This window comes from Pan troglodytes, chromosome 9 (assembly GCF_028858775.2).
Source record: "Pan troglodytes isolate AG18354 chromosome 9, NHGRI_mPanTro3-v2.0_pri, whole genome shotgun sequence".
Taxonomy (NCBI): domain Eukaryota; kingdom Metazoa; phylum Chordata; class Mammalia; order Primates; family Hominidae; genus Pan; species Pan troglodytes.
The window spans coordinates 74249552-74536351 of record NC_072407.2 but is presented as its reverse complement, the minus strand read 5'-3'; the positions used below and the strand labels follow the sequence as shown (position 1 = coordinate 74536351).

Here is a 286800-nt window from a genome sequence, read left to right as displayed (position 1 = left end):
AACATACTCTAACCATATGATCCAGCAATTGTGCACCTTACTATTTACCCAAAGTAATTGAACATTTGCATCCACAAAAAAACGTGCACGTGGATATTTATGGTAGCTTTTCTCACAATTGCCAAAACCTGGAAGCAACGAAGATGTCCTTCAGTAGGTGAATGGAAACTGTGATATTTCAGGCCATATGATAGAAACTGTGATATTTCAGACCATGAAATGTTATTCAGCAAAAAAGAAATGAGCTATAAAGCCATAAAAAGACATGGAGGAAACTTAAGTGCATATTACTAAGTGAAAGAAGCCAATCTGAAAAGGCTACATACTGTAGGATTTCAATTATATGACATTTGGGAAAAGGCAAAACTATGGAGACAGTAAAATGATCAGTATGTGCCAAGGGTGAGAGGGAGGCAGAGATGAACAGGTGAAGCACAGGGATATTTAGGAGAGCGAAACTATCTGTATGGTACTTATGGTGGTTACATGTCATTATACATTTGTCCAAACCCATAGAATGTACATCAAGAGTGAACTGGAATGTAAACTATGGACTGTGGATGATAAAGATGTGTCAATATAGGTTCATCAATTAAAACAAATGTACCACTCTGGTGGGGGATGTTGATAATGGGGGAGGCTATACATGGAGAGTGAGGGGTATATGGGAAATCTCCGGACCTTCCACTCAATTTTGCTGTGAACCAAAAGCAAAAGGAAAAGAAACAAAGAACACCAATAAAGTTTATTATATAGGTAATTACCAAAGGTGTTATAAACATATTTTTCTCTTTTCTTCCCGTAATGATTTGAAAGACAATTGCAGCCAGGTGCAGTGGCTCATGCCTTTAATCCCAACACTTTGGGAGGCTGGGGTGGGCAGATCACTTGAGGCCACGAGTTTGAGACCAGCCTGGCCAACATAGCAAAACCCTGTCTTTACTAAAGATACAAAAAATTAGCCAAGCATGCTGGCACACGCCTGTAATCCCAGCTACACAGGAGGCTGAGGCATGAGAATCCTTGGAATCTAGGAGGCAGAGGTTGCAGTGAGCCAAGATGGCGCCACTGCACTCCAACTCCAGCCTGGGCAACAGAGTGAGACTCTATCTCAAAAAAAAAAAAAAAAAGACAACTGCATAAAGCAATAAATATAAAGTTGTATTATTAGACTTATAACATTAAAATGTAATATATGTAACAATAATAGCACAAAGCAGGAGGGAGGGAATGAAGCAACATTTGAGCAAGGAGATGACTCTAGATGGTAACTCAAATTCAAAGAGAGAAAAATGAAGAGTACTATAAATGGTAAACATGTAGCTTAATATAAAATCCTATATATTTCCTCCTCCTTTTAGCTTCTCTAAAAGATATGATTGTATAAAGCAATAATTATAACACTGTATTGTTGGGCATTATAGGGAGATGATAAATATCAATTATGGCTTTGAGACCAGCTGCAGCAGCAGGAATTGTAGCTCTTTCCCTAATCCTCTTGTACCAAATCTTTGCAGAGAAGACAGCTGCAAAGACCCTGTGATGGATTGGATTTAACGGAGAGTGTGAGAAGATCTGAAGCACTCTACGTCCAGCCCATGACTCTGAAAGTCATCTGTTTTCCCCACTCTTGTTCCCCACTGGAAGCTTCCAAACTATTGTCTTTATCCTTGGGTTTCTGAAATTTCACAATGATATATCTAGATATGGGTCTTTTATCTTTGTCCTGGGAAATTGGTGGACATTTTTAATCTGGAGACTTGGTTTTTAACATCTAGGAAAATTTCTTGTCTTTATCCTTTGATGATTTCTTGTCTTTAGTTTTCTCTTTTATGAAGTTCTTTTGGCTAGGCGTGGTGGTTCATGCCTGTAATCCTAGCATTTTGGGAGGCCGAGGAGGGTGAATCACCTGAGGTCAGGAGTTTGAGACCAGCCTGGCCAACCTGGTGAAACCCCATCTCTACTAAAAATACGAAAATCAGTTGGGCACGGTGGCGGGCGCCTGTAATCCCAGCTACTTGGGAGGCTGAGGCAGGAGAATCACTTGAACCCGGGAGGCGAAGGTTGCAGTAAGCCAAGATCGTGCCATTGCACTCCAGCCTGGGCAACAGAGCGAGATTCCGTCTCAAAAAAGAAAAAAAAAAAAAAGAAGTTCTTTTTATTAGAGGTTGTACCTTCTGGATTGATCCTTTATTTCTATTTTCCTTCTCTCATATTTTCTGATTCCCTGTCTTTGTTCTACCTTCAAGGAGACTGATATGCATTTATCTTCTGCTCTTCTATTAAACTCATTAAAAACTTGGCAAATATTTTTAATATCCAATAACTCATCTTGGCTTCTGATTGTTCCTTTCTGCTGCTCCCTGTCCCTCAACATTTTAAAGACTTATTTTTATTTTTATTTTTTATTTTTTTCTGAGACAGAGTCTTGCTCTGTCGCCCAGGCTGGAGTGCAGTGGCGCGATCTAGGCTCACTGCAAGCTCCGCCTCCCGAGTTCATGCCATTCTCCTGCCTCAGCCTCCCAAGTGGCTGGGACTACAGGCGCCTGCCACCATGCCCCGCTAATTTTTTGTATTTTTAGTAGAGACGGGGTTTCACCATGTTAGCCAGGATGGTCTCAATCTCCTGACCTCGTGATCCGCCCACCTCGGCCTCCCAAAGTGTTGGGATTACAGGCGTGAGCCACCGCGCCCGGCCAAGACTTATTTTTCAGAGCAGTTTTAAGTTCACAGAAAAATTGAGAGGAAGGTGCACAGATAGATGGTGTACCCCATGTCCCACACATGCATTGCCTCTTCCATTAATACCATCCCCCACCACTTCCTTTGTTTTATATAACCTCTTATTCTTATATGATCTTGGTCATTCTCTTAAAATTTTTTTTAAATTTATGTATAATTGTTGTGCATATTTGGGGGGTACATGTGATATTTTGATAGATGTATACAATGTGTAATGATCAAATCAGGGTAATTAGCATATCCATCACCTCAAATATTTATCTTTGTGTTGTAAACATGACTATTCTTCTCTTCTAGCTGTTTTGAAATATATAATAAATTATTGTTAACTATAACTTCCCTACTATGCTATCAAATGCTGGAACTTATTTCTTTATTTTAACTGTATTTTTGTACTCTGTAACCAACTTCTCTTTGTCTGCCCTTCCCCCTTCCCTTCCCAGCCTCTGGTACTCTGGTAACCACCATTCTTTTTTTTTTTTTTTGAGACAGAGTCTTGCTCTGTCGCCAGGTTGGAGTGCAGTGGCACGATCTCAGCTCACTGCAACCTCTGCCTCCCAGGTTCAAGCGATTCCCCTGCCTCAGCCTCCCGAGTAGGTGAGACTACAGGCACGCGCTACCACGCCCAGCTAATTTTTGTATTTTTAGTAGAGATGAGGTTTCACCAGGTTGGCCGGGATGGTCTTGATCTCTTGACCTCGTGATCCACCCACCTTGGCCACCCAAAGGGCTGGGATTACAGGTGTGAGCCACCACGACTGGCCCCACCATTCTACTCTCTATCTCCATGGGACCCTCTTTTTGACCTCCCAAATATAAATGAGAACATGTGATATTTGTCTTTTTGTGCCTGGCTTATTTCACTTAACATAATGATCTCCTGTTCCATCCATGTTGCTGCAAGTGACAAAATTGCATTCCTTTTTAAGGATGAATAATTTTCCGTTATATATATATATACCACATTTTCTTTATCCATTCATCTGTTGATAGACGCTTATGTTGATTCCAGAAATGTCTGATCTTTGTCATCTGTTTATATTTAAGAACAAAGCGGGCCGGTCGCGGTCCCAGCACTTTGGGAGGCCGAGGCGGGCGGATCACAGGGTCAGGAGATCGAGACCATCCTGGCTAACACGGTGAAACCCCGTCTCTACTAAAAATACAAAAAATTAGCCAGGCGCAGTGGGGGGCACCTGTAGTCCCAGCTACTCGGGAGGCTGAGGCAGGAGAATGGCATGAACCCAGGAGGCGGAGCTTGCAGTGAGCTGAGATCATGCCACTGCCTCCAGCCTGGGTGACAGAGCAAGACTCTGTCTCGGAAAAAAAAAAAAAAGAATAAAGTGGGTGTGGTGGTGCATGCCTATAGTCCCAGCTACTCAGGAGGCTGAGACAGGGGGATCGCTTCAGCCCAGGAGTTTAAGATCAGCCTGGGCAACATAGTGAGATCCTGTTTCAAAAAAACAAAAAAAAAAAAAAAAAAGAAGAAGGCCATAAGGAACTGACTTGGGAGCTCTGGGTAGATGTACTGGGCTTACTTATTTGCACTTTACTTCGATGTGAACCAATAGCTAGCTAGCCAATGCAGACATCTTTTCCCTAAGGTCAATACATGTTAATGGTTATTCCTGATCCAGGCTTAGCTGCCTGGGCCTCAATTTCCTTATCCTGGAGAAAGCTAAAGGAGGAGGGTCTGGTCAAAGAGTGACTTCTTCAAATGGAATAGAGGTAATTTCAGTCATATGAGGCCTAGCATGTGACCAGGGCTCAAATGTTTCGGGGGAATCCTCTGCACCACACTCTATCGTATCACTTCCACTACTCTCATCCATTGAAAAAGAATCTTAATCTCTGGTCTTGCTCTCTCAACACCATTCCATCAGAAGAGGGTGGCTTACCAGATATGGGCTTATTTCTCCAAGATTTAGTCTTTAAAATAAAGGTGTGTCATAAGTTCAATGCACATAATCACAGATGAAAGTTTACAAAATATTCTCCACCTTAAATAATTCAGAGATTTGCCTGGGAGGGCGGCCTTCGGTATTTTGCTTGTCTCATGGTTGATAGTTAATGTTTGTGCTATCAATGGCTGTTGAACTGGAGCTAGCTAAATAACCCTTCTCAATGATCAGGATTGATTCTAGAAACTGGAATTGTATTTATTATGCAGATAACATTAAGTAAACCATAGAAGAGAGTATCTATAAAGGTTGAGAAATAGGTAGAGCTTCTTGCTGAATATTTGGAAAAGAGAAAAAGTAATTACTAGAAACCTAGCATACTTCTCAATGTCTCTGACCCTGAAATGGTTCTGAAATGATAGAGAACGTGACTGCACAAAATGTTTATAGAGCATTCTTTATAACAGTGAAAAAAATCAAAAACAGCAGAAATGTCCAAAGCCAGAGAAACAGTGGATGAATATTATAGTCTTTAAAGTGATGACTATGCAAAAAATTATGTGTCTATATTTACATATAGAAATTTAGACTATAAAGAAACATGAGAATATAAAAAACAGTTTTTTTTGCTGGGATGCTTGAACTTATGAGTGAAATTTAAATTATTTTCTTTTTTTATGATGTTCTGAGTTGATTCTTTTATAAATACTGACAGCATTGCCTTTATCTCTCTCCCACACTTGTGCAAACTTTTTGACAGATACATAGCCAGCAAGCCTTAACTCCACACAGCAGATGGAAACCACAAGCAGGAGATTTTGGCTCATTTGAGGTTTTGCTGTATGCTCAGAGCTGTGGGTAGAATGACATTTCTTTTGATCTTCTCCTCTCCTTTTCCAACTTCATTTCTCTAATAAAGTGAAATTAGTATTGAGTACTTCCACACTACAAAGGGAGATGCTATCCTGGTTTGCAATCCAGAAGTCCAAAAATTTGTCAGCTGAAAGAAGTCCCTCAGGGGATTTGGGAATGGACCTGTTGTGGACCTCTGGTTCTCTTCTGTTTTAAAAATTAAATTAAATTTTATTTTAGAGACAGGGTCTTGCTCTGTCAGCCCAGGCTGGAGTGCAGTGACGCAATCATAGCTCACTGCAGCCTTGATCCCCTAGGCTCAAGGGATTCTCTGCCTCAGCCCCCTGAATAGCTTAGACTACAGGATTGAGCCACTGCCCCCAGCTGGTTCTCTCCTCCCAAGCGCCATTTCCCTTCTTTCAGCTACAGAAATTCCCTGGCAATTCTTGGCCCTTACTCTTCCACAGCAATTTTAAAAGCACCTTACCAAGTTCCATGAAAACGCTGTTGGGATATTTACTGGAATCACATCGAACTTACAGATCAATCTGGGGAGAACTGACATCCTTAAAATTTTGTCTGTAGAGATCTTGAAGACCTGGTAGATTTATTCCTAGGGACTTGATATTCTCTGATACACCTATGTCATCATCATCATTAATATTATTATTATTACTTTGAGACAGAGTCTCGCTCTGTTGCCAGGCTGTAGTGCAGTGGTGTGATCTTTGCTCGCTGCAACCTCCACCTCCTGGGTTCAAGCTATTCTCCTGCGTCAGCCTCCCAAGTAGCAGGGACTACAGGCACACGCCACCACACCCAGCTAATTTTTGTATTTTTAGTAGAGATGAGGTTTCACTATGTTGGCCAGGATGGTCTCGTTCTCTTGACCTTGTGATCTGCCCGCTTTGGCCTCCCAAAGTGCTGGAATTACAGGCATGAGCCACCGCACCTGACCTATTTTTAGTTTTAATTGTATTCTTAGTCGTTTGCTGCTGTTATATAGAAATACAACTGGCTTAGTAATCTATAACCAGCTATAAATATTTCTAATAATTTATCTGTATATTTGTTTGGATTTGTTATTTTTCAACAATGACATTTTATGTCTCATTTCCAATACTTTGTCCCTAATATCTTTTTTTTTTTAGATGGAGTCTTGCTCTGTTGCCCAGGCTGGTGCGATCTCAGCTCACTGCAATCTCTGCCTCCCAGGTTCAAGTGATTCTCCTGCCTCAGCCTCCGAAGTAGCTGGGACTACAGATGCCCACCACCACACCTGGCTAATTTTTGTATTTTTAGTAGAGACGGGGTTTCACCATGTTGGCCAGGCTGGTCTCAGACTCCTGACTTCAAGTGACATGGCTGCCTCAGCCTCCCAAAGTGCTGGGATTACAGGCGTGAGCCACCACGCCCAGCCAATCATTTTTTTTCTTTTTGAGACAGGGTCTTGCCCTATCACCCAGACTGGCATGCAGTGGTGCAATCACAGCTCACTGCAGCCTTGACCTCCCGGGTTCAAGTGATCCTCCTACCTCAGCCTCCCTAGTAGCTAAGAGTGTTCCACCATGCCCCACTAATTTTTTTACTTTTTGTAAAAATAAGATCTCACTATGTTGGCCAGGCATGGTGGCTCATGCTTGTAATCCCAGCACTTTGAGAGGCTGAGGCAGGCAGATCACTTGAGATCAGGAGTTCGAGACCAGCCTGGCCAACATGGTGAAACCCTGTCTCTACTAAAAATACAAAAAATTAGCTGGGTGTGGCGGTAGGTGCCTGTAATCCCGCTACTCGGGAGGCTGAGGCAGGAGAATTGCTTGAACCTGGGAGGTCAAGGTTGCAGTGAGCCGAAATCATGCCACTGCACTCCAGCCTGGGTGACAAAGGGAGACTCCATCTCAAAAAAAAGAGAAAAAAAAGAAAAGAAAAAAAAAGATATTACTGGCTGGTCTCAAATTCATGGGCTCAAGTCATTCTCTGGCCTCAACCTCCCAAAGTACTGGATTACAGGCATGAGCTTCTGTGCTCAGCCTCTAATATCGTTTTTCTTTGTTGTATTGTACAGGCTCGGCTCGACTCTCCAGTGTAAATCTCCAATACCATATTGAATAAAAGTGGCATTAGTAGACATGCTGACTTCAAAGGAATGCTTCTAATGTTTCACCATTTAGGATCAGGTTTCTCTAGGTGTGTGTGTGTGTGTGTGTGTGTGTGTGTGTGTGTGTTTAATAGCTGTTCTTTATTAGGTTGCAGATTTTCTCTTCTCTTCTTAATTTTCCATAACTACTTATAATGATCGAGAGTTGGATTTTATCAAAGGATTTTTCTGAATCAATTGACATTATAATATGGTTTTTTCTTTTAATCAGTTTATAAAATGATTTACATATGTGGATTTTCTAATATTAAACCAGTTTTGCATAGCTGGGTTAAATTCAATTAAGCAATGGTATGATTGCTTTTTTACTCCCTCTTGGCTGAGATTTGCTAATATTTTAAGGACTTTTTATATCCATATTCATGAATGGAGTGGTCCTGTAATTTTCCTTTTTTGAAACGTCTCCATCTGATTTGATATAATGTGACTGTATTAGTCAGGGTTTCCAGAGAAACACAACCAATAGAATGTGTAAGTATAAATAGATAGATTTATTATAAGGAATTTGGCTCATGTGATTATGGAGGTGGGCCAATGGTTTTGTTTCAGTCTGAGTCCAATGGCCTGAGAACCAGGAACATCGATGGTGTCATTCCTGTCTGAGCTGGCGGGCTCAAGACCTAGGAATGGCTGATGTTTCACTTTAAATCCAAATAAATGGAAAACCTGATATCTCAGCTGAAAGGCAGCCAGGCAGGAAAGAATTCTCTCTGACTGGGGGAGAATCAGCCTTTGTGTTTGAGGCCCACCCACATTAGGGAAGACAGTCTGCTTTACTCAGTCTACTGATTTGAATGCTAATCTCATCCAGAAACACCCTTATAGAAATACTCAAAATAATATTTGACCAAATATCTGGGCTCCCCATGGCCCAGTCGGGAGAATACGTACATTAAACATCACAATGGCATATTTATCCATTCTCCTGTTGATGGGCATTTGCTTATTTCCAGGGTTTTGCTGCTATAACATTCCAGTACCTGAATCCTAGAAAATATCTAGGATCACAATTGCTGTAGCAGAAGGTATGTGAACATTAAACTTAATAAGCTAATGGCAGTATTTCAGCATTTTCTACTTTGATTACTTTTATATTGGCCATCATTTTTCTTAATATCTAAGAGATCACTTGTTATTTTTAAAAAATTAATTCTTATTTATTATTTATTTATTTATTGACAGAATCTTGCTCTGTTGCCCAGGCTGGAGTGTAGTGGCTAGATCTCGGCTCACTGCAACTTCCGCCTCCTGGGTTCAAGTGATTCTCGTGCCTCAGCCTCCCAAGTAGCTGGGATCACAGGCATGCCCCACCACGCCTGGCTAATTTTTTGTATTTTTAGTAGAGACTGGGTTTCACCATGTTGGCCGGGCTGGTCTCGAACTCCCAACCTCAAGTGATTTGCCCGCCTCAGCCTCCCAAAGTGCTGGGATTACAGATGTGAGCCCCTGTGACCAGCCAAATGCTTTTTAAAAAAATATAACAGTTTTTGATTTACAGAAAAATTGAGCAGATAGTACAAAGAGTTCCCACATGTCCTCTGCACAAAAGTTGTCTTATTATGAACATCTTTGTTAGTATGATACATTTGCCACAATTAATGAACCAATATTGATACATGATTGTGAACTAAAGTCCATAGTTTATTCAGATTTCAGTAATTTTTACCTGATGACCTTTTTCTGTTTCAGGATCCCACCCAGAATATCACAATACATTTAGTTGTCATAGCTTCTTAGGCTCCTGTTGGCTGTGACAGTTTCTCAGACTGTCTTTGTTTTTTGATTATCTTGCAAGCATTGAAAAATACTGATCAGCCGTATTGTAGGGTACCCCGTTCCTCTCAGTCTCTGGTAATTTTCTTTGCTCTGAGGTCATCTTTATCTGATATTAGTAGTTATTCCTACTTTCTTTTGATAAGTGTTTTCATGCTATCTCTTTTTCCCATCCTTTCATTTTCAACCTGCCTGTGTTTTATATTTGAAGTGAAGTTTTTGTAGGTAACATATAGTTAGGTCATGTTTCTTAATTTAGTCTGCCAATTTCTGTATTTTAATTGCTATATTTAAATCATTTACATTTTTTGGTGAAATGTACTTATTTATTTTTAATAATTTTTTTTATTTCCATAGGTTTTTGGGGAACAGGTGGTATTTGGTTACATGAACAAGTTCTTTAGTGGTGATTTGTGAGTTAAATCATTTACATTTAATGCATTTCTTGGTATGTTAAGGCTTCATTCTGCTATTTTGTTTCTTGTTTTCTATTTTTTCTCGCTGTTTTGTTTTTCCTGCTTTCCTGTGTGTTACTTGAACATTTTTTAGAGCTCTGTTTTTATTTGTCTGTAGTATTTTTACTGTATGTCTTTGTATGGCTTTTTAAGTTATTGCTGTAGATATTATACATATGTACATTATCACGGTCTACTAGGTTATCATTCACTAGTTTGAGTGAAACTGGAAATCTTACCTCCCTTTAAATTCATTTAATCCCCCATTTATGATACAATTGTCTTAAAAATTTCTTTTCTCTGCATTTAGGACCATATCAGGCAGTGTTACAATTTTCGCTGCAACTATCTAACACAATTTAGAAAATTCAAAAGGAGAATAAGTGTTTGTATTTATTTGCCCAAATTTTCCCATACCACATTTATTCTTCCATTTTGATGTTATACGATTTCCTCTTTTATTGTTTCCTTTACGTTTAGAGAACTTCTTTTAACTGTTCTTTTAGTGGTCTACGGGAAACAAATTCTCCTTTGCTTCCTTTATTTTCCTTTGTTCATAAATGTCTTGATTTCTACTTCATTCCTGAATGATATTTTCACTGGATATAAGATTCTAGGTCAACAGTTCTTTTCTTTCAGCACTTGAAAAAGGTTGTGCCATTTTCTTCTGGCCTCCATTGTTTCTGATGAGAAATTGGCAGTCATTTGAATTATTTTTGCCCTATATACAAGATGTTATTTCTCTCTTGCTGCTTTCAAGATTGTTTTTACTTTTTTTATTCATACACACACACACACACACACACACATATATATTTTATATATATATAATTTTTAAAATTGAGACAGGGTCTCGCTATGCTGCCCAGGCTGGTCTCAAACTCTTGGTCTCAAGCCGTCCTCCCACCTTGGCCTCCCTAAGTGCTGAGATTACAGGCATGAGCCACTGTACCTTGCAAGATTTTTTCTTTGTCTTCAGTTTTCAGAAATTTGGCTTTAATGTGCCATGATGTGGATTTCTTTAGATTTATCCTGTGTGGGTTTTTCTCAGCTTTTTAACTCTGTAGGTTTACGTCTCTTGCCAAATTCGGGGAATTTTCAGCCATTATGTCTTCAATACCATTTTAGCCTCACTCTCTTTCTCCTCTCCTGGGGCTGTATGACAGGAATGTTCCATCTTTTGCTAGGGTCTCACAGGTCTCTAAGGCCATGTTAATGTTTTTTTCAGTCTATTTTCTCACTGTTGTTACAATTGGGCAATTTTTGATGTTCTATTTTCCAGTTCACTGGTTTTTTTTCTGTCTCCTCTATTCTGTTGTTGAGTCTATCCACTGAGTGTTTTTATTTCAGTCATTGTACTTTTCCATTTTAAAATTTCCATTTGTTCCTTCCCCCTTTATCTGTTTGCTTAGACAGTCCATTTTTTCATTTGTTTCAAGTGTGTTCATAATTGCTCATTAACTGATTTTTACAATACTGCTTTAAAATCTTTATCAGATAATTCTGACATTTCTGTCATCTTGCTGATGGCATCTATGCATTGTCCATTTTGATTAAGTTTAGGATCTTTCTGGTTTTGGGTTTGTGTCATGGACTAAATGTTTGAGTCCTACAAATTAACATGTTGAACCCCTAACCCCCAGTGTGCTGGTATTTTAAAATGGGGCCTTTGGGAGATAATTAGGGTTAGATGTAGTCATGAGGATGGGCCCTTTGTCTGATGAGATTAGTGCCCTTATAACAAGAGACAGCAGAGAACTTGCTGTCTGTCTCCTCTTGTGAGCAGAGAGGAAAGGCCACATGAGGACCGAGTGAGAAGGCTGTCGTCTGAAAGCCAGGAAGACAGCCCTCACTAGGAACTGAATGGGCTGGCACCTTGATCTGGAGACTTTTCAGCCTCCAGAACTCTGAGAAATAAATAAATACCATCCAGTCTATAGTATTTTGTTATGGCTGCCTGAGCAGACTAACATAGTACAGCAAGTGGCTTTCTATTAAACCTGTACATTTTAGATATTATGTTATAAGAATCTGAATTGTATTTAAATTATCTGTTTTAGCTGTTTTTTTAATAACCACTCCAGCAGGGGATAACAGGGTGGCACCACCTGATTATTACCAGTCAGGGCTGGAAGTGCAAGTTCTCCACCCAGCCTCCATTGACACATAAGGAGAAGAGCTCCTCATGACTGCCAGGTATGACTCCCCACGTGGTCCTCACTGACACTGCAGTGGGGAGGGAAACTTGTTACTGTCTAGCAGGGATGAGAGTCCCAGCTCCCTACTCAGTCTTCTCTGACATTACCCCGCAGGGGTTGGGGTGCTTCATTAGTGTCGAGTAGTGTAAATCTACACTCCCCACTTGGCCTTTGCGGACATGGGTGGTGGAGGAATCACAGTTTTTCTTTGGTGTTTGGCTAGAGTATAGCAGTTACTGTTTAGAAGTTTTCTGTCTTTCTGCGTTCTCCTTTCCTGGTCTTCTGGCTGGAAAGAGCAAGCCTTTGTTGGGCCTTTCCTTGTCTGTGCATGTTGGCATTTGCAAACTGCTCGCTTCTTCACTTCCATGTCTGGGATATATGAGGCAGGAAGAAAATGTAGAGAACTCATTACTGTGTCACTCCTTCAGTCCCAAAGTCCCTATCTGGTCTCCCTTCTTCTGCACATCTTCCAAAGTCTAATGTTTATTTTACATATAATGTACAGGGACTTTAGCTGTACTTGGCAGGAAGAATAGGGAAAAGTACACCTATTTCATCTTCAGGGAAAAGGGAGTTCTATATACTGAGTTTTCAATTATAATTATTTTATGACTTTATGTCTAGAAAGTCTATTTTTCTCTTTTTCAAGTCTGCTTTGCAATTCTTTATAGTTTCTCATTTCCTACACATGCTTCTCAAGCATTTCTGTCGTTTATTTATATTTATGGAGCATGTTATTATATAAACTCTGATAATTCCATTACTGGATTTTTTTTCTTCTGAATCTCTCTGTTTTCATTTCTACTAGTCCTTGCCCATGATACCTTATTTCTTTGTGTGGTTAATTATGATTTACACTAAATTATTCACCTTTGAATTTTATTTCTAAGACTTTAAAAAGACTTTTTAGGCTGGGCGCAATGGCTCACGCTTGTAATCTCACCACTTTGGGAGGCTGAGGTGGGCAGATCACAAGGTCAGGAGATCGAGACCATCCTGGCTAACACAGTAAAACCCCGTCTGTACTAAAAATACAAAAAAAATTAGCTGGGCGTGGTGGCAGGCGCCTGTAGTCCGAGCTACTTGGGAAGCTGAGGCAGGAGAATGGCGTGAACCTGGGAGGCAGATCTCGCAGTGAGCCAAGATCGCACCACTGCACTCCAGGCTAGGCGACAGAGCGAGACTCCGCCTCAAAAAAAAAAGGCTTTTTATTGAAATACAACTTACATCAGCAAAGTGTAGAAATCCTAAGGTTAATAACATTTTACTTATGTGTGCACCTGTGGAACTATCACCCAGATCAAGATGCAGAACATTGGCAAAGCCTGGTGACTCACGCCTGTAATCCCAGCACTTTGGGAGGCCAGGAGTTTGAGACCAGCCTGGCCAACATGGTGAAAACCCATTTCTACTAAAAATACAAAAATTAGCTGGGCATGTTGGTGTGTGCCTGTAGTCCCGGCTACTCAGGAGACTGAGGCAGGAGAATTGCTTGAACCCGGGAGGCAGAGGTTGCAGTGAGCCGAGATTGCACCATTGCACTCCAGCCTGGGCAAAAAGGGCAAAACTCCATCACCCTCCACCAAAAAAATACAGAACATTTCTGGCACCCCAAAAGACATCCTTGTGCCTCCTACTAATCAGTACCCACTCCAACAGTAACTGCTATTCTGATCTCTACCACCATATATTAGTTTATCCTATTTTAAAATGTCATATAAATGGAATCACATAATATACACTTTTTGTATGTCTGGCTTCTTTCATTTAACATTGTCTTTGAGATTCATCCATGTTTTTCATGTATCATGTTAGTAGTTCACTATTCTCATTGCTGTTTAATTTTTCACATGTATGCTATATTTATATATATTCCTACTGATGTCGTGAATATTACATATGATATTTCATACATATTATTTAAATATCTAGTATGATTCCTTTGTCATATATATGTACTGCAAATATTTGCTCCCAGTCTATGAGTTGCCTTTTTGCTTTTTTTTTTTTTTTTTGAAACAGACTCACTGTTTCCCAGGCTGGAGTGCAGTGGTATGATCTCAGCTCACTGCAACATCCACCTCCTGGATTCAAGCAATTCTCCCACCTCAGCGTCCCGAGTAGCTGGGATTACAGGCATGCACCACATGCCTGGCTAATTTTTGTGTTTTTAATAGAGATGGGGTATCTCTATGTTGGCCAGGCTGGTCTCGAACTCTTGACCTCAGGTGATCTACCCACCTTAGCCTCCCAAAGTGCTAGGATTACAGGCGTGAGCCACCATACCCGGCTCCTTTTTGCTCTCTTAATGGTGTCTTTTGGTGAACAGAAGTTCTTAATTTTGGTAAAATCCAATTTATCAATCTTATGTTCTGTCTAGGAACTCTTTTCCACCCATATTCTCCTAGAGGCTTGATTGCTTTATTTTAGCTTCCACATTTAAGTCTACGATCCATTCTAAATTAATTTCTGGTAGTTGCAAGGAAGGAGTCAAGGTTCAATTTTTCAGCTTAGTTATCCCATCAACCCATTTATTTAAATAACTGATAAATTGGGATGGAGCCTTTGTCATGAATCCCACACGTAAATATATGTGTGGGTCTGTTTCTGGGCTCTCTGTTCTATTCTTTAGGTGGTTTTCTCTCTTTTTTTTTGTTCCCAGAGGAGCAATAAAGAGTTGCATAAAGAAAAAGTGGATGAAGTCCTCCCACCCTCTTCTCTTTGAAGTAACCACGTTACCACTCTGAGAGGCATTTAGCTTTCCTCCATGCTCTTACAAACATATGTGCTCATACACAGTGTGCATTTACAAAGAAGTTTTTAACCACATGGGGAGATGCTTTCTTGTAAAACAACGAGAGTAGAATATAAATTTGTATGTATCGAATGTAAATTTCTATGTATCAAACTGTATAAGAGTAGTAATAAAAAATAGCACTTACAATGTGCCAGGTGCTTTGCTAAGTGCTTTACGTATATTAACTCATTTAATTCTCACAGCAGCCTGAAAGGATAGGGACAATTTTGCTCCCATTTTACAGATGATGAAATAGAGACACAGAGAAGGTGGAACTTGCCCAGTGCCATACAACCAATATGGTGGAGCTAGGATTCAAACCCAGCCTGTCTGGCTCCAGAACCCATACTCTTAACCAGAATTGGTTAGAATAAGACACGTGGAAACATTAGTTGCACTTACCTCTATGAATTAGGATTTTTATTATTTATCCCTTGCTCACTGCCCTTCACCCTTCTGACCATTAGGGCCAAGTTCTTTCCCAGCCTCAAAGCCTTTTCATTTCTAGTATAGACAGTTCCTCCATGACTCACTGCTCAATCAACTGCTATTCAATTTTGAACTCTCAGCCTAAATTCCCCTTTCCCATGAAGTTCGACCTGACTTCCTACACAAGTATGGCTTCCCTGAAACTATTTCACAACTTCCTGTCCCGTGCTTTTCCTTTCTAGCAGTCAGCACAATTGTACATAACAACTTCTGGAATGAGTTGTTTGAACAGCTGTCTTCCCTGAGCACCCCCTAACTGTGGGCTCTATGAAAGCAAGCTCTGGGTCTGTCTTGTTAATCTTTGGGTGCCCAGAGCCTTGTCTGAAACATGTAGATGCATGTGAGGGTTCCACTGTGGAGCAGATCAGCGAGAGATAGGCCAACAGGAGGCATGGCTTGGGGAGCCTTCTCACTGTGTTCTAATACGGGTGCAGAGGGAGGTGCTGGAATCAGACACATAGCCCTGAGTTAAAATACTGACTCAGCAAGCTGTGCAAACCTGGACTATAACACTCATGTTCTGAGATCTACTTCGTCTCATATAATATGGGGTTAAAAATATCACTTCGTGGCCGGGCGTGATGGCTCACTCCTGTAATCCCACCACTTTGGGAGGCTAAGGCAGGTGGATCACGAGGTCAAAAGATCGAGACCATCCTGGCTCACATGGCGAAACCCCATCTCTACTAAAAATACAAAAAATTAGCCAGGCGTGGTGGCATGCGCCTGTAGTCCCAGCTACTCGGGAGGCTGAGGCAGGAGAATCGCTAGAACCAGGGAGGCGGAGGTTGCAGTGAACCGAGACCACGCCACTGCACTCCAGCCTGGTGACAGAGTGAGACTCAGTCTCAAAAAAACAAACAAACAAAAAAAACCCCTCATATCTACAAGAGTACATGGCACACAGTAGATGTCCAATAGTTAAATGAATTTATTGAACGTTTTTGAAAGAATTAAATATGATTTTTTTCCAGTTTCTTAACTTCTCTGTACCTCTGTTTTCTTATCTGTGAAATGAGATAATAAATAAATGAATATGCCTATTTCTTTTTTTTTTTTGAAAAGGAGTCTCGTTCTGTCACCCAGGCTGGGGGTGCAGTAGCACAATCTTGGCTCACTGCAAGCTCTGCCTCCCGGGTTCACGCCATTCTCCTGCCTCAGCCTCCCGAGTAGCTGGGACTACAGGCACCTGCCACCACGCCCGGCTAATTTTTTTGTATTTTTAGTACAGATGGGGTTTCACTGTGTTAGCCAGGATGGTCTCGATCTCCTGACCTCGTGATCCGCCCGCCTCGGCCTCCCAAAGTGCTGGGATTACAGGCGTGAGCCACGGCACCCGGCCAAATATGCCTTGCCTATTTCTTAGGATTGTTGTGAGAATTCAAGAATATAATCCACGCAAAGCACAGAACCCAGGGTCTAGCGTGGAGGAAATGTTCAATAACGGTTAACTATGCTTCTTATTATTATGGGTAAAGCACCTTCTGGAGTGCCCAGTGCACAGTAGGCACTCTGTAGATAGATGGTGCCAAATGTTACTGACTTAGCCTGGGTGGTGTCATGTCTGGCTGCTTCTAGGGCAATGCAGGGTCCTGGCTCTGAGCGCGCCTCTTGGTTCCAGGTTTGGTGCTGTACTGACACCACCCAGTGGCCAGCATGGGCTACTGTAATCCCAGCCTTGGCTAATACCTTGCTCCAGGGTTACTCTTCCAAACCTGGACTCCGTCCAAACCTTAAGAAGAGCCTTGTGCATTCCCTTGGAAAACTGGGAACACTGGCGACAGAGAAGAGGAAATGGATTTGAAAGATAATTCAAGAATGTGGATTCAACAGACTTTGTGATCAATTATATATCCAGTGGGGAAGGAAGATGGATTTGTCTAAAATAGTGGTTCTTAAGTAGGGGTGATTTTGCCAAAAAGGGGACATCTGGCAATGTCTGGAGACATTTTTGGTTGTCACAACTTGGAAGGAGGAATGCTATTGCAATCTAGTGGGGATAGACCAAGGATGCTGCCAAATATCCTACAATGCACATGACAGCCCCTCGATAAAGAATTATCCAGTCCCACTGGGCACAGTGGCTCACGCCTATAATCCCAGCTCTTAGGGAGGCAGAGGCGGGAGGATAGCTTGAGCCCAGGATTTCAAGACCTGCCTGAACAATACAGTGAGACCCTGTTCTCCACAAAAAGGAAAAAAAAAAAGAATTATCTAATCCAAAATGCCAAAGTGCCAAGGTCAAAATAACCTGGTCTAGACAGTCTAACCTGGGCATTCACTGCATCAAGAAAAGCTGTGAAAAACCTGTCACATGAGCTATCACTACTGTGTCCAGTTCAAGGATCAGGTAGGTCTGAGGACAATCCTAGCCAGGAGCTAGCACAGCCTATGGAATTCTCTCAAGTCAAGGAAGGGGAAACATTATTACAGATCATTTATTTCTTCAACTTACAACATTTATGATCACAATACATATATTTAAACTATTGCTGACAGTGTACGTGGTTATTAATCACACTGAAGGACTTAAACACAGAATACAAGTCATGTTAACTAGAAATTCTCAAAGTAGGCCTGGTGCAGTGGCTCACACCTGTAACCCCAGCACTTTGGGAGGCCAAGGCAGGAAGACTGCTTGAGCCCAGGAGGTCGAGACCAGCCTGGGCAGCATAGAGACCCTATCTCTAAAAAAAAATTTTTTTTAATTAGCCAGGCATGTTGGCACACACCTGTAGTCCACCTACTCAAAAGGCTGAGGCGAGAGGATCACCTGAGCCCAGGAGGTCAAAGATGCTGTGAGCCATGTTTGTGCCACTGCTCTCCAGCCTGGGTGACAGAATAAGACTCTGTCACAAAAAAAAAAAAAGGAGGGGGGCAGGACGCAGTGGCTTACACCTGTAATCCCAGCACTTTGGGAGGCCGAGGTGGGTGGATCATGAGGTTAGGAGATCGAGACCATCCTGGCTAACACGGTGAAACCCCGTCTCTACTAAAAAATACAAAAAAATTAGGCAGGCATGGTGGCGGGTGCCTGTAGTCTCAGCTACTTGGGAGGCTGAGGCAGGAGAATGGCGTGCACCCGGGAGGCGGAGCTTACAGTGAGCCAGATCATGCCACTGCACTCTAGCCTGGGCGACAGAGCGAGACTCCATCTCAAAAAAAAAAAAAAAAAAAAATCTCGAAATAGGTCACACAATCTTAGAATTCAATTAGGAGATCCTTTGGATTTCCTTGCAGAAAAAAAGCAGTAACTGTGAACCAAGGAAAAGATTCCACTTCTCGTTCTTCCTAGTATTTGCTATAACAAACTTGGGAAGCAGTCAGATCCTTACCCTTCCTTTAATATCTGCTCTACGCTATAGAAAATGTGCAGTCAGAAAGCAGGTTAAGGGCTCCACTTAGTGGGAAGCAACAAGACCAGGAGATCAGGCAGGAGAACCAGGAGCACAAGGCCTTCTCTTGTGTCTGTGAAGGGAAGAAATGTCTCAGAACATGGACATATGAGACCTTTCCAGCTCCACCCTTCTGTCAATAAACCAGGCCTGGCCTGGTGGCTCACACCTGTAATCCCAGCACTTTGGGAAGCCAAGGAAGGGGAATTACTTGAGGTCAGGAGTTCAAGACCAGCCTAGGCAACATAGCGAAACCCTGTCTCTATAATAATAATAATAAAAAAATCAAAAACAAACAAGACAGAGGGACTTTCGGGCCCACTCCTCTACATTCTCGTTTGAAATCCACTCTCACCACCGGGAATTCCTGTGATACTCCAAAGATTCCAAGGATATTATCTTTTAGTTCCTTTCCTCTCCACTGGAAATTCCAACCCAAGAAAGTCTCAAACTGCTGCAGCTGTCAAGCCTGATGAACAACTCAGTTCCTCCACCTGTAGGCCTTTGTGCTTAGGGCTGCAAGTCCTCAGCTCTGAATGACCTTGGCACCCTGGGTGCTGCTCCTTATGTGAGAAAGACCTTTCCTATCTGGGCCTGGCGGTCCTCTGGCCATTAGGGGAACCCTCTGTGCTTGTCTTTCTCCACCCCTGAAAGTATCTCTGGCTCTGGAAACGCTATTTTTTGTGACATTCTCCACCCAACATGGCTTTGCAAAATATGTTTTCTACTCACAGGTTGACTGGTGTACTTACTCTTGGTGAAGCTACCAGGATCTGGTGGGAATCATTTGCTCCAGATGTGAGGGGGCATCTTTCCTCTGCTGGCCTATTTACCTGACCATCTTGTTTCCAGTAAGGCCTGATAGGAATTTTACAAGCCTACAAAAGTTCCTTTCGAAAGCTCAAAGTTCCCCTGGAATCACACCTTAAGTTTTTGTTTTTCTGTGTATGGAATGCTCCTATATTTTCCAGAGAAATTTTAGAACAAACTTCCATGGACGTATTCTACAATCTAATCAGAACTTGAAATTACTCCACCTTTGAAATCTCAAGGCCCATCAATCTGTTTTCTGACCACCCCTCTCAGTCTGCCCAGCTTCCACTCTCTACCTCCTAGAGCACCTCATAGAGAGCACCAGTTCCCAAGCCTGCCTCCATCACCACGGCCACCTGCTCAGTTCAGGCACCCTCATCTCTTGCCCCAATTTCTGCAGCAGCCACAGCCTTCTGCCCGGAACCAGGTCTGCCCATTCTCCTGGCCCTCTGATGTGTCCCCCAATGTGGCAGTAGTTTTCATAACTCATTCTTCCTGGTGCCCAGCAGATCTTTCTGGCCTTTCTGCATAGCAGAGGTTGGGAGCTTTACTGGACTGCTAAATTGCCTCATGGCTCTGTGCCGGTGCCCTGCTCCCTATTCCAGGACATCAGCAGACCCAGACTCACTTGAACTGAGAAGCAGTAGAAATTACTGGCTTTATTTTTTCAAAGTTAACATTATTGTTGTTTTTAAGGGTGACATTCTGAAACACCTTAGAGCTTGGAATCAGCACTTCATCTTCACGTGGGCCAAAAGCATAGCTCTAATAGAAACTTCTAAGAAGGTTCTGATGACAAGGACTGAGGCTTTCTATTAAAATATGGTGTGTATGAGTAGCTATTTGTTGAGGGAAAAAAATACAAGGAAAATTGGCCAAAATTGCATTGCCTCTCCCATGGTAATGAAACTTGGTGCAACAGCCTCTATAAATGATGTAACACTGCCCTGTAGTGAGAAGTTGAAGAGCTCTTGTCAAATAATAAGAGAAAGCTTTAAACTGAAAGTTATGTAAAATTTGGAGGAATTCTCTTACAGTCCTGCTAATAACCCTGGCACGGTATACCCAGTACAGGCCACTAGAGCTGTTCTGTGGAAATCGTTGAATTGTTTATTTTGGTTTGGTTTGTTTGTTTCCCCTCTGCCCTTTCACATTCAGTTTTAAATTTTTTGTTTGCTTTCAGTTTCTCTCTCTCTTTTTTGTTTTTTTAATTTGAGACAGGGTCTTGCTCTGTTGCCCAGGCTGGAGTGCAGTGGTGTGATCTCAGCTCACTGCAGCCTCAACCTCCCGGGCTCAATCAATCCTCCTGCCTCAGTGTCCCATGTAGCTGAGACCACAGGCGTGCCACCACGCCCAGCTAATTTTTGTATTTTTGGTAGCAACGGGTTTTGCCATGTTGCCCAGGCTGGTCTTAAATTCCGGAGCTCAAAGGATCCACCCACTTCAGCCTCTCAAAGTGCTGGGATTACAGGTGTGAGCCACCGTGCCTGGCTGAAAAATTGTGATTCTTATTTATAATCCACCATCTCTAACAGACCCTCATCATAGCTCCACTCCAGGGTCTTCTTGTTTTATAAAATATGAAGGAGTAGCTGTCAGTAGGATGAGGGTCCAGAGGTAGTAAATATTACCTGTACTATTAGCCACCAAATTGGAGTCAAAAGGTGATCTGTCATGTCTAAAATTGATGTCATCTAGTAGTTGAACAAAGACTTCACATAAGACCGTGAAAGTGAGGCCTGAGCACTAACTTCATTGTTGGTGCCTTATTTCTGTGCTAACGACCATCAACCACCAGTGTAGGGTCCAGAACTCCGGACTTGCATTTACATCTGCATCCTGGACACCTTCCATCTTAGGTAAGTTCCAACAGAAAATTTCTCAATGGTGCGTGTTTTCCATTTCTTCCAACATGGAGCTATTTTTATTAAAAGATGGAATGTTATTATCATCTTTAAGTCTGCAGTCCTATATTCCACCGCCGTCTGACCTAATTCTGCCAGAATCTGGAGCACGGCAGAACCTGAGAGTGGTCGACAGGGCCAGCAGGATAAGAGTGAGTATCTGTAGTAAGCCTCTTTGCTGTCTTTGAGTTCTCCTTGATCTGACTCCATTTTTTAATTTTTATTTTGTTATTTTTAGAGTCGGGGTCTTGCTCTGTCACCCAGACTGGAGTGCAGTGGTCCGATCATGGTTCACGGTAGCCTTGAACTCCTGGGCTCAAGCAATCCTCCCACCTCAGACTTCTGAGTAGCTGGAACTACAGGCACACACCATCAAGCCTGGCTAAGTGGCTGGAATTTTTTTTTTTAAGAGAGATTTAAGAGAGGTGGGGTTTTGCTATGTTGCCCAAACTGGCCTCAATCTCTGGGCCTCAAGCAACCCGCCCTCCTTCAGCCTCTTCAGTTATTGGAATTAGAGGCGTGAGCCACCAAGCCCAGCTGCGACTCCACTTTTGAACTTCTTTTATTTGAGAAGTCTTCGTCATTTCAGAGAGTGATCATAAACTGAGCCTGTCCACTCCCCTGATACCTTTCCCATGTAACCCATAAAAAGGTTGAGTTTTCTGCTTTTATCCCTAGGCTAGACTAACCTTTCAAGGTCCTTCCCCAGACCAAAGGTTAGAAAAGAATTCCAACTTCTCACATTTCATGTTAAACCACATGTCCCTAGATTGTCAAGTCATACTTAAAATAAAATAACTGGGCCAGGTATGGTGGTCCATGCCTGTAATTTTAGCACTTTGGGAGGCTGAAGCAGGAGGATAGCTTGAGGCCAGGAGTTTGAGACCAGCCTGGGCAAGATGGCGAGACGCAATCTCCACACACACAAAAAAAAGTTTAAAATAAAATAATTGATATACTGAAGATGACTAAAAATTAGAGTTTCTCCTTAATGTTTCTAGGAATTATGTTGTTCTAAAACATCCAGTAATTCACTTTCCCCTTAATAATTAGAATTAGTTATCCCAGCCGATAGAGTAACCCACATCTCTGCCTATTGGCTCAGCGGCATGAGGAAAACAAAATGGCAACTGAGCAGTCTTAGCTTCCAACTTAACGAGTCTGCAACTATGTTCCCTATTGGAAGCATTTTCTCCCTTAGCAACTAAGGCCTCTAAACCTGCAAGGAATAAGACAGTGGGGACAAGAAGCAAATAGTCTTTAACTGGATTATTAGATGCATTCATGAGAGGGGACTCTCTTACTCCACCTTCCTCCTTCCTATGCTTGTGTGTCCCTGCTGTAGAGAAAATAATGTCATATATTGGTTGCTGATGTAAAGAATGTACGCTCTTCCATTTGTTAGGGTGCTGTATTTCTGCTGGCACCATAACTGACCTTCAGCAGGTCATTCTCTCAGTAACCCTGACCTTCATAGGTGATTCTCTCAGGCCAGCTGTTTCTGGGTGATAACATATATCCTAAGGTTAACATAAATCTCATGGTATGAGCCTGTTGCCACACCTCTTCCACTATAAAATTAGCCTCTTGGTCAGGTGTATGGGATACCATGTTGGTAAAGATGACATTCTTGGCTGGGTACAGTGGCTCCTGCCTGTAATCCCACGGCTGTGAGAGGCCTAGGCAGGAGGATTGCTTGAGGCAATCCACACGTGCTTTCCAGCTTTTCCAGCTTCAATGCTAGTCTCTACTCATTCTGACCACTAACCATGAAAAGAAAGGAGTTTGAACCAGCCTGGGCAACGTAGCAAGATCCTGTCTCTATAAAAAATTTAAAAAGTTAGCCAGGCATTGTGGCATGTGCCTGTAGTCCCCGCTACTCTGGAGGCTAAGGTGGGAGAATATCTTGAGGCCAGGAGGGCTCATATTGGAAGCTACAGTGAGCTATGATTACAACATTTCACTCTAGCCTGGGTGATAGAGCAAAACCCTGTCTCAAAAAAAAAAAAAAAATGACATGGTTCTGGTAGAAGCATTAGGAACAAGGAAAAAAACTCTGGAAACATATCTATTCCCATGAGAGCACTTTCTGTCCTCAATGAAGGAAGGGTTCCTATGAAATCAGTTACCACCAGAGATTCCTGGCTAGTTTCTCTGGGGAATGGTGCCATACTGGGGACTCATCCTTGGCTTCTGCAGTTGGCAGCTGGGCACTCACTAGTGGTGGTAGCCAAATAAGCTTTGGTGAGAGGATATAGATATTGTTAAGCTTGTGTGCAGCTTCCATCTCTTCCATCTTGACACTTTGTACCTGGTCCATTGAGCAACAACTGGAGGGTCTGGGGAAGGAGGCCAACTGACACCTGCACATCCAGTCATCTTGTCCACCTGATCACTGAGTGACTCATCTGCAGTGGATGACCTCTGTTGGGTATTTTTGTGGGACATGATTGCCTTCATACTCTATGCCCATTCCAAGAGGCCCATCTACATATCTCTTCTCCAGGTCATCCATGTCATGAAGCCACAGAGGCCATAGGAGTGGGTGAAGGAGAGACACTAAACAATGGTGAATCATGCAGCCAATGGAAGGGGTTCAGTCAATGACTATGTATGTCTATTTTAACTATATATGCAGGAACAAGGGAAATAACTAGATTCATTGGACCCACTGTCCAGTGATGGACTAAGGCCAAGAATCCATGTATCACATGACCTCCATAAGCCCTTGTTCCGACCAGAAGACCAGGTTGGCATTTTGTACCACCAATGATTAGTACACACTCAGAACCAGTGTAAAATAGCTTCCAAATGGTTTGGGTATTTTCTCTCCCAATGCACAGTCATTTTAGTAAGTGGCTGCAGGCCTTTCCAGGGGAGGCTTGGAGGAAAGTTTGTTTGTAATATATACTTACTGCCACATTGCAAGATCTTTCCTTAAAGGGACTGAGCCTTTCTCTCAATCAATGAACAATAGGCCTGCGAACTGTCTTAGGTTTAATAATTGGGTATGAGGCAGTAAATTCCCACTGTGGTGACTTGAATCAGGTTTCTATTTTTCAATAATATAGATAAAGCCACATCTTGGTAGACTGTCTGTCTGTTCATTTCTAAGAACCCTACCATCAATTAGTTGCTACTACTGATCTTCGAAGGTCAAAGCATTCTAATAGCCTTTCTGTCCCTGCAACCTATTACCAGTTCTCAGGTAGCATCTCCCACTATCATATTTGGCAATGCTTTTTGGGGTGCCCATCAGGTCCACATATCTCAGCACCACGGTAAATGGAGCATCCTCTGAACCTTCCAGGGTCATGGATGAGGGTGGCTGGGAAAATTGCACATTTAGGTCCATTCCAAGATTCCCATCTTCCTGAGATTTTGGATCTTTGACACCTTAGCCTCATTGACTCTAGACCACCACTGAATCCAGGCTTCAGTAAACTAGTCAAGCAAGTTGTTAAAGCCACTTGTGAGCACTCAATTAATTACTACAGCCTGAATCCATGTAAGTACACTCCTGCTGATAATTTCATGACTATCAAACTTACATTTCATCCTCTTTGGTCCAATGCACTTAAAATTCATTTTCACATATGCTTTCCAGCTTTTCCAGCTCTAATGCTACTCTCTACTCATTCTGACCACTAACCATGAAAAGAAAGAAATCAAATTTGGAACTTTCAAAATAACACAGAGTAAATTTTTAAAAATGCATCTAAACTCTTGAGGGACGGGACACTTTGGGCTCACACTGATCACTGTGTGTAGAATATCCTCCCATTTCTCTCTGATTATCAAACCTTTCATGGTTACATTAAGGAACTCTCTTTTCCCCCTAAACCTGGAAATAAGAGCTCCCTAGAGCAGTTAATGCTTTAAAACGGCACATAATGGGGGCCGGGCGCAGTGGCTCACGCCTGTAATCCCAGCACTTTGGGAGACCAAGGCAGGCAGATCACAAGGTCAGGAGTTTGAGACCAGCCTAGCCAATATGGTGAAACCCCATCTCTACTAAAAATACAAAAATTAGCTGGGCATGGTGGCGGGCACCTGTAGTCGCAGCTACTCGGGAGGCTGAGGCAGGAGAATCACTTAAACCTGGGAGGCGGAGGTTGCAGTGAGCCGAGATTGCGTCACTGACTCCAGCCTTGGCAACAGAGCGAGACTGTGTCTCAAAAACTACAACAACAACAAAAACAAAACAAAACAAAACAAAAAAGCAGCACATAATGAATCAGAGCAGGAACATTAAAAAAGTCGCTTTAAGGAAAAGTGGAGACCCAGGCTGGCAGGACTTGATTTTATTTACATCAGTGGTTCTTAATTCTGTTTGGATAACAAATCACACTGAGAGTCTGATAAAATCTATAAATTTTCCCCAGAGAAAATATGCATAGACACGAAATTTGCATTTAATTTCCAAGTGCTCAAGAGTCCTAGTTATACAGACTGGGCATGCCTGTAGTTCCAGCACTTTGGGAGGCCAAGGCAGGAGATAAGGCAGGAGGATCACTTGAGCCCAGGAGTTCAAGACCAGCCTGGGCAACATAGCAAGACCCTGTTGCTACAAAAAATAAAAATTTAGCCAGGCTTGATGGCAAGCCTGGAGTCCTAGCTACTCAGGAGGTTGAGGCAGGAGGATCATTAAAGTCCAGGAATTTGAGATGTAGTGAGCTAGGATCATGCCACTGCACTCCAGCCTGGTATCAGAATGAGACCCTGTTCCTAAAAAAAGAAAGAATCTCTAGTTATCCAGTTCATAAACCCATAGTTAAGAACCCCATGCCTGTGTGGACTAGTTCAATGTATTAAAAGTATTTAAGAGTCACAAAGACACACACTATCAGTGTCCATCCAATATTATCCATGGTGATGAGGACTCTGCACCAAGAAATCCATAAAATGTTCTGTCCCGGGAATAAGATGGGAGTGTCACCTTCATTTGGCCTGAAACCATTAACCATTCAACTCATCAAATTCCCTTTGTTTTGAATTCATGCATGCCACATAAACTTCTGATTACAATCTGGCTCCTTGGGTAGCTGCCTGCAGGGCAAAAGTGCTCTGATAGGAGAATATGAGCACCCAGACCCCTCTGTAGAAAGAGTTCCAGTATGAATTATCAAACTGGCATTCTGGGTTTTTTTTAATACCACATTTTCTGTGAGATTGATTGATGACAGTCCACATGTTAAAGGTGATTCTAGGTTTCTGAACTTGTGTGGCAGAGGAAAATGCTTAGATAGAAGATTTGATCTGTGTTTCTAAGCCTTCAAAGCAGAGAGAATATAATGTATTTGCTAAATTTCTAATTTAAACCACTCAAATGTATTGTCTTAGGACAAAGAGTCTGCCAGAGTCACTGACATTATTAATTTTATTCTGGGTCTAAATGAGAAGAACCATGTACAGAATTTCAGACTCTTCTGCAAAACAAAGGCTTTAAGTTATTTATATACATTTAGGAGTTACCAATACCAGTTACAGTCATGCAGTTTCCCTTGACAACCAATTATTATGCAGTGCTGTGGGATTCAAGGTTTCCTACCATAAGAAATAATCTTAAAATTTTGAAAACCCAATGTGCTTAAGGAGACTTTTCAGATTACTTTACAAAGTTGGCTTTTTTAAGGATATAAAATGTTGAACAGGATGGCTACAAATAAAAATCCTTTATGTGGACTATAGTCTTGTGATTATTTTCACCTTCATATTTCTCTAACAAGATCTTGGGAATGGTTTCATAGCTCTGAATTTCATCTCAGTCTTACACCTTAATCACACTTTTCTCTCTAGAATTTCTTTTTACTGGCAACTGACAGATAAGAAGGTTGCAGTGTTTATCTTCAGCTAAGTTTTTTGTTGTTGTCGTTGTTGTTGTTGTTGTTGTTGTTTTTTGAGACAGAGTCTGGCTTTGTCACCGAGGCTGGAATGCAGAGGCATGATCTCAGCTCACTGCAACCTCCACTTCCTGGGTTCAAGTGATTCTGGTGCCTCAGCCTCCCGAATAGCTGGGATTACAGGCATGCCTGGCTAATTTTTGTATTTTTAGTAGAGACGGGGTTTCACCATGATGGCCAGGCTGGTCTTAAACTCCTGACCTCAAGGGATCCCCCTGTCTCAGCCTCCAAAAGTGCTGAGATTACAGACGTGAGCCACCGTGCCTGGCCCAGCTGAGATTTTATTAGCCAGAACTCAATGGGCAATGCAAGGCTTGTAGAAACCTAGGAATTAATAAATCAAATATGAAAATAATAAATTGAAAGAAAAATATATCACTCATATGTCATCCGGCACATGAACTGTCTCCTCAATCAAGTCTGACCTCTCAGTGTGGTCTCTAAGGCCTTCTACAAATTGCCCCTTATCATGTATCCAGCTTCCCCTCAATCCCAGCTCATCTCTGTTTCAGCCGGGCAAACCGTGTCTTTGTGTGGGTTCCCTCAGAAGCCGAGCACGAGTTGGAAGTGCAGGCAGTTTTGAAGCGAGGTGCAGGAGCCCCCTGCAGGAGAGATAGAGAAATGATCGAGGGAAGCCAGTGAAAGGAGCATCAAGCTGACTGCCACAGAGTGCAACTAGAGCTTAACGCCACGGAAAATTCTGATTAAAAGTATAAAACACACCCCCTCAGAATCATCTCACTAGGGATACAAGGGAACTGGGGTACTTTATACCAACTCTCGTCAGTTGAGGGCTGCTTGCTGGAGGGAGTGTTTGTTCCCCAGCCCTTCCAGCCTAGAGAGTTTGGGTGGGTAAGACAGCTTTCCGTGGTTCTGGAAACAGTCCTCAGGTACAGAGATGCAACAAATACAGAGATGGCAGTGTCTGAGGGGAAAACAGGCAGACATTGAGAGTCTCTATGACATCTGGCCCCTTCCCTAAATAAGTCTGTGCATTTCCAGTTTTTCTCTTCGGAAAACTATACTTTTCTTCCTTCAGAGTTGTCTCAAAATCCTTCTCTCTCAAGGAGGCTTCTCTGAGTAACCCTAACCCATTCTGAGAGCAGGTGCGAAGTGTATGTGCCTTGAATGAATGAGGAATGCTCCTTCTATGTGGACAAGTTAGACACAAGTGCCCTCCTTTGAGCAGACGCGGCCCCTGGGGACCACAGCCTAGCAAGCGGACAACATCTTTGTGAGAAGAAAATAGCACTTCTTCTGAAGCAGCTCCTGCTGGTGCACACAGCATGAGGAGTGACGGAGGGACTGGGCTTCAGTCCACTTGCACCTCCTCAGCCAGGCATCTTTACACAGTGCAAGAACTAGACAACAGTACCAAGGAAGCCCTACTTACTCTGATCATTCATTTTCTCCACAGCTGTCCAGAACTTACACACACTTAAACGTAGTGGAGCATTCCAGCAGAGCTCCATCAGATCAGATACTGAATGTGTAAATCTGGCAGCAGCTGCCTAAACATCTATTTGTGTTCGTTAATGTGTGTTGTGACTAAAGGAGAGGGGAAATTAGGTGGTCCAGAACCAACTGGGCGAAGACACAGGAAAACAGGAAATTGAAAATGACATCTTGCCTATGTTCCAACTGTCCCTAGATACTTTTTCCTGGGGGACTATGAAATATTCTCCACCTAATTCCCAAGATCATGGAACAGGATCTCTGTCTAAACCTGACATGCCCAATAGCAATTGTATTTCATCTTCAAAATGATATAGGAGAAAGAGGTGACAAATGGGAAGGAAGTATGCTACCCACAGTTCAGATCCTGTGGGGAAATCTACAAGGAGTAGCAGTCCTGAATGGGTTCTCTCATGTGCTGTTTTCCAAGTTAATTTCAGTTCACCACGTGCAATGCTGAAGTTCAGTAGTCTTTTTTTCTTTGAACATTTAAAATTACATTTATGACATTATAAAAATTAATTAGAATTTCACTTAAAATTGCTTCATGCTATCACTGAAACTATTTTAGTGTCGGTGTGGTCTTTCTTTGGATTATCCTCATTCATTAATATGCATGTGTAGTTTTTACATAGTCATTATTTTAATAATCACATAATTTCTCAGCACCTATTATTCAAAACTGCTTCTTGCTTTTCACTCTCAAAAGTAATTTTCTATAAACATATTATATATGTATATTTATAACAAATTGGGAAGTTAGTCGTCACTGGCCATCTTCTACGTTTCACACCTGGAAAGTCAAAACTTCCTGGTATCTAGCTTTTGCAGTCCTTCCCCATAGCCAAGTTTATGCCACTGGCCTTTGTGGCCCTACCCCAGGCTGGGGGGTGATTCCTGACCTGGAGTGTGAGGTAGTCAGCACGTCTAGCTCAATACTCAATGGCACTGTAGTCACTGCTCTGGTACCTTTGATACCTGGCTAGACACCAGGCTGGGCTAAGGGAACTACAAAGATGGGCCAGACAGGTTCCTGTTCTCAAGTATTTCCTCACCTTGAACTTTCTGGGTGCTCTTTTTCATACCCATACCCGTCATGCTAACTCAATAAAACAGAATCATTCAAAGTAGAACAGAATGTTCTATCAGAGCCTAAATGGACAAGGGAAATACAGAACCATGGCCTTCCACTATGAATTACCCCTCACAAGGGGCATCGGTTTGAAGGACTTGATTTCACAGTTTTCATTTCCAACAAAAATCTGACTAAAGGAAAAAGGAGGTGATTAACACAGTCAGGGGAACTTGAATGGGACGGGAGAGAGAGGTGGGAAAATAGAATATTCCTGCTCATCAACTGTCCTGAGGAACCGGGTTCACCATTTTGACAAGGGACCATGTGGGACCAGGCAGCCAGCAGAGCTGCCCCAGGGGCCAGGGGACAATGATATGATATGGTTAAATTTTAGAATTTCCTAAGGGATGTTACTTCCCTACTTGGAATATTTGGTTATCCACTCCCACACCCCCTCCTAATTGCCACCACTTCCCCAGTCCTCAGCCCTTCCTTCACCTTCCCCTAAATTCTCATTTTCAGGAAGGACTCAGGTTAATTTAGATTCCAGTCTCTTATTCTTCTTATTTATTCACCCCACAAATTCTCCGATTTCCTGATTGGGAGCTCTGACCTTTTTTTTTTTTTTTCGAGACGGCGTTTCGCTTTGTCTCCAGGCTGGAGTGCAGTGGCGTGATCTCGGCTCACTGCAACCTCCGCCTCCTGGGTTCACGCCATTCTCCTGCCTCAGCCTCCCAAGTAGCTGGGACTACAGGCACCTGCCACCATGCCCGGCTAATTTTTTTTGTATTTTTAGTAGAGATGGGGTTTCACCGTGTTAGCCAGGATGGTCTCAATCTCTTGACCTCGTGATCTGCCTGCCTCAGCCTCCCAAAGTGCTGGGATTACAGGCATGAGCCACCGTGCCCGGCCTTTTTTTTTTTTTAAGACGAGGTCTCACTCTGTCACCCAGACTGGAGTACAATGGAGTGATCTCAGCTCACTGCAACCCCTGCCTCCCAGGCTCAAGTGATTCTGCTGCCTCACCCTCCTGAGTAGCTGGGATTACAGGCGCATGCCACTACCGCCCAGCTAATTTTTCTATTTTTAGTAGAGACAAGGTTTCACTGTATTGGCCAGGCTGATCTCGAACTGCTGACCTTGTGATCCACCCGCCTCGACCTCCCAAAGTGCTGGATTTCAGGTGTGAGCCATCAGGCCCGGCTACTCACTTGTGTTATTGGAGCTTATCTTCAAGTAACTTCCTCCTAGTGGCTATGCTGGAGATAAAAATTCTGATTCCTTGTTTGTCTAAAAATATCTTTAGTCTGCCTTCACACTTGACAGAAAATTTGGCAGAACATAAAATTAAAATAGAAAACCTTTCCCCTCAGATCTTAAAGTCATTATTCCATTGTCTCTAGCACCTAGGACTACATACTAGCAGTTCCAAGTGAGTCTAATTCCCAAGTTTAATTTGAAAGTCACCTTTTTCTTTTCCATCTTTGAAATTTTTTAGAATCTCCTCTTTTTTCATGGAGTTCTGAAATTTCACAATGATTTATCAAGATGAGAGTCTCTTTTACTCATGTGCTTGGAACTTGACGGAACCTTTTAGTCCAGTGATCTGTGTCCTTTAGTTCTGGTCAATTCTCCTCTAGTATCTCTTTGATAATTTCTCACTCCTTGTTTTACCCATTTGTAATTTCTAGAGTTTCTGTGATTCCGATGTTGATAATCTTTTTTTCTCATATTTTCTATCTTACAGTACTTCTATTGCATTATTTATTTTATCAATTATATCTTTATTTTTTGAGACAGAGTCTCACTCTGTCACCCAGGCTGGAGTTCAGTGGCATGATCTCGGCTCACTGCAACCTCCACCTCCCGAGTAGCTGGGATTACAGACGTGTGCCACCACTTCTGGCTAATTTTTATATTTTTAGTAGAGACAAGTTTTCACCATGTTGGCCAGGCTGGTCTCGAACTCCTGACCTCAGGTGACCTGCCTGCCTTGGCCTCCCAAAGTTCTGGGATTACAGGTGTGAGCAACCATGCCCTGCTGATTATATCTTTAGATCCTAGGAGCTGGTTGTTCTTTTTCATAGCTTGTTGTTCTTGTTTTCCTTTGTTGTTTTTTTTATTTTAGAGACAGGGTCTCACTCCGTTGCCCAGGCTGGAGTGCAGTGGCACGAACACATTCACTGCAGGCTCGACCTCCTAGGCTCAAGCGGTCCTCCTACTTCAGCCTCCCAAGGAGCTGAGACTACAGGAGTGCACCACTATGCCTGATTTTTTTTTTTTTTTTTTTTTTTGAGACAGAGTCTCACTCTGTCACCCAGGCTGGAGTGCAGTGGCGCGATCTTGGCTCACTGCAAGCTCCATCTCCCAGGTTCACGCCATTCTCCTGCCTCATCCTCCTGAGTAGCTGGGACTACAGGCACCCACCATCACGTCCGGCTAATTTTTTGTATTTTTAGTAGAGATGGGGTCTCACTGTGTTAGCCAGGATGGTCTCGATCTCCTGACCTCATGATCCGCCTGGCTTGGCCTCCCAAAGTGCTGGGATTACAGGCATGAGCCACCGCGTCCAGCTGACATTTTTTTTTTTGAATTTTTATTAGTGACAGGGTCTCCCTATGTTGCCCAGGCTGGTTTTGAACTCCTGGGCTCAAGCAATCCTCCTGCCTCAGCCTCCCAAAGTGCTAGGATTAGAGGCATGAGCTACCCCGCCCCAGCCTTGTTCTTGTTTTTCATAGCCTCTTGGTTACTCTATTTCATCTTACAGGCTTTCAGATGCCTGGGAATACTTCTTTTATTTTTAAGAATGAGCCATAAATACCTAACTGGGATTCTAGGAGAATGTACTGGGCTCGTTTATTGGAGGGATTTGTTCTAGGCTGATCTAGTAACCAGCTAGCAAGAGTGTAGATGTTAGAGAAGCATGCTCTAAATATTTGCTTGAGAGACAGATGCCTGCCTGCTAGGGTTTCTGTGTGTGGGTGGGGCAGGAGAGGGTGCGAGAAGGGTACAATGTTCTATCTATAGAACTTCAATTTATTTCCCAGTTTTCATGGGTGAGTCGTCTTTCCTCCTGTGGCTGTCCTAGCATTTCTGTGTCTTAGGGCTCTCTTGGGTTCTCAACTCTGTTCCCCACACCCCCTTGCATATTCCACGCTGCAGCTTCCAGCACCTGCCTCACCTGTAACTACCTCTTCATTCACTTTCTTTCTCTTCAAAATGCATTGAAATTTCTCTTACATTGATAGACTCTCTCTTATTTTCTGTTTGCTGTGGGTTTATAACTTTTTAAATTTTCTTTTTTTTTTTTGAGGTGGAATCTCATTCTGTCACCCCGGCTGGAGTGCAATGGTGCAATCTTGGCTTACGGCAACCTCCGCCTCCCAGTTTCAAGTGATTCTCCTGTCAGTAGCTGGGATTACAGACCTGTGCCACCACGCCCGGCTAATATTTGTATTTTTAGTAGAGACGGAGTTTCACCATGTTGGCCAGGCTTGTCTCGAACTCCTGAGCTCAGGTGATCCGCCTACCTTGGCCTCCCAAAGTGCTGGGATTACAGGCGCCAGTCACTGTGCCCGGCCTTAAATTTTATTTTCTATCATGAAATGGGTTCTTATGTAGGAAAAGACACAAACACATATTCTCTATCTTGAACTAGAAGTCAAAAGATAACTCTATTGTATATAAAGACTAAAAAAAAAAATAGAAAAGGACTCCAACCATTTAGTACCACCTAGCTTCTCAGAGGGAAACCCTGTGCACGCTTCAGTCTGAGATGGATGTGACTATGAATATACTGTTCATGGCTATTCCCTGTCCTGGAAAACCCATGGAAAAAGGGTTGAGATGAAGGGATCTTCCTGATAGAGTGGATGCAATAGAAATAGCATTGGCCAGAGTTGTGACCAGGGCTCAGATATTTTACAGGATTCTCTCTATTCTTCTCTATTCCACTCTTCTATCCCACCCCAATGATTCCTGAACATTTCAAGCAGAATCTGCCTCTCACTGGGCCCTTTCTCAAAGCTTTTCCATTGTTCATTGGCTTATTTCTCTTAAGAATTAGTCATGGTCTAGGCCGGGTACTGTGGCTCAGGCCTGTAATCCTAGCACTTTGGGAGGTAGAGTCAGGCAGATCACTTGAGGTCAGGAGTTTGAGACCAGCCTGGCCAACATGGTGAAACCCCGTCTCTACTAAAAATACCAAAATTAGCCGGGTGTGGTGGTGCATGCCTGTAATCCCAGCTACTAGGGAGGCTGAGGCAGGAGAATCGCTTGAACCCAGGAGGCAGAGGTTACAGTGAGCTGAGATCGAGCCACTGCACTCCAGCCTGGGTGACAGAGAGAGACTCCATTTAAAAAAAAAAAAAAGTGAGTAAACCAACAAAGATGTGACTTGAGATTGAAGCCAGTAGGTTAATGAAGGGAAATCCCAGTAGGCAACCAGTCCAGATTGGAGGAGGAAGGTGGAGGACTCCAGCAGGGAGGGAGCTGGAGAATATGGAGTCAAGAAATTTGATCTCCTGGAGTATTTAGAGAAAGTTAAGGAGGTAATGAAAGCTTTGTTCCCTTCTGAAAAACCATTGTCTTTCACTTCTAAAAAATTGCTTCAAAATCCTTTCCTGGTGAATCTACACTACCATTCTCTCCTCTTCTCTGTACCCATTCCAGGAAATGCTCAGGAGATGGATCTCTCAGAAGAGCCTACCTACTCAGAACTTGGAGGTGTCACCAGGCACAGTGGCTCACGCCCGTAATCCCAGCACTTTGGGAGACCAAGGTGGGTGGATCATTTGAGCTCAGGAGCTTGAGACCAGCCTGAGCAACATGGTGAAACCCCATCTCTCCCCAAAATACAAAAATTAGACAGGCATAGTGGCCCGCATCTGTAGTCCCAGCTACTCTGGAGGCTGAAGTAGGAGGATCACTGGAGCCTGGGAAGTTGAGGCTGCAGTGAGCCATGATTGCACCTCTGCACTCCAGTCTGGGTGACAGAGCAAGACTCCTGTCTCAAAAAGAAGAATAAGGAAAGGAGAAGGAGAGGGACAGAGAGAGGGAGAGGGAGAGGGAGAGGGAAAGGGAAGGGGAGGGGGTGGGGGAGGGAGGAGAAGAAGGAAAAGGAGAAGAAGAAGGAGAAGGAGAAGGAGAAATTAGGAGTGTGGGCCTGAAACTTTCTCCCAGGGTTCTGTTTAAGAGAATTGATATATATGAGGGGAGGGGAGATGGGCATTGAGGTTAAAGGAAGTTGGGGTTGAAGGAAAATTACAAGGAAATGGAGAATTACATAATATCTATTCCCCAATTAGCTCAAGGCTCTTCTCCAATCAGCCATTTGATTTAAGTGGGGCTCTGCTCTCAAGTCTAAGGGTGGCCCATATAAACCAGGCTTAAGATAAACAACACAAAGCACTCACCAATGACCTGACAGGTTAAGAGGCAACACTTGCCCCAAGATGTCCCATCACAGGGAGTCTTATGACTTTAGATGAAAAGTTGAGGCAAAGATTTTCACACTTTCCTACCGGACATGAATGTGGAATGATGTTGCCCCAGAAGTCGCCGACAGTCATATCAAAACCACAGGGGATAGACACTCTCTCTGCGAATGAGACCAACACAAACTGGGGAGCAGAGCCAAAGGACAGAGGGGATCCATGTCCTGATTATGTTTCACAAGCTCCTGTCTCAGTTACACCTGTAGCCAGCCCTAATCTGGGACTTTTGTATTGCATGAGCCTATCAATCCACTTTTTGCTTACAATGAAAATAGTCTTGCATACAATGAAAATATTCTTAACTAATATAGATTGTATGTATTCACATATTGATTTTTAACTTTTAGATTGAACAGAATGTATTATGGCAAAAGAAGAGACTATCAATGTTTTTATTTTATTTATTTTTATAAGACACAGTATCATCAAGCAATATCAGTGTTTTTAACTTTGACAATGTTAACATAAAAGCACAGATGCTAGAAACAGAGGTGGAAGATAAAAGGAAGAGTAAATAAAGAACAAGAGCACCAATATCTTAAAAACTTGAGGTCAAGAAACAGCCCATAGGCAATGAAACAAGAAATAAAAGTGTAAGTTAGCATTTAAAGTTACAGAAGTAATAAATAAAGGAACCCCAAACAATGTTATAAGCAAATTGGGAAGACAAGTAAGGAGAGTAAAAGATATGTACCCTAGGACCTTTGAGAAAATGGAGTTCAGTTCTAAAACCACTAAAAACAAAACAAAATTTATTTGACCTCCAATCATGAAGAAAAAAACAATTTTTTTGAGCACCAAGTAAAAGGGGAAAAAATCAAAGGGAAGGAAAATAGATTTAAATGGTAAGGTCCAGCTGGAGGAAACTAGAGGAAAAATTGGAATGAAACTGTGAGCAATGGTATTCGTCTATATGCTGCCCTTATAAGCGTTTGGTACTTGCTTTGAGGCTACTCTAGGATGGTTGGCACTTCTTTTTCCTTTTGGATGATTGATGTGCAACTGATGCTTATCAGTCAGATCATCTGGATGTGCACACTTGGTAGCCAGCCCGAGGATGCTTCAGCTGAGGTTAAAAGAGAAAATGAATTGGAGACTTAGAAATTGGGGGAATAAAACTAATAAAAACGTGGCTTGGTTTGAGTGTTGTTTAACATCAATGTTGGTGAGAAAATAGAAAAATTATCAGCTGAAAAAAGGAGGGATATTTAATAATATCTCACATTAGAAAAAAGTAACAACAACCTTGGAGCATGATATGATGTACTCATGACTCCTTACATGAAAGGGAGAGTGGGGCAGAAACAAGAAGAAAATGCATGCTAGGTCATCAAAGTGACCTGAGAAAACTCTGATATTGATCTGCCTTCTCCTGGTTGATAAGTGGCACCAGCCTAGGTCCCAAATTTTGGCTCTAATATTTTTCTCTTGGAAGAAGAACTAAGATTCTGGTGAAAAAAACTGATTCCACCTTTTGAAGTAGAAAGCATTTCATACCCAGCCTGGAACACCCTGTCATTCAAGAAAGCAGAGCTGTGAGTAGCCAAAGAGTGACCACATAAACTCCAGAGAGGGAAAAAATGACCACAGTGAATCAGAACTAACTGAGTCTATTGAAAGAACTGTGAGTCCACAAGCATCCTAAATAGTTAGAAGGAAGACTTCACAAAGGGAACTAAAAGGTAGTGATGGCCTGGCGCAATGGCACACTCTGGTAGTCCCAGCTTCTTGGGAGGCTGAGGCAGGAGGATCACTTGAGCCCGGGAAGTGATCGTGCCACTGCACTCCAACCTGAGCAACACAGTGAGACTCTGCCTCAAAAGATAAAAATACAAGTAAAAAGAAAAAGTAGTGATAATGTGCACGCTAGCTAGCAAAATTATTAAAGTTTTGTATTGATCAGCCCAAACTACGTGAGTCATTCACTGGCATTTTGGTCATATCCCAGAAAATAAAATTTAGGAGTAGGTTTGGGGAGAAAAAAATCTTAGAAAGGCACACATCAAACATGGAAAGTTTTTTCTGTTTTGTTTTGTTTTGTTTTGTTTTGAGACAGAGTCTCAAGTCTGTTGCCAGGCTGGAGTGCAGTGGCGTGATCTCAGCTCACTGCAACCTCTGACTCCCTGGTTCAAGCAATTCTCCTGCCACAGCCTCCCGAGTAGCTGGGATTACAGGCTCGTGCCACCATGCCTAGGTATTTTTTGTATTTTTAGTAGAGATGGGGTTTCATTATGTTGGCCAGGATGGTCTTGATCTCTTGACTTCTTGATCCACCCTCCTCGGCCTCCCAAAGTGTTGGGATTACAGGCGTGAGCCACCGCACCCGGGCTTTTTTTTTTTTTTTTTTTTTTTTTGGAGACGGAGTCTCAAGTCTGTTGCCAGGCTGGAGTGCAGTGGCATGATCTCACCTCACTGCAACCTCTGACTCTCTGGTTCAAGCAATTCTCCTGCATCAGCCTCCCGAGTAGCTGGGATTACAGGCACATGCCACCACGCCCAGCTATTTTTTGTATTTTTAGTAGAGACGGGGTTTCATTATGTTGTTCAGGATGGTCTCAATCTCTTGACCTCATGATCCACCCTCCTCGGCCTCCCAAAGTGTTGGGATTACAGGCGTGAGCCACCACGCCCTGCTTTTTTGTTTTGTTTTGTTTTGTTTTGTTTGAGACAGAGTCTCGCTCTGTCACCCAGACTGGAGTGCAATGGCGTGATCTCAGCTCACTGCAACCTGTATCTCCACCTCCCAGGTTCAAGTGATTCTCTTGCCTCAGCATCCCAAGTAGCTGGGACTACAGGCTCACGCCAGCACAACCGGCTAATTTTCTTGTATTTTTAGTAGAGACAGGGCTTCACCATGTTGGCCAGGCTGGTCTCGAACTCCTGACCTCAGGGGATCCGCCTGCCTTGGCCACTCAAAGTGCTGGGATTACAGGCGTGAGCCACCGCGCCTGGCCAAAAGTATTTTTTAAAGTAAGAGTGTACTTGTAGAAGGTGGGGGTATACTTGTAGAAAGTGAGGGTAATTTTGTGGATAAGGGCAGTGCTATGGAAGATGGAAAATGTAAGTAAAAGGTGGAGAAATATTAGCTAGGCAATACTGAACAGAGAGGAAGTCTACTGTGATGGAAGAAGGGAAGATATCAAGATTAATTAATAGTAATAAAAAGCACAAAGCCAGTAAACTCAGGTTATTGTGTACAGGTCACCAAATCCTTCTGAAGAGTGGGCTCAAAGGAGGAGGGAGGTTTGCATATCTCTTGGAAGAAGTGGGAAACCGTCTGGGCTGGCAGTGTCAGGCTGAACGAGCTCAAACAAGTGCAAAGTCAGTTAAGGTAAAAGAAGGAGTTGGTGTCACAGCAAAAGAGAATAGGAGAAATGTCAAGAAATTAAAAATAGTCTCTTTTTCATAAGAAGATAGAGAATCAAAGAGTTATGTAAAATAGGTGAGGGAATGAAAAGAAAAATAGAAGAACATGAAAGTTTGTCTAAGTGTAATGGTGTCTTAGAAATAAGTAGACATGTACCAAGTGCAAGCAAAAAAGAACAGTCCCCTGCAAAACATACAACCAAAAGACAACGAAAAAGAAGACAGCCCAGCCTAACTGAATGAGACATCCTTCAGGGAGGAAGGAGGAGCTTGTGCATTCAGAACAGGACACATCTCCCATGCCTGCAGGACCCCCCCTCCTCTCTCAGCAAGGCTGAGTGGGAACCCCTGAATGGGCACACTCTGGACAAGAGCTCATACTCCCGCTTCCCTGAACACTTGCAGCTGCTCCGTCACTCTACCTGGGGACTGTCAGGACGAATCTTACTAGGCCCTTTAGTCTTGTGCTTGTAGCCACCGCATCATTCCTCATTCCCCACCTCTAATCCCCATTCAGCTTGTGCACTACCTTTCAACCCCATCTTCCATAGCTCCTCATCTCCTGAAACCTTTCCACCGTGCACTCTGGAGCTCAAAGTTATTCATCAGCAGAACATTCTGCACCCTAACTCTCTTTCCAAAATGTTCTCTTCATCCTCATGCTCTAAGGATACTTCTTTCTTTGCTGTCCTCTTCAGAGGTGGTTGCTTGCCCTCCCACAGCCCTTCTATCACTGGGCCTGGGGGGTAGTTGCATGTTCTCCTTGTTCCCCGTTGCTAATCCCAGATGCCCTCTCTTTCAGACTCAGTATCCACAATCCACAGTCCCTCTGTCTGCAGGCATCTCTGCCACCTTCCCCCATGCTTTGAAGAGTTTAGCTCCTGGATCATCCTCACCAACATTCCTAGAGATTTCCATACCCACATGGATGATTTATTCCAGGAACCTGGACTCTAGATTCCATGATATTCTCTTCTCCAATGAACTGGTCATCCATTCTACCTAAGCGATTGTCTTCCATGGTCATATTTTAAGTCTTGTCATAACAATCACCTCAATCCCATCACTAGTTCAGTTTCAAATATCCCATGCTCTGAACACACCTCTTTCCTAGGCCAGGGTCCCTGGAACACAGTCAGCCTGAAGCAAAGCAAATGTGCTGATGCTTTACTGAGAAAGAAGCAAGAATGAGGGAAAGGAGCAGTCAGGCAGGAAAGTCAGGAGAGCAACCACAAAGTGTGCTGTAGAGCTGGCAACATCTTCCAAGAATATCCAACCGCGGGGCTCACAGGGCTCCTCCAGAGAGGCCAGAGGACCACGGCGTCTAAACCCAATTCAGCAGGGGCACGCAGAGGTTATTCAACTCCTTCTCAAGCCTTCTGGCATTCTTCTCCTTGGTCAAAATCATCCCCATGGAGCTTTAATTCCCTATGATTTGCAGGTTGTGTATTGACCACTCTGGGAAGTCACAGGGGAAGCCAGAGCCTCCATGGACCCAGTCAGTTGAGACGTGGTATCGAAGCTGCCACAGCTCCTATGGCAGTGGCTGTGACAGAAGCTGTGCTGAAGCCTTGTCCAACCCTGAGGTTCCGCTGAGGCAACCAGAGCCATGGCCATGACCACTGGAATGAAATGAGCCATCCTCAGGGCCAATCCAGCCAGAAAATAGGGCAAGAGGCTCAGGCCCTGGGGAAGAGGAGCGGAAAAGTCAGGCTCAACACATCTGGGGTGCAAAGAAACTGGATCTTGCACATCCATGCATTGCACCACATAGATCTGCTCAGACCCATTCATTTCTGAATCTTGCATGAGAAAAAAAATGATGCTGTCACTTTTTCTCAAGAAGAAAATTTAAAACCCAGTTCTTCAAGATGATGGCCAGTTCCAATCTCCTAAAAAAGGAGTTAGAAAACCAAGTTAAATCCCATTATTACAGCTGGTCATAATTGACATCCAGGGCCATAATTGATATTCTCATTTTGCACCTCCACCAGCCATTCCAGGTTTCCCTTACCCTCAGTCAGCACTTTGGCTGGTCTGGGTCACTGGCCTGGTGAAGTGACCTAAACCTTCAGCCCTCTTGCCTTGCTTTTGTAAGGCCATGGTTGCTGCAATTAACCACTCACAGTTCTCACTGGGCAGAGAAGCACCAAGAAATGGCCCAGCGAATCCCCCAAGTTCCAGACTTTCTTTCTTTCTTTCTTTCTTTCTTTCTCTCTCTCTTTCTTTCTTCTCTTTCTTTTTCTTTCCTTCCTTCCTTCCTTCTCTTCCTCCCCCACTCTCACTTTCTTCTCTTCCTTCCCTCCCTCCCTCCCTTCCTTCCCTCTCCCTTCTTTCCTTCCTTCTTTTCTTTCCCTTCCTTCCCTTCTTTCTTTCTCTTTCTTTCCCTTCTTCCCATCTTCCTTCCTTCCTTTATTTCCTTCTCTCTCTCTCTTCCTCCATCCCTCCCTCCCTTCTTTCCTTCTTTCTTTCTCCTTCCTTTCTTTCCCTCCTTCCTCCCTCTCCCTCACTTTCTTTCTTTCCTTCCTTCCCTCTCTTTCCCTCCCTCCTTCCCTCCCTCCCTCTTTCCTTCCTTCCTTTTTCTTTCTCTTTCTTTCTTTCTCCCTTCCTTCCTTCCTATCTTCCTTCCTTCCTTCCTTCCTTCCTTCCTTCTTCCTTCCTTCCTTCCTTCCTCTATCTCTATATCTTTCTTAGATGGGGTCTCATTCTATTACCCAGGCTGGAGTGCAGTGATATGATCATAGTTCACTGTGACCTCAAATTCATAGGGTCAAATGATCCTCTGGCCTCAGCCTGCTGAGTAGCCAGGACTACAGGCACGCACCAGCATGCCCGGCTAATTTTAAAAAAATTTTTTAGAGACAGGGGTCCCCCTATGTTTCCCAGGCTGGGAGCTCTTTCATTCTCCATTATGAAATGGCAACCCTTGCTATTCATGTGACTCAGGGTCAACTACCCCTGCCAGTACAGAAATGCCATTCTTTGTCTGCTGATCCTCTGGCATGAGGAGCCCAAAGTGGCCAAACATGACCACAGTTTCCAGTTCCCAGGTGGAAGCACATATGAATAGGTCTTCTCAGGGCCTAAGTCTACAGGAAACATGAATTCCACAAGTGGGTCATTGAGAGAAATGGTGGTCAGGGGCAATGCTTCTGTCACCTTGTAGTCGACCAGGCCTGTGTATTCTAGCTATTAAGGCAGACAAAAAACCATCCCAGGCTGGGTGTGGTGGCTTATGCCTGTAATCCCAGCACTTTGGGAGGCTGAGGTGGGCGGATCACCTGAGGTCAGGAGTTCGAGACCAACCTGGCCAACATTGCAAAACCCCGTCTCTACTGAAAATACAAAAATTAGCTGGGCGTGGTGGTGGTCCCTGTAATCCCAGCTACTAGGGAGGCTGAGGCAGGAGAATCACTTAATCCTGGGAGGCAGAGGTTGCAGTGAGCTGAGATCGTGCCATTGCACTCCAGCCTGGGCAACAAGAATGAAACTCCGTCTCAAAAAAAAAAAAAAAAAAAAAAAAAAACCTCAGAAAATTGCGATGCTTAATACCACCACCAGTGCTTGAAAGATGCAAGGTAGTTATTCCTTCCACAATCCTATTTAATTTGTCCTTTTGGCAGATGCAGAATCTTGATGGATCCTGGAACATGACTATGGATTATTGTAAATGTAATCAGGTAGGGAATCCAATTAGAGCTGCAACCTGGATGTGGTATCTTTAACAGAGCAAATCAATATAGCCTCTGGCATCTGGAAAGTGTTTTCTTTTCCATTCAAAAGCAAACTGCCTTTGTGTGGCATGACAGCTGTATTCCTTCACTGTTTTTCCTCAGGACTGTGTCAACCTTCTTTACTTTGGTATATTATAGCCAGAAGGGGCCTTGATTACCTTGATAACCCACAGAACATTATGCTGTTCCATTACATTGATGACATTATGCTGTTCCATTACATTGATGACATTATGCTAATTGGACCTGGTGAGAAAGAAGTATCAAGCATCCCACATACTCTAGTGGAACACATGCGTTTCAAAAGCTGGCCAATAAACCCTGTGAAAATTCAGGGACCTGACACATAGGGAAGTTTCTAGGGGTCCAAGGCCTGCGGCATGTTGACAGTAGCTTTAAAATGACAGACAGGTTGCTTCACCATACATTGTCCACTATGAATAAAGAGGCACAATGCTTGGTAGGCCTGTTTGGATTTTGGAGGCAACATATTCTACATTTGAACTTGTAGCTCCAGTCCATTCACCAAGGAATCTATAAGGTTTACAGTTTTGTTGTTTTTGTTTTTTTTTTTTTAGACAGAGTTTCTCTAACTCCGTCACCCAGGCTGGAGTGCAGTGCAGTGGCATGATCTCAGCTCACTGCAACTTCTGCCTCCCAGGTTCAAGCAATTCTTGTGCCTCAGCCTCTCGAGTAGCTGGGATTACAGGTGTGCGCCACCATGCCTGGCTAATTTTTGTATTTTTAGTAGAGATGGGGTTTCACTATGTTGGCCAGCCTGGTTTTGAACTCCTGACCTCAAGAGATCCCCCTACCTTGACTTCCCAAAGTGCTGGGATTATAGGCATGAGCCACCGCACCCATCCAGGTTTACAGTCTTGTGTAGGACCCAAAGCAAGAAAAATACCTGTAGCAGGTCTAAGTTATTCAAGCTGCCCTGCCGCTTGGGTCTTGAGACTCAGCAAAGCCCATGGTGTGGGAAGTGTCTGTAGAAGAAAGAGAAATTGTATGGGGAGCCTCTGCCAAGCCCCAAAAGGAGAATCACAGTGCAGACTCTTTGAGGTTTGGAGTAAAAGCATGCCCTTTTCTGCCAGCTCTTCTCCATTTGAAAAGCAAACCTTAATTACCACTGGGTTCTGGTAGTTTAAATATCAAAAAAATGAAACATTAAATAAGGATGCAAACAGATTCCTGCCTGAGGTGGGAATAGTCACCACAAGATGAGTTTGCAGTCACAAAGAACTATCAATCACAGTAATAGCCAAAGTCAGAGGGAAGCTAAGGAGTTTTGACACAGGGCACCATAGACTCTGGTCACTTCTTGCGCCACTAAGATTCCTTTGTATCCCATATCCATTCTGTTAAATCCACCCTGTTAAAGATGTTAGCCAGCTGCAGCCTCTAGAAAAGATTTAATATTAAGCTTCATGTTGGAGTAAGTGAAAAAGAAAAAGATTTAATGTATAGGGATTATTGAGACAAGCTACAATCCCACTGGTTACCCAAAATGGTAATAGACATTATCTTTCTTCTCTCCTCACCCTCCCCTCCACACCCACTCTAGCATTCCATCTTGTCTACTTTGCCTGCCTGGCAGGAGGACTGAGATCTTCATTGCTCAGGAGTCTAAGCTCTTGGTTGTCTTGCCTTTGTCAGGTGGTGGTTGCTGCAATTGCTCATTCACAGTTATTACTAGGCTTGGAATTACTGAGAGACACCATAGAATTCCAACATTCTAGACATTTTTTTCACCGTCCTCATTATTGGCAGCTACTCTAGGTCATTATGATAATTAGGGTCAACCACTGCTGTCAGTATAACTTTTAGCGCCTGCTGGTCCACAGGCATAAGGAGCTCAAAGTGACCGGATCACAGTTACAGATTCAGATTGAGCGGAGACTTTATTGTGCCCCCTAGTGGAAAAGTCCTCCTCCCAGGGAATGAGGACCTTAAATCCAGCAGCCCAAGGTTGAGGGGATGAGCGAATATTTGGGGGTTGGTTACTAGGAGTGATGGTGAGAGGGGCCAATCTTCCATCTTTATATGTTGGCTATTGGTTTCCTGGAGGACAGGACTCCACCCTCAAAATACTGTCCCCAAGTTGGCACTTTAGATGAGCCTTCTTTTTTTTTTTTTTTTTGAGACGGAGTCTCGCTCTTTCGCCCAGGTCAGAGTGCAGTGGCGCGATCTCGGCTCACTGCAAGCTCCACCTCCCGGGTTCACGCCATTCTCCTGCCTCAGCCTCCCGAGTAGCTGGGACTACAGGTGCCCACCACCGTGCCCGGCTAATTTTTTGTATTTTTAGTAGAGACGGGGTTTCACCGTGTTAACCAGGATGGTCTCGATCTCCTGACCTCGTGATCCGCCCGCCTTGGCCTCCCAAAGTGCTGGGATTACAGGCGTGAGCCACCGCACCCGGCCTAGATGAGCCTTTAATAGGCCATCTCACCATTCTGTTTGCCAGCTGCTTTCAAGTATACAATATACGGTAGAACCAGTGGCTACTGTGATTATTGTTATGCACCTCCTTGGCCGTAAAATGGATCCTTCGGTCTGGGGCAACATCTTCTGGGATCCCATATGGGTTGATCAGGCATTCCCCAACTCCAGGCCTTTGGGATAGTGGTGCTGGGAAAGGCATTTAAGGCAGGAAAGGCAAACATTTCAAGAGCAGGTGTCAGTTTCAGTAAGGGAGAATCACATCCCCCTCCATTAGAAGCGGTCCTTTCACTTCACTTTGTATCTGCTTCCAAATATCCAGCCACATGATTCTTCCCCTGCATCAGCTTGTCTCTAATTCTCCAATCTTGACCTTTCCAGAATCCTGAGCAACCAGCTAAATCATTCTCCACTGCCCAGGAGTTTATGTATATTCTTACCTCAAATTACTTTCCCTCCATTCAAAGTAACAACCAAGTGTACTATTCACTACACTTGCTTTTAGGGTCCCACTTAGTGAAGTATTAGTGTGGCAGCTGTCCAGCTTTGGTTACAAAAACATATTGAGTCCCCCCCATCCATAGCCATCCCAATTTTTTTTTCTCCTTTGTTAGCTGGTTGTAAGGAAAACCTCCATGAGATTGCATGTGTGAATTAAGGAGGAGGTTTGCTGAATGCTACAAAAGTGGGTGATATAGACTGGGCCACTCCTTCATGTAACTTACTTGTAACTTAGAATCTGCTCTGGACTGATCCCAAATATACCATTTACCCACTAAGTGGCAAGGCAGCTTCCACTGTAGCCCAGATTTGCTGTAAGGCCCTATATTTCTCTGAGCTCCACTTGAAACTGGCACCGTTCCTAGTCACTTGAGAAATAGGTCAGAACAGTGTTCCTAAGTGTCATGTATATTGCTCCCCAAATCCAAATCCCCCCCACCCACAAAACACCACCTCTTCTCTAGTGATATGGGTTTAGAAGATGCAATAACTTGCCATTTGTTTTAGAAGAATGTCCCAGAGGCCGGGCATGGTGGCTCACACCTGTAATCCCAGCACTTTGGGAGGCCAAGGCTGGTGGATCATGAGGTCAGGAGTTCAAGACCAGCCTGGCCAAGATGGTGAAACCCTGTCTCTACTAAAACTACAAAAATTAGCCAACCATGGTGGCGGGCACCTGTAATCCCAGCTACTCAGGAGGTTGAGGCAGAGAATTGCTTGAACCCAGGAGGTGGAGGTTGCAGTGAGCCGAGATTGCACCACTGTGCTCCAGCCTGGGCAACAGAGTGAGACTCCATCTCAAAAAAAAAAAAAAAAAAAAAAAAGAAGAAGAAGAAGAAGAAGATCCTAGAATTCCTCAGATCATTGAACTCCTAAAAATTTCACCAATGTGGTAGACCCTTGATTTCTTATAGAGTTTATTCCCCACCTTCTGGCATGCATTTGTCTTACTAGGGCATTCAGAATATTTGATACTTTCTATTGTCCAGGCCTAATCAGCATGATGCCATCAATATAGTGGACCAATATGTGAAACATAAAGATCAAGGTCCCTGTGGACTACGTCTTGACAGAGAGCAGGAGAAATAATATAGTTATGGGACAAGACAGTGAACATGTATTGATGACCTTCTCCTATAGATGTAAACTGCTTTTAGTGACAGTGACAGAAAATAACACATTTGACAGATCAGTAGCCACATGCCAAATGCCATAGACTGAATTGATCCATTTCAACAAAGACACAATATGGCACAGCAGCTTTAGTTGGGGCCATTATTTGATGTTGTCAGATTTTTACCATTTTGGTGGGTACGGAGTTGTAACATGTTTTCATTCTGTATTTCCCTAATGACTGATAAAATCAATCACTTTTCATATGCTTATTGGCCATCTGCATTTCTTGTGCTTGTTCAAGTATTTTGTCTATTTAAAACATTTATTTGTAGGAATTCTTTTTTATATGCTAAGAAGTGATGGACTGAACTGTACCCACCCTAAAATTCAATGTTGACGCCCTAACCCCCAATGTGACTGTATTTAGAGATAGGGCCTCTAAGGAGGAAACAAAGGTTAAGTGAGGTCATAAGGGACTAGCCTTAATCTGATAAGGCTGGTGTTCTTATAAAAAGAAGAAAAGACACCAGAGCTGTCTCTCTGGAAAGGCCATGTGAGGATATGGCAAGAAGGCAGCCATCTACAAGCCAGGAATAGAACCCTCATTAGGAGCTGAATTTGCTAGTAGCTTAATCATGGACTTCTAGCCTTTAGAGCCGTGAGAAAATAAATATGCATTGTTTAAGCCACACAGTCTATGGGATTTTATTATGGCAGCCTGAGCAGACTAAATCATAGATGTGAGCCTTTTGTCAGTTATATTTATTGCAAATATCTTCTCCCTTCTCACCTCCTGGCAAACTGCATGAGCAGCTGTCATGGTTATCTATTGCTGTGTAACAAACAATAGACAGTAACAAACTCTTACTCAAAGCTTAATGACTTATAGCAACAATAATCACTTATTTTGCTCATGAATCTGCAATCTGGGCAATGTTTGATGGGGCTGATTCATCTCTGTACCACACAGCATTAGCTGGGGTGGTTTGACTGGGGCTGGAGAATCCTCTTCCAAGATGGCTAGCAAGCAGGGGCTGGCTGTCACCTAAGAGCTCAGCTAAGGCTGTAGGCCAAGGTCCTCAGTTCCTCTCCACATAGGCTTCACCATGGGTCAACGCCAACTTCCTCGTGATTCCAAGAGCACACATCTCAAAAGACAGGAAGTGAAAGTTACTAGTGTCTTAAGACCTGAGCCTGGACGATGGCATGGCGTCACTTCTGCCTTATTCTATTTAAGCAATCACAACTCCTTCCCAGATTCAAGGGAAGGGACAAAGACCCCACATCCTGATGGAAGGTATGTTAAAGAATTGGCAGACACCAAAATCTTGGTGTTTCCTGAATTTGCAGCCCTTTTCTGTACAGGCCCATGACTGCAAAAGAAAGGCACTCCTGGCTGGGTGCACTGGCTCACGCCTGTAATCCCAGCACTTTGGGAGGCAGAGACAGGCAGATCACGAGGTCAGGAGATCGAGACCATCCTGGCTAACGCGGTGAAACCCTGTCTCTACTAAAAATACAAAAAATTAGCTGGGCATGGTGGCACGCGTCTGTAGTCCCAGCTACTCAGGAGGCTGAGGCAGGAGAATCGCTTGAACCCGGGAGGCAGAGGTTGCAGCTAGCCGAGATCACGCCACTGCATTCCAGCCTGGGCGACACAGTGAGACTCTGTCTCAAAAAAAAAAAAAAAGAAAGAAAGAAAGAAAGGCACTCCTACGAATTAATGGTGCTCTTGTTGTTGCATCCAAACTCCATGGAAATTCTCATGTCTTCTCCTTGCTACCTATCCTTGCTACCTATTAAGAACCTTTTCACATCCCCAAAATCTGGCTTGTTTTTCTGATCTGATACCTTCTTGCTATCCACTAAACCCCCATCACAATAACCAGTCATCTGAAGTGTGATCACCTCCTCAGTAAATCAATTCTAAATTCCTTAGCATTGCTCATACGGCTTCTCACAAGCTAATTCCAGCCTACCTTTCAGCCCCGTCTCCCACCACTCCCTCCCTTCTGTCCCGTGCATCCTGAGTTTTTGATGGCACAGAAGAGTAGATTCTCTATAGAAGAAAAGTAATTGGCCTCCCAAAGTGCTGGGATTACAGGCATGAACCAGTGCACCTGGCAGGGAGTGCCTTTCTTTTGCAGTCATAGGCCTGTACAGAAAAGGGCTGCAAATTCAGGAAACACCAAGATTTTGGCATCTGCCAAAAAAAAAAGTAATAATAATAATAATAAATAGTGTCATAACTTGGTGCTTTTTTTTTTTTTGGAAGATAGAATCTTGCTCTGTCGCCCAGGCTGGAGTGCAGTGGCACGATCTCGGCTCACTGCAAGCTCCGCCTCCCGGGTTCACACCATTCTCCTGCCTCAGCCTCCTGAGTAGCTGGGACCACAGGCGCCCACCACCACGCCCAGCTAATTTTTTGTATTTTTAGTAGAGACGGGGTTTCACCGTGTTAGCCAGGGTGGTCTCGATCTTCTGACCTCGTGATCCACCCGCTTCGGCCTCCCAAAGTGCTGGGATTACAGGCGTGAGCCACTGCACCCGGCCAAATGTGAACTACTTTTTTTGGAAAAGTTCTACTGAGAGGGACCCCGAGCAGAGGTTGCCTAAGTAGGAGCAATGACCCTGTCTAGGTATTCTCCTGCCTTCTGAATTCACTGCCCTAATCCATAGTGATCCGAGTCCCCCACTAGGCCAAACTTGAGGGTGGGATCCACTTCTGCTTCATCCCTGTATCCTCTTCTGTCCCCTAGCACCCAACATGGTGGCTAGCACCCAACACATTGAATAATCAATCAGTGAATGAACGATGTTAAAAATGTTGGTGGTCATAGACATGTACTGCTCACATCAATCTTCAAGGAAAGACTTGCTGCCCAGGCTTAGAGAATGTAGTCAGCAGACAGACTGTTGCCGTGAGCTCTTTCAGGGTCTGCTTCAGCAGCCCTTGCTGGTGACTGAGCTAGGTTGGAGGTCAGGGGAACAGAAAAGGATTATAGGGGCTCAGCCACTTAGTCTGATGCAGAACCGCTCCGACAGTCAATACTCTGGAGTAACTCTGGGTTGTTGATATGGTTTGGCTGTGTCGCCACTCAAATCTCATCTTGAATTGTAGTTCCCATAATTCCCACGTGCCATGAGAGGGACCCAATGGGAAGTAATTGAAGCATGGGGGCAGTTCCCCCCATGCTATTCTCGTGATAGTAAGTTCTCATGATATCTGATGCTTTTATGAGGGGCTCCCCCTTTGCTCGGTTCTCATTCTTCTCTCTCCTGCCGTCACGTGAAGAAGGACGTGATTGCTTCCCCTCCCGCCATGATTAGGTTTCCTGAGGGCTTCCCAGCAATGAGGAACTGTGAGTCAATTAAACCTCTTTCCTTTATAAATTACCCAGTCTTGGCTGGGCGCGATGGCTCACGCCTGTAATCCCAGCACTTTGGGAGGCTGAGGCGGGCAGATCATGAGGTCAGGAGATCGAGACCATCTTGACAGTGAAACCCCGTCTCTACTAAAAAAAAAAAAAAAAAAAAAAAAATTAGCTGGGCATGGTGGCAGGCGCCTGTAGTCCCAGCTACTCCGGAGGCTGAGGCAGGAGAATGGCGTGAACCCGGGAGGCAGAGGTTGCAGTGAGCCGAGATCGTGCCACTGCACTCTAGCCTGGGCAACAGAGCGAGACTCCGTCTCAAAAAAAAAAAAAAAAAAAAAAAAATTACCCGGTCTTGCGTATTTCTTCATAGCAGCGTGAGAATGGACTAATACAGTTGGCCAAGCCTTGGCCAGACTAATACAATTGGCCAAGCCTTGGCCAGGTCTGCATCACAGTTCAGTTTCTTCCTCTGCCCAATCCTGCTCCCTCCCGCTTCTCCTCACAGATATTGGTCCCTAATAACCATCTTGCACCCACAACTCTATCTCAGCTTCTGCTTCCAGAGAACCCATCCTGTGACAGGAGACAAAGTAGCTTGCTCCATCATCCAAGCAAAACAGATATGGGGTGGAGGGAAGGGAAAGAGTAGAAGTTTCATTGCCCACCAGAGGGCCCAGCCAGCACATCTATGGCCAGAATTCACTCACTCGCCGTTCTATCAAAAATATGTGCTCTAGAATTACACTTGTCCCTTTGCTTTTTAAGGTTTTGTTATTTTGTCAGCATTCTAGTAAGGTTATATTTGAAGGCTGTCCAATATCTCAGATGAATGAAGAAGAAAAAAGAGTTTGTCTTATGCCTGTCCAGTTAGAAAGACTGGGAGCCTTCAAGCTTGGAAAAGGAGTGATGGTGGTCATCCCATTAGCTCTCAAGGAAGAGCCATCTGTGCAGCTGAGCATCTGGGAATTCCTTCCTGCCTGGAGTTTTCCTTCCTCCCTTTCATTTGTTTGTGCCTTTGGTTCAGTTATGTGAGAGTGCACCCTCGCACACATCACAGCTCAGAATGTATCATATTGGCTCAGCACTGTGTTGACTATACTTTCAATTCTTCTCTTCCTCCATACCTTAGGCAAACTTCAAGGATATCTATCACATGTGGATCTTTGTTTTTTCCTAGGAGCTGGGATTTTGTAGTGGTAAACAGTCTGGGCTTTGGATTCAGACCATTTGAGCCCCATTTTTGCCATTTACAAGCTAGGTGACCCCGGCCAAATTACTTAATATATATATATATATATATATATATATATATATATAATTTTTTTTTTTTGAGACTGACATGCTGCATACTTCACTAGCAAGGCTGCTCCATTTTGGGTTTTTTGAATCTGTAAAGTGGAGAGAATCTCTTCCTCATAGGATTGTTGTTGGAATTAATGTAGCATAAGCAGCAAAAGCAGAGTCTTGCTCATAGTAAGCACTCAGTAAACACGTACACACATTTATTTGCCCATGAACAGACAGAGGGCTACTACCGAGAGACGCAGCTTTCAATGCCAGGGCTCATCCACCATCCCCACCCCAGGCCCCACCCTGCTCTACTAAGCTGGAGAGACGGAGAGAGGCTCTGATGCAGGAATCATTTTCATCTATCAGCTTTATCTATCAACATGAGCAGAGTGGACAGTTCCTCTGAGATCTGAATTATCACCTCCTGACCCAAAGTGCCTTCTTTGTCTTCTCCCTAGCACCAAGGCTGCAGAAAACAAGCAATGTGGAAGGAAGGAAGGAGAGGGAAATAAGGAGCAAGAGAGGGAAAGCAGTTGGCTAAGCTTTGTGCCCAGTTGGAAGAAGCAGAGTGGCAGTAGGTATGGGGTCTAGTAAAGGCTCGTGGAGCAAAGTCTTCATGATGAGTATAAGAGAAAATGGTTAAGTCATTTAGCCCTGGGTTCAAATTCTTGGTGCACTAAGTACTTGCTGGGAGAACCTAGTAAGTTACTTAACCCCTCTGGTTCAGCCTCATTATCCCCTCTTAGCCCCTCCCACTCTACACTTAATCCACACTGAACACTCAGTTCCTCAAACATGCATTGCCAAAAAAAAAAAAAAAAAAAAAAAAAAGAATTGCACTCTTGCCTCTGCTCATTTGCCCGTAGGGTTCCCTTTACCTACAGTGACCCTATTCTCCAAGTGCCCCACCCTACATCAGCTACTCTAATCCCTTTCGTCTGGTCAATTCTAGCTCCTCCTGCAGAGCTCAGCTTAGATGTCACTTCCTTCAGGAAGCCTTCTCTGACCACTCGGCCTGCTATGTGCTCCCAGGGACACCAGAATTATCTCAATCGTGGCACTCACCACTCTCTGCTGACATGGCCTATTGTCTGCATGCCCCTCCAGAGCTCCATGGCTTCTTCATGACTACAGTTTCAGTAACCCATGCCTTACAGGTGCTCAATAAATGAGGCTGAATATTATTGAAACTTTGTAAGCTTTAGAGAGTTGGACAAAAGCCCAGCATAGGCATTGAATGCCAAATAATTTGTTGAGAAGAATGGAGTGGAGTGGAATGGAATGGAATGGTGAATATGCTGATTTTAATGCTATTTCACTGCATTATCCCAAAAGCCCACAAGATGTCAGTGTCTCTACTTGAGAAAAAATGTGGCAGTCTGGGTGAAATTAAAAGCACTCCCTCTACCTGATGGCAGAAGTAGTTTAAAGTTAATATTGATATAGAAATAATAGGGATTGGTTGATTGGATTGAATATGTAATATGTACATATAGAACAGAATTCAAGTATACAGTGGAAAGTAAACTCTTCTTCCCTCCCTACTTCTGTCCCTTTTCCTCCAGCCCCACTTTGCCCAACCCATGGGCAACAATTTTTATTATACACATGGGATGGATATCCTTCTAGGGATATCCTAGGTATAAAACCACATAAGTAGATGTATATTTCTTTTTTTTTTTTTTTTTGAGACGGAGTCTCGCTCTGTAGCCCAGGCTGGAGTGCAGTGGCGCGATCTCGGCTCACTGCAAGCTCCACCTCCCAGGTTCATGCCATTCTCCTGCTTCAGCCTCCCGAGCAGCTGGGACTATAGGCACTGGCCACCACGCCCGGCTAATTTTTGTTTTTTTTTTTTGTATTTTTAGTAGAGACGGGGTTTCACTGTGTTAGCCAGGATGGTCTCGATCTCCTGACCTCATGATCGGCCCGCCTCGGCCTCCCAAAGTGCTGGGATTATAGGCATGAGCCACTGCGCCTGGCCAAGTAGATATATATTTCAAATAACACCAGTGGTTGTATACAACTGTTCTGCACCTTGAATTTTTTTGTACCTAAAATATCTCAGTGCATTCCATATTAAAACAGTGTTACCCTGTTTAAAAAAATATTCCATTGTTTAGCTTTAATGTATTTGACCAATGTCCCAGTGATGGACATTCAGATTGCTTCTCATCTCTTTCTCTTACAAATATCTCAAACCATTCCTCATTTTATACACCTGCAAGTATATCTAGATTTTAAATTCCAATATTTTGATATTATCAATTAGCCCTCCATTGAAGTTGTACCTATTAACATTTCCAGCAACAATATGAGTGTTTTTTCTTTACAAACTTGCCACACAGTTTTTTTATATATATATATACACACATATATAATACGTAATAATACATGCAGTATATATGCCAGTCTGAGGTGAACTATATCTCATTATAGCTTTTTGAAACAGCTTTATTGAAGTATAACTGACATACAGTAAATTTCACGTTTAAAGTGTAAAATTGATGAATTTTGACATATGTACCCCTCTGAAACCATCACCACAATCAAGATGACTATATCCATCACTCCCAAAAGTTTCTTGTGCCCCTTTGTAAACCCTTCCTCCCACTACCCCTGTAATCCTATCATCCCCATGCAATCACTGTTCTGCTTTATGTTACTATATACAGTATTTGCTTTTATTTTCTAGAATCTTATAAAATTGGATAATACAATGTGTAGTCTGTGTTTGCTTGCTTGCTTATTTATTTGTAGAACTGACTTGCTTCATTCAGCATTAATATCTTGAGGTTCATCCATGTCATTGTGCATATCAATAGTTCCTTTTTATTGCTGAGTCACACTCCATTGTATGGATATACCACAATTTGTTTATCCTTTTATGTATTGATAGAAGTTTAGGTTGTTTTTGAAACCAATCCAATAGTCCCAAAGATGGTTCTTTTTGATAAACATAGAAATTGACCCTCCTGATCTTAAAGCTTGAAATTTATATTTGTTTTATCTGAGTTCCTTCCTCAGGAAACAACCTTCAGGCCTCTGGAAAAAGTATCAAAGAACTGAAACTCAATGGATCACAGCACCAGATGACAACCCCTCATTCATTATGATTGCTTCCTTTGCCCCTCCCTAGTTCCTGTTTTTTTTACACATTGTTACATTTCTTCCCTGATGTATAAACCCCTAGTTTTAATCAGTCAGGGAGATGGATTTGAGGCTGAGCTCCCATCTTCTAGGCTGTAGCACCAAGAAAGGGGAGCAGCAGGCCTGACCTAAGCCACACCCCTGACCTAGACCAAACCCTTGACCTAGACCAAACCTCTAGTATATGGAAGAAGCAGGACCCTCCCTGGACCTAGACCAAACCCCTGGTGTTTTGGTAATATTTTTAGTTTGTAGCTTTTACAAAGTTGCTATGAACATTCATGTACAAGTCTTTGTGTGAGCATATGTTTTTGTTTTCCTTGGATAATAAATCTAAAAGTTGGAATGACTGGATCATATGGTATGTGCTTGTTTAACCTCTAAAGAAACTGCCAAATTGTTTTCAAAAGTGGTTGTACCATTTCACATTCCCCTTCTGCAGTATATGAGAGTTCCAGTTGCTCCACATCGTCATGTGGTACGGCCAGTCTTTTTAATCTTAGACATTTTAATACATATATAATTCATGGTTTTAATTTTTATTTCTCTAAAGAGTAATGATATTGAGGGTGTTTTTTAGTGTTCTTATTTGACAGTAAGAAGTTATCTCTCCAAATCTTTTTTCCAACATAAAAATTGGGTGGTTTTCTTATCATTGAGTTTTGAGAATTCTTTTCATATTCTGATGTAAGTCCCTTACTGGATATATAATTACAAATATTTTCTCCACTCTGCAGCTTATCCATTCTCTTAACAGTGGCTTTTGAGGAGCAAAAGTTCCTAATTTTGATGAAGTCAAATTGATCTTTTTTTTTCTTTTATGCATTGTGTTTTTCATGTTGTATCTAAGAAATCTGCTTTATCCAAAGCCACAGAGATTTTCTCCTATGTTTTTTTCAAGAAATTTTGGAGTCTTAGGTTTTACATTTAGGACAATAATTCATTTTGAGTTCATTTTTGTATATGCTGTAAGATATGGATCACTATAGTTTTAATTTGTATGTTTCTTGTCATGGGTGTATTGAGCATATTTTCATATATTTAAATATGATTTATATTTCATTTCTCATGAGGTCTTTGGTCAAGTCCTTTGCCCAGGCAGCTGTGTTTGGATATGCAGTTCGTGTGCCACTCAAAAGCCTAAACCAATAGGAGAAGTGGAGGCTGCAGTCTGGCAGCACGCTGCTCCCTGGGACATGTACACTGCTTAGGGGCCCCTTTTTCTAATTCATCCTGAGATGGCTGCTTTCTTTACTTTTCCCAGAGGCACTGCATAAGCTAGCAGAGGCATTGTCTTTGTTCACTTACTGCATTGTAGGTCTTTTTCATATTTTATAAGAGTTCTCTGTATTACTTAACCCTCCATCATTGTGGTGTGAATATATTCTTCCCAGATTATCATTTACATTTTTTACTGTTCATGGTATTTTTCAATCAGAATAATTACTTGTAGAGTCAAATACATCAATCTTTGCTATTGTGGGTCTGAATTTTGTGTCGTGCTTAGAAAGCTTCCCTACTCCAAAGTTATTTTGAAAAATCACTTCATGTTTTCTTACTGGCATGTTTATTGTTTCTTTTTCACATTGAAGTCTTTTGATTCAGTTGGCATTTATTTTGGTGAAGGGGTGAGACAAATCTAATTTATTTTTTCCCCAGTTGGCCACCTAGTTGTCCCAACACTGTTTATTAAATAATTAATATTTTCCCCACTTACATAAAGTGCCAGATTTATCACAAACTAAATTCTCATCTTTAATGTAATAAGAGGACATATTACCCTGCCCAGAGGCCACATGCTACACTTTGATTCTATGGGAAAGAAACAGATGACAAGAAAAGGAGGCAATTAAGAGATTTGTTTATTTTCAGAGCATGATTTGAGTTAGTGCTTAAGAGTTCTACATCTATCATGTGATACAAAAATCAGGATAGCAATAACCTTTATCAGGAAAAGATTAAATTGTATTTACTATCTTCTATTTGTGAATAAGGAAAGTGTTCAATATTTTTGAGAAAAAGTAATGCAGAAGACTTTACACACACACATACACACACACACACAAGTTCTTTCGTTAGGAAAAGTTGTGTAATGGCTAAGACTTTGGGCTCTGACTCACATAAGCCTGTGATGCTACTAGTCTCTAACTTGTGTTAATGTAGGGATTGAGTTTATTCATGTAAAGTGCTTATTAGCACAATGCCAGACTCAGAATACATGCTCAATATTCAGTAGCTGTTAACTTCTATTTTTGAAAAATGCTTAGATGAGTTTCTCCAAGATTTCTCAGATGTGGTTTACCTGCTATCACTGAGGGATTGTGCCTTCATTGACTGGAGAGATCACATGGAAAACATGCCTACCAAACCTGGGAGAAACTTACCTGATCATTTATATAGATAATGACGTGGTTCACTTACTCAGCACAGTGGCTGGAACATAGAAAATACTTAATAAAACTTCCTGTTATTATTAATAATAAATCATTTTGTCTTAGTTATTCCAAAGAAGAATTGTAGAAGAGTGGACCTGAAGACAGTGCTATGGCAATATGCAGTAGGATCAGCAGAAAGTGAATTCTTTTTTTTTTTTTTTGAGACGGAGTCTTGCTCTGTCGCCCAGGCTGGAGTATAGTGGCACGATCTCGGCTCACTGCAACCTCCGCCTCCCAGTTCAAGCAATTCTCTTGCCTCAGTCTCCCGAGTAGCTGGGACTACAGGCGCCCACCACCATGCCCGGCTAATTTTTTGTATTTTTTAGTAGAGACGGGGTTTCACTATGTTAGCCAGGATGGTCTCCATCTCCTGACCTTGTGATCCGCCCGCCTCGGCCTCCCAAAGTGCTGGGATTATAGGCGTGAGCCGCCATGCACAGCCCAAAGAGTTCTCTTATATCCTCCACTCCACTTCCCCAATGTGAACATCTTATATAACCATAATACAATGATCAAGAACAGGAAATTAACATTTGTACAATATCATTAACTAAACCTTAGAATTTATTTGAAATTCATCAATTTTCCCACTAATGTCCCTTTTCTGTTCCCTGGTCCTATCCATGATTACACAGTGCATTTAGTATTTATTTCTTCTCAATCCCCAGTCTGTAACAGCTTCTCAGTCTTTCCTTATCTTTCGTGACCTTGACACTTTTGCAGAGTACTGTGACAGGCAGAATTCTAAGATGATCCCTAAGGTTTCCACCACTGAATGTACATACCTTGTATACACTCTTGAGTACAGGCAGAACCTGTGAATGTGATGGGATATCACTCCCGTGATAACATTACTTATCGGTTCACTTTGACTTATCAAAAGAGAGATTATCTGGGTGGGCCTGATCTAATCAGGTGAGCCCTTTAAAATAACCAGGCCCTTCCTGAAGTCAGAGAAGCTTGCTTGCAAGTATGAGAGAATCTAAGGAAGTGGTTACATGGCAAAGACCCGAGAGTTTTTTCCAGGAGCTGAGAGGTTCTCAGCTGTTGCTGGCTAGCAATACAGCCTCAGTCCCACAGCTGCTAGGAAATGATTTCAACCAACAGTGTAAGGCAGCTTGAAAAACTACCTTTCCCTGGTGGGCATGGTGGCTTATGCCTGTAATCCCAGCACTGTGGGAGGCCAAGATGGGTGGATCACCTGAGGTCAGAAGTTCAAGACCAACCTGTCCAACATGGTGAAACCCTGTCTCTACTAAAAATACAAAAACATTAGCTGGGTGTGGTGGCGTGCACCTGTAATCCCAGCTACTCGGGAAGCTAAGGTAGCAGAATCATTTGAACCTGGGAGGTGGAGGTTGCAGTGAGCTCAGATTGCACCACTGCACTCCAGCCTGGACAACAAGAGCGAAACTCCATCTCAAAAAACAAAAAGAAAAACTACCTTTCCCTAATCGAGCCTCCAGATGTGAATGCAGCTGGCCGACACCTTGATTTCAGACCCAGAGCAGAGCATAGTTAGAATATGCTAGACTCCAGACCCATAGAAACTGTGAGATATTAGATGGCAATTGTTTTAAGCTGCTCAGTTTATGGTGATTTGTTTTGCAGCAATAGAAAACTAATACAAATAATAATATAAATCAGTTATCTGTAGAATATCCCTCAATATGTGTTTGTCTGATGTTTTCTCATGTTTGGAATGAGGTTATATATGCTTGATGAGAATGAACAAAAACGATGTGTTCTTCCCAGTGCATCATATCAAGGGATTCATTTTGTCTGTTGTGTATATGTCTTATTACTGGTGATATTTACCTTTGATCATGTAGTTAAATTGGTGTCTGCCAGGTTTTCCCCACTGTAAAGTTTTTGTAGTTCATAATTATCTTGCAGGAAGTACTTTTTTTTTTTGAGACAAAGTCTCACTCTGTTGCCCAGGCTGGAGTGCAGTGGCGCAATCTCAGCTCACTGCAACCTCCACCCCCCGGGTTCAAGTGATTCTCCTGCCTCAGCCTTCCGAGTAGCTGGGATTACAGGCGCCTGCCAGCACGCCTGGCTAATTTTTGTATTTTTAGTAGAGACAGGGTTTTACCATCTTGGCCAGGCTGGTCTTGAACTCCTGACCTTGTGATCCACCCGCCTCAGCCTCCCAAAGTGCTGGGATTACAGGCGTGAGCCACCGTGCCCGGCTGCAGGAAGTACTTTTGAGACTATATAAATTCTGTTTCTCCTCCTTGTCACCCACTAATTTTAGTATCATCTATGGATCTTGCCTGAAATGTTTATTTTTATTTATGTTTTTAGAGACAGGGTCTTGCTCTGTCACCCAGGCTGGAGCACTGTGGTGCGATGAAGGCTTGCTGCAGCCTTGACCTCCTCGGCTCAAGCAATCCTTCCGCCTCGGCCTCCCAAGTAGCTGGGACAACAGGTGTGTGCCACCCTGCTCTGCTAATTTTTTTATTTTATATTTTTGTATAGACAGGGTCTCACTTTGTCGCCCAGGCTGGTCTCAAACTCCTGGCCTCGAGTGATCCTCCTACTGCCTTGGCCTCATAAAGTGCTGGGATTACAGGCATTAGTCACTACATGAGTCACTGTGCCCAGCCTGAAATTTGTATTACTCCAGTGTCTACCTAGTGGTAATTCTCTATTTCTCTCTTTCTTCTACATTTATTGATTGAACTTCCACTGTAAGAAAGAGCTGCCTCGGGCTGGGCGTGGTGGTTCACGCCTATAATCCTAGCACTTTGGGAGGCCGAGGCGGGCAGATGACAAGGTCAGGAGATCGAGACCATCCTGGCTAACACAGTGAAACCCCGTCTCTACTAAAAATACAACAACAAAAAAATTAGCCGGGCATGGTGGCGGGCGCCTGTAGTCCCAGCTGGAGGCTGAGGCAGGAGAATGGTGTGAACCCGGGAGGCAGAGCTTGCAGTGAGCCGAGATCGCGCCACTGCACTCCAGCCTGGGCAACAGAGCGAGACTCCGTCTCAAAAAAAAAGAAAGAAAGCTGCCTCTTCCCTCATTCCTCCCCTATTTATCTATTTATTTATTTGATTATTTATATCATATTTGTTTTACTCTGTGGATCAAAACCCCATATGGTCATTACTTTTCAGTTAAATTGTTCCTACTTAGGTCATTATGAACTCCTTCACACTGGCTCCTGTGTTCTTTTCACAAGCCTGCATCTGGTTTTGAGCCTTTCCTAACTTCCTGGCACATACGATGTTGTTGACTCATTTTGGATTTTCTCTGCCCAGTCATGAAAACAACCATTCTCCAAGGGTAACTGGTTTCTGGGTTATTGGAGAATGCTGTTTATGTCTGGGTGTTAGGTGTGTTCAATTTTTAGGGTGTAATTGCTTCTAGACCCTCCCAGAGGCTAGGTAATATATGTAATACATGAACCCATACATACTTACATATTTATATTTCTGTATTGATCTGTCTGTATCTATTTTTAAAAACCATGAGTTTTACAGCTGGGCATGGTGGCTCTAACCTGTAATCCTAGCACTTTGGGAGGCTGAGACAGGCAGATCATTTGAGGTCAGGAGTTTGTGACCAGCCTGGCCAACGTGGCAAAACCATATGGTCAATAACCAATTGAGACCAATCAGGCTGGTTCGAGACCAGCCTGGCCAACATGGCAAAACCCTGTCTCTACTAAAAGTACAAAAGTTAGCTGGGCGGTGGTACATTGCTGTAATCCCAGCTACTCAGGAGGCTGAGGCAGGAGAATCACTTGAACCTGGGAGACGGAGGCTGCAGTGACCAAGATCGCGCCACTGCATTCCAGCCTGGATGACAGAGCAAGACTCCATCTCAAAAATAAATAAAGTAAAAATAAAATTAAAGCCATGAGTTTATGCTGATACATCTGATTCCAATTCAATACCACAAGGTTCATTTTAGCTTTCTTTTTTCCCCTATTTATAACTTCTGTCTCCAACAGTGAAAAGCCCAGCTACTATCTATTTACTTATTTGTTTAAAAATGTATGTGTGTGTTGTTGTTTTGTTTTCTTTTTCTGGAAAAGTTTTTCTCAGAAACCTATAGAATGTGTAGCACCAAATGGCCTCCAACTCCATGCCAGAGGCAGCTGACCACAGCAACTGCATTGATTCTTCACTTTCTGTCTCCTCCTAAACCCCATTCAGATATCCCCCAGTCACCTTCCTACAAACTAAAACTGGAGTTCTCTGTCTCCCAACCCAACAGTTAGAAGCTTAGGGCCAAGGTGGGGTCATTGGAACCTGATATAAATTTTTGCTTTCTGAGCAGACCAAAAGGAAGCCATCCTGCGTTGAAAATCTGTTAAAATGTGACCTAAGAGTTTTTTGTGTGTTTGCTTGTTTTTTGAGACGGAGTCGCCCTGTCGCCCAGGCTGGAGTGCAATGGCGCGATCTTGGCTCACTGCAACCTCCGCCTCCTGGGTTCAAGTAATTCTCCTGCCTCAGCCTCCTGAGTAGCTGGGATTACAGGCGTGTGCCACCACGCCCAGCTAATTTTTTGGATCTTTAGTAGAGACGGGGTTTCACCATGTTAGCCAGGCTGGTCTCGAACTCCTGACCTCAAGTGATCCTTCCAACTCGGCCTCCCAAAGTGCTGGGATTATAGGCATTAGCCACTGTGCCTGGCCCTGGATTGGTTATTGACCATACAGAATTCACTCTGAGTCCCAGCTGATTCTAATGGGTGGGGTTTTTTTGTTTGTTTTAATTTTAGTTTATTTTTCTTTTTTTTGGAGACAGGGTCTCACTCTGTTGCCTAGACTGAAGTGCAGTAGTGTGGGGATCCTCCTGCCACAGCCTCCTGAGTAGCTAGAACTACAGGTGTACACCCCCATGCCTGGCTAATTTTTTATTTTTTGCAGAGACTGTGATCTCACCATGTTGCCCAGGCTGGTCTCAAACTCCTGCCCCAAGTGTTGGGATTATAGGCACGTGAGCAAGCACACACGACCCTAATGGGTGTTTCCATACTTCCTCACTACATCCCCCACTCAGAGATTGATAATTTAAGCTTTTCAGTATCCCTACCAAATACTGATAGTAATTAAACCCTTCCTTGAACCCCTCGCAGATGGTATCTGTGAAAATAAAATAAGAAAATCAATGGGGAAGTGCTTTGAAAATTATGCATTGCTAAGTAAACTGAAGGGCCCTGGGATGTGTCTGCAGTGAGAGGGTTTGAACTCTGCATCTGCTAATGGGAGCTTTCGGAGACTGCTCTTCCTGCCGTGACCACCCTAAGTTGGGAGACAGAAATGTTTCAAGAATACAGGGAAGGTGAAGTTGCTATAGTGAATGGGGTGGTTAACAAAATAATATGTGCTGAAAATCTCTCAAAACAGAAAGGTCAAAATGCTTTCATTATTGAGTGCTTTAAAAATGATTTAAAAATAGTTATTCAAGGCTGGGCACGGTGGCTCACGCCTGTAATCCCAGCACTCTGGGAGGCCAAGGCGGGTGGATCATCTGAGGTTGGGAGTCTGAGACCAGCCTGACCAACATGTAAAACCCCGTCTCTACTAAAAATACAAAAAAAATTAGCCAGGTGTGGTGACACATGCCTGTAATCCTAGCTACTCGGGAGGCTGAGGCAAGAAAAGCGCTTGAACCTGGGAGGCGGAGGTTGCGGTGAGTCAAGATCGCGCCATTGCACTCAAGCCTGGGCAACAAGAGCAAAACTCCATCTCAAAAAAAAAAAAAAGTTATTAAAGCCAGGCGCAGTGGCTCACTCCTGTAATCCCAGCACTTTAGGAGGCTGAGGCAGGAGGACTGCTTGAGCCCAGGAGTTCAGACCAGCTTGGGCATCATAGCGAGACCTAGTCTCTACCCAAATAATAATAATAATAATAATAATAATAATAATAACAACAACAAAAAATTAGCTAGGTGTAGTGGTGCCAGCTGTGGTCCCAGCTACTCAGGAGGCTGAGGTGGTGGGATGATCCCTTGAGCCCAGGAGGTTTCAGGTTGCAGTAACAACTGTACTCCAGCCTGTGTAACAGAGCGTGACCCTGTCTCAAAAAAAAAACCAAAAAAGTCGTTCATTCATTCCTGTCTTACTAACGGATGTGGAAATGAGAAGTTCCATCTTTGCCTGGAGGAAGTGTAGAATACACAGAGCAGAGAATATACAATGATAGCTACCATTTCTTGAAGACCTACTGTGAGCCAGGGACAGTGTTAGGGGCTTTCTACATATTATCTTAATTAATACAAGCAATCATCTTGAAGGCAGGAATTGATATCTTCAACAATGAGTAATTAACTACCAGAGAGGTAAAGGGAGTTTGTCCAAGGTCACCCATATAAATGCAAGAGTCAAAATTAAAATCCACGTCTGCCTGAATGCCAAAGCTCAAGTACTCTCCAACACTAATAAGGTGAGAGTAATCCATTCACTGAAAAAAATATTTGAGTGCCTCAGGCCGGGCGCGGTGGCTCACACCTGTAATCCCAGCACTTTAGGAGGCCGAGGCAGGTGGATCACGAGGTCAGGAGATCGAGACCATCCTGACTAATACAGTGAAACCCCGTCTCTACTAAAAATACAAAAAAATTAGCCGAGCATGGTGGCGGGAGCCTGTAGTCCCAGCTACTCGGGAGGCTGAGGCAGAAGAATGGCGTGAACCCAGGAGGCTGAGCTTGCAGTGAGCTGAGATCGTGCCACTGCACTGCAGCCTGGGCGACAGAGCAAGACTCTGCTTCAATAAATAAATAAATACATAAAAATAAAAAAACTGAGTGCCTCTTTTGTTCCAGACATTGTTCTGAGTGCTAGTGATATAAAAGTGAAAAAACAAAGTCCTTGTCTCATGGGGCTCATGCTGTAGTGGAGAAAGACAATAAAAATGTAGTATGTCAGATGGTGATAAATGCTGTGAAGGAAAATTAGGATGGGGTGCGTAGGATTACTATTTTAACCAGAATGGTCAGGGAAGACTCTGATCATGTGAAGTCTGAGCAGACCTACAAGACTTGGAAGAAACAGAACTGGCACAAAGAAGAACTTCCTCCTTTGCCTACCTATGGGTTCAGTTTGGAAAAGAGGGGGCGGGATGGGAGTGCAGGTGTTAATGGAAACTATATGCTCAAAATCAGAAGACCTGAGCATTACTTTACTCCAGGTGATTTACTGGCAAATCTTTTCACCTTTGAGCCTCAATTCCCTTCGCTGTAGACGGGAATAACAGTTCTTGCCCAGCTTCTCACACACAGCTGCCATGAGGATCAGATGAGATGACCCACTTGAAAGCCCTTTAAAAATAACACAATCAGGGCCAGGCGCAGTGGCTCACGCCAGTAATCCCAGTACTTAGGGAGGCTGAGGCAGGTGGGTCGCTTGAGGTCAGGAGTTGGAGACCAGCCTGGCCAACATGGTGAAACCCCGTCTCTACTACTAAAAATACAAAAATTAGCCAAGCGTGGTGGTGCGTGCCTGTAATCCCAGCTACTCGGTAGGCTGAGGTGGGAAAATCGCTTGGACCAGGGAGACGGAGGTTGCAGTGAGCCGAGATGGCGCCACTGCACTCCAGTTTGGGCGGCAGAGTGAGACTCTGTCTCAAAAAAAAAAAAAAAGACCGGAAGTCAACTCTTCAAATAAAATGTATTCCTATCTCAGGTGCAGTAGTTACCCTAAACATCTTTTTGAAAGGCCGCCCAGGCTGAAAAAAGAGATAGGCTAAACTAAATAAGCATAAGTTTCATAATATGCCTCTGCTGAAGATTCTTGGGTAATTTACACCAGTCAAAAATTGTGGGCCGGGCGCGGTGGCTCACGCTTGTAACCCCAGCATTTTGGGAGGCCGAGGCGGGCGGATCGCCTGAGGTCAGGAGTTAGAGACCAGCCTGGCCAACGTGGGGAAACCCCGTTTCCACTAAAAATAAAAAAATTAGCTGGGCATGGTGGCGGGCGTCTGTAATCCCAGCTACTCGGGAGACTGAGGTAGGAGAATTGCTTGAACACAAGAGACGAAGGTTGCAGTGAGCCGAGATCGCGCCACGGCACTCCGGCCTGTGAGACAGAGCGAGACTCCGTCTCAAAAAAAAAAAAAAAAAAAAAAAGTGTGTCGTGTGCTTCAACTAAACTAGGAAAGAAGTCTTGGGATTCTAATCTTTAACTCTAATCGCCACGCCCCTTGACCCGAACTCTATTTCCCAATATGCCTCGGGCTCCTATAATCCCGCAGTCATTGTGACGCAATCCCACAGCCTTCTGGGAAACGTAGTTTATTTATTCTCCAGCTGGGGAAAGGCTTAGGGCTGTGGACTACCTCTCCCGTGAGGTAGTGCGCAACTCCACCCTGTTCGCGGCGTCTTCGAACGCGCCGCGGCAGCCATGTTGGACGTGGTCAGCACAGGGGCCGGCACCACGGGGTTATCGAAGCAGCTGTCAAGATGCTGGGGTCCCTGGTGTTGAGGAGAAAAGCACTGGCGCCACGGCTACTCCTCCGGCTGCTCAGGTCCCCAACGCTCCGGGGCCATGGAGGTGCTTCCGGCCGGAATGTGACTACTGGGAGTTTCGGGGAGCCGCAGTGGCTGAGGGTAGCCACCGGGGGGCGCCCTGGAACATCAACGGCCTTGTTCTCCGGACGTGGGGCAGCCACCGGGGGGCGCCAGGGAGGACGCTTCGATACCAAATGCCTCGCGGCTGCCACTTGGGGAAGCCTTCCTGGCCCCGAAGAAACACTCCCAGGACAGGACAGCTGGAACGGGGTCCCCAGCAGGGCCGGACTGGGCATGTGCGCCCTGGCCGCAGCGCTGGTGGTTCATTGCTACAGCAAGAGTCCGTCCAACAAGGGTGATTATGAGATCTGGGTTTGAGGAAGGGAGAGGCGGGAAGATTGTCCTAACTTCGTATCTTAGGAGGGTGGGAGGTACTTATAGGTTTAGATCCTTAGAACCTAAGTCTTGGAGGGACTCAGACATCATCTGGTTACAGGGGCAGGGTGTTGCCCTAGAGATCTCATCACCTCGGAGTTGTATAATCTCGTATCATAGATCCGCTTCCTCTCTCTGGGCATCATTTTATCCATCTGTACAATGGGGATATTGGACTAAACATCTAATATTATAGCATGGACCCCTTATGTTTCTCATATTCTGCCTGGTCCAATTCCTCTTTCCTGAGATCTCCAGGAAACGGAAATTATGGGGTGTTTTAAGGGCAACCGCCAGATGGTTTAGAGAAGTTGCCAAACCGCTCCCCCCTACCCCCCGCCACCAAAGGTGCCAGAGTCAGGAACAACCTGACTCGGTTCTAATGCCAGCTTGACCTCTATCTATCTATCTATCTATCTATCTATCTATTTATTTATTTATTTATTTATTTATTTATTTATTTATTTATTTATTTCTGAGATGGAGTCTTGCTCTATCGCCAAGCTGGAGTGCAGTGGCGCAATCTCGGCCCACTGCAACCTCCGCCTCCCGGGTTCAAGCTATTCTCCTGCCTTAGCCTCCCAAGTAGCTGGGACTACAGGTGCGGGCCATCACACCCAGCTAATTTTTGTATTTTTAGTTGTTGGTCAGGATGGTCTCGATCTCTTGACCTCCTGATCCACCCGCCTCGGCCTCCCAAAGTACTGGGATTACAGGCGTGAGCCACCGCGTCTGACCAATTTCTTTATTTATATAGTGAAGGATAGTTTCCCAACATTTTTACAGTACTGTTATTTTGACTCTTTTTGGAGTTCAGCGGCCTGAGTCTGTCAGTCTCAGGATTTTGCTGTGTCTGGTCTCACATGCTGTGAGGTGATCTTGCCATGTGGGATAGTTGGCAGGAGAAGGAAGGTGGATTCCTGGAGGCCCAAGGGCAACTGCTGGGGGACTGGCTGATCCCGATTAGCATCTCATTTGGATCCGTGGAGCTAAGCAGCAGCTGAGAGAGTGGACAGAGAGCCAGACTTATGACCTATGTGAGTCCAGCCATTCAGGTTCTTAGTTGTTCCTCAAGAAGAAAGACTGAGGCATGGTGTCCATAGATTCCATGCACCCCAAGCTCTGAGAATTTGGAGCAAGAGTTGGGGAGTAGGGAGTGCCTTGACTTTGATTCGTTTGATGTGGCCAATTGTAAAGGAAGGACTTTGGTCTGGGAGAGACAACACTGGGGATCTTGTTTTGGTTCTGTGTCTAACTCTCATTGTGAATTTGGACTTTTGCTTCTCCTCACTGGTCCTCTGTTTCCTCATCTACAAAATGAGGGTTTTGAAATAGACACTAAGGGCATCGAGCTTAGGCATGTTGTAATCCTGTAACTTCCAGCATTTTTGGGGGTACCCACTGTGCGTCTAGTTTTAGGCTAGGTGTGTGGGAAGTCCTAACTTAACACAAAATCAGTCAAGGGGACAGTGCAGGCAGTTGGAATGTAGGGCTGGTGAGTGGAGCTATGTGTTGTTGGGGGATCAGAGGGCCAGTAGGGTCAGGAAAGCCTTTCTGGAGTATTGGAGACCCCAGAGGATGGGAAATTCGAACTTGAGTTCTGAAGGATGAAGTAGAAACGAAAAGGAGAGTGACCTTTTGAGCCCCATGAGAGCAGGAAATGTATCTTCTCTTTTGTTTTTTCAGGTTATGCTAGCAACTTTCCCGAATACTTAGACGTCATTTGCCCACCACAGTGTCTGGAACTTAGTAGGTGCTCAATAAATGTGTGAGAGTTGGATTATATTCCATGCAAAGGCTTCAGGGAATGGAAATAACAGAGTTTCGGGGCACCATGGTGTGTGCAGGGGCTAGCAGAGCAGCCAGCTTGGTTGGAGGATAAGGTCTTTGGAATTAGATGAGAGCAGATGGAGTGGGGCCTGGATGCCAGTCAGGGGTGGGGTAGGTGAGGGTGTTGGAATTTCTTCTGTAGGCAGTGGAGAGTTATGGAAGGTTCATGAGCGGGGAATGTTCTGAGTCCAGTGTATTTGGCGAGGTCTTGCCTAAGAAGTTCCTGGGGGTTCCCAACTGGACTTTATGGCCTGTGAACTCCAGCAAGAATACCAAGGTCTATTTACCAAAATAGATAATGGTCAAAGCCGTGACCAGTTCCTGCTGGAACTGACTTGCCAGCTACCCTGTCCCCTGACTTAGAGTTTTGACCCTCAGTGCAGTGTGGTAGAAACTGAACCCTTTTAGAAGCCAGGAGGCCCTGGTTCTTAGCTCATTCCTCACTCTGTAACCTTGTAGAAGCCACATTTTTTTCTGCAGAGTGAAGGGAGAGTGGATACAGCCATCTCTAAGGAAAGCTTGATCCCCTCCCAGCTGGTGGCTGTCTGAGCCATGCTTGGGTGTGTGCTTTAGGTACATCCGGTAAGGTAAGTAGAAAGGACCTGTCCCTGGAATCTAGGCCAGGAGGCATCAATGTCTGAACCACAGGACTGGCTTTCATATGCATGATAAGGTGTATTGTACAGATAAGGAAACTAAGGCTCAGGAGGTTAGATAGGTGGGCTAGGTTATACAGCAAATAAGCGACAGAGCTGGGCTAGACCCCAGGTCTGACTGTCTCCAGATCCTGCTCTTTCACTCTACTCCAGTGCATTTGCTCATGGGTGAGTCTTTTGGCTGGACTGAGAGTTCCCTGAGTCAGGGCTGGCTATGAATCCGTCCAGTGCCCAGCAGTGTAGCTCAGAACCAGGCTGGGCACAGAGGGCTCCATGTACCTGGTATTGAGCTATTTGAAAAGATTGTGCCTCTCCTGTTGACTTTTGAGTTTTTCTGAGTCAGTCCAATTTTCTTTATGGCCACAAGGTGGTGGCAACAGCCTGCAGGCTGCCCAGACCAGGCCAGACGCACTTAGCTAGCGTTGCTTTTCTCCTAGGCTTGGTGTCTCCTCTGCTTTGGGTCTCCCTTCCCTGGGCTCAGCACTGGGGAGTTTGCAGACGTCTCAACTGTCATTTCATCTCCTTGACATCCTTGTGAAGCTGGCAGGGCAAGGAGTTTTGTCTGTGTTTTACAGTCAGGAAAGCTGTGGTTGAGAGAGAGAGGAGCTGTCATGGTCACGTGGTGAGGAGTGGGAGTGGAATGGAGCCAGATCTCAAAGACTCCTAGTTGAGACCTCTCCATCCTCAGAGAGGCCTACACCCTGCTTGCTCCTCTCATTCTACCTTTCCTTTTGGGTTTATGACTTGACATCAAGATTCAGAACTGGGTTGAAGAACTGGAGTTGAGGGAGAAAGTGGACAAGATCAGGGAATGGTTAGTAATAACTCTTATAGGAACATAAAGCATATGCAGAGCTTCATAGATTATGAAGAGCACATTATTTACCATAGGCAAGACGTGGTGCTAGCAGTTGACCTGCATTCCCTCTATGATGAGAGGAGTGAAGAGTTTGGGCTCTGTAGTAGAAAGGTGTGGAAGTCAGGTTGTTAACAGTGGACACCATGTGGGGAGGGAACGATTCGTTTCTCATTATATATTGTGACATCAGTTTGCTTGTCAAAGTCCATGTTTCTAAAGTACTGCCACTGTCTTAGTGGGCCCTCCACGCAGTCCTGAGATGGGTATGTCCTGGCCGCGGATCTGACCAGTGCCCCCTTTCTCTTCAGATGCAGCCCTGTTGGAAGCTGCCCGTGCCAACAATATGCAAGAAGTCAGCAGGTGAGTTGAACCCCAGGCCTTGCTCTCCCCTACAGGAGAGGCTGAGCAGGGCGAGCCTCTTCTCGTGTGATGACTTTGCTTTGGAGGAAATCCTTACCCTAAGCTGGGAACTGTCCCCTGTGACATCTCTGTAGTCACAGAGTCACCTGGGCTCCCTTTACCCAGATCACCCCTTGGATATTTTCGGTAGGGAGTCAGCTCCCAAACATCCCTGGATCCTTCAGCTATTTTGTTCTTCACTGGGTTGGTTTGGACTCCCTTCAGCCCCCATATCCTTTGGGTTCTTCTCTGAATCTTCTGATTTGTGCTCATTTCTTTGGGAATGGCCATGTATTACTGCTTGCTGCCTGGACAGGTTGCAGGTCGGCATCTATGGAAAGGCTTGGGGATTTGGGACAGAGCTGGAAGAGACCATCTGCCAGAAGGTCTGGGGCTAGAAATGCCTGCCTGCAGGGCCAGGGGCCCATACCTGGCTTTGCCCGGGGACAGACTGCATTTCTGTAGCTTCACTGGCTCAGCTAGTCTCCAGTGACCACTGGCAGGTTGAATTTGAGGCTTATTATTCGGCAAGGGCAAGATTCAACTCGGCTCAGCCCAGTGCCAGGTGTAGGGCAGAGTCTGTGTCCAAGATGGATGCTCAGACTGGGGCCAGCATGGGGCATCAGTTACAGGGCTGTTGGTTAAGGGCAGAGGTCTTATTCTTGTTGAAACTATGCCCCCCACTGGGCCTAACCTTGGCCTCTCTTGGCCATTTATATAGAGCTAGGTGGCCATAGGACACCCCCCTTCCTTGCCATCATGTCTGCATGTTAGACAGGAAGTCAAGTGTTGGGGTGGCTATTTCCACACCCAGTGCCACAGGCCCTTGGTGTTCTTCCCCACCTTAGCTTCCTGAACATACAAGAAAGTGTTGAAAAGCAGCCCACCCCACCAAGACTTACTGCTTTGATTCCCTTTCATTTTATCTGCAGCATTATTATTGATTCTCAAGGGTGCTTTTGAGTATTAATGTTCAAGCCTTAGTTTTTAATAAACCACTTTTGGAAGTATGGGCTGGGAGTTGTTTTGTAGCCAAATAAATATGTTGGAGCAATAGTTTAATAAACATGCGATGATGCATCTTAAAAACCAAGCACAGATGTCATCCTGTTGTTATAAGAGCCATTCATAACTGCAGGCTGTGTGTGGCATCTTCATTCCTCCAGAAACAGATGTGCTTTGCTTCATTCTGCTGCAGTACAGGAGTACGGGTATGGAAACTGACCCTTGCTGACCCTGGAATCACCTGTTGGCTACTGCCAAGGGCTGCCGGGCTGCGACTTTCCCCTTTTGGCAGGGCATTTGCAGAGCAGCAATGTTGGGAATCCACTCTTCCATCCCCCAGGGGATGCCACTACCATATTCCATTGAGCTGCCAGGCATTGATTATTTAGTTCTTTCAAATACATGTTTTTCTAATAGCAATTAAACACCCATCCCAAAAATACAGAAAGTAATTGAACTTAACGGTGTATGTGTGATTCAGACAGTTTTTCTGAACATTCATTCTCGTGTGGATAGTGTCTGTGGGGGCTTTTCATGTGTGTCCCCAGGCTCTAGCCTGCTTTTCTCCTGCCTCCTGTTGTCCCACCTCACTTGGTCAGGATGACCCTGTCAGAATCTCCCTTCACTCCATGTGAGGACATCAGAGATGAGCGAGGCACAGACCTGCCCTCAGCCCCTATCTCATACAAGACCACAGAGCCAGGAGCAAGCTAAGCAAAGGCGAGAAGCAGATGCTGGCTGGCTGCTGGGCCTGCGGAATATGTTGATGCTCCTGAGGTGGGATTTGTACAGGGTGTCAGGAAAGAGGGAAGGTTGTCTGAGAGAAGCTGGAATGTGCAAGGCCTGCCATGCCCAGGGTGAGGAGTTTTGAACTCTTACTCTATACACAGTGGGGAGACGTGGGAAGTTTTTGAGCAGGGGAATGACCCAGTTAAGGCTGACTCGCAGAGGAGTGAAGGATGGACTGCATTGGGAAAAGGCTGAGGGCCGATCTGTTAAGAGGCTGTTTCTGTTTCAGTAAAGACAGATTCAAGATGATGAGGGCCTGAATGAGGACATCCTTCCCTCCCCCTCACCCAAAGCAGCTCTTGATTATGAAAGAGTGAGTGGGTCTCTGCTGGGCACTGCAGATGGGGGATGGGGATGGTGACCCAGGCCCTGGTCTCAAGGAAAACAGACATGTAACCCACCAGTTATAGTTCTTCCTGTGAACAGAGCCAGGTCTGGGGGCAGTGGGGGTAAAGGGAGCCTGACCATCCTTGCTAGAAGGAAACTTTCTGGAATTCCTACAGTAGGTCCTTATTCAGCCTTTCTGTACCCTAGACTCTGTACAGGTGCTTCATGCTGCTCTTTATTTCTTCTTCAATGTCCTGGGCTCTTAGCTCTGCCCAACAGACCTGCCTATAGCAGGACAGAATCCCATACTCATTTTTTTTTTGAATTTACACATACAGTCATGCCTTGCTTAACAATAGGGACACATTCTGAGTAGTGCAATTTCATCACTGTGTGAACATCATAGAGTATACTTACCCAAACCTAAATGGTAATAGCCTACCACACACCTAATCTATATGGTATAGCCTGTTGCTCCTAGGCTAGGAATCTGTATAGCACGTTATTGTCCTGAATACTGTAGGCAATTGTAACATAATGGTAAGTATTTATGTATCTAGACATACCTAAATACGGAAAAGGTCATTTGTTGCACTATGATGTTGAGACAGTTACAACGTCACAAGAGGATAGGAATTTTTCAGCTTCATTATAATCTTATGGGACCACCTCATACATGCAGTCTATTGTTAACAAACACATCATTGTGTAGCGCATGACTGTAGGTTACACATGGTTGGGTCACTGTGTATATGATTGATATGGTCAATAATATCAGTATTTAGAGCAAAACTCAGACCTCGTAAATAATGTTGTCCTTTACCCTTCTTCCCCACTTGACCTCTCTGGGGCTCTGTACTGTGTCTGCCTCTACTTGACCTCCCCCAGCTCCTGTCCTTAGCCCCAGAGTCTTGGGAAAGTTCTGGATAGTGAAGGGCAGCAGCCTAAGGCTCTTCTGCTCCCAGGGGGAGGTATTCGATCCTCCTCTTTAAGGACACCCTGGAATCTTCAGTCCATGGGCCCTGGATGTGGGTCCTCCGCAGATGGCCCTCTGCCATCTGTATTCATTATCCTCTGCTTACACCTTTCAAAGCTCTAGTGCTGCTTTCCTTACAGAGCCTTCTTGGATTCCTCCCAGCTGGGTGTGATCTCATCTTCCTTTGCTTCTTCCCCCCACTCTCATCCTACACCTGCCTTCTGGTCTGGGAGGGTATGAGGGTCATCTAGAAAGGACCATGGCAGCTTGTCACAGGAGGGAGCTCCTTTTGTGGAAGAGAAGCTGGAGGTCAGGTTGGAGAAGTAGAGCTGAATGCCACTTGCCACACTGTTCTTTATATGAAGAAGTCTGTGGGCTATATTTAATCTGAAACTGCTGGATTGTGCGCCTCCTGAAGGGCAGGGACAAGGTTGTGTTCTCTACCGTCTTTTACCCTGTTCCACAGCACAGCGGCACTTACTTGTTTTTTGTGACTCTTTCTTTGCTTTTTATTGACTTTTCAGTGTACCTGAAGTAAGCAGTCCAGAGTCTTACTTTCACACTCCCCTTGGCTATATCAGAGGGAGGCCAGGTCTCTTCTCTTTCCTCCCTCCCTCGCTCCCTCCCTCCCTCCCTTCCTGTGTGACATCCATTTCCTCCCTTCTCCCCTGAGGCACTTAAGTTCATCCATCTCTGGTTCCTCAGAAGTGGAAGCCTGGCCTCCTACCTGTCAGCAGTGTGAGCAGGTGGTCCTGCTCCTGGGCTTACCCCAAACTTGAGCCTGAGGAACTGCTCACCCGAAACCTAGGGCACAAGGCAGACTAGAGACACATCTGTCCAGGCTCAGGCCAAGCCATGTGAGGAGTTGTCAGGACTGGGACTGGGAAAAGTGAGGCCTCCTGTTCTCCTAGCGGAGATCACATTTCCTTCAGCACAAAGTGGGTGAAAGACAACACCCCTACCCATCTCCCTTCTCCCAGCAGGGGGCTAGGCCTCTGCTGAGTGCTTACCTCAGTTGTTCATCAGCCCAAGCAGTCTCTAATAAAGGAAGCCTGGCAAGATCAGTCTTGGGCCTCAGACTGCCTGCCCTTTTTCTCCAGGATTTATTTGTTCATTTGACAAACAGCATCTGCCATATCCTGAGTCCTCTGCTTGGCACAGGGAACACTTAAGCAGTCATGGTTCCTGCCCATGATGACAGAGTCAGGGGTAAACTGTGGCAATAGGGTGGTCAGTGCTGTGAGACAGGAAACTACAGGGGCTGCAGGAGACCAGAGGACAAACAGCCTGGAGGATCTGAGAAAGACTTCCAGAGGAAATGGCACCTGATCATAGACTTAAAATATCAGTTGGACTTTGTAAATAGAAGGGGAAGCCATTCCAGGCAAAAAGGGCAGCATATGTGGTAGCACAAGGCAAGGAGCAGCCTGGGGGGTATGCAGAGGGGAAGTCACTTGCTGTTCGGTGTTGCTGGATCACAGTCTGAGGCCAGGAGGGACTGGAGACAGGTAGCGACCTGGTCGTGGAGAACATTGATTGACTCTCTGTTTGTCCCTCAGTCGCCCATCTGTCCAGCCTGTGCTTTGTGCCTAGCCCTGAGCTGAATTTCTGACAACAAAATGAGGAAGGAGAAACAGTCCCTGCCCTAGAGGAGCTCGTGTGCCCTCTGGTGAGGAAGAAGGACATGAGTCAAACATTGAGAGCCAGTGAAACAAGGGACAAATTACCTGCCTTCCAACTAACATGAAGATGATAATACCTAACCCCACAGAGTGGCAGAGTCATTATTACTAATAACAAAATGATTAATTCATTCAGCCAATACTTATGAGTGCATATTCAGAGCTAGGCATTGGGCTGAATGTGGCAGATAACAGTAACGAACAAGATTGGCACAGTCCCTGCCCTCTTGGCAACAGTCTAACTAGGAGTCAGATGACTAATTATGCAACTGTAATTATGTACTTCAAAAGTAAAGTAAAATTTGTCTTCTCATCAAATGGTGCTGGGACAACCCGGATATCAACATGCAAAAGAACACAGTTGGACCCTTACCTAACGCCATACATGCAAATGAACTCAAAGTGGTTCATGGACTTAAGTGTAAGAGTAAAACTATAAAATTCTTAGAAGAAAACATAGGAGTAAATCTTTGTACCTTGGGTTAGGCAAAGCTTTCTTAGATATGGTTCCAAAACACAATCAATGAAAGAAAAAAAATTGGACTGCATCAAAATTAAAAACTTTCATGCTTCAAAGGACACCATCAAGAAAGTGAAAAGACTCTCACAGAATGGGAGAATATTTTGCAAATCATATATCTGATAAGGGACTTAAATCCAGAATACATAAAGAACTCTTACAACTTAACAATAAAAAGGTAATTTAAAAATGGGCTGGCCATGGTTGGGAGCCTGAGAGGCAGGAGGATCACTTGAGTCCAGGAATTTGAGACCAGCCTGGACAATGTAGCAAGACTCTGCCTCAAAAAAAGAAAAGAAAAGAAAAGAAAAAAAAAATTAGCCGGATGTGGTGGCATGTGCTTGTAGTCCTAGCTACTTGGGAGGCTGAGGCAGGAGCATCATTTGAGCCTGGGAGTTGGAGGTTATAGTGAACTGTGATTGCGCCACTGCCCTCCAGCCTGTGCAACAGAGTAAGACCCTGTCTCTTTAAAAAAAAAAAATGGACAAAGGATTTGAATAGACATTTCTTCAAAGAAAATATACAAATGACCAGTAAGCACTTGAAAAGATGCTCAACCCTTGTTAGGAAATTCACATCGAAACCTGATACTTTACACCCATTAGGATGGCTACAATAAAAAAGACTAATAAGAGTAAGTGAAGTGTTGGTGAGGATGTGGAGACATTGGAACCCTCATACATTCTTGGTGGGCATGTGAAATGGTGTAGCCGCTTTGGAAAACAGTTTGATAGTTCCTCAAAATGTTTTTTTTTTTTCTTTTTTTTTTTTTTCTTTTTTATTGATCATTCTTGGGTGTTTCTCGCAGAGGGGGATTTGGCAGGGTCACAGGACAATAGTGGAGGGAAGGTCAGCAGATAAACAAGTGAACAAAGTTCTCTGGTTTTCCTAGGCAGAGGACCCTGCGGCCTTCCGCAGTGTTTGTGTCCCTGGGTACTTGAGATTAGGGAGTGGTGATGACTCTTAACGAACATGCTGCCTTCAAGCATCTGTTTAACAAAGCACATCTTGTACCGCCCTTAATCCATTCAACCCTGAGTGGATACAGCACATGTTTCAGAGAGCACAGGGTTGGGGGTAAGGTCACAGATCAACAGGATCCCAAGGCAGAAGAATTTTTCTTAGTACGGAACAAAATGAAAAGTCTCCCATGTCTACCTCTTTCTACACAGACACGGCAACCATCCGATTTCTCAATCTTTTCCCCACCTTTCCCCCCTTTCTATTCCACAAAACCGCCATTGTCTTCATGGCCCGTTCTCAATGAGCTGTTGAGTACACCTCCCAGATGGGGTGGTGGCCGGGCAGAGGAGCTCCTCACTTCCCAGTAGGGGCGGCCGGGCAGAAGCGCCCCTCACCTCCCGGACGGGGCGGCTGGCCGGGCGGGGGGCTGACCCCCCCCCACCTCCCTCCCGGACGGGGCGGCTGGCCGGGCGGGGGGCTGACCCCCCACCTCCCTCCCGGACAGGGCGGCTGGCCGGGCAGAGGGGCTCCTCACTTCCCAGTAGGGGCGGCCGGGCAGAGGCGCCCCTCACTTCCCCGACGGGGCGGCTTGCCGGGCGGGGGGCTGACCCCCCCACCTCCCTCCCGGACGGGGCGGCTGGCCGGGCGGGGGGCTGACCCCCCCACCTCCCTCCCGGACGGGGCGGCTGGCCGGGTGGGGGGCTGACCCCCCCACCTCCCTCCCGGACGGGGCGGCTGGCCGGGCGGGGGGCTGACCCCCCCACCTCCCTCCCGGACGGGGCGGCTGGCCGGGCGGGGGGCTGACCCCCCCACCTCCCTCCCGGACGGGGCGGCTGGCCGGGCGGGGGGCTGACCCCCCCCACCTCCCTCCCGGACGGGGCGGCTGGCCGGGCGGGGGGCTGACCCCCCCACCTCCCTCCCGGACAGAGCGGCTGGCCGGGCAGAGGGGCTCCTCACTTCCCAGTAGGGGTGGCCGGGCAGAGGCGCCCCTCACCTCCCGGACGGGGCGGCTGGCCAGGCAGGGGGCTAACCCCCCCACCTCCCTCCCAGACGGGGCGGCTGGCCGGGCGGGGGGCTGACCCCCCCACCTCCCTCCCAGACAGAGCGGCTGGCCGGGCAGAGGGGCTCCTCACTTCCCAGTAGGGGCGGCCGGGCAGAGGCGCCCCCCACCTCCTGGACAGGGCGGCTGGCCGGGCGGGGGGCTGATCCCCCCACCTCCCTCCCGGACGGGGCGGCTGGCCGGGCGGGGGGCTGACCCCCCCACCTCCCTCCCGGATGGGGCGGCTGGCCGGGCGGGGGGCTGACCCCCCCACCTCCCTCCCGGACGGGGCGGCTGGCCGGGCAGAGGGGCTCCTCACTTCCCGGTAGGGGTGGCCGGGCAGAGGCGCCCCTCACCTCCCGGACGGGGCGGCTGGCCGGGCGGGGGGCTGACCCCCCCACCTCCCTCCCGGACGAGGAGGGAGGACGCTCCTCACTTCTCAGATGGGGTGGCTGCCGGGCGGAGGGGCTCCTCACTTCTCAGATGGGGCGGTTGCCAGGCAGAGGGTCTCCTCACTTCTCAGACAGGGCGGCCGGGCAGAGACGCTCCTCACATCCCGGACGGGGCGGCAGGGCAGAGGTGCTCCCCACATCTCAGACGATGGGCGGCCGGGCAGAGACCCTCCTCACTTCCCAGATGTGATGGCGGCCGGGAAGAGGCGCTCCTCACTTCCTAGATGGGATGGCGGCCGGGCAGAGACGCTCCTCACTTTCCAGACTGGGCAGCCAGGCAGAGGGGCTCCTCACATCCCAGACGATGGGCGGTCAGGCAGAGACGCTCCTCACTTCCCAGACGGGGTGGCTGCCAGGCAGAGGCTGCAATCTCGGCACTTAGGAAGGCCAAGGCAGGCGGCTGGGAGGTGGTTGTAGCGAGCCGAGATCACGCCACTGCACTCCAGCCTGGGCGCCATTGAGCACTGAGTTAACGAGACTCCGTCTGCAATCCCGGCACCTCGGGAGGCCGAGGCTGGCGGATCACTCGCGGTTAGGAGCTGGAGACCAGCCCAGCCGACACATCGAAACCCCGTCTCCACCAAAAAAAAATACGAAAACCAGTCAGGCGTGGCGGCGCGCGCCTGCAATCGCAGGCACTCGGCAGGCTGAGGCAGGAGAATCGGGCAGGGAGGTTGCAGTGAGCTGAGATGGCAGCAGTACCGTCCAGCTTCGGCTCGGCATCAGAGGGAGACCGTGGAAAGAGGGGAGAGGGGAGAGGGGAGAGGGGAGAGGGGAGAGGGGGGAGGGGAGAGCCAGCCTCTACTCAGTTCCTCAAAATGTTAAACAGGAGTTACCTTAAGACCCAGCAAGTCCACTATAGGTATATGCCCCAAAGAAAGGAAAACATGAACACTAGTGCACATGAGTGTTCACAGCAGCATTATTTATATTAGCCAAAAAGTGGAAATGTGGACCTAAAGGAAAAAACTAAAGCAAAATTAGGAGAAAGAGTTGATTGGGGCCAAGTTTGAGGACTGCAACCCAAGAGTCTAGATTCAAGTTGCCATAAATATATGCTCCAGATTAGCAACAGTTGCAAGTGTGTTTTTAAAGGGAAAAACAAGAGACACTTTTTTTTTTGTTTTTGAGACAGAATCTCAGTCCGTCACCCAAGCTGGAGTGCAGTGGCACGATCTCGGCTCACTGCAACCTGCGCCTCTTGAGTTCAAGTGATTTTCATACGTCAGCTTCCCGAGTAGCTGGAATTAGAGGTGCATGCCACCACACCTGGCTAAGTTTTTTTTGTGTTTTTTGTTTTGTTTTGTTTTGTTTTTTTTGAGACGGAGTCTCATTCTGTCCCTCAGGTTGGAGTGCAGTGGCGCGATCTCGGCTCACTGCAAACTCCGCCTCCCGGGTTCACGCCATTCTCCTGCCTCAGCCTCCCGAGTAGCTGGGACTACAGGTGCCCGCCAACGCGCCTGGCTAATTTTTTGTATTTTTAGTAGAGACGGGGTTTCACCATGTTAGCCAGGATGGTCTGACCTCGTGATCCGCCCGCCTCGGCCTCCCAAAGTGCTGGGATTACAGGCGTGAGCCACCACGCCCAGCGTATTTTTGTTTTTTTTTTAAGTAGAAATGGGGTTTCACCATGTTGGCTAGACTGATCTCGAACACCTGACCTCAAGTGATCTGCCCACCTCGGCCTCCCAAAGTGTGCTGGGATTACAGGCCTGAGCCACCACGCAGAAGAGGCACTTTCTAAGTTGTTTACCAAGAATTTACATTAAAATAACAAGCTATTGTTTGGCTATACATTGTTCTTTGTATCACATATTCCAGGAACTACAGGAAAATAATGGGTGAGGCAGCTAGTTAGGAAACTACAGGGTAGAAAAGAAAGAAAAAAATGGCTTTAAACAATTGCCCCCAGGCATGGGGCAAGGGTGTGGGGTTGTGGCTGAGCACCTATACTCAGGTCTCTCTGGGCCTGATACATTTTGCATAAAAATATGATAGAACAGTACATCAGAATATTATTCATCAATTCAAAGGAAGTACTGATACGTGCTACAACATGGATGAACCCTGAAAATATGCTAAGTGAAAAAAGCTAGTCACCGAAGGCCACTGTCTTTGTCTGTTTGGGCTGCTATAACAGAATACCGCAGATTGAGTGGTTTATAAACAGCATAAATGTATTGCTCTCAGTTCTAGAGATCAAAGTCCTAGATCAAAGCTTCTGGTAAATGAGACTGAAGTGAACTCTTAAGGGTGAAAAGAAAGGTGGAAGACAGTTCAGTTAGAGGGAACAGCAGGTGGAAAGTCCTGAGTCAAAGATGTGGAGAAATTGAGGAATTGAGAGAAGGCCAATAAGTCTGGACCCTAGAAAGCAAGGGGGAGAGTGGTGTCAAATGAGGTTGGCGAGTTAAGCAGGGACCATACCACACTGGGTCTGTAGGCCATATTAACAGTTTTTATTTTTGTCCTAAGAGCATGGGCAACCGTTGAGGAATTTTCAGCCAGTATGTGTATGTGTGAGAAAGACTAACAGGTACACATTGTGACATGATATAGATCTGCAGTTTTGAAAGATCATTCTGGTTGTTTGGTAGAGAACAGATTGGTAGAGATCTGTGGTGGATGCTGGAAGACTGGTTGAAAAGTAGCTGGAGTAGTCCAGATGAGAGAAGATGTGACATGGACTAAGATGGCAGCAGCAGAGATGGAGGAAGTAAACTAGATAGGACTTGGTGATGGTTAGGACAATGCCTGGTACAGTGCCTGCCACACAGTAAGTGTTCAATAAATGAATGAATATAAATGGATATGGTTGATTAGGGAGAAAAGGGTCTTAATGAATTTCAGTTTTCTGGCTTGATCATCTGTGTAGATGCTGTTGCCATTCACCGAGATGTGGATCCCTGAGGAGCACTGGGTTTGGGGGAAAAGATTATGAGTTCAGTTTTAAACATGCTGAATTTAACATGCCAATGGAAACGTCATTTAGGCTCTAGAACCTCTGGGTCTTTCTGACTTCCCACTATACATGCCATGTTGCCTCTTAAATTATCATTTAGGAGATTCTTTTGGTGTCCTGTTTTGATTTCTGGTTTTATGGCTTTAGAAAATAAAGAACTTCATACTAGCCCAAACTGGTTTACTAGATGGCTTTGGGGAAAAAAATCGGATTTGGTTTACAGTTCAGGAAAAAAGAAAGGGTTGGGCTTTGTTGAGGGGTAAACATATTTATTCTAGCTTTGCATTGACGGCTTGGTTTGGTTCTCGTCCCTGGATGCCCCAGCTTGGGGCTTGAGGCACTTGCTGTCCATGTGCCAGGATTGAGGTGTCCAGAATGTACTTAGCTACAGCATAGGTAAATGTCCTGCACATTGATCCAGGGATTTTATCTAATTAACAAAACCCTGGCTGGTAAATACATTTGTCTGTCTCGGGGCCTCAGAGAGGCTGTCTGTTTATTGATTGTTGTATCATTTTGGCTGGATGGGAAGATATTAATGATGGCATCAGAGCAACCAAAACATCCAGCTCTCTTAATCAGGAAGTATGTAAATATCCTTGTGGCTTGCAGTGGATTGAAAGAAAAGCTTTATCCTAGACCAAAGGTCAAGGCCTCAAGGGCATCACTCCTGTAATTTGATACTTATAGTGAGAGCTTCTGAAGATCATCACACAGTTTTTTGAATGCTAGGGTGTACACAGGTTTTTTGAATGCCTTTCCAGAATGTTGGAAAGGCAGCATAATGTTACAGAAAGAACACAAGAGTTTTAGAATTAAAAGACCTCGTTTTACTTTTGTCATAGTTACTAACAAGCTATGTGACCATTAATAAGTCACTGACCTTCCCTAAGTCTTAGCTTCCAAGTTTTGTTCATGGGGTCCCCACTGAGAACTTTTAAATACAGTTCCCTAGTTTTTTTTTTCTTTTTTTCTTTTTTTTTTTTTGAGACAGAGTCTTGCTCTGTCACCCAGGCTGGAGTGCAGTGGCACGATCTCGGCTCACTGCAAGCTCCGCCTCTCAGGTTCACGCCATTCTCCTGCCTCAGCCTCCCAAGTTGCTGGACTACAGGCGCCCGCCACCACGCCCGGCCAATTTTTTGTATTTTTAGTAGAGGTGGGGTTTCACCATGTTAGCCAAGATGGTCTCGATCTCCTGACCTCGTGATCCGCCCGCCTTGGCCTCCCAAAGTGCTGGGATTACAGGCGTGAGCCACCGCGCCCAGCCAGTTTCCTGGTGTTCAGAGAAAGCTGAGTCCTTCTGGAAGGGTCCAGATCACGCACTGAAACCCTAGGCTTGCTCAAGTAGACCTTGTACCTCTCAAGCAGTTCTACAGAGTGGCGCAGTGCCTGGCTTCTTTTCTGGGGTATGTGGCTTGCTGAGGCTCTGATTGCTTGTTCCCTGGTGATGGAAGGCAATTGGGAAAGATTGGATTAGCAGCTTCTCTGTAACTTCATGGGTAGGTGAGTTGTGGGAGCAGCTGGTCAACTGCCCAGAAGCCCTGCAGAGGCAGGCAGTTGGCCATGAGCAGAGAACAGCCAGGGCCTAACGCAGTGGGCCTGGAGGGAGAGGTCATGTCACTGAAAAGGAGCACAGCCAGCCCTGTGTGGCCTTGGGCTAGTCTCTCAGTTTCCTCGGGGGCCTCCACTGTAAAGTATCTTTGATGATACTTGTCTGATCACTCTCCCAGGATCTTGTGAGCATTCCGGGCAGGTGAGTCCTTGTCTGGAAAATTCCTCGTCCTTCGGTCATCACTGTCACATCTTCCTGAAAGCCTTCCCTGATCCCCCAGTGATACGGCTCTGATGAGTGGAGCGACACCAGCGCTCTTGTCTCATGTCGAATTAGATAAGATGACATGGAAACACGTGGATTGGTTTTAAGGAGCAGAGAGTTTAGTAGGGAAGGAGGGGCAAGAAGGAAGGGAGAAGGAAGAAGCTCCCCTGTACAGAGACAGAGGGAGGGGACTCCAAAGCCAAGAGAGGGAACCCCACCTGCCATGGATACCAGCCAGGTATATACAGAGGCTGGAGGAGGTGGTATCTGATTTGCATAGGACTCAAGGGATTGATTTGACTAGGCATGTCATTCATGTACCCTGCAAAAAAGCTGGTCCTCCCACCCTAGCATTTTAATATGCAAATGCAGGGCACCATGTCCTGAGTAGCTGGGATTACAGGCATGGGCCACCACGCCCGGCTAATTTTGTATTTTTAGTACAGATGGGGTTTCTCCATGTTGGCCAGGCTGGTCCCGAACTCCCGACCTCCAGTGATCCGCCCGCCTTGGCCTCCCAAAGTGCTGGGATTACAGGCGTGAGCCACTGTGTTCTGCTGGGTGGACCCAGTTTTTTTAATGGCCTTCATTTGTATATCAAAGGTTGCCGACTGGCTCTAAGAACAGGGCTTTACCAGAAACTTCTGGAGATGCTTTAAAAAACGAAAATTTCCCAAGGACCTCTCCCTCTCTTATCTGCCTGAAATAGTTTCTTAATAACTCCTACAACACCAGTATCTGTGGATTCCCATAGCACCCTCTACTATATAAGTACTATATAAGTGAGAGCACTTAACCACCTTCTGTTGGGATGGGTTATCTGTTTCCTTCTCTCCCTCACAACACTGTGAGTTTTGGAGGGCAGCAGACCATTGCTGTGTTGTTCATCACTGTGCATGTAAATAGTTACCAAATATTCACTGAATATTATTGAAAGTTTTTTTTTTTTTCCCCTGAGATGGAGTCTTGCTCTGTTGCCCAGGCTGGAGTGCAGTGGCACAATCTTGGCTCACTCTGCCTCTGCCTCCTGGGTTCAAGCCATTCTCCTGCCTCAGCCTCCCAAGTAGCTGGGATTACAGGCGACCGCTACTGCACCCAGCTAATTTTTGTATTTTTAGTAGAGAAGGAGTTTCACCATGTTGGCTGGTCTCGAACTCCTGACCTCTTGATCCGCCCACCTCGGCCTCCTAAAGTACTGGAATTACAGGCGTGAGCCACCATGCCCAGCCATTGAAAGCGTTTTGTGTTTTTGTTTGTTTGTTTATTTAATTGAGACAAGATCTCATCATGTTGCACAGGCTGGTCTTGAACTCCTGGGCTCAAGCAGTCCTCCTGCCTTGGTCTCCCAAAGTGCTGGGATTACAGGTGTGAGCCACTATGCCTGGCTAAAAGTGTTTTGTAAATGATAAAAATTAAGCAAACTGTATAGCTATTACAGTCATAATAAACCTGTAGACAGAGGACAAACAAAAATGAAGTAGTTCAATCGTTTATTCATTAAACAAATAGTGCCTACTATGTGTGGCACTGTGCTTGGTAGATCAGTAGTCAGACATGTACAGGATTTGCCTCATGGAGCTCAAAGCCTTGTCAGACGTGAATCCTACAAATGCGAAATGACAACTAGTACAAATGCTGCAAAGGAAGGACACAGAGAATCAGGAGAGCCTGTGACAGCCAGATTTCCCCTGGTCAAAGGAAGCTTGAGCTTGGAATTGAAGGATAAGGAAGAGTTTATCTAGGTGGAAAAGGTTGGGAAGAGCTCTCTAGCACAAGGAACTTTTATTTACAAGAATCCTGCGGGAGGAGGAAGCCAGGCCAGTGTGAAGGACTGAAAAAGGCCAATGGTACTCCAGCTAGAGGAAGGTGCCAGGAGCCTAGAACAAGCAGACCCTACAGGGCATCAGAGGCCACATGAAGAAGCTTTGTCTTTATTTTTACGGCAGTGGCAGCTGAGATGGGTTGAGAGGTGATCAGTATGATCAGCAGCCATTCTGATGGCTGAGGAACATGAGGAACTAATGTGAGTGCCTTCCTGCTTGTATGTGCCAGGCATCATCTTGGGCATGGTCCTGCCTCTTGAGGCAGTGTAGGCCACAAAGCTGTAATCGCTCAGGGCCTAACAGCAGGGGCAATTGTCAGGCTCTGCCTCCCTACCATCATTTCTGTCGCCCAAGTGCTATCTCTCCTCTAAAATCCCAGCTTAATCAAAATCATAACGCAATTCATGTCAGCACCGCCAGAACCAACTGGAATTTTTCTCCCAAGGAATTTTCCTGGAAACTGAGGAACAGAGATGAATCTAAGAATATTGAAAACAATCAAGCCAGTGTGTTACTGGGCTTCTAATATTCACTTAAGCTGCTTGCCTTGTACTTCCTGTTCTGTCTCTGCCTTTTTGAAAAAACCTCAGAAAATTTCAGTTTCTGAACTTTGAGGCTCTACTATGTCCTGCCTCCTTTGTGTTCCTCCCTTCTGAGCAAGAGCCCTAGGCCCAAAGTCCTTCTAAGGCAATCAGTCCTCCTCTCCTTGTGATTCTGTCAATGGATGCAGATACAAGTGGATTTCTTTTCTTTTCTTTTTTTTTGGAGATGGAGTCTCACTCTGTCACCAGGGTGGAGTGCAGTGGTTCGATCTCAGCTCATTGCAACCTCTGACTCCTGGGTTCAAGCGATTCTCCTGGCTCAGCCTCCAGAGTAGCTGGGATTACAGGTGTGTGCCACCACACCTGGCTAATTTTTGTATTTTTAGTAGAGACGGGGTTTCGCCATGTTGGCCAGGCTGGTCTTGAACTCCTGACCTCGTGATCCTCCCGCCTCAGCCTCCCAAAGTGCTGGGATTACAGGCATGAGCCACTGCACCTGGCCTTCAAGTGGATTTCTTATCATTAGCAGGAAGCAGTGGTGAGGACTTTGGAGTCTGACAAAACAAGGCTTGAATCCCGGCTGTGACCATTGGTTAGTTCTCTGACCTTGGAAAAGTTGTCTAACCTCTTTAACCTTAGATTCTTCATCTGCAAAGTAGGGATGATAATTGACCTGCCTCACACCATTGCTGTGTCATGTTTACTGATTCATCTCTTCACTTTTCTCTTCAGTTGCTTCTTATATATTTCTCCTGACCTAGGCTGTGAGCCCTGTCACAGCAAGGTATATGGCACCTCCTTCTCCTGCCTTCACCGTAGTAAGTCACACAAGGCTGGCTGGCACTCAGAAGACACACAGTACAGATGGAGTCTGGCCCGTTGATTGATTGGTTGATAGAAACCTTGTTTATTCTCCAAAGGCTAACCAGCAGGAGAGCACAGCCCTAGGCAGCAGCTGGGCAGGCTGACTGGTCTCCAGGATCCTCCATTCATGTGGATGGAAGGCTCAGGAAGGCTGCATAAGAATCCTCTTTGAGGCTGGGCTGAGGCTTCCATCTCAATGCCCTTTTGTTTGAAGGGATAGCACCCAGGCCTCCTGCGAAGCCTGTGTGTTTGACCAGCCTTTGCAGATGGACAGTGTACTGGGGCAGGATGTAAAGCACAAACAATTGAGGGAGGCCCCCGGAATTCCCAAGGGCTCAAGAGTCCAGCAGGGGTGGGGAGGGGCAGGATCCTTCCCAGGACACATCAGGGGCTCAGTCACAACTCCTAGATGGGTCAGACAGGATCTTAGGCACTTTTGTCTCCAGCCTCATTTCCTTTCCAGTATTCAGGTCCCCACTTTAGCTTCTCTGATGGTCAACATCCAGCCCTCTTTGGGTGCCTCTAGGTATGAGGCACTCTCTGCCTCCTGAAGAATAGGCAGATTCTGACTGAATATACATTCATTCTTTTTTCTTTTGAGGTATAATTCACATACCATAAAATTCAACCTTTAAAAATATACAATTTAGTGGATTTTAGAACATTTATAAGATTGTGCAACCAGCACCACTAATTCCAGAATGTTTTATCACTCTCCCACCCCACCCCGGACCCTCAGAAAACTCTGGTTCCAATAGTAGTTACTCCCCATTCTCCTCTCCCCCTAGATGTTGCAACCACTAATCTGCTTTCTGTTTCTGGATTTGCCTGTTCTGAACATTTCATATAAATGGAATTATACAATATGTGGCCTTTTGTGTCTGGCTTCTTTCACTGAGCTTAATGTTTTCAAGGTTCATCTATGTTGTAGCATATATCAGTACTTTATTCCTTTTTGTGGCTGAATAATATTCCCTGTATGGATGTACTACATTTTATTGGATGTACATCCATACAGGATGTCATTTGTCAGTTGATGGACATTTGTGTTTCCACTTTTTAGCTATTGTGAATAATGCTGCTGTGAACATTTGTGTACAGATTTCTATGTGAATGTATGTTTTCATGTCTCTTCAGTGTATACCTAGGAGTGGAATTGCTGGGCCATAGAGTAACTGTACATTTAACATTTTGAGGAACTGCCCAACCATTTTCCAGGGTGGCTTCACCATTTTACATTCCCAAAAGCAACGTGTGAGGGTTCTACCTTTTCCACATCCTCACCAACAATTGCTGTCATCAGTGTTGTCATCACTTACAGCAAACCTAGTGTGTGTGGAGTGGTATCTCATTGTCGTTTTGATTTGCATTTCCCTATTGGCTAATGATGTGAGCATCTTTTTATGTGCTTATTGGCCATTTCTGTATCTTCTTTGGCATTTATTCATTCTTTTTTTTTTTTTTTTTTTTGAGACGGAGTCTTGCTCTGTCATCCAGGCTGGAATGCAGTGGCACGATCTTGGCTCAATCCAACCTCTGCCTCCTGGGTTCAAGCGATTCTTCTGCCTCAGCCTCCCAAGTAGCTGGGATTACAGGCACGTGCCACCATGCCTGGCTAATTTTTGTATTTTTGGTAGAGACGGGGTTTCACTGTGTTGGCCAGGCTTGTCTCGAACTCCTGACCTCAGGTGATCTGCCTGCCTCAGCCTCCCAAAGTGCTGAGATTACAGGTGTGAGCCACCGCGCCCAGCCATTCTTTGGCATTTATTCATTCTTAAGGCCTGTTATGAGCAATTTCTTATTAGGTATTGAGGAGGAGAAAAATGTATCGTGATGACCTTTGTCTTTCAAGGAACTTGCGGTCTGGTAAGAGAATTGTAGTTAGTACAGGTGAAAAGTTAGGGCTTCACAGACAAGGTGGCCTTTAGTTTGGGTCTGGAGATAGGTTGTATTTGTATACAAGGAGCTTTGCAGAAAGACTTTCTGGGCAGTTGGAGTAATGTAAGTAAAGACAATTTGTAATTAGTAGTAGAAAACAGTTTTATCTTCTGATGAGCTCTGAAGCAATAGTGTGAAAGCACCTGGCATAGCACTTGGCATATGATGGGCTGTCATTATGTGTTAGCTCCCTTTGCAACTCCCCTCACTTGGTCCCAGCTCTGTCTTCTAGGACTACATGGCTTCCTTTTCCTGTTCCAGATTTTTAACTCTTAGGAGACAGAGCTCCAAGCTATATGAGCCTTGGTTCCCTAAACTGTGGTTTCAAGTCTCCTCCTCATCCTAGTCATTTTAAAATGAAACAGCTAGAAAGTTTTGGTGCCCTCTCTGAATTCCAGTGTGGCATGACCATTATTGTGAGGAGCAGGGCAACCATCCCCTTTGTTAGAGATTTTATACTTCTATTAATATGGCCCGACCTTGCATTGGCTTTCTTGGCAGCTGCATTACACTCCTAGGTTCTGTTAAGCTTGTAATCGGCCCAGCCTTCTGAGATCCATGACTTCTTATGTCCTGTAACCCTTTGATTGGATTTGTTTGCAGAGCTTGTTTTAACCTAAAGGTAAGGGCACTTTAAGGCTTTGTATTTGCTTGTGAATTTGTAATATTTGAAATGTGAATATGTACTATGTGAAAGTAGTGGTGGTGGTATGGAGACTACCAGAAAGAAGAAAGGATAGGCTTGGAATGTTCTCAGCATGAGACTAGAAGGAACTAGAACTTCCAAGAGAGAAGGTTCTGGGAAGCTTCAGGACTAAACAGAAAGTATCTTCACCCCTCAAGTAAACTCCTTTCCACTTGAGGCTTTTCCTTATTTTCTGTCAGCTGATTGGTCCCATCAGACAACTATGGTGTGCTGACGCATGCTAAATCTGGGAAAGAAGGGAAGAACTGGGCATATGAGCCCTGGAAGGCAGTGTGGCTCCATAGAGCTTGGGCTTCATCCCCAGCTGCTACTTATTGGCCTTGTAATCTTTTTTTTTCTTTTTTTTTTGAGACGGAGTCTCACTCTGTCGCCAGGCTGGAGTGCAGTGGTGCGATCTCGGCTTACTGCAACCCACGCCTCCCGGGTTCAAGTGATTCTCCTGCCTCAGCCTCCTGAGTAGCTGGGATTACAGGTGCCTGCCACCATGCCTGGCTAATTTTTGTATTTTTAGTAGAGATAGGGTTTCACCATGTTGGTCAGGCTGGTCTTCAACCTCTGACCTTGTGATCCACCCGCCTCGGCCTCTCAAAGTACTGGGATTACAGGCGTGAACCACTGTTCCCAGCCTGGCCTTGTAATCTTAATCAGTCATTTACCCTCTGTAAGACTTGGGCTTCTTTCAGAGGATCAAATGAGATCATAAATGTCAAGTATCTGTTGCGTAGTAGGCAGCTCAAGAAATGTGAGCTCTTTTGAACTCCATCATTCAAGAGCTTTTTGCAAGGCAGTGAGTTGTGCTCCCTGAGCCTGCGTAAACATCTCTGAGCACCTGTGATACTTAGTGCACTTATTTGTGCGCTTGTTTCATTTTCCCTCCTCCAGCTCAGAATAAGAGCTCCTTGTAGGCAAGATTCATGTCTGATTGACTTCGGTGTCTGTCAATGCCCAGCACAGAGGCTGGCTTGGAGATGTTACTTCAGTTTTGTTGAGTGAGTGAAGGCCACACCTTTGCCCTAGGAGGCCAGGTTTTATGGTTGGCTTTTCATTGTCTCTTCTTTACTGGAAATTTTGTGAGATTCCTGAACTTCACAAAAGGTGGCTCAAGTACCAACACTGTTTCACTGTTTGAGAAGTTTGAACCACTTTTGTGTCTCACTGCTGTAGTGTGACAGGTTTCCTGGCAGCCAGCCAGGAGGCCTGCTGTGGGGCCAGTAGGTGGCGCCTATGACCCTTTCCCACACCTCAGGTCCTGCACAGGCCTTTCCTTCTCACCACCACAGCTGCTGACTCTCTGGGAAATGCATATATTAATAGCTCTGGGCAGGGGTACCCAGATGAAGGTGCTTTGGGCCACTCCCTCCTGTTTATGGCCTTGTATTGTTGGACTTTCATGTTTTATTCAGTCTCAGCCTTGGCACACACTGCCTGGGGAAGTAAAGATGTTTGCTATAGAGGATCCCAGAAGGTCACTCTGGGAATCTGTGCTTCTGGCCCATCCTTTCTGGCACACTCTGCCTCTAGGAAGTCATCCCTGTGGCTCTCTTGCTCTGACCTGTACTCTCATGGCACCTTCCTCTAGGGTCCTTGCTTGTATTTTAGCTGTTTGCCCAGTGTGTAGCTGTCCAGTGAATGCTTTGAAGGCAAGGATACCACAGAATTCATCACAGTACCCTGAGTGCCCTGCTCAGAGTCCTGTAATAACCAGTCCTCAGGAAGAGTTTATGGAACGAATGGATGCATAATAAGTAGTACCTCAAAAATTGTTATCCACATTGAAGGGTATTCTACAAACAAACTAGCCTTACTCTGCAAAAAATGTCAATATCATGAAAATCAAAGAAAGGTTGAAGAACTATCCTAGATGAAATTGAAACATATGCAGTGTTTGGTCCTGATATTGATCCTGGCTTGCATCTGGATCACAGGGGGAGATTGCTATAATGAATATTGGGATAATTGAAGAAATTTGAATGTGGGCTGTATATCAGATAAAAATAGTATATCAATGTTAAATGTTCTGAATTTTATCATCATTAGTTAGTGGTTCTGTAAGAGAGTGCTCTGGTACTAGGTACGAGATGCATGTACCAATGTATCTGGTATATGCTCGATGAAGTATTTGGGGGTAAAGGGGCATAGTATCTGAAATTAATTCTCACATGGTCCAGCAAAAAAAAAATAGAAAAGGAATAGAAAAGCAAATGAAACAAAATGTAAACAGGATATGAGTGAAGGCTATTTATTTATTTGTTTTTTTGTCTTTGTTTTTTTTTTCGAGACGGAGTTTCGCTTTTGTTGCCCAGGCTGGAGTGCAATAGCACGATCTCGGCTCACCGCAGCCTCCACCTCTGGGGTTCAAGCGATTCTCCTGCCTCAGCCTCCCGAGTAGCTGGGATTACAGGCACGTGCCACCATGCCCGGCTAATTTTGTATTTTTTAGTAGAGACGGGGTTTCTCCATGTTGGTCAGGCTGGTCTCGAACTCCCGACCTCAGGTGATTCGCCTGCCTTGGCCTCCCAAAGTGCTGGGATTACAGGCCTGAGCCACCGCACCTGGCATGAAGGCTGTTTGAAGGGGGTTGTGTGTGTGTGTGTGAGATTTTTGAAACTGTTCTATAAGTTTGAAATTATTTCAAAATAAAAAGTTAAAAAATAATCTAAGCACTTTAATGTGGGCCAAGTTTCTGTAAGAGAGATGGGACAAAGAATGATCACCCAGTGTTGCACTTTATTCAGTTGATCCAGCAAGTATTCACTGAGGTTGTGATTCAGCTCCTCCACTGTGTGCCTCAACAAACAGAACAATTGTAATAATAGCAACTAAGATTTGGAAAATGTAAGTGCCCTCACAAACATTATTTCCTTTGGTCATCTCAGCACCCATGTTAGGTAGGGCTGACAGGCTGATAGGGTAAGATGACTGAGGTTCAGAGAGGGTAGTGTGATCTGCCCACAGTCACACAGCCTGGAAGAGACAGACAGAGGCAGGCTCATATATAGATCAGTCTTTTCCAAAGGGGATGCTTTCTGAGCCTCCCTATCTGTGTGTGTAAAAGGAAGATTTGGACTGATTAATCTCTGCAGATCATTCTTTAAGTTCAGAAATTTTAAAGTTTTCTGTGATAGGAAATAGCCAGCTATGAAACATGCAGACACATTCCACAGTACACTTGCATTTGTGGTAGGTACTGCATACCTGCCAGCCTCTCCCCTCCCTCACTGCCCTCACTCCCTTGGAGTTCTCCAGGCATGACAGAATGCTCAGTGGGCCATCTCACTGAGAATGAGAGCATCTGGAGAGCTTCCTCACGGAAGGGTCCCCAGCTAGGCCTTGGAGAAGGGTGCTCAGTTCAAGTAGCAAGTGCAGAAGTTGCTGGAGAGGCCTTGTCTATGGAGTTGAAGCACCAAGACCCTGCCTGAAGTCTGCTGTCCCAGGCTGGGGGGTCTATGAGCAGCCTTTGCTCCCTTGCCCTGCCCCTCCCAGCCCTGGCTGGCAGGCTAGATAAGGCACAGATGGAGGCTGCCTGGGGATTCTGGCCCCAGGCACCTTGCCTCTGCTCAGACAGCAGGGCCTGGTGCTGTTATTACTGTAAACAGGGCCTTCTGTGAGGCTCCAGCCAGGGCCCTGTTGCCCAGATAGCAATCATGATTGGGTCTGCATGGCTCAGTGCTTCCAGGCCTCTGATGCAGGTGGGATAGGGCTCCCTACCCTTCAGCCCCTCCCCTGCTGCAGCTGAGGGCTGGTTCATGTGAAGGATCCAGAAATCAGTTGGAACAATGCATCATTGAAGTTCAGTGGCCGCTTTGTATTGATTGGTCCTAAAGAAAGAGGAAGAAAAATCAAGTGGTACCTCCCTCCCCTGAGTGGAAGAGCTAGTTAGCCAGAATAACTCAAAGCTGCCCCTGTGTCCCTTTCTGGGACTCTTTCCCTCCCTCCTACAAACAGAGCCTGGGGAGTTGTCTTTTCGTTGGAAGTCTTGCTGAGTGCAGCGTCTGCTAGGAATCTACTCAATTTTCATTTTGATGCTGCACATATTTAGAATTATAACATTATAGAGCTGGTAGGGACTTCAGAAATAATTTCATTCATTTCCTTCTTTTACTGCAGATAAAAGTAAGGACCACAAAGACATTTATTGTGGTCACATAGCTAGTAAGTGATAGAGCCATGACTGGTATTTGTGACCTGTAGCCCCTAGGCCTGTATCCACAAATGTCCTCAGCCCTGAGACTGAGAAGCTGCACTCACACCCTCCTACATATACATAGAAGCCTAAGTTCTTCGAAAAAGACAAGCTTACAGTTATAAAACAGGTAACTTCCAGCACCATACAGAAGTATTGGTGAGAAGTTAATGTAGGTAAGTGCTGTAGACATTCATTCATTCAGACCCCGAGCTTCGTGGTGTGCCAACTGCCATGGCAGGCACCTGGAGCAAAGAGATGAAGGCAAGTCCTTGTTTCTAGAAGGACATGCTTGCCTACTGGGGAAGTTAGACCTGTGGACTGTATGATAACTACATTGATACAGGTTAGCACAGGGGATTGTGGTGGCAACAAGGTCATCTTAGGGAAGGCTTCTTAAAGTATAGGATTTTTTTTTTCCTAAGAAAGTTTTATTTTAAAAAAGAGTAATAGTATGGTCATTGTTATAAAAACAGCACAACTTCAAACAATACAGAGGTACTCACAGCAGAAAGAGAAAGCTTGACTGCTTCATTGCCCCTTCCCCAGTCAGTGGTAATAGCTGTTACCTCTTTGGTCTTTAGCTTGCTGGACTCTCCAGGATCACTGATGGATGGGAGCAGGATATGTTTTTCCCGACTGATTTGTCCTTCTGTGGTAATCTTCAGCTCTTGGGCTAGGGAATCTTCCCTTTCCTGCTGCTGCCCTTGCCTGGGAATTTTAGACAGTTCATTTATCTATCCTCCAGTAATTTGGAGCACTTAAACTATGTTCCAAGTTCTGTGTATACCTTTTCCTGTATCATCCTAGTTACTCTGTCACTTCTTTAAAATTGAGTGAACACGAATTGGAAAGTGATAAGAATAGTATAAGCTCTTCTTATGCTATTTTGTACAGTGCTTTATTGCATCCCAAGTATTTTTACATATTTTTTCTCACTGTCTCTTCATAGCACCCCATGTGACATATATAGTAGGGTTGGTGAGGTGTTCTCCATTTTTTTTAACAGATGCAGAAACAGGCTTAGAGAGCAGGAGCTATCATGTAAATGAAGGAAGCAGTTGAGATTCAGTGAGGCTAAGTCATTCATTCATCCACCACTCCTCACTTAGTAAGTAACAGAGCCTGGATTTGTTTGTTTTGTTTTTTTTGAGATGGAGTTCTGCTCTTGTTGCCTAGGCTGGGGTACAGTGGCGCGATCTTGGCTTACTGCAACCTCTGCCTCCTGGACTCAAGTGATTCTCCTGCTTCAGCCTCCTGAGTAGCTTGGATTACAGGTACTGGCCACCATGCCAGGCTAATTTTTTATATTTTTAATAGAGACGGGGTTTTACCATGTTGGCCAGGCTGGTCTCAAACTCCTGACCTCAGGTGATCCACCCGCCAGAGCCTGGATTTTTTTTTTTTTTTATACGGAGTCTCACTGTCGCCCAGGTTGGAGTGCAGTGGCACAATCCCGGCTCACTGCAACCTCCGCCACCCGGGTTCAAGCGATTCTCCTGCCTCAGCCTCCGGAGTAGCTGGGATTACAGGCGTGCGCCACCACGCCCAGCTAATTTTGTATATTTAGTAGAGACGGGGTTTCACCACATTAGCCAGGCTGATCTCGAACTCCCAACCCCAGGTAATCCGCCCGCCTCCATCTTCTAAAGTGCTGGGATTACAGGTGTGAGCCACCGCACCTGGCCCCCAGAACCTGGATTTGAAACGAGATCTTTGCTGCTGATTTTTCTGACCCACTCTACTGCCTGAGAGTTGTGCAAGAGCTTGGATTCAACTCTGGACTTTTTTTTTTTTTTTTTTTTTGACATGGAGCCTCTCTCTGTTGCCCAGGCTGGAGTGCAGTAGCATAATCTCAGCTCTCTGCAACCTCTGCCTCCTGAGTTCAAGTGATTCTCATATGTCAGCCACCCGAGTAGCTGGGATTACAGGTGCCCGACACCATGCCCGGCTAATTTTTGTATTTTTAGTAGAGATGGGGTTTCGCCTTGTTGGCTGGGCTGGTCTCGAACTCCTGACCTTAGGTGGTCTGTTCGCCTTGGCCTCTCAAAGTGCTGGGATTACAGGTGTGAGCCACCATGCGTGGCTTCAACTCTGGACTTCTAATGTGGTCTACTCTGTGTCTACCACCCTGGGCAATCCCCAGATAGGGGTCACCTACTGTTGCCCTGCCAAGCAGGAGACCTAGTTCATTAGGGAAGGGCCTTCCACAAGTCTGGAGTGAGCCCAGAAAGGCCCACTATGCCCACCCTGCCTCCCTAGCCCCTGGACACAGGCTGTTCTGCCCTGAGTGGCAGCCTGAATTAAGCATTCTACTCATCATCTCAGGGATGATGGAATCCTAACCTTTTCGGAGACACCGTACTCTGTCACAAGCATTGCTCTTTTTAAAAGAGATTAATTCACTTGCCACATTTTGCCCATTGGTGAAAATCACAGGGGAGAGCAAGGGTGGCTTTCTCAGGCTTCAAACGCCCTTTCAGCCTCTCTCAGCGGGCAACCCGCCGCCTAGCTGGCCCAGGACTTTGAAATGACTGCCCACTGTGCATTCACTTGCAAAGCAACACAGTGAAATGCAGGAGACCTGGTTTGCAAAATCCCAACTTTCTGGGCTGCTCTGCACTGAGGGGAGGCAGGGGAGGGGCCTACCCAGCTCTTTCAGAGTTACTTGTGGTTGGGTTCTCTTGTGGTCTTTTCTTTTCTTTTTTTTTTTTTTTTTGAGACAGAGTCTTGCCCTGTCACCCGGGCTGGAGTGCAGTGGCACAATCTTGGCTCACTGCAACCTCCGCCTCCTGGGTTCAAGTGATTCTCCTGCCTCAGCCTCCCGAGTAGCTGGGATTACAGGTGTGTGCCACCACGCCCGGCTAATTTTTTGTATTTTTAGTAGAGACAGGGTTTCACCGTGTCAGCCAGGATGGTCTTGATCTCCTGACCTCATGATCCACTCACTTTGGCCTCCCAAAGTGTTGGGATTACAGGCATGAGCCACCGCACCCAGCCCGGTCCTTTCTTGATCTACCAGGCGCCACCACTCCTTACGAAATTCTGTTTTAATCCTTACGACCACCTTGCACAAGAGGGATTAATATCTTCCATTTCACAGCTAGTGAGTGACAGAGCTAGAATCTGAACTCCAGCCTTTGGACTCCAGGGTCATTGCTTTTTTTCCATTATACCTCAGCCCTAAGAGACTGCAAAGAATGATGCTCAGTCAAGAAGCTGGGCAGGGCTGAATGCTGGAGTCTCACTGAAGAACACCAAGATTTCCTCCTCTGAATGGCCCCTCAGGTTTGTAGAGCCCTTTCCTTTATATTTCGGTGCTGCCTCCTAAAACTCCTATGACACTGGGAGGATTGTGATCCTCATTGGACCTATGAAGAGACAAAGCTTAGCCAGGTGATGTGCCTTCCTTTAGGACGTTAGAATAGTAGGTGGCAGAGGCCGGGCGCGGTGGCTCATGCCTGTAATCCCAGCACTTTGGGAGGCTGAGGCGGGTGGATCACAAGGTCAGGAGATCAAGACCATCCTGGCTAATACGGTGAAACCCCGTCTCTACTAAAAAATACAAAAAATTGGCCGGACGTGGTGGCAGGCACCTGTAGTCCCAGCTACTTGGGAGGCTGAGGCAGGAGAATGGTGTGAACTCGGGAGGCGGAGCTTGCAGTGAGCCGAGATTGTGCCACTGCACTCCAGCCTGGGCGACAGAGCGAGACTCCATCTCAAAAAAAAAAAAAAAAATAGTAGGTGGCAGAGCTAGAGCTAGAACCCAGGTCTCCTGACTCTCCCATATGTTCTTTCATTGAAATGATAGCAGGTTTAGAGAAGTGCCTCTTCCAGGAGTTCTTTCTCTTAAAATAGAAAACCCTGCAATACACAGAAGAGAAAATCCCGAAATGCAAACATGCATATAACAAATAGCTCAAAATTGTTAGTCATCAGAGACATGCAAAATAAAACAATCATATAATAGCCCTTTACACCCACCCATTAGACTGGCAGTGATTAGAAAGCTGGCTATGGCCAAGTGTTGACAGGAAGAGGGATACACAGGCACACCTCTGTCCTGCTTGTGGAAGGGTCAGTGGGGCAGCTATTCAGAAGAGGACCTTGGCACTATTTAGTCAAATCAACTATGCACATACTGTAGGACCCAGTGATCTCACTCCAAGTACATGCCACAGGGAAATGCTCACATAGGTCCAAAAGGGGACATAGGAGAGGATGTTCTGTGAGCATTGTTTTTGGTGGCTGGGAGATAGAGGCTCCCTGGGTGGGTATGCCTGGGAGAGCAGAGAAAGAAAATGTGGACACACACCGTGGGGAGTTATGCAACAGTTAAAAACAATGGAGTTATTGCATACTTAGCAATATGAGTATACTTAAAACAGAATTTTCTGTGAAAAAAGTTGTAAGCAGAATTTTATACACATACACACACACGTACCTACACACACCCATGTATATGTATTTATAAAAGAAGGAAGGAGGGAAGGAAAAGAAGAGATAGATCTTGCCTGGCTCAGGTCTTGGAAAGCAAGAACCTCTCTCTCTGTCTCCTCCCCAGTAGCCAGCGAGAGGCTGGGCACAGAGTGGGTGTGTGCACATGTTTGCTGAATGAATGAACAAAGTGCCTAGAGCCAGCCTTGCTGAAGTATCCAGGTCATCCTGTGTGATTACATCTTAGAATCCCTGGGTATTAGCCAACCTGCCACTACCAGCTTGAGAGTGCAACACTTAGTTCCATCAAAATGATGGAAGTGAGATAGGATAGTAGGGTCTGTATTGAATACCTGCTATATGCCAAGGCTGGGATCTTGCAACTTAGAGATTATTATCCCAGAGGTCAGAAGACTGAAAATTAGTGTTGATTTTCTCAGAGTTATCTAGCTGGATCAGAATTCAAATCGGGGTCTGACTTACTCCAATGCCCTTTATTCATCCATTTCTTTTTATTAGACTGCACTCGGCCCTTCAGGGGCAGTAGGAGGAGGCATTTCAATCTTCTTTCTTCAGCCCTACCTCTAGAGCAACGCTGCTTCCACAATTTTCAGGGTCCAGGCAGGGGAACATGGGTCATTGTTCCCTTGGAGGCATGAGGGATTTTGGTCACTCTGAGTTTATCCTAGGTACACCCTCCTTTCTCATTTTCCTGCCCAAGCTCCTCTCCCAAGGTCTGTATTACACCTCCAAACTGGTCTTCTTATCCCCATTTTGTACCCTTCACCCTTCAAATTCAGCCTGCTTAGTGATTAGGTTAATTTTATAATTTCTTTTGTCCCAAAACCTTGAATGACAACCTCACTGCCTTTGGTGGGAAGCTAAGGAATGGCAACTAAGTTTTCTCTCTGTTGCTAACTTCAGTGGATTGATGGTGGCTAATTGGAACCTATTTTGAAGAGGATTCTTTTTTTTTTTTTTTGAGACAGAGTCTCACTCTGTCGCCCGGGCTGGAGTGCAGTGGCGTGATCTCAGCTCACTGCAAGCTCCGCCTCCCAGGTTCACACCATTCTCCTGCCTCAGCCTCTTGAGTAGCTGGGACTACACGTGCCTGCCACCACGCCCGGCTAATTTTTTGTATTTTCAGTAGAGACGCGGTTTCACCGTGTTAGCCAGGATGGTCTCGATCTCCTGACCTCGTGATCCACCTGCCTCGGCCTCCTAAAGTACTGGGATTACAGATGTGAGCCACCGTGCCCGGCCTTGAAGAGGATTCTGAGGCTCTTTCAAAGGCTCCACAGCAAGAGCTGCTGGGAGAGATGTGTGATATCCCTCTTAGACGTGGGAGCACAGGACAGTAGCATGCATGCCAGGAATCTGTCAAACCTTTAGACTGAGCTTTTATCCTAGGGTCCATTACTGATTTCATGGGGGCTGCGAACACCTGATCATTATATGTAAAAAAAATGTTTTTGAGAGTGTATGCTCCTATGCACTTTTCTGGAAGAAATTCGATCGTAGTCACAAAAGAGCCCATATCTCAGAAAGGTTTATGCCCACTGCCTTAGCCTCCTAGTCTGACATTCGAGGTCTTGTGTTGGCTCCGCATGCCTCAGCAGCTGTCTGTTTCTCTGCTGTGAACTGTCACCCAGATGGAGCTGCCTAATGATCTCTGAATGTTCCTTTCCTGCTTCGCAGTCATATCCTGTTTCTTGCCTTGATTGACGTGCACTTCCTTCCACTTCTCTAAACTCTTCCCCTTCTTCAAGACACAATTCAAGTTTGTGCCGTCAGAAGCCTCTGATTTTCTTCAGCCTATCCTGATTTTCTAGCCTCTTGGACTGAGGGTCAGAGAAGCGAGGCCATCCCATCAGGATCGTAGTTAGGATCAGAACCGTGCTCTCTCTACCATATCACGTGGCCTGCTAAACAAGGAGAAGAGGTTTTGTAAATTAGACAGGGTTCTTAGCGTCTTTAACATTCTTGGCCATAGAAAATTGTTTCTGCATAAAAGAAGTGTAACATTATGTATAGTAAGGGACCTTCACCAGAGTAAATCCTCCAAACTAGAGGTAAGAAAGGAATGTTTCCTAACCTCTCTTAATACTCTTCCCTCACATGTTGTACCCCAGTCATACCAAACATCTTAGGGGGTCTCATGTACCCTGTGCCTGCTCCAGGTGAAGAGGACTGCATCTACCTGGAACACTCCTTCCCCTCCCTCACTTGCTTTTGTTTGGCCAGTTCCCCTTTATCAGCACCTCCTCAGAGAGGCCTTTTTGGCCACTGAGACTGGGTTAAGTTTCCTTGTAGTGCACCTGCAACCCATAGTCCCATTCATAGCACTCATGAGATGTGCAGTTCTGTGGTCTGTCTCCCCCTTGGGCTTTGACAGTGCCTTTGAAAGTATTTGAGAGAAGCCTTAGTACATGATGTTTCTCATCCTCTCAAGCCTTAGTTACCTGCTAACATCAGCAACACAGATTTTATTTGACTTGGTCTGTAGGGACATTTACTATAGATCGTGGCACAAGAATGGTGCTAGGATTCAAACCCAAGCCTTTGGACTCTCTGCCCTTTGGCTAGAACCCACTGAAAAACAGCCTCCTAGCTTCCCAAACCCCTCCTCCCTTTCTTGGCACTGTGTTCTTTGATATGCTGTCTTGAGCCATGTCTTCTCACCCTCATCCAGAATCTAGCAGGGGACCAAGTGCATGTCATACTGATTCACTGACATCAGTGTAGTGTTTGTCTTTCATGTTATCTAGAGCCAGGTTCTGTCTGGAGGAAGGGTGGTGAGGTGAGAAGGAGCCTGGCTGTAGAGTCACTGCCAACCAGTCACTGCACTGCCCCTTAACTTGCTGCGTGACCTTAAGGAAGTCATTTCACCTCAGTGAGCCTGTTACCTTATCCCTGAAAAGAGGCGATTACTCTTAGGTCCTTAGGTGGTGTCGAGAGTACATGGAATCATGAATGTAAAGTACTTGGGGTAGTTCCTGCTTGTAGAAGGTGCTCAGTAAGAGTTCATTCTATTTACCCACCCCTACATTGTTGGTCCTTTTGTCCTGGGAGCAAAAATTCAGACTTTTAGTGGGATACTTTAAATTCTGTGTTTGTTAATTTATTTAATAATCATTGAGCTTCCACAATGTGTTAGGCACTCTCATAAGATTCTGGTAGGGTCTGTGTGGACTCTCCTAGAAACCTAATCTATTGTTTCCATCTTTCCTTGAGTTGAAGGATTTTCAATTTCCAAACAACCACAATACAGATAAACTTGAGGAATATGATCATTTTGTGAACTGAGAACTACCTAGATAAGACATGTCATTAGGCATTCTGTTCCTAGCATTGGGAAATTAAGGAAGGAAGAGCTGTGGACTGGATGAGTTAAAGAAGGCTTCCTTCTCAGGAGTCCACGAGCCACAAGGATTGTATTAAATAGCATGAGAGGAGAATTCAAATAGGCAAAGGAGCTGGGAGAGAGCATTCTGGACCAAGGGAGTGACAGTGTCAGCGTATTGAGATAGGGAGGGACCATTCTTTTCTCAAAGGGTTTGGAAGATAACAAGGGGGACAGACTGATTTAAGGGAAGGAGAGAGGTAGGGGAAGTCTTGATGGGACAGAATGGCCAGAGGAGCTGAAATTGGGAATGTAGTCCTCAAAGGCCTCTATTTCCTGACTCATTCAGCCTCTGTTTGTTGACTGTGTCATTTCTTCTATGGTTGTTTCTACTTTTACATCCATGATAAGCCATACACTGAAAATATTCCTCTGTCTTGTTTTAGGCTGTTGTCAGAAGGTGCAGATGTCAATGCAAAGCACAGACTTGGCTGGACAGCACTCATGGTGGCAGCCATCAACCGAAACAACAGGTGAGAGACCACCTTCCACACAGGGCTCCTTTAGGCAGATCTCTGCAGACTGTGCTCCTGAGCACTCTCCCACCTGGTGTGCCTCCCTGCTGTCTTTTCCAGAGGCAGGAAGATAGATTCAGACTGAGGTACTGGACTTCACCTGGTGCATTGGACTGTTGTATAGTAGCTGTGGACCAGAAAGATGTAGCCTTGAATCCCAGCTCCCTCAGTCATTGGCTTTGTGACCTTAGGCACGTCATTTGCATTGTTGTAGCAACCAAATGTTTGGAAGCCTGTTGTAATTGGTTGTGTTTATAGGTGCAAATTATTGTCATGTTCTGTTACCTACCATCTGTTGACCTTGAGAAGTCTGCAGTTACTGTCCCCAGTGAATACTCCTCCAGGGGCTTTTTCTTTGGAAGTTCTGATGGAAACTAAGAAAGGTGGGGGCTTCTTTCCCTCCCATTGGAGGCTGTGCTATTTTCCTGCCCCCTCCCCCATCCTATCAGGGTTGTAGCTATTGTATAAAGATTGAAATAGTTTACTTTGTGTAGTGAGTTATCTAATTCTCACAATCACTCCACAAAATATATACTATGCTCATTTTGTAGCTCAGAAAACTGAAACCCAAAGAGATAAAGTGATTTATTTGTGTCACATGGACAGGATTTAGAACCTGGTCTGGCTGCCTGAAAGGTGTGTTTTTGGGTTTTGGGGTTTTTTTGAGATACAGTCTTGCTTGGTCACCCAGGCTGGAGTGCAGTGGTACGATCTATGGCTCGCTGCAGCCCCAGCCTCCTGGGTTCAAGCGATCCACCCACCTCACCCTCCTGAGTAGCTAGGACTACAGGTATGCACCATCACACTGGGCTAATTTTTTTTTTTTTTTTTTAAAGATAGGGGTCTCACTGTGCTACCCAGGTTGGTCTTGAACTCCTGGCCTCCAAGTGCTCCTGCACCCTCAGCCTACCAAAGTGTTGGGAGGACAGGTGTGAGCCACTGTGCCCAGCCATGATCTGTGTTTTTTACTTTATCTCACTGCTACCTCCTGATGCCAGATACCACCCTAGTGCTGATGCTGCCTTTCCATTTCAGTCTGTTCTGATTTCTGCCTTGGAGTCTGTATAATTCTGGAAGTGCTGGGATGAAGTACACATTTGCTCTAGCTATGATTGTGCAAAAGAATTGATTAAATAAGAGCAAAAAGGGATACTTTCAAAGAAAGCAGAGTGGGCACTTTAGTAACAGCCATTGAAATTGATAGTTGGAGGTACCAATTTCAGTTCTTTCTGCAAGTAGGTGTTTAAGGTGTACTGGCCACCTGTGAAAGGATTATAAATGTGAAAGAACAAATGTAACTGGGATTTTATAATCTAGAGGTGGTACTGCCTCAGACTGACTGAGAGACTTAGCTGTACATGAGATGGGTCTCTCTTCTCTGCTCCTTTGTTGTGGACTTGTTCTCAGTCACTCGGTTTCCTCATTTGCTCTCTTTAGCTCCAAGCACCTATTCTTTTTTCTTTTACTATTTATTATTATTATTTTTTGAGACGGAGTCTCACTCTGTTGCCAGGCTGGAGTGCAGTGGCGCGATCTTGGATCACTGCAACCTCCACCTCCCAGGTTCAAGCAATTCCGCTGCCTCAGCCTCCCGAGTAGCTGGGACTACAGGCGCACACCACCACGCCCAGCTAATTTTTTTGTATTTTTAGTACAGATGGGGTTTCACCATGTTGGCCAGAATGGTATCGATCTCCTGACCTTGTGATCCACCTGCCTTGGCCTCCCAAAGTGCTGGGATTACAGGTGTGAGCCACCATGTCTGGTGCACCTATTCTTTAAAAGCAAAATTGATATAAATAGGCTTCGTAGTTGAGAGACCTAGAGTCCAGTCCTGGTTCCAAGCCTTAACTGAATTTCAGAACTCCATGGACAGCCTGTTTCTTCATCAGAAATTAATTATTTCTATGAACATTAGGTAAATATCTGCCTTGAGCCAGGCCCTGTGCTAGTGTTTGCAGAATCCGAGACCTTGGGGAATTTGCAGTCTAATGGGGAAAACAAATGCAGGTAAGGAGACATAGTATAGTATGATCAGTGATTTCAGAGCAGTATGTATGGGATACTCTCGAAGCAAAGAGTGTGAGGGGACTCAATGTGGCAGCATAGTAGATCCTCACCATATTCTTTGGAGAATCAAATAAGGTAATGTATGTGCTACAGGTTATAAAGGTGGGTTGTTAGTCCCTGATGCCCCCATTAGATCTCTGTACACAAACACATGTGTTATTCTACACCGCTGGTACTTCACCACATGCACCAGTCTTTTCCCCCAGCTTGTAGCTGTTTCCCTCTGCAAGAAATAGCCAGTGGTGCTAAAGAAGGAGAGGTGGAGAGGTGTGTTCCCTTCTGTGTGTAGTATTTTCAAGGTTGAGACTGAATAGGAAACAACACGATGCTTAAAAATACTGTCAATTAGTGATCAGATGGCTAGTAGATATGCTTTTGGGGACACATCTCTTTGAATCTAATGAGTTGTTGGCTTAACTGATTGCTCTGTCTTTATCCAGAGCTGTTAGCAAATCAGTGATGCTTGTTGAGCAAAGTGAGAGTGTTGGCTTATATTTACTTGCTTTGGTTCCTAGGACTAATTATCCATTTTGTGACCTTCTCTTCCACTATCCAGGGAGGACAGATTTTTACTGAAAATAGCACACTCTTGGGTTGGATTTATGTATTCATATCACAAAATTTTTTTTGGCCCCTACTGTTTGCCAGGTACTGTTCTATGTACTTGAAATAACGTTGATGAAAAACAAAGATCCCTGCCCACATAGAGCTTATTTCTGTATTAGTTGTGGTCCTTTGGTAGAGAAAGATGTGGATAGACAATAAACAGTGAGTATAATGGATACGTAAACTATTTAATATATTAGAAGATAAGTGCCGTGGGAAAAAGGAAAAGTAGAACTTGTTAAAAAGGAGTACCAGGAGTACATTGGTCAGGGTGAGTAGGCCTCATTGTTAAGGTGCCCTGTGAGTAGTCTTGGAGGATTAGCATATCCATACCAGCACAATCTGCCAATAAGTTTTTCCTTATTAGAAATATACTGATTTTCATATAATCAATCTCCAAATCCTTCCAGAATCATATTGGTCGGGCCTGAAATGCTACCACCTTTGAATTAGATTTCGATGAAGGGAAGATAGAGGGGGAGCACCCTTGATTCAAGGCTGAAAGCAGAGAACCTTCACCTCCTTCACCTCCTTTAGGATGTAGGCAGCCACAAGCTCAAGAGAGAGATCCTCGGAGTAGCCCAATCATTTCACCCTGATGCTGCTTAATAATATGTTAAGTCTTTAGGGATATAGAATACAATAGTCTCTATCCTAAGGAGCTTAATGTCTTATGAATTTCTAGATCTGTATGTACATTTTATTTAGTTTTGAATAGGAAATAACAGTGCTATAGAACTACACTTTAAAAATATGCACAATAATTTAATTTATAATTTATTTTCTCCTTTTATTTCCAAAAAGAGTTTGAAGTGACTTAAAATACAAATATAAATATACACAGGAAAGGGAAAACTGGATCAAGATCAGAAATCATATTGGTTAAAGGAAAGATAATTGTATAAAGATTGAACCAGAGAGTCTCTTTTCTGAAAATAGATTTATTGTTTTTGTAAAAATCATACATAAAATAGTAGTCACCTGAATTCCCTTTATCTGGAAATTGATTGTTATATATATGTTTATGTACAAATTTAACATGAATGGGACCATGCTGTATTTACTGTAAATTAAGTAATTAGGGAAATTGAGTATTAATTTAGATTGAAGTTCCCTGATAGAGCCAAAAAGGGATACAGAGAGTTATATCTTTATGTATTATATATATATTTATGTTTTTATATATATAAAATATATATTATCATTATGTATATTCAGCAAACATATTTAAAAACTCTGTGGTGTCAGGTGCTAATGTGCTAGGCTATCAGGGATTCAGAGAATAAGCAGTCACAGCTTTTGCCTTAAGAAGCTTACTTGGACTGCCGACATCAAGGACTTGAGTAATGTGATGGCCATTGTCTTCAGTAGCCGTGCTGCCAAAGCTTTACCAACATTCTACTAGGACAATCCTTTTGCCAGCCCTAGTAACAGCTTGGGTATAGTATTGACTCAAGGAACAGTCATTGGGGTCTGGCCCCTTCTCCACAGTGAGCCCTCTATAAGCCTCATGCCACAAGGCACTTGTTTAGCCTGAGTCTGGGTGTCTCATTCTATATTGCACTCTGACCCAGTCCAGCTAAAGGCTAAGCCACAGGGTCCCAGAATGATCACTGTGACTTAGCGTAGCCTTCACCGGCTTGTGCAAATATACACAGCTTTCAGCTAAATTCAATTAGTTTTTCTTTAAGAAGGAAAAGAAATCCAATTTTACCAAACACGGACAGACGGTGGAAGGCACTTTGATGTTACAACCTCTCGGTGATGCTTTACTTAGTCACAAGTTCATAAGCAAGAAGGCTTAATTACTTGGGAAAACACAGGATTAAAACTGGACACAATGGCTGAGTATCCGCTCTCGGGCGACTTGATTCGAACCCATGCACCCAGTTCGTGTGTGGTGCAAACTTTGATGTGTGCTATGACAGGCTGAAAGTCATGACCCCCTTGGGGAAGCTCCTTTAGATGGCATTTGCAGGATGTGTAGGCGGAGAGGCAGGGCCTGCCAGGCCTGTTCGCTCAACTTTGATGTCCAAGCAGCCACAGGCCCCACTATTTGCTCTTCCACTGAGGGATGGATTGGGAGCCTCCTACCTTTCCCAGTGAACAATGGCCAGCAATGGAGTGTGACGACTGTTGACCATTCCAGAAGTCTGGCGGACCAGAACAGGGCTTTGGGAGGTGCAGAGCCTGGGGGGCCAAAAGCTGTTCATAGGACAGTCATTTCTCCAGATGTAGCTTTCCTTAAAGCTCTGGTATTGTTAGGTGCTTGCAATGGAGATAAAAATAGTCTCATGAGTTTTAGCACGTTTTAAGTACTTCTTGGCCCTCTGTTCCAGCAGCACTAAGATGTTTGTAAATTAGAAGTTTAAGTCGTTCCTAGTCCCTTAATTAGAGTATATGTGCAGAGGATAGTGGTTTAGAAGAAAAATGGTAAGACTTAGATTCTTATAATTTCTAATTCATAAAAAAGAAGCTGTCAAAACATGTATCTTATAAAGCAGTAGTACCCAGAACATATAAAGAAGTCTTACAAATCAATAATTTAAAAAATCTAATTTTTTAAATGGGCAAAAGATTTTAGCAGATGCTTCATCAAAAAAGAGATGGGTGGCAAATAAGCACATGAAAACATACTCAGTGCAAATTCAAGTCACAATGAGTTACCACTACATACCTGCTACAGTAGCTAAAATTTAGGAAAACTGACAATACTAAGGGCTGACAAGGATACAGAACAATATTGATACATCACTGATAGGAATGCATAATGGTATAGCCACATTGGAAAACACTTTGGCAGTTTCTTATAAAGGTAAAGTATACATTTACCGTACCACACAGCAATAGCAACTCCTAGGTATTTGTCTAAGAGAAATAAAAATGTACATCTGCAAAAATACCTGTATGTAAATATTTATAGCAGCTTTATTCATGACCACCAAAAACTGGATATAATGCAAATGTCCATCAACTGGTGAATGGACAAACAAATTGTGGTATATCCATATGGTAAAAACAGCCAAACAAACAACGACAACAACAAAAGCACCATGCTAAGCTAAAACCAACACAAAAAGCTACCTACTCTGTAATTCCATGTATATGACATTCTGGAGAAGACAGAACGTTAGGGGCAGAAATCAGATTGGTGGTTGCCAGTGTTTGGGAATGGGAAGAGAATATAAAGGAACTTTTTGGGATGATGGAGAAATATTCTGTATCCTGATTATCATGTTGGTTACATGAGTGTATATAATTATCAAAATGCATTAAATTATATATCTTAAAAAGGATGAATTTTACTATGTGTAAATGTGATACTTCAGTAAACTGACTTTAAAAACTTTTTAAAAAGCTGTCATCCCTCTCTAATTTTCATTATTAATTGTGACCAGTGGCATACTGAGAATTTGTATTAGTAGTATCAAAATTAATTCATATTGTTAATGGCCACCTGGAATGTTTTGAATTCTTATTGTTGATGATATCTCACATTCGAGTGATATGCATTCTGATTTTTAGTAGGGAATGAAGATTTGTCAATTCATACTATCAGTGATGTAATGAAGTATAATTACTGATGAATAGTGATAAATTCACTTTATAAGTAGTGTACAGTGGACTTGTATAAATTCATAAAGTATATGATTCTTCATTCCAGCAAGGAGAAAGTTGAGGTTACAGACTGGGAGCTTGCCTCTCCCACACTATTCTTGGGTTCCTTATCTCTGGACTCTCATGCAGGGACACCACCTATATAGTGAGGCCATTGTGGTGCTTCAGGAACCAAAGATCCTGAAAAGGGAGGCTGGTGTGGGGAGATTTTGATTTCATCCTGCTTGGGCTTGGTGGTGGCTTTTGCAAGCCTTTGCCTCAGAGAAGGTGAGAACTGCAAGGCAGAGCATGAAGCACATCAGAACTGTTTGAAATTCCCCACAAGAGTCTCCCTCCCTCCTTCTGACTTTTCTCCCCGAGTGCATTTCATCAGTGTCGGAAGGACTGGTTCCCGGCACTGCCTTCCCTGCTTGGCCAGGGTCCCCGAGGAACTGAGCTAATGAGTGGATAACACGCATTTGCCAAGGCCTTCCTGGATGTGGTACCTGGGCTTTGTTAATTTTAAAGTGCTGCCATCCTTGGCTGAAGACCATTCAATTCCCTCTCACAGCAGTCATTTATTTTTAGCATTTGCTTATTTTCCCTCTGCCTTACTAAGGGGAGAGGGTGCATTAAACCCTTTCTTTAAAAAACCGATAGCCTAAGCCAGATTGCTGTCCTACAGAAGAGGTTTTAAAGGCCTTCCTTTGTGGACCCCAACAGCTCCATGGGTGTTCTTAGAGCGAAGAGCAGATGCTAATCTTGCAGCTAGACTACTGGCAGCCTCCCTGGGAGGCTCTGCTTCCTTCCTGGCTAGCTATACGTGGAGCAGGTAGAGTACCAATGTACCTGTGCTTGAAAGTAGGTCCTTAGGGAACCTGACCAACCACATGGAAGTCGGTCCTGCCTTAGGGGCACAGAGCCTTTTCCGTCTTCTAACCTATTCTTGGTCTGGCTTCGTGCTATAGAGTAGGGTTACCTTCTGCCCAAGGAGGCTGGGCTTTGTGCTGTGTGATCTCCTGACTGTAGTAATGATGATGGCAATAGTTGATTGGGTGCTTTCTGTGTGCCAGGCCCATGTCAAGCACTTCCCATGTTGGGTCTAATCCTCAGGGCAATCTTGAAAGGAAGGGATTATTATTCCTATTTTACAGATAGGGAAAATGAAGCTCAGAGTTGTCCAAGGTTGTCCAGTTAGTAAAAGAAGGAGCCAGGATTTGAAGCTGGGTCTTTCTGAACCCCAAACCCTTGCTCTTTCCACTGGACTACACTGCCTATGGAGGGAAGGGTCAGGGAGCAAGGCCATGGGATGGACTGAAGGATGCTGGGACCAGGAGTCAAGTAGGCTCTATCAGGGTTTCTTGATGACCCATGATGTATTATATGGATTTTGAGAACTGTAAAAACAGACAAGCCACTCTCCTTGTTCTCAGAAAGCTGACACTCAGAAAAGGGATAAAAGTCCCGCTTTGGAGAATGAGGCAGAATGTGTTCAGTGCCACAGAGAAGAACACATAGAGTGCTGTGGAGGAGATGATGCTGTGTAGAGCCAGCATCATGAAAAGAGGCCCTTTCAGAGGAATTGGGCCTTGAAAGATAGGCAGGATTTGATTGGTAACATAGGGAGTAGGGGGAGAGCATTTGCAGAAGGACCATTGTGAGCATAGGCTCACAAAGGTGGAAAGCAGAGATGTGCTAGTAGAAGCAACCAGCAGGGAACCCAAGAACATGGGACCCCTGAGCAGGGTACCTTGATATAGGCTGGCTTTTGTTACAGGTGGCCACCTGCCCAGTGCAGGACAGTACCCAGTATTCCCCAGCAAGGAAGGGTGGGTGAGGGTGCTGGCCAAGTGCCCAGAATGCCAGCACCGCAGCACCGTGCCCCCAGAAAAGTGTGCTGGGCTTGACGTTTCTCCCACCCCTACTGCTATGGCCGATTATCTCTGAGTAACAAAGAGTCATTTCTAATCCCATTTGGAATCGTTGCTCAAGATAATCCTGTTTTGTGGTAATGATATTCCAATTCCAGCATGCACTCGTAGTTTGGCAGACACATGCCTCAACCTCAGGCAACTCAAGACGCTGCTCCCTGGAAATCAGTGCCAGCTCATTTGCCTAACGTGACAGTCTCAGGGTATACTTCCTGGGCCCAATGCTCTGTTCTGTCCTGGGGTTCTGTGTTCAGTGCTGTCTTCATGGAGAGTGGCAGTTGGGGATAGGAGAGCATCCAGTGTTCATTATGGAGAGTGGCAGTTGGGGATAGGAAAGCATCCAGTGTTCATTCAGTTCAGCTGCTTGGGGCAGGGTGTTCCATCTCTAGGAATTGTGAGATGGTCTAGTTCTATACCTCTTCTTTAAGAGACTTCTTTAAAAACAGCTGTACCATAAGCTGCTTATTTTAACAGAGCTGCCAGGCTGGTGGGCCAGCGGTCGGCAGTAGATATGATGGGTGTTTCAGGCTTTTAGTAAGATATTTGGATGTCTCTAATGACATCTATATGAGTAAAATTATGATGTAAAAATAGTATAGTCAGACTAGTAAATGTAAATGACCTGGTTCATTGTTTATGTATGAACGGACATCAGACTAGAGAGCAGGCTTGAGTGGTGAGCCATGGGGCTCTGTCCTGTTCAGTATTTTATATCACTGATTTCATTGAGGTCATTGATAAATGCCAACAGAGTTAATGAAGCTTGAGGAGGTACTAATATATTGGGTGAAAAAATAGGGGACATTAAATAAAACCTCAGTGGGCTAGAGCAATGGTTAAATCTGTGTTGATAAAAACTAACAAGGATAAGTATATGGGTCAACAATTAAAAACCAACTGTAAAACCCAACGTGCAAAACTTAGCAATACTAAAAGTAAAGTCTAGAAGCTGACTAAAAACCCAATATGTTGTCTGCTGTGCAACATCAGGCCCCAGAAGTGAATTGATTCAGCAAATATTTACTGCCCTGTATAGGCCCTATGTGTGAGAAGATGGAAATAGTCAAGGCACAGTCCCTGCTTTGGGGAGCATCCAGTCTACTTATGTATACTATGGTAGTGAAGAATAGGGGCTCTGGAGTGAAACTGCCTGTGTTGGATACCTTGCTGTGCCTCTTATAGTTCTTAGTTTACCCATCTGCAAAATGGGAATAATAATGGCACCTACCTCAGCATAAGGTGGTTGCAAAGATTAAAATGCACATAAAACTACTTAGTGTAGTGCATAAGTAGGTATCTGCTGCTGTTATTAATATTGTTTTTTCTTTTTGTTGTTATTTTCACCCGAGTCTAAGAGATATGCCAGCCCCATCATACTGTTCTGGATCATTTGCCTAGAGAGAGCCTAGTCTGGGTCCATACTGTAATAAGTCCTAACATCTAGGGCCTGACTACACTGGCCTTAGGTTTGGTGACCATATATTATGAACCACAAATTGAAAGACATGGAAGTGTATTTAGAACTACGCTGAGGATGTGAAATTGGGATTATCTTGGAAACCCTGTTGTGGGTGATCTTGATTCCTTGGCCATCTGCTTAACGTGCCATGCCTTCCTCGAGCCTTGCCCCTAATTATATCACCTCTGTCTGGGTTCACCACTGATTTTTACCCTTGTCTATCTCAAACAGACTCCTTCTTATCCCAGCTAGCTGCTATGACCTGCTTTGCTTTAACTGCCATCTGAAAATATCACTGTTCCTGGTACTATGCAGTAAGGGCTTAGTAACCATGGGATAATAAGACAGACTAATGGATGGTCAGTTGGGTGAGAGCCAACGTGGTTTAGGGGAATGTACACCAAGTTTAGACTCAGACAGACCTGGATTTGAATCTTGGTTCTTGTGCTTATTTAATGTGTACATTTGGGTAACTCATATTATCTTGCTGAGCCTTAGTTTACTTATTTATAAAATAGGACTGGTACCTCATTGCAAGTTGTTATAAGGATCTGAAATAGTGAATATAAAGTGTCTAACACACTGCGGCTGCTTTATTATGATTATTGATCTTTACCTTTTGAGGTAAATAAATAAACATTATCCTCATTTGAGGAAACTGGGGCACATTTTCTATACAGGTACCTTATTTCCTACCCAATCTTTAATTCATTTCCTTAGGAATCTGGCTTTAAAAAGAAAACTGTTCTCTGTGCCCTCTCTACTCTCAGCTCATGTCCCCATGCCACAGGACTTGTAGATTTAACAACTGCTAGTGCCTTTGGTTGGGCCACCCGGCTTTCCTGACCAGCCAGAGACCAGGTTACTGAATGAGCCACAACTCATTTGACTTTCCAGCAGACCTCCTGAACTGTGACCTCTTCGCTTCCTCCCCTCATCGAGGTGTGCACTGGGTTGAGAAGAGGTCACTCTTTGTCTTCTCCTTGGGACCTGTGACACTCATCACAGTGATGCTATGCTTCAGATGTGGGGGTGGGGAGGAGGAGGAGTTAGAGGAGCTTCTTCTGAAGCTCAACATTGTGTAGGGATGACCTGGAGCTGGGATCACTGCCCTTCTTGCTTCACCAACTCCAGCTGCTCGCCAGCCGTCTTTGACACGCGCCTGGCCCAACACAAGCCTGAGCTCACACCATAGGTTTTCTCGCTCTTCCCTAAACAACGTGAGCACCCCAACCCCCTCTGGCCACTGAAAGCAGAAAGCCTAAACACTGATTGAAGTAACTGCCCTCCCATTTATTGTGACTCCCCACCACCCTGAAAGCAAGAGCTCATCAAGGTCAGTGTGAGCCAACTTTCCTACATGTGCTTCCACTTTTAATCTAATTACAGCCTTATCAGCAAATTAATTTGGCTGTGGCTCCAAAGGAAGTTCCATGAATCTCAGGAGCTGCCACTTAGTGACCACCCTCCTGTTCATTTCCTGAGCTTTGTCTGGGAACTTTCTGTAGCCCAGGAAGGAGCTACTGTTCAGGAGAGGAACATATACGTTTTCCACAGCTAAACCACCCGCAGCCTAGTTGGGACCTTCAGGTGGGAGAAGGCTGAGCAGAGCAGAGACAGCTGCTGTCCACCTTTCTCTCCTATTTTCCATCAAATAAATTAATAATTTCATTTATTCATCTTTCATTTATTTATTCATGCACTCATTCAGAAAACATGTGTGATCCAGGCACTGGGCAGGGAGCTGGGAAATAAGGTTGAGACATGGCCCTTGCCCCATAGTCTAGTGGGAAAGGCAAATAAAAGTAAGCAGGCCATCATGATACAATATGAGGGTCACCTACCATGGGAGTGAGTACTGGGTGCTGTGCAGACAAAGAAAGAGCATGGACTCATACTGGGAATCAGAGAAGGCACAGTTGAGTTGGTGATGGTGTCACCAAGGAGCCCTGAAGGTGAATGAACACCAACCAGTTGAAGGAGGGGACAGCAGGTGGCATCTTTGATGGCCCTTGGTGTACTGCAGGGAGTTCATTGTTTTCAGTAGGTCTTTAATATTTCAGCCCCCAAGATTACTAGATCATATAGGAATTAGAAGTTCTATAATTGAGAGACTCCCTGAAAGGGATTAACTTTTGGAACAAATGGTCAAGTTCAATTAATATGTAAATAAAAGAGATAGGACTTCAACACTTTTTGAAAAAAATCATCCATGTATATCCAGCCTGTTGCTTCTAACTACTGCATCATGTTTCATAGTGTGTGACTACCACATTTACCTTATCCGTCCCCGCAGTGGTGGACACTTGATGGCCTGCAACTCCCCACTGCCACAGAATGCTGTGATGAACCATTTCTTGTGTTGCCCTTTATGGACCTGCATAAGAATTTTTCTAAGAATTGTATACTCAGGAGCAGAAGTGCTTGGTCATAGGGTAAGGTGCTTTAATGAAGTCCTACAAGATTGGCTTCCAGAATGGCTGCACCAGTCTATACCCTAACAGTGCATGAAAAGTCCCAGATCCTCACGTCTTCACCAACACTTGCCATTTTTCAGCTTTCTAACATTTGTCAATATGTTGAATTTACAGTGATATCTCATTTTAATTTGCATTTCTGTAATAACAATGAACTTGAAGATTTTCTTTATATACCTAGTAATAATCCTTTTTTGGTTTCCTCCTCTAGGAATTGGCTGTTGATATCTTTGCGTCATTTTTGTTGGGCCTTCTTTTTCTTTTTTCTTTTCTTTTTTTTTTTTTTCTATTTCCTTTTTTTTTTTTTTGAGACAGAGTCTCACTCTGTTGCCCAGGCTGGAGTGCAGTGGTGTGATCTTGGCTCACTGCAACCTCTGCCTCCTGGGTTGAAGTGATTCTTCTGCCTCAGCCTCCCGATTAGTTGGGATTACAGGTACCTGCCATCACACCTGGCTAATTTTTGTATTTTTAGTAGAGATGGGGTTTTACCATGTTGGTCAGGGTGGTCTCAAACTCCTGGCCTCAAGTGATCTGCTCGCCTCAGCCTCCCGGAGTGCTGGGATTATAGGCATGAGCCACTGCGCCTGGCATGTTGAGCCTTCTGATCCTAGCATTTCTATCAAAGCCTGATCTGGGGCAACGTACTCCTACAGACTATTAACTACCTGAAAGTCAGTATTGGGAAGTGAAAGGCAATATAACATACTTGTGCCATAGACATTCTCTGCTTCCCCAAATTAGTAAGGGTAATAGGGTATCTGGAGATTATCCCTAGCCTTTGAGGGTTGTACTACCATGAGAGGCCAAATCTTGAGCTGGTTGAGAGAATGGCTGATAATCTTTCTTTTTTTCCTGCCCAGGCTAGAGTGCAGTGGCACAACCACAGCTCACTGCAGCCTCGACCTCCTGAGCTCAAGCGATCCTCCCGAGTAGCTGGAACTACAGGCATGTGCCACCACACCTGGCTAATTTTTAATTTTTTTTAAGTGATAGGATCTCACTATGTTGCCCAGGCTGGTCTTGAACTCCTGGGCTCAAATGATCCTCCTTCCTCAGTCTCCCAGAGTGCTGGAATTATAGGTATGAGCCACCATGCCAGCCAGAGAATCGCTGATATTCTTAAGCCTTTGCCCAGTGAGTGCCTGTGGAGTAATTCCTTTGAGTGGAGATGTTTCCTGATATAGAAAAACATAATTGAGTGGCCTGGTGTACTCTGCCTCCTTTAATCCAACTGTTAAGACCGTGAAGGCCTAGCCTTATACCACAGCCCATGTGGTACCAACTACTCAAATTTAAGACAGTAATAGTGAAACCCACACCTACAACATGGCAGCCTGTATGCCAGCACCAGAACAAAGGAGAAGTTGCTACTGTCCTATTGTCCTTTAATGGATCAGCTCCAGTAGCAGTGCCTACCTTCCTCTGTGCCATCAGATTTGGTTCTTATTGCTCACTCTGTGTTCTGTATATCAGCCAGATGGGCTGACTCACCATCATCTCCCCATGTAAGTCACCTTCTCCCAAATACTGTTTTGAGTTGGGGATTTCTTTCTGCTTCAGCAGAAAATAAAAGAGGCAGAAATCATTCCATTTCCATTGTCTCCTTACTGCTGCTCCTGGATGCTGCTGCTTTTGCCTTGCCTTGACTTCTGGTACAAGTGTAATCCTTGGTTTCTGGCTACTCACTTGGTTTATAATCTGTTCTACCTCAGCCTCTAGTTCTTGACCTCTGACCTCATGTACACCTTTGCTGCCTGGTGTGTGGCCCTTAATTTTATTTTGATTGTGAACTTCTTGGCACTCCCTGGTGTTGGCCTACTGCTGAGCCTGTTTTCACCATCCTTGCCTTAGATTTCTCTAACCTGGCTAGCCTTCTACCCTGTTTCTGCCCTGCTATATGCTATATGCTGTAGTTTCAGTGAGGTTCTTTTGGTGATCAAAGATAGTGGTGAATCATACTCTTGTAGCCCTCTAGCCCGATCTGGGCTGGCTTCTCCAAGAAGGGCCTGACCCGTTTGGAGCTCTTGGTTAGATACTTTATAAGTACATGAAGGCTGTTGAACAAAAAACCTACTGGCCATATGTCAAGGTGTTTGATGCCACTGTTGGTTACTGAGCAGCCATGGTTTCTTTAGCCCTGTCTATACCCCACAGTGGTGCTGCTGCCTTCTGAGTATTATTAAAAGTGAAGGGAGGGCCGGGTATGGTGGTTCACACCTGTAATCCTAGCACTTTGGGAGGCTGAAGCGGGCAGATCACGAGGTCAGGAGATCAAGACCATCCTGGCTAACACGGTGAAACCCCGGCTCTACTAAAAATGCAAAAAATTAGCCGGGCATGGTGGCGGGTGCCTGTAGTCCCAGCTACTCAGGAGGCTGAGGCAGGAGAATGGTGTGAACCCAGGAGGCGGAGCTGGCAGTGAGCCGAGATTGCACCAGTGCACTCCAGCCTGGGCGACAAAGCAAGATTCCGTCTCAAAAAAAAAAAAGAAAAAGGTGGGGGGAAGGGAATCTTCTCTGAGGTTTCAGGATGAGTCACTGTCTTGGATGCTTACCCTCTTTGGCCTCCAAGTTTGTGAAGTGAATTGCCTATTCCCTTTGATTGGGTTAGCAGCCCCAGGGTCGATCCTAGTCACTCTCTTCTCCCCACCCTGCTAGACCACTGTCTGCCCTCTGGGACCAAGGGCAACATACGTGGTTGCTTGGACACGTCCTACAGCCTGCAAATTGGACAGATGAAATCAATACTCATGAACCTGGAGAGGCCCAGGTAGCACAGTTAGTGACACTAGCTGCCTGGAGGGACAGCCTGCCATGGGAGGGGGTGTGATTGAATGGTGATTGGACGCAGCAGCTGAGGATTAACCAAATTACGTCCCTTTGAGTTTAGATCAACACTTGGATTTTAACACACATCAACTTGTGCAGAATATAGAAGAGCTGCCTTCTTAACACAGGACTATGCCAGCATGAGTGCTAGGGTGGTCAGGTATAGATCTGGTGCCCATCACAGCCCAGATTCATGTGATTATTGCTAAGATTATACAAACAGAGGGTAAAGAGCTTAGATTTGTGGAGCTTTTTTTTTTTTTTTTTTTTTTTAATATGTCAGGCACTATGGAGTTTTACGTACTTATAACCTGCACGGCAGCCATCATTATCTCCATTATTCTGGTAAGGAAATGAAGGCCCAGAGGTGTAGTAACTGGTCCAAGAACACACAATCAGTAAATGATAGAGCTTTGATTTGAACACAGGTCTCTCTGTGCTTGTTATAAAATGCCATGCTGTCTTCCCAATTTAGATGTCTTAATTGGTATGTCTCCTGACTTTCCTTAGTTCAGCCACAGGGTCAGGTACATAGTAATAATAACTAACATTCATTGAGCAGTTGTTATGTGTCAAGACACTGTTCTAAGCTACTTTATGTGTATTAACACAACCAGATGAGCTACTCTTATTATCCCTAATAATTATTATGAGGCCACAAAATGGTGGTTTTCTAATTTCATCCTTCCTTCTACAATTATTAGTTTTCATTCTATAGTAAGACAGAACTTTCCCTTCTCTCCCATTTACTTATTAATTTTCAGTGTGGACTTCAATGGAGAATCTTATTTTACTCAGTGGGTTATAATTATATATAATTAATGGGTTATAATACATTACTGTCATTATTCATTCTGATGCTCTGATCATCCCAGATTTTACAGCCAGTTTTCTTAATTTCTGTGCCATACTACTTCTCTATCAGACATTGTTTTGCAGTGCTTTCAGTTAGTTTGCCTATCTGTATCTGCCTTTTTGTACCCTCTTGGCTTTAAACGTTCTGGGAAATAGGAAGACTGACTAATGCCAATCTTAATCCAAATTGTGTATAAACTGAGAGTAAATAGTCTCCAAATGAGAACCCGACAGACTTCTATGAATTAAACATGTGAGTTTTAGACATAGATTTTAGCTGCTTAGAGACCCTTCTCATTTCTCTTTGAAATCTTAATTCATATTCTGGATAAATTACCTTTGAAGGTAATTTTAAAAGTTATTTTAGGTAAGGTGAGTAGGCACAGAAGACTCACTTAACTGATTCAGGTCACATATAGAAGAACCACTGCTATGTAGGAGATGGAATCTGGTTTTGGGCTTACCTGTAAGGACTGTATCTTTGTGTGCATGTAAGTTAGTGAAATTCCTTCATTCGTTCAGCAAGTAATTGAATCAGATACTGTGCCTGTTGAAGGTAATGAAATTCAAACCAAATGGTACGTGGGAAACCATCAACATTACTGGTTACAAATACTAAAAAACTATCAAGGAAGAGAAAACAAACTATAGTTTGGCTTTTTAATAGTTACGATAAGTAATTTGTTTAAAATGCTTACCACTTCTGCTTGCAGAAGCATTAGCAGTTTTGAAGGTTAGTAAGCAAAAGATAGACACCCTAAGAGAAAGATGGGCAAAGGACCTTAATAAGGGATTTGTGAAGAAGAAGCACAACTGACTATTAAACATATTTTTTAAAAATTCATCCTCACTAGTAATCAAAAAATGCAAATTGAAAGAGCAGTGTGATTCTATTTTCTGTTTTCCAGATTGACATATTCTGGAAAAGAAGAAAAAAACTACTCTATTTTGGTAAAGGAAGGCACAGCAGTTACTCTCATACAGCATACTTTGCTAGTGAAAATAAAAATTAGCACAATCTTTTTGCAAAGCAACTTAGTAATATTTATAAAACTCTTAAAATGCTTATACTTTTTGATGTAAATTTTATCTCATATGAATTTATCCAAAGGAAATAATCAGAAATATGTTACTAAAATATTTAAAACAATCTATTGTTTTATAATAGGGATTGGTTAAATCAAGCATGGAATAGTCTTATAGTGGAATACTGTGTAGCCATTTAAAACAATGTGGGTTTTTTTGTTGTTGTTTGTTTGAGACGGAGTCTTGCTGTGTCGCCCAGGCTTGATGCAGTGGCGCGATCTCAGCTCACTGCATCCTCCGCCTCCCAGATTCAAGTGATTCTCCTGCCTCAGCCTCCCAAGTAGCTGGGATTACAGACATACACCACCACGCCCAGATAATTTTTGTATTTTTAGTAGAGACAGGGTTTCACCATGTTGGCCAGGCTGGTCTCAAACTCCTGACCTCAGGTGATCCAGCTGTCTTGGCATCCCAAAGTGCTGGGATTATAGGCATGAGCCACTGTGCCCAGCCAGTAAAACAATGTAATAGACATATAATACATGGAAAGATGTATGTGCATTCAGAGAGAAAGTTTATATATGATCCCATTTTTATAAATAAAAGTATGTATATATCCATTGAAGAAACTGGAAAGATGTTATATGTTCTAAGACCTTTTCTTCTTTTGGTTATCTATATTTTCTGGTTTTTTATAGTGAACATGAGCCCTTTTTTATTAGAAGGAAAAAAATGTATTAGTGGGAATATTACATAAATAGCAGGAAGAAGGAAAGCTAACATGGAGTCCCTGCCTCTGGTCATACTCCCTCTTCTCACACAGCCACTGGAGTGATTTTTGTAATTGCAAAGGTTTGGAAGGAAACTTGCCAATCTATAAACGATAGTTACTCTTGGAATTTGGACTAAGGAGATGCATGTAAGGGGAGACCTTTAATGTTCCCATGTGCTTGAGAAGAATGTGTGTTGTACTGCTGTTGGATGGAATGTTCTGTATAGGTCTGTTATATCCATTTAGTCTAAAGTGTAGCTTAAGTCAGACATTTCCTTATTGGTTTTGTTTCTGGATGACCTGTCCATTGCTGAAAGTAGGATATTGAAGTCCCTACTGTTTCTGTAGTATAGTCTATCTTTCCCTTCCCATTGATTAATAGTTGCTTTATATATCTAGGTGCTGTGATGTTAGGTGCATATATATTTACAATTGTTATAGTGTCTTGATTAATTGACCCCTTTATTATTATATAATGACCTTCTTTGTCTCTTTTTACAGTTTGGACTTAAAGTCTATTTTATTCCATATGAATATCGGTACTTCTGCTCTCTTTTGGTTCCCATTTGCATGCCATATCTTTTTCCATTCCTTCGTATTTAGTCTATGTGTGTCCTTAGAGGTAAAGTGAGTCTCTTGTAGGTAACATACAGTAAGGTCTTACTCTTTTTAATCCATTTAAATTCAAGGCAATTATTGATCGGTGAGGACTAACTTCTACGTTTTGTTGTTTTCTGGTTGTTTTGTAGATCCATTGTTCCTCTCTTCCTCTCTTGCCGTCTTCCTTTGTGATTAGGTGATTTTCTTTAGTAGTATACTTATATTCCTTACTTTTTACCTTTTATGAATCTACTTTAGATTTTACTTTGTGGTTTCTTTACACTTTTATTCCATACCTGCCACAAACATATTCTGTATTTTTAGTGTCACAATTTACATATTTTTGTATTATATATCCCTTAACAAATTATTGTAGCTATTATTATTTTTAGCAGTTTTGTATTTTGACCTTAATACTAAAGATAAAAGTGATTTACTTACCACCATTTACAGTATCATAGTATTCTGAATTTAACTATGTGCTTACCATTACCAGTGAGGTTTTTGGGGTGTTTTGTTTGTTTGTTTTGAGATAGGGTCTCATTCTGTCACCCAGGCTGGAGTGCAATGGTTGATCTCAGCTCACTACAATCTCTGCCCCCCAAGCTCAAGTGATTTTCCTACCTCAGCCTCCTGAGTATATGAGACTACTGGCATGTGACACCACGCCTGGCTAATGTTTGTATTTGTTTGTCTGTCTGTTTTTGGTAGAGATGGGGTTTCAGCATGTTTCTCAGGCTTCCAGTGAGTTTTATACTTTCTTGTTTTTGTGTTGCTAATTAGCATCCTTTTCTTTCAACATGAAGCACTCTCCTTAGCATTTCATATAAATTTATTACCGTCAGACCTGTCTAAGAAATATAAGACAGGTCTGGTGGTGATAAACTCCCTCAGCTTTTATTTGTCTGGGAAAGTCTTTATCTTTCCTTGATTTCTGAAGAAGAGTTTTGCTGGATATAGTCTTCTTAGTTGGCAGGGTTTTTTTTCATTCAGCATTTTGAATCTATCATCCCATTCTCTCCTGGCCTATAAGGTTTATAATGTGAAATCCACTGTTAGCCTTATTGGAAGTCCCCTATATGTTACTTGCTTTTTTTCTCTTACTGCTTTCAGAATCCTTCTTATCTTTAATTTTTTTTTTTTTTTTTGAGATGGAGTCTTGCTCTGTCGCCCAGGCTGGAATGCAGTGGTGCGATCTTGGCTCACTGCAAGCTCTGCCTCCCGGGTTCACGCCATTCTGCTGCCTCAGCCTTCCGAGTAGCTGGGACTACAGGTGCCCGCCACCACGCCCGGCTAATTTTTTTATTTTTTAGTAGAGACAGGGTTTCACCGTGTTAGCCAGGATGGTCTCGATCTCCTGACCTCATGATCCGCCCCCACTCAGCCTCCCAAAGTGCTGGGATTACAGGCGTGAGCCACCGCACCCAGCCTGTCTTTAATTTTTGATAGTTTGATTATAATATGTCTTGGTGTAGTGTTATTCGGACTGAATCTTATTGGAAACCATTGGCCTTCCTATTTTCAAATAACTGATTTTTGAGTTCACATATTCTGTCTTCTGCTTGATCAGTTCTGCTGTTGATGCTCTATGTTGCAGTTTCATTTGATTCATTGTATTTTTCAGCTCCAGGATTTCTTTTGATGTTTTTTAAAAAAATAATTTCAATCTCTTAAATTTGTTTGGGATATTTATTGTTTTCCTTATTTTGTTAAATTGTTTCTCTATATTTTCTTAATGTTTGCTAAACTTTCTTAAAACAATTATTTTTAATTATTTGTGAGGCAGGTCATGAATATCCATTTCTTTAGGGTTGGTTACTGATCCTTTGTTTTGTTCTTTGGGTGGGATCAAGTTTCCCTGATTGTTCTTGATTCTTCTGGCCATGCTTTGGTGTCTGAGCATGTGAAAAAGTAGGAACTTATCCAGTCTTTGCAGATTGGCTTTGCCTGAGAAAGCCCTTCACCATTCAGCCTGTCCAGAGATTCTGGGCAGGCCATCTTGTGTGGTTCTTGAATGAGCTTGGTGCTGGAGTCCTTAGGCAGGCTGGCCTGGTACCTGGGTCAGCAGGTGAGTGGGCCTGGTGCCTGGGTTCTTAGGGTAGAGCTTGGAGCCTGGGCCCACTGGAGTGGACCTATTGATTGGGACCACAGGGGTGGGCTGAGAGCCTGTATCTGTGGGGGCCAGCCTGAAGCCTAAGTACACAGGGACTGACCTTGTGATGGCATGGGCCTTGAGCCTGAATCTGCAGGGAATGGTTAGTCATTGGGATTGACTTGGTGCCTACATCCATGTGGACGGGCCTGGAGCCTAAGTCCACAGGGGTTGGTCTGGTACTGGGGCAGACCTGGAGCCTGAGTTTATGGGGGTTGGGCCTGGGCCCTGGGTCCACAAGGGCTGGCCTGGAACGTGGGTATACAGGGATGGTCCTGGAGTCTCAGCCCATGGGGGCCAGGCTGTTACTGGCATCTGTTGGAGTGGGTCTGGACCTTGAGTCTGCTGGAGCAGGCCTAGACTTTGGGTTCACTGAAGTCTGTGGCATGGGGACTGGCCTGGAGCCTGGGCTGGCCTGTTCCTGGGCAGGCACAGAGCCTGGGTCTGTGAGTGATGGTCAAGAGCCTGGATGTGCAGATGCTGCCCCAGAGGGTAGGTCTGTGAGGGCTAGCCTGGGTACTAGGGCAATGAGGGCCAGCCTGGGACCTGGGTCCATGAGGGCTATCCTGGAGTCTGGATTTGTGGGAGCCAGCTCAGTACTGGGTCTACTGGGATGGGCCTGGGGGTTGCTAGAGAAGGCCTGGAGTGTGGGGCCACAGGGACTGGTGTGAAACTGAGCAGGCCTAGAGCCTGTGTCCACAGGTGCTGGCCCAGTGCCTAAGGCCAGGGGTACTGACCTGGTGCTAGGGCAGGCCTAAAGCTCTGAGCTGTGTGGACTAACTTGGCTGTGGGCTGGGCTGGAGCCTGGGGTGGACCTGGAGGCTGGGTCTGCTGGTGTAGGCCTGATAACTAAGGCTGTCAGGCCGACCCAGTGCTAGGGCAGACCTGAAGCCTGGATTCATGCCCCAGCCGGTTCTGGGGGGAGTCTAGAGCCCTGGGCCACCAAGGCTGCCCTGGCGCTAGGATGGGCCTGGAGATTGAATCTGCAAGGTGGGCCTGAAGCCTGAGTCTGTAGGGGCTGGGCTCATGTTAAGGTGGGCCCAGAGTCCATGACTGCTGGGGCTGGCCTGGCACTAGGGCCAGAGTCGGGCTGCTAAGGTCAGTCTGGCTAGGAGGCAGATCTGGAGCCTGGGGCTATGGGGTATGGCCTGGCACCAGGGCAGGCCTAGAGGCTTAGTCTGAGGGTATCAGCCGGGAGTTTGGGAGCCTTCCAGGCACTGAGTTTTACTGGAGTGGGCCTGGTTTCAGGGTCCAAGGCAAAGTCCAGCCCTCACTTCCCTCTCCTTCCCCCATGAGTGTATGTCTCTCCATGTGTACCGCCTGGAGTTGGGGGAGGGGTGATATGGGTAAGGGGAAACTGTCTTCCTACCCTCTGTAGGTAATCTTTTCTTTACCTCTGTGCTACGCCCAGGTGCTATCATCTCTCATTTGGTTTACTTAGCTCTTGTGAAGGTATTTTTGCATGTGGATAATTGTTCAAATTGATGTTTCTGCTGGGGAGCAAGTGCTGGAGAGTCCTGTTCTGCCATCTTGCTGATGCCGTAAGGGCTTTCTTGATCCTGTTTCTTGGTCTGCTGCACGTTTCTCCTGTCGTAACCTTTATCACACTTTGAGCTGTAGCTTTATACTTAATTATTGTTTTTCTCAGCAGACTGGCCCTAGCTTCTTGAGGTCACAGACCTCAGCACCTAAAATAGGGACTAGAACATGGTAGGCATTTGATAAGTAATTGTTGGATAAACAGTTTGTATTTTATAATTGTGGAAACTGGGCCTTAGAAAGGTGTTAGGTAACTTGTCCCAAGCTTCTCAGCTGATAAGTTTCAGAGGCTGCTGCCTTTTTTTTTTTTAAATGAAGTTTCACTATGTTGCCCAGACTGGTCTTGAACTCCCGGACTCAAGTAATTCTCCCAAAGTGCTGGGATTACAGTCATTAGTTACTGCACCCGGCTAAGATCTCCTGTCCCTGTCTTTCCTATCCTTGTCTTTTACACTCCCAAAGTTCATGGTTTTTTTCCCACTGTATCACTCACATGAGCAGAGACAGCTCCAGTCCCCAAACATGCTTCCGGATCTGGGTCTGTACCTCCTGGGCCTTTCTTGCTTTTGACACTTCTGTCTTTGTGATTTCTTCTAGTGTGGTGCAGGTCCTGCTTGCTGCTGGGGCTGATCCAAACCTTGGAGATGATTTCAGCAGTGTTTACAAGACTGCCAAGGAACAGGGAATCCATTCTTTGGAAGGTAAGTGTGGGCTGTCCTGCTTCTCTGAGAGCTCTCCTCTTGTGGCTTTCATGCAGCCTTGCTCTGTGGTGTCAGCTCTACCAGCAACTCAGAGTGACAGCCTGCATGTTCTTTACCTCTGTGGACTCATGGAGACCCCAAAGGGCTTGGAACAGCTGCCTTTCACAGTCCCCTGGCTCTAACTTTATGTCACTTCAAAAGAAGTCCTGGGGAAAGAAATAGAGGCCTGATTTCATGACCTAATTGCAGGTAGGAAGTACATTTCAACTGGTGTTTTCCTGAAAGTGCTTCAGCCTGGAGAGCCGCAGATGAGTGGACAACGGAGCAGATTTCAGTAAAATAATTAAGGCAACTGCATGGAATGTGGATTTGTTCGTCTCCTGTTTCCTGCAGACTTACCTTGCCCCATTCCTGCCCCAGAACTAGACAACAGCCTCACTGGATTCCTCAGCCTCAGAAGTCCCTAAATACTATTACTCTGAATACTGCTTTTCCCCCTCCTAAATGTAAAATGCAGTCCTGTCTCTGGGACTGTCCCCTCAACTTACTCTATGATTCAGGACAAACAGTGGACCTTCTCTGTGTTTTGATGTCTATCCTCATAAAATGAGGTCATCATCAATGCCTCCTCTGGGATGTCTGGGATGTTGTGTTGGTGGTGGTTTGAACTTCAGAATGAAGAGGCTCTGGGATGAGTCTTGGGGATTGAATGTCCAAGGCAGGTGTTTGGGTTTGCACTAGGGCTCGATCATGTGTCTGTTGGAGGGTGCCTCAGCAAGTCAGTCTATGTTGTGTCTGGTGAGTACTTCTTCCAAAGTGGGATTGAAAAAAACAGCTGGTTGCTTTGGCTGCGGTCAGAAATGAGTATTTTACATTTGAGCTTTTGTTTATCCAGACTGTCGCCACTGCTTTCCCCTTGTCCTGGATCATTCACAGAGGCTGTGATCCCTCTGATATTGCCAGCAATAGGGTGGCTGAGCAGTGACTGCTTTAGTGTTAGCAGTGATGCCAGGAGGACAGACAGCCTCTCTGACTGCCTGAGTGCCAGAATATTGACGCTGGGGGAAATTCAGCCAAGGGGAGCAATGTGCTCAGCCTTCAGAGCTGTAAGGCTGCCAGACTGACGTGGTATGTGGTAACTCAGAGTAGCGGTGTTGTTGCTGCCCTGGGGAGAAGGTTTCTCAAATCAGTGGCATGAGAGGAGTGTCCAAGAGCATTAAGGCATTGCTGCCCAAGTAAAGTTTGAAGTTACCCTCTCCCTTCCCTTCCACCTCTCTAAACCTGCTCCTTCTCTTAAGGCTCCATTGCTAAGGCTAGATCCTCCACAAAGGCTTCCCTCTCCTTGACAATAATTGCAACCTGCCCTCAGCTGTTCTTTTGAATGTTCTCTAGATCTTGGCCTCTTGTATGGTTACTTGAACTCTCATCTACCCATATGTCCTTTCTCTCCTCCTCATGTGCAGGCCATGATCTTTGTGTCCTTGGATTCCCCACTGAGACGGAGGAATTGTGTTTATGTTTTAAACAGAGAATTTCATGAGTACCACCTTGCCCTCTATTTGTAGCCTGATATGTGGGGACTCAGCTTATGGGCTATCCTCTTCTCATTCAGGCACAGCATTGCAGTGCTCAGCTCTGTCTTCAGTTTAGGTGCTGATATGGTTTGGCTGTATCCCTATTCAAATCTCAACTTGAATTTATCTCCCAGAATTCCCACGTGTTGTGGCAGGGACCTAGGGAAAGGTAATTGAATCATGGGGGCTAGTCTTTCCCATGCTATTCTTGTGATAGTGAATAAGTCTCATGAGATCTGATGGGTTTGCTAGGGGTTTCCCATTTTTGCTTCGTCCTCATTTTTCTCTTGCCACTGCCATGTAAGAAGTGCCTTTTACCTCCTGCCATGATTCTGAGGCCTCCCTGGCCATGTGGAACTGTAAGTCCAATTAAACCTCTTTTTGTTCCCAGTTTCAGGTATGTCTTTATCAGCATCATGAAAACGAACTAATACACGTGCTCTCACCAAAAAGCAAGGTGGAGCATTTGTTGAGAGGGCAGGGCCAGGTAGACAGGAGGGGATTCTTTTGAGTGCCTTCTCTTCTGCTGTCAGGATTCTAGCAGGGCTCAATAAACATTTTTTTGTTTTATAGAATCTCAGAGCTATGAAGCCATCTAGTCCAACTTCTGCTGTCACACTGATCTCCACAATGTACATTCATGTTTTGTAGCTTTGTGTTTTAATGGTAACCTCCAGGGTGATACTCACATTCAACATTGTAGATCAGTAGTCAGCAAACTTTCTAGAAAGAGCCAGATAGTAAACATTTAAGCTTTGTGGGCCAGTTGATCTCAGTTGTGACTACTTACTTTGACCATTGTGATACAGAAGCAGCCACAAACAATACACAAACAAAGCGATGTGGATATGTTTCAATAAAATGTTATTTATAAAAACACACAGCAGGCTGGATTTGGCCCAGAGGCTATAGTTTGCCAACCCTGCTCTACATAATTTTCTTTTTGCATTCCTAGTTCAAGGTTACATAATTTCTTTTTCTTAGTTTTTCCTTCCTTCCTTCTCCTTCCCTTTCCGTTCCCCTTCCCTTCCCGTTCCCTTCCCCTTCCCTTCCCCTTCCCTTCCCCTTCCCTTCCCCTTCGCTTCCCTTTCTTTTCTTTTTTCTTTTATTTTCTTTTTCCTGGTCAACCTCTGGATTATTTTTAACTCTTATGCCAGACAGCCTACATTCTGGGTAGGTAGGTAGATAGGGAGAGATAGACAAGAAAAATATTTGAAAAGGCTATCATGTCCCCTTATGAAATAACAATTAAAATATTAACTATCTCTTCTTATTTCATATGATCTGCAAATTTAGTAGTAGGCTTCCTGTGGATTCACTTATTTATTCAAAAGTATTTATTGATCACATTCCTGTATACCAGGCAGTGTTTTAAGCACTGATGAGTTAGACAGACAAGATCCCCTGCCGTCATGTTCTTACTTGGATTAAAATGTTTATAAAGACTTTATTAAATACAGAGTCCTAGAGCACACAGGATAATTTTGATGCATTATTCAGCATTCTCAGGTGTAATTCTACCAACCTTCATTCTTTTCCATCCTCCATTCCTCTGCTTTGTTCACAAAATTTTAAGAGCTTTTTCCCCATATTTCTTGCTAAAATTAAAATGTTTCTAGCATTTGTCGTATTTTCCTGTCTAATAACCCTTTCCAAAAAAGGAAATCAGGTTATTCTGGCATGTTGATTTATTGTTCTTAGGGAACCCATACTGGTACCCGGTAATTACCCAAGTGTTTAAGAACTGTTACAAAACGCTGGGCACTGTGGCTCATGCTTGTAGTCCCAGCACATTGGGAGGCCGAGGCAAGCAGATCACCTGAGGCTAGGAGTTCGAGACCAGCCTGGCCAACATGGCAAAACCCCATTTCTACTAAAAATACAAAACTTAGCAGGGCGTGGTGGTGCATGCCTGTAGTCCCAGCTACTCAGGAGACTGAGGCACGAGAATCACTTGAACCCAGGAGGCAGAGGTTGCAGTGAGCTGAGATCACACCACTGCATTACAGCCTGGGTGACAGAGCAAGACCCTGTCTCAAAACAAAAACAAAAACAAACAACTGTTAAAATAATAATAATAATAATAACATCCTAGAAGTTTGTCAGGAATCATTAATAAACTCACTGTGGCTTACAAGATCTCTCTACCTTTTTTTTTTTTTTTTAAATAATTCTAGACTACCTTTGTCTGCCACAGTTTTCTGGCAGCTGGCTTTATTTTCCTGGGTGTATTAGTTTGGATGTGCTCTGCTGTCCAACTTGGTGCACTGAACGTTCCGACTTGGACCTGGATAGTGATAGTCCTTTAGAATCTTCTCAGGGCTCTTCTCTCTCATCAGCCTAAGCCTTTAGCTTCGTCTTAACCATGTCTTTCCTTTTTCCGTTTAAGGAAACCTCATTTTTTAAGCCATTCAACCAATATATATTGACTGCCAATTGTATGCAAGGCACCATACCCAGCTCTGACTCATTCTCATGGATGAAATAGAAACAAAAGAATCCTGTAGTTCTCTTATTTTTGTATTGCATTGACTTTTGCATGAAAAATTACCTGACTTGTAGGGATGGGTAAGGAAGGTAGAGTAAAACAAGAGATGTAATTCCCTTTCCTTCGAGTGTGTCTAGGCAAATTCACAGGAAGTTCACAAGCTCAGGAAAGTTGGGCAGTCCTTTGCTGTTATATTAGACTATGGAGTCACTGCCAAGTCCATGAAGTCCACTAAATTTCTAATAGATATTTCTGTGGCCCTTGGCCTGCAGTTAGTACTGAAGGAAGGTGTAGTTTGTGGCTTTGGCAAGACCTCTCTAACCTCCAATGATACATTCCTTTTCTTCTGTATCAGTATTGTTGTGAATATCAAGAGATAAAATATGTGATATGTGGATTGTAAAGTGCTCTACAGTTGTAATTGCTTATTAGTTTCATTTATGCATAATTCAGCATGTTCTTACCAAGTATCAGGCACTCTGCCAGTTGCTGGGATTATATAAATGATTATACATAGTCTAGCCCCTCATCAGTGCTCCCAGTCATTTACAGAGACAAGCCTGTAAACAAGGAATCACAACGCAGAGTGATAAATGCAATGGTAGCTGCACAAAGTATGTAGGCAGCACTGCTGTAAGTATTGGTGAGCTCTACCTGAGAAGTGAGCAGGCTGGTGTCTGGGAAGTGTCAGAGGGTAAGTGACCTTGAATTGGGTCTTAAGGATGAGTTGGAGATTGCCAGGAAGGCTAAAAGGGATGGACCTTCCAGGCAGAAGGAACAGTCTGTGCAGAGGCGTTGGGTGGGGGTTAGGGAGTGACAGCAGGTGGAACCATCTGCTGCAGGATTGAGGAGAATAACAAGAAATAAGGCCAGAGAGTGAAGAAGACTACACATAGGAAGGACCTTGTAAGGCAGTTCTAGGGAGCTCATTCTCTATTCTGAAGGCCGTTAAAGGATTTTAAGCAGGGCAATGTCGAATTCACACTTGCATTTTAGATGGACCATTCTGACAGGGTGGAGGAGGAATTGGAGGGGAAAGATTAGCAATGGTTCTTGACTTTTTAGGGATAATGGACTCCTTTGGGAATCTGTAAGAAGCTATGCTCCTGTCCTCCAAAAATACATTTAAAATATCTGGAGATTCCTAAAGGTGATCTTTGGGAATAGAGTAAATAGATATTAGCAGAATATTAGAAGATTGAGTACTCAGTGGATTGTGAGAATTGATGGAAAAGGAGGTATGCATGGTGACACCTCAGTTTCCAATTTGAGTGAATAGTTAGATATGTGGGTCTGGAGAGCTCAAAGGAGTAGTTTGGCAGGAGGTAGGGATTTAGGAGTATTTTCCATTTCCTTGGGAGTTAAAACAATAGATGTGACCAAAATTGCCCAAAGAAAGGATTTAAAGTGAGGGGGTGGTAGGAGGACAAGTCCTTTACTCAGGATACCAGCATTTAAGGTGTGAGCAGGAAAAAGGATCCAGGCAAGAAAACTAAAAGGTATCAAAGATGCTTTGTGTCTGTTTTACCTGCTGAGAACAGACACAGCCTAGGGAGGAAAGAAACTTCTTTGCCATCCTTGCTGAGACTTTATCTTTGGTTATGCCATTCCTAGTGACACTCTTCTCCCGTGTCATGTGAGCATTTGCTCTTTAGCAAGAAGCCTACTTAGCTGGGTCCACTTTTGTCAAAGTTGGTGTTTCTGGGTAGAGGGCAGTCTTACTGGTTCAGGTAACCCAAGGATGCTTGGTATGGAAATCTTGTTGGCCTGATTGTTCTTTGCTTTCCCTCCAGCCCTCAGAGTGGCATCTTCAGAGGCACATTGGTGTCCTAGAGAAAGATTGGGCTTCAGTACCAGATATCTGAATGATTCATCTAAGCTCTATTACTAGATGTGTCATCTTGAGTAGATGACTTAAAGTCTCTGAATTTCAATTTTCTCATCTGTAACATAGTAAAAACAATACCCATCTTATAGCGTTGTTAGGATGATTAGAGATAATCATATATATTTAAAGCACAGTGACATTTAGTGAAGAATTTCTCTATGGAGGTGGGTTTTAGCAAAGTGTAAAGCAGGAAGCCTGCCTAGGAGGTATTGAGCAACTCACCACTCAAGGGGTACTAACAGCTGAGATGTCTGCCCATCATGGATTCTGTAAAGGGGATTCTCGCCATGGGTCATTGGATTATCTGGCCTCCGGTGCCCCTGTCAGCCATGTGATTTCTAATGTTCTAGAAGCTCTAGGCTCACTATCAGAGCAAGTAATGTTTTTTTTTTTTTTTTTTTTTTTTTTTTTTTTTTTTTTTTTGAGACAGAGTTTCGCTCTTGTTACCCAGACTGGAGTGCAATGACATGATCTCGGCTCACTGTAACCTCTGCCTCCTGGGTTCAGGCGATTCTCCTGCCTCAGCCTCCCAAGTAGCTGGGATTACTGGCGCCACCACCACGCCCGGCTAATTTTTATTTTTATTTTACTAATACTTTTAGTAGAGATGGAGTTTCACCATGTTGGCCAGGCTAGTCTCTAACTGCAGACCTCAGGTGATCCACCCACCTTGGCCTCCCAAAGTGCTGGCATTACAGGGGTAAGCCACTGCACCCAATGTGATATTCTTGAAAGAAGTGGGATTTGAGTTGGGCTTTGGAGGATGAAGAGGATGGGGAAAAATAAAAAAGCAGAGGGCATAGCTTAGAATGTCTGTGAGATGGAATAAATGTAGAGAGAAGTATGAGGATCATAGCTGTTCCTCTGCCAACCTATTCCCTGATCTCAACCACATTCCATTCAGTGCCTTGAGCCCTACCCATGCCCACTCCAGGAGTGTTCCACTTGTGGCTGGCTGATGGGTGGGGGCCCTAATCCTCAGATGGAGGAGGTAATAAATTAGTGGTAACAGTAAACAAGTCGCCCAGCCGGGGTTGCCGCTGGCTGCTTATAAGTAACTGTTATAAACATTGGGTGTCTGGGGCTGTCAGAAATGCAAGCAAGCATTTTGAGTGCCTCTCATATGTACAATTAAAACAATAAAACACGGCAGAGACGCAGCCAGAGCAGGCTATAAATCAGCTTCTCTTCTCAGCTCCAAGTGGCAGCTGAATAAAGATGAGTGGGGCAGAAGCTGGGTTGGCATAGGGCCCTTCTGGGGGTAGAGGGCTTGGAACAACCCCACCAGCCTGAGTGCCCCCTTCCCAGAGCTCCAGGGCCTGCAGGACCTGGCCTGCTCCAGCTGACCTCCCCATCTCTGTGTCTTCAGATGGGGGACAGGACGGTGCAAGCCGGCACATCACAAACCAGTGGACAAGTGCCCTGGAGTTCAGGAGATGGCTAGGACTCCCCGCTGGCGGTAATGGAACTGCTCTGTATAATATTTCTCCCCCTCCCCAGGACATGCCAAGGATGGTCTCATCTGACTATCTCTTTTACTCAGTATAAGTTAACTACCCAGCACCCACTGTGTGCCCAGCCTAACCCAAGCATAGCAGAGAGAATGCATGCTCTTGGAGAGCAAAAACTCAGATGAGAATAATAAGGCTCCCAAGGAAATAAGAATCCCCTAGAGAGCTTGTTAAAACACAGGTTCCTGGACCCTACCCTCAGAGATTCTGATTGAGTATGTCTGGGGTGGGACCCGAGGTTTTGCGTTTCTAATAATAGGCTCCTACCCTTTGGGAAGCATGATCTAGACTACAGGTATTAGTTGTGGTGTTGTGCTTGAACTGCTTAAAAAACTCATCTGGGCCTTCACCTCCCTACCAGAGATCTTATTTTGCCACTTTAAGCTTCACTCCTAGAGAGGCTATGTGTTTAAGCCATGGTATTATATGTGTGCAGAACACTTAATAGCTCTGACACCTGGAGCAATTTTCTATATCTGCCAGAGGCACTGTCTCCTTATTTGTAAAATAAAGGTTATTGGGAGGCAGCATAGTACATTTACGCCTAACCTAAACCCCAGAACATAGAAGAAATTCTGTGAATGTAAACCTGTGTTTCTACATCCTCCTCCTCATATTCTTAACGGAATGTCAGTCTTTGACACAGCCTTCCAAATGCTTTCCTCTGGTAGCAAACCGTTAACCCTCAAAGAGCCAAATATTATTTAGAGTCCAAGGAATGGCTTAGCCATTACCTAACTGTGTGACCTTGGCAGTTCTTTTTCGCTCCCTGAGCTTGATTTTCGCATCTGTAGAGAATAATATTTCCTACACCATAGGCTTATTTTAAGGCCCAAATTGGGGTACTTACGAAAGCACTTGAGAAAATACAAGGCATTGTGCAAATGTAAGGTGCTTGCAAGAACAATAATTAGTAATAATAAAGATGTAAGACATTACCAAGACAATATTTGACAAAGGGTCCAGTCAGAGGTTCAGATAACAAGGACTATCAGAGCTCAGAGAAGAGAATCTGTGGCTGAGAAGTCAAGGAAATAAAATGACATTTGAGCCTCCAAGTATAGGAAGGTTTTGGACAGCTGTATGGAGGGTTGACAGGTGAGTGCAATTGAGTGTGAGTAGAGAAGGGGTGTGCTATATTCAAAACATACAGAGTGGTCGAGTGTGGTGGCTCATGCCTATAATCCCAAGACTTTGGAAGGCTAAACCAGAAGGACTGCTTGAGCCCAGGAGTTCAAGACCAGCCTGGGCAACATTGTGAGACCCCATCTCTACACAACTTTTATTTTATTTCATTTTATTTTTGAGACAGAGTCTTGCTGTGTTGCCCAGGCTGGAGTCCAGTGAGTGGCATGATCTCAGCTCTCTGCAACCTCCGCCTCCTGGGTTCAAGCAATTCCTATGCCTCAGCCTCCTGAGTAGTTGGGATTACAGGCACGTGCCACCATGCCTGGCAAAATTTTTTATTTTAGTAGAGACAGGGTTTCACCATGTTGCCCAGGCTGGTCTCGAACTCCTGAGCTCAGGCAATCTGCCCACCTTGGCCTCCCAAAGTGCCAGGATTAGTAATGAGCCACCACGCCCTGCCCAATATATATATTTTTTAATTAGCCAGGTGTAGTGGGTTGTGCCTGTGGTCCCAGCTACTCAGGAGGCTGAGACAGGAGGATTGCCTGAGCCCAGGAGGTCAAGGCTGCAGTAAGCCATGATCACGCCACTGCATTCCAGCCTGGGTGACAGAGCAAGACCCTGTCTCAAAAAACAAAAAAACCACTCAGATATGAGAAACAGAAAAATTATGTTTCACGCTGATAGACGAACATGTTAGGGTGAAGCAGGCACACAGCAGAAGATTCATCTTAGAGAGTAATGAGCAATAAAGATGCAACATTAGTAGAATAGGACCAGATCAAGACTCTTGGACTTTATCCTTTAGACAGAGAAGAGCCTTGAAGGTCCTAAAGGAGAGGGCACTGCAGGAACTGATTCCTTCCAGGGTAGAGAAGCAGAGGGAGGTGATAATGAGATGACGATGATGATGATAGCTGCAAGGGTAGCAGATAATATTGATTGATACTTACTTTGTATTCACAGTAACCTTATGATGCAGGTACTAAAGGAAACTAAGGCAGAGTGAGGATGTCAAATGCCAGCAGAACTGCCTCCTGCTCTTGTATAAGACCCAGCAACCATATCAGCCTGCATGTGCCCCCAGCTTAGTCAGCTCAGATCTCTGGCTTGTCCAAAGGCTTGGGAGAATCTGCCAGGCCAAAAGCTGTGTGGGCAATTTATTATTTTTAATAATGTCACAGCCCCTTCCTCATCCTTGTCCAGGCTCACTCAGAGCCTTGTCACACTCCATGGCCAATGTTTCTACATGTCATTTCTCCATAGTGCTGGTTCTGGCCACCATAGAGTTACCAGGATACATTTTGGCCAACTGCATGATTAAATGAATCAGCCAGTTAGGTTAATTATTTCCATCCTTTTAGCCCTCCAAACTGTGTGTGTGTGTGTGTCTGTGTCCTAGGAGAGAGAGATAGACTAGTTGACATGTTTTATTAAACAGAATAAATTTGATGCATTTATAAAAATAAGAAACAATAGGATTGGGTGGCAAAGAACTAGTCTTATGATTTTTAACTGATTTACATATTTTGTGTATAAATATTTTTTCATCAAAAGTTCCAAATCAGGGACGGGTCCCACACACCACACAAAATATATTAGAGACATTTATATGGATAGCAGGAAGGGAGACAGAGGGCTGAAATTTTCCAGGCACCTAGTGATTGATAGGGGCTGAGGCTCCCCCTGACGCTTTATTGAGTTTCCGATGATTATCTCTCACTGAGACATTTTTTACAGATGACGGTCGAGCTGTCACAATGGACCATGGGGGAAAAAAACCCAACAATAATAACACTTTAATCTTTTTACTGCACTGCTCCCTAGTATCTCAGATTCATCTTCCCTGACGCACGCAGTTCATTATTCTGCCCCTCCCTGGATGGGAAATAAAGGAAAATAAATATATATGTAGACACACTTACCCACATACATACACACACACAGACTATATAAAAGAGACCACCTCAGAACCAGAGAGGGGCAGAATTTATTGTTCTTTTTGCAAGTGTTGAGGTTTATTAGTAGAGATGCTGGGTTGGCTTGGAATTGGCTATTAATTACAGCATTTTGTATTTGTTTTTTATTGCGAGTTTTTAACATCTTGAAGAAAAGGCAGAGGAGAGGCAAGCAGGTGTAGAGACGGGGAACACAGAGGGACCAAGTTTGACCAACCAAGTAGCATAGCTGCCGAGAGGCAAAGAGCTGCCACCTTCTTCTTCTTGCCATCCCTGCCCCAGAGGATCCCTGGAGCTCAAAGAATACTGCTTTGGATAGGATGGGGGTGGGGGAGGAGGGGGAAGAGGGTGACCTCAGGGTACTTATAGGACAAATCTAAGGGAATCTAGATACTTGTGAGCATGTCACTACTCTGAGAGTTAGGCGAGGTAGGAAGTAGAGGAGGTTAAAACAGAGTTTTGATGGGTCTGTAGATAACCGACTAACAGATTCTTAAGAGTTTACCCCACCTTATGAATTTGGTGGTGTGAAGGTGAGATGTGGGCTCTGGAAAGCACCCCCTGGGTCTGCACTAAAAAGAAGGGTCCTGAGTCAGAGAGGATGCTGCACTGACTGTCATGGCCACAGGCAGGGACAATAGCCTGTCTTCTTCAAGTTCCTTGCCATCCTTCCTGGTCTCCCCCTTCCCTTTCATGGAGGTGAGAGAAAATGTGCTTGGGGTCCCTTTGGGAAGGCTGCCCTTGAGGTGTCTCCAGTGGAATAAGTGTTGACCCAGTCTTTAATTCATCAGCTCTATTCTGAGCCCCCATGCTACACTAGGATGGGGTGATAATGAGGTGAGGTCCTATTCCTAAGGAGAAAACTTCCAGTCCATGGGCAGAAAGCATGATGTCTGTGAGAACCATTTTCAAGTAGGGAATGGTCCTCCAGCCATCGGCCAACCTACTTGACCATGAGTGCCTTCTCTATATAAAGGATAAAGACATGTTGAAGACACAGTGTCTGTCCATCAAGAACGTGTTTCCTGCCTGAGGAAGCTTAACATCCATTCACTAAAGAAGTGTTTATTAAGCAACCTGCCATACTTAAGAGAATATACATGAAACAATCTGAGAACACACAAGACTATGTAAAAGGAAATGTTTACTAATTTGATGTAAACAGAAGGCATAGAGGAAAGGGAGATCAGTGAAAATCAAGATGCTTGAATTGTAAAGTGTGGGTAAAATGTGCATAAATAAGAGAAAGCATAATAAAGCCATGTAATCACTTAGAGAAAAAGAGTTATAAGCCTTGGAGTTGAACTTTCCAGCTCAGTCAGTGACTGCCAGTGTGACTTTGTAAGATACATAACTTCTCTAAGTGTCAGTTTCTTCGTTTAATGAATAGGAATAATAATATAACAGCCTAGTAGGGTTCTCATGAGAATAGTCGTAAAGTTCCTGGCACAGTACCTGGGCACATAGTGAGTGTTCAGTAAATGGAACCATTATTTTCTTACTGTTCTGTTGTATATTTAGTTGTCTGAGTATTGGAGGAAGACTCTTAGTCTTGGGCTGTTAGCCTTCAGGACTCACCTGTGACTCTCCACTAGTATGAAATGGGCTGCCTGGAATGAGCCTGACATATTCTACAGTGTTAGTGTTAGAGGTGATCCTAGCCAGTATTGGAATGACATCAGGAAGAGGAAAGGGTACAATAATGAATTTATTACCATTTATTGAGTCCTTACTACATGCCAGGCAATATGCTTATCTTCTTACATATATTTTTTAACCTAACAGGTTTATGAAGTTTTAATTTACATACTATACAATTCACCATTTGTTTTTATGGAGTGTGAATTATATATCAATAAAAAAAGAAAGAAAATGAATGATACAAGAGCTTAATATAAAAAAGCTTCTCTTCCTCTCCTCTCACACCTCACTAGAATTCCTACCTCATTTCTTTTTTTTTTAATTTTGTATCAGATATTTTTATTTCAACTTTTCTTTTAGATTCAGGGGCTACATGTGCAGGTTTGTTACCTGGGTATATTGCATGATGCTGGGGTGTGGTGTATAATTGATCCCATCACCCAGGTACTATGCATAGTATCCAATAGTTTTTCAACCCGTGCCCTCCTTCATCCCTCCCTCCTCTAAGAGTTCCTGGTGTCTATTGTTGCCATCCAACAGGGTACTCATGTCCATGAGTACCCATTGTTTAGCTTCCACTTATAAGTGAGAACAGGTAGGCTGGGCACAGTGGCTCACGCCTGTAATCCCAGCACTTTGGGAGAACATGCAGGCTGGACACAGCTCATGCCTGTAATCCCAGCACTTTGGTAGGCCAAAGCAGGCGGATCACTTGAGGTCAGGATTTCAAGACCAGCCTGGCCAACATGGCGAAACCCCAACTCTACTAAAAATACAAAAATTACCCTGGTGTGGTGGCACGCGCCTGTAGTCCCAGCTACTCGGGAGGCTGAGGCACGAGAATCACTTGAATCCAGGAGGCAGAGGTTGCAGTGAGCCTAGATTGTGTCACTGCACTCCAGCCTGGGCAACAGAGAGAGACTCCATCTCAAAAATAAATAATAATAATAAGTGAGAACATGCAGTATTTGGTTTTCTGTTCTTGTGTTAATTTGCTTAGGATGATGGCTTCTAGCTGCATCCATGTTGTTGCAAAGGACATGATTTCATTCTTTTTTATGGCTGTGTAGTATTCCATGTAGTATCCCATGGTATAGTACCATGTTTTCCTTATTCCGTCCACCACTGATGGGCACCTAGATTGATTCTGTGTCTTTGCTATCGTGAATAGTGCTGTGATGAACATATGAGTGCATGTTTCTTTTTGGTAGAACGATTTGTTTTCTTTTGGGTATATACCCAGTAATGAGATTTCTGGGTTGAATGGTAGTTCTGAGTTCTCTGAGAAATCTCCAAACAGCTTTCCACAGTGGCTGAACTAATTTACATTCCCTCCAACAGTGTATAAGCATTCTCTTTTCTCTACAGCCTCACCAATAAGAGCCATTCTGACTGGTGCGAGATGGTATCTCATTGTGGGTTTGATTTGCATTTCTCTGAAGATTAATGATGTTGAACATTTTTTCATATGTTTGTTGGTTGCTTGTATGTCTTCTTTTGAGAAATGTCTTTGTCTTTGGCCCATTTTTTAAATGGGATTTGTTTTTTGCTTTGTTGAGTTGTTTAAGTTCCTTATAGATTCTTGGCCGGGTGCGGTGGTTCATACCTGTAATCCCAGCACTTTGGGAGGCTGAGGCAGGTGGATCACCCATGGTCAGAAGTTCAAGACCAGCCTGGCCAACATGGTGAAACCCTGTTTTAGAAAACAGGGTTTTCTAAAAATACAAAAATTAGCCGGGTGTGGTGGTGCACACCTGTAATCCCAGCTATGTGGGAGGCTGACACAGAGGAATCGCTTGAGCCTGGGAGGCGGAAGTTGCAGTGAGCCAAGGTCACACCATTGTACTCCAGCCTGGGTGACAAAATGAGACTCCATCTCAAAACAAAACAAAACAAGACAAAAGACCCACATAAGTTCCTCATAGATTCTGGGTATTAGACCAGTGTCAGATGCATAGTTTGCAAAAATATTTTCTCCCATTCTATAAGTTGTCTGTTTACTCTGTTGATAGTTTGTTTTGCTGTGCAGAAGCTCTTTCATTTAATTAGGCCCCATTTGTCAATTTTTGTTTTTGTCATAGTTGCTTTGGAGGACCTAGTAATAAATTCTTTGCCAAGGCTGATGTCCTGAAGGGTATTTCCTAGGTTTTCTTCTAGGATTTTTATAGTTTTAGGTTTTACACTTAAATCTTTAATCCATCTTGAGTTGATTTTTGTATATGGTGAGAGGTAGAGGTCCAGCTTCATTCTTCTGCATGTGGATAGCCAGTTATCCCAGCACCATTTATTGAATAGGGAGTCCTTTCCCCATTGCTTATATTTGTTGACCTTGTTGAAGATCAGTTGGGTATAGGTGTGTGGCTTTATTTCTGAGTTCTCTATTCTGTTCCATTGGTCTATGTGTCTGTTTTTGTACAGTGCCATGCTGTTTTGGTCACTATAGCCTTGTAGTATAGTTTGAAGTCAGGTAGTCTGATACCTTTGGCTTTGTTCTTTTGCTTAGGATTGCTTTGGCTGTTTGGACTCTTTTTGGTTCTATATGCACTTCACCATTTAGAGTATATAACTCAATGGTTTATATAGTATATTCACAAGAGTTGTGCAAACCATCATGACAATCAGTTTTAGGACATTTTTATCACTCCATAAAGAGACCTCGTATTCATTATCAGTCACTCTCCATTTCTCCTCAACTATTCCCAGCTCCTGGCAACCACTAATTTACTTTCTGTCTCCATAGATTTGCCTAATCTGGACATTAAATATAAATTGAATCTTATTTTATTTTTTGAGACAGGGTCTTGCTCTGTCCTCCAGGCTGGAGTGCAATGGTGTGATCACGGCTCACTATAGCATTGACTTCCTGGGCTTAAGGGATCCTCCATCTCAGCCTCCTGAGTTGCTAGGACCACAAGCATGTGCCACCACAGCCCCTAGTTAATTATGTATTTTTAGTAGAGACGGGGTTTCACTATGTTAGCCAGGCTGGTCTCGAACTCCCAACCGCAGATGATCCTCCTGTTTCACACTCACAGAGTGCTGGGATTACAGGTAGGAGCCACCACCCCCAGCCTCATTGTGGTTTTGATTTGCACTTTCCTGATAGCCAGTGATATTGAGCATCTGTTCATGTGCTCTTTGGCCATTTATATGTCTTATTTGGAGAAATGTCTATTCCAGTCCTTTGTCCATTTTTTAAATTAGGTTTGCCATTGACTCTTGTGAGATAGGTGATATTATCTGTTTGGAGATGAAGAAGCTGAATCTCACAGATGTTAATAAAGTCACACAGTCAGTTTTGCTTTCCAGACTTGCTGACTCCAGCCCCCATGGTCTTTCTAATACACGTTGCTGCCTGCTGAGGAGTCATACTGGGGTCACCAGGGTCCTCTATGTGGCAGGAAGGGAGGAGGAAAGGAAAAAGGTGGGAAGGAAAATTTGTTTGAAGGCTGGGTGCAGTGAGTGGTTCATGCCTGTAATCTTAGCACTTTGGGAGGCTGTGGCAGGAGGACCACTTGAGCCCAGGAGTTTGAGACCAGCCTAGGCAACATAGGTAGACTCCATCTCTCTCTATATATTTTTTTTTAATAAAAAAAATTTTTTTGGCCGGGTGCAGTGACTCACACCTGTAATCCCAGCACTTTGGGAAGCTGAGGCAGGTGCATCATCTGAGGTTGGGAGTTCAAGACCAGCCTGGCTAACATAGTGAAACCCCGTCTCTACTAAAAATACAAAATTAGCTGGGCATGGTGGCGCGTGCATGTAATCCCAGCTACTCGGGAGGCTGAGGCAGGAGAATCACTTGGATTGTTGCAGTGGTTGCAGTGTTGCGGAGGTTGCAGTGAGCCGAGATCATGCCATTGCACTCTAGCCTGGGCATCAAGAGTGAGACTCCATCTCAAAAAAATAAATAAATAAAAAGTAATTGGAATACACTTCATGCTGAAGCTCTCTACACTTTTTTTAGTTTGAATGGTGGTGGAAAAGATGAAAATGATGAGATGAAGTAACCCATCCAAGTTGGAAAGTCGGAGACCTTTCTGGTGGGTTGTAGACAACTCCCTCACATACACACACATTGTAGATGCCATTCCTGAGCAGTGGCAAGAAGGGGCAAGTGCTCGGCTTCTAACTGGTGCTGTGATGCCTCAGCAGGGTCTTAATTTGTATAGAGTCTTCAGTGAGAGGAAGCTGAGAGGCCAGAGGCTTCTTCCTAGAGATTCTTGAAAGAAGTTAGCTTAGTCCCTGAGCTTCAGCTGGTATCAACCGACCCTGAGTTATGTGAGGCTTGGGCCTGTGGGCATTGGCAGAAGCTGCACAGTACAGAAGATAGAGCAGAGGCCATGGAGCCACTCAGGCTTAGGGTCTAGTCCTAGCCTACCACCGACCAGCATTGCAAGTTGAGCAGGCCACCTAACCTCTTTAAGCCTGTGTTTCCTCATCTGTTCAATAGAGATGATAGTACTTGAACTGTCGGTCCTACATGGATTGTCGTGAGGATGAGGGAATGATTGCCTTGAAGTGCTCCCTACACTTTAAAACATGATACAAACATAAGGGGTTATTCTTTTATTTGTCTTATTAGTCATAGAGGTTCCCTCTCATGGAAACATGTCCACATCTTTAAAGGCAAGGGCACTGCTAGACATTCCATAACATTAGATGGCACCGGCTCCTGGGAGTGGCCAGTAGAGGCCGAGAGGGACTCAAAGCTAGGGTTGTCTTCGCCTGCAGAAGTGAACAGTAAATAAAGCTTTTGTTATCTAGAGACCACTGCAGGATTTTAACGAGGGTTCAGCTGTCAAACAAGAAACTGCTGAGTGACACCCAGTGAAACAGATGACTCTTAACTCAGAACTCTATTCTTATGCTCACTGTGCCCTCCCTCCTTCCCTCCGTCCCCTCCCCTCCCTTCCCTTCCCTTCCCCTCCCTTCCTTCCTTCTTTTATTTTCTCTTTTTTTTTTTTGAGACAGGGTCTGGCTCTGTCGCCCAGGCTGGAGTGCAGTGGCGTGATCTCGGCTCACTGCAACCTCTGCCTTCCTGGCTCAAGTGATCCTCCCACCTCAGCCTCCCGAGTAGCTGGGACTACAGGCATGCGCCACCACGCCCAGCTAATTTTTGTATTTTTTGTAGAGTTGGTGTTTCGCCATATTGCCCACGCTGGTCTTACACTTCTGAGCTCAAGCGATCTGCCCGCCTCGGCCTCCTAAAGTGCTGGGATTACAGGCGTGAGCCACTGCCCCCACCTCACTTTGCCCACCTCACTGTGCCTTTCTGAGAGGAAAGTGTATGCAGGATTCCTCAAGTGAAGCCTTTTTTCACAGAGAAAATACACTTTTGGAAGCCCATGATGAGATAATGACTAACATTTATTGAGAGCTACTATATGCTAGGCACTGTACCCAGCCCCTTTATTCATAGTGTCTCATTTACTCCTTACAACATCCCATGAAGGCGTTACTGTTATTACCTCCACATATAGATAAAGGAGCCTGGCACAGAGAGGTTAGGTAAATTGCCCAAGATTACACAGTCAGTAAGTTCAGAGCTGGGATTCAAACATAAGTGGTCTGACTCCAGGGCCCCACCAAATACTGCTGACTGGTATTACTTTTATTTTTATTATTCCAAAACCAAAGATAATATTAGGACCTTGTTTATGTTTGATGTGTTTATTTGTTGATTCAGCAAGTATTTGTCAAGCACATACTTATGGCCATACACTGCTGGGCAATGGAGAAGGTAGTCACACTTCCTGTATTCATTGAGTTTTTTGTGTAGTGGTGAATTGTAGTCAAGTAAGCAGGTGCTTATGATAGAATGTAATAAATACTAGAATTGGGAGATGCCTAAGGTGCTAGAGGAGCTCTTAGGAACAATAACTACCTCAAACGTAGGAGGAATCACTGGAGAAAGTGACTTCTAATCAGAGGCCTAGCGCTGTATTGGAGTTAGCCAACTAAAGGCATGGGAGAGGGGAAGATGTTCCAGGCAGTGGAATAGTATTTACAAAAGCTCAGAGGCAAGAAAGAGCATTAGAAAGGTGATGATGAGAGATGAGACTGAGGTGAGCAGTGGGCCTCCTCTGGACATTCCTTATTAGTTGGGCTATGACACCAGCACTCTCCTGACGTTTGTGCCAAAATAGCCCCAGCTGTGTTCCTTGAGTTCATCTGCTGTTTATGGTAAGTACCCTGTGTATAGCTCTGTCATTGCACGTGTGAAATTGTATTATCATTTGTCTGCTCAGTGGTCTGATTCTTGCATTAGGATGTTAGCTTCTGAAAGTCAGGAACTGTGTCTTATTTATTATTATATCTCCAGGAACTACCACCATGCATTGGTGCTCATTAAATGTTGAATGAATGATGTGTTTTCTTTGTAAAATGGATTACACCTTTCCTGCTTCCTTGAGCCAACTATCACTTTTCGTCAGGTTCATCATTATATCCAGCAGTTAATGTCCTATGTGGCAGTTCAGTGATGCCCTTAGGGGCTTTTGAGGTGCTGTACTCTGAATTCCTTTTTCAGCTTTTCATTGTCCTGTTCTTTTCCCTGCCTGCCTGGCCAGTGCTTGATTGTAATCAATCTGCTTGGTTCTGTAGCATCCTCCCTGGCCTTCTTATTTCCTTCTCCTAATCTGCAGTGGGCTGGAAATAAGATCACCTAGCATGATTTGATAAGACTGTAACTAAGGGCTAGTAATCTCTGATTGAGGTCCTAAACGGCTCTCTTATGGGAAAAGTGTAGATGCCATTGCACATGGGACTTGTATGTTAGAGGCCTTTTAACTTCCTGTTCTTCCTGCTCCAGGAAAGGTCAGATAACACTCCTGGGGCAGGAGCAGGGGGTTCATCAGTCTGGAGAGGCCATGTCAGGAGTAGAAGGCTCATTGACCATTGATTCTATAAACCACAAGAAACTAAGAAACTGTTGTCTGTTCTCCAGCTGCACACTCCACCAACTTTATTTTGGCCAAACATTTGAAATGCTTCCATCCACATTAGCTTATCTGAGTGCTAGCTACAAACCTCAGGCCATTTTCTATTAAGGGCAAATTCTGCAGAGAGTGAGTTTGCACCTTCACCCAAACAGGAAAACAGGATGGAATAAGAGCCAAGGCTGGGACCAGGACATCTGGGCTCTACTTCTTTCTTGGTGTCTGATTTCCTCATTTGGAAATTGAGGGTGACATTATGATATGTGAGAAACAGTGGGGACAATCACTTATTAGCTATGTGACCTCTGAGCCTCAGTTTCCTCATCTATAAAATGGGAATAATAATTACCTACTATGTAAGGTAATTATGAGAATTAAGTAAGATTGTGTGAAGTGACCACGTCAGGCATAGTATAGAAGGTCAGTAAGTGAAATCTATTAGTATGGCTGGGTGCAGTGGCTCACGCCTGTAATCCCAGCACTTTGGGAGGCTGAGGTGGGTGGATCACCTGAGGTCGGGAGTTTGAGACCAGCCTGGCCAACATGGTGAAACCCCATCTCTACTAAAAATACAAAAATTAGCCGGCTGTGGTGGCGGGCACCTGTAATCCCAGCTACTCGGGAGGCTAAGGCAGAGAAACGCTTGAACCCAGGTAGAGGCTGCATTGAGCCAGATCGCGCCACTGCCCTCCAGCCTGGGTGACAGATCAAAACTCCATTTCCAAAAAAAAAAAAAATCTATTAGTATTAGGAAGAGGCATGGCAGTCTTCTGGCTTTTGGAACTTTATATAGGACATTTAGTATTGCATAGACTCCATTCCAAGACCACTTGAAAAAGAATGGTTTAGGAATTGGTGCTTTTGACTACATAGGTAAGGTCGCCTCTTGACTGAGTGTACCCCTTTATCCAGTGAGAGGTAAGAGGAACCTGTCCTCTGCAGATCCTGTGCTGTGGACTCAGGGAGGAGTATAGGTAGTCAGGACCCAAATTCTACCCCTACAAACTCAGCTCAGGAGGGAATGTAAGACAGTTGCCTGGATAACTTTCACATGGGGGCTAGAAAGAAGCTCCATTGCCTGAGCAGGGGAGAGAGTGCTCTGAGGGGTCTCATTTCCCAAGGGAGGGCCCCAGAGGTGGGGTAACATTCTAATTTATTGTCCAAACTGGAACTGTCTATAACAGCAGACGAAAACCAGGACCACCCTGGGTAAACAGGGTGTGTGGAGTCACCCAACCCAGAGAGTCCTGGAAAAGTGATGGACTGGTTTTATATTATTTTATATCAAATCAGAGTGAGAAAATCCCAAATATTAGCACTAGAGTGAGCCTGGGGGATTTTGGTTCTTTGACCACATGAAATGCTTGTTCTTCTTTCAAAGAATGTTTACAGGTAATAAGGGTAAAAATGCAGATTACAAAATTGCATTTACAGTAAATTCCAATTTTATAGGGGATACACACACACACATGAAATTTGGAAGAACATATATCAAAATCTGACACATAGTTTCTCAAGTCACTGAGATATTGGTTCCTTTTCTTTGTTGTACTTTTCTGTGATTTTAAAAATTTAATTGCTTTTATAAATTTTTTAAGCTTTAAAAAATTAAAACCACTTACTTACTAGAATGTAAACATTTTCAGAGCAGAGAGGTATATTAATCTGCTAAAACAGCCTCTGTCTCCTGCCCCACTCTTTCCTTATCCTACCCCAACCTGCTTTCTTTACCTGCATAACTTCTCTTCATCCTTTAAGACTCCTATCTTCTGGGATCCTCTCTTCATGCCCAAGTTGAGCTAAACTCTCTTCTGGCGTTCTGGTATATTCTCCTGTTATACCTCTAACAGAGCATTTATCTCAAACAGTTCTATAAACATCTGGTTATTGTCTGCCTCCCTTGTCAGTTAGGTCAGGGACCTTATCTGATCTATTTCATGTCCCCAGGATGAATCCTAACACATAACAGATGTCAGTAAACATTGTGGAACTAACTGGCCTCTGTTTTGCCTCTTCTTACCCAGCACAGATGGCCATGAACATAGTAGGTGCCATTTTATGCTTAGTAAGTAGGTAGATGAGTGAGTGAATTAAAATGCCACTAGAAAACAGGTGAGATTGGTGGCTCATGCTGTCGTTGCTAATGGAAGGGTTTGTGTTGCTGTCTCCCCAGTCCTGATCACCCGAGAGGATGACTTCAACAACAGGCTGAACAACCGCGCCAGTTTCAAGGGCTGCACGGCCTTGCACTATGCTGTTCTTGCTGATGACTACCGCACTGTCAAGGAGCTGCTTGATGGAGGTGAGAGCAGAGGTGGAGGAGGGGTGGGGTGGGGGAAGTGGAAGAGGGGTGGGGTGGGGGAGGTGGAGGAGGGGTGGGATGGGGTTTGGCAGGGGGAGAGAGTACTTGACAGCCTCACTATTCTGGAAATAACATACTTCCCCAGAGCCCTGTTATCCTCCTAGAGCTAGAGATGCCTCGAGAGCAGCTTTGCCTGCTGACAGTGGCAGTGCACACATGTGGTTTGCCCTCCTGTGGCTGATGTGTGTTCTCTGCCTATATGTGGTGTGATACACCATGTCATCCTGCCTGTCTGTGTATGCTGTGAGAGTTTTCTGGACTCTTGCTATCCCTAAAAGTGTTCTCTCTTCTCCCCCGTGACCTCCAAAGCAGAGCTAATGAAACAGAGGACACAGGCTCTTTAAATCCCTCCTAACCCAGGTCACAAAGACATCCTCTTTGGTCCCACCCCCGTCTCAGGCCCCTTTCATTACTCTGGGTCATGGCACCCTATTCTTTTCCGTCATTACACTTGTCACAACCTGAAATTGTTTTTATTTGTTCAATAGCCTTCTCCCTAACTTGTCTCTGAGCTTCTAAAAGGCAAGAACCATGGCTGACTGGTTCAAGTGTCCCCAGCATCTACTATAGTACTTGGCACTTAGTAAGCACTCAATAAATCAATGAATAATGAATACCCTCCCTTTGGAGAACATCAGTTAATTGGAGAGACAAAACATGCCATCCCCAGACTCAGGCTGGGCAAGTCCTGTCCAAGTCTGGTAGTGCTACCTGCCAGACACATCCCAGTCACTTTCTTTCCCACTTCCCCATATCCCACTCCCGCCTCTCCTTGGGAGAGTGTGGGAAGCATCTTGCCAGGATCTGTGGAGCACAGACCCCTGAGTGAGTACATGGCACATGACTGCCTGTTCATGCCTCCTCTGGTGCTTTTTGAGGGCCAGGGATCCTCTCTTGGGGCTAGACCCCAGGGTCTTCCTTGTTGGGATCATTCTTCATAGAACCTGAGCACTGGAAAGGTCCTCAAAGGTCTCTGGGCCACTCTGATGATTGTCTGCCTCTCTTCCAGCAGAACCCTCTCCAACAGCTGGCTAGCTGACATTTTTCAGAGACAGAAGGAACCTCCTTCTTCCCCAGGGAGTTAATCCCATTTTACTTTATCCTTGACTGGTTGAAACCTTTTTTTTTTTTTTTTTTTTTTGGAGACATGGAGTTTTGCTTTTGTTGCCCAGACTGGAGTGCAATGGCACAATCTTGGCTTACCGTGACCTCCGCCTCCCGGGTTCAAGCAATTCTCCTACCTCAGCCTCCCGAGTAGCTGGGATTACAGGCATGTTCCACCACATCTGGCTAATATTGTATTTTTAGTAGAGACAGGGTTTCTCCATGTTGGTCAGGCTGGTCTCGAACTCTCGACCTCAGGTGATCCACCCGCCTCAGCCTCCCTAAGTGCTGGGCCACTGCGCCCGGCATGGTTGAAACATCTTTTTAATGAGCTGTGGTCTTCTCTATAACTTATGCCAACTGTCTTTTGCTACCTAGTCACTTTTCCAAATACCAGTCTTCAAAGAAAGTTCTTTCAGTCCCAGAGCCTTTGCCTCCACAGGCCCAGCATCCCCAGATCATCTTCTGATTGGCCTCTGGGAACTTCCCAGGAACATGTAATCTTGCCACTTTCTGTCAGCCACAGCCATGCTAGCTTAAAACCCAGGCCTGGCCTGTATCCCCAAGCCTACAAGGGACCTGCCCCAGAGCAGCCAGAATATGCTTTGTTCTAGGGCACAGCCACTGAAGGGCAGGACTACTTGTGGATGTGGCAGCAGTTCTTGGGATGACTGATGCTTCTGGAGTGAGAACTTGCTGCTCTCAGAAGCAGAGACTTAGAAAACATCCCCAAGCAGAAAGCTTCTTCCTTTGTCCGTTGGAAAACTCTGTGGCAAGACATTTGTAGCTAAGAATTGGAGTGTTCACCAAGGACATTATCTCTGCCGTGCCTTAAAATCAATCAGTACTCCCAGCTATTGTCCAGTAGTTTACATTCTCTGCTTCCCCCAACCCCCAGACAAGAGAATTCACTTTATAAGGAGCCCCTGTTCCTAGCCTTCTAGATCGAACACCTTTGAAATGAAAAGACGAGGGCCTTTTATGAAACTCCCTCCATCCTCACCCCCAGGCCAAGGCTGGCCCTTTGAGCCGTTCCAGGGGCATGGTTCCTGCCTGTTGACTTGGAACAGATGCCCTTAGCCCCCACCTTTACATTTCTCCCACCTGCCTTTTTAGCCAGCATACATTTACACCCCTTGCCCTAGCCTCCCAGCCTCAAGGGCCAAAACCATTAACCCACTATTTCTCCCTCCCAACCCTGAACAAGTTGCCGTCACTCAGGGCCTGCAGGCTGCCAACTTCTGACCTCCCTTCCCCCTTGACCTCCCTTGGTCTGCCTGTGTGTGTGACCAGCCAACCGAGAGGCAGGATCCTGCTCTATCATTCTAGGGGCTGTTGCCAGTAATATTTCCAGAGTCTTTTTGACCTCAGCTGACCCTCTCCAAAGGGTTTCAGGAAAGGCAAGGGAGCCTACCTTCCTGCCCATCTGGCTGGCTTTTTTTTTTTTTTAATTGAGACGGATTTTCGCTCTTATTGCCCAGGCTGGAGTGCAATGGCGCGATCTCGGCTTGCCACAACCTCCGCCTTCAAGCGATTCTCCTACCTTCAGCCTCCCAAGTAGCTAGGATCACAGGCGTGTGCCACCACACCCAGCTAAATTTGTATTTTTTTAGTAGAGGTAGGGTTTCTCCATGTTGGTCAGGCTAGTCTCAAACTCCCGACCTCAGGTGATCCGCCCGCCTCGGCCTCCCAAAGTGCTGGGATTACAGGCATGAGCTACCGCGCCCAGCCCCATCCGGTTTTCTTAGGCTGTACTTGCCACCAGCTTTGCTGCAGTAACTAAAGGGAGATTCTGTGAGATCCAAAGCAGGCCTAAATACAGAGGCCAGCCTGTGCTCACAGGGCCCACACCGAACAGTTTCCTTGAAATTACCTAGTCCTCAGGGATTTAGGGTCCCCAGACCTTAGAGGGTTAGAGCTAGAAAAGTCAGCTGCTCTTGCTGTCTGACCAAAAGTCCCCATTTGAGCTGGGAGGAGATTCAGACAGAAGCATCAGGCTGATAATGTGGAAAGCTCTCTGGCCCATTAGGAGGTGGCATGGAGTAATAGAAAGGGAACCTCAGGCTTCAGAATCAGGCCAACCTAGGTTTGAATCCCAGTTTACCCACCTATTAGCTGTGTTGCCTTGGGCATGTTTCCTTAATTCTCTAAGCCTCAGTTTTCGTACATCTAAATAACACCTGTTTCACAAGGATAGCATGAGGATTGGTGGTATTTTTTATGAAAGCCCCTGGCAGGCACATGGTAGGTTCCCTGTTATAAGTACTTATCATTGTGACATGTATAAAGAAATCAAACTCTCATTCTGGCAGCTGTAATTCCATTCCTCCCCAATATAGAACCTTTACTCCTACCTTAAGGCCTCTTAATTCTGTCTTTACCTACGATATTCCCATCCTGCCTAAAGTGCCATCATGTTCCCTGTTTTCTTATCTGAATCCTCAGACTCTTCAAGGCCTCTCTCTCTTAAGAAGCCTTTCTTGGTCGTCTGGTCTACTCCGATACTTCCTCCTCCAAACTTGTACAGCATTGTACAGCTTAGCACAGACTGCTTAACGTCGTCTCATTTTCAGGAGACCCTGTAGCATAGTGAAAAAGAAACAAGCTTTGAAGTCAGACCTGGGTTTAAATCTCAGCCTTGTCAAGTGACCCTGGGCAAGCCACTTGCCATCTCTGAGACCATGGGCCTCAGGGAATCCTAAGACAGATCAGGCAAACTGTCACTGACCCTGAGAGGCTCTCACACTGTCAGAGGAGACAGATGTGGAAACAGACCATGATAATGGGGTAGGTGCTCTGGCAGGCGCCTGGACAAGGGGCTCTGGGGACGAACAGGGGGAAATGATGTCTTCTGCCTGGTGATCAGAGAGGTAGAATCAGTTACAGAAGGCTTCCCAGAGGAGGGGGTGCTTAGGCCTTATCAGGAAGGATGATGGGAGTTTGCCAGAGTTCTCCAGAAGGGTTTTGAATTAACTAGTGCCAGTCTTCTACTCCCAACCGCCACAGAAAAGTACAGAGACCCTCATGTTTTTTACCTTGGAAGATGCTGCTTTTGCCTGTGTTGATGGCTTAGCAGGAAGGCTCTGCTTCAGCACTTGAATGCAGGTGTGGTGGGAGGGAGGGAGGAAGGTGGGGAAGAGGCAGTAGGACTAGAAAGAGGAGTGATCAGGGAAGGTGGCTGGAGCCTCATACTTCAAGTGCCTGAAGATGACTCATCTTGATATTTCCAGGACTGTTAAGTTGCTTTGGCAACCAGGTCCTCTCAGGGATGTGATCCCACTGGCAGATCCATCTTCCTAAAACATATCTCTAATCATGGCAGTTTTTCTTGACCAAGGTTCCTCCAGAGAATTGAGCCCTCATTCTCCAAGGCATCCATCGTACACAGGAATTAACTTCTCTCCCAGGAATCTAAAATGGTACTAGATATAGATATAGATATAGATATAGATATAGATATATATATATATATATATATACACACACACACACATACACACACATCTTTGGAAGCATTGAGAAAATCACTAGTCAATTTTTTTTGGTATGTGCTTCAAAGGAGAACCCCCAGCTAAGAGAGGTTGCAAGGGAAGAGCATGAATATTGGAGTCAGGATCTTGGTACCAGCCCTGCCATTTAATAGCTATGTGATCCAGGGCAAATTACTGACTGTTCTGAAGTTCTTTCTCCTCATCTGGAAATGGGGGTGGTGCCACCTACCTCCTAAGGATTTGTAAGGATTAGGACATATGTACTTCTACAGAGTAGGTACTTTATATATAGTCTCTGTTATTATTAACTTCAGAAACACTCAGTGCTCACTCGTTTAAAAAAAAAAATTCTAACCATACTAATGCTTTTAACTGGTTTTAGAGTTGTTCTAGTCTGATCCTCACCTACCTTTTCCCCCTACTGGAGCCCTAATACTCCAGCTACACTGTGTTCCCACCTTGGTGCCTTTATTCTCGCAGTTTGTTCGGCCTCTCTTTCCCCTTTAAGACCATTTTGCATGCTGGTGGAGTTCTTTTTACCAGTCAGTCACCAGCCTCATGCCACTTTCCTTCTGAAGTCTTTCCTGTTCTCTGGATTTGGGTCCAGTCTCACTTACTAGACCAAGGTGGATGAAGGCCAGGCCTGTGTCTTTTTTTGTCTCCATCTCCTTTGCTGCAATGCTCTGCACATGATTTAGTATGTTTTTGAATTGGATGCACTGATAAATCTCCAAAACCACTGTAGGTTTTCTTTTGGGAGATGTGGTGTCTTTACTTTTTGGTCTACTCTTTGCTGATCCCCTTCCCCGACTCTTAATTTCCTAATGTGTCTGACTTTTTAGAGCTTCACTTATGAGCCACCTCTGCTTGGCTACCTTCCTTCTCCTTACAGTCATAATGCCACTTCCTTTTCAGTCACTGGTGCTCTCACTTCAGAAACACTTGGGCTTTAACGAAACTTAATACTTTCCCTGGGGCCTCTCTCAGCCTCCTTCCCACCTACTTTAGTGAATCCTCCTTGCCCCATCTCCAAGTCTGCACTGAGTTATCAGTGTTAACTAGCCATCATCAAATGAGTCCTTAAATTCCCCACCATCCCTGCCTGAGGCAAAGATCCTTTCCAGTGGTGCCATCCGCTTTAACAGCCTCTTGGCTTGTTGTTAGGACCCAAAACTTAAGAGTTCGCTTCTTGTTACACTTCACCATCTGTCCATCTGGCGGCACTGCCTGATGTGGAGGGAATCAGCTGTGCCTCAGGCTGTCTGTCCTCTGTTGAAGCTCCACACTCTGATTCACGCCAGCAATACAGAGAAGGAGAATGAGCACTGGGTGAAGGATCAGATGTTCTGGCTCTGCCACCAACAAATCCTTTCACCTTTAGGCATATCCTCTCTCCTCCTCAGTAAAATAAAGAAGTTAGGATAGCAGATCCCAAGGACCCCTTCCAGCTCCAGCATTCTTTCACTTACCAGATTCTTACTGATCATCTCTGCTGCCACAAGCCCTGCCCTAGGCACCAAGGAAATAAGGATGATCCAGACATGATTTTTGCACTTAAGTAACTCACAGTTCTATGAGAAAACCAGACATTTTAACCAAGAATTGCTATCTGGTGTATTAATGGAGATCTGTAGAAGGTGCTGTGAGATCACAAAGAAAAGACCTTTTAAATCTTGAAGAGGGCAGGGAAAGCATGATGTAGGAGATGGTGTTCACACCAACTCTTGAAGGATGAATGCAAGTGTACCAGGTAGATGAGGTAGGAAGGCGGAGGGAGCAACGTGTTCAAAGGCATGGAGTATGAAGCAGCATACTTTACTCAGAATATTGCAGGTAGTTCAGAAGAGCTGGAGGGTATCAGAGGGCAAGAATGGAAAGCAGGAGCTAATATTGAAGGTCACTAATGTAAGCTGTGCTGAGGAGACTGGACTTATCCTGCAATGGAAAATCATTAAGATTTAGAGGAGGACTAGGATAGGCTTTATGTATAATGTGAAAGATAGTTAAAATGTTTATCAGTAGCTGAATGGATGAATAAATTGTGGGATGGTCACACAATGGAATAATGTACAATGGGCTTGAGTCAACTCTTGCTGTGTGCTACAACACAAACCTCACATCAGGTCACAAGCCAAACAGAAGAGTGCTTACTGTATGCCTGCATTTAAATTCCAAAATAGAGAAAACTAATCAGTGGCATAAGAAGTCAGGGTAGTGCTTAACCTCGAGAGTGTGGGTAGTGACTGGGAGAGGCCTTGAGGGGATCTCTGGGATGCTGTAATGTTATTTCTTTATGTAGATGCTGGTTATGTGGGTGTGTCCGTTTTGTGAAAATTGAGTTGTATCCTTATGTACTTTTTGTGCTTTTCTTTATATGTTACACTTGAAACAGGTTTTTAAAAAAAATGAGGGGAGGCTGGGTGCGGTGGCTCTTGCCTGTAATCCCAGCACTTTGGGAGGCTGAGGTGGGTGGATCACCTGAGGTCAGGAGTTCAAGACCAGCCTGGCCAACATGGTGAAACCCTGTCTCTACTAAAAATACAAAAATTAGCCAGGCATGGTGGCAGGTGCCTGTAATCCCAGCTACTTGGGAGGCTGAGGCAGGAGAATCACTTGAACCTGAGAGGTGGAGGTTGCAGTGAGCCAAGATCATGCCATTGCACTCCAGCCTGGGCGAGAAGATCAAAACTCCGATTCAAAAAGAAAAAGAAAAATTATATATTTAAAGGCATGCAAAATATAGCCCCAAATGTGCCACTAATTTCTATAGACATAAAATTACTCTGACTAGTTGCTATAAAAGTTTCCAGACACTTACTGTTTGTATTTATCCCATCAAAAGCTGGTGGCAAAGTTCACCGTCTGGCACCAGTACACAGACCACATTTAAAACATGACTGCTCTGCTGGTACTCCCAGGCAGAAAGGGGAGACAAATGAGCAAAGTAGAGCCTCTGCCCTCAACTAGCTTAAAGTCCAGTGGTATAGACATTCTGGGACAAATATAGTCACACTGTGTGGCAAAGAGGTCACAGCACTGCCATTATGATGTAGACATCAGGGACTGTGATCCACCCCAGTTCTGCCACATCTCACCCTTCTCTAACATGGCCCTTCTCTAACATCACTTTTTTCCTCTATAAAATCATGGCCCTTCTCTAACATCACTTTTTTCCTCTATAAAATGAAGAACTTGTGTCAGGTGATTGAATACTAAAGGTTTCTTCTTCTTGTTTGGATTCAAATGTTAAAGTCCCTCCATGTTAGCAGTTATCTGGGGGAGGGATAGGGAGAGATTGCTAATGGGTACAAGGTTTCTTCTGGAGATGATGAAAATATTCTAAAATTAGATTATGGTGATGGTTGCACAACTCTCTAAGTATACGAGAAACCTCCTCTAAATTGTGTACTTTAAATGGGTGAACTTTATGGTATGTAAATTACATCTCAGTAAAGCTATTAAAAAAGAAAAGAAAAAAATCCTCCATGCCTCTCAAAACCAGAAAATCTTGTCTTGGATGTCTGACTGATTGCCTGAAAGCAGGCTGGAAAGCCAGGAGGACCAGATCGACCCCACAGCTAGTGTGGTAGAGGAGATGAGCCCCTCTGTTGTATAAAACAGTTTCCTTTTAGAGAATATCATTAAAAAATTTGTAAACCTCTATCTTCCCTTCCTTTTTATTGATTTCCTGTTATTATTTTAACAAATATGTATTGCATCCTTGTAAAGCTTAAAGTCTGGTAGAATATAGATGTTAGGCAAATAATTACAAAATTACCAGCTAATTATTAGCTAAATTGCTAGCTAATAATAAAAGTATTATTAAGGAAGAATAGAGGGTACTATAAGAGCATAATGGGACCTAATCTAGTCCGAAGGGGAATGGAGGAAGTCTTCCCTGAGCATATGGCATTTACACTGAGACTCAAAATGTGGATGTTAGCCTGTCATTTAGCTTGAGAAAATCCTGTGGAGAGGGATGTCCATTAGTCATCCAAAGGGATCCAGCAGTCTAGTCCAGGGCATTTTGGGGAGTGGAGGAGTTCTGTGGTATTGTATCTGCAGCCCATGTGGAAGACCAGGCCTTGAAGGGGCCCTCAGTGACCTAAGTCCTATCCTCAGCCCTTTACCCAGTATACAATGAGGAACTGTCCTTGCTCACCGCAGGGAAAAGTATTTCTGTATCCTGGCTCCTGTGGACATCGAGGAGCCACTGCATAGTTGAGCTGGAGATGAGCCTGGTCACCAGAGCCCATGCTCTCCAGAGCCACTTGCCATCCAGGCCCCCGCATTTCATCAAGGCTTTAATCGGCTCCAAGCAGTCCTCAGATGAGCCTGGCCGGTATCCGGCATGACCTCATCACCGCCAGTAGTGGCAGCTGGAGGCCAAGGCTCCCTTGGGTGAGGGAGAGGTCAGCATCGGCTGGGCCAGGTCTGTTCCGTGTCCTACACTCTCCTCCACCTGCACTGAGCCTGGAAACAGCGCTGAGTCAGAATCAGATTTTCCAGCTGCCCTTTGCCAGCCCACTCATGCCCCCTCCAGCGTATGTGCTGTTGGGCAGAATGCACAGTTAAAGGACCACACTGCAGCTTTAAGAAAGGAGAATGTCAGTCTGAAAGTCAGGGCCTGTAAAGTAGCAGCAAAAGCCCCTTCCAAGGCTGAGACTGGGGATGACCAGAACCAAGTGTCCCTTCCCAAAAGGAGTTTGCTTCTAGCATTCATGTGCTGTCTTCCTCGATACAGAAGCCAGGCAGTATCCAAGGAAGAACACAGCAGGGATGTTCTCTATAGGTTTGGACCACAGACTCCTTCCTGAACTGCATTTTGGAAATGAGTATTTTTTAAATGTAGCAGGAAAAAGGAGCTTGCCACTTGAGAAATCCTTCAGGGACCCCTTTGAAGTAATAGAAGCCTGTGTGGTAAAGTGCTGACTAGGGGTCAAGGGACCTGGCACATGGTTCTGGCACTAACTCTGCCTTGCTGTCAAGCAAGCCCTTCCCCCGTACTGAGCTTCAATTTCCTTATCCGTAAAATAATATAATTGGACTATAATCTCAGACTTCCTTTCACTGTAATATTTTGTGATTCTGAATACTTGCTCACTGATCTGTCTTAAGTATTTATTTATTCAGCAACTATTAATTATTTTCTTACAACTAACCACCATCATCCCTATTCTCAGTTCCTCTGATACATGTTCTTAAAGCATCCTGTATGATTTATCACTTTTACCATAACATGTAGTTCTATAGTTATTTGATTAATATATCTCTCCTTCACTTAACAGTGAGTTCACAGAAGATATGATGTGGATCTGAGGTACTGTGTTCCCAGCACCTTGCAATGTCCTTAGCATATGATAGGTGCCTAGCAAACATTTGTTGAATTAATGGGTACTAGGCATGCCAAGAAATAAGAGAAAAAGATACAGGCACTTCCTTGAGACTGCACCCTGTACAGTGATAGTTTGGTGAAAATGCCCATATGCAAAGCACACTGAGAACAGTGCAGGACAGTAGATAACAGGACTTTCAATTAAACATAAGCAAGGGCCAGAATTAACAGCTGTCATGGGGAATGAGGAGGGGAGAGACCAGTGTGGCATTATAGAAGGCTTAATGGAGGAGGTGAGACCAGAGCCAGACCTAGAAGGACAGGTAAAATTCAAACAAAGAGAGAGAAGGAAGGAAGCTTTTCAGGCGAGGCAGCAACAGGAGCTGTCCACAGGAGCCAGGAGCCAGAAATACTGTGTATTATTTAGAGTCCTGGTAGAAGCTGGCCACCTGCTGGATAAAGGGGTAGGGAGATGGGTGTGGAGGATCTTGGGGAAGAGACAGAGGACTTGTACTTATTTTTGTAGTCCATAGAGAGCTCCTGAAGCGACTGTCTGTTGTTTATGTGTTTGTTTAGTGACCATTGTGATTTTTCTTTAAAAGTTGCACACGATAAAAATTTGTAGTAGTACCAGAAGACATGCAGTGGAAAGGAAGTCTCCCTTCCACATCCCTGGTCCTCCTCAGAGGCAACCACCTAACTCTTCTTATGTATCATCCCTATTGCTGCTGTAACAAGTTATCACAAACTTAGTGGCTTAAAACAACACAAATTTATCTTATAGTTCTGGAGGGAAGAAGTCTGAAATGGGTTTCACTGGACTGAAAACGGTGTTGACAGAACTGTCTTCCTTTCTGGAGACTCCAGGAGAGAATCTTTCCTGTCTTTCCCAGCTTCTAGTGGCTGCCCACATTCTATGTCTCCATGTGGTTGCCATCCATCCTCAAAGCCAGCAATGACCTGTTGAATCTTTTTCACGTTTCCTCATTCTGACACTGGCTCTTCTACCTTCCTCTTTTACTTCTAGAAACCTTTGTGATTATATTGGGCCCACTCAGATAGTCCAGAGTAATCTCAAAGTCAACTAATTAGCAACATCAATTCTATCTGCAACCTTCATATTCCCCTAACATATTCACAGGTTCCAGGGTTAGAACATGGACATCTTGGGTGAGGGTGGGGGGTTATTCTGTGTATCACACTCTCAGAGGTATTTTATAAATGCTTTATTTTTAATCCTGTTTTTGAATAGTTAATACTTGTACATAGTACAAAATTCACAAGAATTTTCAGAGAAAAGTCTACTCTCACCCCATCTCCAATCAAAGAATTGTCCAGTTTCTCCACTGTATTGTTACTATCTTTTCCCTTGACATTAGTTAGCACTCTATGAAGAGATAGCTTTTGGTTTTTGAGATAGAGTCTTCTTCTACCACCCAGGCTGGAGTGCAGTGGCACAATTATAGCACACTCCAATCTCTAATTCCTGGGCTCAAGTGATCCTCCCACCTCAGGGTCCCAAGTAGCTGGAGTTATGAGCCACCTTGCCCAGCTGAGTTGTTAAAAAAAATTTTTGTAGAGACAGAGTCTTGCTATGTTGCCCAGGCTGTGAGGAGATACTTTTAAGACCACAAAAATATCCTGCTCCTCATCAAAATTTTACCCTAGAATTAGCACCCATCACTGGTTTTTGCCTGAACCAATCTTTATGTGATGCTTGCCGAATGAATATTTTCCATGTTTTCTAACTCCAGCACGTACTCCACATTGACCAGTTAGCACTTGGCATTCTCTCTAAGCAAGAACCCCTTTCCCTCTATTTTCTAATACTGTCAAAATGTGTTCATGGGTACTTACCTTTTTTTTTTTTTTTTTTTTTTTTTAATTTTTGAGATGGAATTTTGCTCTCGTCACCCAGGCTGGAGTGCAATGTCGTGATCTCGGCTCATCGCAACCTCCGTCTCCCGGGTTCAAGCGATTCCCCTGCCTTAGCCTCCTGAGTAGCTGGGATTACAGGTGCCCGCCACCAAGCCCGGCTAAATTTTTTTGTATTTTATCAGAGATGGGGTTTCACCATGTTGGCCAGACTGATCTTGAACTGCTGACCTCAGGTGATCCACCCATCTCAACCTCCCAAAGTGCTGGGATTACAGGTGTGAGCCACCACGCTCGGTGGGTACTTACCATTTTAATGTTGTAAAATTTATTATAGGCTTAGTTATGTTGGGGCTATCATTGCCTCATATTTGGCCAGTGTGGCATATCTCCATCTTTTTTTTTTTAACATATAGCATTTTCTTATTTTTCTACATAATGAAATGTCTCAGGCTCATCTCGTATCCACCTTGCTGTTGCCCTGAAATCAGCTATTTCTTGAGGAGCCCTCGGATTTTTTTGTTGATAATTGTACTAGAGTGTGAAATCTGAGTACCAAGTGTACTCATTGCTCCTTCTGTTGATAGAGCCAAGAACTATTTATATAGGTATATACACACATATATACATATCCATTAAAATATACACATACATGTATATACATATGCACACAGATATTCTATATTGTTTACTTTTTTGTTTATAATGTGAATGCACCAAGGATGATATTTGCTTTTAAGAAACAGCATCTAGCTATGTTGTCCAGGCTGCTCTCAAACTCCTGGCCTCAAGTGATCCTCTCACCTCAGCCTCCCGTGTAGCTGGGACTGTAAGCACAAGCTATTCTTATGCACCTACATATGTTAGAAATCCTGAGAACACCAATACTGCCTGCCCCCTCATCTGCCCCACATTCTAGTTAATCCTGACGGGTTCTTTCGTGTCTTCACACATTTCATATTAATATGTCCTTCTTCCTTAGTGACAGTGGTAGCTGCAAATAACGTTGATACATTTATTTATTTACTCATTTGCTCAATCCTATAATACATCTAAAAAAGCTTCAGAACTGCTTTACCCATGCCACTGTAGAAAACAAATCTCCTTAAAAGTTCAGGTCAGGATTTGTTTGCAGTTCTCACCCCTAGTCTATCCAAGGCTGAGAGTATATAGTCAAATACTGGGTTCCTAAGTTACTAGGGTTCTTTTCTCCCCCTTCAGTGTGTTTATGCTCTTCATTTGAAATACAGTTGGGTTAATTTTTCAATTTGCTCTCAGTTTTAGGATTTTTCTCCCCTACGTATCCTGATTGATTTAATTTTATTGTTTGAATATGCAGAGCACTATCTCATTTCTAAAAGTCAAAGGTACCAAAAGGTATACTCAGAGAAGTAAACCTCCCTCCTGTATCCCTTTCAACCTTCTTCTGTCCCTCTCAGTGAGTCCTGACCCCTTGTAAATAATTAGCTTTGTTGTTTTCTGGTTTATCCTCCCTGTGTTTCTTTGTATAAGCAAATATTTATATGTTCTCTTATTTCACTTTTCTGCCTACACAAAAGGTAGCATACTGTATATGTCGCTTTGCAGTTTGCTTTTTTAACTTAACAATATTTCTTGAAAATCACTTCATGTAAATTCATAGAGATATTCCTCATTTTTAATAGCTGCATAATACTTCATTGTATGTATATTCCATGTATTCCATACTTGGACCTTGAGATTTCCAATATTTTGCAGTTACAAATAATGCTACAATGAATAACCTTATGCATATATATTTTGGTCTTGCTGGAGGTATGCCTTTACAGTAAAGTCTTAGAAGTGGTATTGCTGGGTCAGGGGGTAAATGCATACGTCCTCTGGTTAGATATTACCAAGCTTCTCCTCCGTACGAGTTGTACCATGTTACACTTCCATTAGCATCGTATGAGAGGGTCTGTTTCCTTGTAGCCTCTCCAACAGAGTGTATTGTCAGGCTTTTGGAATTTTGCCAATATGAAGGCGAGACATAGTATCTCATTGTAATTTTAGTTTGATTATCTTATTATAAGTGAACTTGAACATCAATTCATATGTTTGGCGGTCATTTTATATCTCCTTTTGTGAATTGTCTATTTGTGTCTTTTGCCCACTTTTCTATAGGACTTTCGGTCTTGTTTTTCTCTTGATTTTTAAAATTTCTGTTTATGTTAAGAATATTAGCCCTTTATCTGTGATATATAGAAATATTTTATCCTACTTTGGATTGATATGGTTTTAACACTTCCCATGTGATTCTAATATATAGCCAGGAGTGAGAACCACTAGGGCAGTTTAAACAAATCGGAGCTGTTTTTTAAAGGAGAATGCATAGAGAGAGAAAGGAATAAGGGCTGAGGACTCGGGCTTCGGTGACACTCAATAACTTGGAAAAGAAGAATGAACTGCAAAGGAGAGAAAGTCATGGATATTGCATATCATGGAAATCAAGGTAGAAAAGAAGGCCAGGCATGGTGGCTCTTACCCCTGCAATCCCACCACTTTGGGAGGCTGAGGTGGACAAATGGCTTGAGCCCAGGAGTTTGAGACCAGCCTAGACAACATGGCAAAACCCTGTCTCTACAAAAAAAAAAAAAAAAAAAATACAAAAATTAGCTGGGTGTGGTGATGTGCCTGTGGTCCCATCTACTCAGGAGGCTGAGTGGGGAGGATTGCTTGAGTCCGGGAGGTGGAGGTTGCAATAAGCTGAGATTGTGCCACTGCACTCCAGCCTGGGTGACAAAGTGAGACCCTGCCTCAAAAAAATATATTTTTTTAAGGTAGAAAAGAATTAAAAGGAGGCAAGATTGGTCAGCAGTATAGATTACTGCACCCATGGAGAAGAGGAAAAAGAGGTTGCTGGATGTGGTAATGACATTCATAGCCCTACCTCTCAGCACAACTTCATCTGTGCTTATTCAGGCTGAAGGAAGACTCTCCTGATCTGTGGGCAGTGGTTTTGTCGAGCAGTATTGCCCATGACCATAGGAGGCCTCTTCTGACAAACAGAAATGGAAGGAGCACAGCTCAGCTGTGTCATAATGGGGCCATAATTATTCAGTCAGCAGGTATTTTTTAAACTCCTACTGAGTGCCAATTACTGTTCTGGGCACAGGGTATCACAATAAAGATCTCATTTTTAATCTTTGCTTCTCTCTCACTACTTTCTAATAAGTTGGAAGTTTCTTTTACCCAGGACCATTCATCTGTTTTGTCATGCATCCTCAATTCTGAGACAAACTTGGTGAAATCCTCAGAATTAATGAGGGAAAAGCATCTTGAAAAAAATGGAATCACTAGCAACAGCAAGGAGCTCTGGGTCAAAGTGGTCCTCCTGGTGTTTGTAGTCTATCCCTGTCCTCTCTCCTTCCTCCTAGCCTCCCACCACCTTTCCACTTTTATTTTTGGTGATGGTTGCCTGGTGACTATGGTTGGGCATAAAAGAAGGTGCATAAACTGGAAGAGTCCTTGTTGGCAGAAGCTTCTGGTTTTTTAAAAAAGCAAATGTTTTATGAGGGAGATGAGTAATTCCTTCAGCCTTGAATGAAAGCAGGTATCAGCAGATAAAACAGTTCCTGTTCCCAGAACCGTAGCCTATAACATTTGATATTATAGTTGAAGATACTACCTCCCCCACCCCCACATTTCCGATTCTCTCCATATAGGGAAGTGCAATTAGCAAAAAATATTTCATTGGTTTCTGTTGCTGTGAGTGTTCACAAAGGCAGCCATAAATAAGGCTTCCTATGTTCCTTGAGTTCAGACTGAAAATCTGTATATTTGAGTGTACCTCATTCCAGTGAGCTTGGCTCAACCACTACTTTAATGTGCTGATACTTTTCATCCAAGCAGAGGGCTCTACTTGGCTTTGGGAATAGATGTGTAAGTGGAAGCAAAAGTCATCTCTTGATAACCCTTCTTCTCTGCCCTGCACATTAGGCTAGGATTGGTCAACAGAAGCTTAAACATCTGGTCAGCTCAGTCCTTTGGGGTGGTTGGGGTCTCGTAGACAACCCATCAAGATTGATTGGCCTCATAACTGAATTAGCCAGATGTGTGGGCATTGTGTGCCCTTTCCTCAGCCTCCTTTCAATGTTGTTAGATGGAAGCAGACGTAGGATTAGCATGTTTGAAGATGATGTGTTTTTAGTGCATGAACAAAAGCTGCCGCCTTCTACGGAGACTGTGGCTGTGCCCCAGACGTCAACAGTGTAATTATGACTGCTAAATTCAGCCCAGACCCCAGGCTCGGATGCTTTGGTCTCAGCTGTCATTTGCAGGAGGGAAGACTGCAGAGGCCTGAGGACCCTGGCTCTGATAGTGCACTTTGAACTCTGCTTTATCCAGAGCCTTTCCCTCCCCACTGACAGTTGCTCCTAGCTGCTCTCTGGCCATAGAACCTGCTGCCACCTCTGAGGAGAGTCTGTGCTATACTGTGGGGATAAGGAGTAGTAGGGCTGGCCTCTTGAAAGCCCACAACTTCCAGGAAAGTCGTGAACATTTTCATTTTGGGACTTGTCCAAAATGAAAATGAGCTAAGGATCCTCACTTCTTTGCCTGTGTCACATGCTATTCAGAGCATTATCCACCGTTAGAAAACCTCTACGTTAGGTTTGCATTGACCAGAGATCCTTGGCAGGAGTTTTTGCTTTTGCTGTTTTCCTTGTCTAACTCTGTATGTGAAGTATGTTTGAATATTAATTTCCATGGTTTTTATACCACTTCTTTCTAACCACACTGATCTACCTATTTTCCGTAGAACAAACCAGGCATTTTCATGTCTTCCATAGCTTTGTTGATGCTTAATATTCCGTAGACATCTCTCATCCTCAATGCGTCCAAACCCATACCTCCTCACACTGTCTTCCGTGTTCTCTTTGATGAATAGTATGGTTGTCTACTGGTCGCTCAAACTAGGAAGTGTTATGTCTGATGACTTCTCCCTCACTTTCCACCAAGCCCTGTCTTTCTTAGAATTTCATCTTAAGCCCATTCTCTCCTCTGTCCCCACTTCTCTAATTCAGTCTTCATCACTCTCACCTGAACTATTATAACAGCCTTGTTCTTCCTACCTCTAGGATCCCATCAAACCAGCCTCCATCTCACAAAACCATGTCACTTTCCTGCTTTAAAACCTTCAGCAGTTCCCACTGCCTATAAATTAAGCCCAGATGTTTAACCCAGCATGCAGTCACTCTAAAGTGACTTCTGCCACCAGTTTCCAAGAGAGGATGAGGTTGATGGTTTGCTTCAGGATTGGGATCATCCTGTGGGCCTACCAGGAGGATGCCTGCAGCCAAGTAGGCCTGGGAGACAGGAACTGTCTCTGCCTATGGCCCACTGAACTGTTCACTACCTAGCATAGTTTTTCCTGCCTCCAAACCTGTCCTCATTCACTTTGCCTGGAATATCCTTTCCCCACTTCTCCACCTATCAAACTCCTACTTAGCCTTCAAGATCCAACTCATTTATATCTTTAATGTATAACTTTCCATGGTTTGCCTACATGAAGTGAATCACTTCTCACTCTGTTCCCCCACAGCAATTTTAGGAGACTATTTTATTGTTTTAAAGATTGCAATTGAAGCTTCAAAAAACAGAGCTTAACATGAATCTCCTCCTTACACACCCTCTTCCTCTTGCTCCTCTGATTCTGCTGCTGGTGGCCCTGACCAGATCTCTAACCTGGGAAGGCCATCCAGTCTCCCTTCTGTCTATTAAGGAGGTAGGGTAGCCGGCTCCCTGTTCAACACCCTATCCACTGTAGGAAGGAATGGTTAGTAATAGTAATTGAAGGAAAAATAACAACAGTTACCATTTTTTGATAAAAGCTCTGGACTAAGGCTTTTCTCTCTTTTAATACTTAAAATAACTTGCCAGGCGCGGTGGCTCACGCCTGTAATCCCAGCACTTTGGGAGGCAGAGGTGGGCGGATCACGAGGTCAGGAGATGAAGACCATCCTGGCTAACACAGTGAAACCCCATCTCTACTAAAAATACAAAAAATTAGCCGGGCGTGGTGCCAGGCTGAGGCAGGAGAATGGCGTGAACCCAGGAGGTGGAGCTTGCAGTGAGCCGAGATCGTGCCACTGCACTCCAGCATGGGCGACAGAGCGAGACTCCAGCTCAAAAAATAATAATAATAACTCTGCAAGTTAGGGAATCTTATTATCTACATTTCCATATGCATAAACAAGGGCACCAAGCAGTTCAGTAGCAACCAAGGTTCACCACTAAGTGGCAGAGCCATTGTGTTATTATAGCTATGATTAGGATCTCATAAGCAGAATTCCAGTGTATGTTCCCAGAGCTCTCTAGGGTCCACCCTGTCCTCTGTAGGGTCTGGCATAAAATAGGTAATCTAGAATGTTGGTTGGTTGCTTGGTTGAATGAATGAATGAATCAGCATTCTACCCATTGAACTTGCCTTCAGGCGTAAGAGGGACTGGCTGAATGTCTGTAGCTTATGCCAAGAAGTATGGATTTTGTCTCATCTCCTAATGCCCAGCTGTACACAGACATGTTCCCTCCCACTCAGTAACAAACTGCCTGGAACTCTTTCCTGGCTCATATTTACAAGAGAATGTGATAAATTCCGTATCGATCCCTCCTGTTCCACTGTAAATTTTGCAAAAGATGATTAAATAGAGCAATAGAGTCTGCAGGCATTGTGGCTCAATATGTCGTGGACTGGTGTATCGACCTCCTCCATCCAAAGGCAGCCAGCGCCTATCTCTGCTGCCCCAAACCAGTAATTAAAATCCTGTGAGACTGGGATTTAAAATCCAATCATATCCCTGAATCAAGCCTTCTAGCCTCCCCGTGTGACGAGTGCAATAAGGTAACGGCAGGAGCATGTTTATGTCTGTGTTGAAGCAGTCCCCATAGGGTGGGTAAGAAATGGAGACTTGGGTAGCCCTGCTGGCTAAATCATTTCACCCTGACACCACAGCCACTTGTAAGACAATCTGTAGGTTCATAAACAAGTCCCAGCCAAAGACCAAAATTCAAGGTATAAGAGCAAAATGTCATGCACAAAAATGCACAAATTCTGTTTCACTGTACACTTATATTCTCACAGCCAGTAGTAAGTTTAAGCAAGTGATTTGGCCTTGATTAAACTGTTACTGGCCTTTAGTAACCAAACACATTTTTGAATTTCCACAGGAACTCTGACTTAATCTAAACTAAAGTCAGCCTTCCATGTGCTGAGGTCTGTAATCAAAGCACAAGATACTACTGAAATAAACTTGTCCATCTCCCCTCAACTGGATCAGGAACTCCTGAAAAGCAAGAACAGTATCTTCTTACTCACTTTTGTATCCCTAGCACTTACCATGGTGCCAAACACATAGAAGACTCAAAAAATATCTTTGAATGGATAACAATTAATCTTGAAAAAAAATCTGTAAACCAGTATATAAGTAGGAAACCTCCTAAGCGGTTGTCCATTTAATGCTTGAACACTTTCAGTGCTGGAGAACTCAGTTGCTCTTGAGGCTGCTCATATTCTATTTTTGGATGTTCCCATGGTTAGAAATTTAGCCAAAATCTGCTTCTCAGGGTTTTAATATTACCCTTGGATTCATGTAGAATGAATCTAATCCCAATTTAACATGATGGCCCTTGAAATATCTGAAAATGTCCAGCCTAAACCCTCTACTTCCTTAAACTATTTTTCTCACGTGCCCTCTAAACCCTTTCCTTTCTCAATCACATTTCCCAGAACAATCCTCACTTTCTCTTCCAAACCTATGACTTCCTATTTATTTCCACTAACTTGCATCATATTTGCTTTAGCTCTTAATGTCAATCTTCCATCTGGTGTATTTGGTACCCTTCCCACCTTAATTACATCTGCAGATTTGATGAGGAAGATGTCCCTGTGATATCCATGTCATAGATAAACATGCTGAACAAGGACCAAGTGTTTGCTGCCAGTGGAAACTCCTTCCAGACCTCTGATCCATCAGTGACCCACCTCCTTGGGTCTGGTTAGTCCATCAGTCATTTACTAGCATTCCATGTGGTACTGGCATCCAGCCCACATTTCTCCATTGTGACCACAGGATTATCCTGAGACATCCCATCAGATGTCTCATGAAGTCCACATTTGGCCTAATTGTGCCTGATTGAGCAAATAGGTCATCCTGATAAAGAAAGGAGAGGTTAGTCTGGCATGACTTGGCTTCTGCGAACCCATCCTGATGCCTAGTGATCATCATCATTCCTTTTCTAGCCATTCACAAAGCATTCTTGGTCATACATCTGATTGTGGAGACAAGACCTATGTGTGAAAGTCTGTGATCAGGTAATAACTCTAGCGGTTCAAAGGAAGAAGTGATCTGTAGGCTTGAGTGGCCTGGAAGAGCTTCAGGGCAGGGAAGATGAACCCGAGTCTGCAGAACATAAAGTCTGAGTGATGGGCAAAGATGAGTTTGGTACCACAGAAGAGAACAGTGGTAGCCCAGTATAGGCCAGTCCTTCCAGTCGGTGCTAAGGAAGTGAAAGCTATGGGGTGGGCAGAGGCTGAGACAGTGTAGGTGGAAAGAGCCCTGGACTAGTAGGCATGGGTTCTAGCTCCCACTCTCCTACTCGTAGTCTCTGTGACCTTGAGCTCTAATTTCCTTTCCCCAGGCTTCTCCACTTCTCCGGTCCTTTTTTCTTTAGTGCTCAGTGTAGTATCTTCTGCTCTTCTCCAGCTGGTGCTGTGGTTTCCCACCTCCTCAGCTACACAATGCCTAGCTCCCTTGTACCAGGGGGGTAGGGGGAAGAATCATCATCTTCATCTCACTCCCCTGACATCCTCATCTCCTCACTCCCCTGTAGTATAATGACATTATTTCTATCCCTCTCTGTCTTTCACTACTCTGAGTTCTGCCCAAGGGCAAGAACAAGTCTGATTCCATACAGTGGAATGGGGAATGTCTGGATCCATTCCATTAAAACTCTCTCTGTTCCCTGAATGTTAGAAATCTGCCTCCCTGAAGGCAAGGGATCATATCAGAGCATGTCCACTGGGGGGTTGGGACTTGTGGATGACCTTCTGAGAGGTTAGTTAATGTGTGTCACCATTCCCCTGGCCCCCAGACAGGGAAGCCCTGAATGGGAGGAAAGGGAGCCTCATTTTGTCCCCTTTCTACAAAGCTGTCTATCCGAAATCTACCTCTAGAAATGCCCCTATCTTAGCTTTGGAGCATCTGAGCACACTGGAAGAGAGGAAAAAAGATGAGTTTTCTCTCTTTTTGAGTCATCAGGCCTTTGGAAGGTAGCATTTTGTAGTGGAAAATCAGACCTGGCTTCCTTTCCTAAAAAAATACTTTTTATTATGTAAAATATCAAACATGTATAAAAGAGAGAATAGTATAATAAATCCCCATGTTAAATCCCAGCTTTACTATTTATCTGCTGTATGACCATGGGTAAATTATTTTAGTTTTCTGAGCCTCTTCTTTCTCAGAATCTTTGTTTGATGAATAATTCAGACACTGTATATAAAGGCATTATACCCAACAAATGTTAGCCTGTCACCTTTCCCCTTGCTCTTCTGCTAGACTCAGTTAAATCATCTGTAAACTAGAAAAAATAATAATGTCTCCTGCTGTCTTCACCAAATTGTTAAATCCATGGCCGTTGTCAGCACAGGCTATGGCACATAACAAGTGCCCAGTAAGTATTTTTCATTACAGGGGCAGGGGGGCGGGGGCATATCTGCAAGTGTGAATGTCTGTGTACATACGTATGTTGAGCAGGGCTCAGTGCTGTGGTTTATAGAAAAAGCTCAAGATATCAGAAGACCAGAGCTTTATTCCCAGTTCTTCTGTGCTTCCTGCAGCATTCTCAACAAGTCTCTTCTCTCTCACCTTCAGCCTCTGGGAAAGTAGAGAATTGGCTCTGACTTGAGTAGCCCCATACATACTGGATGTGAAGACCAAACCAAGATATGAAAGTGGCAGGCCAGGACCCTGAGGCTGAGGGCCAGGAAAAGGAGTAAGTAGGTAGGACACTAGGAGCCCAGAAGGGAGAGCACTGATCACTGGAGGAGGAGAGAACTGGGCCTTAAAGAATGGGCAGGATCTGGGTAATCGGAGAGACCACAGGTGGGGACAGAGTGGAGCTGAGCGTGGACACAGGGAAGGTGCATGGCTGCTCATATGTGGTCATCCTGCCACTCTCTCTCTCAATGTTTCCTTGATGGGGAGCTCATAACCGAAAAGAATGGATCAGTCCACATTGACATGTCTCTGATCATGGGAAGGATTTCCCATAATCAGAAGTTTCAACCAAAACTTCTAATTTGAGATAGTCAACAGACTGCTGAAATAGTGACAATGAGGATGAAGGTGGTAAAGCCACTAGCAATAAATATGGAAAGCAAGAGTGAATGTAAAAGTTATTACAAAGAACATTGTACACCTGTCTAATCCTTCTTTCCAATCATTTTTGAACTTGTTAATCTAATTAGTCCTCACAAAGCCCTTAGTGGTAGGTGGTAGGTAGGGCAGCAGTCATTACCACCAGAGAAGTAGAGCAAGTGCCCTGGATCACACAGCTGGGAGAGGCGGCCCCTCACTGGCTCCCCAGCCCAGTGCTCTCAGAGGGAAGGGCTGAGTCATGGGAACTGTAGTGGAATTGTATCACTATAAGATCAGTGTGCTGACAGAACCGGGGGTGGGGAGGGGCATGAATGTCAATGTTAATAATAATAGGCCGACACATTTATATAGGGCATTTACTGTTGTTGTTATTGTTGTTGTTGTTAAGCCCTCTTATACACATTATCTTATTTGAGGTAGGCAAGGGTCAGGACAGAGTAGTGTCAAGGGAGGAGGGAGTGACAAGCCTCCTCCCACCCCCTCAGCTTATGAGCTTTTCCCACCAGCACAGAGAAGATCTGAATCCCACCTCCCTAGGTGGGATTCAACACTCTCCCTAGGAAAGGCAGGTGGGCCTCTCTCTCCAACCACTTCTTCCCCACTTCGCACCTACAGAGCATAGAGGGTACTGGGGCCTGACCTGACCTCTTCTGCCAACCAGGCAGAGAGGCTTCTGGGACCAGCAAAGAAACTGGGGACTTTGGTCTATAGGAAAAAGGTACATGGTTTTGTACTTGCTATCATAAAGGTTCTCCTGGGGCAGAAAGAACAGCCATGTTCTGTGTGGCCTCAGAAGATGGCACCTGGAGAGAATACGGTTCAATCATCTGGCAAATATTATTGAGCTCCCATCCCATGCAAGGATATATAGCAGTGTATCAAACACAGTGTCTGGCTTCTAAGAACTCTCAGTCTTAGATGAGACAGACTTTAATGCAGGGTGGCCAATGCAGTAAGATGGAAGCCGAAAGACCTATGGGAGCAGAGAGGATGGTACCCAACCTGGGGTGGAAGGGAAACAAGGAAGCCTTCCTGGAGGAGAAGCTAGGACTGAGTCTTAAAAGATGAACAGGTGTTTTCAGAACCAAGATGGAAGTGGGGTTGGTGAGAGAATCTGGGGCTCATATATGAAAAATCTGCCCTCAGTTAAATGGGGGACACCCCTGGGAGAGCCATGAGCTTGGGGCTGGGTACTGGGGACATTCAGAGGAGCCCGAGTGACCACCCGTTTGAGATGTAGTAGAAGGGAGTATCTTCTTAGGGAATTGGAAGAACTCACCATTTTTCCACTTGGAGAGTCAATAATTGCGTCAAATCAAAAGCAGGTACTGAACCAGAGAAGAGGAGTGGGCTCCCTCAGCACCAGTGAGCCAGGCCTTCACTCCCACCAACACCATTGCCACTGCTTTACCTTGCCCTGGGTGATGAGGTCCAAACCAGCCATAGTGGCACCAATCAGCATCAGCCCCACGACCACCCACCCCCCCACACTACTTTCCTGGCCTAGGCCCTATTGACAGATCCCCCAGAATCTGAAGGAATTCAAGACAAATGGTTAAGAGGATGGAGTTAATAAAATTTGAAAAATTGAGGCCTGTCACTCCACTAAACTTTTTTCAATACCACTGACAGAAACATATTTCCCCAATGAGTGACCTTCCACAGCTGTAGCGGGCAGGCGCAGCCGCAGCAGTGCTGCCAGGAAGCCAGTCTGCTATTTATCAAATATTATAAGCTGGGACACACTAATCTGGAGAGGGAGAGGAAGGGAGGGGTCCTGTACCACACTGCCTGGGGTGCTCCAGGTGTTTGCCCCAGCCCCAGACAGCCAGTGGGAGGTGACGGATGGCCTGCGATTAGCACTCCCCACCTCCATCCAGCCCTTTCACTTGCTCCCAGAGGCCTGGCCCTCTAGACCAGCTGCTCGGCCCGAAGGGGCCCTGGGTGGGAGGCAAGGGGAGGTCAGGCCAGGGCACGGGCCGTCCTGATGCCCCTGGAGAGGGCAGGCGGGTGAGGCCCAACGTGGTTATTTATTGGACTGTAATGGTTTGTGGCCGTTGGTCGTGGAGGTGAAATCGATCAGTGGTAGAAGTCAGGTTCTATCAATTATTACAGCAATTAGTCAAGTCAGAGCGAGGGTGCAGGGCTGGGGTACTAATATTAGATGGACACTATCCATGGTACCCCTGCCTCAGCCTTCCTAAAGTGGGGGCAGACATGCTGCCCTGAGGCTCCAGAACCTTGGGGAGCCTTCTCCGTGAATGGTCAGGTGGAGCCTGACCTGAGAGCCTCCTGGGCTGGAGACAGGCGCCGTACTGCTTTAAAAGGAGCCCCTGTGCTGGCTGGCCCAGGTGCAGAGATGTCCTACCTGTCCCCATCCCATCCTTTATGAGAAGTGACACGACTCCTACTAGAAATTACTCAGTGGCCAATGTTTATGGCACACATTTTTCATTCTGTAAGCAAATATAGATCACTGACAGCACTTGTTTGAAGAGGCTAATCTCACTCTGTTCGTTCTTCCACTGTCTTCCTCTGTCACCTTCTCTCCTCTTGCCCCTCCTCTTCTCTCTCCCATTTCTTTCTTCCTATCCAAAGCAGAAGCTCTTCTCTTTGCCATTCTTCCCCTTCCAGAGGTCTCTCCCTAACCCTCCCTTCCACTGCGGCTCATATCTAGTGACAGAGCTCCCCTTGAGGCTAAGAAAGGACAGACCTTTCCACTGCTTCTTTGCAGCTCCCTTTCTGCCTCCGTTGTGGTTTAGCTCTGGGGGGAGGGGAGGATGCTGTCTGCCACTGGCTCCTCAGCCCTTGCAGAGCCCCTCAGTGCTGAGCGCCAGAGAAAGCAACTCAGTGGGGCTGGGCCAGGAAGGCTAGGCTAGGCGAACAAGTCCCTGAGCACTTTGTTCCTTCCTGAGCCCCCCAGTGCCGCCTGTCCCTCCTTCAGCGCACTGATGACACTCAGCCTGTGACCTCTTGTCTCCATGAGCTCCTGGAGAGGTGGAATTGTGCTGGACTCGAACTCTAGGTAGCACCTAATAATCTTAAAGACAGGAAGAGAAGTCTGCAAAAGAAACAGAAGAAATGGTCACAAGAGTGGGAAGAAAACCTGAAAAGTGGTTTTATAGAACTCAAAGGAGAGAGTGGCCAAGGTATCAGTTGCTACAGAACAGTCGTGAAATATAAAGAGGGAAACTATTCATTGGCTCTGCCAATCCTTCATCATCCTGCACACAGAGGCTTGCAGATATAAAGTGCCCAGTAAGTGCCAACAGAATGGAAAGAAAGGATGAGGCTCTGGCTGAGCCTCTAAGGACTTGCCCAGTAGTTAGGAAGACCACAGACACACTCCTTCCTAGGGAGGTTGCACTTTGTCCTGAAAGCAAAGGCCAACTGAAGGCTTTTTCATCAGGGGTATATTGTGGCTGCCGTCATGAGAGTAGAGAATTGGAGTTAGGAAAACCTGGGGGTGGTTTTTACTCCTAGTTCAAGCAAATAAAGCTAGCTTTGTGGCCTTGGGCTAGTTATTTCACTTTTCTGAGCCTGTAGCTTGGGGATTTTAATTCCCATCCCTCAGAAAGTACCGAGCACAGTGCCTGGCACAGAGTAAGTGCTCAATAAATACCAGTGTTACTATTATTACATCATGACTCCAATTATCTGCCCAGGAGACATGAAAACATACATCTACACAAAGACTTGTGTGTGAATGTTCATGGCACTGTTTATATAGTAGCCAAAAAGGGGAAATGGCTTAAATGTCGATCATCACCTGATAGAAAAACAAAATGTAGTATATCCACAGAATGGAGTATTATTCAGCCATGCTACCACATGGATGAACCTTGAAAACATTCTGGTAAGCCTGAAAAAGTCAGACACAAAAGGCCACATATTATACAACTCCATTCATAGGAAGTATCCAGAATAGGCAAATCCATAGACAGAAAGTAAACTAATGGTTGCTGGGGCTGGGGGTAGGGGGAGTGTCTGATAATAGGGAATCTCTTTTGGAAGAGGGTGAAAATGTTCTGGAATGGTATATTTTAAACCACTGAATTGTATACCTCCTTTGCTTTCCTTTTTCCTTTCCTTTTTCCTTTCCTTTCCATTATTTAGACAAGGCCTTGCTCTGTTGCCCAGACTGGAGTGCAGTGGCGTGATCCCAGCTCACTGCAGCCTCTGCCTCCTGGGTTCATGCAATTCTTGTGCTTCAGCCTTCCGAGTAGCTGGGATTACGGGCATGTGCCCCCACGCCTGGCTAATTTTTTTTTTTTTTTTTTTAGTAGAGATGGGGTTTCACCATGTTGGCCAGGCTGGTCTCGAACTCCTGGCCTCAAGTGATCCGCCCACCTCAGCCTCCCAAATTGCTGGGACTACAGGCATGAACCACTGTGCCCGGCCTTGAATTATATACTTTGAAAGGTTTAATTTTATGGTGTGTGAATTGTATCTTAATAAAAAACAATATATTTATCAATATTCTGCACTAAATTCCTGTTAGAAGATAGTACTGTGTAAAAAAACTTAGTTTTTTCTTATCAATAATAAAAGTTTCCTTCACCTGGATTGTATTTCCTATGGCCTGCCCCTTCCCCCTCCACCTCCCACATCGCTATAGAGCTTTAGCCACTTCCTCTGCCTCTCAGGCAGACAGCCACATGTAAATGCTTAATAAATGGTTACTGTTGTTCATAAGTTGATAGGGTCTTTTAAGAAGTAGAGACTGTGGCTGGGCATGGTGGCTCATGCCTATAATCCCAGCACTTTGGGAGACCAAGGTTGGAGGATCACCTGAGGTCAGGAGTTTGAGACCAGCCTGGCCAACATGATGAAACCCCATCTCTACTAAAAATGCAAAAATTAGCCAGGCATGGTGGCACATGCCTGTGATCCTAGCTACTCAGGAGGCTGAGGTGGAGAATAGCTTGATCCCAGGAGGTGGAGGTTGCAGTGAACAGAGATCACGCCACTGCACTCCAGCCTGGGCAACAGAGTGAGACCCTGTCTCAAAAAAAAAAAAAAAAAAAAAAAAAAAAACAGAAAAGAAAAGAAGAAGAAGTAGAGACTTGTGGCTGGGCGCAGTGGCCCAAGCCTGTAATCCCAGCAGTTTGGGAGGTCAAGGCAGGAGGATTGCTTGAGCCCAGGAATTCAAGACCAGCCTGGGCAACATAGTGAGACCCTGTCTCTTAAAATTTTTTTTTTTTTTTTTGAGACGGAGTCTCGCTCTGTCGCCCAGGCTGGAGTGCAGTGGCGCGATCTCTGCTCACTGCAAGCTCCGCCTCCCGGGTTCACACTATTTTCCTGCCTCGGCCTCCTGAGTAGCTGGGACTACAGGCACCTACCACCACGCCCGGCTAATGTTTTGTATTTTTTAGGAGAGATGGCGTTTCACCATGTTAGCCAGGATGGTCTCAATCTCCTGACCTCGTGATCCGCCTGCCTTGGCCTCCCAAAGTGCTGAGATTACAGGCATGAGCCACCACACCTGGCCAAAAAAAATTTTTTTGAATAAAAAAGTTTAATTAAAAATTTTTAATTAAAATTTTAATAAAAAAATTTTTAAAGTAGAGACTTGCAATAGGAATACTTCTGTATCATGATATAAATGTTTTCACATACTGGATTGAGAAATACTGGTTTTTACTGTACATCAACAGTGGCTGGACACCTACCCTGAGCCATGCCCTGTGCTAATTGGTTTCCCAGCCAGCCCATTCTATCCTATGGCAGGGACTGAGTCTTAACCTTCTTTACTTCAGACAGTACTTCCTGAGCAAGAGAGAAGCTCAAAAAATACTAGATAATTATTACCTTAATGTTCTGTGTAACACACATTTATTAAGCATCTGCTGTGTACAAAGCAGTTTTCTAATTATGTTTCTGTCTTCCTGCCCTTCCCTAAAGGGCAGGGCCAGATCTGATTCTTCTGCATCCTCAGGCCCCATTCATTCAGGGTCTGCCGACTTGAATGGAATGGATGGTTTTTGAAGAAGAGAGTGAGGTGCTTACACATGGGCTTTGGGAAGGCTGTGACAGCACAGAGTCAGAGTGACCTTTCCTCCATAACTGCCAAGGCTGGCACAAAGCAGACACTTGATACAGGCTTGTCAGCTGCCAGTACTTAGAGAGAAGGTAGATACATGGCCCCAAGCTAACCCCTTCTTCTTGTCATACTCAAAGTCTTTGTCCTTAAGTCACAGGAACTAATGATTGGAGGAAATACCCAGCCACATGCACTCACCCACCAACAGCCAGAGTGGCATAGACAGGTTGCTGGTGGTGCCCATGCCCTTCCAGGGGACTCAGCTGACTCAGACAGACAGGAAATGCCCAGAGGTCAGAGAGCATAAAAGGAGAGTAGCAGAAAACAGAAAGAAGGGGAACCATTTAATTGTTATTTGGGATATTCTCTGCCTTAGAAAGGAACCCTTTATATGGCTTCATGAATGAATGTTTATCTGTATGCTGATATGTTGGAAAATATGGACATTTTAATGAATACATGTATGAAATTGTGTGTTTACATGTATTTGTGCTGCGGTATATTAACCTGTGTATTTGTTTGGCATACTTTCTTAGCATGTTCAACTGTGTGTGTTTGTGTATAACACATCTACGTGTGTATAGTATGTTACCGAACATGTGTGCATGCACATGTAGGAGCCCCAGTACCATGTTTTTCCACCATTTGTAGGTGTCCATGGACATTCCCAACATAGAAATCAGAGCCTTAAGCCACCTCCAAGGGAAGGCTGAGGTCCCACTGATCGTTCATAGAGCCTCTGTTTATCCTTCTTCTCTTGCCAGGAGCCAACCCCCTGCAGAGGAATGAAATGGGACACACACCCTTGGATTATGCCCGAGAAGGGGAAGTGATGAAGCTTCTGAGGACTTCTGAAGCCAAGGTAAGTCTCAGGGAAGGGAGGAGGCCTGTGGGTACTCCATGCATCATTTAATCCTTCACTCATTAAATTATGTCAGGCTTTACACCAAAGGCCACTTCTCCTTAGGTGACTATTATCTGTTTAAATACAGATATTATCTGTATTATTATCTGTTGATTATTATCTGTTTAAATACAAATCCAGCCCCCAGTCTCACCAAGAATAGGAAGCTGCCCCTATCATGACCAGGGAGCGGCCTTGGCCACTTCTGGCTTCTGAGCATTACCTTTAAATTTGGTTTATGAAGTGATGGATCTCCCAGGTCCTTTTCAGAGGAGGGGGTTCTAGCCAGACAAAATCCTTAGCCCAAGCAAAGATTTTGGTCATATTTTTCCTAGGCCTCATGTGTTCTACAGTCTCATCAAACAATCTTTTCTTATCATCATTCTTTCTAGAACTATTCCTTCACCCCTCCCCTCCACACACACTCCAGAAAGCCTAGTATAGAATCTGAGCCAAAAAACCCTCCATTCTAATTCTGTTTTCCCAACCAAACTTTTGAACTCCTGAAAACAGGGCTAAGTCTTCCACCTCTCCCAGCCACAGAGCTGTAACTCAGGAACTACTGGACAGAATCCAAGAACTAGAATCACAAATCTGAGAGCTGGCAAGGACCTTAGAAATCAAGTCCAGTGATGGGAAATCTTACAAAAACATAAGCCAATAAATCAGAGGAAAATTGAGTTGTTCGAGTTGAAGGAGAGAGATGGACTAGAGCACTGCCCACGTGGCCTGCCCTTCACTCCTGGGGCAGCCTCTGAGGGGACTCTGCTGTTGCCACAAGTTTCAATCTCTGAAACCTAAATCAGCTGACTTATTTTACTCCTGGAGAAACTGGAGCCCAGGGCTGTGATGTGGCTTGCCTTTGGTCCCAGAGTGAGTTAGCCTCAAAACTGAACATAATAGGCTTGACTACAGGTCATGTGGTAGGTTCAGTGGCAGGACAGGGACTGGAAGACCTGGTTTTTGACTTTTGTGCCCTTTCCAGCCCCATGGAGTCTGTTATCCACAAATTGGCTGAAGTACCTTGAGATGATTCAGTGTGGCAGGTCCCACCTAGTGGCAAATATTCTCTGTCTTGAGTCCAAGCACTTAGCTCCCTGGACTGAGACTGAAGAGATGTGGGTTCTGATCCTAGCTTCACCACTCACTGCCCATGTGACCTTGGGCTACCACATCCCCTCATTAAAGCTCAGTCTTCTGTGATACGAAAACATTGTACTAAATGGTTTCTAATGTTCTAGGCAACATATGATTGTCTGTGGATCAGTCAGGATAAGCTAGATTATGCTATTGTAACAACCCCAAATTTCAGTGGTTTAAAACAAAACAAAATAAGATTTATTTTTGCCTTATGTTGCATGTTCCTTGTGGTTGTGGGTGAGGGGCAGACTCTGTTCATCCTAGGCACTTAGGGATCCCAGCAGGCAGAGCAGCCACCCACTGGAATGTTGCTAGTTGCTTGCCAGAGGGAAAAGGATGCTCTGAAGGGTCTTACATCTGCAGTTAAATGCTCAGCCTAGAAGGAGGATCCTTTTCTTCCACTCACTATTCATTGGCCAGAACTAATCCCATGTTTCAAACCAATCATAAGGGGGCCAAGAAGAGTAATCCTACCATGTGCCTAGAATGGGAGAGCTGGAAATATTTGGTAATCAACATGAACCATACAGAGTTTGCCTCCCTGGTATTTTTAGTAACTGTTTTGCAGTAGTTTCTTCTGGAGAAAGGAAGGAATTAGGAAGGGTGACTAGCTTTTCACAACCCATCCCCAGGGGCCCTTGTGACCAGAAAGAACTACTAAATTTCAGAGGGCAAATGCTTCTTTCCTTTTGTTCAGATTTTTCTGTCCTAGGAGCAGGTCAGGAGGTCAGGTCAGCTTCCTTAAGTGCCTTAAGGAAATCCCTCAGCACTGTTGTGCATAATCTTAGGGACTGCATGCTCATCATCAGCTCCCCTTTCAAGCCCAGTGGCTTTTGCCTGAGAGACCAGCCCTGGACTTGGCCAAGAGTGCCTGTAGCTTTTGAGCTTGTGTGACATAGAGCAGGTACTGGTCTGGCCACTGAAGCAAGAGAACAGGCCCCTTAGTGCCAGCGCTGGTGGAGGGGTTAGGCCCACTGAGGGACCCTTCACAAAATTTAGCTGCCCAAGGGAAGTGGCTTGAAGTTGGCCACATTATTACAGGGCTAATGTCCAGAGTGAACAAATGGCAGTTGCAATCCCCTGTGCCAGTCAGACCCTTCTGGAGCATGGAGGGCAATTACAGACACCATATTCGAAGTAGACATTGATCTCTTAGAATCTGTGCAGAAAAGGGCAGTAGGGTGGCAGGAGGAACTATGCCATGAGAGAAAGCTGATGGTAATAGGGCATCTGGCCAGAAGAGGAAGAGCATAGAAACAGCTCTGAGTGAGAGGGAGTGAGATTTATTCCATGGCAGAGCCAGAGTGGCTAGGCTTATTGGGCAGCAGCTTCAGGGAAGAGCCCCTAACACAGCTGTCCCACCATGGAGGGGCTGCCTTAGAGGCTAAGAAGACCACTTGGAGCCAGTCCAGGGATTCCCTAGCTCTCAGCTGGAAGACCATTTCATCCGTTGTCACTCTGTGCACTTGATCCCTTCATCCAGTCTGGACTTTCTCCATTCTGAATGTGTCCACTGAGCATCTCCACCTAATTGCTTTGCTGTCCCATCAGATTCTACCTATGTGAAGCACCCCTCAGCCCTCCCTGGATGCCAACGGCATTGGCTTTCTCTCAGTTGTTCAGCATCTACTTGGTCACCCATTCATTCTGTTCTGCATTTTTCCTCCAAACTGCAAAAAGCTTCCTCTTCAAAATTGTGAGGCAGGCTTTTGTGGGAAGAACACCATTTTAGACCTGGTTTCTTCTCCCTCTGCCAGTAAGTAAGAAGCAGCTGCCTCTGAGTTCAGGCCCTGCATGTGTAACATAATGACTCAGGCCTGGAGGCTGCTGAAGCTCCAGCCTGGGCCCCATCTCCTGGCTCTTTGTCTAGACATGGGTTGCTGTCACTCTGATCTTATCTGGCTCCCCTTCTCTCTGCTCAGCATCCCCCTGCCACCCTGCTCAGCCTCCTCCACCTCCACCTACCACTCTGTAGTCAAATTATGCTCATAGAAAACTTGTATTAAAGTTGTATGTCCCATTATAGAAGTTTTAGAGATACAGAAAAGTAAAATGAAGAGAAATAAATAATATAGTACATATTTATGAATGACATCTATGTGCCAGGTTCTGGGCTAGATGGGAAGAAGACTGATGAGTAAAACACTCAAGGAGCTACAGTCTGATAGGGAGACAAGCAAGTAAACCATGACACCACTGAGTCATCAGTGGTATGACTTATCAAGGAAGACTTCCTGGAAGAGATGACAACTGAGCTGAATTTAATTCAAAGACTCTAGCCCTCCTACCAAGACATAACCACTATTAATATTTTTAATTAATTATAACAATGATAGATACTGTTTTTATCAAATGCATCTAGGTAGTGTGCCAGGTGCTCAAATACATATTTTTCTAACCCTGTAGCAAATCTGTGAAGTAGTTCTTGTTACCCCTGTTTCAGATGGGAAAACTAAAGCTGCAGGAAAGCAAGCAGATGATTTACAGAAAACCAAGTTGTTATAAGTGACTATTAGGAATTGAACAATAGGTTTCCTCTTATGATACTGTATTAGCCTTCTCTGGATCATATCTATGTATAGTTATATAGATGGCCTTTTTTGTAAAAAATGTGGTTGACAGTCCACCATATATACCAGGAGTCTCAAACTGGCAGCCGCATTTTATATAGCCACCCAGAGTTCTCCAAAAATGTGAAGGTAATGCCTTGGGGATTGGGAGTGTGCACTGTCCAGCCACGGGGCCCCCCATTCCCTCTTATATTATGTCCTCGATTATCAGACACTTTTGTTTCCTACTTGGCCCTGAAGGAGTTACAATCCTATTCTATATTTGGAATTTGGTTTTTATTCACTTAATATTATTGGTGATTTTTCCATTTAAAATTATCCATAAGCCTAATTTTTTATTTAATTCTGCCCTTTAAAATGCATCATTTACCCTAGAATCTCTGTCACCTTAAGTGGTCTGAATGATGTGTCCCTCACTGTTGGCTTCCTCAGTTCTCTCAGCATTCTCTGCGCCGAAGCCTCCTTAGGCCCCCTGAGAATATCCAGAGGTGATGAGGCCCAGCCCCTGTCCCTGAGTTTGCCATCTGGCTGGGGGAGAGGCAGGCACTCTTAGCTCTGATACCTGCAGACTGATTTGTCTTAGGAGGGTTCGCAGAGTTGGTAGAGTCTCCAAGAAAGCGTGGATCACCTCCTGGCAGAGAGAGCAGGGCAGGCTTCAAAGAGGAGGTAGCCTGTAATCTCACCTTGAAGGATTTCAATAGATGGAGAGTTTAATACTTAAAGCCAGGACCATTTTCATGTCTTAACTAAGAGATGAAGGAGAGGTAGAAATATATCTCTGTTGACATGATAGCAGATAAAACAAAAATATGTGGAGCTATCCCATGATGAATATTCAGCTGAGGGGAACGTGCTCGTGCCAGCCTGCATCTCCACTCCCAATCCTCACTGCACCGAGACTCACGAGGAATTTATTGCTCATTTTAATCACACCCAAAGAATGCATCGGCAGGAATATTAGGCAGATAGGCCTATCCTATATATTTTATTTGCATATCCCAGTGACAGGATCACAAGCACATTTCCTATCTATATTTTTTCATTTGCTTCAGGGGTAGCTGGGGATGTGATGCTCCCCTGGGCCCGCATTCCAGGCTGAGAGCCTGGGTGCTCCTCTCAGAGCTGAGTGCAGCCCTGCAGGAGGAGAGAGGGGGAGCACACAGGAGGGTAGGAGGATTATGTTCTTCCTCCCCTTGGCCTCAATCAACCCATTCTCTGCTTTGCCTCTCATTACAGGTGCCAGCTTGCCATGTGCCTGGCTCTGTACTTGGCCCTGTGGCTTACTATGGTATGGGCCAGATACAGTGCTAAGTGCTTTTTAGGGACCAACTTTCTCTTTCCCTTTTTTAAACTTTTATTTATTTTTATTTTTTTCTTTTTTTTTGAGATGGAGTCTTGCTGTGTCGCCCAGGCTCGAGTGCAGGGCACGGTCTCAGCTCACTGCAACCTCTGCCTTCCAGATTCAAGCGATTCTCCTGCCTCAGCCTCCCCAGTAGCTGGAATTACAGGGGCCACACCACAACTGGCTAATTTTTGTATTTTTAGTAGAGACGGGGTTTCACCATGTTGGCCAGGCTGGTCTCAAACTCCTGGCCTCAAGTGATGCACCCACCTCGGCCTCCCAAAGTGCTGGGATTATAGGCATGAGCCACCATGCCTGGCCTTTTTTTTAACTTTTAAAAGCTTTTTATTGAAATATACTTGTATAAGATACACATATCAGGAATGTACAGATCACTGTATTTTCACATACAAGACACACCTTATTAAGAAACAGACTATTAGAAGCACCCCAAAAGCCTGCCTCAGACTCCCTTCCAGACTCATCCCCCAAGGGTAGGCATTATCCTGATATTTTTAACTTTTATTTTTGCATAATTTTAGAGATAGTACAATTAATTCCTATAAATCCTTCATCTAGATTCCCAACTATTAACATCTTATCATACTTGCTTTATTATTTATGTACATAAATAATACATATAAGGATATATATATAATTTTTTTCTCAATGATTTGAGAATAAGTTTACACATGATGCTCCTTTACCCCTAAATATTTGTATGTATTTCCTAAAAAAAGATGACATTTTCTTACAGAACCTCAGTATAATCATCAAAATCAGGGCATTAATATTGATATTAACTAATCTACAGATGTTATTCCTATCTCACAAGTTGTCCTAATAATTCTCCTTACAAGAAAAGACAGTTTCAAAATCCAAGTTGCATTCGGTTGTCATGTCTCTTTAACATTCTTTAATCTGGAATGGTCCAAACGTTATAATGTGGAAATCAAAAAGAAAAATAAAACATAATAATTTGGAATGGTTCCTCAGTCTTTCCTTGACTTTTACGACCTTGACTTTTTTTTTTTTTTTTTGAGATGGAGTCTCGCTCTGTCACCAGGCTGGAGTGCAGTGGTGTGATCTCAGTTAACTGCAACCTCCGCCTCCTGGGTTCAAGCAATTCTCCTGCCTCAGCCTCCAGAGTAGCTGGAACTACAGGTACCCACCACCACGCCCAGCTAATTTTTGTATTTTTAGTAAAGACGAGGTTTCACCATGTTGGCTAGGATGGTCTCGATCTCTTGACCTCATGATCTGCCCGCCTCGGCCTCCCAAAGTGCTGGGATTACAGGCATGAGCCACCACACCCAGCCGACCTTGACATTTTAACAAGGGCAGGTTGGTTATTTTGTAAAATGTCCCTCAATTTGGGTTTATCTGCTGTTTCATTGTGATTAAACTCAGATTATGCATTTCTGGCAAGAACACCCTGTGGGATTTATTTTCAATAAATGTATCAAGTTGCCCTTTACTAGAAGCATTAATACTTCTAACAGATAGAAAGTTTCTGTTTTAAGTCTCATCTTCCTAAACAGACTGAACTCCCTGAAGGCAAGTCTTTCCTTATCTCCAGGTGGACGGTGCAGGCTTTGGAATCAGACTGCAAGGGTTACTGTTCTGTCTCCATACTCGCTGCCAGTAGAACCTTGCTTGAATGTACTTAATCTCTGTACAATGGGGATGATGATACTATCAACTTCATAGGGCTATGAGGATTAAAACACCCAGTCCCAAATCAGTGAGTGCTAAAATTAATGAGTTGAAGTTTGAGGAGTAACAGGATATTTACACAGTGTCAGAGTCTCTCCCCACAAGATACTTTTTAATTACAAAGGGAAAAAAAATAGTGAAGAAACCTGGCAGCCGCCACCTTAACCTAGTGATCGAAGTTAAGACTACCAGTTATGAGATAAATCAACATCACACGTCTCTGATATGATGCCTGTAGTAGCCTGTATTTATAGCGCCCTTACCAAGCTTCTCCCATCCTTCTTTCTCCTCTCCTCCAAATAGAATATATACATATCAAGTATTTTTCCTTCTCTAGTTTACTCCACTGGCTAGCCTTTCACAAGGCTGGGCACATGGCTCATGTCTTTAAAATTTAGTCAGTCATTGCCGGGCGCAGTGGCTTACGCCTGTAATCCCAGCACTTTGGGAGGCCAAGACGGGTGGATCACCTGAGGTCAGGAGTTCCACCTGAGACGAGCACAAACTCATTTTCTCACTTTAGCCACTCTTTGCCCCTCAACCTTCTCTCATCAGTCTTGTCTCTGATCCACCTAGCTATTTGCAGAGGAGTGACATGATCAGATTTACATGTTTAAAATATTGGCTTTAGCAGCAAAAGGAGGATGGACTGGAAGAGAGGAGAATGGAATCTGGGATGCCGACCTAGTGATTACCAAGTGTGAAGGGGCTGACACCTGCTTTGTGTTCGGCCTTCCTCTACAGGGATGTGTCCTTTGTGGACTAGTTTAAGAGACTTTCAAATTCCTTGTGTGCCTCTCTCATCTCCCAGTCTTGTGTTCCCATCTGCTCTGCATCCCCTAGACTTCTTTGTTGGCACTCCTGGGCTCCTCTTTTATCATTCCCCTCCACCAGGCTTTCTCCATCGTCATCCCCACCCCCACCATCTCATCTGTTACCCCCTTGTTCCCTTTGTTGACCTCCCTTCCCAGGCCTCTATGTCATACCATTTCAGGACATGGTAGAAGCCCTGACTGTGATATGAGTCACCATCTGAGTCAGGGATTCAGGAGTATGGGGCATACCCAAGTTTATCTATGAGTAGCAGGTGGACTCTATAGGCCTGACCTCCCCTTGAGAGGCAAACTGCAGCTTGGCCTCTCTTCTCTTCCCCCTCCATACCTACCTTCCCATTCTTGCCCAGGGTCTTGTTCTGCCTACTCCAGCTGCCCCCTCAGTGAACACACTGGCAGATTCACTGTCAGACCTCTGCCCTGAGGGATGCCCAACAGTTGGGATGCCTGCCATATCCCTTCTGTAACCCTCCCCCGCAGAGCCACTCAGCCCAGCCACCCACCTCTAAGCAAAGCGAGCCCAGCTAGGCTTCGCCTCGGCCTCCCAGCCCTTTCCTGTAAATGCACTCACAGCCAGGAGGGGTGCCATATTAAATCAAGACTGATGGAAACCAGTGACTGCGATTACCCAGCCAAGATGCAGCATGGGAAGCTGGTCGCTGATGGCTCCAGGTGAGGGCTTCTGAAGCTAATTGTGTGTGGCTTTTATTAAGAAGATGCTCACTCCCCGACTCCTGCTCTCCTGGGTGGCTCCTTTACGGTGCCTCTCAGCTCAGTGCCCTCTGCTTCTGCAGGCTGAATTCCTGCCTTCTCTTCTTCTCTAGTGGATCCCTATCAGAGCAGAGCCTTGAACTCGTCTTGTAGCCTTCCTCCCCATCTCCTCAAAGACAGGAACAATAGTATTTATAGAGCCCTTACCAAGCTCCTCCCATCCTTCTTTCTCCTCTTCTCCAAATAGAATATATATATATATCTCAAGTATTTTTCCTTCTCTAGTTTACTCCACTGGCTAGCCTTTCACAAGGCTGGGCACAAGTCAATCATTGCCGGGAGCGGTGGCTCACGCCTGTAATCCCAGCACTTTGGGAGGCCAAGACGAGTGGATCACCTGAGGTCAGGAGTTCAAGACCAGCCTGGCCAACATGGTGAAACCCCATCTCTACTAAAAATATAAAAACTAGCTGGGCGTGGTGGTGGGTGCCTATAATCCCAGCTACTTGGGAGGCTGAGGCAGGAGAATTGCTTGAACCCAGGAGACGGAGGTTGCAGTGAGCCGACACAGTGCCATTGTACTCAGCCTCAGCGACAGAGTGAGACTCTGTCTCAAAAAATATATATATATAAAATAAAAGAAGTCAGTCATTCATTTCATATGTTTTTTTAGCACAAACTCTGTGCTAAGCATTGTGAAAAGAGCATGAAGCAGTAATCTTCTGCCTGCCTGGCTTAATCTCAGTGTCCTTTACATTTTTATCAAGAAGTCTGATCCGTTTTCTGAGGTTTTAGTGAATTGGCATAGATATCTGGGACTCCAGGCTGGGGAGAATCAGAATGTACTGAGATTTAGGCCATGGTTTGAATCTTTCCCAAGACCATCTAGAAAGCTCCTGGAAAACTAACCAGTTCACGGTATAACTCTCCCCACCCCACCTGTCACCTCCATAGAAGTCAAGGAGCCCTTTCCTTTGCCCAAGAAATAAACAGGAATACCAAACAACCTAAAACCATGACACTGAAGAAGAGTTACAGGAAGTAGAAGTGTTTCCCCAGAGAAGACTCAGGGAGGCCACACTGGTCATACCCAAATCAACAAAGTGGAAAGAAAAGTTATGTTAGACTTTGCCTGTGGCAAAGGGAAAAGATACGTTCTGTGAGGCCCCACAGACCAATGGATGGAAGGTACCCAGAGGTGGAATTCTCTATCACGTAAGGAAAACTGACAGCAAAGATGAGCCGCCTCAGGCAGTGGAGGCACCTCTAGAGCCGGGTGAGTGTTGAGACTGCACACTGCAGACCTAGGGTTCCTAGAGATGGAGCCTCGAGAGCCGCCTCTGGGGCAGTGGTAGCAACCAAGTGGACTTGGCTCATGGCTTCTGCTTGAGCCAGGGTAACTCTTCTTATTATCTGTGGAATTCCACCCACAATTAAATTAGTTAAAGGATTCCAGTACCAAAAACAAAAAGGCACTAGATTAGACAGTCTGTTATCAAAATGCAGTGAAGGAGAAGAGGAGTCACATTTATCAAAGGTTTAATAAGGGTTAGGTAGAAGGTAGCCATTTTGGTCACTCAGACTACCTCTTAATGCTATGTGCCAGAGACTCTGCTAAGAACTTATATATTAATGCATTATCTCATTTAATCCTCACCTTGTGGCATTCCACAAGGATCCTACAGGCTAAAACTATGAATACTATCCTGCGTTTTAATGAGGAAAACTAAGATTCTGGGAGCTTAACTTCCCCAAGGTCACCTAGCTAGGAAGTAGATGAAGTTGAGGGGTGAACTCAGGTCTGTGTGGAGCAAAGCATATTTTTGTACACAACTTGCCTCACTGTGAGCCAAAAGAAGAGCCAAACCTCAGATGGAGACAGCTGAAAGAATTAAAGCAGATGCTGTGTATAAGGTGCTGAGTACAGTGCCTGGCATACAGCAGCCATTCCACAAACGGTAGTCACCTTTATTCAGTTAGTAACACAAATTGACGCCTGCTGTGAGCCAGGCCCTTTGCTAGGCACTGGAACTATAGAGAGAAATAAACATGGTCTTGTAACCAGTGACCTCATGGTCCAGGAAGGAGAGACAAACAGGAAGTTATTTAAGTGTACCAGAGGTCCCAGGGCCTGGGGTAGGCACAAAGCCTTACAACAGACTCCCTAGACAGTACCACATTGGAGGTTGGTGGGAAGAGAGAAGACCTTTGTAGTAGGGTAATAGTGTCAGCAAAGGCCCAGAGGCAGGCATACTCTGGAACTCATCACTGAAGGGAAGTGAGGAAACTGACCCAACAAACCCTTGCAAGCCAGCTTCCGTCCCTTCAGGCTCCTTCCATGGCCTGCCCGACTGCAAGTCAGCACTGTCCCAGCCAGTATGTATGCATCTCACCATCAGAGCCTCCAGCCCAGTGGACCTAAGTGCTGAGCGGGGCTGGGTGGGCAGGGAGGAGGAAAAAGCAGATCTATGGCTGAAGTCGGCAGAGCCAAGTGATGTATGTGGCGCCTGAGGGAGCTGCACAGTGACACTCTGGATTCCAACCGGCAAGTGTCACTCCACTGGGATTGGCGCCGAATTATTGCTCCATATGAAACCCCAGGACTGATGGGAGCTTTCAGTTATAGACTGATAGCAACAGCCAAAATTGGATTGTTTGCTATTTATTTTTTTTAACTTCTGTCAAGGTCACTACTGTAACAGGAAAACACTGCCCAAGCAGTAGGTATTTTTTATCCACTCTGCCCGCAAGAGCAATCTGCAACCACAACTTTTGTGACAAGGCCTGACTTTGACAGCTCTCTTTCCAGAAAGATGTTAGTGTTACAGGCTTGGGGGAAAGGAGCCTCCTGAAGACCTGGTCATTCCTTTCCATTTCAAGATCTGCTTCCTTCCCCTCCAGTTCCCAACCTCCACAAATACTCTACCATCAGGTCCTGCCCTCACCCCTCCTTGCCTGTTCTCCAGACAGTCCCAGGGCTCCCTCCTGGCCCAGTCTTCCTCCAGCTTCTTCAAGCCTCCTGTTCCCCAGAAAGCCCCCCAACAGATGTTCCACACTTATGTGTCTTTCCTTTCTCTACTCCTACACCACCCCATCTAGCTGTTAATTCTCTCCTCTTTGTATCTGTCATTTTTGCAAACACTCACCAGATGCCCCACTATGCCAGGACCCATGCTAGAAATAGCAGTGAGTCAAAGATAGGGCCTGTCTTTGGGGAGCTCATAATTGATTTAGAGGACAGACTTACATTCACCAAACTTGTTTTCAAGTAGGTTTTTGTGTTTTTAGTGAAAGATACAGTGCTAGAGATAAACATTCATGCTTTGGACCCTTGAGGAAAATGGTTGCGAAGTATTTGTGTGCAGGCCATTCCTCATCTCCTGACTTTGAGCTGCCTGAGGGCAAGCCCGGGTCTCCTCTTCTGTGCGGGCAACCAAGCTTAGGCTTCTCCTGCTGCCTTTTGTGAAGTGGATGAAGCCCAGGGCCAGACATGCCAGACCCTCAGCATCAACTAGAACCTCCCAGGCAACGGGGCACAGTCCTCCTTCCTCTGCCCCACCCTTTCATCATGGCCGTGCACAAGGCTGGGCATGCAAGAACTGCTGAATAATTATGTTTAATTGAAATGCAGCATAATTGAAATGGAGGGTGTTCATAGCTCTCTTTTGAACAAAACGTTTTTCAAGAGGAAAGAGAAAGGAATTTATACTTATTAAGCACTTATTCCATGCCAAGCATGATGCTAGGCCTGTTACATACATCATCATATTAATATTTAATCCCCAATTTGCTGATGAGAAAACTGAGGTGAAATAACTTGCTCCAGGTGATAAGCACATCTCATAAGTGATAAAGCTGGGCTTGGACCCAGGTCTTCTGTCAGACTCCAGAGCCACGGTTAATCTGCTAGTAGTACTTACTCTACCAGCAGAGTGAGCCAAGACCCCTGAGCGGCAGCCACCTGAGTGGAGAGTGGAAAGGGCTGGACCAGCCTCCAGTGACCATGAACCACAGCTATGAAGCAGAACCCCTGGAGACCCAGACCTGTGTTTTCCCCGAGTTGGGGGATAGAGTGAAGCTATGGTGCTATGGGCCCGGCAGCCCTCAACCATTCGCCCTCTCTCCCCACAGTACCAAGAGAAGCAGCGGAAGCGTGAGGCTGAGGAGCGGCGCCGCTTCCCCCTGGAGCAGCGACTAAAGGAGCACATCATTGGCCAGGAGAGCGCCATCGCCACAGTGGGTGCTGGTGAGTGTGTGGGACACCAGAAAGGGCAGAGTGGTGCCCTTTGAGGGGTACATCCTGTCGTCACCAAACTGGATAGGCGCTGTTAATAATATTAAAAATTAGCATTTGTTGAGTACTATCTACATGCCAGACATTGTTATAAGCTCTCTGCATGTCATGTGTCATTTAATCCTCATGGCAATCCTCTGAGGTTGGTACTGCTAAATCCCATTTTACTGCTGAGGAAGCCAAGACACAGAATACCTAAATCACTTGCTCGAGGCTGCTTTCCTATGCATAGAATTTAACTCTGACCGTCATCTGGTCTGCTACCCTCAACTCCATTTTTCAAGTGGGAGAATTGAGACCCAGAGAGGGATGGGAGCTTGTCTGTCACTAGCAATGTAGCAGCTGAGCCAGAACTTATGTCCCCATCTGTCAACTTGGGACTCTTCTGTCACTTCCAGATAGTTTGTCAGCAGCTGGCCTAATTTTATAGAAAATATCCTGAGCAACTTTTGAGTGTCTTCTCCACCCATGAAGCTCTTATTTCCATACTTTGATCCCTGGGAGCCAGACTGCCCTCTGGTGTAATCCCTAATGTAATGGCCCTCCTGCCTGTGCAGACCCAACGAGCAGATAATTAAAACTAAGGTTCTGCTGAATACAGTGGCCTCATCTTTGTTCTCCGACTCTGGAGCACCACTCCTTGGGCTTGATTTCAGATAGATGAGGCAAGGGAAGAGGAACCCCAGGCCAGGCCAAGACAAAGGTGTATCCCCCAACACAGTGGTTCTCAAAGCATGGTCTCTGGACCAGCGGCATCACTATCTTCTGGGAACCTGTTAAAAATCAGATCTCAGGCTTATTCCACACCTGTGGAATCAAAAATTCTGGGATCTGTATGTTAACAGGCCCTTCAGGTGATTCTGACAGTCAGCTGAAGTTTAAAATACCACTGCCCCAGGAAGGCCCTACCTAGTCGTGTGGTATGCCTGGATTGAGGGGTTGGTGCTTTTTAACCTCCATTTGTAAGGAAGTTACTGCATCCACCTTGCTGAGAAGCCCTGCAGCTGGGGATCACAATGATAATGTTCAGAGCCATGCCCAGTCCTTGTGACCAGCTCCCAGAGGCTTCTAAACCCAAGCATGAGGGAATAAGGCAGCCCGGTGGTTGCAACTGCCAGCCCAGCTGAAGCATGAAGCACTCTCTGGGTCAGAACTTATGGTAGGCAAGCAGCACCCAACACCTCGGGACCTCAAACTGAAGCAGGTCCAGGAGAGTGAGGCAGATCTAGAGGCTAGGCCAGGCCTCCCTGAGTTCTCCAAGCTAGTGTCACATGTGTGGTAGGGACTGGCTGGATGGAGCCTGGCACCCCATGGGTACCATGAGGATGGGCAGCCAGAGAAGTGCCGCAGAATGAATTGATTTGATAAATGGCCATTTATTACCCTCACGAATTGGCTGAAACCAATTTCGGTCACATCAACCCCTGGTAAGTGCTGGGATATTGATTTGTGCAAAGTAATACAGTGAATTTATCAGTGTGATCCCCAGCTGCAGGGCCTCTAGCAAGGCTGGCGCACAGTTACCACCTTACAAACGGAGGAGATAAAGCGTCAGCCTCACAGCTCAGGCCCCCATGGTCTCTCTGGTCTAGGGCCACTGGAGCCAAACCAGGACAACCTGCAAGCCAGAGCCTTGGCATTGAAAGTGAGGCTCTCCTTCCAGAATCCAGAGCTGCTCTCGATCCTGAGGAAGGGAGGCTGCCTGCCCTGTTGGGCAGACTTCCTGGGAGCTCAGCACCTCTAAGCCCCACCATGCTCCTCAGAAAGGCAACCAGCTATCTATTCAGCACATACAGAACCAGACTCCTCCCCCTCCCCAGCCTGCTCATCTCCTGTGTTCTGATCTGTGTAGAGACCACATTCACTGGTCTCTTAAATAGAAACTCAGATGCTTCCTTGGCCCCTCCCTCCCCCTCACCCCTTACAGCCGATGAAGGATCAAACACCTGGCCTTTCCACTCTCTTCCTAATACCACTGCCCTAACTCAGGGTGTCCACGTCTCCTATCTGAACCAGGCAGCTCCTTCACTGGTGTCCCTGCCTCCCTTCCTTCCCCTAGAATCAGTTCTCACCAGCTGGAGTGATCTTTGCAAAACACGTATCTAACAGTGCCACTCCCGTTTAAAACCTTTGCATGTTCCTTGCTGCCCTAACCTGGCATGCAGGCCTGCTCCTGCTGCTCCCTGCTTTGTGCTGCATGCACCAGCCACAATGGCCTGCCTCTGCCTGTCTGCACATACTCTGTTGATTTCCTGCCTGCATTTGTCTGCCACCCTCTCTGCTTGCAATCCTTCCCTTCTGGCCCTTCCCCCACCCCACCCCAGCCCATTGCCCACACACTGGCTGGTTTTTACTTAGCCTAACTCAGTTCAGGAGCAATTGACTGCAGGCTGCTTGAGGGGAGATAACATGACTTAATCGTTTTTGTGCTCCCAATTCCTGGCACAGCACCCTGCTCAAAGTAGATGCTTAGTGCAGTTTGTTAAATTAAAGAATTTGGTCTGGCCCCTTGTCCATCTCTAGGGAATAGCCCCAGAGCCCAGGCCCTCATGGGCTCTAGGATGTACCCTGAGGTAAAACAGAGAAGCTGCAACACCTGCTCTCTAGTAGCCCACAGCATACTGGGAATACAACTATAGAATAGCTTATTACAGCCATACTCCTTGACCTTTGACCCCTGGGGTGGGCAGGCTATTCCCCAGACCTGCTCTAAGAAGCCTCTCCTGGGCAGCAGGTCAGCCTGCACATACCCGGCAGCTTTCTCGGAGCTCCTTCTGACCAGGAACCTGTCCCGAGCTTCCGTCCACCTGGTCCCGGTTGACCCTCTGAAGCCACATGCTCCCCTGGGGAAGCTCTGCCACCTCATGTGTTTGGCTCTGCCAGAGTATGACGCATATTCCATATTACAGAAGGATTGCGTATGGCCACCACGGCACACAACCAGATCTCATGCTTCACTTCCCTCTTTGACCAGCCCAAAAACATAATCTTCCCAAGCTTTGCACCTTTCTGGACTCTCCCTTTGAATCCTCATCTGAGAAATACATCCAGGTCATCCCTGGGTTGTGGAGTTGTAGTGATTAACTTACAAAACTGCTTGCAGTTCCACCCCACATCATGTTACTTCTGAAGTCATTTGCTGTGCTTTCTTGTTGCTGGACTGCCCTGCCCTTCCACGTTGCCTGCTGAGACATTCAAGACCTAGGCCCTTTACTATACATTTAAAGCAACTGAAAGAGTATAATTGGAATGTTTGTAACACAAAGAAATAATAAATGCTTGAGGTGAAGGATGCCTCATTTACCTTGATGTAATTATTATGGATTGTATGCCTATATCGAAATATCTCATGTACCCCACAAATACCCATTTAAAAAAGAAAAGACCTAGGCCTTCTGCAGGTTGCCCTCCTCAGTCCTCCTGGATTCAGGGCTCGTTCCCTGGGATTCCTAGGAATACCTTTATCACATGTTATCTACTATGTTTGTATGTCTTTCTCCCTCCAAAAGTCCAGAGCTACTGCACACCAGCTCTCTTTCTGTAAGGTTGGGCACACAGGTGTATAAAAAGTTGTTGAACTCAGTGAATGAAGCCTGAGCCCACGCACAATGTTAGGTCTTGTAAGAAGCTACTACTTGCATTTTTAAGTTGTTAACCACTTGGCAGCAATAGTTTGCCTGCAGAAAGAATAATCCTTACTAAGGACTAAGAAGAGAGCTCTTTCATGATCCACCAAACCCAAGGCATCAGTATCCACTCAGTAGGCACCTGTCGAGTACTTACCATGTTCCTTGAACCTACAAGCAGTTGTCAGGCAATTGCTGATAAACATTTGTATGACTCTCAACCATGAGAGTCCCTCTGAAGGACTGGTTCCCACTAGGAGATGCCACAGACATGTGACAAACATGTTCCAGATTAGGTTATAAAAAACCTCCCACACTATATCCCTGGCACCTATCAAGAAAGGTAAGTCAGCCCACCCAGACTGCCCTAGAACCTTGAGCTGGACAGAAACAAAGGCCTGGGGTGGAAGGAGGAGGCCGCTCTTGCCTTTTTGGTTGTACACACACTGGGGCCTTCTTCCTGGAATGTCCCATCATACCTGCAAGTGGCTGGCAATCTCCCTCTCACCCTTCAAGCACAAATGTCAGGCCAGCACAAATGGCTCTTCCCATACTTCCCTCTGTGCACCCATCCCGTTTGGAGCCCACAGTTTTCATAGCAGCCTTTACCTCTATGGCACGCACCTTTTTTGAGGCCTCTTTGTGAGGGCCCCCGCACCTAGCACAGAGCTTTTGTGCTAAACAAATGCATAAGGCTTCTTGGAGAAGGATTTAGAAGAAAGTGGAAGACTTCTTCACGCAAGAGTGGTAGTAACTACCTGGGGCACTAAGAGACTCAAGTCTAGGCCTTACTCTTCTCTTCTCTGTAAAATGAGTTGAAGTACCTGTTCTTTCTCCCTTGCGATTTGAGAAAGACCAATAATTCATTTAGTCAGCAAGTATTAAACCAGTGTTGGGCTAGTCTCAGGGGTCCTCAGAAAATAGGGCACCCAGGACACCCAGCACCTGCTCCCATGGAATATGGTCAGATTGGGGGCACACCCTCCCTGCCAGATACAAGGGCACAGGTAGATGAAACACCTTACACTGCCCGTCTCTGAGCCTCGGTATCCTGTGTAAAATGGAGATAACACCTACTTATCAGGATTATTAGGAGGATGAAAGACTTACTGTAAAATACCAAAGCTAATGGTAACTACCATTGCTGCTGCTATGACTACCATTATTTTTACTCTTATTGTTATCCCACTCCTTGCCACTTACAAATTGCTTTCATCACCATTAACTTGTTTAATCTGCATGTGGGGCTGACACAGTATATGTGACTGTTCCCATTTTATAGAGGAAGAAACGGAGGCTCTAAAGGAATAAGTGTTTTATTTAAAGTCAGTCAGCTGGTAAGTGACAGAGGCGGGACTCCATGCTAGATCCTGTAACTCCTGCCCTCTCCACTATACCACCCTGTAGATGAATGCATGCCAGAGAATACAGACCTGCAAGTTAATGGCTAGATGTGGTGTAGTGGAGTGAATCAAAAAGAGCTGTTGCAGGTGAGTTTTCAGATGGTCCAGTAGTGACAAGCATGGCCAGGAGAAAGCAGAACACAAGCCAGGTGGGCACCCAGCACTACCTGCTGGGAGGCAGAGCAGCCTGCCTGGAGCTTGTGGCGATGGGACTGGCCAGGGAAGGGAGCCAGGCTGCCTGTGCAGAGGGCCCTGACACCATCTCTAGCCCAAGAGCAGTGACCAGGACAGGGTTAGGGGACAGGGGCTCCTGAGGCCATGTGCTGAATGGCTGAGCAGGCCAGATTGGAAGACTACAGAGAACGTTTTCCAAGGAGTCAGGGTGTGAGGAGGTGCTGTGGCAGCGGAGAGTCAGAGGAGGAGAGCTGACCTTCCTCTAAGCTCCCATAGTACAGCGCAGGCTCAGGCTAAGCCAGAACTGAGGGTAAAGCCCAGGGTCTTTGTTTCTTCCCCCTGTAACCTTAAGCAGGTCACCTAACTTCTGCGTGCATGTTTCCTCACCTATAAAATGGAAATCAAGTCCCCTGTTCTGCTTACCTCACAAGGCTGAAATGAAATTATGTCTACAGAAGTTCTTTATAGACAACAATGAAATGTTGAAGTGAGTCGGTTGTAAATACATTTGCTGGCCACAGTGAGAGCAACAACAACTATGGCCACCTCCCACGTGGGCCCATGCAGGTCTCTGTCCCAGCCTCTACTCTGGCCTGACGGGATCCTCAAGGCCCATAGCCTTGGTCCTCAGCCACCCTGCCAACCACAAACACTAGGGCCCGCCTTCTCCAGTCCTTCCTAGCTGCCACCATTTTTCATTCTGTCAGACTCCATCTGCTTGGCTGTTTTTCTCTTCAGATATTATTAGAAATATCCAGAGTTGGAATTGCTTAATGGTTGGCATTTCACCTGTTTCACAGGGGACCCACATCAAGCCCACCCCGGACTCATGCCCTAGGTCGGGCAGAATTGACCAGGGACAGCTGTGCAGTGAAGTCTGCCTGGCATTATAAAGAGCTCTCTCCCAGGTGCATTCTTAGAAAAGAAGCGGGGAACAGTGGCCCCAGGCATAATTCAATTCCTCATTCTCCATGGTGTTTTTGTACTGCACAGCCCAGCAGTGTGCAGCTCTCTGTGGGCTGGGATGCTACCTTAAAAGAAAAGGCAGGATCAGAACCCCAGGTACATGATACCCTGCAGAACCCACGTAGGGGGATGTCTGGGTACATCTGCCTTCCCAAATACCCCATGAAGCTTGAACTCAGTTCATGCTCAACTTGTTTCCAACCTAGACTCTTAATTTAGCCAACTTTTAGAATAACACGGCTCCTTTCACGTCACTGCTGTCACCCCTGCCCTAACACATACACACATGTCCACACATAGTATTCACAAGTCTAGCCTTTGCCGTTTCAATATCTTCACTTCCTCAGATACCCACTCTCTCAGCTCCCTGTTTCTGTTGGACACCAGAGACTCCCCGCTTAGCCAAGCTTGCACTTTTCCCTCTTCATCCCCAGCATTCAGGTACCTATGAGGTCTGTGGGTTCCCCTTATAGCCAGCCTTTCCAGAGATCCTGGGCCAGTTAGTTTAGACAAAATCTGGATTCTTGCCCAGGAGAGAGGTTGTACTGAGCTTTTTCTCAGGCCTCTTTCAGGATTCTCAGGGAGCATTTTCTGGGCAGGCAGAAGTGGCTAGTCTGATGTCCGTGAATTTGCACAGCTTCCATCTGTTTCTACTGAGGCCAGAAGTAGAGAGAAAGTCGTATTTTAGGCAGGAACATTAGAGATCGAGATGAGAAAGACCACTGGCTTGAGGCTGAACTCCTAAAACAGTATTCCAGACCTTCACAGTCTGGTCCCACCCCACCACTCCTCATGATCATTCCTGTCTCTCCACCTCTGACATGCTGGCCACCTTTGCCTCTTCAAATCCTGCCCATCCTCCATGATCCATCACCAGTCCTGCCTCTTCCAAAGAACCTTCCCAGACCTCTGCAGTCGCTTCTTTGAAATCCAACCACACAGTATAGTAGTTAGGATCTTGGCAACTCAAGATGGGCAGACACATCCCAAACACTGTCAAATCTTTCCCCATTGACTAGTGTTCCAGGCCTTGTTCTCTGACATCTATCCCTTAGCTAATTTTCCCCTGACACCCTGGGGACCAGATAGACATGCTGTTCCATTTGCAGACTGACCTTGACATTACACAGTACTCTCTTTCCTGCTCCTGACTGCCGTGTTTCCATTAGTGCAACCAAAATTCATACTTTTTTGAGCAGCCATATGTTACTTTTTTAAAAAAAGACAACAGGTTTAGAGAGAGAAGCAACTCTGCCATCTACTAGTTGTGTGACTTGGGCAAGTCTCTATCTGTTGCCTCAGTTTCGTGTTCAGTATAATGGAGTTGAGAATACTACTTTCCTCTCCGGGTATTTGTGTGGGTCTTGAATAGATACGTTGTTGGTGAATTTTCCCATTGTGCTTAGCATACAGCATGTTCAGTGCATGATTCTTCTTGCAGTTCTGCCTCACTCCACCCCCACTCGTATACTTGAGAATGTTTCTGAGCCTGATTCTCCTACTCCATAATTAAGCACTTAGTTTTCTCAGATTGAATGCATAGCCCTTAATTACATACGTCCTCTTGAAGAGGAGGTCAGGTCTTGCTCTAGCAGAGTTGAGCCTCCGAGGAACCTGGTACCTATCTGTCCCACTCCCCGTGCTCCCCACTCCCTCCACCACTGGAGGCTATGATCAGCATCTCTGGTAACCATGTGGCTTACCCCTTCCATGCCCTGAGCTCCACATTGCCTTTGATTGACTTCCAGAAAATGCATTTGGCTGTGTTTCCACTTTCTGACCCAGACAGTGGACCAGACCTTAGCTTCCCCAGACAGGAAAGAGTCCAGGGCTCACACCCCACATCCCCAAGGGCCTGCCATGGGCTTTCTGCCTCTTGTATTTGCATAGGAGGCGGCCCATAGTCCCACTAGCGATGAGTAGATGAGTAACCAGTGAGAGCAGAAGTTCCTCTCGAATTCTCCTTCACCAGTCCCCCACCCCCTTCACCTCCATTCACCATCCACCCGCCTTTCAGTTTCCCTAGCAACGCTGAGTGCTCATCCTGGAAAACTTTATCCGAAATCTGCTCTGGGCAGCTTTCCAAATCCATGCTAACCTGATTACGTGTCTCTAGGGGCCTTGCCAGCTAATCAGATTAGGCAGCACTAATGGTAGTGAGGACTTTGAGTGGGCGCAGAGCAGTAAAACATATTGTATACTTAGTGATAATTATCCTGCCTTTTGTGTCATTGATTTATCTGCCTCCCTCCCTGTCCCCCCATCTTGTGTGTTTGGCCATAGCGATCCGGAGGAAGGAGAATGGCTGGTACGATGAAGAACACCCTCTGGTCTTCCTCTTCTTGGGATCATCTGGAATAGGTAATTGGGAGCAGATCAGCCAGTGGGGACAGAGAGCTAGGGTAGTGCCCGGCCCAAGTCTGACAGCCCCAGCTGCTGCGGGCCAGGGTCAGCAGGTCCACCTCTAGGTCAACTTGAGCTCTAAAAACAACGGCCTCCAGATTACAGAGCCACCAAGAAAGAGGACTCTGTTACCATCTGTCATGTTATGAAGAGCTGGAATATGCCCCTCCCTCTGGAAGTTGTGGTGCTAAGACTGATTCATATGGAGGACCAGGCCCTTCAGGGCCCATTAACCCTGGTCCAGCCACTCTGCATGCGCAGAGCCTCCCCTTCGGGAACAGTTGAACCACCTCCTCTGCCCAGCACATCAACCATGTTCAGTACAGCCTAGCTGTAAATGCTAAAGAAGGCCCCTAATGACCACCACGGTGCCAGGTGGATAGCAAAATTGGTTGCAGTAAGATGGGTTGAGTATTTTTCTAGCCAGTTGGGCTGGATTATCCGAGGCATTCTTACCCCTTCATTCTCTGCCCTGACAGAACCCCCCCATTCCTTCACTACCACCTCCCACCAGAAGCACTGGAACCTGAAGGGAACCTGATGGGAAATTTCATGGTTTAGTTTCCTCCTCTTCCCCTCCCAGCATCTTCATGGGCCTCTCCCTCAGATGTAGGCCCCCAAAAGGATACCACCACCTGACCATGATGCTACAGAACTTGACTTTTATACTAGTCAGGGACTTCCAAAGGTTACCATCCACCAAATGGCCCTTCAGAGCCCCCACTTCAGTATTGTCATTCCTTCTCTGTGTTACAAAGAAGGACCGTGAAGCCACAGTGAGAGGTACTCTTCAGCCCCTCCCACCCTCTATCTGCCATGTGGTTCCAGGGCCTGGCTAAATGGCAGGACTGTGGGTATTGAGAGGGATGCAGGGCAGTGAGCCAGGAGGCCCAGGTACTCCTAGGAGAGGTGAGGTTTGTACTGGGCTTTAAAAAGCAAGTTGGTTCTGGATTATAAAGTCAGCCTGTCACTCTTAGGATGGTGCTACAGAGAAAAGGCCTCAATCCCAATCCCAGAAAAATTAAGATGCAGGTGCAGACTTTGATTTTGGTCCCAGCTTCACCATTAACTCCCTAGGTGACTGTGGGAGAGTCGCTGATCCTTTCTGCGCCTCAACATTCTCATTCATAGAATATATTCTTTCTAGTGTCCGTGCATTTCTAGTATTCTTTCATTCCAGCGGTTAGTCACCTGGTTCTAACCCAACACCTCCCCCTTCTTTCTTACTAGGAAAAACAGAGCTGGCCAAGCAGACAGCCAAATATATGCACAAAGATGCTAAAAAGGTAAGAACTGGGACCTAGGTCTGATCTGCAGATCTTGGAGACCTCACCATTCCTGCTATCCCAAAAAATCTGACCCTCTGAATTCAGCAATAGGCAATCAAAAAGATGGGCCCTGACCCAGGAAGCAGACCTCAGCTCTGGCCCCAACTTGGCCACCAGTTGCTCCAGAGATTTGGGCAAGTTATCCCACCTCTTTGTGCCTCAGTTTCTTCATCTGTAAAATAGGAATAATAATCCTTGCCCTGCCTGACTCTTGAGGAAACAAAGTGAGATCTACCATACAACATTTTCAAGCATCTGTGCCATGCAGGTGTTGTACTAGATGCTGCTAATACAGCATTTATTAAGACACTCCCCCTGCTCCAAGGAGCTCAGGTTGGAGGGGGAAATAGCTTCAGAAAGACAACATTACTGTTCAGTGCAGTCATGGCTGTGCTAATGGGAGTCTTGGGGGCTGTAGGAGAAAACAAGTGGGAATAAGAGGATGCCTTGTTGCCTCTCACTATCCTGCATGAGCTTTTAAACATGGTTTCTTATGTCTTGAGCCTGGGATACTTATAGTCCCCCTTCCTCCATGGCTCAGAGCCCTGGATTCTCCACAGGAGAGGGCCATCCCCATCCCCTGTTTGTTCACACTCAGGCTTTCCAAGGCCTGCTCAGTTTAACTTTTTAGGGAGAAAGGAAATGCTTTTGTACAGAGACAGCAGTCCTCGGAGAGAGTGCAAAAACATTTCACTGAAAGCCAAACATTCTCCTACCAGCCTTCCCAGCATCCAGGGCAGGAGGTTGCCCGAGACCCCAGATGCTCTTGCCTTTCTAAGGAAAGCCTCCCTGGCCAAGGCAATGAGGAGTTTCTTGGGCCTCTGCCAGCCAAGTGGCCCCAGCAGCACAGAGTCTTGGACTCCTGTTCTCTTTCTGGCCTGCCTGCCCCACTGGCAGCCACAGAAACAAGGTAGCTCAGATTGTGTCCTCCTGAGCCCCCTTCTGCTTCATAAATGGCTGAAGGCTCTTAAACTCCCCCTAGTTCTGCCAGTAGCTGTGCTCTGCCTCCACCAAACCTGGAGCAGACCCACTTGACAAGCAGGCAAGCAAGAATCAGCGCATAGCATGCTAATGCGCTCCGACCGAGATAGCATTTTTAAGTCAATTCATCAGGTTGGCAGCGATTGAAACAATTAGCACTCTGGAAAGGGCCATAAACTAGCAGGACTATTAGGGAAGATGTAGTTACGGGCAGGAACCACCTGATTAGGGATGAAGAATTCTGAGTGGTTTAATTTTAATACTGTCAGAAAGGTTAATATTTAATTACAAATTATAATCTCCTTATCCAAGCTGTCTTCATATGTCTTCATACACAGTGGAAGTAGAAGGAAAGTATCTACTGACTTGCTGATGTAGAAAGGAGAGGGGGCTTGTTAAAAGACTAATAATGCAAGTAATTTTTTAGTTGGCACATCTGAATGGGAGACAAATTTACCCCAGTGCAGGATGACGTTGGCATCCTTCATTGCATGCCTCACTCAGAAGGAAGTAACACCATCACCCTTGGAGGCAGTGCACTGTGGTGGACAGAGCTCTGGAGCAACCATTCTTTGCTTCAGGTTCCGGTGCTTCTACTTTCTACTGGCCCTAGGCAGGTAAACTTTACCCCTTGAAGTTTCAGCTCTCTTGCCTCAAGGCGAAAGCCCTCCAACCCATATCTTAGGTTATGGTGAGCATCAAATGACGATGCTGTGTGCTCATCACTTATGTCATCACATCATGGTGAGCACACAGCAAGTGCCTATTCCTTGACTTGTATTTATTCGTCACTTCCTACTTACCACAGCAGTGCCCCATCTACTCTCCCATTTGATCCTATGGGGAAGATAGCATGGATGCTAAATTAGACCCACTTTTCAGATGAGAAAACTGAGGCCCTACAGCATTCTTAGGCTTATCTAAGGTCACCTATTAGGGGAAGAAATAAAACCAGAATCAATCCAGTCTCTCAACTCCTCACTGAGATACCGTTGTTCTCAGCTGCTCTAGGAAGCTGGATTGGAAACTTGCCAGTGTGTCCCCATTTCACATTGGGAGATGAGAGGCATGAGAAGCTCCATAAAAACAACCATGTATTTTATTTTTAAATCATAGGTGGTGCTTCTATGAAACTCCTGCCTGTGCTAGCCCTGTGGGTCAACTCATTACAGAATCTGTGTTTTGCGTAGACACTTTATAGCCACATGACAGGCATGTTTGAGACCTGCCTTCAAAATCCAAGAGAGCCCTGGACTTTAAGCTATGTAGCCAGTGTACCTGGGACCCAAAGAGTGATGTATGGAAAGTGTCATTCTCAGAGCCCAGTGTAAAATAGACTTTTACCAAACAGAAGCTCCCTTTAATTTGCCTCCCAAGACAGCTGACGAAATGAAATGGGCACTGGCCTGGAGTCTGATGATGTGAATTCTGGTTCTGGCTCTCTGATCCCTAGTTTCTTCATTTGTAAAGAGACACTGACACCTCCAGATCTTGCTGCTTCAGAAGCATTCTTTGTACATTTATATGATTTCTTTATCAGATCTGTGAACTTATTTTTTTCTCTCATTAGCCTGTATACTATTTCTTCCAAATTGAGTGGCTCTGTTAACTTTCATTACTAGAGCTAATAAGCCTTGGGAAGGAACCTTAATGGTGTTCTGTGATATCATCATAAGGTAGGGTGGTGGAGCCCAAAAGACTTAGTTATAGTAGCAATATGATAAGGGATAAAGAACAACTATCTGAGTCCAGCTGCTTGGGTTCAAATCCCAACTGTACTCTACTAGGTGGAGTTGGCCAGGACCTCTGTTTACATCAGCTTTCTCATCTGTAAAGTGGGCTCCATAATGGTGCCAGTCTCACTGGATTGTTCGGAAGGTTAAATGAGATAGTGATGTAAAATGTTAAACGCCGTTCTTGGCATGTGGTAAGCAATCAGTACGTGTTGGATGTTACTCTTATTGTTCTTGCCTCACTAAGATCATGTGAAATCAAAATGATGATTCCGGCCAAGAAAATCAAGCCCAAAAACTTGTTCAAAATTACATAGCAAATCATTAGAAGAACTAGGGTGAGAACCCAGGTCACTTGACATAAGTAAGCGCGAGAGTCTATAGTCCATGTGTCGTCCGACATTCATTGGCATCTGGACACAAAGCTCAGCACCCTTCAAGGTGAAGACTGTCAAGAGCCCAGCTGATTGGCAGAGAGGAAGCTATGAGGCAGTGTAGCATGATGGCTAAGAGCACAGACTTGGAGCTGAATTGCCAAGCGCGGGTGACCTTGAGCAAGTTACTTTAATCTGTGACTTAGTTTTCTCATCTGTAAAGTGGAGATGATAGTAGTGCTTACCTCAGAGACTTGTACATGTTCTAAGCCCTTTATAGCTTGCTTAAAACATTGCCAGGCACATAGTAAATACCCAGTAAATCCTGAAACCTGCAGATCTCTTGACTGAGCAGCCTAGGGACCCTCTGGAAATGCTTTCTGGCTTATGCCCCATGTGCTGATAGCAGTGCTTTCCCCCATGTGGCCTTAATAACTTCTCTAAGCCCTGTCCCACCTCTTGGATTAGATCCTCAGACCCCTGATGAGGCAGGGAGAGGAGCCAAGAGCCTTCTGTAACACAGGACAAAACTGCAGCTCAAAAAGGGGAGGCAGCATGTCCAAGGCTCCACAGGCAGGCAGAACTAGGACTGGAACCCGAGCCCCCTGGCTCCCAGCCCAGGGTTCTTCTTGCCACCCTGTGTCTCAGCTGTAGAATGACAGGACAGAGAAAGAACTAAAAGTACATCATGGCGTGAATTTCTGACCAGTGGCCAAGCTAGAATATAGCCCTGGATTTTCAGACATAACTACCTCCCGCTGAGGGTCTTGGCACCCCCATCATCACCGGCTCTCAGGAGAAGCAGGATTCAGTGAATCCTGTCTCTTAGATGGAGGCATGTGCCAGTAGGAGAGGAGCCCGGGGGACTGTGGGGAACTGTGGTCCTGGCTGTGGCTAGACAGGGCACCTGTGGATGCCTTTACAGCTCCCTAATCAGGTAATGCTTCTTGAAAACCAGTGGGCACTCTGCCTGTGTTAACTCTTCAGATCACATAATGCAAGCTGTTCTCTTCCCCAGGGGCTAACCATGGCCCTCACCCATGGGGCCACTTCCTCGGAAATCACCCCTACACCCTGTGGTGGAGAGAAAAGGGCTGTAAAGCTATGTTATGGATATCTTTTTTAATGAAATGAAGAAATGTAAAAACATTTTAAAATATATTCATTTTGAAGAAAAGTAAATCAAAGGGACACGGGCATCACACAGACTTGCAGAGTTGAGAAGCATTCCGGAGCCATCTGAGTGTTTCTCTCCTCCCTCGCATCACAGTCCACACTGACCGTGACTGACTTTGTCCATGTCTGCACCATTCGATGGGGCGCTCCTTAAGGACAGAGACCAAGACTTGTTCCCTGTTGTAACTCCGGTGTCCAGCACACACAGGATGCCCTCAGGAAACGTGGAATGGATGGATGGGTGGGTGGATGATGTGGTGATCAGAACAGGAGAGGCCTCCCTGAAAGAAGACACCCCAAGTCAGATTTAGAAGGTCAGGTACATGATTTGGGTCTTTTAAGGAAGAGAATGAGGGACTCGTAGGAAATGAGTGCACAGAAAAGGAGACAGGAAGTCAGAAAAAAACATCTCGAGCATGAGATAGAAGATCTTGTGTTGGTGTGGTGTGAAAGCCTTGGGGATAGTTGAGGTGCTCTCCTCCCTAACCCTTCTCTTCACTTTCCTGCCTCCAAACGGAGTTGGTACTTGCTTGTTTCCACACAGGGCTTCATCAGGCTGGACATGTCCGAGTTCCAGGAGCGACACGAGGTGAGTGATGACAGTCCTCGATTGAAGCATGGTTTGGAGGGCTTGTCAGCATGACTGCCGGGGTCTTGTCATTTGGGCCTCAGATAATTCCAGCAGCCTTGGGATTTGTCGTTGGGAGCACAGGTGTGCAGCAGGGTCACTGATTTGTTTCACATAGGATTTGCTCTGAAGAATAAACATAGAGAAGATCTATCTGCCACACCAGGAGATGGACAGCCAATCATCTCTGTTGAGAGAGGCAATCTTAATAGTGTATAAAGTCATCTTCCCATGCATGCCCCATGTTGGAAACTAAAAGCACAGAAAGGCCTTCCTAGCATGTTTCCTTCCTTCTACCAGGTGGCCAAGTTTATTGGGTCCCCACCAGGCTACGTTGGCCATGAGGAGGGTGGCCAGCTGACCAAGAAGTTGAAGCAGTGCCCCAATGCTGTGGTGCTCTTTGATGAAGTAGACAAGGCCCATCCAGATGTGCTCACCATCATGCTGCAGCTGTTTGATGAGGTGAGTCACCTTGGGCCAGGATGGAGCGGGGGGACACCTGGAGATAAGGGGGACTGTGAACAGCAGAAAGCAAGGGCCCAGAGGCTAGCTGGTCATTCCTCGGCTTCCTGCTCCCGCATGTGTACATTCATTCATCCAGTAGGTGCAACTTAGCCCCTCTGCACCAGGGCCTGGGTGGGGCACTCAAGGGAAGACCAGCCCTGCCTAAGAGTTGAAATTGTGTGGCTGCTCAGCCCACCTTCTAGAGAGACATGGTATGGCAGAGGTGCCATGAGAGCGAGACATGAATTTTTAGTTCCAGCTCTGCTCCTGACTGGCTTTGTGGCCTTGGCAAGTCAGTGCCCATCTGTAGGCATCAGAGATCTCATGTGACAAACGAGGAGGCTGAATCAGAGAAGCCCCAAAAATCCTTCTGCCTCAGACAGCTCTTGTTCCTCCCTGTGTGCCAAACATTGTCTCCTGCAGTTCTTTAAAATGCTAATATTGTTGCTGCTAATGGTGAGATGCTGATACTCTGATTCATGGAGCCTTTCTCTTCTGAGAATCTGAGGGTTCTCACAGACTGTCCAGTTCCCCTGCTCGTAGGGGTAAGTTCTAAAGGAGAGAAGAGCTTACTTCTATCCAGTACCTTCTGTGTACTAGACCTGTACTAAAGACGTTACAGCCATTATCACTAATCCTCACAAGGTAGGTAGAAAAATTCCTAACAGGCAAGGGAGAAATTAGCTCATTTTTTACAGATGAAGAAACTGAGGTTCAGAGAGGTTATAAAAGACATGCCTAAGGCCACAGCTGCTGTGTAAAGAGCCAAGATTGGGCTGCAGATATGTCTGATCCCAGAGCCCCAATTCTCCCCCCATACCACTGTTTACCTTGAACCAGGCGAGGGATTGCTTACAATCACGGAAGAAGATGACTTCCACCTTTTCAGGGGCCCTGCTCCATCAAGAGAGCGTGAGGAGCCAAGGACTGAACCGGGGATGAGGCCTCTCTTCTCTCATGCAGGGGCTATATTAGCCAGCACCTGGCCATGAGTCCAGCTCACCTTTCTACCTAGTCTCCTGCAGCCCTAGGAAAACAAAAAGGTGGTTTGCTTCCCATGTCATAGGAGGCCACAGGGAGGGGACTCCTCCAGACCGAACAGCACATCAGGTACCAAGCCAGGAAGATCCAGATCCAGATCTCCTACCAGCTGCTCACTGCCTTCCCCACCTGGCCCAGCCTCCTTGCCCCTGCCCGTTCCGTTGTATCTTCCTAGCCCTTCAGCTGCTCCCTGCCCCTGAACCTCCTGCTGAGGAAGAAGAGACCAGTCCTTCAGAGGTCACATACTCGGTTACTCACGTGTACACTGAGGCCTCTACTCCATTCCAGCCTCTTGATGGGATTCAAGTGCACAGCTATGACCAGACCCGAATGTGCCCTCTCGGAGCTCTCTGCCTGGTAGACAGGTGGAAAGGAGACATGGTAGTAGCTGGCATTTTGCATTTTATGTGCCATTCGCTGTCTTCAGAGGCTTATGTGTATCAATTTAACCCTTTCAACAACCCTCCAAAGCTAGCTATTACTACGGCCTCCATTGAACAGATGTGGAAACTGAAGCAAAGTAAGATTAAGTCATTCACCTGTGGTCATGCACCTGGGGAGAGAGAATCAAGGATTCAAACCCAGGCAGCCCAGTTCTAGATCCTGCAGCTTGAATGACTGCCACGCAGCTAGGGCCAAAAGAGCGAGGTCCGTCTCAGTGAAGCACGCAAGGGACGGGACCATGCCGCTCAGGGAGGGTGAGCATCGCGGCCTGTTTGATCTCTGGTCTCCCTGGAGAGGCACCTCTGATGGCATTCTTGGCCCAAAAAACAGAAGGCAACTGCTGACTGAAGTACAATCAGCCATACATGGAAGCCCTGTCTCCCCCTCCTCCGTCACTTCACTCCACTGACTGCCTTTTAGGGGTTGATAGGAATTCCTTCCTGCAGCTGTTGTCGCCCCTTCCCCCAGCCCCAGCCTACTATAGTTTCTGATGCTCTTGGTTCCATTGACCAAAGCTGCCATCCAGGTTTACTCGATTTAGGCTCTTTGAGGATGGGCCCTTGTCATGTTCACTTGAACCATTCCCAGAGCCCACAAAGTCAGGGGAAATGTTGTATTGACTAATTCAATAGTAGTTTTAATTCAACAGTAGTTAGCAAACCTTCAAAGGGTTAGTAAGTGCTAGGTGAACAGAGTGGCGGGGCTGGCAGTAGAAACCTAATGTATAAAAGTACAGGGCATGAAACAGGCTGGCATGCTCAGGGAACTGCAGCTGGTCAGTACTGCTCGATTGCAGAGGGAAAACAAGGACAGAGTGCTAGAGACAAGGTAGGTAAGGTAAACAGGGCCCAGTTAAAATGCCAGGCACAGAAGTTTGCATTTCTCTGGTAGAGAGTAAGGAGCCTTTTAAAGACTTTAAGCAAGAAAGAAACAGTCAAATTTTCACTTTACAAAGATGCCATGGGCAGCTGTGTAAAGAATGGATGAGAAGGGAGAGGGTCATTAACAAGGAGACTGCTGGGGAGCCCAAGCTACAGCTGGGGAGGCCATGGGCTGGAGAAACTACTAGAAGGTTGACTGAGGAGAGGAGGAGGAGCCAAGGGTGGCCAGTTGGCTGCTGCCAGTTGGCCATCAGCTAAGGCGGCGAACACAGTGGGAAGCCGCAGATTGAAGAGGAAGGTGAGGCACTGAGGTGTGGAAATGTTGAAGGTGAGATACCTGAGGGACATCCAGATGGAGATGGCCAAGAGGCCGTTCATCAGTTTTATGGGTCAGGAGTTTAGGAAAGGTCTGACTGAAAATAGCAGTTCAGGAATCCTTCAGCCCAGAGAGGTTAATGGAAGCCACAGGAATGGATGAGGTCTGTAACCCAGGGAGGTATAATGTGCAGAGAAAAGAGGGCTATACACAGAGCCTTGGGACCTATCAGGGAAGTCAAGACAGACTCGCCAGAGAAGTAGGAGGCAAAACCAGGCCAGGCATGGTGGGTCACACCTGTAATCCCAGCACTTTGGAAGGCCGAGGTGGGCAGATCACTTGAATTCAGGGGTTCGAGACCAGCTTGGGCAACATGGCAAAACCTTGTCTCTACAAAAAATACAAAAATCAGCTGGGCATAGTGACGTGTGCCTGTAGTCCTCACTACTCAGGAGGCTGAGGTGGGAGGGTGGCTTGAGCCTCAGAGGCTGAGGTTGCAGTGAGCAGAGATTGCACCACTGCGCTCCAACCTGGGCAACAGAGCCAGACCCTGTCTCAAAAACAAAAAAGAGCAAACCAAAAGAATGTGGCTCATTCATTTATTCATGAGGCACTGTGTGGGGTAGAGGGGACACTGACAAAACAGATGCAGCCCTGGCCTCGGCGTGACCAGTGAGTGTGGAGACAGGCAGCTAAAAAGTAGTTCAGTCCACTGTGGTCGATGCTGCACTAGGGACAAGCAGCAAGTGCCAGGAGTTGTAGGGGCACCTAATCCAGGCTGGAGGTGTGAGGGAAGCAGCCTCATCCCTACCCAGTCCAGTTCTCCCAAGCCTGGGCCCAGAAAAGTAAGAACCCTATTGCTCTCATCAAAGCACCAAGCAGGACTAATGCTGGCCACTCACAGGTGACCCCAGGGCAGAAGTCCCAGAAAGAGACTAGTCCCCAGAGAGCCCAGCCCCCACTCCTCCCACCAAGGAGTCATACGTGAGACAGTGGGAAAGCAGCCCCATAACCCTGGGGTGAGCATTCAAGCCCCACCCAAGATGTGCACGCTCTGGTTGTTAGAGGGAGGTGAGGCACGGACAGCTTCCTGTTTGAGACACATCTTTATTGCTAAGGAAACTGAGGAGGAGACATGAGCACTGAAAGTCACCCTTTGGGTCAGTCGTGCACTGCACCTGCTCCCCTCACCCACCTGGGACCCATCCTCAGGCCCAGTTATGAGCAGAGCTTTGATCTCTGAGAATGAAATTGCTGCTAGGTTATTGCTCTGGCCAGTATAGCAGTGTGTGAACCCAGTCCTTAGGGATGAGCTCTGCAAAGTGAGTATGGAACACACACACAGTCATATGCACATGCTTGGACATGTCACACACACACACACACACACACACCTGGTCCCCAAAACTAGAACTGCCCTCAGTGGATCTGTTAGATTAGAACCCATAAGCAGTGGGGTGAGAGTGAAAAGCTGCTGGTAAAAGCTCAAGGACATCTGCTTGCACCCTTGCTTCCCTTTTCCTGCCCCAAGGCAGGGACAGCAGAGTGACCAGCTCCAGGATGTGGATTACCAGGCCCCTTGTGTATAGACCCTTTGGGAATTAACAGTTTCTCAAAGGCCTCTGCCAAGGTCCAGTGGAAAGCAAGGCTAGAAACTACACCCAGCATGCAGTAAGCTAGCTCGGTTGACGCACAGTCCTTTCTACTTTGCTCCTAAGGAGCGGGACTGGGTTTACCATTACACTGGCTTTAGAAGCAAGGGCTAACCCTGAAGCTCGGGCAGGGCCCAGCATCCCTGGCTCAGGCAGGAGCCAACAGGTTGAGGTCAGTGATGTATATCCCCAGAGCCATGGTTTCTGGCTTGGCGGGAGCTGTGCTTTCTCTGCTTCCCACAAGAAATCTCAGGTAGATCTCCTCCCTAGCACCTGTCCCAGTTGCATCTCTCCAGTGAGGATCAAACTGAATTTGGCAGAATTCTGAGAAAATTCTGTCGAAGGAAAGAAAATAGCACAAGGCCTCATTCATCCAGCACCATTGGTCTGACCTCTGTAGCCTGGTGCAGAGGAAGGGCATGGGCTCTGAGGTCAGATAGTTCAAGTCTCGCCTCTACTGTATCCTAGCTGTGAAACCTCGAACAAGTTATGATCCTTTCTGAGCCTCAGTTTCTTTGTAGGGGTCCTAACTGCACCTACCTCCAAGGGTGGATGTGAAGATTCCAGCCTCCAGCAAGCAGGTGTCAAACACCTACTCTGTACCGGACGCTGTTCTGGGACACAGTGATGAACAAGACCCAGCCTCTGTTGTCAAGGAGCCCTTTCCTAGTAGAAGGAGTGGGGTTGTACACAAAAAGCACTAAGCAGAGCATCTGTGATGAAAGTAGAAGTCCCTGTCCGTGTTCGGCATTGTCACTCTATTGCTTGCTCTCAAGGAGTCCCTGATCATTGCTTTTGTTATAAATGATATAAAGTGCTGTTGTATGGTCATGCCCTTGAGGTTCGCTGAGTGAGCGGGGCTCTGTACCCTTCAACTGATTGGTCCCAGAACACTGTACTTTTATCATTCTTCTGTCTCTGCCCTATACTGTTTGCTCCTTTTCTCCTTCTTTGGTGCATCTTTCTCCAGTATAGATGCCTCCTTTGTCCCTTCTAGAAAGAGCTGAAGATTCCAAGGAAACTTCCCAAGGTGGTTAAAGAAGCAATCTCATTTTTTATCCCTGTTAGGCCAGGCGACAGCTCCAAAGATAAAAGAGGTTGTCCTGTTTCATTATATATCACCTACTACAGTAATAGCAGCTCTGAACATTTGAACAGCATGGTTTACTAAGAATTTTCACCAGATAACCACATCTAGTCCTGACAGTAGCCATGTAAATTACCCTCCTCTGAATTCCTGCAGCATGCTGGGCTTCCCTTTATCATCATACTTAACATATTGGATGGTCAGTGCTTGTTTCCTGTATGTCACTGCTTCTCTATACTGGGAGCATGTTGTAGGCTCAATGGGACCCCAGTACCCCACCACAGATCCTGGCCCACAGCGGGCCTCCAAAAAATGTGTTGGTTGCACAAATGAATGGCTAACTGTGACTGACTTCTGGATGCCAGGGATAGTTGGGTGCCCCAAGAGTTGCCAGAGAGCAACTACAGCCTCACCTGGAGGCACTCAGTAGGGAGAGCAGTTGCAGCGCAGGGCGGTGAGCACAGCAGCCAAGGTGCAAGTCTAGTGCTCGGAGAACCCAGAAGAGGAAGCAGCTGGCTGCTGGGTCTGGAGGGAGACACAGGGCTCTGGGGAGGCCTCCTGAAGGAGGTGAGAACTGAGAGTGCTAAGGCCTGCCCAGGCACATAGCTCCCTGACTGTACACTCCCTTCCTTCCCTTCCCAGGGCCGGCTGACAGATGGAAAAGGGAAGACCATTGATTGCAAGGACGCCATCTTCATCATGACCTCCAATGTGGCCAGCGACGAGATCGCACAGCACGCGCTGCAGCTGAGGCAGGAAGCTTTGGAGATGAGCCGTAACCGTATTGCCGAAAACCTGGGTATGGCGGCTGACCTGAGCAGTCTGGTCCAGTGACCAAGCCACCAGCCTATCTCCTGGGGAAGGATGGGATTGGGGCCCTGGGCCCAGGTGAAGGTTCTAGTGGGCAGCTCTGTCCCTAGCTGACACTGAGCAGATATCAGACACCATACCAAGTAGTGGGGGTTGAGACAAAAGAGACAGAGACCCCACTTCAAGAAAGCCTCAAGTCTGTTGGGTGATAAGAGGGCTCCAGGCAGGAATAGACAGAGCTACACCAGGGTGGGGGGCCAGAAGCTGCTCAGTGTCTTAGGGGACTGAGGAGACGCACATGCAAGAGACACAGATGCTTTGGTGCAAGAAGGGGACAGCAGATCGAAAACTCTATGGCAGTGGACACAGCCTTGTTCACCCAGGGCAGCTTCCTGCGTAGGTGGGCCATGGAGAGTGCTGAAAAAAAGGAGCACATCCAGCAGGAAGCTGTGTCTGTCACCTTTTCCATTCAAGATCGAGCCCTGCAGCCCCCTTCCTCCAAGTCAGGACTCAAGTCTTAATCCTGACGTTTCCTCTCCTCTTTCCTCTCCCTCCCTCACACAACTCCCACCCTGAGGAATCGCAGACTTCATACACTTGAGAGCTGGAAAGGCCTCAGAAAGTGCCTGGTCAGAGGAGGAGACCAGGCTGAAGCCCAGAGAGCCTTAGACCTTGACCAGGACCACACAGACGGACAGGACCAGGGCTCTTTCCATGGGCAGGCCAAGGGGCAGGCACAGCCCCCAAAGCTCCCTGAATGTGGGGAATAAGCAGTTTATGATTCTTCTCCACAGGGGATGTCCAGATAAGTGACAAGATCACCATCTCAAAGAACTTCAAGGAGAATGTGATTCGCCCTATCCTGAAAGTAAGAGGTCTTTCTTGGCACTTCCTGCTGGAGCCTAAGGTTGGGGGAGGGTGATCTTAGCCATCCTAAAGATCTGGAAGCCCCATAATTTCCCCAGTCTTCCCCTGGTGTCTGGTAATTTCCCTAACCCGCTCTGGGTCACTGAGCTCATCCCACCCCTAACCTGGCCCTTCAGGCTCACTTCCGGAGGGATGAGTTTCTGGGACGGATCAATGAGATCGTCTACTTCCTCCCCTTCTGCCACTCGGAGCTCATCCAACTCGTCAACAAGGAACTAAACTTCTGGGCCAAGAGAGTAAGAGGGAACTGCCCATGGGTGGGGGCGGGATAGCCAGCCACTGGAAATCTGGAACACTGGACTGGGGGCACCCCCACACACATAAAAGGTGGAGCACAGTGGTGTGGGGCCAGTGGCCCTGGCCTCAGGCCAGAGTGGCAAGAGATGGAAAGCAGTGGGCCACATGCAGGCATGCTTCTATCTGACCCATCTCAGGCCAAGCAAAGGCACAACATCACGCTGCTCTGGGACCGCGAGGTGGCAGATGTGCTGGTCGACGGCTACAATGTGCACTATGGCGCCCGCTCCATCAAACATGAGGTGAGCACAGGAGCCTGAGAAATGAGGCGCCTCCACACCTCCCTCCCCAGGGCCCCCCAGACCCAGTCCCTGAGCTCTCAGCCTGCCTCCCTATAGCTTGGTTGCTGGAATTATTCACACCCAGAGTGGATGCCCATTCAGAACCATAAACACATGATCACCAAGTAAAACCCCTGCTGGAGGGTAGCCCAGTATGAACCCCACTAGGACCAGGGAACTGGGCTGGGAGCCTCAGAAACTTGAGCACAGTCCTGCGAGCTAGCTGTTATTAGCCCCAATTGGCAAATGAGAAAGCTGAGGCTCAGGCTCAAAGGAGGTCTCTGAGTTGCCCTAGCAGTAAGTGATGGAGGCCGGCCTCCAAGCTGGGTCCAGGCCGAGGGAGTGACCACTTCACCTCCCCACCGACAGGTAGAACGCCGTGTGGTGAACCAGCTGGCAGCAGCCTATGAGCAGGACCTGCTGCCAGGGGGCTGTACTTTGCGCATCACAGTGGAGGACTCAGACAAGCAGCTACTCAAAAGCCCAGAACTGCCCTCACCCCAGGCTGAGAAGCGCCTCCCCAAGCTGCGTCTGGAGATCATCGACAAGGACAGCAAGACTCGCAGACTGGACATCCGGGCACCACTGCACCCTGAGAAGGTGTGCAACACCATCTAGCAGCCACCTGCCTGCTCCTATGTGCCCTCACCATCCAATAAAGGCCCCTTGGCTGTGGCATGGCGACTGACTTACCTTCCCCTCATGCCGCTCCCATCTCTACCCAGTCTCAGGCCTGCTTACCTCCTCACAGCCCATGAAGACCCCTTCTCAGCCCCAAAACCTGAAGGAGGAATTTCGCCCTACTCTGGCCCCTTTGTTGTGGGCCCATAACCTGCTAACAAGCCTTCAGGAGAGGAGCTGCCTTTCCACCCCCTTCAAGGCAAGGAGGGATGGAGGTCCCTTATTTCCTTCAGAATGATCCCCATCCCCCATAGTCGCCAGACTTTCTCATGTTCCCAGGAAGCTCAGAAGTATGGCAGCTAAGAACACAGCTGGCTGGAAGAAGACAGGGACCAGACTGAACTGCCACCCTCTGCTAGTCCTCATGCAACTCAGTCCCCAGAATGGCTCCACTGGGAGTGGAGGAAGAGCTCAGAGGCCCAGGTGCAGATAGTTCTGCAATTTAGTCTGTAGCCTCCTTGTTCCCTACCCTAAAATTCTAAGGGGAAGGGACCCATAGAGGCTTGCCTGTTTCCGCTACTATATTATGCCCAGTGTTCCTCCTCACCCCACGTCCTGGGGTCAGGCCAGACCATGTTTCTTCAGCCTTGGGGACTAGGCCAGTGTTGGGCACCTCCAGGAGGAGGCCTGACTGGTTCATTACCCTCCCCTACTCAGACTGAGGAGCAGTCCCAGATAACCAAGCAAGCTCAGCTCTGTGGGGGCCTCCTTCAAAAGACTAACATCGCAGACATTAGGAAGCTGTAGGAAGAGAGATCATGGGTTTGACCTCTGCCCACATGGCCATGGAGTCAGCCTCAGCCCTGTCTGTACTGCTCGTCCAGCTAAACAAGCCTGGAATAAACATGCAGTTTATTCAGTCTGCATGTTAGTCACAAAGCAGAGGGTCTGGACACCGTCCCCCAAGGGCATTTCACAGACCAGCCAATGTTTCAAGCCCACCTTAGCCAGGCACAGTAAGGCCTGGTGCATCCTTGGGCATCATCTACAGTAGCCACTGCTGATAAGCAGTCCACCCACCTTCCCCCACAGGCCCTTCATGGAACCCTTGCGTAGTGTTAGCTAGTCTTTCAGGAAGCAGAGAATGGGGCCAGGAATCAAAGTCCCTTGGGTAATGGAAGCATGTCCTAATAGTATGGTGGGTATGAGGCAGTCAGAATCCAGGGTGTGAGCTCTAGCAGATGCTTGGATCACTGTCTACCCCTCAGGGGCTGCTGCTCCCTACCTCACTGACTGTTTTTTTTTTTTTTTTTGAGACAGAGTCTCACTCTGTCCCCCAAGCTGGAGTGCAGTGGCGCGATCTCGGCTCACTGCAAGCTCTGCCTCCCAGGTTCACGCCATTCTCCTGCCTCAGCCTCCCGAGTAGCTGGGACTACAGGTGCCCACCACCACGCCCGGCTACCTTTTTGTATTTTTAGTAGAGACAGGGTTTCACCATGTTAGCCAGGATGGTCTCAATCTCCTGACCTTGTGATCCACCTGCCTCGGCCTCCCAAAGTGCTGGGATTACAGGCGTGAGCCACCGGACCCGGCCTGCTTTTCATTGTTTTTTACTTTTTGTTTTGAAATAATTTTAGACTTAGAGAAAGTTGCAGAAATAGTAGAAAATTCCCATGTATCTTTCATCTAGCTTCTCCCAATGATTACATCCTACAAAGCCATACTGTAGTTTATCAAAACCAGGAAATTGCCGGGTGTGGTGGCTCATGCCTGTAATTCCAGCACTTTGGGAGGCTGAGGCAGGCAGATTACCTGAGGTCAGGAGTTCGAGACCAGCCTGGCCAACATGGTGAAACCCTGTCTGTACTAAAAATACAAAAATTAGCCAGGCCCGCTGGTGCCCACCTGTAATCCCAGCTACTTGGGAGGCTGAGACAGGAGAATCACTTGAGCCCAGGAGGCGGAGGTTGCAGTGAGCTGAAATCACGCCACTGCACTCCAGCCTGGGCGACAGAGTGAGACTCCGTCTCAAAAAAAGAAAACCGGAAGTTAACATTGATAAACTACTACTAACTAATCTACGGACATTCAAATTTTGCCAGTTTTCCCGATGATGTCCTTTGTCTGGTCCAGGGTCCCATATTGCATTTTGTTGTGGTGTTTCCTTAATCTCTGTCAGCCTGTGACAGTTTCTCGGTCTTTATCTTTCATGACCTTGATACTTTGGAAGAGTCCAGGCCAGTTATTTTATAGAATATTCCCCAGTTTTAGTTTGTTTAATGTTTTTACATGATATGATTGAGGATCTGCATTTTTGCCAAGACAACCACAGAAGTGATACTGTGCTATTCTTAGTGCCTCCTAGCGGAGGGTGGTGGTAACTTTTTGTTTTGTTTTTTTTTGAGACGGAGTCCTGCTCTGTCGCCCAGGATGGAGTGCAGTGGCGCAATCTCGGCTCACTGCAACCTCTGCCTCCTGGGTTCAAAGTGATTCTCCTGCCTCAGCCTCCTGAGTAGCTGGGATTGCAGGTGCCCACCACCACACCCAGCTAGTGTTTGTATTTTTAGTAGAGACAGGTTTTCGCCATGTTGGCCAGGCTGGTCTTGAACTCCTGACCTCAGGTGATCCACCCACCTCGGCCTCCCAAAGTGCTGAGATTACAGGCGTGAGCCACCACACCCAGACTAGGTGGTGGTAACTTTGATCACATGGCTAAGGTGGTGTGTGCCAGGTTTCTCCACTGTAAAATTAGGAATTTTCCCTTTGAAATTAACAAGAATCTTCCACTTTGAAGCTGTGTGAATGTCTTATTTATCCTTAAAATTTTGCCTACTGATTTTCATTTCCATCATCAATGATTCTTGCTTATAACAGGTATTAATGTTATGCTTGCCTAATGGTGACTTTGTTTCATTATTTTACCTGTATTTATTAATTGGTATTCTACTATAAGGAAGAGCTGTCCCTTTTCCCCATTTATTTATTTGATAATTTATATCAGTATGAATGAGTGGATATCTGTTTTATTCTACAGGCTACAATCTAATGCTAACAGTTTATTTTGTTGCTCAAATTGGCTCAGATTTGGCCAGTGAGAACTCATTGAAGTTGGCACTGTGTTGTTTCGACATTGCCCCTGTCACTTTTTAAGCATTTTCTGGCACCACAAGATGTTTCAGGCTTCCTCACATTTTCCCTATCTCAGCCCTGGCATCAGTCATTCTCTAAGAAGCTCCCAGTTCCTTTTATTCCAGAAAAAAGGAACTTAGAAACCAAGTTGTTTCTTGATGCCACTGGAAACCAAGATCTGGACAGAATATATACTCCTGGCTAGAGTATCATTGGCGGAGTGTCATTGCTTGTAGGCCTGCTCAGCAGACAGAGCTAGAAAACATATATGTATATATGTTAAAACATGCAAATACAAGCACCTGAATTTATTATTCTATCCATCTGTATGTTATTAAAAACCGTGAGCCAGGTATGGTGGCTCGTGCCTGTATCCCAGGACTTTGGGAGGCCAAAGTGGGAGGATCACTTGAGCCCAGGAGTTCAAGACCAGCCTGCGCATCATAGCAAGACCTCATCCTCCAAACGTTTAAAAAATAAAAAATTAGCCAGGCATGGTGGTGCATTCCTGTAATCCTAGCTACGTAGGAGGCTGGGGCAGGAGGATCGCTTGAGTTCAGAAGGTTGAGGCTGTAGTGAACTGTGATTGTACCACTGCACTGCAGCCTGAGTGACAGAGCAAGACTCCGTTTCATATTTTTAAAAATAAATAAATATCATGAGTTTAGATACGGTTTTAATTCAATACCATAGGGTTTGCAACTGCCATTTTTATAACCTTATTATTCTTTTTCTGCTTTTTCTCCTGCTATCTCTGTTTCTGCTCCTTTCTATTTGATGTTTAGACTTCCCATAGAGGCTCTAGTTAAGTCAGCTAGTAACCATCCTGTGTGCAGTATTCCTACTAGATAGAGGTCTTATGCCCGGCTGTCAGTCCATTGGTTCAGTTAACTGTGGCCAGGAATACTAGGCATATAACTTAAAATCAGATAACTTTTATACAAGAAAAGCCAATAGCCACCTTCCTGAGAATAGGATAAGGAGACGGGTAGAACCTTAGATTCTAAGGAACCTAATTAAGAATCACTTCTGGCCGGGCGTGGTGGCTCATGCCTGTAATCCCAACACTCTGGAGGCCACGTAGGGGCAGATCACGAGATCAAGAGATTGAGACCATCCTGACCAACATGGTGAAACCCCATCTCTACTAAAAATACAAAAATTAGCCAGGCGTGGTGGCGGGCGCCTGTAGTCTCAGCTACTCGGGAGGCTGAGGCAGGAGAATCGCTTGAACCCGGGAGGTGGAGGTTGCAGTGAGCCGAAATTGTGCCACTGCACTCCAGCCTGGTGACAGAGCCAGCCTCCGTCTCCAACAAAAACAAACAAAAAAAGAATTACTTCTTCCAGAGATTCTCTGCCAGAACTCCTAGGTGGTGTTGGACCCATATCTTTTACTTCCATAGCATCCCAGGCAACACTCAGCTCACTTGTCCTACTTGTTCTGTGTCTTCATCACTAGAATGTAAGTTCTAAGAGGGCAGATGCCAAGCTGTTCAGCCATTCACAGAACCTGGCACAGTGCAGGCATATGACAGATGTTCCTTTATTATTATACTTGGGTGAGTGGATGGGACCTGCAGCAAGTGCAGATCTTCTCAGTGGGCTCTGGAACAGAAAAGTATTGTTTGTTTGCTCAGCATATTTTTATTTGTCCCATGTTGCTGTGGCCAGGATTTGAGCTCTGAGACAATGCAGCAAGGTGAGACCCAGATTTCTTTTGTTTTGTTTTGTTTTTTGAGACAGAGTCTTGCTCTGTCGCCCAGGCTGGAGTGCGGTGGTGCAATCTTGGCTCACTGCAACCTCCACCTCCAGTTCAAGCAGGTCTCATGCCTCAGCCTCCTCAGTAGCTGGGACTACAGGCGTACGCCACCATACCCAGCTAATTTTTTTTGTATTTTTAGTAAAGACGGGGTTTCACCATGTTTGCCAGGCTAGTCTCAAACTCCTGGTCTCAAGTGATCCACCCACCTTGGCCTCCCAAAGTGCTGAGATTACAAGCGTCAACGACTGTACCCGGCCCCAAATTCCTTATTAAGGATCCTAGAATACATGAGACCAGACTTGGAAATGAAAGTGTAACATGTTTATTGTTCAAAAAGAGAAACTCAAAGGTGTGTAGTGATTTTAAAATTTAGGGAAATTCCTCAATATAGTGAAAGAAGAAAAACAAGAAAGAAATTTAGGAAAGAAACACACTTAAACCATAAAAAATAGAAAATGGACCAATAAAGATAAAAGCTAAACTTAACAAGGTAGGAAAAAGAAAAAGAATAAATTAAAAAATTCTTTGAAAGCACCAATAAAATAGGTAAAACCTCCTGAGCCTGATAAAAGGGGAAAGGAGCCAAAAAAAAATAACAAAATTAGGCATGAGAAATTAGACATAACCATATATATTGAGGAATTGAGAAGAAGAATAGAACTCTATGGCAACAAATTTGAAATCAGAGGAAATGGATAATTTCCCAGCAAACACTGATCCTAGAAATAGTTTGAAAAGGCCAGTTGGTTACCCAAGAAGAAACTGGAAAGGTGGTTAAAATTTTATCCTTTTTCAGCACCATAAGATGGCGAAAAATAAATAAAATTTTATCCTTGTAAAAGATTGATGGCCAGGCATGGTGGTGGCCCACACCTGTAATCCTAGCACTTTGGAAGGCCAAGGCAGGCAGATCACTTGAGCCCCGGAGTTTGAGACCAGCCTGGGCAACATGGCAAGACCCCACCTCTACTAAAAATACCAAAATTAGCCAGGCATGATGGTGCTTGCCTGTAGTCAACAGCTACTTGGGAGGCTGAGGTGGGGAAGATTGTTTAAGCCCAGGAGGCAGAGATTGCAGTGAGCCAAGACTGTGCCACTGCACTCCAGCCTGGGTGACAGAGCGAGACCATGTCCCAAAAATAAAAAATTGTGTTTTTAATTAAACTTTTTAATTGAAAAATATATGGGAAATTGTACAAATCACAAGTATGCAGCTCAGTGAATGATTACAAAGTAAACACACTCCTATAGCCATCACTCAACCCCCAAAATAGATGAGTTTTAACTATTACTGTACTCAAGCCTGATAAAGTGCCAGAAAGAATGCTATAGCCTAATCTCACCTATGGCCATAGATGCAAAAATCCCAAATAAAATCAAGTTGAATTGCACACTCTGATTACATAAGGTTTATTTTAGCAATGCAAGGCTCAGTGTCAGGAAATTTATTAATTTATTACATCAAGAACTTAAATGTTATTTAAATGTCTAGAGAGTGCTAGTCTTGTTAAATTTTCTCATTTTGATAATTATACTATGATTACAGAAGAGAACATCCTTGTTTTCAGAAAATGTTAAGTATTTAGAGGTTAAAGGTAAACCTCTAATTTGGTTTGCCAGTATTTCAGAAAACTACACACACACGCACACACGGAATGATAAACCAAAAAGTAAGGTGTTGGCAAGGCATGGTGGCTCACACCTGTAATTCCAACACTTTGGGAGGCCCAGGCAGGTGGATCACCTAGGTCTGGAGTTCGAGACCAGCCTGGACAACATGGTGAAACCCCTCTTTACTAAAAGTACAAAAATTAGCTGGACATAGTGGCACATGCCGGTAATTCCAGCTATTTGGGAGGCTGAGGCACAGGAATCCCTTGAACCTGGAGGCAGAGGTTGTAGTGAGCCTACATCACACCACTGCACTCCAGCCTGGATGACAGAGTGAGACTGTCTCAAAAACAAACAAAAAAAAGATGTTAACATTTGGGAAATCTGAGGGAACGATGTACATGAATTCTTTGTATTGTTTTTGCAACTTTTAAGTATAAAGTTATTTCAGGCCAGGCATGGTAGTGCATGCCTGTATACCCAGCTACTCGAGGCTGAGGTGGAAGATTCCTTGAGTCTAGGAGTATGAGGTTACAGTGAGCTATGATCATGCCACTGCACTCCAGGCTGGGTGGCAGAGTGACACCCTATCTCTTAAAAAAAAAAAAAAAAAAAAAAAAAAAAAAAAAAAAAACAGGTGCAGTAGCTCACACCTGTAATCCCAACAGAACACTGAGGGGTCAAGGCAGGTGGACTGCTTGAGCCCAGGAGTTCAAGACCAGCCTGAGCAACATGGTGAAACCCCATCTCTGCAAAAAATTAGCTGGGTGTGGTGGCATCCACCTGTGGTCTCAGCTACTTGGGAGGCTGAGGTGGGAATATCACTGGAGCTCGGGAGGTGGAGGTTGCTGTGAGATGAGATCGTGCCACTGCACTCCAGCCTATCTCCAAAAAAAAAAAAAGGCCATAGTAAAAGCCTATTAGCATGGATAAGTGTCTGAATAAAAGATAACTGTACAAAAATCAATTGTTTTTTCTGTATTCTAGCAATAATCAACCAGAAACAGTATCAAAAGAAAAACATTCCATTTACAATTGCAACAAATAGGTATATATATATATTTGCTCATCTACACATGACCTATTTCTGGAAGGGAGCAGAACTGGGCAATTCAGGGACAGCAATGGAAGGGGAACACTGCTATGTTATTTTAAATACTTTTTAGTAAGTTTTGAACCATATTAATGTATTTACCTGTTCAAAATTATACTTAATAAATTTAACAAGAAAACCATATTAAAGGGCATAAAAATAAGACCTGACAAGTGAAAAAACATCAAGTTTTAGAAAGGATGATTTAATAATACTAAAATATACATTTCTTAATATATAACAATGTAAACCTAATAAATAATTTAATACAAATCTAATTGACAGCACTTTTAATTAAGTAATGTTAAGGTCATACTGCACTACTATGTCCAGAGGCGATGCTACATGGAGCTACTGTTTTCTGGGTCTAGCCTCTCAGGAAATAGTCATTACTACTTTTGCAATCCCATCTTGACAGTATGCAAAAATTAGGGAAAATGTAAATTTATCATTAACACACACTTTAAATACAATTATGAGAGAAAGGAAAGAGAAGGGTTACTGTCTGTGGCTGGAGTATAGTAGCTGTGTATGAGTGTGGAGAAGAGAGGAAATTGGTGGAAAATGAAGCTACAGAGGCAAGTTTCCTGATTTCAAAGTGCCCTGAATGCCATGCTAAGGGAATGAAATGACCAGATTTGTGTTTTAAAAGACCCTCTGTTTGCATTGTGTAGAATGATTTGGGATGACTTCTGACCAATATACAACAGAGAGTAATTTCAGGCAAACTCTCTTCCACCTCAAATATTTAATATATGTAATAAGACAAGGAAGTTTAATACACAACTAGACTTGAAACCAAGAATGGGAAATCCCAGCCATGTGCAGTGGCTCATGCCTGTAATGCCAGCACTTTGGGACGCCAAGGCAGGCAGATCACCTGAGGTCAGGAGTTCAAGATCAGCCTGGTCAACATGGTGAAACCTTATCTCTACTAAAAATACAAAAATTAGCTGGGTGTGGTGGCATGTGCCTATAATCCCAGCTACTGGGGAGACTGAGGCAGGAGAATTGCTTGAACCAGGAGGCAGAGGTTGCAGTTAGCCGAGATCACACCACTGCACTCCAGCCTTGGTGACAAAACGAGACTCCGTCTCAAAAAAAAAAAAAAAAAACTTAAAATGTCCAGACATGGAGAGAAGACTAAAAACCATAAAGCAAGAAAGGACAGTAAGAAAAAATAGTAGGTATATTTGAAAAAGAGGCTTCATTCTGAGTGATTTTCTCAGATTAATTTTCGTGTTTTATGCATTTCTACAATTTTTTCTAGTGTTGTGGTCCTAGTTGACTTAGATATTAGATACTAGGAGTAATAAGGACTCATATTCTTAAAGGAGGAAGATTTGGGTCATCCACTGGACAACAAACCATAGTGGTCTAAGGCAGTGACACAGGACAAGGGGAATATGGAATGGTCAGGGAGGGCAGTCACCAGTGTGACCCTCCAGAGTCATGATCAGTTGCAGAGATAAGGAATATAGCCTCAACCACAATCCTGAAACCATTAGCCCACCATCCTCTTAAGAGTCTTCCAGTCTAATACCATCCCTCACAGATTCGTTATAGTAATCCCAAGAAGTCTGACCCTAACCTCAGTGGTCATCTACCACCACATCATCACATACTGCTTCCCTCTCCAGCCTTTCCACTGTGTCCTCCAGCACTTCCTTTCTAAAATTGGTAGATTCTTTTCTATATGCACCTTGTCTTTGGAATATTTGCTTCACTTCTTCACCTTAACTGTCCCCTAAAGACACAGCTTACTCTGGCTGTCCCCTAAGACTGCTTACCTGTAGCCCTCTTAGGCAGAGGCTGCTTTCATTGTTAGACCCAGAAGTGAGCCTCCACTGCTCCTCCTCAATTAGTTCTCATCCTTCCTCAGCTCTTTTGAATTCATCAGTTCGACTATACCAGCCTTTCTCTAATTGTCCTGCCTACTGATCTCCCAATCACTGTGTCACAGGGAAGATTTTAGTACCTGTGTCACTTTCTCTCTTCCCCAGCACATGCCATCATTCTTGGTGGCTTCAACCTTCCATGAATGACCTAAAGCCCTGCTCTCCTCACATTTAGTGGTCTTTTTTCTGCCCCTGCCCACCTAAATCACCTATGTTATGGTCACAGTCTAAATTTCATCACAAGTAATTAAACTTCCTCCGAAGCCCCTATCCCTCTCTAGCCAATTATCTTTCATCTTCCAGTTCACTTATATGAACTGGAGTACATTCTGTGTGTAATTCTGTGACCTTATTGATACTTCTAGTCCATTAACCCCAACCTTCTTATTGCCCATCTGATCCCTCTTTCTCCAAGTCCACTTAAATCTCAGGGCCCATCATTATAATCTCTCTCTTCCAAATATTCTCAGAATCTTCAGACTTAACCCAACAACAATATAGATCTTCCCAAACCTGTATTTTCAAAAAACACTTCACACTACATAATGCCACCTATCCCTTGCACAGAGCAATTTACTCTTACAAAGATACACATAGCAAAGTCTCATCAGGTGCTACAACTTGTTCCATATCAAGGATCTCTGTGTGATGAGCGTTCTTCCTCTGGTTCTATCATAACCCTATTTAGATATATTTTAACCTGTGGGCAAAATTGAGAAGTCAACCAACACAATCTACATAAAATACTAGGGCAAAGCGAGGAAAAGGAAGGAAAAAAGAGAAAAAAGTATGGCAGATTAAGCACTATATAGTATGCTCCCCACCTTAGACACCCCCCCCACACACACACACACACAAAAAGAGTAAAATAATTTTTTAAAAGGTAAATACCCAGAGGATTCTGGGAAGATGCCAGAGTAGGAAGCATCAGGAATCTGTCTCCCCACCCAGACAATTACAGTGGCAGAATTTGTCTGATGTAACTATTTTGGAGCTCTGGAGTCTATTGGAGTTCTGCGACTTCCCAGGGAAGGCTTAGATGATAAATTGTGGTTAATTTTGTTCAATTTCAACTCTTAGCACAGTAACAACTACCCATCCCCCACCTCCCAGCCCCATGGCAGGCAGCTGTGCACGTGTTCCTAGAACAGCTGGAATGCAGCTTCCAGGAGCCAGGAGAGGCAAAAGGACCCTGTCTTTCAAATACTTAGGATCTGTGCTCTGATTGCTACTTCTGATCACAGGCATAAAGAAAAAGAGGCAGAGACCATTATTCTTATACCTCCTCCCATTGTAGCAAGCCCCTCTGGCTGAAGTGCTGTCTAGGATTAATGTGCTTGCACCCTTCCCTCCCTCTTCATTTTTCTCTTTTACTTCCTGTTGGTAGCCAGACATTTAAGACTAGGATATTCAAAAGCAATTGCATATACTGGGAAATTTAGAAAGTAATCATAATGTCTTAGAGAAGATGCAGAGTTAGTAATTTTTGTATTTTTAGTAGAGATTGGGTTTCACCATGTTGGCCAGGCTGGGCTCAAACCTATGACCTCAGGTGATCCACCTGCCTCAACTTCCCAAAGTGTTGGGATTGCAGGCATGAACCACCACTCCCAGTCAACTTTAAATGTAAATGGGTTAAACTCTCCAATCAAAAGGCAAAGATTGTCAGAATTGATTTTAATAATGTAATCCAACAATATGCTGTCTACAAGAGACTCACTTTAGCTCCAAAGAGACAAATAGATTGAAAGTGAAAGGATGGAAAAAACATATTCCACACAAATAGTAACCAAAAGAGAGCAGGAATGCTTATACCAACATCAGACAATATACACTTCAATTTTTTAAAGACATTTTTTAAAAATTTACAAGAGAAAAGAACATTATACTATTATTTTTTAAGACGAGGTCTCTGTGGCCTAGGCTGGAGTGCAGTGGCATGATCACAGCTCACTGCCATCTCAACCACCTGGGCTTAAGCGAGCCTCCCACTTCAGCCTCCCAAGTAGTTGGACCACAAACATGTACCACCATGCCCAGCAAATATTTTTAATTATTTGTAGAGATGAGGTATCACTATGTTGCCCAGGCTGGTCTCAAATTCCTGGGGTCCAGCTATCCTCTTTCCTTGGCCTCCTACACTGCTGGGATTACAGGCATGAGCCATGGGGCCCAGCCAAGAATATTATAAATACAAGGTTTAATACAGGAATAAGATACAACAATTATGAAAATCTATGTACCTAAAAAGACCATCAAAATACATGAAACAAAAACTGGCAGAACTAAAGGGAGAAATAGAAAGTTCTACAATAATAGTTGGAGTCTTCAATACCCTACTCTCAGTATTAGATAGAAGAACCAGAAAGAAGTAAGGAAATAAAGGATTTAAACACCACAATAAACCAACTAGATATAATGGGCATATACAGAACACTGTGCTCAACAACAACAGCATATACATTCTTCTCAAGTGTACACAGGACATTTTTCAGGATAGACCATATGTTAGGCCACAAAATGCCTCAATAGAATTTATTTATTTATTACTGTTATCACAAATTTTATTCAAAAAATTAACTTTGTGGTTTGTTGTTGTTGTTTTAAAAAAAATTCCCCTTATGATCTGGTTTGGTCAATCAACCACAACACTTTCTAGCAGACATATGGTAGAAATGGCATGGCTCAGAATTGCCCAGATCTTTCATGATCTCTCAACCGCCTCCTGTCACACTCCCGCCTGCCGCCGCCTCCACCACCGCCACCACCATGGTCTCTAGACTGAGAACTACACTCCCGGGACTGGGATCTTGATCTATGCTTCTTGGGATGGCACCCATACAGCTCCCGCCTCAGCTCTCTGGAAATGGGCTTCAAATGCATGAAGTTGCAGAAGCCGCCTCGTGTGCATTCTCCCATCTCATACTGACTGCAGCAGGCTTCTCTGAAGTCGGTCACAGGCGACAGCTCGGTGTGGATTGGCTGTCCGTTAAACCAACGGTTATACAAGTCAATCACAGCCTTTTCCACATCTTCCTCACGGTGAAAGGACGTACACGTTCTACACGTTCCCCACCAGGTGGTCTCCCTGGTTGTCACAGACGTTCATCTCTTCAACTTCCCCATACTTCTCCTCCATTTCTGAAAAAAACTCTCAAAAGGCCTGGCACGGTGGCTCACGCCTGTAATCCTAGCACTTTGGGAGGCCGAGGCGGGCGGATCACAAGGTCAGGAGATCGAGACCATCCTGGCTAACACGGTGAAACCCCGTTTCTACTAAAAATACAAAAAATTAGCCGGGCGTGGTGGCGGGCGCCTGTAGTCCCAGCTACTCGGGAGGCTGAGGCAGGAGAACGGCGTGAACCCAGGAGGCGGAGCTTGCAGTGAGCCGAGATAGCACCACTGCACTCCAGCCTGGGCAACAAAGCGAAACTCCATCTCAAACAACAACAACAACAACAACAACAACAACAACTCCTCAAAAAATTCATCATAGTGTTCCTGTATCTCAACATCGCTCATGGCACAGCGCAAACCATCAGCAGACAGGGAAGAGTTTTGAGGGTTACCGTAAATGTTCAAGAGGGCAATGGTCTGGCTAAACGTCGGTTTATTGTGCAACCGAGAGCACCTGTCTCCATGACAACATGCTCCAATTCTGAAATAAAATGAACAGCTGACTTTGTCTTTCCCAGTGCCGAAGATGGAAGCCAGATACTCCGCCATTTCCCACCCGCCACCTGCCATCACCACCGCCGACACTGCTGCCAATGCAGCCTTAGAATTTAAAACATAGATATCGAAGCATTTTCTCTGACAGAGCAAGATAAATTAGAAATCAGTAACAGTAGTAAAATGGCAAAAATTCATAAAATTATGAAAATCAAATGAATTGAAGAAATCACAAGAGACATTAGAAAATACTTACAGATACATGATAATGACCTGTAACTTTATGCACCACACCAAAACTTATGGAATGCAGTGAGCAGTGCTAAGGAGGAAATTTATAGCTATAAATGCTTACATTAAAAAAAAAAAGATCTCACACAACAACCTGCAATTTAAGGAACTAGAAAAACAAAAACAAACTAAACTCAAAGCCAACAGAAGGAAGGACATAATAAAGATGAGAAGAGAAATAACATAAGAACAGGAAAACAACAGAGAAAAATCAATGAAACTAGAAATCGATTCTTTAAAAAGATCAATAAATTGACAAACCTTTAGCTAGAGGGACTAAGCAAAAGAGGGAGAAGAGTCAAATTACTAAGATCAGAAATGAAAGCAAGGGCATTATTAGTGACTCTACAGAAATAAAAAGGATTATAAGAGAGTGCTATGAACGATTACATGCCAACAAATTGGATAACCTGGATGAAACTGATAAATTTTTACAAACACAAAACCTATCACAGCTAAATCACAAAGAAATAGAAAATCTGAATAAACCTATAACTAGCAAGGAGACTGAATGAGTAATAAAAAGTCTCCTGAGAAATGAAAGCTCTGGAACTGATGCACTGCTGAATTCTACCCAACATTTAAAGAACTAACACCAATCCTTCTCAAACTTAAAAAAAAAGGAGATAACACTTTCTAACTCATTCTATGAGGCCCTGATACCAAAGCCAGACAAAGACACTACAAGAAAAGAAAACTACAAGCCAATATCCTTTATGAGCACTGATGCAAAAATACTCAACAAAACACTAGCAAACCACATTTAGCAGCATATTAAAAGGATTATACACCATGACCAAGTAGGATCTATTCCTGGAATGCAAGGATGATTCAACATACAAGAATTTATCAATGTTTCCATAGTAATCTACAGAGTCACTGCAATCCCTATCAAAATCCCAATGATGCTTTTAGCAGAAATAGAAAAACCCATCCTAAAATTCATATGGAACTTCAAGGGACCCTGAATCATCTTAAAAAAAGAAGAACAAAGCTGGAAGACTCATACTTCCTGACTGGAAAACTTATTACAAGCTGTAGTAATCAAATAGTATGATACTGGCATAAAGACAGACATATAAACCAATTGAATAGAATACACAGCCTAGAAGTAAATGCTTGCATATATGAACAAATGATTTTTTATATGGATGCCAAGATTATTCAATGGGGAAAAAAACAGTCTTTTAACAATCGGTGCTGGGAAATATGGATATCCACATGCAAAAGGATAAATTTGGACCCTTATCTAACCATATACAAAAATCAACTCAAAATGGATCAAAGACCTAAATGTAAGACCTAAAAGTATAAAATTCTAAAAGAAAATATAGGGCTAATCTTTACAACTGTGAATTTGACAGTGATTTCTTGGAAATGACACCAAAGGCACAGGCAACAAAAAATAAATAAATTGGGGCTCATAAAAATTTTAAAAATCTGTGCAATGAAAGACACTATCTAGAGAGTAAAAAGGCAACCCACAGAATTGGAGAAAATATTTGCAAATTACACATATGATAAGAGATTAATATCCACACTATATAGAGAACTCATAAATCTCAACAGTGAAAAAACAAAACAACATGATTTAAAAATGGAGCCAGGCATGGTGGCTGATGCCTGTAATCCCAACACTTTAGGCGGCTGAGGTGGGTGGATCACCTGAGGTCAGGAATTGGAGACCAGCCTGACCAATATGGTGAAACCCCGTCTCTAATAAAAATACAAAAAAATTAGCTGGGCGTGGTGGCATGCGCCTGTAGTTCCAACAACTCAGGAGGCCTGGGCAGGAGAATTGCTCGAACCTGGGAGGCGGAGGTTGTGGTGAGCCGAGATCACGCCACTGCACTCCAGCCTGGGCAACAGAGCGGAACTCTGTCTCAAAAAAAAAAAAAAAAAAAAAAAAAAAAGGCAAAGAGCTGGGCGCAATGGTTCACGCCTGTAAGCCCAGCACTTTGAGAGGTGGAGGTAATCAGATTGCTTGGGACCAGGAGTTTTGAGACCAGGTTGGACAATATAGCAAAACCCCACCTCTACCAAAAATACAAAAAAATTAGCTGGGCATGGTGGGGCATGCCTGTGGTCCCAACTCCTTGAGAGGTTGTGGTGGAAGGATTGCTTGAGCCCGGGAGGTGGAGGTTGCAGTGAACAGAGATCATGCCACCACACTCCCTCCCAGTTGACACAGTAAGACCCTGTATCAATTTTTTCAATAAAAAATAATTTAAAATGGGCAAAGGATTTGAATAAATATTTTTCCAAAGAATATATACAAATGGCCAATAAGCACAAAAACACATACTCAACATCAGTAATCATTAGGGAAATGTGAATCAAAACTACAATGAGACACCACCTCAGACCATTAGGATGGTTGCAATTTTTAAAAATCAGAAAATAACAAGTGTTGATGAGGGTTTGGAGAAGTTGGAACCCTTTTGCACTGTTGGCGGGAATGTAAAATGACACAGCCACTGTCGAAAACAATATGGAGGTTCTTAAAACAATTACATATGTAATTATCATATAATCCAGCAATTTCACTTCTGGGTATATAACCAAAAGAATTGAAAGCAGAGTCCCAAAGAGATATTGTATACCCATATTCCATAGAGCAGCGTTATTCACAATAGCTAAAACATGGAAGCAACACAAGTATCCATCAACAGGTGAACAGATAAGCAAAATGTAGTATATACATACAATAGAATATTATTCAGTCATAAAAAAGAAGGAAATTCTAACATATGCTACAATATGGATGACCTTAAGGACATTATGCAAAGTGAAATAAGCCAGTCACAAAAAGACAAAGTTGGCCAGGCATAGTGGCTCACATCTGTAATCTCAGCACTTTGGGAGGCTAAGGTGAAAGCACTGCTGGGGCTCAGAAATTCAAGATCAGCCTGGGCAATATAGCAAGACCCCTTCTCTACAAAAACATGAAAAAAATTAGCTGGGTATGGTAGCACTTGCCTGTGATGCCAGCTACCGGGGAGGCTGAGGTAGAAGGGTCACTTAAGCCTGGGAGGTTGAAGTTGCAGCGAGCCATGATCACATCACTGCACTCCAGCTCATGCAACAGAGTGAAACTCTGCCTCACACACACACACATACAAATTAACAAAAAAGACAAATATTGTATGATTCTACTTATATGAAGTACACAGAATTGTTAAGATCATAGAGACAGAAGGTAGAATGGTGGTTTCCAGAGTCTGTGGAGACGAAGGAATAGGAAGCTACTGTTTCATGGGTATAGAATTTCTGTTTTGCAAGATGAAAAGAATTATGAAGATGGACGGTGGTGATGGTTGCACAAAATATGAAGTGTATTTATTTATTTTTGGAGACGGAGTTTTGCTCTTGTTGTCCAGGCTGGAGTGCAATGGCGCGATCTCAGCTCACCACAACCTCCGCCTCCCAGGTTCAAGCAATTCTCCTGCCTCAGCCTCCCTAGTAGCTGGGATTACAGGCATGTGCCACTATGCCTGGCTAATTTTGTATTTTCAGCAGAGGCGGGGTTTCTCCATGTTGGTCAGGCTGGTCTCGAACTCCCGACCTCAGGTGATCCGCCCGCCTCGGCCTCCCAAAGTGCTGGGATTACAGGCATGAGCCACCGTGCCCGGCCTTGAAGTGTATTTAATACTGCTGTACTATACATGTATAAATGGTTACGATGGCAAATTTTACATTATGTATATTTTTTCACAATTTTTAAATGTGGAAAAAAAGTAATTACCCATGAGGACAAAAAGAATAGAAAGAGTCAAGAGATGAGGAAAATTAATCAATTTTGAAACATAAAAAAATTGATAAAGTTGTACCAACCCAGCCTCCACCCTAACCATAAGGTAATGCTAGAGGAATTCAAAGCTGATAGCAGGCCGGGTGCGGTGGCTCACGCCTGTAATCCCAGCACTTTGGGAGGCCGAGGCGGGTTCATCACGAGGTCAGGAGATCGAGACCATCCTGGCTAACATGGTGAAACCCCGTGTCTACTAAAAATACAAAAAATTAGCCAGGCGTGGTGGCGGGTGCCTACAGTCCCAGCTACTCGGGAGGCTGAGGCAGGAGAATGGTGTGAACCCAGGAGGTGGAGCTTGCAGTGAGCCGAGATCACGCCACTGCACTCCAGAGCCTGGGCAACAGAGAAAAAAAAAAAAAAAAAATCTGATAGTACACTGAAGGTAACCATAGTAACAATAAAACCTAAACCCAGATCAAATCTGGACTAAATTACCTCAATTACCCACACAAACAGCCTATGAAAAGGAGAGGCATGCTCATTTCTAGGCATAAATACTATTTATTACAGTTTCTTCTGTTCTACACATGATGTCCAACATTCAATGAAAAAATTATGAAACATAATGTGGAAAGAATAGTAAATGATGTTGGGACAACTGAATATCCACATACAAAAAAATAAACTGGACCCCTACCCCACACCATACACAAAAATTAACTTACACGGGATCAAAGACCTAAGCACAAGAGTTAAAACAATGATAAAACTCTTAGAAGAAGATACAGTTGTAATCTCTTCAAAAAAAGATGTACAAAAGGCCAATGAGTACATGAAAAGATACTCAATATCATCAATATCATTAGTCATTAGAGAAATACAAATCAAAATGACGCGATATTACTCTCACCCACTAGGATGACTATAAGGTAAAACAAAAACAAAGTAATGAAATAACTGTTGGCAAGGATGTGGAAAAATGTGAACCCTCATTTATTGCTGGTAGGAATGTAAAATGATGCCGCCACTTTGGAAAAGAGTCTACCGGTCACTGAAAAGCTTAAACAGAGTTTCTATATGACCCAACAATTCTACTCCTAGGTTATACCTAAGAGACATGCAGATGTTCAAACAAAAAGTTCTGCATGTTTTTTCTTTTTTCTTTTGCTATTCACAATAGCCCAAAGATAGAAACAACCCTAATATGCATCAACTGATGAATGGATAAACAAAATGTGGTGTATCCATATCATTAATATTATTCAGCCATAGAAAGGATGAAGTACTGATACATGCTATGACATGGATGAACCTTGAAAACATTATACTAAGTAAAATAAGCCAGACATAAAAGGCCACATATTGTATTATTTCCTATATATGAAATGTCCAGAATATGCATATATAGAGCGACAAAAAGTAGATGAGTGGTTGCCAGGATAGGGAAAGGGAGGAATGGAGTAATTGCTTAACTGGTGTAGGATTTTCTTTCGGGTGATGAAACGTTCTGGAACCCGATAGTGGTGATAGTTGCATAACATTGTCAGTATACTAAATGCCTTTGAATTATAAACTTTAAAATGGTCAAAATTGTGACGTTTTATATTTTGTATGTTTTACCACAGTTTTTTTTTTTTAGGATTAGGCAATGGTTTCTTAGATATGACACTAAAACCAAATAACAAGAAAAAATAAATGCAACTTCATCCAAATTGAAAAGTTTTGGCTGGGCGTGCTGGCTCACGCCTGTAATCCCAGCACTTTGGGAGGCTGAGGTGGGCAGATCACCTTAGGCCAGGAGTTTGAGACCAGCCTGGCCAACATGGTGAAACCCTGTCTCTACTAAATTAAAAAAAAAAAAAAATAGCTGGGAGTGGTGGCGTGTGCCTGTAATCCCAGCTACTTGGGAGGCTGAGACAGGAGAATCGCTTGTACTCAGGAGACAGAGATTGCAGTGAGCCAAGATCGTGCCATTGCACTCCAGCCTGGGCAAGAGCCAAACTCCATCTCAAAAAAAAAGAAAAAGAAAGTGAAAAGACAACCTATAGAATGGGAGAAAATCTTTGAAACTCAGATTTGATAAGAGTCTAGTATACAGAGTATATAAAGAACTCTTAAAACACAACCATAAAAAGCAAATTAACCCAATTTTAAAACAGGCAAAGGATCTAAATAGACATTTATCCAAAGAAGACACATAAAAGGTTAAAAAGCACATGAAAGATGTTCAGTGTCATTAGCTATCAGGGAAATGCAAATCAAATCCACTATACATACCCGCCAAAATGACTATAATAAAAAAGATAGGCAATAACAAGTGTTGGTGAGGATTTGGAGAAATTGAACTCTCATACACTACTGGTAGGAATGTAAAGTGAGGCAGCCACTTTGGAAAAGAGCCTAACAGTCACTCAAAAAGTTAAACATAGAGTTTCCATCTAACCCAGCAATTCTACTCCTAGCTTATACCTAAGAGACATGAAAACATACAGCCACACAAAAACTTATACACAATGTACATAGCAACATTTTTCATAATAATTAAAAAGTGGAAACAACCCAAATGTTCATCAAACTGATGAATGGATGGATAAAATATGGTGTATCTATACATATACACAGAATATTATTCAGACATGAAAAGAATGAAGTATTGATTTACACTACAACATGAACCTTGAAATATGCAAAATGAAAGAATCCAGTTACAAAATACCACATAGTAGATGATTCTATTTATATGAAAATGTCCAGATAGGCAAATTCAGAGAGACCAAAAGTAGATTAGTGGTTGCCAGGTAATGGGAAAGGGGAATAGAAATGACTGATAATGAACTTGGGGGTTTCTTTTTGGAGTGATGAAATGTTCTAGAATTACATAGTGGTGGTGGTTGCACAACTTTGTGCAATCCTTGTATTGTACACTTCAAAGGGTGAATTTTTTTTTTTTTTTTTTTTCTTGAGACAGAGTCTTGCTCTGTCGCCCAATCTGGAGTGCAGTGGCGTGATCTCAGCTCACTGCAAGCTCTGCCTTCCGGGTTCACGCCATTCTTCTGCCTCCGCCTCCCGAGTAGCTGGGACTACAGGTGCCCGCCACCACGCCCGGCTAATTTTTTGTATTTTTAGTAGAGACAGGGTTTCACCGTGTTAGCCAGGATGGTCTGGATCTCCTGACCTCGTGATCCGCCCGCCTGGGCCTCCCAAAGTGCTGGGATTATAGGTGTGAGCCACAGCGCCTGGCCTTTTTTATTTTTATTTTTTTGAGACGGAGTCTCGCTGTGTTGCCCAGGCTGGAGTGCAGTGGTGCGATCTTGGCTCACTGTAACCTCTGCCTTCTGGGTTCAAGCGATTCTCCTGCCTCAACCTCCCGAGTAGCTGGGATTACAGGCAGGCGCCACCACAGCTGACTAATTTTTGTATTTTTAGTAGAGACAGGGTTTCACCATGTTGGCCAGGCTGGTCTGGAACTCCTGACTTCAAGTGATCCACCCGCCTTGGCCTCCCAAAGTGCTGGGATTACAGACATGAGCCACTGTGCCCCGCCTAAAGAGTGAATTTTATGATGTGAATTATATCTCAAAGTTTTATATCTCAAAAATTATACCTCAGTTTTAAAAATAAGGAAATACATGCTTTCAAAAAAATGTTTTAATATATCAAAGTTAAATGTCAAGAGAATGAGAAAAGAAGTCACAGACTGGGAGAAAATATTTACAAAAGACATATGTGATACAGGAATATTCAAAATATATGCTTACAACTGAACAATAAGAAAACCAGATTAAACAACGGGCAAACTATCTGAAAAGACACATCACCAAAGAAGATACACAGATGACAAATAAGCATATGAAAAGATCCTCCACATCCTATGTCATTAGGGAATTGCAAATTAAAACAATGAGATACCACTATACTTTAGAATGGCTAAAATTCAAAACTCTGACCATACCAAATACTGGCAAGGAGGTGGAGCAATAGGAACTCTCATTCATTGCTGGAGGGAATGCAAAAGGATACAGTCACTTTGGAAGACAGCAGTTGTTTACAAAACCAAACATACTTTTACCATATGATCCTACAACTGAGCTCCTTTGTGTTTACTCAACTATGTTGACAACCTACGTACACCCAAAAACCTACACATGAATGTTTGTAGCAGCTTTATTCATAATTGTCAAAATTTGAAAGAAATTAAAATGTCCTTCAATAGGTAAGTGGATAAAGAAACTCTGGTACATCCAGACAGTGGAATATTATTTAATGCTAAAAAGAAATGAGCTATTAAGCCATAAAAACACATAGAGAAACTTTACATTCTTATCACTAAGTGAAAGAAGTCATTCTGAAAAGCCTATATACTGTATGATTCCAACTATATGGCATCCTGGAAAAGACAGAACTATAGAGACAGTAAAAACAGAAGTGATTTCTTAGGGACTTAAGTGGAGAGAGATCAATAGGTGGAGCACAGGGGATTTTTAGGGCAGTGAAATTATTCTGTATGATATTATAAGTGTGGGCATATGTTATACATTTGTCAAAATCTACAGAATGTAAATACAGTGAACTTTATTTAACTATGGACTTTGGTCAGTTATGATGTATGTGTCAATATTGGTGCATTGATTGTACCAAATATTCCAATCTGATGCTAATATCGATAATGGAGGCTTTGTTGGGGGGGGGTTGGTACTAGGGGAGGAGAGGGGGGTATGGGAATGCTGTATACTTTCCACTCCGTTTTGCTGTGAACCTAAAGCTGCTCTAAAAAAATTGTCGATTAATTTTTAAAAGTTAAATGAACCATATTCTAATAGAGTTTCTTTTTAAAATTTTGGGGGGGGGGGGTAGGGAATAGAGCTGTATCCAAAAAGTTATGGCTCATATTTTAACAGGTTAAAGTTGAAAACTGTTTTAGGGTCTTCCTTCCTCTACCTGATTTCTGTAGCTTACCCAGACATACTCATACACACAATAGATGCTTACCGAGTGTTTGTAGGAAGAACAAATCAGTAAGACTCCATGGCATAATCTCATGATTTGGGTTTTTATCTTTGTTTCTTCCCATTGCAGTATCGCTTCATCCATTTAGCATTTCTTAGGCAATTAATTATGTAAAATAAGTATAATTTCCTGATGACTAAAACATATCAGCTTAAAGTCCTTACAACATGACAATTTGTACCCCAGAGCAATCTAAGGGAGAGGCAGGCAGAAGCCACAATGTCTTACATGCCCTAAGCGTCAGAAGCAGAACACCACCATTCCCACCATATTGCATTCATTACAATAGAAGTCCCAAAAATGCAAGGGAAGGAGAATTAAGCTTCACTTTTTTGTTTTTGTTTTTTTCTAGACGGAGTTTTGCTCTTGTGCCCAGGCTGGAGTGCAGTGGCGCGATCTTGGCTCACTGCGATCTCCGTCTCCTGGGTTCAAGCGATTCTCCTGCCTCAGCCTCCCAAGTAGCTGGGATTATAGGCATGCACCTCCATGTCCAGCTAATTTCGTATTTTTAGTAGAGATGAGGTTTCTCCATGTTAGTCAGGCTGGTTTCAAACTCCTGACCTAGGTGTTCCACCCACCTCAGCCTCCCAAAGTGCTGGGATTACAGGCGTGAGCCACCGTGCCCAGCCTTTAAGCTTCACCTTTTAAAGGATATAGAGATAGCAGTATACATTAAAAATATGCATGCATATTTTAAAACCACCACACATGTCTAGACACATCAGACTCAAACTTCCAAAACTCAAAGATTAAGAGAATGTCTTGAAAACAGAGAAAAGACATATTACATTGAGAAGAACAAAGCACACTTCTCACCAGAAATTATGCAAGCTAGAAGAGAATATAAGGTCGTACTTTAAGTGCTAAAAAGAAAAAACTCATCAGAATACCATACCCAATGAAAATATTTCAAAAATGAAAGTGAAATACTTTTTCAGACAAACTGAAGGTGACAGAATTCATCAGACCTGCATTACAAGAAATGTTAAAGAAGTTCTTCAGGAAGATGGAATGTGATACCAGAGGGATGCTTGGATTTACATCAAGAAATGAAGACCTACTCCATAAATGGTTAAAAGGAAGCTCTAAGCCACCACCACCTGCCTGCAAGCTGACTGCTTTCCAGTTTTGCTTGGAAGGATCACTTAGCTTTGGAAGCCTAGAGAGAGGGGTGAGCACTCCAAACTTGTAAAGGCATCTTCATTTGGGTAGGGTCTCTTCTCCGTGACCCAAGGAACCCTTGTCAGGGTCATTATAAAACCTTCACAAAGGGCTTGAATTTTTTTTCTTTTCTTTTTTTTTTTTTGAGACAGTCTCTCTCTGTCAGCCAGGCAGGAGTGCAGTGGCACTATCTCGGCTCACTGCAACCTCTGTCTCCCAGGCTCAAGCAATTCTCCTGTCTCACCCTCCCGAGTAGCTGGGATTACAGGTGTGTGCCACCATGCTTGGCTAATGTTTGTATTTTTAGTAGAGATGGGGTTTCACCACGAAGTGAGTCAGGCTGGTCTTGAACTCCTGACCTCAGGTAATCCGCCCACCTTGGCCTCCCAAAGTGCTGGGATTACAGGCGTGAGCCACCGCGCCCAGCCTTGAATTTTCTTTGAATGATAACACCACTGAAACTTCCCCTTCCAGGAAGCTTCCACCAAAGAATTAGAAGATTCTGTAACCGCAGACTCCTAAGTGACAGTGTGCTTAACACTCCCCTTCTTATTGCAACACTCTCTCCCAACCCATTCCCACCACCCAAAGACCTATCAGAGCTTCTGTCATGTTAGTAGCTATGACACTGCTCCCTGGATACATCTAGATACATTTCACTGGTTCTGATGTGACAACCTGACCCACCAGAGCAAATCAGACTTCCCTCTCCTCCAGAAATTTTAAAACTAGAACAGAGAATATGCCACAAATCTCTGTTTAGAGTGCCTAACTAGGATGTACAGGTCTGGAGCTGTCCATAACCAAGTTGTCTACTCCAAGGGTCAGAATAGTGGAGGAAACTTACCTGCTGGGGGAAAAAGAGCAGAGTCCAGTGGAGCAAAGTGCAGGCAGGAGCAGAGTTAAAGTATTATAATATTTATAATATAAATATTATATTTATATTAATTATTATTATATACTTATATATAATACTTATATAAGTATTATTATATTATAAATATAATATAATAAAGTAAAATAATGCAGCAGCTTTGGAAGACAGTTGGTGGTTGTTTACAAAACTAAACATACTTTTTACTGTATGATCCTTCAGTTCTGCTCCTTGGTGTTTTACCCAAATATGTTGAAAACTTATGTCCACACAAAAACCTGCACATGAATGTTTACAGCAACATCAGAGAATACCAATGGTGTCTGGGTCCCTGGTCCCGGTTTTCCCTAAAACCTATCTGCCGTTAGGGCCTGCAAAACAACAGAGTATCCCTAAAATTAACTTTTCTTTTTCCTTTAGCTGGAATATCCCTTCAGGTACAGCTTCTGTTTCTTGAAACTAAAAGATTCTCAAGTTCTTCTCACTTCCTCACTGAGAATCTCACCTAACACCCATGTAATTATATATGTAGTCATCTGTCATTTATAGATGGGATCACTTTAAGAAAGCTTGATGTATTAAAATACAAGTGTCCAAACCTGAAAAACTAATGAGTAAGTATTCATTACCCCCAAATAATTATTTGTTCTACAAAAAGAATTTACTAAAGGGAATCTTTTAAACTGCAGTTTTCCCAGCGCTCTCAAGATATTGTTTCAAAACCAGCACGTCCATTTCAACATGGTATGATGTAGCCAATAAAAGAGAACAAGATGAATCTGCATGTGCCAATAGTGAAATAGCCCCAGGAATATTATTAAAAGTCTTATCTAAGGCCAGGTGCTGGCTAATGCCTGTAATCCTAGCATTTTGGGAGGCCAAAGTGGGCGGATCACTTGAGCTCAGGAGTTCAAGACCAGCCTGGGCAACATAGGGAAGCCCCATCTCTACAAAAACACAAAAATTAGCCGGGCATGGTAGTGCACCTGTAGTGTCAGCTACTTGGGGGGCTAAGGCGGGAAGATCACTTGAACCCGGGAGGTCGAGGCTGTAGTGAGCTGAAACTGTGCCCCTGTACTCCAGCCTGGGTGACAAAGTGAGACCCTGATTTTTAAAAAAATCTCATCTATATAGCTGTATAGCTTTATCCTTTTTGTGTATGTGCACCTGCACAAACACATAGATACAGGGTGGTTTTTTTCTTTAATTTCTAGAAGAAATTAAACAAGGGTCAGGTGTAGTGGCTCATGCCTGTATTCACAGCAGTATGGTAGGACCAGGCAGGCAGATCCCTTGTGCCCAGGAGTTTGAGATCAGCCAGGGCAACATGGTGAAAACCCGTCTCTACTAAAAATACAAAAATTAGCTGGGCGTGGTGGCTGGCGCCTATTGTCCCAGCTACTCAGGAGGCTGAGGTGAGAGGATTGCTTAAGCCCAGGAGGTCGAGGCCGTGGTGAGCTGTGATAGCACCACTGCACTCCAGCCTGGGTGACAGAGCAAACATCCTGTCTCAAAAACACAAAAAAGAAATTAAACAAGGAAATTGTGAACAAGGAAATGTTCACAAATATTTCCTTTTGAGAGAGGGACTAGGGGAAGAAACGGGGAAGGAATACTTCTCACTTTTCATTTAAACTTTTTATTACTTTATTTCTTTTTAATCATCTGGCCAGTGCATGTAATTTAATTGGAGATTATCTAGTCAGTGAAATTATAAGCTGTCTTTTCTAATACTCTTCCATACTCTTAAAAATGGAAAATATGAAAAATGAATAGAGAAGTCAGGAGAACTAAGAAAGCTACAGAGGGGATGTCAGAAAGAAAGAATCAAGTTCATAACACAGAACCCCAGAAGAGTTCAGGAATGCAAAGCACCAGGTGCTCTGAGAATGTGGGATGCAACATGGGGCTGAAAATAGGGGCAAGGATTGAACGTTTTTTTTTTTTGTTTTTTTTTTTTGAGACAAGGTCTCACTCTTTTGCCCAGCCTGGAGTGCAGTGGTGCAATCTCAGCTCACTGCAATTTCCGCCTCCTGGGTTCAAGAGATTCTCCTGCCTCACCATCTGGAGTAGGCACATGCCACCACGCCCGGCTAATTTTTGTATTTTTGGTAGAGATGGGGTTTCACCATGTTGGCCAGGCTGGTCTCAAGCTCCTGGCCCCAAGTAAGTCACCTGCCTCGGCCTCCCAAAGTTCTGGGATTACAGGCGTGAGCCAGCACACCTGACCGGAACATTTATTTTTAAAATGCAGTAAGATTTCCATGTCTCTTCCTCCATTCTGGTCAGCTGATTACGCCTTCCCCACAGGGACAGGAGTCTGAAGCTTTAGCCTGTGGATGAATCTACCCTGAAAGCCTCCAGGCTCAGGACCCAGGAACAGCAAAAGGCAAGAGCTGTGCCAAAAAACACAATTGAAAACAAGCCTACTGTAACACCCTAGCCCTTCTGGCACAAGCTCCAAGCACAGTGGCAGCCAGGCATATTTCCTTCCTGGGCAGAATACTGAAAATTTGTCACTGAAGACACTGAATGATCCTAGAGAAAAAGGCTATAGATAGGACATTTTACATCCTCCAGCAAAATGGCTGAGTCCCTATCCCATCACCATACAGTAACACTACATTTCACAAACTTGGCACACACACACACAGCTTCCAAGAAACTTTGTGGTACCACACTCTTAAATAAGAAAGGAAAAGAAAGTCACCAGACATGTAAGGAAAGGTTGAACATGAAAGACCAAAAATATAACCAGGAAAAAGAAAACTAACAGGAAGCAGAAACAACACAGGAAACCTTCCCCCGAAATCTATACTATTGAGAGAGAAAAGAAAAAACAATACGACCGTCAAAAAAAAACAATATGCCTTATTTTTTTATTTTTATTTTTTTGACAGAGTCTAGCTCTGTCGCCCAGGCTGGAGTGCAGTGGCATGATCTCGGCTCACTGCTTGTATCCACCTCCTGGATACAAGCAATTCTCCTGCCTCAGTTTCCCGAGTAGCTGGGATTACAGGCATGTGCCACCACGCTCAGCTAATTTTTGTATTTTTAGTAGAGATGGGGTTTCGCCATGTTGGCCGGGCTAGTCTCGAACTCCTGACCTCAAGCAATCTGCCCACCTTGGCCTCCCAAAGTGCTGGGATTACAGGCGTGAGCCACTGCACCTGGCCAATATGCCTTTAAAAAAAAAAAAAAAGAAAAAGAAAGGAACACTAACAGAATTGAATAACTTTTAGAATTTTAAGACATGTTAGCTAAATTTTTTTAATCCATTAAAACAACTAGGGCTGGATGCAGTGACTCATGCCTGTAATCCCAGCACTTTGGGAGGCTGAGGCGGGCAGATCACAAGGTCAAGAGATGGAGACCATCCTGGCCAACATGGTGAAACCCCGTCTCTACTAAAAATACAAAAATTAGCTGGGTGTGGTGGAGCACGCCTGTAGTCCCAGCTACTGGGGAGGCTGAGGCAGGAAAATCACTTGAACCCGGGAGGCGGAGGTTGCAGTGAGCCGAGATCTCGCCACTGCACTTCAGCCTGGTGACAGGGTGAGACTCCATCTCAAAAAAAAAAAAAAAAACAATTAGAAGATAAACTTAAGAAAATCTCCCAAGACGTAGAACCAAAATAAACAGAAAATTGTAAGAGAACAGATACAATTAGAAAAATAATTAAGGATGCCCAACATCCACATGATAGGCGCTTCAAAAAGAAGAGATTGAGCGAGGGAATATTATCAAATAAATAGCACAAGAAATGTTTTCATCACTAACAGACATCAGTTTTCAGATCCACTGAATGCCCAGTGGTTGAAAATAGATTCTGAGCCAGCCATATCATCAGTAAATATCAGAATACTCAGGACATAAAGAAGATTCTAAAAACTTCCAAAGGAAAAATAAGTGTATTAGTTGGTTTTCACACTGCTATAAAGAATTACCCAAGACTGGGTAATTTATAAAGGAAAGAGGTTGAATTGACTCACAGTTCCACATGGCTGGGGGGCCTCAAGAAACTTACAATCGTGGCAGAAGGGGAAGGCGAAACATGCACCTTCTTCACAAGGCAGCAGGAAAGAGAATGAACACAGGAGAAATCACCAACCACTTACAAATCCACCAGATCTCCTGAGAACTCACTCATTATCACAAGACCAGCAAGGGGGAAACCACCCCCATGATCCAATTACCTTCACCTGGACCCTCCATTGACACGTGGGGATTACAATTTGAGATGAGATTTGGGTGGGGAAACAGAGCCAAACCATATCAAGAAATCACATGCAAATAGGAAATCATAATGCATTCCTTAAAAACAACAAGCAAGTTGAAAGGCAACATAGGAATGCCTTCAAAATTCTGAGAGAAAATTACTTTCAACCTAGAAATCCACATCTAGCCAAATTATGAATCAAATGTGATAATACAGTGAACATGTTTAGATATTTGGGATCTCAAAAAATACTCCTACCATTGCACCCATTCTCAGGAAGCTATTTGAAGATGGGCTTCATCAAAACAAGGAAATAAACTGAGAAGAAGAAAGTCACAGAATTCAGTAAATGGGGGACCCAACCCAAGAGATAAGCAAAGAGATATCCCAGAACAACAGCTCTGCAGAGCAACTGCTAGTCCAGATTGGTGCAGGAAGGCAGAAGGTATACCGGTGTTATTAGTCCATTTTCACACTGCTATAAAGAAATACCCGAGACTTGGTAATTTATAAAGGAAAGAGGTTTAATTGACTTACAGTTCCACAGGGCTGGAAGGCCTCAGGAAACTTACAATCATGGCAGAAGGTCAAGGGGAAGCAAGGCACCTTCTTCATAAGGCAGCAGGAGGGAGTGAGGGTGGGCACAGGAAAATTCTACTTATAAAACCATCGGATCTCATGAGACTCACTCACTATCATGAGAACAGCATGGGGGAAAACCGCCCCCATAATCCAATTGCTTCCCTCCCTTGACACCTGGGGATTACAGATGAGATTTGGGTAGGGACACAGAGCCAAACCATATCAGTTGGTCAGTGTTTTCTATGTAGTAAAAGGAAACCTCAAGATCTCGGTGGCTTACAACAACAAAGATGATTCATGTTCATGACTATGCATTCTGATGAGGGTTCAGTCAATACAGCTGGACCTAGCTGGGCTTGGCTCTAGAATGAGGTTCCTGTTAAGGTCTTTTCCCCATGTTTTCTCATTCTCCTTGAACCAACATCTACCCAGGCCTTGTACTTGTCAGGGTGAACTGCAGAAGCTCAAGAAGGAAGCCAGGTTACACAGTCACATTTTAATCCTCTGCTCCTCTCATGTCTATTACCATTCTTGGGCCAAAGCAAGTCATAGGGCCATGCTCACCATCAGTGGGGCAGGGAAATATACTCCCCCGACTCTAGTGGGAGATACTGCAAAGTTCATGGCAAAAAGCATGGGCGTATCATTCTATTCTGTAACAGAGAGGAAGTGAAGAACTGGGAATAATAATCCAGCCGACCTCAGAAAGCTCCAGAAGAGAAGTCTCCAGGAAAAAAATAATGGGATTGATAGAAGACCTAATATGTCTGACTGTGTGGAAAAGAGTATCTCTAAGGGTTTACAATTCCCTAGAAGAGTGATAATGATAGCAACTTAGAAAACAAAGCAAATTTTTAAAAAGACAACTATGAATTCCAGGAAAAGCAAAAATTGGTATAAAGAAGTTAAAATAATCATGGTCAGTATATGATACATACCTGATTAAGACATAAAGTGCAACTAAATTTTGATAAAATTGGTATACTACTACTGTTTCATGGATGTCAAGATACATGTGTTATCAAAACTGAAATCTGAACATCTGAAATTGAGAACCATCAGAATCACCGTCAACCAGGGAGTGGCCGTGGTAGAGATGCCACTGCCACGCCTACATGGGATTGTTATTCCTGGTGGCATGGCTGGATAACTGCCACTCCTGAGCATTTTAGTCCACTTAAGGACCATTTGAGGAAAGAATGAGTGTTGGTTATTGTCTAGAAAGTTTTCACACATACCTTCTGATAAATTCAAGAAAGTGCCACTATCAGAACTTGTAGAATGAGTATTAGTTGTTTGGAAGAAAATCTCACTGTTAATAGTGGATCTCTCTTTTTCAAGAGTATCACCAATAGTCTTGAAAGTATGAAGTAGGATATTGTGTTTTAATAAGTACGGCTAGGTACAGTGGCTCATGCCTGTAATCCCAGCACTTTGGGAAGGTGAGGCAGGTGGATCACCTGAGGTCAAGAGTTCGAGACCAGCCTGGCCAACATGGTGAAACCCCGTCTCTACTAAAAATATAAAAAAAATTAGCTGAGCATTGTGGTGTGTGCCTGTAATCCCAGCTAGTCAGGAGGCTGAGGCAGGAGAATTGCTTGAGCCCAGGAGGCGGAGGTTGTAGTGAGCAGAGATCACGCCACTGCACTCCAGCCTGGGTGATAGAGTGAGACCTTGTCTCAAAAGAAAAAAAAAAAAAGAAAAAAAAAAGCATGAGCAACAACATCCTAGAGATTAAAAAGTGATTCAAGAGAATGGGACTCTGGGCCGGGCATGGTGGCACACACCTGTAATCCTAACAATTTGGGAGGCTGAGGCAGTAGGATCACTTGAGCCCAGGAGTTTAATACCAGCCTGGGCAACATAGTGAGACCCCCATCTCTATTTTATTAAAAATTTAAAAAAAATTTAAAAAAATTTTTTTAAATAACAATTTAAAATTTTTTTAAAATAACAATTAAAAAAAATTTTTAATAACAATTTAAAAAAATGGGACACTGGGCGTGGTAGCTCATGCCTGCAATCCCAGCACTTTGGGAGGCCGAGGCGGGCGGATCACCTGAGGTTGGGAGTTCGAGACCAGCCTGACCAACATGGAGAAACCCCGTCTCTACTAAAAATACAAAATTAGCTGGGCGTAGTGGCTCATGCCTGTAATCCCAGCACTTTGGGAGGCCGAGGCGGGAGGATCACGAAGTCAGGAAATCAAGACCACCCTGGCCAATACGATGAAACCCCATCTCTACTCAAAATACAAAAATTAGCTGGGTGTGGCGGTGTGCAACTGTAGTCCCAGCTACTCAGATGGCTGAGGCAGAATTGCTTGAACCTGGTAGGCAAAGGTTGCAGTGAGCTGAGATCGCGCCACTGCACCCCAGCCTGGAGACAAGGCAAGACTCCGTCTCAAAAAAAAAAAAAAAAAAAAAAATTGAATGCAAAACTATAAAACTCCTAGAAGATAACATAAGACAAAATCTAGATGACCTTGGGTTTGGTGACGATTTTCTATGTACTTATTTATTTTACTATTCTTAAAGTTTACTTACTACTATATAAATGAAGACGGTGATTTTTTTTAATACAACACCAAAAGCAGAATTCATGAAAGAAGAAACATATGTTAGACTTTACTAAAATTAAAAGCTTCTATTCTGCAAAAGATGCTTTTGAGAGAATGAAGACAAACCACGAACTGGGATAAAATCTTTGTAAAACACATATAAAGGACTGGTGTCCAAAATATACAAGAACTTTTCAAACTTGACAATAAAGAAACAATCACCCGATTTAAAAATTAGCAAAAGATAGGAACAGACACCTCACCAAAGGATATGTGCAGACAGCAAATAAATACATGAAAGATGCTCAACATTATGTCATCAGGGAATTGCAAATTAAAACAATAAATGAGATATCACTATGCACCTACTAGAATGGCTTAAATCCAAAACGCTGACGACAACAACTCACTAAGGCATCCAGGGTACTGAGTACTTTCTGCTATTTAGGATTTATCAGCACTTTATCATAATCGTAGTTCGCCAGTGTAACGTGTTGTGGGACTTTAAGATTATCAAAGTCCCTGTGTACTAAATTGTGGCACAGAGGCAGAGAGCTGACATAGTTCTTGAAGCAAAATAGTGAAAATGTACTTCTGCCCCTGCCAGGATAAACAAAATTACCTCTGGTCTTCTTTGCTTATTGAAATAGGGAAAAAACATTTGCAAGTTAATAACTTCATCGCAGGTGGGAGAGGCGCTGTTGATTTGCTCTAGTGGAGAAACCACATCTGCAAGAGCAATGCAACTGGAGTCATCACCTGTCTTAAACTTTCAATCATCCACCGTCATTCTCAAAGGCCCTTCTGACTTCTTCGTGAGCCAAACAGGTAAATTAAATGGATAAGTAACAAGAATTTTCACCTCTAAATTTTCAGATCTTTGATGGTTGCACTAATCTCGCATTTCCCCCAGCAAGGCATTATTGCTGTTTGTTTATAATTTAAATAGGGAGGAAGGTTTAGTGCTTTTGCTCGACCCTTTCAACCACATATTCCATGGACTGGAGAAACACGGGGATTCTGCCATTTGCTGAATGTATCTAGTCTAACTATACACTCGGGAACTAAAGAAATGATGGGAAAATGGGTTTAAGAACTGGGGTGATAGTAAGGTAGACTGAAATCAAAAGTTGCAGCCAGGCACAGTGGCTCACACCTGTAATCCTAGCACTTTGGGAGGCCAAGGCAGGAGGATCACTTGAGCCCAAGAGTTCGAGACCAGCCTAGGCAACATGGTGAGAGCCCTGTCTTTACAAAAATTTAAAAAGAAAAAAAAAAAGGTAGCTAGCCATGGTGGCACACGCCTGTAGTTTCAGCTAATCAGGAGGCTGAGGCAAGAGGATGGCTTCAGTACAGGAGTTTGAGGCTGTAGTGGGTTATGATCATGCCACTGCACTCCACCCTGGGCAACATAGCAAGACCCTCTCTCAGAAAAAAAATCAAAAGTCAATTTATCACTTGACTCCATAAGCCTTCATTCACTCTGAGTGATTCATTAATCACTGTGCCAACTACAACTCCAAAGATTAGCATTAGAGCCAATGTCCAACACTCCCAAGGTCACAGTTACTGGATCCGTTTCCTAGGGCTGCCATAACAAAATACTATACACAAGGTAGCCTGAAACCACGGAAATTTATTCTCCATCTTCACATGGTGTTCCCTCTGTGTCCAAATTTCTCCTTTTTTATAAGGTTAAAAAAAGAAAGAAAAGAAAAGAAAAAAAGCTTCTTCTAAGGAGACCGTCAATGGATTAGGGCTAAACCAGGATGACCTCACCTTAACCTGATTGCAAATAAAGTATTTCAAAATAAGGTCACCTATTTCACAGGTACTGGGGACCAGAACTTCAACATATCTTTTGGAGGAGACACAATTAAACCTACAATAGCTATCCTGGAAAATGACCACAGGCCTTTCTGGGGGACCCTATAAGGAATACAAAGGGAGGCAGGGCACTGTGGCTCATACCTGCAATCCCAGCACTTTGGGAGGCCGAGGCAGGCAGATCATTTGAGGTCAGGATTTCTAGACCAGCCTGGCCAACATGATGAAGCCCTGTCTCTACTAAAAACACAAAAATTAGCCGGGCGTGGTGATGGGCACTTGTAATCCCAGCTACTCAGGAGGCCGAGGCAAGACAATTGCTTGAACCCGGGAGGTGGAGGTTGCAGTGAGCCAGAATCATGCCACTGCACTCCAGCCTGGGTGACAGAGTGAGACTCTGTATAAAAAAAAAAAAAAAAAAAAAAAAGAAAGAAAGAAAGAAAAGAAAGAAAGAAATATATAAGGAGGTATTTCTAAATCTTGCTTAAGTAAACTTGCCTTCACCCCATTCATGGGGCTGTAAGTCTGTGAACTAACCCAGGACAGGAAATTCAGTGAGAGATCATAACTCCATTATTCCCCATCCTATTGTCTTAAGTGGGTCCCCTTTTCACCAGTTCCAGAGGGTTTTGGGTTTTACAGATCAGTTAGAATCTTAGTGAACTGCTTACATTCTTTAATCCTAGGGACTCAGTGATCTCAAAATGATCAACCAGCAAAGATCTCTGCAGGTCAGACCACTCAGAGCAGCTGGCAATCAGAGTAACCACACCCAGCTTGCCCCTGGCAGTGAAGTACCCCACCCCACCCTCACAACCCTAGGGTTCCATCATGCTGGTGGAAATGAGGGTGCCTACATGGTGAGCGGTAGCTCATGCCTGCAATCTTGGCACTTTGGGAGGCCAAGGTGGGAAGGTGGCTTAAACGCAGAAGCTCAAGGCAAGCCTGGGCAACATAGCAAGACCCTGTCTCTAAAAAATATATATATTTTTAATTAGCTGGGCATGGTGGCATGCACCTGAAGTCCCAACTACTTGGGAGGCTGAGGTGGGAGAATCACTTGAGCCCGGGAGGTGGAGGTTGCAATAAGCCATGATCATGCCACTGCACTCCAGCCGGGACAACAGAGCAAGATCCTGTCTCAAAAAAACAAAAAAAAAAGCCAGGCGCGTGGCTCACGCCTGTAATCCCAGCACTTTGGGAGGCCGAGGCAGGTGAATCACGAGGTTAAGGAGATCGAGACCATCCTGGCTAACATGGTGAAACCCCATCTCTACTAAAAATACAAAAAATTAGCCAGGCATGGTGGCGGGCACCTGTAGTCCCAGCTACTCGGGAGGCTGAGGCAGAAGAATGGTGTGAACTCGGGAGGAGGAGCTGGCAGTGAGCCGAGATCACGCTGCTGCACTCTAGCCTGGGCAACAGAGCAAGACTCCATCTCAAAAAAAAAAAAAAAAGAAAAGAAAAAAAAGAAATCAGGGAGGCTGTTTCATCTGTAGTGTCTTCCCCCAATATCTCCAACCTACAGAAACTGGTTATTACAGTACTTTCTGAAGATATCATCACTCTCACAAATATATTTCTCAATGCCTTGGTGAAGAGAATGTCCCCAGGCCCTCCTAGGGGACAGAGCTAGGAGTGAATGAGTCACACTTATAAACCCACACCAAATTCCCGTCTCCCTAATTCTTTGGATTCTCTTTTCCACATTTTACCAAAGGATTCTTGGCATCTCAATTTCATTTAACTTCATCATGGAATCCAGGTTTCAGTCAACCAACTGAAAAAGCAATTAAATCCACTATATATCCATCAGAATGAATAAAATTAAAAATACTGACACTATTTAATGTTCAAGAGGATATGAAACAAGAATTCACATACATTATTGGTGGAAGTGTAAAATGGCACAACCCTTTGGGAAAAGGTCTAACACTTTCTTAAAACCAACAATTTTTCAACATAATAATATACACACTGAAGTATTTAGAGGTCAAGCATATGGATGTCTGAAACTTACTCTGAAATGCATTCAAAAAATACAGTGGATTGGCAGAAGAATAGGTGGATGGATATGTGATAAAGTAAATAATGTTATTATAGGCTCTAGAAAACAATTAACTCATCCTTTTTTAAAAAGTCATAAGGCCGGGTGTGGCGGTTCACGCCTGTAATCCCAGCACTTTGGGAGACCAAGGTGAGTGGATCTCTTGATGCCAGGAATTCGAGACAAACCCGGTCAACATGGTGAAACGCCATCTCTACTAAAAATACAAAAAAAAATTAGCCGGGCGTGGTGGTGCACGCCTGTAATCCCAGCTACTACCTGGGAGGCTGAGGCAAGAAAATCACTTGAACCTGGGAGGCAGAGGTTGCAGTGAGCCTAGATCGTGCCACTGCACTCCAGCCTGAGTGACAGACTGAGACTCTGTCTCTAAATAAATAAATAAATAAATAAATAAATAAATAAAAGTTATTAGGACTACCCCCAGCTATTAGAACGGACACATGGAATCCAGACTCTTTGGTAAGTGCACCCAGGCTGGGTTGCAATACTGTGATCATAGCTCACTAGCAGCCTGGAACTACTGGGCTCAAGCGATCCTCCTGCCCCAGCCTCCTGCGTAGCTAGGACTACAGGTGCATGCCACCATGGCTGGCTACTTTTTATACTTTCTGTTGAGATGATGTCTTGCTATGTTGCTCAGGACCTCAAACTCCTGAGCTGAAGTGATCCTCCTGCCTCAGCTTCCCAAAGTGCTGGGATTATAGATGTGAGCCGCTGCACCTGGCTAGTAATTTACTTCTAAGGAGCAGAATATGGCAAAAATGACGGGATGTGATTTCCAAGATTAGGTTACAAAAGGCTGCCTTCTGTCTTGCTGACATTCCCTCTGACCCTTCTAACATGCTTGTCCTGATGGGGAGGCCCACAGTGCAAGAAAGTGAGGGTGACCTCTGGCCAACATCTGATAAGAAACAGAGCCCTTCAGTCCAATTGCTCTTGAGGCACTGAGCCCTAAAAAGAGCCATGTGCGTGAGCTTAGAAGCAGACCTGGCCTTAGCCAAGCCCTCATTTGAGACTGCAGATCTGACACCTTGATTGTAGCCTTGGAAGAGACCCTGAAGCAGGGGACTCAGGTAAGCTGTTCCTAAATTCCTGATGCACAGAAACTATTACACAATAAATGTGTATTGTTTTCCACTACTAAGTTGTGGGGTAATTGTTATGCAGCAATGGGTAACATCCCTGCCTGATATCGATTCTCTCCTTATTCCTCAGCAATGAAGACCCTATTTCATTTGGGATACTAATGTGCCCAGTTAAAAATCACTCCTTTTTCTAGTCTCCCTTTCAGTTTGATGTGCTCATACAACTAAATTCAGGCAAATACGAAGTAAACAGAAGTGCTGCACAGAGCCTCTAAGAAGGTTCCTTACAGGGAGATGTCTCACTGAGAGATGTACTTTTTGCTTACTTTCTTCTTCATTCTGGCTTCCTAGAATGTGGATGTGATGCTTAGAACTCCAACAGCTATCTTAGAACATTAGGTGAGCTTGAGGATAGAAACCACACTCTAGGAAGAGAAAACAAAAAGAAGGAAGGAGTAGGAGGCCCATGGAGTAGCCACACCAGCACTGGACTCCCTACCCACAGATTTATTTTTAGTGAAGAAGAAAGAATCTATTATTTTGTTTATACCTTTGTCATTTTGGATTTTCCCTTAGGTGGTATCCAACCTAGCCCTAGTTCATAGAAGCTCAGAGCTCTCAGCCATCCAAATTCTCCCATACATAACCACCCCAGTATGTTCCTCTTCCAAACAATGCTCTAGTTCTCACACAGGATAGAGTGAGAGCAAACTTTGAGTCTGATGTTTTCATTCTCGCTTTAAGTTGTCCACACCACCTCACAATCCATTTGTTCCTCATTCCCTTCAGACTCATGTCAGACAGTCCCCCAAGTCTTTGTTCTCAATGGACACTTCATTCCAGGTAACCACTAGTAATAAGCGGATGAGCTATTTTGCCACCAACTGCCACCCCATCTCTGGATTTTCATTACCTTTAGTCCCCCAACAGGCCACACAACCATTCCTAGATTCCAGCTATTTCTCTGAAAGTCTGATGCCTTCAGTCAATCTAGTACCAATTTATATATCAGTCAGAGTCATTAGTTACAAGCCACAAAACCAACTCCATCTTATTTAAGCAAAAAAATAACTCATTAACTGTATAAAAGATATTAGGTATCTCAGAGAATTACAGAAACAACTAGAGAACCAGATAGAGAGCCACACAGGAAACCAGAACAATGCCCTAAATTAAGCTGCAGGGTTTTCTCCAGGAGGACAATGCTGCCACCACTGCCCCTTCCTGCTGCCAAGAGCAAGCCCTGTAGGGTCCCTGCTGCCTCTAGAACTAGGTCTTACTACAAGCCCATTGTCCCTGGAGGGAGTTCTGAGGGTCTCTGAATCCTCACTTCCTTATCTACAGATTTCTTAGCTTAGTCTGTGATCCATGTACGGGACTGGCTGAGACAAGGTCAAATGTCTACACCTGGTTGTGAGGGAAGTTCAGAAAACAAGTATCTGGCATCTATTAGATGGGGAATTTCCCTAACTTAGAAGTGGTTTCAGATGGCAGATGCCAAAAAAAGAAAAACAAATGTTGACCCTTACTGTCGGGCCAGGGTGCCAAGGGGGTATTGGGAGAGTCACAGGTCCCTGATTCCTCTAGCTCATCCCAGATATCCCCATTTCAGACAGTCCCCCTTTCCTAATCAATGCATTCACTTTAGGGTGTGCACGGAATCTGCCTGCAGCCAGTCTGCAAAGCACATGATTATTTTCCTGCAGCCACCTTGGATTGCCAGCCCCAGGCAGAGGAGGCCTCACCAGAGTTACAAATTGTCATACTGCCCGTCATGTGCTTGTCCCTCCCTGGAAGTATCTTCCTGGGGTTGCCAAGTGTAGACAATGTGCTCCAATATTTTGCCATGTTCCTACTGAATCCTCTGAAGCTGCAACCATGGGGCAGAGATAGGGGAGGTTGTTCTAAAAGACACCATACAGTCATTTCCCTGGCTGCTTCAGTCGTCACCTAACGAACAGCTCACTTCCAGACTCAGGATGGAGGGAGTCTTACTATATCCCACCCTCAACATCAACAGGGCCAGTTCCATGTTTTAGGTTCTGCCATGTGCATCACTCTACACCTTGTACCGATTTTTAAATTGGGATTCTTTTGCTTGGAAGTGACAGAAATCCAACTTGAACCAGATTAAACATAAAGAAGAATGTGTTGGGTAATAAAATCCAATAAGGGGCTGAACAACTAATTTGCAAAAAGAGCAAGGATATCTCAGGAATAACTGGAACTAGGAACTTAAATCCTATTATCCTTATCTTTTGCTTCAACTTTTTATTTCTGCTTTCCTCACTGCAGAGCACCTTTCTTCTCTTCATGATGGAGAATATGCTTGCAGACAGTTCCTGAACTTCATATTTATGGCCTTTCACCATTCAAAAAAGAATGACTTGGGCCAGGCATGGTGGTCCACACCTATAATCCCAGAGAACTGGGAGACCAAGGCGGGAGGATCACTTCAGCCCAGAAGTTTGAGACCAGCCCGGACAATATAGTAGGACTCTACAGAAAAAAAATCTTTTTTAATTAGCTGGCTGTGGTGACACATACCTATAGTCCCAGCTACTTGGGAGGCTGAGGTGGGAGGATCCCTTGAACACAAGAAGTCAAGGCTGCAATGAGCTATGATTGCGCCACTGAACTTCAGCCCGTGTGACACATGAGACTCTATTTCCTAAAAAGCAAAAACAAAGAAACAAACAAAAAACAAAAGAATGACTTGTTTCTAAGTTCAAATAAGAAAAAAGGGTAAGGAAAGGTTTTATTGACCCATCTTTGAAAAGGGTCCACACCTGGACCAATTATGACTGAGGGAAGGATTATGTAAAAGCAATGGTCCCTGGGTAGCCACCTAGATGGATATGACAGTTCCCAAGAGGGAAGAATGGTGCTGGATGACCACTCCATAATTGTTCATTATGGCAGCCCATTGGCAGGTTCCTTCCCATGCACAATAACTTGGTGTATTAGTCTGTTCTCACACTACTGATAAAGACATATCCGAGACTGGATAATTTATAAAGGAAAGAACCTTTTTTTTTTTTCTTCTGAGATGGGGTCTTACTCTGTCGCCCAGGCTGGGGTGCAGTGGCATGATCTCGGCTCACTGCAACCTTCGCCTCCTAGGTTCCAGCGATTCTCCTGCCTCAGGCTCCCGAGTAGCCGGGACTACAGGCGTGGCACCTCCATGCCCGGCTAATTTTTTTTATATTTAGTAGAGACGGGGTTTCACCATGTTGGCCAGGCTGGTCTGGAACTCCTGACCTTAGGTGATCCACCCACTTCGGCCTCCCAAAGTGCTGGGATTACAGGCATGAGCCACCGCACTCGGCCAGGAAAGAGGTTTAATGTACTCACCGTTCCACATAGCTGGGGAGTCCTCACAGTCATGGCGGAAGGCACATGAGCAGCAAAACCACGTCTTACATTGCGGCAGACAGGAACGCTTGCGCCGGGGAACTCCTATTTATAAAACCATCAGATCTCGTGAGACTTATTCACTACCACAAGAACAGCACAGGAAATACTCGTCCCCATGATTCAATTACTTCCCATCGGGTCTCTCCCACAACACGTGGGAATTATGGGAGCTATAATTCAAGATGAGAGTTGGGTGGGGACACAGCCAAACCATATCACCTGGATAAGCTTGTCAGAGCATAGCAACGTTGGTAGGGTCAAACTTTGTTTTTTCTTTCCCCTTTTTAAAGGAAGCAACAAGACTTCTCTGTACCATTGTCTTACAAAAACAACTAAGACATTCTAAAGAGAAATCCCCCCTCTCCCCAGGTAAGTTTCCATGTGCCCACCAGACTGGGAAATCCTTAAAGAAAGCATCCCGCCAGCACGGTGGCTCACGCCTGTAATCACAGCACTTTGGGAGGCCGAGGCGGGTGGATCACCTGAGGTCAGGAGTTCAAGACCAGCCTGGGCAACATGGTGAAACCCCCGTCTCTACTAAAAATACAAAAATTAGCTAGGCACGATGGCACGTGCCTGTAATTCCAGCTACTCGGGAGGCTGAGGCAGAAGAATCGCTCGAGCCCAGCAGGCGGAGGTTGCAGTGAGCCAAGATTGTGCCATTGCACTCCAGCCTGGGTGACAGAGCGAGACTCCGTCTCAAAAAAAAAAAAAAAAAGAAGTTTCATGACTTGATCGAAGTTATATTGGATGTCTGATCAAGCTCAGCTTCTGATCATAATTGAATAACGATGACACTGAAGACATCACTTTGGAGGGTACAAAGATGCATTTCGATGCTAGGGAGGAGCTGTGGCTCCGTGTGCTCCCCCAGAGGAGAGGAGGGCTGGCAGGAGTGCACTGGAGTAAGAAGCCAGCATAGTGGCCACACTCTGAGCCCAGGACATTCTTGCTCAGATTTCTGAGGGGAGGCTAAGATCAGTGTTTCTGGCAGAAGTGAGAATAAAGTGGTGACACCTGGGAATCCCCAGGATACCACTCTCCAAATGATCACTGGCAAAAAGAGTTCTCCAGGGCACGGGTCCTTCCTCAACCGCTTCCACTGCCTGAGCTCACAGACTAAGTTAATGTCAGAGCAGGGAACGAAGCAGAAGATCCAGAGCAGTCCCCACTATATCTGTCCACAAGGATCCTTTTACCTGCCACTCCTTCTGTGGGGGACTCCTCCTCTGACACATGCTCATTGGCTTTACTTTTACTCTTTCTATAGGATCCCTCGCTGGGCCTTGGTCTCTTCATCTGCAAAAATGAAGCCATCACGCTGGGTAACTCTGCAGGGCCCTGATGCCTTCTGAATCTTTCAGGTAAAGGTGATGCTGTGGTGCATCGTGTCTGGGTTATATATGCAAGTTTCAGGAGTAACAGATCAGAGGGAGCCTGGCCAGAGTCTGGTGTGGATCTATCAGTGCCACAGTACTCAGTCACTTGATAAGAGGGAGAAGGGGGGAAGCAACCGCTGGGGGCCATGGACGGAGCTATGACAGAAGGGCCGCTCTTTTCGCAGAGTCAGCACTTTGGGACCAAGAGGTGGAGGAAGACCTGGGCCATGCTCTACCCGGCCAGTCCCCATGGCATAGCGCGGCTCAAGTTCTTTGACCATAAGGGGTCGAGCTCTGGGAGTGGCCGAGGGAGCTCGTGCTGCCTGGACTGCAAGGTGATCCATCTGGCGAAGTGTGTGAGTTTGGTCCCCGTGGCCGTGGAGAGCCTCCCTGAGCCCAGCGCCACTGCCTTCCGCCTGGACACTGCACAGCACTAGCACCTGCTGGCTGTTGATGTGCCGTCCAGTGCAGCCTGGTTGCAGACGCTGTGCCAAAACCCCCTTCGGAAAGGCAGCTGGACTCTGGAACCTACCAATAACCCACCTGAGCTTTCTGCCCTGGAGATGCTGGAGAACTCCTTGTGCAGCCCCACCTGGGAAGGATCCCAGTTCTGGGTAACGGTGCAGAGGACTGAGGCGGTCGAGCACTGTGGCCTGCATGCCTCCTACGTGCTGAGGGTGGAGGCTGAAAGCCTGACTCTCCTGACCATGGGAGCCCAGAGTCAGGTACCGGAGCTGCTCCTGTCCTGGCCCTACACTCTGTTGCATTGCTATGGCCGGGACAAGGTCATGTTCTCTTTTGAGGCCAGCGCCGCTGCCTCTTGGGCCCTGGAACCTTCACTTTCCAGACGGCACAGGGAAATGACATCTTCCAGGCAGATGAGACTGCCATCCACCGGCAGAAGGCCCAGGGAAAGGCCAGACAGGGGCACAATGCTCTCAGAGCTGATTCCTATGAAAGGAAGGTGGTAGAGGGGAAGTTCTCTTCCCCACCTGGCCCCCAAGAGCTCCTTGAAAGCCCCCCAGCCCTGTATGCTGAGCCCTTAGACTCCCTGCACATTGCTTCAGGCCCATCCCAGGGCTCCCTATACTCAGACCTCTTGGACGGCACCCTTGCTTGGGCAGGAGAGGGAGTACAATGGAAGAAACCTCTCTATTGGGACTTGTATGAGCATGAGCAGCAGCAGTTGCTGAAGGCCAAGCTGACGGACCCCAAAGAGGATCCCATCTATGATGAACCCGAGGGCCTGGCCCCAGCCCTTCCCCAGGGCCTTTATGATCTGCCTTAGGAGCCCAAAGATGTGTGGGATGTCAAGCTCAGGTGAAGTAGGAGGGCTACAAGCTCCCCTACAACCCTGCCACTGATGACTACGCTATGCCACCCACCCAGAGAACAAAGACCCTCCCTGCTTCCAAGTCCCAGGGCCCAGCCTTCCCTGAACCTAGTACTGCAACTGGCAGGAGCAGCAAAAGCCACAACTCAGCCCTGTACAGCCAGGTCCAGAAGAGTGGAGCCTCAGGGAGCTGGGACTGTGTGCTTTCTACAGTAGGGACTGACAGGACTGGGGTCAAGTCAGAGGTCTCTACCTGAGAAGGAGGACTAGGCTGAAGTGGCTGAGGAGGACCATGGGGAGGTGGCACTAGGGATCAGAGAAAATGGTTAGAACCAGCAGAAGCCAGAGGGTGGGAGGGGCCATGCCGTGTGAGACCAGGGGACCAGAGGGATGGGGGAGTCAAGGGAAGGACAGTCAATCCCAGGAAGTCCTAAGAAGTGGGGCAGATGGCAGGGCTGAGGACGGGCTCTGCATCCCCCTAAAGCCATCCCTTCCCAACTTCCCCAAAGGAAGAGACAGCTGTGGGACCAGGTCTGTGGAAAGTGGTGCATGGTCAGAGTGGGTGCGGTTTGAGGGGCCCGTGTGGAGGCCTCAGAGAGATGTTGGACTGTGCCTGGATCCTTACCCCTGCATTATTCTTTGCCAGAGATATATTTTAAAATTTTTTAATTGTCATGAAAGTCAGCTTGGGTTTAAAAATAAATTAAAAAATATTTAAAAAGAGGGAGAAGGGGTTGTCGTGGTGGTGGTGGTTAAATAGCTGATTTATTTAATGTGCCAGGCACTGTTCCAACACTTTATATATTTTAATTCATCTAATCATAAAATGAACTAATTTAAGCTGGGCATGGTGGCCTGTGCCTGAAGTCCTAGCTACTGGAGAGGCTGAGGCAGGAGGATCATTTGAGCCCAGGAGTTCGAGGATGCAGTGATCGTGCCACTGCACTCCAGCCTGGGCAACAGAGAGACATCCTGTCTCTAAAAAACAAACAAAAACTAGTTTGCAGATGAGAAAACTGAGGCACAGAGAGGTTGAATAACTTACCCTAAGTCACACAGCTCATCAATGGTGGAACCAGAGTTGAAACCCAGCAACCAGGCTCCGGAATTTGTCATCATTCTTGGAAGTGAAGCTGTCCTGCTCTGCAAGGAGGCTTCACAGCAAGATTGCGGTGACAGTGTTTCATGCTAGAGCATTTTTAGCTCCCCCAGGAGTACACACATTTTGGGGGTGGAGGCCTTAGTCAGGATGAGCTCCCCATATCAGACTCTCAACCACCAGCCGTTCTGGTATGAAGCCCTTGCAGAGTCCTTCCCACTCTGCCTGTCTCTTTCTTCTTTGATGGTGAGTTCTCAGGAAGCCTCTTTGCCTACCCCTATCACACATGCACACACACACGTGCACACATGTGCAGGCTGGCTTCCAAAGTTCCCTCACCTCTGCCATCTGAGAGACCTGTCTATATAGGTCTGAACCCAGTAGTGGACATGGTTTAAAACACTTCCTTGGAATGCTTCTCAGCTCCTATGCTGATCAGCAGATGCAAATGGATGCCTGCAGAGCAGAAACCCCAAGTCCACATCCTGCGGCCTGGAAAGGCCAGTTCCTGCCCAGCTAACCCTGTAGCATCTTACAATAAAGCTTCTAATCACCACTACCATTTGTTTGATTACCTATAAATGTGTTAAGTCTTTAAAGATTGTATTGACCAGAACTCTTGGTTGCAAGTGTCAGAAGCCCAACCAAAAGTAGTTTAGACAGAAGGGAATTTATTGATTCAAGGACCAAACTGTAGAAATGGCAGGGCTTAAGCCAGGCATGGTGGCTCATGCCTGTAATCCCAGCACTTTGGGAGGCTGATGTGGGTGGACCACTTAAGGCCAGGAGTTCGAGACCAGCCTGGCCAACATGGTGAAACCCCGTCTGTACTAAAAACACAAAAATTAGTTGGGCATGGTGGCGGCGCCTGTAATCCCAGCTACTCGGGAGACTGAGGCAGGAGAATCACTTGAACCCAGGAGGCAGGGGTTACAGTGAGCCGAGATTGCGCCACTGCTCTCCAGCCTAGGAAACAGTGGAAGACTCTGTCTCAAAAAGAAAAAAGAAAAAAAGAAAAAAAGAAAAAAAAATGACAGGGCTAGATCATGGTCTCTGAGACAGCTGGAGCCAGGGCCTTAGGCAGCACTGGCACTCTGCCTCCCCTTATATCTCTGCTTGTCCCTGCATGCAAGCTTCAGTTGCTCCTAGTGCTGGTCAGCTTCACTGGGGAAGGGGTATGGCCACCTGCAAATTCCTCAGATGAGGAAGGACTTTCTTCCAGGCAGAGGTTGACCCGTGAGGGAAGAAGTTTCCTGTCCCTGGAGAGAGAGGAAATGAAGAGGGCAGGATGATCCCTCTTCAGAGAGTGCAGAGTGGAGTCAGGGGATGAGAATTTCTTCCCTGGAAGCAAGGGCACGATTCTCCAACACGAAGATTTCAGATTAGCCTAATCCATTCATTTGACAAACAGATAAGAGAGGACCTATGACATGCAGAGTGATGGGCTAGGCACCACGGTAGGGCTGGGGAGTGAGTGAGAAACAAGATGACATAGTTCTGCCCTAAGACCTTGCACTGTATTGCAAACACTTCAACAAGGTCATTTGAGTGACCAAAAGAGAGGAAGTACTACTATGGGACATGGCAGGGATGCCCAACCTAGTCTAGCAGCATCAGGGAAGGCTTCCAGGAAGCAATGATATCCCAATTGAGACCCAATGGATAAACAGGAGTCAACCAGGCTTGGGTTTGTTCGTTTTTGTTTGTTTTGTGTGGGAGGGCAGGGAATGAAATGGGCATTCCAGCCAGAGAGAACAGCTCTGAACCAAAAGATTAGTGTGTGATGGCTGCAAAGAAAGCCAAGAACAGGGGGAGGCAGGCTGGAGCGCTAGCACTGAGGACGTGGCGCGCCAGCAAGAGCTTGGACTTGATCATGAGGGCAATGGAGAGCCATGGGAGGGTCTGAGAGCAGTGACCCCATCTGATTTCCCAATTCTGACATCCCTTGGACTCCCTGTAGAGTATATATTGAGGGGGAGAGGTGCACCTCACACACCAGGAGGGAGAACTTTTTGAAGCAGTTGAGCTGTCAGGTCTCAATCTCTACAAGTTTAGACCTAAAAAGTCATTTGAGAAAAACAGAAAATAGCAAGTGTTGGCAAGGATGTGTCAAAATTGGAATACGGATGCATTGCTGGTGAGAATGTAAAATGGAAAAGCCTCTGTGGAAAACATTGTGGCAGTTCCTTGAAAAACAAAAAGATTACCGTATGATCCAGGAATTCCACTTCTGGGTATATATTGAAAAGAATTGAAAGCAGATACAAATATCTTAGGCAGATATGTGTACACCCATGTTCACAGCAGCATTATTCACAACAGCTAAAATGTGGAAGCAACCCGAATGTCCACGGATGGATGGATGGATAAGGAAATGGGATATATAAAAGGAGTTATGCCAAAAAGACAAATACTGGGCTGAGTGTGGAGGCTCACACCTGTAATTCCAATACTCTGGGAGGCTGAGGTGGGAGGATTGCTTGAGCCCAGAAGGTTGAGGCAGCAGTGAGCTATGATCCCACCTCTGCACTGCAGCCTGGGTGACAGAGTAAGAGTATCTCAAAAATAAGTAAGTAAACAGACAAATACTGTATGATTCCACTTATACGAGGTCCCTGGTCAAAATAACAGAGACCAGCCTGGGCAACATAGTGAGACCCCCATCTCTACAGAAGATTTAAAAATTAGCTAGGCATGGTGGTGTGCACATGTAGTCCCAGCTACTCAGGAAGCTGAGGCGGGAGGATCGCCTGAGCCAAGGAATGCAAGACTGCACCATGATCTCGTTGCTGTACTCCAGCCTGAGTGACAGAGTGAAAGACTGTCTGAAAAAAAAAACCACAAAATCATAGGGACAGAAAGAGGAATGGCGGTTTGCAGGTAGGATGGGGAAATGGAAGGTATTGTTTAACGGGTAGAGTTTTGATTTTACAGGATTCAAAGAGTTATGGAGATGGATGTATTAATACATAAATATGAATGTATTTACTACCACAGAACTATAGCTCAAAGTGGCTAAGATGGTAAATTTTATGTTATGTGTATTTTGCCACAATAAAAACATTTGACAAGAGGTAATTTGAGAAAACTCGAAGAAATCCCCTGGCATGGAGTGGTTCCGGAGATTGGGGATAGAGAGTCCTCCTGCGAAGCCCAGAACGGATGACGGGGGAAGGATTACTTGAGGAGAGGCGCACTCCCCTCTGTCCTGACAAACTTGGGGAGAATTCCAGGAGTCCTTCTATCAACCCCCAAGGACTTCAGCTGGAAACAAAGACACGCCCTTCCCGCGGCTTCTCCATGGGTCTAGGACTCCCCATCTACAGGACCTGCCAAGATCGGTGGAAGAGGCTGGGGGTTGAGTGGACGAGCTGCCCAACCCAGCTCAGGAGCGACGGAAAAGTTATCTGTTCCCTTCTCTTGGTAAGGATTCTGAATGTGTCCCGCTGTCCCACAGCACGAGAGAGCTGGTGACTGAATCTGTGCAGGGATGTCTGGGCCAGATGCAGACTGAGTCTAGGTGGTTTCCCTGGAGAAAAAAAGCGGGGGGCCCTGGAGAACAGGGGTAAGAGACTGAAGAACAATAAAGAGGTCACGGGGTACGCTCCCTTTCTGACATCCATCGCATCCTGAGCCCAAGGTCACAGGAGAGGGTCGCATACTGCAGATGGAGCTGAGGGAACGGGGGGAGAGGCAGGCGGGCCCTGAAGGTGCAAGGTCGTGTGGGCCTCGGGACAAGTCAGGGTAGAGGGACCTGGCTCCCACGACCCTCCCTCTCCGCAGCCCCGTGGAGGCCGCACCCCAGAGCCTCCAGCATCATCCCTGGGCCCCCTCTGCGCTCCAGCCCTCGTGTCTAAGCTCCCCGGAGGCGTTTTCTCTCCGCTCTCAGCCTCTGCTCCCGCGCTTGTGGCTGTCCCTGGCCCTGTCTCTCTCAGACTGTCCCTGGGCATATGTGTCGGTCTCACGATTCCTGCCTCTGTTTTGTCTCATCCCTCCCCTGCTCTCCACCGCAGTCCTGGTTGCCGTCCATGTCTCATCCCGACCCCTTCTGTCTCCATGCCTCCCTCACTCTCTTTCTCGTCCCCCTGTCTCCCTGTCTCCTCCTGTCTCTCTCTTAACCTCATCTCCTGTCTCTGCCCTGTCCCCGCTCCATCCTGTCTCTCTCTTACCCTCATCTCCTGTCTCTGCCCTGTCCCCGCTCCATCCTGTCTTTCGCTGTGTATGTTCCGTCCTTGTCTCCCTCTGTGTACCTGTATCTCTTGTCCCTGTCTCCATCACTGTTTCTGCCCCTTTCTCTCCCGGTCTCTGTTTCCTCTGTCTATCCACGTCCCCTCCCTGTCCCCATCCCAGGCTCCGTCTCTTCCCGGTCTCCATCCCCCTTCCTGGGCCGCCTCCGCAGTCTCCGCCGGGATGGGACCTCGCTGGGGGCGGGGCTGAGGGGCCAGATCGGAATAACTCGGTTATCAGAGCGAATTGAATTAACTTCTTCACACGAGCGCCGCCAGGCCTGCCTCCCCTCCCTTCCGCGGGGCCGCAGGTGGGGAGGCCCCGGAAAAGGGTCGGGACCCTCTGGCCTCGGATGCTGTGTAGAGACCGAAGGTCTGGTCCGGATTGGGGCAGGATAGGGACTCCGGGGATAGGGTCCCGCGCATCCCAGCTCCACACCTCTAGAGCCCTAAGAGGGCGGCGGGGACCCTTCGGGGTGGGGGTCGGGGCGGCTGGGGGCGGTGTCTGGGCCTCCTAGGCCCCGCCCCTTCGGAGCTCGCCCCGCCCCGCCCCCCTCCGCGGGGTCCTGCGCGTTAAAAGGCGCGCGGGCCGGGCTGGCTGCACTTGCGTTGCACCCGGGCTGAGTGCGGCCGCGACGGGGCGGGCGGACTCTCGGGCGCTCAGAGCTGGCCTCGGGTCCTCGGAGCCTGGCGCTCGAACCTCCCTTCCGACCTCCACCCGGACCCCGACCCCGACCCGGCCTGGCCCGGCCCCCGCCCCCGCCCCCCGGGCCGATGGACTACTCCTACCTCAATTCGTACGACTCGTGCGTGGCGGCCATGGAGGCGTCCGCCTACGGCGACTTTGGCGCCTGCAGCCAGCCCGGCGGCTTCCAATACAGCCCCCTGCGGCCCGCTTTCCCCGCGGCAGGGCCGCCCTGCCCCGCGCTCGGCTCCTCCAACTGCGCACTTGGCGCCCTACGCGACCACCAGCCCGCGCCCTACTCGGCAGGTGAGCGCAGCCCCGGCCCAACCCTCCCTCCAATTCCTGCAGAATCCCTGGGCCCGCTCGCCAAGTGAATGCGACTGTCCCCCTCAGCCGCCCCCATTCCTGCCTTGGCCAGACCCTCCAATGCCCCGAGAGACCCCCAGAATACGAGGTTCTCCTCCGCAGGAATGAGCCTCACCCTCTCATCTCTCCTGTTCCTTTTTCTCGTTGCCAAATCTCTGTCTCGTGCCCTTCAGTTCAAGGAAATATATCCCCATCCAGCTCTGGGCCCCTTACCAGGCCTTCCCCTCACCACCTGCAAAGACTGACCACTAAACCTCTACAAGCCCTGGATCTTTGAAAAAGGCTCCCAGCCCAGCCCTATCACCACTTATCACCCCACCCCATCACCGCTGCCCCACGAGATGCATGACCCCCAGCAAGGACCTCTCCAGGCAGCTGAGCTGCCCAGACGGGAAGCTTCCTAGAGCTCGCGTGGCCATCAGGCCCCTCCTGCCCTGTCTTGGACCCATGCTGCCTGGGCCCGAACCCTTCTGTAGCCACCAAAACCAGATCCTGTAGCCCGCAATAAAGGGGCCCGGGTTTTTAAGCCACTTGTATTTCCCCATTCCCCCACAGACTCTCCCAGCTAGAGTTCTGTAGAACCCGGAAGCAGCTCCTGCATCCCCAAGACTTTAGATCCAAGTCCCTGTCCAAACCCTCAACCTCACTGAGCTTCTCAGTCATCTCATCCCTCTGATTAGAGTCCCAGCCTGCCCTATGTAATCTTATCGCCTTCCCTCCTGGGAAGACTGCCGGGGACCCAAGTAGAAGACTGGGGCCTAAGGGCCAGGCGCGGTGGCTCATGCCTGTAATCCCAGCACTTTGGGAGGCCAAGGCGGGTGGATCACTTGAGGTCAGGAGTTCAAGACCAGCCTAACCAACATGGTGAAACCCCATCTCCATTAAAAATACAAAAAAAAAAAAAAAATTAGCTGGGCATGGTGGCCCACGCCTGTAATCCCAGCTACTTGGGAGTCTGAGGCAGGAGAATCGCTTGAACCTGGGAGGCAGAGGTTGCAGTGAGCTGAGACTGTGCCATTGCATTCCAGCCTGGGTGACAGAATGAGACTCGGTCTCAAAAAAAAAAAAAAAAAAAAAAAGAAGAAGAAGAAGAAGAAGAAGACTGGGCCCTAGGCTGGGGTTTGGGGAAGAGATACGAGAAATGAGAACCTGGATTTGGAGAAATGAGGACCAGGGTGGGCAGATTGGGTACCCTGAGCCAGATGAGGGTAGGGATTGGGAAGAGGGGAGACAGCCTCCAGAGATACAGGGTTTTGAGACCAGAGAGATGGGGATAAGGTACAGAGAGATGGGAGCAGAGATGGAAGCACTGGAAATCCTAGGAGAAATGGGGACTCAGGGTTGGGGAGATAGAGATAAATATCAGGCGATGGGGACCAAAGAAGATTAGAAATAGAGATGACGAAGATAAGAATACAAATGGGGTGCTGGAGACAAGAATCAGGGGAGATGGAGGCCTGGATGGGACAAAGATGAGATTGGAGACCCCTGGTGAATATGAAGACTTAAACCAGGGTTACAGACAGGGAAGGGAAGTACTGTCAGAAACACTACCTATGGGGCAGTGGAGACTGGGATGGGTATAGGAAGAGAGTTGGGGGGCAGTGTTGGCTTTGGAGGAGATGGGACATGGAGAAGGTGCCTGGGGAGGAAGAAGGAGGGCAAAGAGAAGATGGAGGAAGTCTTCTCAATGGGCACAAAGAGAAGAGTGGCTGAGAAATGGAAAGTTGAAGAGAGATTCAAATGGAGGAAGATTAGGAAGAGGAGAGGGGGACATCTAGGGGAGAATGGGGGTCAGGGGAGTGGGGCAGAATTGAAGAAATGAGGCTTGGGAAGGGGAGAGGTGGATGGGTGGAGGGAGCCAAATCTGTATACAGCTGAGAGCCGGTGGGAAGGCTGGTGGTAGGGCTGAAAGGAGGGCCGGTGGGAGGGTCTCTGTTGCAGAGCCTTGGCCCAGAACTGGTTAGTGGGAAGACTCGCAATGCTGATGAGACCTGACAGACATCCAGGGCCAGGGTAGACAGAGGGGACAGACGGGCTGAGAGACAGACAGGAGGGAAGGGTCGGAGGCACGGTTGAATGGGGGTGCAGGGGGAGATGGAGGGAACAGGGCTTGGGAGGAGGGCGACGACGGGGGTGGGGTCGGGGAGGGAGTGTCTTGGCTGGAGTATTGGATTATGCTTTCCCCTTGGCCGCTCTTGGGGCTCAGGTCTCCCTGATCTCCCTCCGCCTTTATCCCGCCGGCTCCATTGAGTAATAGGGAGGACGCTCGGCCCCAGGCTGCCGGGACCAAGACGAGGGATCAGGCCAGGGACGGGGGAGGCGTGTGATTCCCCCGGAGCTGGACACAACGGGTTGAACTCTGCTTCTCACTCCCCCATCCTTTTTGCCCCCCCCGGCCCCCCTGCACACACCCGCAGTGCCCTACAAGTTCTTCCCAGAGCCATCCGGCCTGCACGAGAAGCGCAAGCAGCGGCGCATCCGCACCACGTTCACCAGCGCGCAGCTCAAGGAGCTGGAGCGCGTTTTCGCTGAGACCCACTACCCCGACATTTACACGCGTGAGGAGCTGGCGCTCAAGATCGACCTCACTGAGGCTCGCGTGCAGGTGCGTGTATGCACGTGTGTGTACGAGAGTGTGTGCGCATGGAAGGAGGTGTGGGAGCCTAACACCTGGGGGTAGGGGAATACAGGCAGATGCAGCCCGAAGGCAGGGCGCGGTCCCAGGGTGCTTGGGCAGCTACGGGAGGCAGCAGGGCCCGGACTTGGAGGCCCTTGGGAGACCCGATCTGTTTAGCTCCAGGCTACCTCCGCTCTGTCTCCCTCTTAGGGCAGAAAGTTCCGAGTGATGCTTGAGAAGCCAGGAGGGAGGCCGAGGGGTTAGAGGGGGAGACCCAGGCGACCTCAGGGCCGAGCTGAGGAGGAGAGGGGGCAGGCCAGTCAGCACCCCTGGGGTTCCCTACCCCGGCGCTGCAGCTTTGAAAACCCGGAGCCCGGGAGGCTGAGTTTGTGGCAGGCACAGGGCCGAAGAGAGCCGGGCTAGAGCAGACTGTTGTCTATTTGTACAACTCCGTGTACAGATGTTCAGTTGGCCCGCCTTGACTGGATGCCCTAGACAAAAGGTTTACTGGCGCCCTAAACTGCTCTCCACGGCCCTGGAACACTCCAGGAGGGAAGTCCCAGAGCTTCCTAAAAGAAGGAATTGGGGGAAGAACTTAGAGTGAGGAGAACGAAGGCAGGGTCCCCTCCCGGAGACCAAGAGTGCTGGGAGGCAGCAGAGTCAGCGGGTGAGTGGATCCCAAGGGCAAGAACCCAGGGATCTGGAGGCAGGGGCCAGTGGAGCGCGGAGTGCAGCGGGCTGCGTGCGGAGGGCCGAAGGCCCCTCCAACTAGTAAGAACCCGGGCCCGGTTCTTTCCGAACCAGGATCTCACTCGAGCCTTGCGGCCGCGGGCTGACCCCGTGCGTTCTCCGACCCTCGTCCAGGCTGACTGGCCCCTGTGCCCGCAGGTCTGGTTCCAGAACCGCCGGGCCAAGTTCCGCAAACAGGAGCGCGCGGCCAGCGCCAAGGGCGCCGCGGGCGCGGCGGGCGCCAAAAAGGGCGAGGCGCGCTGCTCCTCCGAGGACGACGATTCCAAGGAGTCCACGTGCAGCCCCACGCCCGATAGCACCGCCTCGCTGCCGCCGCCGCCTGCGCCCGGCCTGGCCAGCCCGCGCCTGAGCCCCAGCCCGCTGCCCGTCGCACTGGGCTCCGGGCCGGGACCTGGGCCGGGGCCACAGCCGCTCAAGGGCGCACTGTGGGCCGGTGTGGCGGGCGGTGGGGGCGGCGGGCCTGGCGCGGGAGCGGCCGAACTACTTAAGGCTTGGCAGCCGGCGGAGTCCGGCCCCGGGCCCTTCTCCGGGGTTCTGTCCTCCTTTCACCGGAAGCCCGGCCCCGCCCTGAAGACCAATCTCTTCTAGCTGCCGGCCTCTGGAGGCTCCGAGCCTGCCCCCAGAGACGTCCCTGCCCCTCCAGGACCTGACAGCCCCTCCCATCCTGGCCACCCGCCTGGAAGTCCCCATCCGTCTCCACTCCCTACTGTCTCACCCCTGGGTGTGTCCTCCCCAACTTTGGAGACCAAGTCAGGGCCACTCTCGTCCTCACCCACCCTCTACCAGCAGAGCGGAGTTCTTTATACCGGGACCTCCTCCAGGAGAACCCCGGAGCCCCTTCTAGCTTGGCCTTCTTTGGATGCGGTATCACATGAGGCCTGTCCCTAACAGTGCCCTCAAAGTGAAGGTCCTCAAGGAGGAGCAGCACAGCCCCCTTCCCTGGCTCTGCAGCGGCTGGGTCACCCCTTACGCTGGTGATCAGGAAAGCCCGCTGCCCCACCCCTCAGGCCCACCCGTACAGAGGCTGGTGGTCGCCGGGATAATCAATGACCACCGCCAATTCATCCCTCACGTGTCTCCTCTCTTCCCTAGCCCGTCTGGCACAGAGGGTGGACCTGTTAGAGGAGTGGAGGGGCTGCCTGGGGAATGGGACAGAGGGATTCTCTTTCCCTAATTTTTTCGGTTGTCCTTTTTCTTTGAAAAACTTGTAATTTATTGAAGTTTTACTCAATCCAAATAAAACTTAATTTATTGAAGACATCACGCCGCAACCCTTACGACTGCCCAGGAGGCTGCTTGCAAGACCCTGTCCCGGGCTGAGACCTGCGAGGAACCTCCCTCCCCCACCCTGCCACCGTGCATCCCCAGCGCAGGGCAGCACAGACCAGGAGACAGTGAGAACTAAGCAAACTGGCACTTTATGGCTGAGATCCTGCCCCACCCCAACCAACCCCAATAATATTAAGGTGCTCTCCCTCCCCAGACCCACACAGAACAGTTTAAATAAACCCCAGCCCGGTCCTCGGGCTATTCCTTCATTTCCGGACGGACACCCGCCCCCACCCCCAGCGGGGGTGGGGAGGTCTTAGCGGAGCGCCTCCGCTGTGGTTCAGGCCCGGTGGAAGGCCGCAGAAACTGGTGAAAGTGGGGGCCCAGACGTACCCAAATGGACCCCCACAGGCACCCCTGGGGCTGGGAGGCGGGGTCCAGTAAAAGAGGACAGCACCAGAGTAACCAGGGTCCTCGGTAACCATGGCAACTGACCTTCCGTCCTGAGCCTAAAAGGCGAGGGGCAGGATGCCCTAATTAGGGCATTGCAAATGATTGGGCAGCGGGGAATGCAGATCCCCAATAAATAGGCACCCCAATAAATAGGCAGAGAGATACTGCCCTGACCCTCATAACTTTTCAACCCTGGGGCCATAGCTGGGCCTTGGTAGCAGGGAGGGGCTCTGAGTTCACAGCTTCGTGGTGCCTCCGCTGTCACTTGCTGAGCTGCAGGGTGTCCAGAAGGAGGCGCTTGTGAGCCGGGTCCTGCACCCCAGCCTCCTCCAAGTCCTCCTCGGTGATGTCACTGTGGAGTAAACAGGCTGGGAAGTGAGATGGGCAAGGGGATCCTGAGGGCCCCAGCTCCGCCCCCGGGGCCAGCCCCTCCCCCACCTGAGAAACTCCAGGTCGTCCCAGCCATTATGCACCAGGCCCTCCTCATAGCGCTCCAAGCCGATGGCCCGCAGCCAGGCGCTCATGCCTGCCTCGCCCAGCCCGCTGGCCCGCCCGCCCTGCAGGAACGGAGCCTAAGGAAACAGGGCATGTCAGGGGGAGCTCAGTGCCCCCCATAGAAACACCTGCAGTCACATTCTGCTGCATGCTCTGGGGAAAAGGAAGAGAAGGGCTGGGCTGATACATGTGTCTCCCAACTTCCCAGTGATCAGTTCAGGGTAGCGGGGATACCATGAGTGCTGAATGATGGAGTGAAAGGGTACCAGTCTGTGGGCAAGCACACTCAGGCACACACAGACAGCCACCCTGCTCCACACACCTCCTCTGCCAGGTCTTCCTGGATGCTCTCCCGGATGCGGGGTGGAGGGAAGCTGAGGGGCCGGCCATAGTCCGAGGGCAGTCCCCGGGGGGGCTGCAGCTCCAGGGGGCCTGGGAGGAGCACTGAGCGTGCAGGCCCAGCAGGGGCGTAGTCCACCTCGCTCAGCGTCTTGGCCATCTGCAGCACCGAGCAGGACCGGTCATCCCCACTGGCCACTTCCCCCAGGAAAGTGCTGGCTGGTGAGGGGCCTGGGGGCAGTGGGGGCCTTGGATGGGCCTTGGGAGGTGGTGGGCCACGGGCCTCACCCCCACCACGGCCCCGGACCACTGGCCCTGGTAAAGGATCCAGGCTGGGGGGCAGGAAGATGGCTGAGTCCGGCAGTGGTGGAGGTGGAAAGTCTGGAGGGGGCAGTGTGCCTCCAGACTCCTCATCTGAAGAACTCCCCTCTCCCACACGAGGGTGCCGGTGGCGCCCAAGCTGTGGAGCAGGCACTGTAATGGCCACTTTGTTCTTGGTGGCAGATGGGACAGGGGCCCTGGCAGGCGAGGGTGGCTCCGGGGGCAGCAGCTGGTGCGGGACCCCTTCAAGGACGTAGTAGGCAGGGTTATTGAAGCTGTTCTTGGGTGGGGGGGCCGCCACCCCTTCTGGTTCAGGAGCTCCCTCTGGCTTCAACCTGGGTGTGGAAGCAGAACGACTAAGCCAGGATCCAGGAACCCAGGTCTAAGGCAGTGGAAGCAGTGGAGGGAGAACTAGACGGGAGTCAGAAAGTCCCCTGGTCCTAGACTTTCTCATGACCTTGAGCACATCACCTGCCCTTAGTTTCTTCATCTCTAAAGGTCAGAGGGAGGATAACCCTTTGAATGGATAACCCTACAATCCCTTGCCTCACTTGCTAAGATACTTAGATCTTTCATGACTTTATCTGTAGCTGTGAAACCCAAGCTAAATGGGTCAGAATAGAGGTGCCAGAAGACAGGGCAAGAAGCCTCCAATGAGAGGCCAGGTTTGGAAAGCCTCTCGAGGCACCCACAGTCAATCCGCTGCAGAATCTTTCTCAGAGATTCAGGTGGGTCTTATTCAAGCCTAGGGATAAAACCGGGGTGACTGACAACAGCTGAAGATGAGTGAAAAAGCACCAAACTGTACCTAGGAGTTTATGTAAGTTTAAGCAACAATCAGATATAATTAGAAAGCAAGCCTCACTTTCCCAAAGTGTGACACAGAGCACTAATTCCCCAGAACGTTAATAGTTACTACATGGAAAATAAGTTTCCTGGCCCATTAAGTTTGGGAAACTATATTAAACAGAGCTGAAAAGAGGTTTCCTTCCTGTCCACATGCTCAGAGCTTTTGCTAATACTAACATGCACTGGGAATGTCTAAGAAAAGAATCTAGAAAAAGCATTTCCCAAACTCATTTGACCACAAACCCATTTCAACTGGGGCCTCTTGCAGGACAGAGTTCCAAAGAAGGTACCCTGGGAAATCCCAGGCCGAGCCATGTGCCTCCTCCAAATAGAAGGCTCAAGCTAGGTCTGTTTACATGGAGGGAGCTGTCTTAGAAACAATTTCGCATTCCATTTTTAAAGGCGGAATTGAGAGGAAAGGCTGACTGCTCCCTTTGACTCAGAGCCACAGCTAAGGGTGGCCTGGCTGGCCACAGGCATAAGGCCATGGCAGCTCCAACCACAGAGTGGCAGGACACCTACGCAGCTGATGATCTCCAGGCCAACCCTGAGACCCTGCAGGGGATAGTGATGGATAGAGGTGGGTGGGGGAAGGGGGGGCGGTGACAGGTTCCTCCTCTCACCTGGGGGTCAAGGGCTCCTCCCGGGGAGCTGCTCGGGGTGGGGCTGGGGGCCTCCCCGTTGGTGGCGGTTTCTCTGGTTCTTCAAATAACCTGGAGAGCGGGCAGGAGGCCTCTGTGAAGGCTGGCTTGCGGCTCCCTGACCTGCCAGGGATGCACAGGAGAGAGATGAAGTGGGGTTGACCAGATGCCCCCAGGTACCCTTTCATATGACATTCAACACAGCCCTAGCTCACCTGGGCTCCTGGCTCCCTCGGGACACAGAGGGGGCTTTGCTCTTTGCTCCTGCCTCATCCTTATCAATGCTGATCCACTCTGAGGGGGCAGGAAGGGAGACTCAGAGGAGACCTGGGCTCCTGGATCCCACAGACACCCAGTGGGCCTGCCAGCCCTTTCCCAGCTATGCCTTGGGGCAGGACTATTCCCAGCTGTGGCTGCAGAACCTCCAGGTATCCCAGAGATTCCAACATGCCCCCCGCACCCTGCCCTCCTCGATCTGTTCACACCACCCTATCTCATGTCCCAGTGGAGTCCCCACCGTAGAGCCGCTCACGGGTGCCCAGGCGCTCCGTGGGCACCCGCACCTTCATGGAGCCTCTGATATTGCCTGTCTCCTCGCCACGGTGGGATAGGAAGGTCAGGAACTGTTGGGCCGTGCTGCCGATCATGGATTTGAGTGCAACCACACACTCCCCTGAGGGGCAGATGGGACAAACCAGCAAATTACCAAGCTAATCTAGGGCCCTGTCTGGCTTCCTGTTCCCCTCAGCACCCCTCACCCCTCACCATAGGATTCATAGCCATCCATGGACTTGACTGTGAGCAGGAGGTGCTGGTCCTGCAGGTACTCGATATCAGCCAGAATTGGTTTGAGCTGGGAAGCAGGGAGGCCCAGTGAGGAACAAAGCCCCGCCACTTCCTCCTGCCCCTCCTACGCGCTGCCCCTGACACCACTCAATCCCCACCCTCAGGTCATCTGTGCTCACTCACACTCAACTCTTCAGAGAAGAGCCAAATCCTTAATGCAGAAGACACAGCCCTATACGGGCCTTTTACAGCACCTAGCATCACTGTAACTAATTAATTTTCTCAATAGCTAACACAGGACCTGACATCTAGCAAAAGCTCAAGAAGCATCTCCTGAATGAATGAACAAACTGCAACAAGGTTCCACACTCCCAAAATAAAGCAAACGCCTTTATCCTCACTCATGCCCATGCCCATACACACACACACACTCTCTCTCTCTCTCTCTGCTGGCCCCACACTCCCTCCCAGGCAGGCTCTCCAATAAACTCTTATGTACCCCTCTCTCTGCCCTCACCCATAAGCAGGGGCCCTGCCCACAGCCTCACCGTGGGCAGCTGGCGTGAAGACCACTGCACTTTGAGGAAGTTGATGTTGTCACTGCTCTGGGCATCATTCTCAAAGCTCTTCTTGTATTCTGGGGTGGGGGTGGGAGACACCCAACTGAGCACCACCTCTCAGCTTCCTTTCCCCCTAAGTAGGGGGCTGACTGCACCCTCTGGCCTCCCATCCTCCTTGGCCCACACCCAGCCCCTGCCACGCCTCTGACCCTCCAGGCAGGTAGAGTAGAACTCGATGAAGAACTTGGTGCGGCTGGCTGTCTTCACAATGGCCTCGATGCTCTCAAACTCAATGTAGGCCTGGTCTGAAGTCTTCGAGAGCCCTGAGGAGAAAGGGAGGAGAACAAACAGGAGGACTGAGAGGATCACAGGAGGAATGGGACAGAGAAACAGGGCCCTGGGACATGAAATCAGGGGTCCAGAGCAAGGAGGCAGGGCCAGGAGGGGCCTCCCCAGTCCCAAGCCACCAACAGGGAAACTCCAGAGGCCAGACCCTGGACCAGAGCAAAGAGACAACCCAAGGATAAAAAACCCATTGAAGAGGGTGCTGGGGACCAGAATGCCTGCAGGATTCCCACACCTACAGGCATACTCAGGGACACACATGTGGCCCTAGACAGACACAGACACATAGATAGGTGTACACTCACGTATGCACACACACTCATGGGCACACAACTCTTGTGATGGCCCAGGCGCACAGACACCCTGACACATCACACCTTGAGAAACACTCCTGCACTCACTGGTACACACACCCACACACACACTTACATAGTCAAACCTATGTACATCCCGAGGCCACCACCTGTGCCCACCTAGATTATGCCACACCCACAAGCATATCTGGAACAGTCACCTTTCTTGGAGATGAACTGGGAGGTAACTCCAACCTCAAATGTCCCAAACACGGGGGAATGGTCGCTGGTGACGATGTCATCAGTGCAACCTGGGGAGAGGGGATAGGAATGGGGACTCAGGGGGAATATTCCCACCCTCGGCTCCCACCTCCCAAGGTTAGGGCAGAGTCCAGATGGTGACCACCCCAGATCTCCCATCACTCTGTCCGGGAGGCTCTGACCATAAGAATTGCAGATGATGTGAGTTTCAGGGTAGGATTTCCACAGAATCCGGTCACACCATGAGGGCACATTGGTCCGGACCTGGGGCAGGGGATGGCAGCATGGTTAGAGCTGACAGCTAGGGGGCTGCTTGGCATGGACCCCACTCCAGAGCTGATGAGTCCCCACACTTCTATTACTAGAGGCCCTAGCACCCACCTCCCTTCTTGGATCCTCAAAATACCCAGGATCACCCAGAGGCCTCAGAGGGGCCATGGAGGCTGGAGTGGAAGCTGCAGAGGCCCATACCCTTGACCCAAATTCTTGATTCATCGCAGGCCTGGGGTCCCCCAAGGCCCATGCCGTTTTCTTGGCTCACCCCAGTTGGCTTCTGCTTGTGCCAGGCATATGTGTCCCGGGAACCCCGCTCATAGCGGTAGGTGGGTGGGAAGGAGATCTCCTCCTCACCTAAGGAAAGCAGGAGACAGGTGGGGTTCAGGGCCCTGACACCCAGGGATACTGCAAGTCTCCTAGCCCTCAGATCACCACCTACCAGGCCCACACTCACTGAATCGAAGGAAGACCTTGTGCTTCTCCCGCTCCAGGTTGAGCTGGTCCACCCTGAGGAGGGGCTCAAACTCTTTCCTGCTGATGTAGTTCAGGATCTCCTGGGGTGGAGGACGCAAAGGCTGGAAACATTCCTCCTGAGCCAGAGCCAGGGGTGATAGCCCATGTGGCCCTTAGCCTCCCTACAGCCATGGCAGGGCCCTGCTCGCACCTGGATATCCATGTCCAGGCGGTAGTTGAGGTCCCCAAACCAGAAGAGGTGTGTGAAACGCAGAGAGATGTCAAAGGCATTGAGCTGCCGGTCGCCCAGCGAGAGCAGCCGCAGGATGTCCAAGTAGTTCTGGTTCCTCCTAGGGTGAGGGGTGCGTGGTGGGGAGGGGTAGATCCCCAGGGTCAGGGCCAGAAGTCAGGGATAGGCATAAAGGGAAGAAGTCTCAGGAGTCAGGGATGGGGTAAAGATCCGGGCCCCTGGGGACAAGGTTAGGGTCAGGAACAGAAGGGTCTTGAATTGGGATAAGAGAGCAGGGGGTCTCTGGAGACAGGCCTGCGGGAGGGTCATGGGCTAGGGTATGGGAGCGGGAACAGGCCTCAGGTGAATGGGATGGGTGTAAAGAGACCACGGGAAAGGCGCCCCCTCACCGAGCTGTCTTCTCATTTCCCGAGGTGAGGTGACAATTCACAAAGCCAAATGAGGTGCCATTAAACATGAAGGAGACGCCCACAGCCCCCTTGTTCCCTGTTAGGGCAAGCAAGAGAGGAAGGCCTGGGTCATCCTCAGAGGGCTCCCAACTCTCCCTTCTGCCTCTCAAAGCTGCAGTGAGAGGATCCTCCCGCTGAGCCCACCAGACGCTGTGACATGGGCAGGCCCCTGCACATACCCACACCTTCCCTGGGGGAGGGGGGGGTCCTCATTGGGCACACATGGTCTGTGTGGATGGCCTGAGTCTGTCTGTATGTGTGAGCAGAGCCCCTGGAGATCACAGGGGACCCCAAGGGTGAAGCTGAAAGGCCCTGCAGATTCTGCGCAGAATCTACCTGGGAGAGCACCAGACCGAAAATCAGGAGACCTGGGCACAATGCCTGGCTCCACCACTTACTTGCTGTGTTACCTTGGGCAGGTCACTCAACCACTCTGGGTTTGAGTTTTATCATCTGTGAAAAGGGGGTAATTATCCTGGCCTTGCCTTCCCAGTGGTGCTGGGAGAGATTTAGAATATGAATATGTTTTTCAAAGTTCAAAGTACCCTATATATGGGGAAACTAAGATCACCAAAAATGGGGCAATCCTAGGCTTGAGAGGAAGCAGAAGCCATGGACAGAGAGACGCTGCCACTCTTGGGCACCTGCCAGCCCCACTTACCCAGGGTGTTGGCGATGCCAGTCTTCACACTGGACGTACTGACGTGGCTGATACGGTTCTCGTGCTCTGGCTTGACCAGCACTGCCACCTTGATATTCCACAGTGATTGCATGGCAATCTGGGTAGAGAGTGCATGGTCACCACTGCCCTGCTGCACCCACTGCCTGCATTTCCCCCTGCACTATAAATAGACTTTTGTGTCCATCACAGGGTAGGAAGGCTTGCCACCCCTCTTCCTGACGGACTGGAGAGAAATGGTTCCTCTCGTGGCATGAAGGACTCAGGTCAGATCTCCCAAAGGATATGCTCAGGGACCAGAGAAAAAGCCAGTGAAGCTGTGCTCCCAGGGTTGCCCATGAAGTCAAGTAGGCTAGTTTGGAGGTGGTGTGTGAGGACAGGGTCCTGGACAACATGACCCCCCCTCACCGGGCGGTAATCCAGATCCGTAAGCTCCTTGAGGCCCCCGCGCAGTAGGTCCAGCCACTCGCGGTCGCCCACTGAGTTCTCCTGGGTCCCAAAGACATAGATGTCATGGGGTATGGTCACTGTGACCTCATCCAGGGTCTTCCCCAGACCCTTCGATGTGAACCAGGATGTCACGTTTTTTGGAGGTGGTACACTTCCTGGAGGTGAAGGGGGTGAGGTGGGTCTGGAGGGGTTAGGCACCTGCTCTGGGGCCATCCCTCTCTCCCGCCCCAGCCCCAGCCCGGGCCTGACCCATGTTCCAGGTGCCTATGAAGACTGAGATCATGTCGGGCTCGTCCTGCTTGGAGTGCTTGTTCTTCATGAGCTGCAGCAGCTGGCAGAAGGCCTCCCGCTTCTGGGGGAACAGCAGCCACTCAGGGGCAGGTAGGCATCCAGGAAGCCCCCCTTCCACAGGGATACCCTGCCAGTTGGCTCATGTCCATGAGGAGAGGGTCTGTCTGGTTCTCCACTGCATACCCACTGCTCAAGCATATAACAGTGCTGGCAAATGTTATCCACCCTCAGGCCACCCGTTCTCAACACCCTCTACCCTGTCAGACCTACCCCTGCCAAGAGGGATGGCATGCCTACATCATGTGTTCCCTTTCTTACCCTCCAATGGGAAGCACCCATGTGGGGGACCCCCGCAGTCCCCAGTGGCCTGGCCCAGCCTGCTGCTCACCCGGGCACTGACAAAGATGAAGTCCTTGCGCTGAGTCCGGTCCTTCTCCTTCTCAAACACAACACCCAGCTTGTTCTGGACACGCTGGGACTTAATGAGCTGGCGGACTAGGGCATGGAGGACCGGTCACACGGGCCTGTGCCCCTAGGCCAGGGGCTCCGCCCTGCCCACCCCTCCCAGGTCTGGCCCTGGCTCACTGCGGTCGTGCGTGAAGGTGGTCCAGTCCTCCTGGGAGTCCCGCTGTCTCCGCAGCAGCACCAGCCGCCCACCCTCCACATCCACGCTCAGCGTGAACTTCTGCGACTTCCCAATCTTGGTCAGGTCACCCAGGGTCACATCTAGCTTCACCTGTAGGCCAGGTGGGGAGGCTGCTGACAAGACCTTGGAGTAGGCAGCACCCTGGTCACCTCCAACCACCCTTGGCCCTGTGAGGCCCCACTGCCATGTACCTCAAAGGCCTGCACGGGGATGGTCTTGGCCTTACGTGTGGATGGCTGCGGAGCTGGGGGTGCTGTGGAGCTCATGTCCTGTAGGGCCTTCAGGGCCTGGAGGGAACAAGGGCAGGGCGGGGTCAGGGGACACACTGAAGGCTGGGGCAGGGAGGGACACAATTGACCTTGGGGCCAATGTTAAGTTGTAGACTCAGGGTTGAGATCAGTGCTAGGCCAATGACAGTGGCCAGTGAATCGGGGGTCAAGGGTCAGAGATCATGCCACCTTCTTCTGGATGCCTGACAGGAAGTCCTTTAGCACTGACAGCTTCAGCACCAGGCTCTCTAGTTCCTGCTCCCCTGTCTGTGGCAGGTTCTGGAGGGAGGAAGAACCAGGCTTGTACATGAGTCACCTACGCAGAGCCTCCCACCCAGCTCCAGAACACGAACGCACCTCCCAGAGGTCTCCCTACAATCCTACCTGCTGCTGCAAAAGGCGGGTCACCATGGGCGAGCTCTGCTGGTCAAACACCTTGGACAGGATCTCCAGGCCTGACAGGACCTTGTCCACCTCACTAGGGAAGACATCAGATCAAAAGAACTCCCACCCCGACCTAAGTATAGGGAAGGGGGCGCTGGGTGTAGCCTCAACCTCACCACAAGGATAAAGGCTACCAGTGAGGAAAGTCAAGAGGCAATGGCTAGTTCACTGTTCAGGATCAGATATCAGGGCACCTGTGCAGCCGGGAAGCAGGTGAGGACAGGTCAGAGGTAAGGGTGTAATACATGGGGCTGGATGTCCCAGATACCTGTGCAGCCTCCGGCATGAGGTAGCGAGGGTACGGGTGAGGTGGGGCAGGTGGCTGGCTCCACCCCGCACAGCTTCCAGGTCCAGCCCATAGCTGCCTTTCAGGTACTCGTGCGAGACGGTGCTCAGCCCATTGGGAGCACTTTGGGGAGGGGTTAAGAAGTCAGTGGAGGTCCTGCTGACCTGTCCCAGCACCTCTGCCCCATCCCTAGAGGAGATAGTACCTGTGGCAACCAGGGCGGGATGGATCAGGTTATCTGCCTCTGGGCTGAGGTGGGGTGGGGGTCCCTGGTGGGGGCTTAGAAGGCCTCCCCACCTTTGGTAGGGAAATAGTTCTCAGAGGAGAAAGGGTCTCCTGTTCAGTGGATGGGATGGGGGTCTCACCTCTCAGCAGCTGGAGCTGTGGGAGTCTCAGGAGCTGGCAGGGGACTGCTGGGCCCAGTGGGGGCAGAAATGCTGGTGGAGCCAGAGCGCGGGGGCAGCGGGGGCTTCTCATCCTCCCCATCTGTGGGCAGGGGTCAGTGGGCAGCCGTTTGGGCCTCCCACACTCAGTGGAGTAGGAGGCACGATGCAGCTGTAAAGTGACTCCCATGGAAAGAGGGATAAAGGGCCCCGGCATCATGGCCAAGGGAAAGGGGGTTACAGGAGAGGTGGGGTTGAAAAGGGGGGATGGGAAGAGGCAGGTAGAGCCAAGGGACAGGGGCAGGGAGGGGACCTGCACACTGGGAAGTACCTGAGGCATCCCGGTCATCCGGTGGGTCCGGCTCTCGCTCACCCTCTACAGGAAGAAGCAGGGCGCACACAAGGCCCTGGTTGGGCTGGGCGTACAGGCCGATGAGCTCACCCAGGGTCTGGAAGCGGCGCACAGGCACACCCTGCGAGGTCTGTGGGCCAGCAAGGGTGGGAGGAAGGGTCAGCCAGCAGGTCCCCAAGCCCTAGGCTGGATCAAGGTCAGGGGTCAGGGGCCCAAGCTCCTACCTGCACAGCCAAGAAATCTTCTCCATCAGGCAGAATGCGATACGTGTGCACATGCTTCTGATACCTGATGCCAAGGCAGGGCCAGAATCTGTCACCCCCAGGCTGGGGTCTAAGACCCAAAGCACCCCTTCCTCCTGCCAGCAAGCTCAGCACCCCAACCCCCTCAGCTTGGTTTCCCTAAAACCACCTGCCCAGGCTGCACAGGGTTAATGATGTGGCCGGTCCACTTCCACCCTCCTGGTGTTGCCTATTGGGCAGGAATGACCAGAACACCCCCGTCTCCCCACCAGACCTACACAGACTCCACACCCACCACAGGGCAGGGCCTGAGAAGCAACAGGGAGCTCTTTTGTGGCCTCCACAGCTGTCTAAACAGCCCCTCTGGGCTGTGGTACCAGTCTGGGCCCCCCGCCAGAGTAAGAATCTTCAGAAGCCTGGTTAGCCCGTTTGCACACACGGGCAACATGCTAACACGTGTGTATGCCTCCTGTGTTTATGCTGCTCTCTGGCTCTGCTGGAGTCGGGTATGTCTAGGGCACTTTTGCCGAGGAGTGTGGGGGCATCACCCTAGGCCTTCCCACCAAAGAGGGCCCCCATGGGAGACCTGGGCCTCTAGGAGCCCCAAGCCAAGGAGGGGCAAGAGGGGTGCTGACAGACAGGAGCCGCAGTTGAGCAGGTGGCAGCTGAGCCAGGTGCACAATCAGCGGGGGATGGAAGATCCTCTGCCTCCGCACCTCAGGGCATGCTTCCCCAAGGAGTCACCCAGGAGTCACCCTAGGTGTTGGGCAGGCGGGAGGTGAGGACCCCCATATCGTGGCCCCCTCAGGGGCTCTCCTGGCTGCTTATGCTGGGTGAGTGTCTGTCACCAGGTGTTCCTTTGTAGACTATTATAAACACTATCTGTGTTTATTACAATAGCATACCATTAACTGAATCCTATCTGTGACACGCTGGGTACCCAGTGTCCTATAAATCTTACTTAATTCTCACACTTCTAAACAGATATTATTATCCCCATTCTCCAGCTGAGGAAACAGGCTCAAAGAATAAAAGTGATTTTCCTAAGGCCACAGAGTAAGTAAAAGGTGGAGTTGGGATTTTAAACCATGGCAGAAGCCAGGGCCAGTATCCTAGCTTGCTGGTCAGATTGCCTGTGCCTGCTGGGGCAGGGGCGTGTCTTGCATGTTATCCATGAACACCCGGAATGTATACAGGTAAGCAAGTATGTGTGTATTTGGCAAATCTAAGATATTGCCCACGTCTGATCGCCCACGTCTGATCCTTACCCCCAGGCTCTTGAGATGCGGGGAAGAGCCAGAGTCAGCTGGCAAACCTGAAGCCCCCCCTCACAGACAGACCCCTCACCCCATTCACAGCCTCCCTTGGCAATGAGGCCAGGATTCTCCCCCTCCTGGGACAATAATGTTCCTCACCCAGACACAGGCCCCAGCTGTCCCCCTCCCACTCAACAGCTGACCCAGCACCTGCCTCCCTCCCCAGCCTAATTAGGGGGTATGCCTCAGAGGGGGCTGGGAAGCAGGACTTGGGGATATTCATCTGCCTAGTCTGTCCCTCCTTAGTCTCCCCCTACTGGGCCTCAGACTTGAGGCCTAAGCTAAGACTTATAGGGCCCCTTCCTTGTTGGGTCAATTGCCTAGGCTAGAGTTTTTCAACCTCCATACCACTGACATTTTGGATTGCACAGTTCTTTGTTGTGGGGGACTCTCTTGTGCACTGTAGAATGTTTAGCAGTATCCCTGGCTTCTACCCACTAGATGTCAATAGCACCATCTCAGTTGTGACAATTAAAAATGTCTCCCCAGCTGGGCGAGGTGGCTCCACCTGTAATCCTAGCACTTTGAGAGGCCGGGACAGGTGGATCACTTAAGGTCAGGAGTTCAAGACCAGCCTGGCCAATATGGTGAAACCCCATCTCTACTAAAAATACAAAAATTAGCTGGGCTTGGTGGCGAGCGCCTGTAATCCCAGCTACTGGCGAGGCAGAGGCAGAAGAATCACTTGAATCCAGGAGGCGGAGGTTGCAGTGAGCCGAGATTGCACTACTGCACTCCAGCCTGGGCAACAGAGCGAGACTCTTTCTCAAAAAAAAAAAAAAAAAAAAAAAGGTCTCCCCTGGTCTAGGCTAATGTGCCCCCCGACCAAAGATGTCAGGAGAACAAAGGGGTAAGGAAGGTACAGCGGGACAGGAGTTTGGGAGGGGGTTCACAGAGCTAAGAAAGATCTAAATAAAGATCTAAATAACTGATCTAAATAAAGCAGCCCCCACAAATTCCCACTCACTGGGCCCACAGAAGCCAACTCAATGTCAGACTGCAGGGCAGGAGGTACAAAGCCGGTAGAAGGCTGCAAAACCAAGAGTGCTAACTCACCCCAGCACCACTACCAACCACACTGGGCTGAAAGGCACAGCCACAGGACCTGGCCCACTCAGAGAAGCACCAAGTCTGGCTCTGCTCTCAGCACTCATAGCTCAGGGCTAGGGCAGCCAGGTAACCAGGGCTCAAGCCCAGAGCCAGGGCTCAAACACTCACTCATTGGTTCAGAAATAATGGCAAGGTCCCATACACCCTCAGCCTCTGCTTCCCCAAGCCTTCCTCTCTACACCACCCATCACCGCCCCCACCACCCATACACGGCCAGGCAGAACCCCAAAGCACCGAGAGGGGCCCTAAGGAAGCTGCCAGGCATCCCCACACACCCCGTCAGTCCCTCTGCCCCGACTCCCTCTCCTGCTCACCACTCAGTCCCTATCCAAACGGGACTGCACACAACGTGGAATGCACATCCTCTCCCCTGCTCCCTTCTACCTGGAGGATGCCTGAAGGGGTCTGCGGGGGAATGCCCGAATTTTTCGTCATCGCAGTCACACTAGGCCACAGAACCCCATATTCTCTACCCTCAAGGCTCCTGAAAGTGCCCCCAGACACACAGCAGGAAGTGCCCCTGCGTCCCTCCTCAGACCCAGGAGAAAGCCAAGGCTCCCACTCTGGGGGGTGGAGGCGGGTCTGGCGTCCCACCGCCCCAGGCACCCTCACCCGGGCCCTTTCCACACCCGGCCGTGCCCGCGCTCCCGGTCCACGCCAGCCCGCAAGGAGCCCCCGCCCCACTCACAGGACGCAGAGCGCGAAGGCCCCCGCCACGCTCTCGCTGTCTCGGACCAGGAAGCTGCCATCGCGGCCCGCCCGGGCCAGCAGCTCTTCCGCGGCCGCCCGGCTCAGGTCGCGGTGGTACCAGGAGGGGGCCTGGCTGCCCAGGGCGCCCCCCGGGCCCGGCGCCCCGCAGGCCGAGGCCATGGCCCGCGCAGGGCTCAGCACTGCCCGCCCCCGCCGCCCCGCGCCATCCGCCCCGAGACGCTCAGGGCTCAGGCTGGGGCCGGGCCCGGGGCCCGGGCTTGAGGATCCGTGGGCCGGACAGAGCCGGGGATCGGGACTCAGCACTCCGCCGCGCAGGCCGCCTCGTTCACCGCGCAGCCGCCGCTGCCTGCAGCGCCGGCCTCAACTTGAAGAGAAAGAAAAGTTTGTTCAGAGGCGGCGGGGGAGGGGCAGGAGCGGAGCGCAGGGCCGGCTGCCGCCCCCTCCCCCTCCGCTCGGCCCGCAGCCCGGGCCGCCCCTGCCCCCAGCTCCTCCTGCGGGGACGGTGCCCCCACCTTCCCGAAGGGCCCGGGACCTCCCAGACCCCACAATGATCCTGCCCCCATCATTCACCCGAGGAGATCCAGTCCCCAAACCCCCATCGAAATCCGAGTCCCCCCATCCTGGCCCCGACACTTCGGGATCCAGGCACCCCCTGGAGAATTCAGCGCTTCTCCGTTCTCCCAATGATATGACCCCTAAGCCCCATAAAGGTCTGATTCCACTCCATGGCTCTTCCTCTCGTCCCCCGTACAGCTTGGCTGCATCGAGTTCCCCAAACCTGCGAAGGATCCAGGACCACCCCCTACCCATCCTCTTCCCTCCACCCAGGCGGGCAGGGCCCCCAACTCCCGCGAAATGCAGGCCCCTCTTAGATCTGAACCCCCAACTCCACGGGGACCGTCCCCCGGCAAAGCCTGCGGGGAGATCCCCTGGCTAACCAGGCTTCTGAAGATTCTTACTCTGGCGGGGGGCCCAGACGAGGTGCGACGTTCTCGAGCCTCTCACGCAGCCCCTCCCAGCCCCGCAGAGCCCTTCCCCCTCTCGGCCAAGTTCCCCAGCACCACCCCCCACACCCGCAGGCCGGGCCTTGAGGGGGTTCAGCAGTCCGAAGCCAGGAGGATCCCTGGCCCGTCTAGTAGAAAGTTCCCTCCCGGGATCCCGGCCGCCGCACGCAGACCCCCACCTCCCGGGCTGCTCCGGCGCCCCCTTCCCCGGACAGCGGCCCTGGGCTCCAGGCGGCCACTTAAGATGGCCATCCGCGCGCGCCCCCGCCCTCCGCGCCGCCCGCCCCGCCCCGCGCCGCCCCGGGGAGCCGGGGGCAGCACCGCGCCTCGCCTCACCCCGCCCCGCGCCTCGGTCCCGGAGCCGCTGGCCCACTGGGTGACCTCGGGCAAGTCGCGGCGCGGGGTTGAGCCTCGGCTTCCCGCTCTGGAAAATGGGGATCCTGTGGCGAGGGCCGGCTCTGGGGGCCGAGCTCGTACCGCGCTCGGCACCGGGCCTGGCGCCCAGCCCGCGCTCCCGAACGGCGGCTATTTTTATTATTAATTAAGGAGAAACGAAGGTGACAGCTGTGTAAACTGTAAAGCGCGGCTGCGGAACGAACGGGTATTATTAGCACTCGCCCCCGCCCCAGCGGCTCCCTCCGTGTCAGCAAACTCGCGCCTCCGCGGGCCGGACGCCCAGCGGGGAGCTCCCAGACGGGGTCCGCTTCAACGCCCCCCTAGCTCCCTCCCCTCCAGCCGAGGGCGGAAGGGGGACGCGGCCGCCGCAAAGGGGGCGGAGCCCATAAAAGGGTCTGGCCCGCCCCCTCCCAAAAAAAGACCTAGCCGGTGGCGGCGTCTCCGGGGAGTCGTCTTCCTGCCCCGCCCCTCCGCCCCCTGGCTCCTTAAAGGCGCAGGCCTCCAGCCGGGCGCCCGCCGCCACCATCTCCCGGGCCGCCGTGGGAGAATCCCTTTAACCTGGGAGAGAACTTTCACTTTGCTACGTTGAACCTGTTGACGGAGCCCGGGTCAGTCCCTCGAGCTCCTTCCTCTATTTCAAATATGCATTGACTTAACCCAGCTGGAGCAGAGCCTGGGACGTGGAAGGGGCTCTGTGGTGCCTTCCACACTAGATAAATATAATAACTAAGAGATCCACCCACCCACCCAACAGTGCCTCCAGAACCCAATAACTCATCCTACAATCTGTGCCACCTTCCTCATCAGCCACCTTTTAGTATAAGAAAAGATGAGCCTGATGTGAGGGGAATCCTTGGTAGTGGGGGAGAGACCTGGACTGGGAGTCTGCACACCTGGGTTCTAGTCCTAGCTGGGCCACCTACCTGCAGGGTGTTCTCAGAGACTTACCTGGGCCTCTCTGGGGACAGTTGTAGTAGGAGTGTGCAAACAAAGACTTATCCAAAGGGAAAGGGGTGTTGGGAGACCCAGAGATAACTTAGGCCCAGCTCCCGAGGGCTTTGCAAAGACAGAGCAACCCCCTCAAGATAGGCATATCTACCAATCCCAGGAGGAGACAAAGGTGCCAGAGGCTCCTGACCCCGGGAAGCCCTTGAGGGCTTTGCAAAGACAGAGCAACCCCCTCAAGATAGGCATATCTACCAATCCCAGGAGGAGACAAAGGTGCCAGAGGCTCCTGACCCCGGGAAGCCCTTAAGGGTTTCTAACTCTTCCAGCCACACCTCCAGGACACCAAAGCGCTGAACCAGTTCCAGGCTCTTGAGTATTCCACTCCAGAAACCCCCTACACTGCCCTCTCCAATTGGCTCTGTTTTTCCTCTGAGAGTCCCAGGCCCCAACTCTGCTCCTTCAATGTGCATCACGTTTTTTTCATCCCACTGTGAATTTTTTTCATCCCACTGGCAATCTGAATCCTTTCCTGGACTCCCATTCCCAGCTTTCCTGTTACAGAGCCGAGCACAGAGCCAGGCAGACAAGGGCTGGAGGACCAGGAGGCTGTTTGGGGACCGAGACAAATAAGCTCAGGACCTGGCTCCCACTTGGGGCAACAGGAGCAACAGGATCCCTGAAGACTATTAATGTGCAGACACTGGGCTCACGGGCTTTCTAGGCAACAGCTCCTGTATATTTCACAAGCCTGAGGGCAGGACTATTATCTTTTTATCCAGAAGGAAACAAAGGTTTAGAGCAGTGAAGCAACTGTTTCATTTTCACAAAGTAGCAGAGCTGGGATTCAAACACAGGTCTAGTTGCTCTAATTTGAAGGAATCCAGAAGCCGTAGAATCTGTCTCCCACCCACCCACAAACTCACAACCAAAAGAATTCCACAGACATGGATGTATCAGTCTGTTTATTAGAAGTGACTCTTGGCCCCACCATGGAGCAGCAACAGACTGGGTGACAGAGGGTTAGGTGACTAATAGAAGCATGCTTAAGGGGCTGTCATTTGTGGGAGCTGAGCTGAGCCCAGCCTGGTTATCCAAGCTGAGGGCAGGTAGTCTGGGAGGACTGAACTCAGCCAAGGAGCCAGAGTTGCAGCATCAGGGCCAGACTGAGCAGGAGACCCCCAATCCCATGAAGCATCTCACCAGCATTCACATGCATGGCTGCAGCATAGAACCTCGCCACTTCCTCGTTGGGGTTGCCCTGGGCTGAGTCAAACCACATCTGGATGCAGCGGCCGCTCCCTCGGCTGTAGTTGCTGACCTTGTATGAGTGACTCCAGAGGCCTTCACAAAGGGCAGCTGGAGTGGGGAAGTAGGACTCAAAGGTGCGGCAGAGAGCCCCGGCTGGGCACTTGTTAACTCCTGCAGGGAGAGGCATGGTGGACACAGACTTTCAGCCCCTGGGCCCAAAGCTCATTTCTGGCCACCCCCAGAAATCTTCACCCCACCCCAAATCCTTGAGGATTTTCCAAACCCTACCTCAATCTCCTTTTTCCTAACCCCAACTCAATCACCCTCACCTGAGGTCCAGTCCCATCCTCTGTGCCAGTTGCTCTTGCACGTGTGGGAGGTGTGACAATCCTCCCACCAGCGCTGACAGTCCTCTTTGCATAAGGGCACATCCAGGAAGCGTTCTTTGCGCCAGCTCTGATTCACCTGGGTGGGAGGTGGGGAGGCAGGGCTCCTCTCAGCCAGGGATGCTGGCAGCCATCGCCTTGAAGCGACTGAGGGGGATGGCAGTCTGCTGGGGTGGGCGGGGGGGAGACACCCTACCTGCTGGATCCAGGGCCCCAGGTTGGGTGAGCACTCGTAGAGACAGGTGTCCTGGATGAAGTGGCGCTTGCAGGCGGGCTCCATCTTGCCGCAGTGGTCCCAGTTAAAGTTGTACAGGCGGGAGGTGTCCTTGTGCAGCTCCTGGCTGGTGCTGGCCGTGCAGCAGGCATTCTTCTTCCAGGGACTGCACTGGATGGGGAAGACACAGGACTAAGTGCCTCCCCATACCCTCCTCCTCCTGCCACCTCGTGTCTCTCCCCCATTTGGTTCTTACTCCTCTGCCCTAGGCAGGTTGTCCTGAGAACACTCAGGTTCCCAGATGATGGTCCCTCTCTCCTAGGCCTCCAGGAACCCCTTTCTTGGAGGAAACACAATTACAACCGTGTGATCAGGGGACTGTGGGAGCCCGGGGAAACCCTGTCTTGGGAATAATAGTTATCATTTATGAGGTATGTAACACTTCATAAAAAGTCCTTTCACTTACTCATTTAAAAATTATTGAGCACCTACTTTATGCCAGTCATGGTTATAGATGCTGGGAATACAGAAGAGAACAAAACAGACAGAAATATGTATTCATGGAATTTTCATTCTGGTCAGAGGAGACAGACAGTAAGAAACTTAAAAAATATATATATATGGTATGTCAGGATATGATAAATGATATGGGAAAAGTTAAATGATATGAGCAGGAAATGGTAATGTGGAATTGCTGAAATTTTAAATAGGTTAGGAAATGCCACATTGGTGACATTTTGAGCAAAGGAAGAGAGGGAGCGAGCCATGGAGTAATGGAGTTTGAATATATTTATTCTTCTTGGCATGTAGTAAGATCTGTGTCCCCAGTGGCTAGGCCAGTGCCAGACACATAGTAGGCCCATGAAAATATTTGCTGGAAAAAGTAAGCAAAAGCCAGGCTGGGCGTGGTGGCTCGTAGCTGTAACCCCAGCACTTCGGGAGGCCGAGGCAGGTCTATCACCTGAGGTCAGGAGTTTGAGACCACCCTGGCCAACATGGTGAAACCTCGTCTCTGGTAAAAATACAAAAAAATTAGCCAGGCATGGTGGCGGGTGCCCCAGCTACTTGGGAGGCTGAGGCAGGAGAATCACCAGAACCCCGGAGGCGGAGGTTGCCGTGAGCTGAGATCACACCATTGCACTCCAGCCTGGGCAACAGAGTGAGACTCCTTCTCAAAAAAAAAAAAAAAAAAAAAAAAAAAAGTAAGCAAAAGCCCTACTTTTTAAATCTATCTCTATCTTACATATAGGCACATCACGTTTTCACAAGATTTTAATCTAGACTGGGTTTTCCAGGACTGCAAATACCATGAAATAGAAGGCTGTACTATGTGGTTTATTCTACTAGAATTATTCACTATTTTAGAAAAGTATGACATCAACAGCAACATTGCTTATATTATAGTATCTTATAGTGTTTAAGTCACCAATAGAATATACCTGTATCAATCTTCATTTGTAGCTCCCCACTTATAATGATTTTATGACAAAAGCAAGCATGTGCTATTTCCTAATGCCTTCTAATGTAGTCATACCAGAGAACTGACATATTGAAATATATATTATTTTATTACAAGTTACTTTCTGTGTGTTTCTCCTTTATATTACAGAGCATTATGTTGATATTTGCAAAAATTATGCATACAAATAGGTTCTTTGAATTTCATTGCAGGATAGAAAAGAGAATCTAAAAAAAAATCTGTCGTAAAAGGGAGACATTGAGTCTAATAAGGCTGCAATCCCCTGGCATACATGTATATAGACTGTGTGAATGTCCAGCCCCTGTGCCTCAAATTACAGCCAGAAGGGCCTCCTCCTCTTCTCCCTTGGCACTCCATGGAAATGGCACTTAGTGAGAGTGGGAAAAGCCAGCGCCTCCCTAGTCTGTCGCCCACCAAAGGAGGAGCCTAACCCACTCCTGTTCCTACCCCTCCACAGGGGCCATTCATGTCCAGCTCCTGTGTGGGCCCATGTGCTTCTGTGAGCGTCATTTTCACTTACTTGTGTAATGTGGAGAATATCATCTACCTACATCCAAGAACCCCTGGGAATATGAAATTTTGTACAAAAAACACATGACAACTGACAGGTGCCCATCGAATGACGACTCAATATCATTGTCAACATGGTATCCACCTCTGGGGAGGGCCCCCCTAAAATCACCTCAGCCACTCTTCCTACTCCACCTTCATCTTCTCCCACAGGAAAAATTCAGGATGTGGAGGTATCTGACCCCTCAATCCCTCTCCCACCATCCTGACTTTCTCCTCCCTGTTAGAACAAGCCCCCTCCTTAGCAGAGGCACACTCCAGCCATACTTGGTCATGCAGCTTGTCCTCAGGACCTGGCTTTGTCTTGTGGTGCTTGGCATCCATACAGACATTGAGGAGATCAGTCCTGTCCTGAGCACTGCACATGGTGGCTACCCAGACCAGAAGCAGCAGAAGTGGCATCCATTTCCAGGCCATGTCTTTCTGTCCCTGCAGGCGGAGCTAGGGTAGGGAAACCAAGTCCTGAGGGGAAAGGGCTCCAGGCTGGGAGCCCATTCACCTCCTGCCTCAGTCTCCCCATCCCTACGGTGGCAAATGAGGTCAGACCCTGTTCCTTCAATGCTGGGGCCCTGAAGCTCCCTGAGGCTAGGGTAGAGAGGGTTGACCAGGAGGGCTCCCTCACCCCCAGGCTTTAAAGGCTCAGGAGAACTGGCGTTAGTGAGTGAGCCCTGGGGGAGTCTTCCCAATTTGGAGGAGATACTTTGCGCCCTCACCTTTTCTCTAGGCTTTATCTATGACAAGTAGTTAAATTCTTCAGGTCTATGCCCTGCTTCCCTGAACAGAGCCAGGGACACATAATGTCTTCACCCTCTGTCCAGCAAGGGCTCTGTGGTTAGATGCTGGATCACCTGGGGTCTTGTGCCAGCTTAGAAACCAGGTTAGCCTTGGGGAAGGCGGTGACCCAGCTCTGCCGAGTTCTCAGATCAGCACGAGGATCAAGTGACAGAACCCACAGGATGGTGTTTGGTTAAATGATACGGAAATGGAAAGAGCAGTGTTTTTTAAGTAGTTTTGCTTCCTCAGATTTTTTCCTTCCCTATTCTCTGAAAGCCATTTTCCTTTCCAGCCTCCTCAGCTGTCTCTGGGCTAATGCAGCAGACCTCACCCTACCTCTCAAAAAACAAATGCAGATGAGAATGATATAGACTGGGGGTGGGGCAAGGTGAGGAGGGGGTGAGGAATAAAAGACTATATACTGAGTACAGTGTACACTGCTCCGGTAACTGGTGCACTAAAATTCAGAAATCACCACTAAAGAACTTATCTATGTAACCAAAACCACCTGAAAAACAACAGAAGTTTAAAAAATTCAAAATAATTTTTTTAAAAATGCAGAGAGACCCTTAGATCTGAGAGACAACATGAAAGTTTCTCATGTTGGAGCAGCCAGACCAGCACTTAGTGTCCTGGAAGGCACTCAACAACAGGAGCAGCCCTCGCCTCCTCTGTTCATTGCTGCCCTTGCCCCCACCCCCAGCCATTACAGAGCTGTTCCTTTGGGCTCTGTCACTAGAGAGTGGATAATGGATATTGCTTCCTTTCCCTCTCTGGTAAAGGTCCCTCCAAAAACTTACTGACCATGGCTCTGTGTTTAGTGTCAAGTCTTCCCTCTTCCAATTTCTTCCCCTTCAAGTTGCCTTCCTCACAGGAGCCAGCATGATCTTTCTAAAGAAAGATGTGGCCGGGCACAGTGGCTCACGTCTGTAATCCCAGCACTTTGGGAGGCCGAGGTGGGTGGATCCCGAGGTCAAGAGTTCGAGACCAGCCTGACCAACATGATGAAACCCCGTCTCTACTAAAAACACAAAAATTAGCCAGGCGAGGTGGTGGGCACCTGTAATCCCAGCTACTCAGGAGGCTGAGGCAGGAGAATCACTTGAACCCAGGAGGCAGAGGTTGCAGTGAGCCAAGATCGTGCCACTGCACTCCAGCCTGGGTGACAGAGCGAGACTCTGTCTCAAAAAATACAATACAATACAATACAATACAGAAAGAAAGGTGTGTTCCTCCCCTCTGCACAAACTCTCCAAGTCTCCCCACTGCCCTTGTCACCCTTCCCTCCTTCGGGCATCTTGCCTGAACCTCCGTTGCTGCTGGGAGCATACACGGCTGTGTCTGAGTTGGCCTCTCTCTAAGTAGGCAATAGATCCAGGCCCCTAGGCTGTCCCCACAGCCTCTGTCTTCAGTACAGGGTAGACAACGCGCTCTGGTAAGCACTGAGTGAAATCTCCCTACTTAGCTATTCTCCTTCCTCTCTTCCTTCCCTTCCAGACCCCACCCTCTTCAAGGCTCCCTGAGTCTGTCCATTTAGTCATTCCTGTTTGCATTCATCTCCTTACTTGTTAATTTACTCATTCCAGCATCCACACATTCAACTTTCTTCAAAATCTAGAGAATTGCTCATCACCAGGGGGCATCTGGATTTTATAGATACCCCAAGTGGTTCTTAGGATAAGGCCAGCTCGATGGAGATTAGGTCTGGTGGAAAAGAACCCAGGCTTTAGGGTCAGGCCAATGGGACCCAATGAGAGCTCCATCTCTTGCACAACCTTGGGAAAAGTCACTGGACCTTACTGAGCTTCAGTTTGCTCACTAGAAAATTGTTCACAATTGTATAGGGAAAAGCCTGGCACATACTGAGTAGGCTTAAGTGACAGCTATTGGGTTAGTTTATGGGCAGCCAGGTGGACATAGGTAGAAGTTGAGGTATAGGCTGGGCATGGTGGCTCACGTCAGTAATCCTAGCACTTTGGGAGGCTGAGGCAGACAGATCACTGAGGTCAGAAGTTCGAGACTACCCTGCACAACATGGTAAAACCCTGTCTCTACTAAAAATACAAAAGTTAGTGGGGTGTGGTGCTGTGCATGCACTGTAATCCCAGCTACTTGGGAGGCTGAGGCACAAGAATTGTTTGAACCCGAGAGGCGGAGGTTGCAGTGAGCTGAGATCGCACCACTACACTCCAGCCTGGGC

The 286800-nt window shown here is 46.2% G+C and overlaps 5 protein-coding genes, 2 long non-coding RNA genes and 1 pseudogene across 20 annotated transcripts; 3 read left to right on the top strand and 5 right to left on the bottom strand.

Moving 5' to 3' along the window:
* The first annotated feature begins 65001 nt into the window (after nucleotides 1–65001).
* Nucleotides 65002–209953, top strand: CLPB (ClpB family mitochondrial disaggregase). 4 transcript variants are annotated; one of them, XM_001174710.7, is made up of 17 exons: nucleotides 65012–65624; nucleotides 69358–69409; nucleotides 100259–100345; nucleotides 122897–123000; nucleotides 130320–130409; nucleotides 144303–144431; nucleotides 173498–173595; nucleotides 186081–186195; nucleotides 194696–194773; nucleotides 196046–196101; nucleotides 200952–200996; nucleotides 201336–201497; nucleotides 207603–207759; nucleotides 208565–208638; nucleotides 208814–208933; nucleotides 209132–209236; nucleotides 209645–209953. In XM_001174710.7, the coding sequence occupies exons 1-17, from the start codon at nucleotides 65222–65224 to the stop codon at nucleotides 209891–209893; spliced, it is 2124 nt and encodes a 707-aa protein (XP_001174710.1). In that variant the 5' UTR covers nucleotides 65012–65221; the 3' UTR covers nucleotides 209894–209953. The 4 variants fall into 4 exon arrangements, with proteins under 4 accessions (XP_003952015.1, XP_001174710.1, XP_016777028.1 ...); XM_003951966.6 differs by lacking the exon at nucleotides 130320–130409 and having other exon boundaries at nucleotides 65002–65624; XM_016921539.4 differs by lacking the exon at nucleotides 100259–100345 and having other exon boundaries at nucleotides 65032–65624.
* On the bottom strand, nucleotides 139744–159310 carry LOC107967151 (uncharacterized). Of its 4 annotated transcripts, none has more exons than XR_010147271.1 (4): nucleotides 151905–152063; nucleotides 148631–149017; nucleotides 147950–148174; nucleotides 139744–139916 (listed from the first exon to the last, which is right to left on the bottom strand). It is a non-coding gene; the product is annotated as an uncharacterized LOC107967151 (long non-coding RNA). The 4 variants fall into 4 exon arrangements; XR_010147273.1 differs by lacking the exon at nucleotides 139744–139916 and adding an exon at nucleotides 144948–146362; XR_010147272.1 differs by lacking the exons at nucleotides 139744–139916; nucleotides 151905–152063 and adding an exon at nucleotides 159205–159310 and having other exon boundaries at nucleotides 147792–148174.
* LOC107967152 (uncharacterized) lies at nucleotides 200356–249990 on the bottom strand. Of its 2 annotated transcripts, none has more exons than XR_010147274.1 (5): nucleotides 249841–249990; nucleotides 249034–249157; nucleotides 202839–202934; nucleotides 202370–202566; nucleotides 200356–200688 (listed from the first exon to the last, which is right to left on the bottom strand). It is a non-coding gene; the product is annotated as an uncharacterized LOC107967152 (long non-coding RNA). The 2 variants fall into 2 exon arrangements; XR_001707415.4 differs by lacking the exon at nucleotides 200356–200688 and adding an exon at nucleotides 200934–201161.
* On the bottom strand, nucleotides 221983–223119 carry LOC748339 (splicing factor U2AF 35 kDa subunit-like). The gene is given in 3 exon segments (XM_054662536.2): nucleotides 221983–222438; nucleotides 222440–222537; nucleotides 222861–223119. Coding segments are annotated over 3 exon segments (717 nt in total). The 5' UTR covers nucleotides 223116–223119; the 3' UTR covers nucleotides 221983–222074.
* A 1356-nt stretch (nucleotides 249991–251346) lies between the features above and the next one.
* On the top strand, nucleotides 251347–252953 carry LOC748330 (docking protein 1-like; annotated as a pseudogene).
* Nucleotides 252954–258542: 5589 nt separating this feature from the next.
* On the top strand, nucleotides 258543–263621 carry PHOX2A (paired like homeobox 2A). Of its 2 annotated transcripts, none has more exons than XM_016921538.3 (3): nucleotides 258543–258931; nucleotides 261412–261599; nucleotides 262500–263621. In XM_016921538.3, the coding sequence occupies exons 1-3, from the start codon at nucleotides 258715–258717 to the stop codon at nucleotides 262947–262949; spliced, it is 855 nt and encodes a 284-aa protein (XP_016777027.1). In that variant the 5' UTR covers nucleotides 258543–258714; the 3' UTR covers nucleotides 262950–263621. The 2 variants fall into 2 exon arrangements, with proteins under 2 accessions (XP_016777027.1, XP_063640376.1); XM_063784306.1 differs by lacking the exon at nucleotides 262500–263621 and adding an exon at nucleotides 262072–262300.
* Nucleotides 263593–278856, bottom strand: INPPL1 (inositol polyphosphate phosphatase like 1). Of its 4 annotated transcripts, none has more exons than XM_063784305.1 (29): nucleotides 278764–278856; nucleotides 277558–277944; nucleotides 274426–274489; nucleotides 274181–274331; nucleotides 273832–273952; nucleotides 273449–273671; nucleotides 273121–273214; nucleotides 272926–273015; nucleotides 272659–272754; nucleotides 272407–272557; nucleotides 272210–272316; nucleotides 271780–271882; nucleotides 271489–271685; nucleotides 271063–271180; nucleotides 270342–270438; nucleotides 269914–270052; nucleotides 269704–269803; nucleotides 269515–269603; nucleotides 269156–269237; nucleotides 268934–269023; nucleotides 268284–268397; nucleotides 268063–268151; nucleotides 267494–267581; nucleotides 267246–267401; nucleotides 266944–267022; nucleotides 266711–266851; nucleotides 264901–265573; nucleotides 264522–264655; nucleotides 263593–264435 (listed from the first exon to the last, which is right to left on the bottom strand). In XM_063784305.1, exons 4-29 carry the CDS (start codon nucleotides 274196–274198, stop codon nucleotides 264345–264347), a joined length of 3480 nt encoding a protein of 1159 aa, XP_063640375.1. In that variant the 5' UTR covers nucleotides 274199–274331; nucleotides 274426–274489; nucleotides 277558–277944; nucleotides 278764–278856; the 3' UTR covers nucleotides 263593–264344. The 4 variants fall into 4 exon arrangements, with proteins under 4 accessions (XP_063640375.1, XP_054518509.1, XP_508622.2 ...); XM_054662534.2 differs by lacking the exon at nucleotides 278764–278856 and adding an exon at nucleotides 277184–277274 and having other exon boundaries at nucleotides 273449–273655; nucleotides 277558–277757; XM_508622.8 differs by lacking the exon at nucleotides 278764–278856 and having other exon boundaries at nucleotides 273449–273589.
* A 2017-nt stretch (nucleotides 278857–280873) lies between these two features.
* FOLR2 (folate receptor beta) lies at nucleotides 280874–286046 on the bottom strand. Of its 3 annotated transcripts, none has more exons than XM_003313254.5 (5): nucleotides 285903–286046; nucleotides 284094–284267; nucleotides 281759–281947; nucleotides 281506–281641; nucleotides 280874–281347 (listed from the first exon to the last, which is right to left on the bottom strand). In XM_003313254.5, exons 1-5 carry the CDS (start codon nucleotides 285927–285929, stop codon nucleotides 281055–281057), a joined length of 819 nt encoding a protein of 272 aa, XP_003313302.2. In that variant the 5' UTR covers nucleotides 285930–286046; the 3' UTR covers nucleotides 280874–281054. The 3 variants fall into 3 exon arrangements, with proteins under 3 accessions (XP_003313302.2, XP_024203097.1, XP_009421983.1); XM_024347329.2 differs by having other exon boundaries at nucleotides 285909–286046; XM_009423708.5 differs by lacking the exon at nucleotides 285903–286046 and adding an exon at nucleotides 285405–285628.
* Nucleotides 286047–286800: the final 754 nt, after the last annotated feature.

Coding starts and splice junctions, on each gene's coding strand:
- CLPB (XM_001174710.7), top strand. CDS start 65,222: ATGCTGGGGTCCCTGGTGTTGAGGAGAAAAGCACTGGCGCCACGGCTA. Junction 69,410..100,258: donor AATATGCAAGAAGTCAGCAG/GTGAGTTGAACC, acceptor GTCTTGTTTTAG/GCTGTTGTCAGAAGGTGCAG. Junction 208,639..208,813: donor TGATTCGCCCTATCCTGAAA/GTAAGAGGTCTT, acceptor CTGGCCCTTCAG/GCTCACTTCCGGAGGGATGA.
- PHOX2A (XM_016921538.3), top strand. CDS start 258,715: ATGGACTACTCCTACCTCAATTCGTACGACTCGTGCGTGGCGGCCATG. Junction 258,932..261,411: donor GCCCGCGCCCTACTCGGCAG/GTGAGCGCAGCC, acceptor ACACACCCGCAG/TGCCCTACAAGTTCTTCCCA. Junction 261,600..262,499: donor TCACTGAGGCTCGCGTGCAG/GTGCGTGTATGC, acceptor CTGTGCCCGCAG/GTCTGGTTCCAGAACCGCCG.
- INPPL1 (XM_009423712.5), bottom strand. CDS start 277,739: ATGGCCTCGGCCTGCGGGGCGCCGGGCCCGGGGGGCGCCCTGGGCAGC. Junction 267,023..267,245: donor CACCCGTGAGCGGCTCTACG/GTGGGGACTCCA, acceptor CTGCCCCCTCAG/AGTGGATCAGCATTGATAAG. Junction 264,656..264,900: donor AGGAAGACCTGGCAGAGGAG/GTGTGTGGAGCA, acceptor CTGTTTCCTTAG/GCTCCGTTCCTGCAGGGCGG.
- FOLR2 (XM_003313254.5), bottom strand. CDS start 285,929: ATGCTCCCAGCAGCAACGGAGGTTCAG. Junction 284,268..285,902: donor CAGCAGCAACGGAGGTTCAG/GCAAGATGCCCG, acceptor TCCCTACCCTAG/CTCCGCCTGCAGGGACAGAA. Junction 281,642..281,758: donor TGGGGCCCTGGATCCAGCAG/GTAGGGTGTCTC, acceptor CCTCCCACCCAG/GTGAATCAGAGCTGGCGCAA.